At 43.5% G+C, this 249,097-nt stretch overlaps 3 long non-coding RNA genes across 4 annotated transcripts; 1 reads left to right on the top strand and 2 right to left on the bottom strand.

The window, feature by feature from the left end:
• The first annotated feature begins 6,806 nt into the window (after window positions 1-6,806).
• Window positions 6,807-21,155, top strand: LOC308584285. The gene is made up of 4 exons (XR_014006740.1): window positions 6,807-6,905; window positions 7,994-8,107; window positions 13,654-13,695; window positions 21,090-21,155. It is a non-coding gene; the product is annotated as an uncharacterized lncRNA (long non-coding RNA).
• Window positions 21,156-34,711: 13,556 nt separating this feature from the next.
• On the bottom strand, window positions 34,712-224,578 carry LOC308584265. The gene is made up of 4 exons (XR_014006720.1): window positions 224,464-224,578; window positions 222,529-222,649; window positions 221,421-221,533; window positions 34,712-34,825 (listed from the first exon to the last, which is right to left on the bottom strand). It is a non-coding gene; the product is annotated as an uncharacterized lncRNA (long non-coding RNA).
• On the bottom strand, window positions 75,669-185,246 carry LOC308584176. Of its 2 annotated transcripts, none has more exons than XR_014006575.1 (2): window positions 185,191-185,246; window positions 75,669-76,253 (listed from the first exon to the last, which is right to left on the bottom strand). It is a non-coding gene; the product is annotated as an uncharacterized lncRNA (long non-coding RNA). The 2 variants fall into 2 exon arrangements; XR_014006576.1 differs by lacking the exon at window positions 185,191-185,246 and adding an exon at window positions 155,627-156,194.
• Window positions 224,579-249,097: the final 24,519 nt, after the last annotated feature.

Genomic DNA, 249,097 nt, shown 5'->3' with positions numbered 1-249,097 from the left:
AGAGTTTAGTTCTCATCTCCATCATGGGCTTCCTAAGTGGTCTGGGGTACATCCCAAAAGAAGATACATAAGAACCATTGCGTCTCGGAACTATAAAGTGGTACCTCGGGTTACAAACACCTCGGATTACAAACACTTCAGGTTACAGACTCCGCTAACCTGGAAGTAGTGCCTTGGGTTAAGAATTTTGCCCCAGGATGAGAACAGAAATCATGCGCTGGTGGCAACAGTGGAAGGCCCCATTAGCTAAGGTGGTACCTCAGCTTAAGAACGGTTTCAGGTTAAGAATGGACCTCCGGAACGAATTATGTTCGTAACCAGAGGTACCACTGTACAATGATGATTCCAGAGGTTTGCAAAATGAAACATGGCTATTTATTTTCACTCAAGCAAGATTGACATTTGGATATCATTTGGCAGAACCCATGCATAAAGGATGCTTAATGGCAATATGGGCCATTCGACTGCAAAACTCTGATACGCAGAAAAGGGTTTGTCATTGGTTTTTCAGCTCTCCAGGGTATCTGATAGATGAGGGTTGCCCAGGTGCCTCTTTTCCCCAGCTTGGGCTGGCAGCAGCCATGGCTTGCAGAGCCCAAGCTGCTCAAGTCCAAGCCACCCAAACCCAAGCCCAAGCCAAAATAAACCCCCAAAAGCCAATAAACAAAAACACCCGGACATTTCCTTTAAAATATAAATTCTCCCCCAGGGGGTGGTCATGTTGCCCCCCACCCAAAGAGGACATGTGGCAACCCTATGTTGTATGAACATTAGGAACAGCGTATACTGGCATTGTAGCTATCCAGAGAATAGAAGTGAAGAACCGTCAGGCTTCAGGAAATCTGAATGCTCTCCCTCATGGCAGCCTGCAAGTAATGGAAAGACAAGACACTCTTACCAAGATCTTTTATTCAATATAGATGTAGAAATGCCATCTCCTTGATAATGGTGTTGCTCCAAGTAATCTCCTCCCCCCTGGATATCTGATATCGTTCTAATAGGGGGGAATAACAGTAAACAGGTTAGTGTGGATGCAGACCCAGCTGACATAGTGTACTTCGACTTTCAAGAAGCTTTCATCAAACCACCTCACCAAGGACTCCGGAGTGGGAAGGATAAACACCCAATGTCTAAGCCAAGGTCTCCCTACATCTGAAAGTTGTGGCCAATTTTAATCCCATAACAGCTTGTCATGAGTCATTATTCCTCCCGGGGGTCGCCGGGGGTTGTAGGGTCTCCGTCTGGCCATCTCTTTTAGCACTAGCAAAGCCCTGCTTCTTCTTCCTTCAGTGAAAATTCAGAGAGTAGATCAGGAAATCAGGATTCTTATTCTTATTCTAATTCTCTTATTCTTATTCTTATTCTTACTATATTACTGCTCCTGGGATCTGATCTGAACAGCTCCCAAGCCTAAATTACAGGTTGTTTATGGAAGGGGAGAAAAATTAGTAGATAAAGTACTCAAAGACCCATATAGTTGGCCTCTATTTCATCCTTCATCCCATTTTTCTGAAGGTTCCCCTTTGCTTTCAAAACCTGTCAGCCAGAATTACAGCTGTTCCGAGCCTCAGAAATAATTTCCCATTTGTGTCCTCCCCTGATATTCACAAGGGTTTTCCTCCCACAAAATTACAAACTGGTGCAAAAATGTGGTGAACAGATCTCAATGCTGAAGTCAGAGAAACCAAAATAGATGGATTGGTCTGAGCTACAAAGCAGTTTCCCAGATTTCTGGCAGAGGGATTGAACCTGAGACCTTCTGCATGGACTACAGCCCCCCACCCCCTGAGTTTGAGCTTCCCTCTTACCTGCAACAACGTGGAAGAGGATGAAGACCAGAGCAAAGCTCAGGAAAAGGAACCTCATGGCTGCAGTTTCCCCTGAGATCTTTGCCAAAGGGAAGGCACTCTAAGGCAGAAGGAAGTTGGATGAAGCAAGGAGGTTCTCTTTACTTAGAGTCTTGCCTTGCCAAAAAGATGCTGAAACACACATTTGGGCGCCTGAGGGGGAAATGCTGCAAACAGGTATTTCCTGCAACTGTCAGCATCTGAACCGTCCAGGCTCCTTTTCTCTTAACTCATCCTAGGCAATTTATTTGTCTTGGACACCATCCTAAGATTTACCTGCAGGATAACCTTTTTCAAGTCAACAAGTCCCTGTGTGGAAAGGCACGTCATCTACTGTATCCCAGCAATAACAAGTCCTTCAGCAGAAACACACCACAACTCCTCCTTCCCAGCAAGAGCTATTCCTGGTGGAGGAAGGAACTTCATCTGCTCCTTTCCAGAAAAATGACACTGCTTTCCCTGCTCCTCAACAACAGGATCAGGTTCCTCAGCTGAAGGGCATCACTACTGTTTTCACATGTATTGAATCACAGATCACATTATTCAGTTAGGCGCTGGGAAGAAGTCTTCTTAGAATCATGGAATGATAGAATTGCAGAGTTGGAAGGGACCCCAAGTCATCCAAACCAAGCCCTGCAATGCAGGAATCTCCGCCAAAGCATCCATGATAGGTGGACATCCAACCTCTGCTTAAAAACCTCCAAGTCAATAGTCAGGGAAGGTTCGAGACCAGCGACACCAAAGGTTTGAAAAAGACTGGAACAATTGTACAATCACGTGGGGCCCGTTGTGTAAATAATGTATATAAAGCAGACGTTTTGGGGGATCTTCCATTCCTCACTACTAACCAAGTCATCCACACCAAGCCCTGCAATGTCTGGCTAGTTCAACAATGAAATCCTCCATTTTACCCTTGCTGAATCCAGGATTTAGAAGGGACTTGGGCATCATGCACACTAACCCCTCCAAACTCACAACAATATATCTTCCAGTAGCACCTTAAAGACCAACTAAGTTAGTTCTTGGTATGAGCTTTCGTGTGCATGCACACTTCTTCAGATACACTGAAACAGAAGTTGCCAGACCCTTCTATGAGAAGGTGGGGAGGGGTATTACTCAGAAGGGTGGTGGGAATGGGAGATTGGCAGATAGCTGAGATGAGCCTGTTGACGACTCTTAACGACTGTAATAGGTCTTACAGGAAAAGGCAAGGGGTGAGAAGGTGAGAAATGGCTTAGTCATTTATAATGAGATAAGAATCCAATGTCTTTGTTCAGACCAGGTCTCTGCATGGTTTTAAGTTTGGTAATGAGTTCCAATTCAGCAGCTTCTCTTTCCAGTCTATTTCTGAAATTCCTTTGTAGTAAAACAGCTACTTTGAGATCTTGTATAGAATGTCCTGGGAGATTGAAGTGTTCTCCTACTGGTTTCTCTGTTTTGTGATTCTTGATGTCAGATTTATGTCCGTTTATTCTTTGGCATAAGGTTCGGCCTGTTTGTCCAATATAGAGAGCTGAAGGACACTGTTGGCATTTGATGGCATACACAATGTTAGACGATGAGCAATTAAATAGTCCCGAGATGGTATGTGTGATGTTGTTGGGGCCAGTAATGGTGTTGTCCAGGTGAATGTGGCAGCAAAGTCGGCATCTGGGTTTATTGCAGGCTCTGGTGCCAGTGTCCGTGTTAAGTCTGGTTGTAGTATTATTGTGGGTTAGGAGTTGTTTAAGATTGGGTGGCTGTCTGTAGGCAATGAAAGGTCTTCCTCCCAGAGCTTGAGAAAGAGAACTGTCATTGTCCAGGAGAGGTTGTAGATCTCTGATGATGCGTTGTACTGTTTTAACTTGGGAGCTGTATGTGATGACTAGAGGTGTTCTGTTATTTTCTTTTGGGGGTCTGTCTTGCAGCAAGTTCTCTCTGGGTATCAGTCTGGCTCTGTTGATCTGTTGTCTAACTTCATCTGCTGGGTATTTTAGTTCTGAAAAGGTTTGCTGTAGATCTCTTAGATAGATAGATAGATAGATAGATTCTTTATTGTCATTACACTAGTGCAACATTGCACAAGTGCAACGAAATTGGATGCCATCCCTTAAAAACAGTAAAAGCAAAACAACAACAACAACCAAACAAACCACCTTCCAACCACACCCACACCCACCCCCAAAAACTCCCAGATCTCACTATCGAGTTACAGCATTCAAAAAGGCCACATCTCTTGGATAGAAACTGTTTTTCAGTCTATTTGTCCTTGACTTGATGTTTCTATACCTCCTGCCAGAAGGCAGTAGTGCAAACAGACTGTATCCCGGGTGAGATGGATCCTGCAGGATGTTGTTTGCTTTCCTAAGGCAACGGGAACCGTACAGTTCTTCCAAAGGTGAGAGTCTCTGTCTGCAGAATTGGAACAGATGCGGCTGTAATGTAGTGCCTGGCTATATACAATGGACTGTTTGGTATGTTTGGGATGGTAGCTAGAGGCATGTAGATATGTTTGTCGGTCAGTTGGTTTACGGTATAAGGTGGTGTCTATGCGCCCATCCTGTATTTTTATAGTAGTGTCCAAAAAATGTATTTCTTGCATAGATTGATTCATTGTAAGGTTGATTGTGGAGTGAAAATCATTAAATTTCTGGTGAAAGGTGTCCAGGGTCTGTTGACCATGTGTCCAGATGATAAAAATATCGTCAATGTATCACAGGTACAAGAGAGGTTTGAGTGGGTATAAATTTACAGGTTGTTTATGGAAGGGGAGAAAAATTAGCAGATAAAGTACTCAAAGACCCATATAGTTGGCCTCTATTTCATCCTTCATCCAATTTTTACATTCAGATCTCTTTAACTCAGGTAAATATGCTCTGAGTGTATTATCAGCTACTCTGATATATAAAGTGATTGATCACTATTTCCTTTAGCAGGAGCAAAGCCCTTCTTCTGCTTACTCCAGTGAAGATGTAGAGTGTAGATCAGGAAATCAGAATGAAGAAAAAAGCAATAATTAAAAGCATTATTTATTCTGTAAAAACCATCTGAAAAAGCCACATTTCTCATGAAGACAATTGAAAGCTCATCTACTCCAACCTCTGCAATGCAGGAATCTGAGCTAAAGCATCCATGACAGATGACCATCCAACCTCTGCTTATAAACCTACAAGGAAGGAAAGTGCACAGGCTCCCAGGGGAGATGCAAGCAGTGCAGGAAAGATGGACCTCCTAATGGACCGCTCCACCAGACTGCCTCTTGGGAAGAGATAGGAAGTAGGGCTCATGGCATCTGCTTTTGCTGGAGGCCAAGCTGAATCAGGCACCTCCTGGTCCGGAACTGGGTCAGCTGGCCATGATTGTCTAGAAATTGGTAAGCAGTTCAGGTTTTTGTTTCCCTTTTCCCTTCCTGTGCCATGTTTGGTTTTTTGTTTTTTAAATTGTACATAAGCCACTCTGGGAACCTTTTGGCTGAAAAGCAGAGTACAACTGATCAAAACAATTTAAACAATGTTTCTGCTCACAGTTGTCTCCTTATATCTTCTTGGTGGTTTCTTTCTTTTTGTTAATTCTTACATTTCTTGTTCTTGCTTGTGTTTATAACTTATGAATGATGGGATGAAGTCATTGATTTATGTGGATGTTTGTGTGGGAAGCCTATAATGGTGGCAATTGACATAAAACTACATGAATCACAAAAACAAGCATGTTAAGAAAATGCATCCAAAAAGGTGTAGACCAGGAGAAAAGCACACTGAAAAGTTTCTTTCTTGGTAGGTATGGATACTGCAGTCGAACTGAACAGTCCAACCCAAAGAGGTTGTATGAAACTGCATTGCGTGGCAAGTCCCCTCCCCCATGTGAAATGAAGACACTGGACACATTATATAAGGTTAATGGGCATAAAAAGGCCACAACTTTATTGATTACAGAATTGAAAGGTATGAATGATGCCTTAGGCATTGGCTCCTATCGACTACCCGGCATGGAGACCAGGAAGGGTTATCCACAAGCTGTGGGAGCCCTGTTGAAGTACGCCAACTAGGATCCCACGGGTGTCACCGCTCGGGGGCATGCCGGAGGCCCTTACCTCCCTAGGTTTCGGACAAGGCAACGCCCCCTGGAGTCCTCTACCGGACTACGCTTTTCTTTTCGGGAAGGTGATGGCGTTTCCTTCCCCCCTTCATTTGCATAACAATAAATCCCTGCCAATGCCTAACCGCCAATACCGCGGAAGTTGTGATGTTTGCTACGAGGTAGCCAAAAAAACCAAAAGGCTGACAGTGCGCCAAATAAGGGTGGGTGGGATCGGAAAACCGCTCAGCTGGCAAGGGGAAAGAGGGCGGTCCCTGGGCATGCCTGGCCTTAAGTAGGCTAGGCCACGCCTCCCCAGCCCGCCGATTGGTGGGCCAGGTTGCAGGCACGCCCGGGGATTCCCTGGATCTCGCGGGGGCAAAAGGCCAGCCCCCGCGTGTGTGGGAGGGGATAACCCGCAACCCCCTCTCCTCCCAAGCTCAGAAATGGCTTTATCGCCGAGCTTTTCCTGAAATTCCATTTCCTTTCTATCCAGGCTCCGTGAAGTTGGCAACAGCTCTTGTGAGATGACAGGAAATCTGTTAATTGATATGGAAAGAGAACAGGATGAGAAAGATTGTTCTGCAGATAAATCTTGGGATCGTCTGCAAGATGAATCAATTGCATAGGATGAGTTAAGAGAGAAGAGTTTGGATGCTGAGAGTTGCACGAGATGCCTGTTTGTAGCCTAGAACACAGGGCAGATTGTCAACATATGAGAAAGTTGATTGTGTGGGTAAATCTTAGGATAATGTGCAAGATAAATAAATGGCTTAGGATCATTTAAGAGAAAGGTGCCTGGAGGGTTCAGATGCTATGCTGACAGTTACCGGATTTGGCACCGCAACACTATAAGTAGAGAGAACTTCCTTGTTCCATCCAAACTCCACTTCCTTCTGCCTTAGAGTGCCTTCCCTTTGGCAGAGATCACAAAGGAAACTGCTGCCATGAAGTTCCTCTACCTGAGCTTTACTCTGGTCTTCATCCTCTTCCATGTTGTTGCAGGTAAGAGGGCACAGGGAGGCAGTAGCTGCTGGAAATGCAGAAAGTCTCAGGTTCAATCCCAGGTATTTCCCCTGCCGGAGACCCTGAGAAACTGCTGTAGGTGGAACAACAGTCTGACTTGGCTGCTTCCTATTCTATCTGGCTGCTTAAAAAGGGGTGGAGGAGGAGGAAAGTACTTAACAATATATTTAATATTGAAATTGAATACATGGCTTTTGCAAAAGCAGAAATGTTCTGGATACAGATGAGCCACAAGGCAGGTTCCATGGTGGTCATTTATATTGCTGGGAGTTTAGAAGAGTTAGTGTGCATGATCCCCAAGTCCTTTCTAATTCCAGAGGTCCTGGATCTAGGAAGAGTAAAAATCTGATGAAGGATTCCATTATGGACCTAACCCAGCAAGTTTCATAGCCAATGAAGAGATTGCTTCCCTTGGCCAAATGGGCGGGCCTTTCCCCCTCCTCACCTAGCTGGTAGCTGAAAAAGACTATAGCCAGCACATTTGGGTGTGAGCTGAGCAAGACACATTGGCAACACTACTGGGGAGATTCCAGAAAATACCATTCTCAGGGAGGGCACAAATGGCAATCTGTTTCTGAAACTCAGAACAGCTGTAATTCTGATTAGCAGATGTTGAAAGCAAAGGGGAACCTTCAGTAGAATGGAATGAAGGCTGACATAGTTGCCAATTATGTGAGTCTGTGGGTGCATTATCTGCTAATTTTTCTCTCCTTGCATTAACAACCTGCAAGATATAGGCTTTTCAGCTGTGCAGAAAAGATCCCAGGAGCAGTAATAATCATCATCATAATTTTATGATTTAAGTGCCACCCAACTGGCTGGGTGCAGCTGAGTGTCAGCCCCCTTACAAGGTTCAGGAATCAGCTGGAGTGTTTGCAGAGAAGGAGGACCGATCTGACCCTTGCTAATGTTGGCCAATTAAACAGTAGTTAGCAGGTTGAGAGGCAGCAGAAGCCTGTAAAAGTTGGTCATCCCATTAAATATGCAGCGTTCTAGTATGGGAAAAAAGTAGTTGGCAACCCTTTTGCCCCCTTTAAACGAATTTATTTCCCTTCTCTTTTACACAGGGCAACGTTTATGTGAAATATTGGGAGGATCTTGTCAATTCCCAGCAACTACAAACTGTACCTATGGGGAAATCCCAGTCTCCTGTGGCACCAATGGAATCTGCTGCAGTAGTAGTAAGTGATATCCATTGAGTTCTTTTGTTTTGCAAAAGAGATAAAAATGCAGTGTGTGTGTGTATGTATGTGTGTGTGTGTATATATATATATATATATATATATATATATATATATATATATATATATTTGCTTTCGTAGATTTTCACGGGTACAGGAATGCAGGTTTTGGTGTCTTCGGGTGTCTTCCCGTGTAAGAGTTGGGGTGTCTAGGCGACGTTTCGACGAGGTCTCACTCGTCATCTTCAGGCTGGTGCTTTCGGCTTCTTGTTACTAGAACAGAGCAGGATCTCAGTGTTTGAGTTCCTATAAATACTGTTGAGGGGGTGTGGTGTATAGCCTCCAACGTTCTGGGCAGAGAGGAAGTTCCCAGGTTAATGTGCCTTTTCTTCTTTTGTTCATTAATTACTTGAGGGATATCTTGAGTGATTACTTGAGTGATATTCTGAGTACCACTTAGGAGGGTCATTAGGTGTGGATTAGTTGCTAAAGCTTTCGTGTCTTGACCTCTTGAGCTTGTGAATAGTTTTTCTGAGAAGATGGCTGTACTGCACTTAGTTGTGCTCTGGCTTGGCTTCGTGTATAGGGGCGAGCTGTGGTTTTGTGCCCTGTGCCAGCCAGATCTGTGTAGGGATTGCAGGGGGGTGCAGCATCCGGAGGTGCCACTATGGTTTGGCTACTGGATGGTGTCTGTAATTTATCTGTGGAGAGGGTCTGGGTTTGGGTCTGGTGTGGTTGATTGGAGATGGCGTTCTGTGTGCCTCTGGTTCTGGTGTCGGTTTTTGTGGGGAGGGCTAATTTCCAGATGTCTGGCAGGCGGGACGTGTCGTCACGCTTGTTCATGTTGTGAGGGTGTTTCTCTATCTCGATGGCTTCCATGATTATTCTCTTGTGGTGATGTTCCATGTTAAAGAGCAATTTGGAATCTGCAAAATTAATTTCGTGTCCTGTTTCTTTCATGTGTTGGTAAAGAGAGGAAGTTTTTTCTTCTTTTTTGACGGCATTCTTGTGTTCTGCGATACGTGCATTTATTCGTCTGTTTGTTTGTCCAATGTACGTGGCTGGGCAGACTTTGCAGGGTATTTCATAGACCCCTTGGTTTTCTAACTGGATTTTATCTTTTGGGTTTCTGAGGATATTGGCTATTTTTTGGTTGGTGCAAAAGGCTGTTTTGATATTGTGTTTATGGAGGATTTTGCTAATTTTATCTGTAGTGCCCTTGATATAAGGAAGGAGGGCCATGCCATTGTTTTCTTCTGTGTCTTGGTTTTTGGGGGGTGTTTCTTTTTGGATTAGCTTCGTAACCCTGTTTTGCTGGTATCCGTTGGCGATTAACACATTTGAGAGATTCTGTAACTCAGTTGTCAAGTGGTCTTTGTCAGCCAGGCGTTTGGTTCTGGAGATGAGAGTCTTGGCTACAGAGTTTATTTGTGCAGGGTGGTGGTGTGATTGTGCATGTAAGTAGCGGTTGGTGTGTGTTTTTTTCCGGTAGATAGTGTGTCCTAGGGAGCCATCAGGTTTTTTGTAGATTAGGACGTCAAGGAAGGGAAGTTGGTTGTTGGCTTCTATTTCCATAGTGAATTGTATTTTGGGGTGTAGGCTGTTGAGATGTGTGAGGAAGCTATCTAGTTTTTCCTTCCCGTGTGGCCAAATTACAAAGGTGTCGTCAACATATCTGAGCCAAAGTTTGGGTTTGTGTTCTGACTTGTCTAAAGCATTGGTTTCAAAGTGTTCCATGTACAGATTTGCGATGACCGGTGAGAGGGGTGATCCCATAGGTGCTCCTTCTATCTGTTTGTATCTTTGTCCATTGTGGATGAAGTACGTGTTGGTTAGGCAGTGGTTGGTCAGGTCCAGGATGTATTCGGGGGGATTGTATTTGTTTTGAATGGCTGTCAAGGCTTCATTAATGGGCACTTGTGTGAAGAGAGATACAACATCGAAGCTCACAAGTAGGTCATCGGGATGTAGGTTTTGCTTCTTTATTGTTTCTATGAACTGGAAGGAGTTTGTAACGTGTGAAGCGATAGATTCTGCATAGGGCTGAAGTTGCTTAGCGAGAAATTTAGCGAGATTTTGTAGAGGTGAGCCTATGGAGCTGACTATTGGTCTGAGTGGTGTTCCTTCTTTGTGTATCTTGGGGAGACCGTAGAGTTTGGGGCATCTGGATGATTTTTCTCTGGGGATGATTCTTAGCTGGATTTCTTCACTGATAGGAGAGGCTTTTATTTTGGATTTGGTGGTTTTTTCCAGATAGGTGGTGGGATCTGTTTTTATAGGTTGGTAGGTAGGGTCTTGGAGTAGATTTGATAGTTTTGCTTGGTAGTCCGATGTGTTCATCACAACAGTGGCATTACCTTTGTCTGCTGGGAGAATGATTATGTTGTTGTCTTTCCTCAGGTTGGTGAGTGCTTTCTGTTCTTCTTTGTGTAAATTGCTTCTGGGTGGTTTGCTGGAGCAGAGGATGTTGGTGACTTCAAGTCTGATTTTATTGGCTTCATCTGGGTTGATTTTGGTTAGGCTAGCTTCGACTCCGCATATGATGTTTTCCGTGGGGATGCGTCTCGGGGCGACTGCAAAGTTGAAACCTTTGGAGAGTACTTTGGTTTCAGTTGAGGTGAGGATCCTGTCTGATATGTTATGTACTGTTTGTTTCATGGGTTGTTGTGGAGGGTGGCTGGGCTTCTGGCGTTTCTCTAGTTTGTGGAGTTTGTTGGTGTGTATGTCTGTCTTATGTGAGGACTCTGTTTCAGCTCTCCAAACGGCTAGTTGTTTGCATTTGTCCCAGAGTGCAGGGTGGATTTTGTTACAGAGTTTGAGGTGAAGAGTGAGCAGATCTTTGTTGGTTTGGTTTAGTAGGTATCTTTTCTTATGTAGTTCGTTTCTGATTAGGGATAGTTCAGTTCGTTTCAGGATCCTTTCGGTAGCTGGGGTTTTAGAGTGGAATTTAAGTTGGAAGCATGTGGGAATTAAGTTGTTGTCTCGGCAGTTGCGTAGGAACAAGAGATCACATAAGATGGTGGCTCTTCGGATTTCTAGTTTCTCGTAGGTTCTTGTCAGCTGGAAGGTTTCCTCCCCGTAGAGGTGAGATATTTGCTTTCGTAGATTTTCACGGGTACAGGAATGCAGGTTTTGGTGTCTTCGGGTGTCTTCCCGTGTAAGAGTTGGGGTGTCTAGGCGACGTTTCGACGAGGTCTCACTCGTCATCTTCAGGCTGGTGCTTTCGGCACACAAGTGCCCATTAATGAAGCCTTGACAGCCATTCAAAACAAATACAATCCCCCCGAATACATCCTGGACCTGACCAACCACTGCCTAACCAACACGTACTTCATCCACAATGGACAAAGATACAAACAGATAGAAGGAGCACCTATGGGATCACCCCTCTCACCGGTCATCGCAAATCTGTACATGGAACACTTTGAAACCAATGCTTTAGACAAGTCAGAACACAAACCCAAACTTTGGCTCAGATATGTTGACGACACCTTTGTAATTTGGCCACACGGGAAGGAAAAACTAGATAGCTTCCTCACACATCTCAACAGCCTACACCCCAAAATACAATTCACTATGGAAATAGAAGCCAACAACCAACTTCCCTTCCTTGACGTCCTAATCTACAAAAAACCTGATGGCTCCCTAGGACACACTATCTACCGGAAAAAAACACACACCAACCGCTACTTACATGCACAATCACACCACCACCCTGCACAAATAAACTCCGTAGCCAAGACTCTCATCTCCAGAACCAAACGCCTGGCTGACAAAGACCACTTGACAACTGAGTTACAGAATCTCTCAAATGTGTTAATCGCCAACGGATACCAGCAAAACAGGGTTACGAAGCTAATCCAAAAAGAAACACCCCCCAAAAACCAAGACACAGAAGAAAACAATGGCATGGCCCTCCTTCCTTATATCAAGGGCACTACAGATAAAATTAGCAAAATCCTCCATAAACACAATATCAAAACAGCCTTTTGCACCAACCAAAAAATAGCCAATATCCTCAGAAACCCAAAAGATAAAATCCAGTTAGAAAACCAAGGGGTCTATGAAATACCCTGCAAAGTCTGCCCAGCCACGTACATTGGACAAACAAACAGACGAATAAATGCACGTATCGCAGAACACAAGAATGCCGTCAAAAAAGAAGAAAAAACTTCCTCTCTTTACCAACACATGAAAGAAACAGGACACGAAATTAATTTTGCAGATTCCAAATTGCTCTTTAACATGGAACATCACCACAAGAGAATAATCATGGAAGCCATCGAGATAGAGAAACACCCTCACAACATGAACAAGCGTGACGACACGTCCCGCCTGCCAGACATCTGGAAATTAGCCCTCCCCACAAAAACCGACACCAGAACCAGAGGCACACAGAACGCCATCTCCAATCAACCACACCAGACCCAAACCCAGACCCTCTCCACAGATAAATTACAGACACCATCCAGTAGCCAAACCATAGTGGCACCTCCGGATGCTGCACCCCCCTGCAATCCCTACACAGATCTGGCTGGCACAGGGCACAAAACCACAGCTCGCCCCTATACACGAAGCCAAGCCAGAGCACAACTAAGTGCAGTACAGCCATCTTCTCAGAAAAACTATTCACAAGCTCAAGAGGTCAAGACACGAAAGCTTTAGCAACTAATCCACACCTAATGACCCTCCTAAGTGGTACTCAGAATATCACTCAAGTAATCACTCAAGATATCCCTCAAGTAATTAATGAACAAAAGAAGAAAAGGCACATTAACCTGGGAACTTCCTCTCTGCCCAGAACGTTGGAGGCTATACACCACACCCCCTCAACAGTATTTATAGGAACTCAAACACTGAGATCCTGCTCTGTTCTAGTAACAAGAAGCCGAAAGCACCAGCCTGAAGATGACGAGTGAGACCTCGTCGAAACGTCGCCTAGACACCCCAACTCTTACACGGGAAGACACCCGAAGACACCAAAACCTGCATATATATATATATATATATATATACACAAGATGCCTCTCAAATCAACCATTCTATGAAAAATTGATTATGTTGATCAGGCAAATCAGGACTTCCCATGCCTGACAATCCAAATATGTAAAACTCCACCATGAGCTCACCAGCTGGCCTCAAGTAAACCACACTTTCACTTTCAGCCTCGATCTGCCCATTGGTATCATGGGAAATAATAATACTGATTTGCTGTTACAGAAGGCTTTGGAAATTTATTTATGAATGACATATATATCCCACCTTTTTCTCCATGGAGCACAAGATGGCTTCTAATTTAATCCTCACATCAACCCTGCAAGGTAGACCAGGCTGAGAGTGAGTGACTGGCCCAAGGCCACCAAAGGAGCTTCATGATGATTTGAAGGCTGGTATCCCATTTCCTAGTCCAGGACCTCAGGCTCTCATATTTGAAAGCGCTATTCCAATGCTCAAAACAAAACGGACATCAAATTAATATCATTTTTTTTTTTTGCACAGGAAGTGCTCTCAAAGAATGACAATTTACTTCTCTGTCTTTTGCACAGACCAACTTCCGGAGTATGGATCCTTGGGAATACTCTGGGGAAGTAAGTCATATCCATTGAGTTGGTGTTCCCACTTACTTGTGAATGCTTGCTCATTTTTAATCCTGATTTCCTGATCTACACTCTACATCTTCACTGGAGGAAGCAGAAGCAGGGCTTTGCATGTGCTAAAAAAAATAGTCACCAATGAGTTTATGGATCAGAGTAGCTGATAATATACTCATATAATATTAACTCTGTTTCTTTAAGTAAAAGGTTGGATTCAGTTTTGATGCAGCATTACTAGGTTCTGCATTTTTCTTAAGCATTAGAGCCTCAAGGTTTTCATCTGTCCACAGGGAATTTTGATACCGCGGATGTTCATATGGGTGCAAACTGTGCAGGCTGCATGTCCCATGGGCAGTAAAAACTGGCAGCTCTGATCTAGCTGTACAAAATTTTAAGACAACCCTCAGTGAAGATTAGGCAGCTGTCATTTGGCAACAAAGAGTCATTTGGCAACAAAGAGTCATTTGGCAACAAAGAGTCATTTGGCAACAAAGAGTCATTTGGCAACAAAGAGTCCCATTTCATTCTGCACTTTCCAGACCTCCCCTGAAGTACAAAAATACATCATAATAACCAGTAAAACCAGAGCTAGAAACCACATGGTCCATAAGGACTTGAACCAGGGGTGCCATCATCATGGAGAATACTAGAAAGCCAAACATGGTGAAAGTTATTGCTGCATTTTAGAAATATTTGGGAAATGAATGGCTATTTAAAAAGCAACTGCAATCCTAGGCTGCAGATGAGAAATAATTTAATAGATCCATTCTTGTCTGTGGCCAATTCTGAACCCAGGTTTTTAGAAGGCAAACGACTGGCTTGAGTGTCTCCCAAGACAGGTGAATTTTATTCAATTTTTTAAAATTAATTTTCACAAAATTATAAACAAACAAACATACAAACATAAATCATAACCCTATTGAAATTACACTTAATAACATTGTTAAGTGACTTCCTCTCTTCCCCTTGGTTGAATTTCCATGCATATCCTTTTAACGGCTTTCCAAATCATAATTCTTATAAACTTGACTTAGTCTGTTAACATCCTTATATCTTTTCAATTCGAAAATAAACATATTCAACATCACTTAACTTACCATATTTTTTGCTCAATAAGACTCCCTTTTTCCCTCCTAAAAAGTAAGGGGAAATGTGTGTGCGTCTTATGGAGCGAATGCAGGCTGCACAGCTATCCCAGAAGCCAGAACAGGAAGAGGGATCGCTGCTTTCGCTGTGCAGCAATCTCTCTTGCTGTTCTGGCTTCTGAGATTCAGAATATTTTTTTTTCTTGTTTTCCTCCTCCAAACACTAGGTGCGTCTTATGGTCCGGTGCGTCTTATAGAGCGAAAACTACGGTATATTGATTCCTAAGACAATCTGTTACCTGCAAGCTATTTCCAGTTAATTTAACTTAACAAATTTAGTTAAATAATCACAAAATTTTGTCCATTCTTCCCGATACTCCTCCTCCTTCTGGTCACAGAGTCTTCCGGTTAGGTCGGCTAGCTCCGAAAAATTCATCATCTTCATCTGCCAATTTCCCGCCGTTGGTAATTCTTGGGTTTCCCACTTTTTAGCTAGTAAAATTTGAGCAGCAGTTGTGGCATACAAAAGCAATTTAACATCTTTCTTGGGCAATTCCAAACCTGTTATTCCAAGAAGAAAGGCCTCTGGCTTCTTTATAAATGTATATTTCAACATTTTTTTTCAATTCATTATAAATCTTTTCCCAGAAGTCTTTAACCTTAGGGCAGGTGATAAAAAGTTCCTTCCTTTTCTTTGCATTTCCAACATAGATTATCACAGTTATGATAAATCTTTGCTAATTTAACAGGAGTCAAATACCATCTGTACATCGTTTTCATTATATTTTCCTTTAATACTGTACCTGCAGTGAACTTTACCCCTTTCTTCCAATGTCTTTCCCAATCCTCAAACATTATATTATGTCCCACGTCTCTTGCCCAATCTATCATCACAGATTTAACTTGTTTATCTTTTGTATGCCACTCCAACAATAACTTATACATTTTCGATAAATGTTTACCTTTATTATCCAACAACTCCATCTCCAACTTGGATTTTTCAGAAGCAAAACCATTTTTCTTATCCATTTTATACAATTCATTAATTTGGTGATAATGTAACCAATTTAACTTATCTTTAATTTGATCAAATGGTTTTAATTTATATCCTTCTTCATCTTCTAACAATAAATCAGAATATCTCAACCATTTGTTGTCCATATTTAACTTTTTCTGGGCCTTTGCCTCCATTGGTGAAAGCCATCTGGGTGTCTTTCTTTCTAAAAGATCTTTATATTTTATCCAAACATTATACAACGATTTCCTAATTACCTAATTTTTGAAGGCATTATGGGCCTTTACCTTATCATACCATGATATGCATGCCAACCAAACACATTGTCCAAACCCTCCAAATCTAATAGATCTGTATCTTCTAGTTGCATCCACTCTTTAATCCAGCAGAATGCTGCTGCTTCAAAATAAATTTTTAAATCTGGCAGGGGAAATCCCCCTCTTTCTTTAGAGTCCGTAAGGAATTTATATTTAATTCTAGGTTTTCCCCCTGCCAGATAAATCTAGATAAAGCTTTCTGCCATTCTTTAAAACATTTTACATTGTCTATAACTGGGAGGGCTTGGAACAAAAAATAACATCTTTGGCAGCACATTCATCTTAATCACTGAAATCCGGCCCATTAGTGACAATTTTAAATTTGACCTTATTTCCAAATCTCTCTTAATTTCATTCCATAATTTCTCGTAGTTGTCTTTATTCAGATTTTCCCCAGACAGATTCACCCCCAACTCTTGTATCAGCTCCAGTGCTTTAACTGCACTGGAGTCTGGGTCTTGTAATGTCAATACTAGATCATCCACAAAGGCTTTTAATTTATATTGTTTGGATCCTACTGTAATACCTTTAATTTGTTCATCCTTTCTAATCATACTTAGCAAGACCTCTAGAACTGAAATAAACAGCAGAGGGGAAAGTGGGCACCCTTGCCTGGTTCCCTTCTCAATTCTAATTTCCTCTGAAACCACATTATTTACAATAATTTTAGCTTTTGTTCCTGATAGATCGCTTTAATACCATTTAAAAAATCTTGGCCCACCCCCATTACTCTCAAAATTATATAGCATAAAACTCCAAGATACATTGTCAAAGGCCTTCTCTGCATCAATAAACATTAACATTGTTGGGAAAAAGCACCGAGGCAAAAGCCAGCTCCAGGATGTTGTGGTTTGCAGATGTACTGCTAGAGAAAAGGTGGAGCCTATTCTCTGTACTGAGCACCGGATGTTAGCTCAGAGTGTCATGTGACCTGTGCTGGAAGTACAGGGGTGGAGTTGTGCCTCTTCTGATGGAATCTGAAGGGAACAGTCACATTTCTATGTACTGTTGAGTGACAGGAATAAAACATGTAAAAAGGACTCCTGTCTGTCTCATTTCTCCTCCCTGGGAGAATGCAGGGAGGGAGAGAGAAGCAGAGTAGCGGAGGGTGTGTTCTTCACGTCTGATTGATGAGGAGAATCGCCAGAGTTATGACCTAGCCTGCCGGGAGACGCAGCGGAGAGGTCATCAAGTATCCAGCTTAATTGCCTCGGGGGAGGCCAGGTACCTCTGACTGTAAGCTGAGATACTAACAAACATTGCTTTACAACTCTTTCTTGCTTCCAGCTTTTCCAGGATATCCACCACATTTCTAATATTGTCTTTCATATGTCTTCCAGGCAGAAATCCTGCCTGGTCCTTGTGGATATACTTAGATAAAACCTTCTTTAGCCTGTTAGCCATTATATTTGCCAACATTTCATAATACACATTGAGTAGGGAGATTGGTCTATAGGTTTTAACATTGGATCTATCTTGACCCTGTTTAGGAATCAGAGTGATATAAGCTTCCTTCCAGGTTTCAGGTGCTTTGCCCTCTCGTAAAATCAAATTAGATACTTCTACCAGGGGTTGAATAAGCCAATCTTTCAGTGTCTTGTAATATTTCACTGATAGACCATCAGGTCTTGCCAAGTTGCATTGAGTTTATTGCCTGTTCCACTTCCTGTCTTATAACTGAACCTGTTAGTAGGATCTTTTTATCTTCCAGTATCTGCAGCAAACCATTAGTCTTTATAAATTGCTCAATTTTTACCAAATCCTCTTTGTCCTTTTTATACAGTTGTTTATAATATTTGTAAAAACATTTTCTTATTGAAGCAAGGAAAGGGGGCTACCTTTATGCTATTCATATAATCAGTTATGAGTAATCAATATATTCACATATGCTCACATATAATCAGGGTTTACAGTATTTTATAATCCATTTGAATCAAGAATAGCTTTTGCCTTAGCTAACTGCAAACTGCTTGGAACCGCAAGTCCAGAACCGACCTTTCACCTAGTAACATCCTGTACCCTATAGGAAAGGGGAAGCCATGAATCACAAGCCGCTGGTACAAATATCCCCCTCAACTACAGGCTAAAATGGTCCACAAAACAGGAAGGGCCTAACCACAAAAATCCTCACAGAGCAGATGCGTAAGGGGGAGGTAGCACCAGGAGATTCCCTCCCTAAGCCTTATTTCCCTGTTCTGTCAGAAGTAGGGAAAAGACAATGGAAAGCAGAAGTTAGGAGTAAAACTCTGCGTAAGATCAGGAGCATGGCAAGAAGCACGCTAATTGGCTATTTTTTGCTGGCGTTCGGGACTGTCTCATGATATGTGATTTGCTCAGGTATATAACCTCAGGACTTGTATCTCTCAGGGTCCCAGACTTTTGGAAAGGGTTCCATCTGGGTCCCTTATTGCTCAGCAATAAAACCTCACCTTCTTTTCTCCAATTGCTGTGTCTGTCTGATCCTTGTTACACCACTATTTCACATGCTTCATTATGTCTGCAGGGTTCTCTATAGATTTTTCTTCTGTTACAATATTTGTGATAGTACTTTGCTTTTGTCTCTTCTTTAATTGCCAGGCTAATAATTTCCCACATTTATTTGGAGATTCAAAATTTCTTTGTTTCATCCTTCTCAACTTCCATTCTAATTCTTGATTTACTAACTGTGAATATTGAACCTGTAAGACCTTAATTTCTTTTTGAATCTGCAAATTCTTTGGGATTCCTCTGAGTTTCTTCTCTTTGTCTTTTAGTTGTTCCATAATTTTATCTTTTCTCTCATTCTGTGACTTTCTCCTAGTCGAATTTTGTTGTATCAGAAACCCTCTCATTACTGCTTTGCTGGCCTCCCAAATAACCCTTGTTTCCGTTCCTTGGATCATAATAAGTTCAAAATAGTCCTTTAGGGTTTTTTGGGCCTTATTAACAATTGACGTGCTTCTCAACAAGTCGTCGTTCATTCTCCATCTGAAGGAACCCTGTACAAACATTTTTAAGTCCATAAAAACTGCATTATGATCCAAGCAAGTTTTAGGGCAAATTTCCATTTTTGTTACTTTAGGAACCAAGTCTCTGGATATCCATATGTAGTCTATTATTGAAAATACTTGGTTTGTATCTGGGGGAAAAAGTGAAAACTTTTTCCATTGGATTTCTGGTTCTCCATATGTCTGACAAATGAAATTTGTCAGTTAGGTCAAAGAAAGCCTTAGGTGGTCTGCCAGAGTTCGATACCTTTGATCTCTGAGTCCTGTCCATCAAAGTAGATGCAACTCCATTCAAGTCCCCCAACAGTATTAATTTGTAATCCATATTGTCAGAGCTGCCCGAGGTCCCAGCTCACAAAGGACCAACGCCAGTTCGTTCTTATATACAAAAGTCTTTATTGAAGTTCAGTTTCGCTTTCACAGCCGCAGCGTGCAGCTCTACGTCTGAAACTCTAGACCGCTGAAGCTCCGTCTGAATCTCCTCCCCCCAGACACAAGTTTAAGACTCTAGCCTTGCTCCACCTCTTCCTTTGCTCTTTCCTCCTCCGGCTCCGCCTGTCAGCTGGGGTTTCGCCCTTCCTAGATTCTTCTGACGCTGTGTCCCCTGAGTCTTCCCCCTGCCTCCGGCGGGCTTTAGGACCTGGTTCCCAATCCGGGTTTTTTGCTGTCCCACGCACCTGTACATTCGAACTTGGCACGCGCGCCCAGCCGGCAACCTTCCTCCTGACCGTTACACTGCTCCTGTCACTGCTTCCCCCTTCGGGGAGGCTAACTGGGCCTGACCTCCCCTCCGTTTCCCCAGTCTCCGATAGAGGCGTGGTCAGCCCTGACTCATCTTCTCTCCCTGCTGGAGGAGACACTGGCCCTGACACATGGGACTCTTCCCCCCCACTACGCTCTGGTGAGGAAGCTGGTCCTGATTTCCAGCTGCTGCTTTGGGAGTCCCCGCTGGCCCCTTGTTTCTGGTGTGTCCCCCCTGGGACCCCCCTTGCCCTGACCATCGGCGCCTCCTTCTGGGAATCTTCTGATTCGCTGGAGAAGCTCATGGAATCTCTCGGGTCACTCCCATACTCCCCTACACTGCCCTCAGATTCTTCCCCTTCGCTCTCCATTTCCTCTCTCCCCTGTGCCTCTGTTCCTGAGCCCCTGACACATATATTCCAAAAGACTTGTTTCCAAGTTCTTAAAGAATTCCACTTTGCCATCATTAGGTGCATAGATTCCTAATAACAAATATTTTTCACCTTGTGCTGTAATTTCAACGGCTATGTGTCTTCCTTCCTCATCTTTAAATGCCAATTATGGATTCCATTTTTCTTTAATATAGAAAACCACTCCTCTTTTTTTGACTTTATCCAAACCTTCTTTAATGTCAGTTAACATTGACATCACCGACTCCTCAAATTGTGGAGCTTTGGAGCCACATCTCAGCCTTTCTGAACTCATAATAGCTTAAGAATGTCAAGGTCAGTCTCACAGTCTGGCACAATAAAGGAGAAAAACAAGTTCCCTCCACCAATCCGACGACAGCCAGCCCAGAGGCAGCTTCCTTAATCTTCCAAACTCGCTGAATGCCAAAGACAAAAATGGCAAAGAGAAAATTTTCCAATTCTCCCCTTATTCTGAGGAAGGGGGACACGTTTTAGCAAATTTAGAATGTAGACAGGCAGCACAGGAAAGTTTGTAGCCAAGTCAGTGGAAATGGAGATTGAACGTTTCCTCTTCCATTGTGACGTCCTAATGGAGACTAGTCTTCCCTCCCTGGTGGTCTGTTGCCAAATGGGGAGGTCCCAATTGTATTTCCTAGCTTCCCAAAGTGATAACAAATAAACAAATACCCCCTTTTCTACCAGGAGGGGGGGGGAGGCAGAATTGCTTGCAGGATTTAAAAACTTTTCCGTTCCTTAAAGGCTTTGGTCTTTGCACACCGATTTTCACCTTTTCTCCCTTTTCTTCCCAATCTTTTCCAATTTTAATTTGAAAGCACTTCCAGATGAGTGACGTCAGTGAGCAGCCCACATCCATAGGTGTGAATGCCTGATTGCTACGCTGATTCTTCTGGATCTTAGTTGTGGAAGTGGGCCTGATCAATCGATTTGTGAAAGCAGGCAATGAAATAAAGATCAGTCTACTGATATGATCATCTAATTAAACGCGTATTAAACTGCAATTGAGAATTTGTATTTTTTTCATTTTTTAAAGAAAGCATCTACGGCTTAAAATGACCCACCTCCAGTGGAAGTGCATCATATCTGCCCAATATCCCTCTTGACAGAAGACCTCACCCCGAGTCCCAGGAGCAGTTAACTGCAGCCATTGCTTTTCATGCACCCAGGCAGAGCTTGGGTTTTGTTGCCAAGTTGTTTATGTGAACACGGGTGGGATAGGCTGAACTCAACCCAGACTGAAGCCATGACCTAAATGGAGCTGATAATTCAGAAGCCACTACCTTGTGGGTGCCTATAGGTCATTGAGAAAGATATTAGCAGTGGGAAGGAGAAACTATGGTAGGAAACCATTTTGGGGACAGTGAAATGAACTGAGGAAAGGGTGTGGGTGTGATAGCGAGATAGTGTCAGTGGCTCCCATGAATGGGCTCACCTCATCCCAATGCTGCTTATAATTTAATCACCATCTTCTTTGGGGATCAACCCACACATAATAAATCAGGGATTGTAGGAATTGCAATTCATGTATGATGGGAATTATAGTCCAACAATGATCAGAGGGTCACAGGGAGACTGCATATCTATCAGCAGTTGTGATTTGACCTGGACATCCCAGAATTACAGAAGTTATCCCACCTTCTGATAGGATGTCAAATGTATGTTTCAACATCTCTTTGGCTCTGCAGCACTGTAAAGAGAACCTTATTGTTTCATCCAAAGAAGACTTCTGCCTTAGAGCACTTTCCCTTCAGCAGAGATCTCAGGGAAAATTTTAGGCATGAGGTTCCCGTACCTGAACTTTGTTCTGGTCTTTGCAATTGCAGTTGAACTGAACAGTCCAACCAAAAGAGGTTGCATCAAACTGCATTACAGTCAAGCTCTTACGCAAAATTCCACTTCCGTTTTATCCAGGTGCTGTCAATTTGGCAGCAGCTTTTGTGAGATGACAGGAAATCTATTAATTGATATGGAAAGAAAACAGCATGAGAAAGGTTGTTCTTCAGGTAAAACTTAGGAAGCTCTCCAAGATAAATAGGTTGCATAGGCAATTTAATGTGGCACAACAACACTATAAGTAAAGAGAACCTCCCTTTCCCATCCAAACTCCACTTCCTTCTGCCTCAGAGCACCTTCCCTTTGGTAGAGATCTCAGAGGAAACTCCAGCCCTGAAATTCCTCTACCTGAGCTTTGCTCTGGTCTTCAACCTCTTCCCCGTTGTTGCAAGTAAGAGAGCAGTTCAAGCTCAGTGGGGGAGCATCTGCTACAAATGCAGAAGGTCTCAGATTCAATCGCAGCTATTTCCCTGGATGGAAACCCTGAAGAACTGCTGCCTTTCAGTGTAGACAACACGGCGGAGACTGTTGGTGACTTTTAGAAATATGACTTATTCACACATTTACAAACCGAGCCTCTCCTAGAGTCTTCCCACCTCCTTCCCAAAGCCTAGTTAGCACTATCCCAGATGTAGGAAGAAGATGGGAGAGCCATAGGACCCTGCCAGAGCCCTCACACCTCCTTCCCAATGCCTGGTGCCCTGCTTACCCAAAGTGAGCACTTAGAATCATAGCATTGTAGAGTTGGTCGTCTACTCCAACCCCCTGAAAGGCTTTGGGTAGGAGGTGGGAAGATGCCCCTTGGCTTGGCGACCTGTGTGTGGGAACAGGTCACACTGCCCTAAATCTGCCTCTGGACTCAGCTACATTAGTTTTAAATGCAATATAACACTGGGACACCAGATGGCGCTGTAGAGTTCCGTCTTTCACCAACTTGATTTCTCATTATGCGGCTTACAACACACTTTCCTGAAAGCTTTTTCGATGTGCTTTGATCCAGCCTCTGCCTGCAAGAAGGACCTGAGCACATAGTTGAATTATCATGATGGAATGGGACGTCCCTATTTTCATTGGAGAAATGTTGGAGGGTATGCTACCCTGAAATGCAGGAATCTGTAGCAGACAGGGAAGAAGGCGTGCAGGCCTAGTCCGCTGAAAAGAATTCTAGCAGGCAATGTGCCCTTTTGGTTTCAGATAGTACATAAGTAGACCAGTTTAAAAAGCCCAGGACACCAATTTTCATGGCCCTCTAGTGGCTATGGTGGCTCATTTACCAGAATTAATGTATTTAGCATTAGCTCTGGAAGTGTGTACAGTGGAACCTCGGGTTGCGGATGTAAACCGTGACGAAGACACGTCCACAACCCACAGCGTTCGTAACCTGCAGGGCCGCGTCTGAGCACACGCTTTATGCGATTTGGCGCTTCTGCGCATGTGTGAGCGGCAAAACCCGGAAGTAACCCTTTCCAGTACTTCTCGGTTTCCCATGGTCCCCAACCTGAAAACACGTAACCCGAGGTACCACTGTACTCGATTCTGACGAAACAAAGCCTCATGCAGAAAAATACACATTAGAAGGCTCAGTTTGGTCACTTGATGCAGAACCTAGAAGTGCAACTTGAGAACTGAATCATACTTTGTACTACTAAGAATAGGGTTAGTATGCCCTGAGACAATTATCAGCTATTCTGATTTATAAAGTGATTGATCACTGTTTCCTTTAGCACAAGCCCTGCTTCTGCTTCCTCCAGTGAAGATCTAGAGTGTAGATCAGGAAATCAGAATGAAAAAGCAGGATTAAAAATGAACAAACATTCCCCCTTGTTGGCATAGCCAACTCACTGTGTTTCACTTACTCTTGCAGCAGTTTCCATTAAAGCCACAGTTGGCTGGAATATTTCCATAGGGACATTTCAGAGTTAGTGGCACCTGGCAATATCCTCCCTGTTCTTTGCAGCTTGTAAGTTGCCCTGTCAAAAGAGAGGGACATAAATTGTCATGATTTGAGAAGACTTCTTGTGCAAAAAAAAGGACAGTAATTGGTTGACAACGTTTTGTTTTGAGCATTGAAAGAGCATTTTCAAGAATGAGACCCAGGCTAATGTATTGGTTAATAATAATAATAATAATAATAAAAATTTTTATTTATATCCTGCCCTCCCCAGCCGAAGCTGGGCTCAGGGCGGCTAACAACAATAAAACAGTACAAAAGTACAGTACAAACAACACTCTAAAATCATTCATTATAAAATTAATTAATTCAAGCCACTGGCAACCATTGGGCCAGAGCTCTGCGAAGATTGCTGAGGGAGGGAGTCAGGCTGTGCCCTGGCCAAAGGCCTGGTGGAACAGCTATGTCTTGCAGGCCCTGCGGAAAGATGTCAAGTACTGCAGGGCTCTGGTCTCTTGTGACAGAGTGTTCCACCAGATCGGAGCCACGGCCGAAAAAGCCCTGGCTCTAGTTAAGGCCAGCCTAACTTCTCTGTGGCCTGGGACCTTCAAGATGTTTTTATTTGAAGACCGTAAGTTTCTCTGTGGTGCATACCAGGAGAGGCTGTCCCGTAGGTACAAGGGTCCTAGGCCGTATAGGGCTTTAAAGGTTAAAACCAGCACCTTAAACCTGATCCTGTACTCCACCGGGAGCCAGTGCAGCTGGTATAGCACCGGGTGAATGTGATCTCGCAGCGAAGACCCCATAAGGAGTCTCGCTGCAGCATTCTGCATCCGCTGGAGTTTCTGGGTCAGTCTCAAGGGCAGCCCCACGTAGAGTGAGTTACAATAATCCAGTCTGGAGGTGACCGTCGTGTGGATCACAGTGGCTAGGTCAGGGCAAGAGAGGTAAGGAGCTAACTGCTTAGCTTGGCGGAGATGGAAAAATGCCGCCTTTGTTGTAACTGCAAACTGCGCCTCCATGGAAAGGGAGGTGTTGAAGATTACACCCAAACTCTTAACAGATGGTGCTGGCACTAATTGTGCCCCCGCAAGAAATGGGAGTTGCCCCCAATCCCATATCATCCCGTCCCAGCCACAGGACCTCTGTCTTCGAAGGATTTAGCTTCAACCGGCTCCCACGTAACCAACCATCCAGGATCGAAAGTGACGTTCAGTGATTGGATAGTTTTAGAAAGTTGCTACAGTTACATTGTTCTGGAGCTCTATTTAAGCAGGCTGATTGAGCGCTTCAGTTCAGTTCTGTTCTGGCCTTTGAATAAATAAGAGCTGTTTGAAGAATCGCTGTGTCGTCTGATATGTTTGCCCACAACTTAACAGTATTACTGATGGGAGCACATTCAGTCCCACTAGGATGATCTGGGTGAGTCAGGTGGCAGAGAAAAGCCAGACAGCTCTCCCTCTCTGGCTTCTGCCTGCAGCCTGAGTATTCTTCAGCTCACAACCAACTGTGCTGGCTACTGCCTTTCTCGCTACCAGCCAGGTGACGAGGGGGGAAGCTTGTCTGGCTAGTTCAACAATGAAATCCTCCATTATATTTCTACCCTTGCTGAATCCAGCAATCAGAAAGGACTTGGGCATCATGCACACTAACCCCTCCAAACTCACAACAGTATATCTGTATCTGAAGAAGTGTGCATGCACACGAAAGCTTATACCCAGAACAAACTTACTGGGTCTCTAAGGTGCTACTGGACAATTTTTTAGTTTTTGATTTATTTATTTTGACAGCATCAGACCAACACGGCTACATTTATTCAGATTCAGTTTTATTATGAAATGCTTTCCTTCTTCACCACCCCTATTTCGGCAGCCACACAGGATAGGAAGCTCACTTATACCCAGTCACACTAGTTCAGAATTGTCTGCACTGAGAGGCAGCAGTTCTCCAGCTTTTCTGTCAGGGGGAAAACCCAGCACTTTGCGGAAACACCTGCAATTGAACCTGAGACCTTCTTAATTGCAGCAGATGCTACCTTCCACCCTGAGCTTGAGCTGCTCTCTTACCTGCAACAACATGGAAGGGGATGAAGACCAGAGCAAAGCTCAGGTAAAGGAACCTCATGGCTGCAGTTTCCTCTGTGATCTCTGCCAAAGGGAAGGCGCTCCAAGGTAGAAGGAAGTGGAGTTTGGATGGAACAAGGTGGTTCTCTTTACTTATAGTGTTGCTGTGCCAAAGAGCTGTTGAAACATACCTTTGGGGAAAGCTGCAAACAGGTATTTCCAGCAACTGTCAGCATCTGAACCCTCCAGGCCCTTGTCTCTTAACTCATCCTAGAGCATTTATTTATCTTTATATTTATTTACCCGCAGAACCAACTTTCTCATATGTTCACAATCTGTCCTGCGCTCCAGGCCATGCTGTTTTATTTCCATAACAATTAATAGATTTTCTGTAATCTCATGATTACAACTTCACAGCACCTACGTGGAAAGTGGAATGTGAGTTAAGAGCTTTGCTGCAATGCAGTTTGACCCAAACTCTTGTGCTTGGACTGGTCAGTTCAACTGCAATCACAATACCTACCAAGAAAGAAACTTTTCAGTGTGCTTTTCTCCTGATCTGCACATTTTTAGATGCATTTTGCTTAATATGCTTGTTTTGGTGATGCACAAGGTTATATGTACACTTTATCCATTATGCTGTTTTTTAAGAAAAACAAAATAGTAATTTTATTTCATCATCCATAAGAAGATTTCACCATCACTGAAAATATTGCCAAATCTGACCCTCAGTTCCAAGGCTCTGAATGGAAGGAAATCCCTAACACTCCACAATCATTGCCTTACAAAACATCTGGTGGACACCAAGCTGTCAAAGGCTGCTCAATCAAGTCCATATTCTGGTCATCCTTTCTTCCTAAGCAAAGAACATCCTCACAACCTAACCCTTTCTTCATAAAAGAGGTTAGTGAAATATACTCGGAGTCAAGAGTGGATTTCATGCTCTTCAGCTCATATTGGTGAGGAGGAATCATAGTTCCCCCAGAATGTCTGCTTTATATACATTATTTATACAATGGGCCCCACATGATTGGCTAATTCCGGGATTTACCTGTAGGCAAATCAGGTTGCGGATTCACTTCCACCTGGAGCTGGATTGGGTGGCTCCTGTGGACCAATCAGACTGCTGCATTCTGGATCCTATTGTTCTAGGACCAATCAGACTGCTGCATTTTGGATCCTATTCAACTCAGTACATAACAGTTAGTGTCATAACCAAATTGCTTTTCTTCTTATCATCTGCACATTATGCAATCAAGCAGACAAACCACATTTTTCTACATCTTAATGGATGGCCCTTGTTCACTTGTCTTGAGAAGCCTTGGTCCCAGAGGCAGTGCTGAAACAAACAATGTGATCTGTGATTAAAAACTTGTGAAAACAGGAGCTGCATTACCGTGAGGCAAGTCTGGGTGGCCATATGTCGGGGATTCTTTAGGTTCTTTTTTTTAAATTTTCATTTATTTATTTATACTTTCCAAGTGTATACATTTCACTAATTGCTTTCGTAGATTTTCACGGGTACAGGAATGCAGGTTTTGGTGTCTTCGGGTGTCTTCCCGTGTAAGAGTTGGGGTGTCTAGGCGACGTTTCGACGAGGTCTCACTCGTCATCTTCAGGCTGGTGCTTTCGGCTTCTTGTTACTGGAACAGAGCAGGATCTCAGTGTTTGAGTTCCTATAAATACTGTTGAGGGGGTGTGGTGTATAGCCTCCAACGTTCTGGGCAGAGAGGAAGTTCCCAGGTTAGTGTGTCTTTTCTTCTTTTGTTCATTAATTACTTGAGGGATATCTTGAGTGATTTCTTGAGTGATATACCCTCCTAAGTGGTACTCAGAATATCACTCAAGAAATCACTCAAGATATCCCGTTGGAGGCTATACACCACACCCCCTCAACAGTATTTATAGGAACTCAAACACTGAGATCCTGCTCTGTTCCAGTAACAAGAAGCCGAAAGCACCAGCCTGAAGATGACGAGTGAGACCTCGTCGAAACGTCGCCTAGACACCCCAACTCTTACACGGGAAGACACCCGAAGACACCAAAACCTGCATTTCACTAATTTTATACATTTCACTTATTTTATAATCCTTTTGACATTTTAAAACTTGACTTCCTTCCCCCTCTTTCTGCGGTTCCTTAAATTATTTTTAATATCTTCTACATATCCAAATTATCTAAATTTGTTCATTTATTTCATCTTCTTTAAATATATACACAGTGATTTTTTCTGGGGGTACACAGGCGTATGCATACACTTAGCCATTTTGTGAATCTAAGTTTGGCCTCATTGAGGGGCAGTATTTCAATATGAGCAGGAAAATGAAAGTACCCCTAAACATTATTATTATTTTTTTTAGAAAAAAAGCACTCCTTATACTCTTATAAAACTGCAGGCTATTACAGTAATCCTGCCAATGCTTTTATCTGTTTATAATTTATCTGTAAATATTCAGTAAACCATTTCCATTCATATATATATATATATATATATTTGCTTTCGTAGATTTTCACGGGTACAGGAATGCAGGTTTTGGTGTCTTCGGGTGTCTTCCCGTGTAAGAGTTGGGGTGTCTAGGCGATGTTATCTTGATTTCTTATTCTTCCGGGATTCTTTAGTTGTAATTCCTGCTTTGAAGGGGGTCGGACAAGGTGACCATTGGGGTCCCTTCCATCTCTATAATTCTATGATTCCAAAGTGAGTTGTCCAACAGGCAGCAGGCACCGGATACCATGATAGGCAATTGCAGGGAGAAAAGGAAGTCCTGGCTGTTTTCTGAGCAAATCTCAGCAAAGTAACCAATACCTTCCATTCATTGCAATGCAGTTTTTGCAGGATTTCCTAAGGAATTGTGTTTTGTGGCAACTTACCTACCTCATGAGAGTTTAGTTCTCATCTCCATCATGGGCTTCCTAAGTGGTCTGGGGTACATCCCAAAAGAAGATACATAAGAACCATTGCGTCTCAGAACTATAAAGTGGTACCTCGGGTTACAAACACCTCGGATTACAAACACTTCAGGTTACAGACTCCGCTAACCTGGAAGTAGTGCCTTGGGTTAAGAATTTTGCCGCAGGATGAGAACAGAAATCATGCGCTGATGGCAACAGTGGAAGGCCCCATTAGCTAACATGGTACCTCAGCTTAAGAACGGTTTCAGGTTAATAATGGACCTCCGGAACGAATTATGTTCGTAACCAGTGGTACCACTGTACACTGATGATTCCAGAGGTTTGCAAAATGAAACATGGCTATTTATTTTCACTCAAGCAAGATTGACATTTGGATATCATTTGGCAGAACCCATGCATAAAGAATGCTTAATGGCAATATGGGCCATTTGACTGAAAAACTCTGATATGCAGAAAAGGGTTTGTCATTGGTTTTTCAGCTCTCCAGGGTATCTGATAGATGAGGGTTGCCCAGGTGCCTCTTTTCCCCAGCTTGGGCTGGCAGCAGCCATGGCTTGCAGAGCCCAAGCTGCTCAAGTCCAAGCCACCCAAACCCAAGCCCAAGCCAAAATAAACCCCCAAAAGCCAATAAACAAAAACACCTGGACATTTCCTTTAAAATATAAATTCTCCCCCAGGGGGTGGTCATGTTGCCCCCCACCCAAAGAGGACATGTGGCAACCCTATGTTGTATGAACATTAGGAACAGCCTATACTGGCATTGTAGCTATCCAGAGAATAGAAGTGAAGAACCGTCAGGCTTCAGGAAATCTGAATGCTCTCCCTCATGGCAGCCTGCAAGTAATGGAAAGACAAGACACTCTTACCAAGATCTTTTATTCAATATAGACGTAGAAATGCCATCTCCTTGATAATGGTGTTGCTCCAAGTAATCTCCTCCCCCCTGGATATCTGATATCGTTCTAATAGGGGGGAATAACACTAAACAGGTTAGTGTGGATGCAGACCCAGCTGACATAGTGTACTTCGACTTTCAAGAAGTTTTCGTCAAACCACCTCACCAAGGACTCCGGAGTGGGAAGGATAAACACCCAATGCCTAAGCCAAGGTCTCCCTACATCTGAAAGTTGTGGCCAATTTTAATCCAATAACAGCTTGTCATGAGTCATTATTCCTCCCGGGTGTCGCCGGGGGTGGTAGGGTCTCTGTCTGGCCATCTCTTTTAGCACTAGCAAAGCCCTGCTTCTGCTTCCTTCAGTGAAAATTCAGAGAGTAGATCAGGAAATCAGGATTCTGATTCTGATTCTGATTCTGATTCTTATATTACTGCTCCTGGGATCTGATCTGAACAGCTCCCAAGCCTAAATTTACAGGTTGTTTATGGAAGGGGAGAAACATTAGCAGATAAAATACTCAAAGACCCATATAGTTGGCCTCTATTTCATCCTTCATCCCATTTTTCTGAAGGTTCCCCTTTGCTTTCAAAACCTGTCAGCCAGAATTACAGCTGTTCCGAGCCTCAGAAATAATTTCCCATTTGTGTCCTCCCCTGATATTCACAAGGGTTTTCCTCCCACAAAATTACAAACTGGTGCAAAAATGTGGTGAACAGATCTCAATGCTGAAGTGAGAGAAACCAAAATAGATGGATTGGTCTGAGCTACAAAGCAGTTTCCCAGATTTCTGGCAGAGGGATTGAAGCTGAGACCTTCTGCATGGACTACAGCCCCCCACCCCCTGAGTTTGAGCTTCCTTCTTACCTGCAACAATGTGGAAGAGGATGAAGACCAGAGCAAAGCTCAGGAAAAGGAACCTCATGGCTGCAGTTTCCCCTGAGATCTTTGCCAAAGGGAAGGCACTCTAAGGCAGAAGGAAGTTGGATGAAGCAAGGAGGTTCTCTTTACTTAGAGTGTTGAAGTGCCAAAAAGATGCTGAAACACACATTTGCGCGCCTGAGGGGGAAATGCTGCAAACAGGTACCGGTATTTCCTGCAACTGTCAGCATCTGAACCGTCCAGGCTCCTTTTCTCTTAACTCATCCTAGGCAATTTATTTGTCTTGGACACCATCCCAAGATTTACCTACAGGATAACCTTTTTCAAGTCAACAAGTCCCTGTGTGGAAAGGCACGTCATCTACTGTATCCCAGCAATAACAAGTCCTTCAGCAGAAACACACCACAACTCCTCCTTCCCAGCAAGAGCTATTCCTGGTGGAAGAAGGAACTTCATCTGCTCCTTCCCAGAAAAATGACACTGCTTCCCCTGCTTCTCCAAACTACAAGAAAGAAGATTCCACCTAAACATTAGGAAGAACTTCCTGACAGTAAGAGCTGTTCGACAGTGGAATTTGCTGCCAAGGAGTGTGGTGGAGTCTCCTACTTTGGAGGTCTTTAAGCAGAGGCTTGACAACCATATGTCAGGAGTGCTCTGATGGTGTTTCCTGCTTGGCAGGGGGTTGGACTCGATGGCCCTTGTGGTCTCTTCCAACTCTATGATTCTATGATTCTATTCTATGATTCTATGATTCTATGATTCAACAACAGGATCAGGTCCCTCAGCCGAAGGGCATCACTACTGTTTTCAAATGTATTGAATCACAGATCACATTATTCAGTTAGGCGCTGGGAAGAAGTCTTCTTAGAATCATGGAATGATAGAATTGCAGAGTTGGAAGGGACCCCAAGTCATCCACACCAAGCCCTGCAATGTCTGGCTAGTTCAACAATGAAATCCTCCATTTTACCCTTGCTGAATCCAGGATTTAGAAGGGACTTGGGCATCATGCACACTAACCCCTCCAAACTCACAACAATATATCTTCCAGTAGCACCTTAAAGAAGTGTTATTCTTATTCTTATTCTTATTCTTATTCTTATTCTTATTCTCTTATTCACAGGTTGTTTATGGAAGGGGAGAAAAATTAGCAGATAAAGTACTCATATAGTTGGCCTCCATTTCATCCTTCATCCCATTTTTACATTCAGATCTCTTTAACTCAGGTAAATATGCTCTGAGTGTATTATCAGCTACTCTGATATATAAAGTGATTGATCACTATTTCCTTTAGCAGGAGCAAAGCCCTTCTTCTGCTTACTCCAGTGAAGATGTAGAGTGTAGATCAGGAAATCAGAATGAAGAAAAAAGCAATAATTAAAAGCATTATTTATTCTGTAAAAACCATCTGAAAAAGCCACATTTCTCATGAAGAGAATTGAAAGCTCATCTACTCCAACATCTGCAATGCAGGAATCTCAGCTAAAGCATCCATGACAGATGACCATCCAACCTCTGCTTATAAACCTACAAGGAAGGAAAGTGGACAGGCTCCCAGGGGAGATGCAGGCAGTGCAGGAAAGATGGACCTCCTAATGGACCGCTCCACCAGACTGCCTCTTGGGAAGAGACAGGAAGTAGGGCTCATGGCATCTGCTTTTGCTGGAGGTCAAGCTGAATCAGGCACCTCCTGGACCTGAACTGGGTCAGCTGGCCATGATTGTCTAGAAATTGGTAAGGAGATCAGGTTTTTGTATCCCTTTTTCCTTCCTGTGCCATGTTTGGCTTTTTGTTTTTTAAATTGTACATAAGCCACTCTGGGAACCTTTTGGCTGAAAAGCAGAGTACAACTGATCAAAACAATTTAAACAATGTTTCTGCTCACAGTTGTCTCCTTATATCTTCTTGGTGGCTTCTTTCTTTTTGTTAATTCTTACATTTCTTGTTCTTGCTTGTGTTTATAACTTATGAATGATGGGATGAAGTCATTGATTTATGTGGGTGTTTGTGTGGGAAGCCTATAATGGCAGCAATGGACGTAAAACTACATGAAGCACAAAAGCAAGCATGTTAAGCAAAATGCATCCAAAAAGGTGCAGACCAGGAGAAAAGCACACTGAAAAGTTTCTTTCTTGGTAGGTATGGCAGCTGCAGTCAAACTGAACAGTCCAACCCAAAGGGGTTGTATCAAACTGCATTATAGCTGAGCTCTTACCCAAAATTACACTTCCTTTCTATCCAGGCTCTGTGAAGTTGGCAACAGCTTTTGTGAGATGACAGGAAATCTGTTAACTGATATGGAAAGAAAACAGCAGGAGAAAGGCTGCTCTGCAGGTAAATATTAGGAAGTTCTCCAAATTGAATCAGTTGCATAGGATGAGTTAAGAGAGAAGAGTTTGGATGCTGAGGGTTGCACAAAATACCTGTTTGTAGCCTGGAGCTGTTTTCCCTTTGGCAGAGATCTAAGAGGAAACTGCAGCAAATACCAACAACCCCAGATATGCAGATAGAGATCCACCTTCAAGGACCTTCTGGCGTTTCCTTCACTGGGAGAGGCGAGGTTACAGGGAAGCAGGCAGAGGGCCTTTTAGGTAGTGGTGACTAAGGAACTAAGGGCATCAGCGTGGTATTGATGCCCTTAGTTTCTTAGTCACCATTGGGACACATGGGCTCATGAAAGAAAATGATGTACATCCGGTTGACTACCTTGGGGGAAAGTTGGGAGAGAATTGTCTAAACAAATAAATAAAAGTGGCATGGATATGTATTCCTATGTGTTGAACTTTAGATATCCTTTTCTGCTCGTGTTTTATTTTACTTCGCATCTGCAATTATACTTGGCTATGTTATGAATTAATGTATGTTAATTAAAGATGAAAAGAACGAAAGACCCAGATCAAGATTGAACCTGAGATCTTGATCATTAGGCAACCATAGCCCTCCTGACTTTTCATTTTCTTCCCTACCCCCCATCCCACACTCCCTGGCACCTCCCTAAGTTCCTTCTCTAATTCAGAGATTCCTGAAACTGCCCCTTCAGAAAATTCTTAGTCCTTCTCAGAGTACACCATGGAAATCAATGAAACTGGGGTGCATTCAGCAGCATTAAATACCACTCTCAGTGACCTATGGGCACCCCCCAAGGCAGTGGCTCCTTTATAATCAGCTCCAGTTAGGTCATGGCTCCAGTCTGGGTTGAGTTCAGCCTATCCAACCCATGTTCACATAACCAACTTGGCAGTGAAACCCAAACTCTGCCTGGATGCATGAAAAGCAATGACTGCAGTTATCTGCTCCTTTGACTTGGGGATGAGGACTTCTGTCAAGAGGGATCTTGGGCAGATATGATGTGCTTGTTGAATGGTTTCTTTACATGTAAAGGTTCATCATTGTTCCACCCGATGTGTGTGTCTTTAAGGGGCCGGAGCAAGGGCCAGAGCAAACTAACGAGACCCAGCTTTACAGCTGTGAAACATAGCAGGTGCTGCTGAGTTGTACTGATTAAACTGTGTCAGGAATTGGGTAGAGTATATAAGGAGCAGCACCTAGCTCTCCCATTACCCTGGGGGATGGGTTGGTGGTTGGGTCTGGTTTGTTGATGTATTTAGTGTAAATGGAGTTTTTGTTTTTCTTATTAAAACCTTCCTTAAGTTATTTTTGAGTCCCTTTTTGATGCATGGTCTCCCCAGCAAGCTCTCTGCAGCGCTACCATACTGCAAAAAAAGCCAACAGTGCTTCCACTGGAGGTGGGTCATATTTAGTCTGAGATGCTTTTTTTAAAAAAGATGAAAAAATACAATTTTGCAATTGCAGTTTAATTTGCGTTTAATTAGATGATCTTTATTTCATTGCCTGCTATCACAAATGTATTGATCAAAACCATTTCCACAAGCAAAGAATCAGTGTAGCAATCACGCTTTCACACCTATGGATGTGGGCCGTTCACTGATGTCATTGAAGGGAACAGCACTGTGCATTGAAGCCACAAGAAGCTGGAAGAGTTAGACCAGACGGGCAGCGTTTGGTGATTCCCTTCTGGCAGAACCCTCCATTTCATCACACACTGATGTTTATCCTGAATAAAAGAAAGAAGAAAATCTGTAATCGATTACACTTTCATGAGTCTGGAGTCAGATTGCTCACCTTCAGGAGATGAGGGAGGATCATAAAACTGTAGCGTTGGAAGGACTCAATGGAACATTTAAGGAATCTGTAGCAGAAAGGAAGAGGACATGCAGGCCCAGCCCCAGAAGAGCTCTCAGAGGAACATCACTGCTGACATCCCCTGACCCATCCTGGATGTCAGGATGGGCCACTGGCAGTCACTGACTCTGAGGACTCCACCACACAAAGACCCAGGGAGACCTGAGGATCCCCTACTCCATTGCTGTAGAAGGTGATGGCATAGGCTGGACCCTCAAAGTGACACAGCATCTTACAGGAAAGGTGGTGCTAACTATTATTTTATCTTTAATTCTGAAATTTATAGCACAATATGCGAAACTGATAAATCAAGAAGTTGAATGGAAAATTAGACAAATGAAACAAAGATCATTTGAATCAGCGAATAAATGTGGGAAACTGCTAGCATGGCAGTTGAAAAAGAGACAAAAAATGAACTTTGTTACCAACTTGGAGGTTGAAGGGAAAAATATTCAGAAACCAGATGAAATTAGAAAGTGTTTCCAGAGATATTTCAAAAAACTTTTTATGCAAGGGCCTCAGGAAGAGACTGAGATAGACCAATTTTTAAAAGCAAATGGATTAGCAAAACTATCTCAGGAGAAGAGAACAATCCTGAATCACAGAATAACACAACAAGAAATTGAGGGTGCCATTCAGAATATGCAACTAGGGAAATCTCCAGGCCCAGATGGACTTACCTCCAAGTATTACAAGATATTAAAAGACTTCTTAATACAACCACTAATGGAGGTATGTAACCAGATTATGGAGGGGGAAAAGGCACCGGAATCGTGGAAAGAAGCTTTCATCACATTGATACCTAAACTGGAATCTGAAAAGACTCAACTCAGGAACTACCGTCCCATCTCACTCCTCAATGTGGATTACAAAATTTTTGCAGATATTTTGGCAAGTAGACTTAAAAAAGTACTAAATGAAGTAATTCATAAAGACCAGGCAGGCTTTCTCCCAGGTAGACATTTGTTTGACAACACCAGGAATATTATAGACATTTTGGAACTTTTACAGACCAACATCAATACGAAAGCAGCTTTAATCTTTATAGATGCAGAGAAGGCCTTTGACAACATCTCTTGGAAATTCATGAAGAAAAATTTGGAAGGGATGGGAGTGGGACGGGGGTTTCAAAATAGTATAGAAGCAATCTATTCAGAGCAAAAAGCTAAATTGATAGTGAACAATGTGGTGACAGAAGAGTTCAAAATTGAAAAAGGGACATGACAGGGGTGCCCCCTATCCACTCTGTTATTCATTTCAGTCCTGGAGGTACTTTTGAATATGATTAGGGAGGACCGGTTGGTGCAAGGAATACAGGTCGGAGTGAAACAATATAAACTGAAAGCTTTTGCAGATGACTTGGTTTTAACATTACAGGAGCCAGAATCTAGTACTAAAAGAGTTTTAGAACTGATTCATGAGTTTGGTCGGGTGGCGGGATTTAAGTTGAACAAGCAAAAAACCAAGGTTCTGGGAAAAAATTTGACACCTTCAGAAATAGAAGGGTTTCAGAAGGAGACTGAGTTAAATGTGGTTAAAAAAGTGAAATACCTAGGGGTGAATTTGTCTGCTAAAAATTTGAATTTATTTAAGGATAATTATGAAAAATGTTGGTCAGAAATTAAAAAGGATTTAGAAATTTGGTCAAGACTAAAACTTTCCTTGTTGGGTTGAATTGCAGCTGTAAAAATGAATGTATTGCCAAAGATGTTGTTTTTGTTTCAAACCCTACAGATTGTGGACAGAGTGGAATGTTTTGGAAAGTGGCAGAAATATATCTCTAAGTTTGTCTGGCAGGGCAAAAGGCCCAGGATAAAATTTAAAATATTAACTGATGCAAAAGAAAGAGGGGGATTTGCCCTGCCGGACTTAAGGTTATATTATGAAGCTGCAGCTTTCTGCTGGATGAAAGATTGGTTCTTATTAGAAAATGCTGATGTCCTAGATCTGGAAGGGTTTAACAATGCTTTTGGATGGCATGCATATCTGTGGTACGACAAGGTAAAGGGTCATAAAATGTTCAAAAACCATATTGTGTCAGGAAAGCATTATTTATTGTCTGGACTAAATATAAGGACTTATTAGAAAATAAGACCCCGAGGTGGCTATCACCAATAGAGGCTAAGGCCTGAAAAAGACTCAATATGGAGGCTGTTTGGCCAAAATATTGGGAGTTAATAGAAAAAATTTGAGATAATTGGAGGCTGCAGAGCCTGGACAAATTAAAGGACAAGGTGCGAGACTGGTTACATTATGCTCAGATTCAAGAGGTCTTTAAAATGGATAAAAAACTTGGATTCCAGGTGGAAAAATCAAAGTTAGAAACAGAACTGCTTGAACCAAAGACTAAGGTACTTTCAAGAATGTATAACTTGCTGCTTAAATGGAACACTCAGGATGAGATAGTTAAATCAGCTATGATAAAATGGGCGCAGGATATTGGATATAACATCATGTTTGAGGACTGGGAAAGGTTATGGACCACCGGAATAAAATTCACGGCATGTAATGCCCTGAAGGAAAATATTATGAAAATGATATATAGGTGGTACATGACCCCAGTCAAGCTTGCAAAAATATATCACCTGTCTGATAACAAATGTTGGAAATGTAAGGAGGCTGAAGGGACATTCTTTCACCCCTGGTGGACTTGTCCAAAAGTGAAGGCCTTCTGGGAAATGATCTATAATGAGTTAAAAAAGGTATTTAAGTATACCTTTCCCAAGAAACCAGAGGCCTTCCTTCTGGGCATTGTCGGCCAGAAAGTGTTAAAGAAGGATAGAACCTTTTTTATGTATGCAACTACAGCAGCAAGAATTCTCATCGCAAAATATTGGAAGACACAAGATTTGCCCACACTGGAAGAGTGGCATACGCAATTGATGGACTATATGCAATTGGCCGAAATGATTGGCAGAATCCGAGATTTGGGAGAAGAAACTGTGGAAGAGGACTGGAAAAAAATTAAGGACTATTTACAAAAATATTATAAGTTATATGAATCTTAAGAACTTGCATGATTTGGAAAAATTTGCTTCAGCAATAAGATTTGAGGATATGGGAAATTAAGTTATAATTATGAAAGGACTAAAGTTTAAGGTAACCTTGTATTTATTTCAGGGCAAGAGTAAATTGATAATAAGTATCTTAAACCTAAAATATAACTATCTGGAATTATAAAGGAATGCACAAAACAAGGTAATAATTTGCTGATATCTTTATTGTAAAGAATGCAGGATGAGGGAGATGTGGGGAAGTCCAGTTGGTTATAGAAAAATGTTTTGGATTGTTGGATTTCTTTCTTCTTTCTTCTGTTATTTTCTTCTTATATCTGACTATATATCTGTATCTGGAAAATGTAATAAAATATTTATTAAAAAAATAATAATAATTCTGAAATTTATATTGCACCTTCTCCTGGAAAGAAAGATGGTCACTGATTTAGATGGAAAGGCTTGGCGAGGAAAGTTTTGATTTGACTGAAGTTCTGGTCAACATCATCATTTTTTGATAGAATGGTCATGTTTAGAGGGGCCTTATTTATTTATCTGCTGTATTTTTATCTCTTTTTCAAAACATAAATAAAAAAACAAAGTAACAGTTCACTGGCACTTACAGATAGCATTTTTAAAAGACGGGAAAACAGCCCCTGATCTTAAACTTATAACCAAGAAAGGCAAGAAACAAAAATCTCTTTTCAATTTTTCTCCTTATACATCCGTGCTTTTATCTTCTGTGTTTATCATTTGAACTGCCCTGGGATGTTTTGATGAAGCTTGGTATATAAGTCAAATAGATAATATAATTAAAAATAGTTTTATATGAATAGTTTTATATGAAATGAGTAGAGATATTTGTGCCCCAGTCTCCTTTGGGAAGAAGAGCAGGATAAAGTTCAGTGAATGTACAGCTGTATGGAGAGCCAAAAGTGACCTGGAGATCAACTGGTCCCTCCCTTGCTCAATGTAAGATCTTCAATGACAAGTTTCCTCACAGATTGTCACGCAAAACCTGCTTCTTTGTTATTTCCATCCCTTTGTTTCCAGTCCTGCCCTCTGGAAAAATATCCCATTGCAGCCTGGCAAATATTAACCTTCTCTTTTCCAGGTTGAACATGCTGAGCTCCTCCAATATTCCTCAAAAGAAACAGCTTTCAAATCTTGTACCTTTCTGGTCACCAACCTTGGGAAACACTCAAATCAGTCGTTTACCCTCTTAAAACCTGGGTTCAAGTACATCAATTGTTAATAAGGCCCCCAAAACCCTAAAGAACTATTTTGAACTTAATATGATCCAAGGAATGGAAACAAGGGTTATTTGGGATGCCAGCAAAGCAGTAATGAGAGGGTTTCTGATACAACAAAATTCAACTAGGAGAAAGTCACAGAATGAGAGAAAAGATAAAATTATGGAACAACTAAAAGACAAAGAGAAGAAGCTTAGAGGAAACCCAAAGAATTTGCAGATTCAAAAAGAAATTAAGGTCTTACAGGTTCAATATTCACAGTTAGTAAATCAAGAATTAGAATGGAAGTTGAGAAGGATGAAACAAAGAAATTTTGAATCTGCAAATAAATGTGGGAAATTATTAGCCTGGCAATTAAAGAAGAGACAAAAGCAAAGTACTATCACAAATATTGTAACAGAGAAAAAATCTGTAGAGAACCCTGTAGACATAAGAAAATATTTTTACAAATATTATAAACAACTGTATAAGAAGGACAAAGAGGATTTGGTAAAAATTGAGAAATTTATAAAGACTAATGAATTGTAGCAGATTCTGGAAAATAAAAAGATCCTATTAAAAGGTTCAGTTACAAGACAGGAAGTGGAACAGGCAATAAACTCAATGCAACTTGGCAAGGCACCGGGACCTGATGGTCTATCAGCAAAATATTACAAGACACTGAAAGCTTGGCTTATTCAACAGCTGGTAGAAGTATCTAATTAGATTTTACGAGAGGGCAAGGCTCCTGAAACCTGGAAGGAAGCTTATATCACTCTGATTCCTAAACAGGGTCAAGATAGATCCAATGTTAAAACCTATAGACCAATCTCCCTACTCAATGTGGATTATAAAATTTTGGCAAATATAATGGCTAACAGGCTAAAGAAGGTTTTATCTAGGTATATCCACAAGGACCAGGCAGGATTTCTGCCTGGAAGACATATGAAAGGCAATATTAGAAATATGGTGGATATCCTGGAAAAGCTGGAAGCAAGGAAGAGTTGTAAAGCAATGTTAATGGTTATTGATGCAGAGAAGGCCTTTGACAATGTATCTTGGAGTTTTATGCTATATAATTTTGAGAGTATGGGGGTGGGCCAATATTTTTTAAATGGTATTAAAGCGATTTTTTTAATGGTATCAGGAACAAAAAGCTAAAATTATTGTAAATAATGTGGTTTCGGAGGAAATTAGAATTGAGAAGGGAACCAGGCAAGGGTGCCCACTTTCCCCCTCTGCTGTTTATTTCAGTTCTAGAGGTCTTGCTAATTATGATTAGAAAGGATGAACAAATTAAAGGTATTACAGTAGGAACCAAACAATATAAATTAAAAGCCTTTGCGGATGTTCTAGTATTGACATTACAAGCCCCAGACTGCAGTGCAGTTAAGACACTGGAGCTGATACAAGAGTTTGGACAGGTAGCAGAATTTAAACTAAACAAAAGCAAAACCACAGTACAGTGGTACCTTGGGTTACAAACGCTTCAGGTTACATACGCTTCAGGTTACAGATTCCGCTAACCCAGAAATATTACATCGGTTTAATAACTTTCCTTCAGGATAAGAACAGAAATCATGCGGCAGCAGCAGGAGGACCCATTAGCTAAAGTGGTGCTTCAGGTTAAGAACAGTTTCAGGTTAAGAGCAGTTAAGAACATATGAACATCCACGGTATCAAAATTCCCTGTGGACAGATGAAAACATTGAGGCTCTAATGCTTAAAAGAAGATGCAGAACCTAGAAGTGCTATATCAAAACTGAATCCAACCTTTTATGTAAAGAAATAGAGTTAATTTCAGTTAAACACAAATTCGACCCACAGCTGTGAGGCATTCGCGAGCTTTTTTGCGGAGAAAGTCCTGTTGCTCCGCCGTGACCTCCCTGCCAATTTAGATACAGTGACTGAACTGGAGGCCCCTCGACTGACTTCAGGTCCAGTGTTGGACCATTTCGATCGGATACTCCCTACTGATGTGGATAGATTCCTCCAAGTTGGTAGGCCCACCACCTGCCTCCTTGATCCGTGCCCGTCTTGGCTGATTAGGGAGTGTCCAGATGTTGCGCGGACCCCCCTGGTTGAAATTATCAATTTGTCCCTTGACACGGGGACATTCCCAGGGGAACTGAAGGAAGCAGTGGTGCGTCCACTCCTAAAGAAAACTTCATTAGATCCCTTAGACCTATCCAATTACCGCCCAGTTTCAAATCTTCCATACCTGGGTAAGGTAATTGAGAGAGCGGTTGCTGAACAGCTTGGTAGGTTTCTGGAGGAAACATCGGCATTAGATCCATTTCAGTCCGGTTTCCGTCCTGGTTTTGGGACGGAGACGGCTCTGGTTGCCCTAACAGATGATATCCGTAGACAACTGGATCGAGGCGGGTCAGGACTGCTGATCCTTTTAGATTTGTCAGCAGCTTTTGACATGGTCGATCATGATCTTCTGGACCATCGCCTTGCAGACGTGGGGATACAGGGCATAGCCCGTAACTGGTTGTGCTCTTTTATCTCTGGTCGGGGACAGAGGGTGGCACTAGGGAGGGAAATGTCGTCACGCCACTCCTTGGTGTGTGGAGTGCCGCAGGGCGCAATTCTCTCCCCAATGCTTTTTAACATCTTTATGCGCCCCCTTGCTCAGATTATCCGGAGCTTTGGGCTGGGCTGTCATCAATATGCTGATGACACTCAGCTCTATCTACTGATGGATGGCCACACCAACTCGGCCCCTTACACACTGACCAGATGCTTGGAAGCTGTGGCTGGATGGTTTCGTGGGAGCCGATTGAAACTAAATCCTTCAAAGACAGAGGTCCTATGGCTAGGTCGGGATAGCATGGGGATGAGGGACCAACTCCCTTCTCTTGCGGGGGCCCAATTAGTGCCATTACCTTCCGTTAAGAGTTTGGGTGTAATCCTTGACGCCTCCCTTTCCATGGAGGCGCAAGTCACAGCAACAGCCAAGGCGACATTTTTCCACCTTCGCCGCATCAAGCAGTTGGTCCCTTACCTTTCCCGCCCCGACCTGGCCACAGTGATCCATGCGACAGTCATCTCCAGGCTTGACTACTGTAACTCGCTCTACGCGGGGCTGCCCTTGAAGCTGTCCCAGAAACTCCAGCGGGTACAGAATGCTGCAGCGAGGCTCCTCACAGGGTCTCTGCCATGGGAGCATATTCATCCAGTGCTTTTCAAGCTGCACTGGCTCCCGGTGGAGTACAGGGTCAGATTTAAGGTGCTGCTTTTGACCTTTAAAGCCCTTCACGGCCTAGGACCCTCGTACCTACGGGACCGCCTCGCCTGGTATGCCCCACGGAGAGCCTCAAGGTCCATAAATAACAACACCCTAGTGGTCCCAGGCCCTAAGGAAGTTAGATTGGCTTCAACCAGAGCCAGGGCCTTTTCAGCACTGGCCCCAACTTGGTGGAACGCTCTGTCTCATGAGACCAGGGCCCTGCAGGATCTGATCTCTTTCCGCAGGGCCTGTAAGACAGAGTTGTTCCGCCTGGCCTTTGGATTGGAGCCAATTTGATTCCCTCCGCCCCCTTTTTCTTTTTTCTTTTCCTTCTCCTGCAATGAGGCTCCATTTTAATATTTTAATGTTCCATTATTTTAATGTTGTATTTTATTTTTGTTTTTAAGTTGTAATCACTCATCTTGTTTTTATTATTGCTTGTAAGCCGCTCTGAGCCCGGCCTTGGCTGGGGAGGGCGGGGTATAAATAAAAATTATTATTATTATTGTTGTTATTATTATTATTATTATTATTATTATTATTATTATTATTAATAATATTAATATTATATGAGTATATTATCAGCTACTCTGATCCATAAACTCATTGGTGACTATTTTTTTTAGCACATGCAAAGCCCTGCTTCTGCTTCCTCCAGTGAAGATGTAGAGTATAGATCAGGAAATCAGAATTATAAAGGAGCAAGCATTCACAAGTAAGAGGGAACACCAACTCAATGGATATGACTTACTTTCCAAGAGTCCTTCCGAGGATGTAACGTCCGGAGGTTTGTCTGTGCAAAATATAGAGAAGTAAATTGTCATTATTTGAGAGGACTTCCTGTGCAAAAAGAAACATTAATTTGATGTCCATTTTGTTTTGAGCATTGGAATGGCACTTTCAAGTATGAGAGCCTGAGGTCCTGGACTAGGAAATGCGAGACCAGCCTTCAAATCATCATGGAGCTCCTTGGGTGGCCTTGGGCCAGTCACTCACTCTCAGCCTGGTCTACCTTGCAGGGTTGATGTGAGGATTAAATTAGAAGCCATCATGAGCTCCATGGAGAAAAAGGTGGGATATAAATGCCATTCATAAGTAAATTTCCAAAGCCTTCTGTAACAGCAAGTCAGTATTATTATGTCCCATGAATACCGATGGGGAGATTGAGGCTGAAAGTGAAAGTGTGGTTTACTTGAGGCCAGCTGGTGAGCTCATGGTGGAGTTTTACATATTTGGATTGTCAGGCATGTGAAGTCCTGATTTGACTGATCAACATAATCAATTTTTCATAGAATGGTTGGTTTGAGAGGGATCTTGTTTATATATATTTACTGCATTTTTATCTCTTTTGCAAAACAAAACAACTCAATGGATATCACTTACGAATACAGCAGGGGTCACTGCTGCTACAGAGGCCCCATGGGAGTATTCCATATGGACATTCCATAGATGCTGGGAATTGGCAAGATCCATCATATAAGTCACAGTCAAGTTGCAATGTGTAAAAGAGAAGGGAAATAAAAAAATATTAATTGGGCAAAGGGGTTGCCAACTACTTTTTTTCCTAACCAGAACCCTGCATATTTAATGGGATGGCCTACTTTTACAGGCTCCTGCTGTCAGTATTTTCATTCTCCTGTTGCTGGATGTGTGATTGTTACATCACATGTCTGTTTTTACATTCCATGCTTGGAAAGTGTGGGGACGGATGCCTGTCCTTATCTCTTCCGTGGGATTGTACTTTTGTACTTGCTCCCTCTCTCTTGGAGAAGGTGTGACAGGACACCATGATTGGTTTGTCCTGGATATATTGCTTAATAAATTACTTAGATGCCACATCTCACAGCCTCAGCTTCCAGCTATACTCTGCTGCTTGAGTGTGCACATATCTTTGGGTATGTGTCACTGCTGCACACCGGGACTGATGAGTTATGTCCGTTCCATGCTGCATTCTGGAGAGAAGATGCCTGGAGAGGTTGCTCAGATCTGGGGGCTATGCGTGTCACACCTCCCCCCCCCGGCACTTCTGACAATGGTCATGGGCCCAGAGGCTCTGCGTATCGGAGGACTGTCTCATTGATTGATGAGATATGTGGCTCTGAGTTCAGCAAGCTCTGTTTGCCATAGTCTCGTGGCAAGCTCTGCTTCCTCCAGTGAAGATGCAGAGTGTAGATCAGGAAATCAGGAGTATAAAGGAGTAAGCACTCACAAGTAAGTGGGACCATCAACTCAATGGATATGACTTACTTCCCAAGAGTCCTTTTGCAGATTTGGATTGTCAGGCATGGGAAGTCCTGATTTGACTGATCAACATAATCAATTTTTCATAGAATGGTTGATTTGAGAGGCATCTTGTTTATATATATATTTATTTAATGCATTTTTATCTCTTTTGCAAAGCAAAAGAACTCAATGGATATCACTTACTACTACAGCAGATTCCATTGTCGCCACAGGAGCCCCATGGGATTTTCCCATAAGTACAGTTTGTAGTTGCTGGGTATTGGCAAGATCCTCCAAACGTTTCACAGAAAAATTGCCCTGTGTAAAAGAGAAGGGAAATAAATTCTTTTAAAGGCGGCAAAGGAGTTTCCAACCACTTTTTCCCAATCTAGAACCATGCGTATTTAATGGGATGACCAACTTTTACAGGCTTCTGCTACCTCACAATAAGCAAGGGTCAGATCGGTCCTCCTTCGCTAAAAAAACTCCAGCTGATTCCTGAACCTTGTAAGGGTGCGGACACTGAGCTGGACCCAGCCACTTGGGTGGCGTATAAATCATAAAATTATGATGATGATTATTACTGCTCTTGGGATTTTTTCTGCACAGCCAACAAGCCTATATCTTGCAGGTTGTTAATAGAAGGTTCTTAATGCAAGGAGAGAAAAATTGGCAGATAATGCACCCACAGAACCACATAACTGGCAACTATGTCAGCCTTCATGCCATTTTACAGCCTTCATTCCTTTGCTTTCAACATCTGCTAATCAGAATTACAGCTGTTCTGAGCTTCAGAAATACCTTGCCATTTGTGCCCTCCCTGAGAATGGTATTTTCTGGAATCTCCCCAGTAGTGTTGCCAATGTGTCTGGCTCACCTCACACCGAAATGTGCTGGCTATAGTCTTTCTCAGCTACCAGCTAGGTGAGGTGGGGGTAAGACCCACCCATTTGGCCAAGGGAAGCAATCTCTTCATTGGCTATGAAACTTGCTGGGTTAGGTCCATAATGGAATCCTTCACCAGATTTTTACTCTTCCTAGATCCAGGGCCTCTGGAATTAGAAAGGACTTGGGGATCATGCACACAAACTCTTCTAAACTCACAGCAATATAAATGACCACCATGGAACCTGCCTTGTGGCTCAGTCTGTATCCAGAACATTTCTGCTTTTGCAAAAGCCATGTATTCAATTTCAATATTAAATATATTGTAAAATACTTTCCTCCTCCACCACCCCTTTTTAAGCAGCCAGATAGAATAGGAAGCACCCAATTCATGCTGTTGTTCCACCTACAGCAGTTTCTCAGGGTCTCTGATAGGGGAAATACCTGGGATTGAAGCTGAGACCTTCTGCATTTCCAGCAGCTACTCCCTCCCTGTCCCCTCTTACCTGCAACAACATGGAAGAGGATGAAGACCAGAGTAAAGCTCAGGTAGAGGAACCTCATGGCAGCGGTTTCCTCTGAGATCTCCCTCAAAGGGAAGGCACTCTAAGGCAGAAGGAAGTGGAGTTTGGATGGAACAAGGAGGTTCTCTCTACTTATAGTGTTGCAGTGCCAAATCCGGTAACTGTCAGAATAGCATCTGAACCCTCCAGGCCCCTTTCTCTTAACTCATCCTAAGCCATTTATTTATCTTGCACATCATCCTAAGATTTACCCACACAATCACCTTTCTCATATATTGGCAATCTGTCCTGTGCTCCAGGCTACAAACAGGTATTTCGTGCAACTCTCAGCATCCAAACTCTTCTCTCTTAACTCATCCTATGCAATTGATTCAATTTGGAGAACTTCCTAATATTTACCTGCAGAACAGCCTTTCTCCTGCTGTTTTCTTTCCATGTCAGTTAACAGATTTCCTCTCATCTCACAAAAGCTGTTGCCAACTTAAAGGAGCCTGGATAGAAAGGAAGTGGAATTTTGGGTAAGAGCTCGGCTGTAATGCAGTTTGATACAACCTTTTTGGGTTGGACTGTTCAGTTTGACTGCAGTTGCCATACCTACCAAGAAAGAATCTTTTCAGTGTGCTTTTCTCCTGGTCTGCACATTTTTAGATTTCTTTTGCTTAACAGTCTTGTTTTTGTGATTCATGTACTTTTATGTCCATTGCCACCATTATAGGCTTCCCACACAAACACCCACATAAATCAATGACTTCATCCCATCATTCATAAGTTATAAACACAAGCAAGAACTAGAAATGTAAGAATTAACAAAAAGAAAGAAACCACCAAGAAGATATAAGGAGACAACTGTGAGCAGAAACATTGTTTAAATTGTTTTGATCAGTTGTATTCTGCTTTTCAGTCAAAAGGTTCCCAGAGTGGCTTATGTACAATTTTAAAAAGTCTGGTGGAACGTTCCATTAGGAGGTCCATCTTTCCTGAACTGCTTGCATCTCCCCTCGGAGCCTGTCCACTTTCCTGTGCACAGATGGTCATCTGTCATGGATGCTTAATAATAATAATAATAATAATAATAATAATAATAATAATAATAATAATAATAATTCATACCCCGCCCTCCCCAGCCAAGGCCGGGATCAGGGCAGATAACAAGCAATAATAAAAACAAGTTGAATGATTACAACTTAAAAACAAAATTAAAATGCAATATTAAAATATGGAAACATTAAAATATTAAAATTTAGCCTCATCGCAGGAGGAGAAAGGAAAAGAAGAAAGAAAGAGAGGGAAGGAGAGAATCAAATTGGCTCGAAGGCAAAGGCCAGGCGGATCAACTCTGTCTTACAGGCCCTACGGAAAGAAATCAGATCCTGCAGGGCCCTGGTCTCATGAGGCAGAGCGTTCCACCAAGCCGGAGCTAGAGTTGCAAAGGCCCTGGCTCTGGTTGAAGCTAATCTAATTTCCTTAGGGCCCGGGACCACTAGGGTGTTGCTATTTATGGACCTTGAGGCCCTCCGTGGGGCATACCGGGTGAGGTGGTCCCGTAGGTACGAGGGTCCTAGGCCGTGAAGGGCTTTAAAGGTCAAACTCAGCACCTTAAATCTGACCCTGTACTCTACCGGGAGCCAGTGCAGCTGGAAAAGCACTGGGTGAATATGCTCCCATGGCAGAGACCCCATCAGGAGCCTCACTGCAGCATTCTGCTCCCGCTGGAATTTCTGGGACAGCTTCAAGGGCAGCCCCGCGTAGAGCAAATTACAGTAGTCAAGCCTAGAGGTGACTGTCGCATGGATCACTGTGGCCAGGTCAGGACGGGAAAGGTAAGCGACCAACTGCTTGATGTAGCGAAGGTGTAAAAATGTTGCCTTGGCTGTTGCTGTAACCTGCGCCTCCATGGAAAGGGGGCGTCAAGGATTACACCCGAACTCTTAACAGAAGGCAATGGCACTAATTGGGCCCCGCAGAGAAGGGACTTGGTCCCTCATCCCCATGCCATCCCGACCTAGCCATAGGACCTCTGTCTTCGAAGGATTTAGTTTCAATCTGCTCCCACGAAACCATCCAGCCACAGCTTCTAAGCATCTGGTCAGTGTGTTCGGGGCCGAGTCGGTGTGGCCAATCCATCAGCAGATAGAGCTGAGTGCCACCAGCATATTAGTGACAGCCCAGCCCAAACCTCCGGATAATCTGGAGTGGTGCGATGGCATTTCCCTCCCTGGTGCCACCCTAAGGAGCCCTTAGCTCCTTAGTCACCTAAAAGGCCCTCTGCCTGCTTCCCTGTAACCTCACCTCTCCCAATGAAGGAAACCCCAGAAGGTCCTTGAAGCTGGACCTCTATGTCTAGGCTGAATGGTGGGGGTAGAGATGCTCCTTCAGCTATACATCCACAATGGGATCATTGACTGGTTAGGAAGACTCCAGGGAGGAGAAAGAAATCAGTAATAGAAAGATGAAGCAATGTTAGGAAACCAAGTTGGGGTAATGGGCAGTGAAATAGACTGAGGAAATTAGTGTCCTTTTTTTAAGGTGGGAGGTAGGGTCAATGGCTACCATGAGTGGGCTCACCTCATCCTCATGCTGCTAATAATTACCTCTCCCTCTCTCTTTGGCTTCAACCCACACAGAATAAACCAGGGCTTGTGGGAATTGCAGTTTATACTGCTGGGAATTGTAGTCCAACAACAATCGGAGGCCCAGTAGTACGGTATGCCTGACGTCAAGATGACTAGAAATGGAGATTGCTTATCCATCAATAGTCCTGATTCAACTGGGACATCCCAGGTTTACAGAAGCTATCCTAGCTTCTGATTGGATGTCCCGTTTTTGATGCTCAGCTCCTTTGAAAGTTCAGCACCCAGATGAATGTCTTTGGTTGAAAAAGGTGGCTGTGCTGGAGCCCATGGAGGTGGAGGAGGGGGAGTTGCTGGTGATGCAGGTCAGGTTGCCCCCACTGGACCCATTAGCCAAGCTTCCTCTGTCTAATGCTGCCCCCACTGGAGGAGGAGGAGACAATGAAAGGGGGTTAGAGAGGGGAAGCCCCAGTGTGAAGGGGCCAGTGTGGTGTAGTGGTTAAGAGCGGTAGTCACGTAATCTGGGAAACCGGGTTCGTGTCTCCGCTCCTCCACATGCAGCTGCTGGGTGACCTTGGGCTAGTCACACTTCTCTGAAGTCTCTCAGCCCCACTCACCTCACAGAGTGTTTGTTGTGGGGGAGGAAGGGAAAGGAGAATGTTAGCCGCTTTGAGACTCCTGAAGGGGAGTGAAAGGCGGGATATCAAATCCAAACTCTTCTTCTTCTTCTTCTCATTGCCCGGGAGTATGGCACTGAAAGACGCACGTCCCAAGTTTAATTGGCCGAATGTTGGAGGGTCTGAGATTTTTTATCTAACAGTCCATCCATGTTCCCTGTGTTAATGTTTGGTTATCTGAGGATATTCCTCCCAGAAATTCCGGTAAACTGGGCTTCCCCCCAGTTTTGCCTGGCCTTACCATAGCCCAGAGTTCAGGAGACACCTTCTCCTGGACAGCAACATGGTCACTGATTTTGATGGACAGGCATGGAAAGTCTTTATTTGACTGAAGCTCTGGTCAACATCATCATTCTTGGGTCAGGTTTAGAGGGACCTTCTTTATTTATCTATTCCATTCAGATCTCTTTAACTCAGGTAAATATGCTCTGAGTGTATTATCAGCTACTCTGATATATAAAGTGATTGATCACTATTTCCTTTAGCAGGAGCAAAGCCCTTCTTCTGCTTACTCCAGTGAAGATGTAGAGTGTAGATCAGAAAATCAGAATGAAGAAAAAAACAGTAATTAAAAGCATTATTTATTCTGTAAAAACCATCTGAAAAAGCCACATTTCTCATGAAGAGAATTGAAAGCTCATCTACTCCAACCTCTGCAATGCAGGAATCTCAGCTAAAGCATCCATGACAGATGACCATCCAACCTCTGCTTATAAACCTACAAGGAAGGAAAGTGGACAGGCTCCCAGGGGAGATGCAGGCAGTGCAGGAAAGATGGACCTCCTAATGGACCGCTCCACCAGACAGCCTCTTGGGAAGAGACAGGAAGTAGGGCTCATGGCATCTGCTTTTGCTGGAGGTCAAGCTGACTCTTGTCTACAAATTGGTAAGCAGTTCAGCTTTTTGTTTCCCTTTTCCCTTCCTGTGCCATGTTTGGTTTTTTGTTTTTTAAATTGTACATAAGCCACTCTGGGAACCTTTTGGCTGAAAAGCAGAGTACAACTGATCAAAACAATTTAAACAATGTTTCTGCTAACAGTTGTCTCCTTATATCTTCTTGGTGGTTTCTTTCTTTTTGTTAATTCTTACATTTCTTGTTCTTGCTTGTGTTTATAACTTATGAATGATGGGATGAAGTCATAGATTTATGTGGATGTTTGTGTGGGAAGCCTATAATGGCGGCAATGGACATAAAACTACATGAATCACAAAAACAAGCATGTTAAGCAAAATGCATCCAAAAAGGTGTAGACCAGGAGAAAAGCACACTGAAAAGTTTCTTTCTTGGTAGGTATGGCTACTGCAGTCAAACTGAACAGTCCAATCCAAAGAGGTTTTATGAAAGTGCATTGCGTGGCAAGTCCCTTCCCCCATGTGAAATGAAGACACTGGACACATTATATAAGGTTAATGGGCATAAAAAGGCCACAACTTTATTGATTACAGAATTGAAATGTATTGGCCTTAGGCATTGGCTCCTATTGACTACCCGGCATGGAGACCAGGAAGGGTTATCCACAAGCCGTGGGAGTCCTGTTGAAGTACGCCAACTAGGATCCCACGGGTGTCACCGCTCGGGAGCGTGCCGGAGGCCCTTACCTCCCTAGGTTTCGGACAAGGCAATGCCTCCCCCGGAGTCCTCTACCGGACTACCCTTTCCTTGGGGGAAGGTGATGGCGCTTCCTCCCCCCCATTCATTTGCATAGCAATAAACCCCTGCCAATGCCTAACCGCCAATACCGCGGAAGTTGTGGTGTTTGCTACGAGGTAGCCAAAAAAACCAAAAGGCTGACAGTACGCCAAATTGGAAAAATTCCTACCAGGCCCCTTGCGGCGACCAACCGGAGGCCATAGCAAGATCATAGCTAGCTAAGCCTAAGGGTGGGTGGGATGGGAAAACCGCTCAGCTGGCAAGGGGAAAGAGGGCGGTCCCTGGGCGTGCCTGGCCTTAAGTAGGCTAGGCCACGCCTCCCCAGCCCGCCGATTGGCGGGCCAGGTTGCAGGCACGCCCGGGGATTCCCTGGATCTCGCGGGGGCAAAAGGCCAGCCCCCGCATGTGTGGGAGGGGATAACCCGCAATCCCCTCTCCTCCCAAGCTCAGAAATGGCTTTATTGCCAAGCTTTTCCTGAAATTCCATTTCCTTTCTATCCAGGCTCCGTGAAGTTGGCAACAGCTCTTGTGAGATGACAGGAAATCTGTTAATTGATACGGAAAGAGAACAGGATGAGAAAGATTGTTCTGCACATAAATCTTGGGATGGTCTGCAAGATGAATCAATTGCATAGGATGAGTTAAGAGAGAAGAGTTTGCTCTCTTAACTGAAGGGACTTCCGGTCGGCGCCAGCGTTAATGGCGGTCCTCTTTCCGAGCTCCGGAGGAGGACTGCTCTGCGAGTTCGGGTCTGACCCGCTACGGCAAGCGGGGGACCCCTAAAATCACAGGCGCTGAAGCCTGTGAACAAGGAGACTCGGTGGGCACCAGAAGCGCCCCCCTTACTGCAGAAAGAGCCTTTTTAAAGGCTCTGGAACGGCATCGGGAGAGCGCGGTGCTGAGAGTCGCTACCCAGCCCGCAGAGTGAAGCCGCGTCGCCATTGACGGAGAGTGCCGATTCCTTCCTGTAAATCCGGGACTGAAAAACCTGTGAGTAAGACTGAACACTAATTTGGAACTCTTTAAAAGAAAATTTGGCTGAAAACGGGGAAGGTAAAAATTAAGGAAGTCTGCCTCCCCCTGACTGCATGACAGCTAAAGCAACGGAATTTTAAAGCTGCATCCGCATGAAACATCCTTTGACTATTTAACCTGACATTGGACTTAGATCTCCCCTCTAGCAAGCAGGATAGAGGGGAGGAAAAAAGAACTGCATGACCTATCTAAAAGGGAAAAATCTTCTGCTGCCTTAATACCCTGAAACGGACTGCCAAATAAGACAATAGAGCACTGAACTGTCTTTAAATTCTTGGGAAAGTTACATGGTTGAAGTTTCCTTGGCTACAAAGTTTTTAGACCTTGTTGCTACAGTATATTGGAGCATGCTGAAATAGTATCTACTAGAAAAGTGCTGTAACATATATTTACAAGCCTCCTGATATACTTGTCTTCAACTTTTTTGTCTTCGTACTCAGACATTTTGTTTCGCTCCCCCTAGAGGGCTAAAGTAATGGTTGTAACAGTCTAGGACAGTGGAATTTTCCAGCAGGGGACTGTTTTCGTGGGAACGACCTTGGGACATGAGTGGCCCAGCAGAAGAGATAACCACCAGAGCTAAAGCCAAGCAACAACAACACCAGCAACAGCAACAAAAGAAAAGAGGCTCAATTACAGGCGTAACTCCTACAGGAACAACAGGACAAGAAAAAGTGACAGCTGCCTCCATGGAGTCAGTGACACAAGCGCTACTCAAGATAAATCAATCTCTGGAGACCTTGACAAAGCAGAGTACAGAAAATACACAGAAATTAACAGAACTAACAGCAAGACTGGACCTGAACACAGAATCTATAAATAGGCTGGTTCAAGAAAATTCTGCAACACGTAAGATTGCAGAGGAAGCTAGAACTATTGCTGGAGAGACTCAAGAGAACTTAGAACCGATTGCTAAAAAGGTTCATGAACATGACGCAACTCTGGCTTTGTGGGAATTACAGAGAAAGGAAAGAAATCTGAAATTGAGATTGATTCCCGAGAACGAAGGAGACAACCTTGCGGAGTTTTTAACACAAGAGTTTGCTGATTTCTGGGAAGACTTGGAGGAGGAAGAATTTAAGATAACAACAGCATTTAGACTGGGCAGAAGACTGAACAGAAAGACCCCGAGGGATTGCCTGATTACCCTTAGATCTAAGGAAGAAAGAGATAAAATATTAAAATTACACTACCAAAAGGCCTTGCAAATTGAAAATTCATCCATACAGATTTTTAAAGACATCCCTAAACATATCTTGGAGTTGAGAACCTTTTATAAGGATCTGGTTTACCTGCTGAAGAAGAACATCATTCCTTTCAGGTGGGAGTTCCCACAAGGACTGTCTTTTGACTATAAGGGAAAGAAGGTGATAATAAAGACAATACAAGACAAAGAGAGGTTCCTGGAAAGAAACCAAGAGGACCTACAGAAGGGAACTGTGGACCCAATCGCAGAACAAAGGAGAGCACTAGATATTTTGAACTTATCGTTTGGACTCAATCAACCACCATCAGAGGAAGAGCAACAATTGGGAGCAGTTGGAGGAACAACAGAAAAGTAACAAGATGGCCCTGCAATTCCTTAGTTGGAATTGTAATGGGCTCAACATGCCTTTGAAGAGACGCCAAGTTTTTCATATTTTGAAAAGAGAACAATTGGATTTGATATGTCTACAAGAAACTCATGTAACTAGAGCACATAGGAAACTACTCATAAATAAAAGATTAGGACAAGAATTCATTTCATCGGACAAAGTTAAGAAAAGAGGAGTGGTAATTTATGTAAAAGAGAAATGGGTTCCAAAAATGATGTTTAAAGATGAACAAGGAAGATATTTGGCAGTTGAAATACAAGTACAAGGAGAAAAATTTTTAATAGTTGGAGTTTATGCACCAAATGAAGGCAAGGCGGAATTCTTCAAGAAACTCCATGAAACTCTGATGGACTATATGGATTATAATATGATAATTATGGGAGACATGAATGGGGTGGTTTCTACAAATATGGACAAAGCACAAAGATTGACAATTTCAAAGGAAGGGAGACTTCCGAAGACCTTTTTTGAAATGACTGAAAATATGGACTTAATAGATATATGGAGAACAAGGAACCCTCTTGAGAGAGAAGGAACATTCTTTTCTCAAGCAATGATGACCTGGACCAGAATTGATCAAATCTGGATCACTAGTGGGATGGCTCCAAAGATTAAGAAGATAGAAATCTGTCCAAAAACTTGCTCCGACCATAACGCCGTAAAGATGGAAATGAAACTTACAACAACTGGTCAATTTAGATGGAGGATGAATGACACCCTGTTTAGAGATAAGGAGGTCCACATGAAGGCCCAAAAAACTTTAAAGGACTATTTTGAAATAAATCTAAAGGCCGATGTGGAAAAAAGAGTGATCTGGGACGCAAGTAAAGCTGTGATGCAAGGTTTTTTGATTCAACAAAACTCAATAAAGAAGAGAATGCAGAATGAGAAGAAGGAAAAGATCTTGGAAAAGATAAAAGAAGGAGAGAAAAAATTAAGATCAAAACCAAAGTCCCAGGAGATCTTGAGAGAGATTAAGCTATACCAGACACAATACATGGAATTGATGAATCAAGAGATTGAGTGGAAGCTAAAGCAAATGAAACAAAAGACATTTGAATCGGCAGACAAATGTGGCAAACTTCTAGCATGGCAATTGAAGAAAAGGCAGAAACTAAATACAGTTACAAGCCTAGAAGTGGATGGAAAGAACATATCTAAACCCAATGAGATTAGAAACTGTTTTCTGAGCTATTTTAAAAAACTTTATTCTCAAGGACCACAAAATGAAGAGGACATAGATAAATTCCTTAATAAATATGGATTGCAAAAAATCTCTCATCAAAGCAAGGTGGATTTAAACCAGAGAATAACAGAACAAGAGATAGAGGGTGCCATTCAGGACATGCAATTGGGCAAATCTCCAGGACCAGATGGACTGACTTCCAGATATTACAAATCTTTGAAGGAGTGGCTGGTTCAACCATTAAAGGAAGTCTGCAACGAGATCTTAGAGGGGAAAAAGGCACCAGAATCGTGGAAAGAAGCCTATATTTCACTCATACCAAAGACAGAGACTGAAAAGACTCAACTTAAGAACTACCGCCCAATATCGTTACTTAATGTGGATTACAAAATCTTTGCAGACATTTTGGCGAAAAGATTTAAAAGAGTGCTGATGGAGAAGATTCATAGGGACCAAGCAGGCTTTCTCCCAAAGAGGCACTTATCAGACAATATAAGGAATATAATAGACATTTTGGAACGGCTAGAGGTGAATATAAACACCAAAGCAGTGTTGATTTTTGTGGACGCGGAGAAAGCCTTTGACAATATCTCTTGGAGCTTTATGAAAAAGAATCTTCATGGGATGGGGGTAGGCCAAGGTTTTGAGAATGGTATGGGTGCGATATACTCTGAACAAAAAGCTAAGCTGATTGTAAATAATGTGATAACGGAGGAACTTAAGATAGAAAAAGGAACACGACAGGGGTGCCCAATTTCCCCATTGCTTTTCATTTCTGTTCTGGAGGTGTTGCTGAATATGATTAGAAATGACCAGCAGGTTAAAGGTGTACAGGTCGGGGTTAAACACTACAAGTTAAAGGCCTTTGCAGATGATCTAGTATTGACTCTACAAGAGCCAGACACTAGTACGAAAAGGGTGTTGGAGATAATCCAACAATTTGGTCAGGTAGCCGGATTTGAATTGAACAAACAAAAAACTAAAGTATTAGAAAAAAACTTAGAAATTTCAAGAAGAGACAGGTTTGACAGTGGTTAAGAAGGTGAAATGCCTAGGGGTTTATTTGACATCTAAAAATTTGAACTTGTATAAGGACAACTATGAAAAATGCTGGTCAGAAATTAAAAAAGACCTAGAAATATGGTCAAATTTGAAATTGTCAATGTTAGGCCGAATTGCAGTGATTAAGATGAATGTACTGCCTAGAATGTTGTTTTTGTTTCAAACTTTGCAGATTCTTGACAAGATGGACTGTTTCAAGAGGTGGCAAAAAGATATTGCGAAATTTGTCTGGCAGGGCAAAAAGCCCAGAATAAAATTTAAAGTACTTACAGATGCAAAAGAAAGAGGGGGATTTGCCCTGCCGGACTTAAAACTGTACTATGAAGCAGCAGCGTTTTGCTGGCTGAAAGAGTGGATGCCCCTCGAGAACACAGATATCTTGGATTTAGAAGGTTTTAATAATACATTTGGTTGGCATGCATATTTATGGTATGATAAAATCAAAGTGCATAGGGCCTTTAAGAATCACATTGTCAGAAAAGCGTTGTTTAATGTATGGATAAGATACAAAGACTTGTTGGAAAATAAAACCCCTAGATGGCTGTCACCTTTGGAGGCTAAGGCAGTGAAGAAACTCAATATGGAGGCCGGATGGCCAAAGTATTGGGAAATTTTGGAACAAGATGGAGATAAATTGAAATTACAGAGTCATGAGAAATTGAAACCAAAAGTACAAGATTGGCTCCATTATTATCAAATAATGGAGGTTTACAAACAAGATAGAAAAATTGGCTTCCAGGTGGAAAAATCAAAATTAGAGACTGAACTGTTAGAACCCAATACTAAGAACTTGTCAAGAATGTATAATTTGCTGCTGAAATGGAATACACAAGATGAAACAGTTAAATCGGCTATGATTAAGTGGGCACAGGACATTGGCCATAACATTATGTTTGCTGACTGGGAATGGTTGTGGAACACCGGTATTAAATTCACGGCATGTAATGCCTTAAAGGAAAATATTATGAAAATGATTTACAGGTGGTACATGACCCCAGTCAAGCTAGCAAAAATTTACCATTTGCCTGATAATAAGTGTTGGAAATGTAAAGAAACTGAAGGTACTTTCTATCACCTTTGGTGGACATGCCCGAAGATTAAGGCTTTCTGGGAAATGATATATAATGAAATGAAAAAGGTACTTAAATGTACTTTCCCTAAGAAACCAGAGGCCTTTCTCTTGGGCATTGTCGGCCAATTGGTGTCAAAGAAAGACAGAACTTTCTTTATGTATGCTACAACAGCAGGAAGAATACTTATCACAAAGTATTGGAAGACACAAGATCTACCCACTCTGGAAGAATGGCAGATGAAAGTGATGGACTACATGACATTGGCTGAGATGACTGGCAGAATCTGTGATCAGGGAAAGGAGACGGCGGAAGAAGAATGGAAGAAATTTAAAATCTATCTTAAGGACTATTATAAACTTGATGAATGTTAGAATGTCGAGGTCTTAAGAAAGAAAGGGTTACAGCGATATAAGATTAGATTGAAGGAAAGATTAAGAGGACAGAGGCTTGACAGAAATATTTAGAAGTTGCTAAAAAAAATTGGACATTGGGATGCAGAAAGGGGAGGTATGGGGGGTCTGAGAAACAAGGTTCATGAAAAAAAGGTTATGAAACTATACGTGTTTGTATGTCTTTTTATATGTTTGTATTGTTTCAAAAATTTTGTAAAACCAATAAAAATTTTTATAAAAAAAAGAAAAGAGAAGAGTTTGGATGCTGAGAGTTGCACGAGATGCCTGTTTGTAGCCTGGAACACAGGGCAGATTGTCAACATATGAGAAAGGTGATTGTGTGGGTAAATCTTAGGATAATGTGCAAGATAAATAAATGGCTTAGGATGAGTTAAGAGAAAGGGGCCTGGAGGGTTCAGATGCTATGCTGACAGTTACCGGATTTGGCACTGCAACACTATAAGTAGAGAGAACCTCCTTGTTCCATCCAAACTCCACTTCCTTCTGCCTTAGAGTGCCTTCCCTTTGAGGGAGATCTCAGAGGAAACCGCTGCCATGAGGTTCCTCTACCTGAGCTTTACTCTGGTCTTCATCCTCTTCCATGTTGTTGCAGGTAAGACGGCACAGGGAGGGAGTAGCTGCTGGAAATGCAGAAAGTCTCAGCTTCAATCCCAGGTATTTCCCCTGCCGGAGACCCTGAGAAACTGCTGTAGGTGGAACAACAGTATGAATTGGCTGCTCCCTATTCTATCTGGCTGCTTAAAAAGGGGGGGTGGAGGAGGAAAGTACTTAACAATATATTTAATATTGAAATTGAATACATGGCTTTTGCAAAAGCAGAAATGTTCAGGATACAGACTGAGCCACAAGGCAGGTTCCATGGTGGTCATTTATATGGCTGTGAGTTTAGAAGAGTTAGTGTGCATGATCCCCAAGTCCTTTCTAATCCCAGAGGTCCTGGATCTAGGAAGAGTAAAAATCTGATGAAGGATTCCATTATGGACCTAACCCAGCAAGTTTCATAGCCAATGAAGAGATCGCTTCCCTTGGCCAAATGGGTGGGCCTTACCCCCACCTCACCTGGCTGGTAGCTGAGAAAGACTATAGCCAGCACATTTGGGTGTGAGGTGAGCAAGACACATTGGCAACACTACTGGGGAGATTCCAGAAAATACCATTCTCAGAGAAGGCACAAATGGCAATCTGTTTCTGAAGCTCAGAACAGCTGTATTTCTGATTAACAGATGTTGAAAGCAAAGGGGAACCTTCGGTAGAATGGAATGAAGGCTGACATAGTTGCCAGTTATGTGGGTCTGTGGGTGCATTATCTGCTAATTTTTCTCTCCTTGCATTAACAACCTGCAAGATATAGGCTTTTCAGCTGTGCAGAAAAGATCCCAGGAGCAGTAATAATCATCATCATAATTTTATGATTTATACGCCACCCAAGTGGCTGGGTGCAGCTGAGTGTCAGCACCCTTACAAGGTTCAGAAATCAGCTGGTGTGTTTGCAGAGAAGGAGGACCGATCTGACCCTTGCTAATGTTGCCCAATGAAATAGCAGGTTGAAAGGCAGCAGAAGCCTGTAAAAGTTGGTCATCTCATTAAATACGCAGGGTTCTAGTATGGGAAAAAAGCAGTTGGCAACCCTTTTGCCCCCTTTAAACGAATTTATTTCCCTTCTCTTTTACACAGGGCAACGTTTATGTGAATTATTGGGAGGATCTTGTCAATTCCCAGCAACTACAAACTGTACCTATGGAGAAATCGCAGTCTCCTGTGGCACCAATGGAATCTGCTGCAGTCGTAGTAAGTGATATCCATTGAGTTCTTTTGTTTTGCAAAAGAGATAAAATGCGGTATATATATATATAAATAAGATGCCTCTCAAATCAACCATTCTATGAAAAATTGATTATGTTGATCAGGCAAATCAGGACTTCCCATGCCTGACAATCCAAATATGTAAAACTCCACCATGAGATCACCAGCTGGCCTCGGGTAAACCACACTTTCACTTTCAGCCTCGATCTCCCCATTGGTATTCATGGGACATAATTATACTGACTGGCTGTTACAGAAGGCTTTGGAAATTTATTTATGAATGGCATATATATCCCACCTTTTTCTCCATGGAGCACAAGATGGCTTCTAATTTAATCCTCACATCGACCCTGCAAGGTAGACCTGGCTGAGAGCGAGTGACTGACCCAAGGCCACCAAAGGAGCTTCATGATGATTTGAAGGCTGGTCTCCCATTTCCTAGTCCAGGACCTCAGGCTCTCATATTTGAAAGCGCTATTCCAATGCTCAAAACAAAACGGACATCAAATTAATATCAATTTTTTTTGCACAGGAAGTCCTCTCAAAGAATGACAATTTACTTCTCTATCTTTTGCACAGACCAACTTCCGGAGTATGGATCCTTGGGAATACTCTGGGGATGTAAGTCATATCCATTGAGTTGGTGTTCCCACTTACTTGTGAATGCTTGCTCATTTTTAATCCTGATTTCCTGATCTACACTCTACATCTTCACTGGAGGAAGCAGAAGCAGGGCTTTGCATGTGCTAAAAAAAATAGTCACCAATGAATTTATGGATCAGAGTAGCTGATAATATACTCATATAATATTAACTCTGTTTCTTTAAGTAAAAGGTTGGATTCAGTTTTGATGCAGCATTACTAGGTTCTGCATTTTTTTTAAGCATTAGAGCCTCAAGTTTTTCATCTGTCCACAGGGAATTTTGATACCGCGGATGTTCATATGGGGGCAAACTGTGCAGGCTGCATGTCCCATGGGCAGTAAAAACTGGCAGCTCTGATCTAGCTGTACAAAATTTTAAGACAACCCTCAGTGAAGATTAGGCAGCTGTCATTTGGCAACAAAGAGTCATTTGGCAACAAAGAGCCCCATTTCATTCTGCACTTTCCAGACCTCCCCTGAAGTACAAAAATACATCATAATAACCAGTAAAACCAGAGCTAGAAACCACATAGTCCATAAGGACTTGAACCAGGGATGCCATCATCATGGAGAATACTAGAAAGCCAAACATGGTGAAAGTTATTGCTGCATTTTAGAAATATTTGGGAAATGAATGGCTATTTAAAAAGCAACTGCAATCCTAGGCTTCAGATGAGAAATAATTTAATAGATCCATTCTTGTCTGTGGCCAATTCTGAACCCAGGTTTTTAGAAGGCAAACGACTGGCTTGAGTGTCTCCCAAGACAGGTGAATTTTATTCAATTTTTTAAAATTAATTTTCACAAAATTATAAACAAACAAACATACAAACATAAATCATAACCCTATTGAAATTACACTTAATAACATTGTTAAGTGACTTCCTCACTTCCCCTTGGTTGAATTTCCATGCATATCCTTTTAACGGCTTTCCAAATCATAATTCTTATAAACTTGACTTAGTCTGTTAACATCCTTATATCTTTTCAATTTGAAAATAAACATATTCAACATCACTTAACTTACCATATTTTTTGCTCAATAAGACTCCCTTTTTCCCTCCTAAAAAGTAAGGGGAAATGTGTGTGCGTCTTATGGAGCGAATGCAGGCTGCACAGCTATCCCAGAAGCCAGAACAGGAAGAGGGATCGCTGCTTTCGCTGTGCAGCAATCTCTCTTGCTGTTCTGGCTTCTGAGATTCAGAATATTTTTTTTTTCTTGTTTTCCTCCTCCAAACACTAGGTGCGTCTTATGGTCCGGTGCGTCTTATAGAGCGAAAACTACGGTATATTGATTCCTAAGACAATCTGTTACCTGCAAGCTATTTCCAGTTAATTTAACTTAACAAATTTAGTTAAATAATCACAAAATTTTGTCCATTCTTCCCGATACTCCTCCTCCTTCTGGTCACAGAGTCTTCCGGTTAGGTCGGCTAGCTCCGAAAAATTCATCATCTTCATCTGCCAATTTTCCGCCGTTGGTAATTCTTGGGTTTTCCACTTTTTAGCTAGTAAAATTTGAGCAGCAGTTGTGGCATACAAAAGCAATTTAACATCTTTCTTAGAATCATAGAATCATAGAGTTGGAAGAGACCACAAGGGCCATCGAGTCCAACCCCCTGCCAAGCAGGAAACACCATCAGAGCACTCCTGACATATGGTTGTCAAGCCTCTGCTTAAAGACCTCCAAAGTAGGAGACTCCACCACACTCCTTGGCAGCAAATTCCACTGTCGAACAGCTCTTACTGTCAGGAAGTTCTTCCTAATGTTTAGGTGGAATCTTCTTTCTTGTAGTTTGGATCCATTGCTCCGTGTCCGCTTCTCTGGAGCAGCAGAAAACAACCTTTCTCCCTCCTCTATGTGACATCCTTTTATATATTTGAACATGGCTATCATATCACCCCTTAACCTCCTCTTCTCCAGGCTAAACATGCCCAGCTCCCTTAACCGTTCCTCATAAGGCATCGTTTCCAGGCCTTTGACCATTTTGGTTGCCCTCCTCTGGACACGTTCCAGTTTGTCAGTGTCCTTCTTGAACTGTGGTGCCCAGAACTGGACACAGTACTCCAGGTGAGGTCTGACCACAGCAGAATACAGTGGCACTATTACTTCCCTTGATCTAGATGCTATACTCCTATTGATGCAGCCCAGAATTGCATTGGCTTTTTTAGCTGCCGCATCACACTGTTGGCTCATGTCAAGTTTGTGGTCAACCAAGACTCCTAGATCCTTTTCACATGTACTGCTCTCAAGCCAGGTGTCCCCCATCTTGTATTTGTGCCTCTCATTTTTTTTGCCCAAGTGCAATACTTTACATTTCTCCCTGTTAAAATTCATCTTGTTTGTTTTGGCCCAGTTTTCTAATCTGTCAAGGTCGTTTTGAAGTGTGATCCTGTCCTCTGGGGTGTTAGCCACCCCTCCCAGTTTGGTGTCATCTGCAAATTTGATCAGGATGCCCTTGAGTCCATCATCCAAGTCGTTGATAAAGATGTTGAATAAGACCGGGCCCAAGACAGAACCCTGTGGCACCCCACTAGTCACTCTTCTCCAGGATGAAGAGGAACCATTGATGAGCACCCTTTGGGTTTGGTCAGTCAGCCAGTTACAAATCCACTGAGTGGTAGCATAGTCAAGACCGCATTTTACCAGCTTCTTTACAAGAATATCATGGGGCACCTTGTCAAATGCCTTACTGAAATCAAGGTAGGCTATATCCACTGAGTTCACTTCATCTACCAGGCTTGTAATTCTGTCAAAAAACGAGATCAGGTTAGTCTGACATGACTTATTTTTCAGAAATCCATGCTGACTATTGGTGATCACAGCATTCCTTTCTAGGTGCTCACAGACTGTTTTCTTAATGATCTGCTCCAGAATCTTCCCTGGTATTGATGTCAGACTGACTGGGCGGTAATTATTTGGGTCCTCTCTTTCCCCCTTTTTGAAAATAGGGACAACATTTGCCCTCCTCCAGTCTGCCGGGACTTCGCCTGTTCTCCAGGAATTCTCAAAGATGACTGCCAGTGGTTCTGAGATCACATCTGCCAGTTCTTTTAATACTCTTGGATGCAGTTCATCTGGCCCTGGAGACTTGAATACATCTAAACTAGCCAAGTATTCTTGTACTATCTCCTTAGTTATTCAGGGCTGTGTTTCCTTTGCTGAATCATTTGCTCCAAATTCTTCAGGTCGGGCATTGTTTTCTTTATCGGAGAAGACTGAGGCAAAGAAGGCATTGAGGAGTTCAGCCCTTTCTGTGTCCCCTGTTTGCATTTCACCATCTTCTCCTCTGAGTGACCCCACTGTTTCTTTGTTCTTCCTTTTGCTACGAACATACCCATAAAAGCCATTTTTGTTGCTTTTAACCTCTCTAGCAAGCCTGAGTTCATTCTGTGCTTTAGCTTTTCTGACTTTGTGTCTACACGTGCTGGCTATTTGTTTGAATTCCTCTTTGGTGGTTTCCCCCCTTTTCCATTTTTTGTACACATCCTTTTTAAATCTTAACTCAGTTAAAAGTTCTTTAGATAGCCACCCTGGCTTCTTTAGGCACCTTCCATGTTTCCGTCTCATTGGTATTGCCTGACGTTGTGCTTTTACTATCTCCCTCTTAACAAACGTGGGCAATTCCAAACCTGTTATTCCAAGAAGAAAGGCCTCTGGCTTCTTTATAAATGTATATTTCAACATTTTTTTTCAATTCATTATAAATCTTTTCCCAGAAGTCTTTCACCTTAGGGCAGGTGATAAAAAGTTCCTTCCTTTTCTTTGCATTTCCAACATAGAAAATCACAGTTATGATAAATCTTTGCTAATTTAACAGGAGTCAAATACCATCTGTACATCATTTTCATTATATTTTCCTTTAATACTGTACCTGCAGTGAACTTTACCCCTTTCTTCCAAAGTCTTTCCCAATCCTCAAACATTATATTATGTCCCACGTCTCTTGCCCAATCTATCATCACAGATTTAACTTGTTTATCTTTTGTATGCCACTCCAACAATAACTTATACATTTTCGATAAATGTTTACCTTTATTATCCAACAACTCCGTCTCCAACTTGGATTTTTCAGAAGCAAAACCATTTTTCTTATCCATTTTATACAATTCATTAATTTGGTGATAATGTAACCAATTTAACTTATCTTTAATTTGATCAAATGGTTTTAATTTATATCCTTCTTCATCTTCTAACAATAAATCAGAATATCTCAACCATTTGGTGTCCATATTTAACTTTTTCTGGGCCTTTGCCTCCATTGGTGAAAGCCATCTGGGTGTCTTTCTTTCTAAAAGATCTTTATATTTTATCCAAACATTATACAACGATTTCCTAATTACCTAATTTTTGAAGGCATTATGGGTCTTTACCTTATCATACCATAGATATGCATGCCAACCAAACACATTGTCCAAACCCTCCAAATCTAATAGATCTGTATCTTCTAGTTGCATCCACTCTTTAATCCAGCAGAATGCTGCTGCTTCAAAATAAATTTTTAAATCTGGCAGGGGAAATCCCCCTGTTTCTTTAGAGATCGTAAGGAATTTATATTTAATTCTAGGTTTTCCCCCTGCCAGATAAATCTAGATGAAGCTTTCTGCCATTCTTTAAAACATTTTACATTGTCTATAACTGGGAGGGCTTGGAACAAAAAAAGCATCTTTGGCAGCACATTCATCTTAATCACACTGAAATCCGGCCCATTAGTGACAATTATAATTTGACCTTATTTCCAAATCTCTCTTAATTTCATTCCATAATTTCTCGTTGTTGTCTTTATTCAGATTTTCCCCAGACAGATTCACCCCCAACTCTTGTATCAGCTCCAGTGCTTTAACTGCACTGGAGTCTGGGTCTTGTAATGTCAATACTAGATCATCCACAAAGGCTTTTAATTTATATTGGTTGGATCCTACTGTAATACCTTTAATTTGTTCATCCTTTCTAATCATACTTAGCAAGACCTCTAGAACTGAAATAAACAGCAGAGGGGAAAGTGGGCACCCTTGCCTGGTTCCCTTCTCAATTCTAATTTCCTCTGAAACCACATTATTTACAATAATTTTAGCTTTTGTTCCTGATAGATCGCTTTAATACCATTTAAAAAATCTTGGCCCACCCCCATTACTCTCAAAATTATATAGCATAAAACTCCAAGATACATTGTCAAAGGCCTTCTCTGCATCAATAACCATTAACATTGCTTTACAACTCTTTCTTGCTTCCAGCTTTTCCAGGATATCCACCACATTTCTAATATTGTCTTTCACATGTCTTCCAGGCAGAAATCCTGCCTGGTCCTTGTGGATATACTTAGATAAAACCTTCTTTAGCCTGTTAGCCATTATATTTGCCAAAATTTCACAATCCACATTGAGTAGGGAGATTGGTCTATAGGTTTTAACATTGGATCTATCTTGACCCTGTTTAGGAATCAGAGTGATATAAGCTTCCTTCCAGGTTTCAGGTGCTTTGCCCTCTCGTAAAATCAAATTAGATACTTCTACCAGGGGTTGAATAAGCCAATCTTTCAGTGTCTTGTAATATTTCACTGATAGACCATCAGGTCTTGCCAAGTTGCATTGAGTTTATTGCCTGTTCCACTTCCTGTCTTATAACTGAACCTGTTAGTAGGATCTTTTTATCTTCCAGTATCTGCAGCAAACCATTAGTCTTTATAAATTGCTCAATTTTTACCAAATCCTCTTTGTCCTTTTTATACAGTTGTTTATAATATTTGTAAAAACATTTTCTTACTGAAGCAAGGAAAGGGGGCTACCCTTATGCTATTCATATAATCAGTTATCAGTAATCAATATATTCACATATGCTCACATATAATCAGGGTTTACAGTAATTTATAATCCATTTGTATCAAGAAAAGCTTTTGCCTTAGCTAACTGCAAACTGCTTGGAACCGCAAGTCCAGAACCGACCTTTCACCTAGTAACATCCTGTACCCTATAGGAAAGGGGAAGCCATGAAGCACAAGCCGCTGGTACAAATATCCCCCTCAACTACAGGCTAAAATGGTCCACAAAACAGGAAGGGGCCTAACCACAAAAATCCCCACAGAGCAGATGCGTAAGGGGGAGGTAGCACCAGGAGATTCCCTCCCTAAGCCTTATTTCCCTGTTCTGTCAGAAGTAGGGAAAAGGTCAGACTGTACATCATTGTGCATCATTGTGCAGACAATGGAAAGCAGAAGTTAGGAGTAAAACTCTGCGTAAGATCAGGAGCATGGCAAGAAGCACGCTAATTGGCTATTTTTTGCTGGCGTTCGGGACTGTCTCATGATATGTGATTTGCTCAGGTATATAACCTCAGGACTTGTATCTCTCAGGGTCCCAGACTTTTGGAAAGGATTCCATCTGGGTCCCTTATTGCTCAGCAATAAAACCTCACCTTCTTTTCTCCAATTGCTGTGTCTGTCTGATCCTTGTTACACCACTATTTCACGTGCTTCATTATGTCTGCAGGGTTCTCTATAGATTTTTCTTCTGTTACAATATTTGTGATAGTACTTTGCTTTTGTCTCTTCTTTAATTGCCAGGCTAATAATTTCCCACATTTATTTGGAGATTCAAAATTTCTTTGTTTCATCCTTCTCAACTTCCATTCTATTTCTTGATTTACTAACTGTGAATATTGAACCTGTAAGACCATAATTTCTTTTTGAATCTGCAAATTCTTTGGGATTCCTCTGAGTTTCTTCTCTTTGTCTTTTAGTTGTTCCATAATTTTATCTTTTCTCTCATTCTGTGACTTTCTCCTAGTTGAATTTTGTTGTATCAGAAACCCTCTAATTACTGCTTTGCTGGCCTCCCAAATAACCCTTGTTTCCGTTCCTTGGGTCATATTAAGTTCAAAATAGTCCTTTAGGGTTTTTTGGGCCTTATTAACAATTGACATACTTCTCAACAAGTCGTCGTTCATTCTCCATCTGAAGGAACCCTGTACAAACATTTTTAAGTCCATAAAAACTGCATTATGATCCAAGCAAGTTTTAGGGCAAATTTCCATTTTTGTTACTTTAGGAACCAAGTCTCTGGATATCCATCTGTAGTCTATTATTGAAAATACTTGGTTTGTATCTGGGGGAAAAAGTGAAAACTTTTTCCATTGGATTTCTGGTTCTCCATATGTCTGACAAATCAAATTTGTCAGTTAGGTCAAAGAAAGCCTTAGGTAGTCTGCCAGAATTCGATACCTTTGATCTCTGAGTCCTGTCCATCAAAGTAGATGCAACTCCATTCAAGTCCCCCAACAGTATTAATTTGTAATCCATATATTCCAAAAGACTTGTTTCCAAGTTCTTAAACAATTCCACTTTGCCATCATTAGGTGCATAGATTCCTAATAACAAATATTTTTCACCTTGTGCTGTAATTTCAACTACTATGTGTCTTCCTTCCTCATCTTTAAATGCCAATTATGGATTCCATTTTTCTTTAATATAGAAAACCACTCCTCTTTTTTTGACTTTATCTGAAGAAATAAATTCTTGACCCAATCTTTTATTTATCAGTATTTTTCTATGTAGTCTTATATTGTGAGTTTCCTGTAAACAAATTATATCCAAATTCTCTTCTTCCAAAATATGATAAATTGGTCTCCTTTTTGGGGGTGAATTCAAACCATTTACATTCCATTAATATTTTTTTTTAAATGCATTTTTATTGAAGTTATGCACAAAAAACAGACATATATGAAAATACAGAGAAAAAATTACAAAGAAAAAAGAAAAAAAAAGAAAAACCACACGTCCGAAAAAAGAAAAACACACAATCTGAACTTCCCTCCGTCCTTTTGATAAGTATCGAATATCTCCTTCCATTACGTATTTGATTTTCAACCTATAGTCTTAAGTTCACTTGCTGGTCGTATTGTTCTAACCCCGTCAATTCACTTTAAGCATTTATTCCAATATATTTCCAAAATTTACTCCAATTTTTCAGAAATTTCTGTTCATCCTGATCTCTTATTTTACCTGTTAGTTTGTCAAGCTCAGCATAGTTTACCATTCTAATCTGCCAGTCCTTTATGTTGGGGATGGTTTCCACTTTCCAATATTGTGCCAACATAATTCTCGCTGCTGTGGTGGCGTAGAGGAATATCGTCCTATCTTCCTTTTTAATTCCTTATCTATCATTCCCAACAGGAAGGCTTCAGGCCTCTTGGGAAAGGTATACTTAAATATTTTTTTAAGTTCATTATAAATTAATTCCCAAAAGCCTTTCACCTTTTTACATGTCCACCATAAATGATATAGGTCACCCTCCACCTCGCCACATTTCCAGCATCTCTTATCCTTTAATCTATACATTTTGGCCAATTTCACAGGGGTGTGGTACCATCTATATAGCATCTTCCAAATATTTTCTCTCAGTGCCATACATGCTGTGAACTTTATGTTACAATTCCAAACTTCTATCCACCTTTCAAAATCAATATTATAACCAAAATCAATTGCCCATTTAATCATTGCCTCCTTCACCTCCTCATCTTTTGTGTACCACTCTAGTAATATATCATAAATTCTGGACAGGGTTTTATTTTTGCCTTCTATTACTTCTATATTAAATTTTGATTTTTTATCATCAAAACCCGCCTTCCTCTTATCCTCTTTTAACAAATCATTCACCTGGTGGTATTGCAGCCAACCAGTGAATAAATTTTTTATTTCTTCATAAGGTCTGAGTTTGGGCCCTTGGTCAGTTTTTCTTAACATTTCTTCATAGGTGGCATTTATCTCCTCCATATTTATTTTCTTAATCGTTAAGGCCTCTATTGGTGAAATCCACCATGGGGTCTTTCTTCCAAGGAGGTTTTTGTTCCTTTCCCATGCTTGATATAATGGTCCCCTAAAAATATGGTCTAAGAAACTCTTGTGAACTTTCACTTTCCCATACCAAAGGTACGAATGCCATCCGTACCAATTATTAAAGCCTTCCAGGTCCAGTAGCTCTCTATTCTCCAGTTTTATCCAATCTTTTACCCAATATATACAAGCCGCTTCATAGTATAAGCTTAGGTCCGGGAGAGAAAAACCCCCTCTTTCTTTTTTGTCTATCAAAATTTTCATTTTTATCCGTGGCCTTTTCCCCTGCCAAATATACTTTGCCAAGGCTCTCTGCCACTCTTCACATTGTTTTAGGCCTTTAAGTATGGGGATGGTTTGGAATAAAAATAACATTCTGGGCAGAATGTTCATTTTAACAACAGCTATCCTCCCCAAAAAGGAGAGTTTCATCCTCCCCCAAATTTCCATGTCTTTCTTTATACTCCTCCAGGTGGCATCGTAATTATCCTTGTATAAATTTATGTTCTTAGCTGTAACCCAGATCCCAAGATATTTCACTTTCTTAGCTACCGCAATTTTGGTCTTTCTTTCTAGATCTATCACTTCTTCCTTTGTTAAATTTTTAACTAACATTTTGGTTTGGTTTTTATTTACCTTAAGTCCTGCCACGGCTCCAAATTCGTCAATTTTTTGTAAAGCTTCTTTTACACTGTTTTTTGGGTCTTCTAAGGTTAGTACAATGTCATCTGCGAAGGCCTTGATTTTGTATTCCCTCTTTCCTACCCTGACTCCTGTGACTTCTGTTGCCCCCCTCAGTCTCTCGTTTAGTATTTCTAATACTGTTATAAACAATAGAGGGGACAGGGGGCAGCCTTGTCTAGTTCCTTTATATATACTAAAATATTCTGTTGTGGTGTTGTTTATTACCAATTTTGCCTTCTGTTCCTTATATATAGCTTCTATGCCTTTTCTAAATTTCTCTCCCATTCCCATCATTTCCAAACTTTTCTTCAAAAAATCCCACGAGATGTTATCAAACGCTTTCTCAGCATCTATGAATACCAAGGCCGCTTGTCTATCTATGCTCATATCCAAATATTCAATAATGTCTATCAAGTTCCTTACATTGTCCCTTAGTTGTCTCCCTGAGAGGAAGCCCGTTTGATCTTTATGTATTCTATTGTTCAAAACCTTTTTTAGTCTTTCTGCCATTATATCTGCAAATAGCTTATAATCATTATTTAGTAGTGAAATTGGCCTATAGTTTTTCACTTCCAAAGTATCTGCCTCTTTTTTGGGAATCAAAGTAATATATGCTTCCTTCCAGGTATTCGGGATCCTTCCTTCCTTTAATATATTATTCATCACTTCACCTAAGACTGGGGATATTTGGTTACTTAGTGTTTTATAATATTTGGCTGAGAGCCCATCTGGGCCTGGCACTTTCCCGTTTTTCATCTTTTTTATAGCCTTCTTTATCTCTTCTTGGGTAATTTCCTGGTCTAGTATCTCTTTTTCTATGAATAAATTCCCAATGCCATGCTGTCTAATTAGGGGGAAGCTGCCTCCGCCCCCAGCAACTGTGAGCTTTGTAGTCCAAGTTCTTCCGAGTGCTTTTGCAGAAATCTATCCTTCTCTCCAACAGTCTTTATTTTTTTGCTTTCTTCCTTCAAATTTGAAGGATAGGCCCTCTGGAAATTCCCACCTAAAAAAGATATTCTTTTGTCTCAGAATGTCTGCCAAGTCCTTGTATTGGGATCTCAGGTTCAAAAATTGACGTGGGAACTCTTTAAAGAGCACCACCGCTCTATCCTGGTTTTTGAGGCCTTTTTTATACAGTGGTACCCCGCAAGACGAACGCCTCGCAAGACGGAAAACCCGCTAGACGAAAGGGTTTTCCGTTTTGGAGGCGCTTCGCAAAACGAATTTCCCTATGGGCTTGCCTCGCAAGACGACAGCCCATAGGGAAATCTCTGGGACAGCGGGGAAGTGCAGCGCGTCTTCCCCACTGTCCTCGGACCTCCTCCCGCCGCGCGGCATCGGAACGAAGCTCCGATGCCGGGCGGGGGGAACGCCTCCTCCCCCCCGCGGCATCGGAACGAAGCTCCGATGCCGGGCGGGGGGGAACGCTTCCTCCCGCCGCGCGGCATTGGAACGAAGCTCCGATGCCGGGCGGGGCGGGGGGAACGCCTCCTCCCGCAGCGCGGCATCGGAACGAAGCTCCGATGCCGGGCGGGGCGGGGGGAACGCCTCCTCCCGCCGCGCGGCATCGGAACGAAGCTCCGATGCCGGGCGGGGCGGGGGGAACGCCTCCTCCCCCCCGCGCGGCATCGGAACGAAGCTCCGATGCCGGGCGGGGCGGGGGGAACGCCTCCTCCCCCCTGCGCGGCATCGGAACGAAGCTCCGATGCCGGGCGGGGGGGAACGCCTCCTCCCCCCCGTGCGGCATCGGAACGAAGCTCCGATGCCGGGCGGGGGGGGAACGCCTCCTCCCGGTGCGCGGCATTGGAACGAAGCTCCGATGCCGGACGGGGGGGGAACGCCTCCTCCCACCGCGCGGCATCGGATGGCTTTCCTGAAGACTTGGGTGGGAGGAGGGTTTTCCTTCCCACCGCCAACATTCAGAATGCTGTTCTGAATGTTGGCGGCAGGGAGGAAAAACCCTCCTCCCACGCAAGCCCTGGGAACAGAGGGAAAGCGCTGCGCGCCTTCCCCTCTGTTCCCGTACCTGTCCTGAAGGCTTGCGGTGCGGAGAAAAGCCCTTCTCCGCACCGCCAGCCTGGCAAGCAGTTTCCCTAGGAACGCATTACCGTATTTTTCGCTCTATAACACGCACCCGACCATAACACGCACGTAGTTTTTAGAGGAGGAAAATCCGTAGGCATGCCACCCGCAGGCATTCCCTCCATAACACGCACAGACATTTCCCCTTACTTTTTAGGAGGAAAAAAGTGAGTGTTATGGTGCAAAAAATACGGTAATTGATTTTCAATGCATTCCTATGGGAAACCGTGCTTCGCAAGACGAAAAACTCGCAAGAAGAAAAAACTTGCGGAACCAATTAATTTCGTCTTGCGAGGCACCACTGTAGTGATGTCCCAAGATAATGTCTCTTTGCTCCTTAGTCTTAAAGACCACTATGCAATCATAAGTTATTTTAGTCTCCTTTTTAGGCCCAAATCTGTACGCTTTCTCTACCCAAGCTTCCACTTCCTATTTTTTCAAGTCCCAACATTCCACAAAAAATCCTATCAGAGATTCTCTGAGTTTTTCATCTTCCAGAAAGGGGACCCCCCTCAATCTCAAATACGATTCTTTTTCTTTCAACTGAAGGAAGGTGATTGAATTAGCATTTTCATACTGCAACCGTTCCAAGTCTGGCACTCTAACAGTCTCCAGCTATGCCAACCTTGTGTCATGTGTGGTTATTTCCTTTTTCACGTCTTTCAAGTCGGTACTTGAATGTTCAATCTTTCTCCCCAAATTATCTATGCTTGCTGTATTACAATCCAAACCTTCTTTAATGTCAGTTAACACTGACATCACCGACTCCTCAAATTGAGGAGCTTTGGAGCCACATCTCAGCCTTTCTGAACTCATAATAGCTTAAGAATGTCAAGGTCAGTCTCACAGTATGGCACAATAAAGGAGAAAAACAAGTTCCCTCCACCAATCCCACGACAGCCAGCACAGAGGCAGCTTCCTTCATCTTCCAAACTCGCTGAATGCCAAAGACAAAAATGGCAAAGAGAAAATTTTCCAATTCTCCCCTTATTCTGAGGAAGGGGGACACGTTTTAGCCAATTTAGAATGTACCGTATTTTTCGCTCTATAACACGCACCTGACCATAACACGCACATCATTTTTAGAGGAGGAAAACAAGGGAAAAAACATTCTGAATGAAACAGTGGATGTATCATTTTTGTGCTTCATGCTATGGCCACAGACATGTGATCTGATGGTGAATTTGGGCTGACCCAATGCAAAGATCCTGAGGATCCATGTGGATCCATGCTTTGTAACCACGTTTTTGCACCATTGCAGCCCCAGACAACAGTGGGTGCGTGATTTGGGGGAGGCAGGCTGTAGCCATGGACATGCTATGTTCTCTGGTGGTGAATTTGGGGGTGACCCAATGCAAAGATCCTGAGGATCCATGTGGATCCATGCTTTTTAACCACATTTTTGCACCATTGCAGCCCCAGGCAACAGTGGGTGCATGATTTTTGGGGGGCAGGCTGTAGCCATGGACATGTTATGTGCTCTGATGGTGAATTTGGGGGTGACCCAATGCAAAGATCCATGTGGATCCATGCTTTTTAACCACATTTTTGCACCATTTCAGCCCCAGGCAACAGTGGGTGCATGATTTTGGGGGGCAGGCTGTAGCCATGGACATGCTATGTGCTCTGATGGTGAATTTGGGGTGACCCAGTGCAAAAATCCTGAGGATCCATGTGGATCCATGCTTTTTAACCACATTTTAAGTGGGGAGGGAAGGAAAAACACAGAAGGGCTAAGAATGCAGGAGTGGGGTATAACGGGAGGGAGGAAAGGAAGGCAAAAATTTCCCCCACGCACCCACCCAAGCCAGCCAGCTCTCTCTCTCTCTCTCTCTCTGTCTCTCTCTCCCACCTGCATGTTTTCAGCAGCACCGGAGCACAGAGAGGAAGGAATGACATTTTGCTTTCCCCTCTTCTTGCCTGGAGGGGAGGGGCTTTCCCTGCTCTTTGTTCCGTTTCAGCAAACACAGCAAGGAAACAGAGCGGGTGGGCAGTAAGACCCTGAGGCAGAATGCAGGAAAGCAGCCACCTGTTTTCAGGTTTCCCTTCTCCGTGAAGCACGATTTGATTTTTGCCCGATTTTTCGGCTCCAGGGACCACACATTCACTCAATAACACGCACAGACATTTCCCCTTCCTTTTTAGGAGAAAAAATATGCGTGTTATAGAGAGAAAAATACGGTAGACAGGCAGCACAGGAAAGTTTGTAGCCAAGTCAGTGGAAACGGAGATTGAATGTTTCCTCTTCCATTGTGACGTCCTAATGGAGACTAGTCTTCCCTCCCTGGTGGTCCGTTGCCAAATGGGGAGGTCCCAATTGTATTTCCTAGCTTCCCAAAGTGATAACAAATAAACAAATACCCCCTTTTCTACCAGGAGGGGGGGGGAGGCAGAATTGCTTGCAGGATTTAAAAACTTTTCCGTTCCATAAAGGCTTTGGTCTTTGCACACCGATTTTCACCTTTTCTCCCTTTTCTTCCCAATCTTTTCCAGTTTTAATTTGAAAGTATTTCCAGATGAGTGGCGTCAGTGAGCAGCCCACATCCATAGGTGTGAACGCCTGATTGCTACGCTGATTCTTCTGGATCTTAGTTGTGGAAGTGGGCCTGATCAATCGATTTGTGAAAGCAGGCAATGAAATAAAGATCAGTCTACTGAGATGATCATCTAATTAAACGCATATTAAACTGCAATTGAGAATTTGTATTTTTTTCATTTTTTAAAGAAAGCATCTACGGCTTAAAATGACCCACCTCCAGTGGAAGTGCATCATATCTGCCCAATATCCCTCTTGACAGAAGACCTCACCCCGAGTCCCAGGAGCAGATAACTGCAGCCATTGCTTTTCATGCACCCAGGCAGAGCTTGGGTTTTGTTGCCAAGTTGTTTATGTGAACACGGGTGGGATAGGCTGAACTCAACCCAGACTGAAGCCATGACCTAAATGGAGCTGATTATTCAGAAGCCACTGCCTTGTGGGTGCCTATAGGTCATTGAGAAAGATATTGACAGTGGGAAGGAGAAACTATGGTAGGAAACCATTTTGGGGACAGTGAAATGAACTGAGGAAAGGGTGTGGGTGTGATAGCGAGATAGTGTCAGTGGCTCCCATGAATGGGCTCACCTCATCCCAATGCTGTTTATAATTTAATCACCATCTTCTTTGGGGATCAACCCACACAGAATAAATCAGGAATTGTAGGAATTGCAATTCATGTATGATGGGAATTATAGTCCAACAATGATCAGAGGGTCACAGGGAGACTGCATATCTATCAGCAGTTGTGATTTGACCTGGACATCCCAGAATTACAGAAGTTATCCCACCTTCTGATAGGATGTCAAATGTATGTTTCAACATCTCTTTGGCTCTGCAGCACTGTAAGTAAAGAGAACCTTATTGTTTCATCCAAAGAAGACTTCTGCCTTAGAGCACTTTCCCTTCAGCAGAGATCTCGGGGAAAATTTTCGGCATGAGGTTCCCTTACCTGAACTTTGTTCCGGTCTTTGCAATTGCAGTTGAACTGAACAGTCCAATCAAAAGAGGTTGCATCGAACTGCATTACAGTCAAGCTCTTACGCAAAATTCCACTTCCGTTTTATCCAGGTGCTGTCAATTTGGCAGCAGCTTTTGTGAGATGACAGGAAATCTATTAATTGATATGGAAAGAAAACAGCATGAGAAAGGTTGTTCTTCAGGTAAAACTTAGGAAGCTCTCCAATATAAATAGGTTGCATAGGCAATTTATTTTGGCACAACAACACTATAAGTAAAGAGAACCTCCCTTTCCCATCCAAACTCCACTTCCTTCTGCCTTAGAGCACCTTCCCTTTGGTAGAGATCTCAGGAAACTCCAGCCCTGAAGTTCCTCTACCTGAGCTTTGCTCTGGTCTTCATCCTCTTCCCCGTTGTTGCAAGTAAGAGAGCAGTTCAAGCTCAGTGGGGGAGCATCTGCTACAAATGCAGAAGGTCTCAAATTCAATCCCAGCTATTTCCCTGGATGGAAACCCTGAAGAACTGCTGCCTTTCAGTGTAGACGACACGACAGAGACTGTTGTGACTTTTAGAAATATGACTTATTGACACATTTACAAACTGAGCCTCTCCTAGAGTCTTCCCTGTTGGAATTCTGCCTGGGTCAGAGGAATGTGCCACAGCGTAGGCACCGGCAGATATTCCTGTCGACCTCCCCGCGTCTCCACTCTGCTGATAAGCAGGCGAGGTCCCGGCGATTCATCTCAGATGTGTGAGAGGAACACACCGTTCTCCCTCTCTCCCCTTTGGTGTCCCCCAGGGAGGGGAAAGAAGCAGACAGAAAACTATTTACATCTTTTATTTCTGTCTCTCATATCAGTACAGAGAAACACGTCTGCACTCGACAACAGCAAGAAGAAACTCCACCCATGTACTTCCAGTACGGGTCATATGACACACACACTGAGCTAACATCCGGTGCTCAGTACAGAATGGACTGCCCCTTTGTTTCCATGGCAACAGTCACAAACATCCTGTCTGGCTTTCCAGCCACAAGCAGCTGACTGAGCTGCTGGAGCCTTTGCTTGCTGCAGCATTGGTGCTTTATGGTAACATACTCCCCCTAAAGTATCAATGCGTGCTGCGAGCAAAGCGTCATCCAGAGAAGAAAACAAACGGTTGTTATACTTATAACATTCCCCTGTTGTTTCAGTTCCACCCTTGGAACTACCCGCCACTGGTTTTACCAATGTACCTCTCTGGTTGTGTGACTTCGCATTTCCTTGGTTAACAACTCTCTGTTGTGCCTTTGTCTCTGACTCAGACACAGCTTCAATCTGTCCTTGGTCGTTTACAACAGCAACATATGCAAGGTTAGCAAACTCCTTTGAATACCTCTTGGGTGGTACACCCTTCGTTGCTCTCTCAGACCTTCGTAAGAGTTGCAACTCTTCTCTGCTTTCTGGTTCAGCCTCTGAATTCTCTGGAGAACCAGTACTAAGCTTAATCAGTGGTTTATCCTCCTTTTCTGAGGGTCTAGTCATTATTTGAGATTTCCTCTCAATGACTGTGACAACTGAGCTGTCTGAGCTATCAGTGTCATCATCATCAGTACCACTGAACTCAATAAGATCAAACTCATCATCATCATCATCATCATCATCATCATCATCATCTGTGGAAAAAGTTTGAACAATCACTCTCTCCCGTTCAGGAGCACTCTCTAGAAACTTTGTGAGAATCGCCTGACCAGATTCAGACAAAATTACTCTGTAGAGACCTTTTTCATAACCTACAAAGATGCCTCTGGCATTCTTTACCCCACTTGGAGCTTCTGTTCTCACATGAGACCCGAAAACCTTGAAATAGGCAACAGAAGGTTTTCTATTAAACAGCTTCTCAAAAGGAGAACATCCCAACTCTGTTGAGACCTTTCTCAGCCATACATGAAGATAGGACGCTAGCGACTCGGCCCAATATTCATGTGGTAAATGTGAACTTAGCAATTGCGCATGCATCCCCTTTTGCAATTCTTTGTTCACCCTAACACAGACACATTTCTTCCATGCTTCTTCGGAACTAGCAAGTTTGTGTCTTATCCCTTTTCCATCCAGGAACCTCTGGAAATCCTGTAAAAGAAAAACTGGCATGTCATCTGTGAAAAGACAATCAATGTTAGCATCATGCATACTTTTAACCTTGTCACAAAACTCCTGAAACTTTTCTAAAGTTTCCTGCGGTTTCTTCATCATATAAACCCAAGAATAATTAGTGTAACAATCAACACACACAAGGTAATATTTTGCACCGCCCCTAGATGGTTCTAGAGGACCAATCACATCAGCATACACCCGCTGAAAAGCTCTGTGGACCTTCTTGGCCACCTTCTTGGTGTCCACACTGGTCACACCTGCAAGAGAAATATCGTTAGAATCAGAAGTATTACATTTCATGTAATCACTTCGATCAAAAGTCAACAAATACAGTCCATCTTTCTCTTTGGCAGTAAGAAACAGTTCTCCATCTTTGTAGATCTTGCATCTTTTAGCATCATAGTACAGTTTTAGCCCCTTCTTTGCAATCTGCGAAGCACTCAGCAGACTAAATTTCAGTTCTGGAACCAGGTAAACATCGTTTATAGTCAAGTTCAGACTCTCAAGATACACAGTTCCAATCCCGGTCGCTTCCAGTTCTTGACCGTTGGCTTGTTTCACAGTGAAGCTTTGCTTCTTCAACGTCGAAAACAGTTCTCTGTGTGGGCAGAGATGCTTCGTGGCGCCCGTATCGATTATGAATGCGTTCCCAACATCTGGCGTGGTTCCTTTCGCCATCATCACCTTTGCAGGTTTCATCTGGCACTTGGTACGGCTTTTGCTTGACGCCTCAGGCTTCGTAGAGCTGTTCTTGGCTCCTTTTGACTGTCGCGGCTTCTTACAGTTCCGCTGTAGATGCCCAGTCTGTCCACAATTATAGCATCGGACAGCACTCAATGCTATGGCATGCTCTCCAGTAGCATCAGCAGTGGGAAGATTTGAACTCTGTTCTTGCCTCCCTCTGTCTTTCACTTCCAGTGCAGCAAGTCTGTCGTGTTCGTTCAGGACGACGGCACACACTCTTTCCGCGGTCAGATCCTGAGCAGGTAGCGAACCAAGCTGACTGGCAACAACCTTGTAGGTGCGGTTAAGGCTGTTTATCATCATGAAGCAAAACACTTCCTCCTGTAGACGGAAATTGTGTTCCACCATCTGTTGACGCAGGAACTTCATTTCTGTCAGGTGCGCTTGAACATCTCCATCAGGCGCTAATCTCAGATTGGTCAACTTCTCAAAATACAGCAACGCTGAAGAACCGGCATCTCTCTGATGCGTTGTACGCAGCGTGTTCCAAACCTCTTGCGCAAATTCCAAATGCTGTATATGCACAAGCTGCTCATCTGAGACACACAGAATTATAGCAGTCCTAGCCTTCACATTCTGTGACTCCCAAGCACGCGTTGGTGCTGCTGGGATGGGATTCTCAATCACCCCAAACAGTCTCTGATTCTGCAGCAGGGCCTTCATCTTTACAGACCAAGATGAATAATTGTCATTGGTCAGGAGGGGTGGAGAAGGCAAGCCCCCCCCTTCTTGGCATCCATTTTGAGTCCTTGCATTGACTCTAAAAGACAAGCCTCTAAAATCCAATAGCTGGCTTGTTTACTCTCTTGACACCTGGCAACTCTGACACTGGCTGCGTTGGAAAGTCCCTTCCAGCAGTTCGTGAGGACCTAGTCATAACAAAACTTTGTTTTCGCCTCTCTGAGGCATAGACTGACTGTCCAGCCCTCTCGAGTAACTTTCCATTTCTCCTCTCTGAGGCACAGCCTTCACTGAAGGACGTTGCTTAGCAACAGCGCATTCCTTTCCTCGGACAGGAAACCACAAAAATGCCTGGTATGCAGGCCTCTTCTAAGTTGGAGCTGCTTTCCCACACACGCTCTCCGTGAAGCAGAGAATGAATCAATCTGCATTCACACTTCTAAGCCCTTAAAGTCTCATACCTTGGGCATCGGCTTGGCTGTCAGCTTCTTCTGGTCAGCTTCTGGCTGCAGAGAATCAGCCTCTCAAATCAGGCTTCCATGGAGCAGAGGAGGACAATTCACCAGCCTCTCATGCAGATGTCCGATGGATCGAAGAAAACAGCAACCATCCGAAGGCTGCCACTGTTGGAATTCTGCCTGGGTCAGAGGAATGTGCCACAGCGTAGGCACCGGCAGATATTCCTGTCGACCTCCCCGCGTCTCCACTCTGCTGATAAGCAGGCGAGGTCCCGGCGATTCATCTCAGATGTGTGAGAGGAACACACCGTTCTCCCTCTCTCCCCTTTGGTGTCCCCCAGGGAGGGGAAAGAAGCAGACAGAAAACTATTTACATCTTTTATTTCTGTCTCTCATATCAGTACAGAGAAACACGTCTGCACTCGACAACAGCAAGAAGAAACTCCACCCATGTACTTCCAGTACGGGTCATATGACACACACACTGAGCTAACATCCGGTGCTCAGTACAGAATGGACTGCCCCTTTGTTTCCATGGCAACAGTCACAAACATCCTGTCTGGCTTTCCAGCCACAAGCAGCTGACTGAGCTGCTGGAGCCTTTGCTTGCTGCAGCATTGGTGCTTTATGGTAACATTCCCACCTCCTTCCCAAAGCCTAGTTAGCACTGTCCCAGATGTAGGAAGAAGATGGGAGAGCCATAGGACCCTGCCAGAGCCCTCACACCTCCTTCCCAATGCCTGGTGCCCTGCTTACCCAAAGCGAGCACTTAGAATCATAGCATTGTAGAGTTGGTCGTCTACTCCAACCCCCTGAAAGGCTTTGGGTGGGAGGTGGGAAGATGCCCCTTGCCTTGGTGACCTGTGTGTGGGAACGGGTCACACTGCCCTAAATCTGCCTCTGGACTCAGCTACATTAGTTTTAAATGCAATATAACACCGAGACACCAGATGGTGCTGTAGAGTTCCGTCTTTCACCAACTTGATTTCCCATTATGCGGCTTACAACACACTTTCCTGTAACCTTTTTCGATGTGCTTTGATCCAGCCTCTGCCTGCAAGAAGGACCTGAGCACAATAGCAGGAATTTCAGTGAAGTTGGGACACAGACAAACCTGTTTTGCTTTATTGTTCCATTACGTCATAATGATTAAAATGTTGGGATACTGCCAGGGAGACAGAGGCATCAGGCCTCCCCTTCGTTTCCAGACGATCTACCGGTCTCCCGTGGAAACAGCATCAGTAAATTAGCGACACGAGCCTCAGATGCATTCCAAGACTCATGCCGCCCTTTTCGCAGAGTTTCCACAATGGAAGGTTCACCCAGGAGAGCATATTTACAACTTTATTCAACGTTGGTCAGAACAAAGGAAAAACATGACTACCTTGCATCCATGTCGAGGAAAACAGCCAGAACAAAAGCTATATACAAAACGGAAACTCCCAGTGAGCAGGAAGTAAACAGGCATGTGACACACAACAGCCTGTTCCCTTTTTAAGGAGGAATGGAAATATCCTAACAAAAAATAATAATGATAATAATTTCGTGATTTGGACCCCACTCACCTTACTGGGTTGCCACAGCCACTCTGGGCGGCTTCCAGCATATACAGAAACATATTGAAGCATCAACACCTCTTAACTGCTGCCAGAGTCCTCTTCCAAAATCCAGGGAAGAAATGAGAACAGCAACCATGAGGGAATGAATAACGAAAATATGGGCCGTACATGTTGAGAATTATAGAGGGCAGACAACAAGGAAATATCTTTGCCAAGAAAGGAAGTCTTTTTAGAAGGTACTGAAGTAAGAAGGCATAGGAGAGTATAAAGCCATTTTTGTTACTTGGAACCTTTCAATATTATTATTATTATTATTATTATTATTATTATTATTATTATTATTATTATTATTATTATTATTAGTGTTTGAAATTCATATGGAAATGTGGTCCTAGTGTTTAATTCTAGATGTGCTGGTCCCATGGGTTACCCGAGAGGTGAGGTCCAAGTCTGGTCCGTGCAATGTGGAGGCAGTCCGTAGAAACTGAAGCTGGGTGCAGGGCAGGGAGTTGGGTGAAGTCAGGAACAGGCTTGCAAGCAGGGAGCCAGGGCTGGTCAGGAGCTCAGGCAGGAAAGCAGGACAGGGTTCAGGCAGGAACTAGCAACCAACAATGTTGCTCCCGCAACTTGGGACTGGGGCTGGCCGGCTTTTATCTGCCCCGAGGTGTAGGGCAGCCCCAATCCTCTGGTGACTCACCTCTCCTGGCCTGGAGGTGAGCACTCCTCCTGCGGGAACTTAGTTTTCTCCATCTCTCTGCCCTGAGCCTCTGCAGCTCAGGAGAGGCTGGAGGGTTACCGGACCCAGAGGCAGCCTCAGCTTCCTCTGACGGGGCTGAGAGTGGAGCACCTGCAGGCAATGGGTCCTCCATCACCTCAGGAGTCAGAGCAGACTCAGCTGGTGCTTGCACCTTAGGATCCAGCACAGGTGAGGATCCTTCAGGCTCATGTCCCAGCCCCGGCTCAGCTGGCTCTGGAGGCGGGGAATCCTGTGCAGGCTGGGATCCCTCAGGTGCAGCATCCAAGTCCGAATCCCAGGCCATCACACTAGATGTATTTTTCTACTTGTATTTTATTTTGATTGGCATCTGTGATTATACATTGTCTTGTTATTGTCAGGCTACTGCCAGCAACTCCCAGCCGGTTGCTAGGAACACACAAAGACAAGGAAATGTTTCTTACCATCCTTTTATAATTCAGTAATTACAGAGAGAGGCTACAGAACCCAGCCTCTTGGATAATGCCATTCTCCCGAGTGAATCTCCACCCTCTACCCCCGTCTCTCCCATGTCCTCATTCATCACTTCTACAGGTGCTGCTATGCACCCTCTGTCTTTGAGCTCTTTGCTCTCTGACTTTCAAGGCTCAACAGGTTCTGTGAGAGAGGGGGTCAGGAATGCTTTCTAAAGACACTGTGTCCATCAGCTGTTGCCCCCCTAGTACTTCCTCCTCCTCATCTCCCATTATCTCCCAATTCCCCCCCCCCATCTGCCTCTGAGATGTGACCTCCCTCAAGCCCCTGTTGTAAATCTAAACTGTCTTCCACTTCCTCCTCCCTGGAAGGGTCAAGTTGGGGTGGCGGTCTCCACCATTCCTCCTCTGCCCAGTCCCTGACAGTTTATGAATTAATGTGTATGAATAAAGTCAAAAAGAATGAAAGACCCAGATGACTGACCCTGGGATCTTGATCACTAGGCAGCAATAGCCCTTCCTGGTTCTTCAGTTCCTCCCCACCCCTCCCTGGAACCTCTCTGAGTCCCTTCTCTCAGTCACAGAATTTCCCACCCCTCAAAAATTTTTCTGAGTCCTACTCAGAGTAGACCCATGGAAATAAATAAACCTAATGCAGCCATGTCCATTAACTTCAATAGCAAATCAAATCAATCTTTATTATGGCCCAGAGACCCAACAAATCGTTACAAAGCAATGCACAATTCATACAGCCTACCTCCAGGTTAAACAAGCATTTTGTTCAAAAGATAGGGATCATTGGTTCTTGCAAACACCATTAAAAACTTTGCCACTGCTAATGTTCTAGCGTTTGTCCGGTCTTCCAATAGGAACATGACATAGTGAGCCTCTGATTTTCCCGGGTAAGGTACCAGCAACGGTAATATCAGTTCAGCCCTGGTTTGCTCATATTTTGCACAGTGCAGCAAAATATGTTTTATGGAATTGATGTCTTGAGCACACGAGCAAAGTCTGTCCTGGTAGGGAACGCCTCTCAACCTGCCATCCAACACTGCAGAAGGAAAGACGTTTAGTCTGGCTTTGGTGAAAAGCCTTGGATAATTTGGTACTGTCAGGTTTTTAATGTAAGATGTTAACTTAAAGACATGCACATATTGTACTCCTACTGCCAGCGGACTACAGACTGTGTGTGATCGAGATCTCAAGTCACTGTGTGCATTATCCCATAATCTTTCCTTAACGTCTTTAGGGTGCCTTCATAACCCAGGAAATACAGTTGGGGGATGGGTGACAGACCAATAGAGGTGTCTTTTCTAGCCATGATCAATAGCACTAAATGCCACCCTCAATTATTTGTGGTCACCCACAAGGCAACGGCTCTTTAAAAATCAGCTTCAATTCTGTCATGCTTTCAGTCTGGGTTGAGTTCAGCCTGCCCCACCCATGTTCCCATAACCTGTGTGCATGAAAAGCACTGGCTGCAATTATCTGCTCCTGAGACTACTTGATGAGGACTTCAGTCAAGAGGGATTTTCAGCAGATAAGATGTTCTTTCATTGGAGTTGGGTCATATTTAGCAGTAGGCGCTTTTGAAAAAGAAAACAAAAAAATACACATTCAATTTCAACTTTGTGAAATTATTTTGTGTTTTTTCATCTGAGCAGACTGTTATTTATTTCATTGTCTGCTATCACACGTGGGCAGATTTGCACCACTTCCACAAGCAAAGATCCCAAAGAACTGGCATAGCCATCAGACGTTCACAACCATGGAGGTGGGCTGCTTACGGGTATCCCTCAAGGGCACAGCATTGTGTATTGATGCCACAGTAACTCGGAAGATTCCGACCAGACGGACAGGGTTTGCTGAGATCCTCTTGGCAGAACCTTCCCAGTTTATCACATAGGAAGCATAGGAAGTGAGCATAGGAAGTGCTTTGCTGGATCAAGCCAAGGGCCCATCCAGCATCCAGCTGTATTGTTTTTAACACTTGATTGGAAGCCGCCCAGAGTGGCTGGGGGAACTCATCCAGATGGGCGGGGTATAAATAAATAAATTATTATTATTATTATTATTATTATTATTATTATTATTCTGTGCATTTGGCCAGCCAGACCCACAAGCAGAGTACATGCACAGGAGCCCTCTCCCCTCCTGCAACTTCCAGTAATGGGGATTGAGAAGCATCGCTGTCTCCAGCTGTGAAGGCAGAGCAAAGCCATTGTGGCTGCTAGCCATTGGTAGTCCTCCTCCTCCACCCTCTTTTAAAGCCATCCCAGCTGGTGGCCATCACTGGCAGGGAGTTCCACAGTTTAACCATGAGCTGTGGAGTAAGTCTTTTCATTTCTCTGTCCTGAAATTTCCAGCATTCATTGGATGTCCACAAATTCTAGCCTTATGAGCGAGATGGACAAACTTTCCTTTATCCACCTTCTCCACAGATAGAGGGTCCTTGTTGACCCACAAAGCAATCCCATCACAGCTCATCCTGCCCCATCCCAATTCTTCCCCTCATTTAGAGAACTACGACCCAGGGTGCAAAGACACACTCACATGCTTTGATATCACACACCCCACGGCACGCCACGCCCTTGGACAGCTTTGTACAGATCAGAGAAATCGGCACCAGGTGAGATCTCCCTGCCATCGTTCCACATTTTCATAAAGCCATCCCCACATGCAGGGGAAGAGAGGTGGCGCAACACAGCCTCTCCTGCCTCATGGCTGCGCTGCATCCTTCATCTTTGCATGAGCATCTATGAGGACCAGGAATGATGGTGGCGATTCTCCGCCTTCCCTGCAAGGACAGCTGTTGCCCACTCAGCTTCTGCTCAATTCCACCACAGCAATCCAGAGAGGAAACCCAAGTTTCTCTGGGTTCCTTGTACCTGGCGTTGAGAGAGCCCTCGCTGATGGTGTCCCCCTCGCCCAGAAGCTCGTTGTCGCTGTGATAATACATCTCGTCCTCTTCTTGCCTGCGTGGATGGGTGGCAACAATAGGAATGGGATTACCCAAGTTTTACCTGTCTCTCTGAGCACCAGAAGGCAGCAGGGATTGGCGATGGCATTAGAGGTTACCGCCCACACAATTCCGCTGCACTTTTCTGCTTGTGTGGTGGCACCTCGTTAAACATGGTGCCTGGTGTGCTCTGGTCCATGGGGTCATGAAGAGTCGGACATGACTACATGACTAAACAACAACAACAACAATGTACTAAGCTTGGATCCTAGAACAATAGGCAAGTAGGATCCTAGAATGCAACAACTGATTGGCTTGCAGCAGCAGCCCAATCAGACCCCAGGAGGACGTTAATCAGCCTATCAGGCTGGTAGGATCCTAGAATGCAACAACTGATTGGCCTGCAGTAGCAGCCCAATCAGGCTGCAGGAGGGAATCAGAATCAGCCAATCAGAAAGGACTCATTGTGTAAATAATGTACAGTGGTCCCTCAGGATGCGAATGGGATCCGTTCCAGAGCCCCATTCGCATCCCGAACAGAATGTAAGATGCAACAGCACGTCTGAGTGTGGGCGGGTCGCATTTCGCTGCTTCCACGCATGCGTGTGATGTCATTTTGGCCATCTGCGCATGCGCAAGCAGCGAAACCCAGAAGTAACACACTCCGTTACTTCCGGGTTGCCACGGAGCGCAACCTGAAAGCACTCAACCTGAAGCGTATTTATCCCGAGGTATGACTGTAGGTTATGCTGGAGGTTTGGGGGAAAATTCCATCACTTTTTTACAAGTTGCAATAAAGAGCATGAAATCACCGCAGGACTCTGAGTATATTTCAATTTGCAGGTGTGAGGTGTGCCACTTCATGACTTCCCCTTGCTGTGAGTCTGGAAGAGGACAGTTTATAGAGATAGAACAAACAAGCACTTTAACGTAGTCTGCCAGGATTTCACTCCTCCCGTTGCTGGTTATGCATCTGTTATGTCATATGTCCATGTTTACTTTCCCAGGCTTGGAAAGTGTGGGAATGGAAGTTGACCTTAACTCTTCTGCTCTGTTGTGTTTTGTTCTTTTTTTCTGTTCTGTTCTCTCTAAGGGCTAGAGTGAGGGGACACCATGAATGTTTGTCTTGTAAATTCTGCTTAATAAACGCTTAGAATGAGCACACCAATCTCCACTTCGTTTCTGCTGATCTCTGCTGAGTGTGTGTGCACATAGGCATCTGCTATGTTTTCCTGGAGTGCTCTGGGACTGATGATTTGTGGATGTCCTGGAGCTGTGCAAAGTCAGGAAGATGCCTGGAGATGTTTGTCTCATCCCAGGGGCTGCGGGGGGCCCCAGAGGCATATTCTGACAGTCTGTATTTCATTTAAAGCATTTAAAAACATATAACTCATAATGAGAGAAGATAGAAATTAATATATGTAGACTCAGCTACATTAGTTTTTGTGGGGGGTTTTAAAGCGTTTTAAATGCATTGTAACACTGTGACACCAGATGGCACTGTAGAGTTCCATCTTTTGCCAACGTGATCTCTTCCTGCTGCTTCCTCCTTCTCCTCCTCTCCCATTATTTCCCAACTCCCCCCCCCCGCCTCTGAGTTGTGACCTCCCTCAAGACCCTGTTGTAAATCTAAACTGTCTTCCACTTCCTCCTCCTTGGAAGGGTCAAGTTGGGGTGGCGGTCTCCACCATTCCTCCTCTGCCCAGTTCCTGACAATTATGAATTAATGTGTATGAATGAAAGTTGAAAAGAATGAAAGACCCAGATGATGACTGAACCTGGGATCTTGATCACTAGGCAGCAATAGCCCTTCCTGGTTCTTCAGTTCCTCCACCCACTCCCTGGAACCTCTCTGAGTCCCTTCTCTCATTCACAGAAATTCCCACCCCTCAAAAAAAAATTCTGAGTCCTACTCAGAGTAGACCCATGGAAAGAAATAAACCTAATGCAGCCATGTCCATTAACTTCAATAGCACTAAATGCCACCCTCAATTATTTGTGGTGACCCACAAGGCAATAACTCCTTAAAATTCAGCTTCAATTCAGTCATGGCTCCGGTCTGGGTTGAGTTCAGCCTCTCCTGCCCATGTTCCCATAACCTGTGTGCATGAAAAGCATTGGCTGCAATTATCTGCTCCTGGGACTACTTGATGAGGACTTCAGTCAAGAGGGATCTTGAGCAGATAAGATGTTCTTTCATCGGAGTTGGGTCATATTTAGCAGTAGACACTTTTAAAAAAGAAAACAAAAAAAAAATACACATTCTATTTCAACTTTGTGAAATTATTTTGTGTTTATTCATCTGAGCATTTATCTGAGCATTTATTTCATTGTCTGCTTTCACACATGTGCAGATCTGCTCCACTTCCACAAGCAAAGATTGAGAAGAACTGGCATCACCATCGGATGTCTACAACCATGGAGGTGGGCTGCTCACGGGTATCCCTCAAGAGCACAGCACTGTGTATCGACGCCACAGTAACTCGGAAGATTCCGACCAGACGGACAGGGTTTGCTGAGATCCTCTTGGCAGAACCCTCCCAGTCTATCGCACTCGGGCATTGTTGGTGGTTTATCTGCATCAAAGAAACAAGGAGATCTATCGTTGATGGCCCCAAAGTCAGATTCCTCACCTTCAGAAGATGCAAGAGGATCATAGTATTGTAGAGTTTGAAGGGCTCAAAATAACATCTAGTCCTACCCCAGACCATCCAAGTGTCCCTATTTTTCAGGGATATCCCTGATTTAGAGAAAACATCCTGGTTTCTGATTTGATCCCAGAATATCCCACTTTTCCTTAGGTAAAGGGACCCCTGACCATTAGATCCAGTCGCAGACGACTCTGGGGTTGCAGTACTCATCTCGCTTTACTGGCCGAGGGAGACGGTGTACAGCTTCTGGGTTATGTGGCCAGCATGACTAAGCCATTTCTGGCAAACCAGAGCTGTGCACTGAAACGCCTTACCTTCCTGCCAGTGCGGTACCTATTTATCTACAGGAGCAGGGACTGAGCAATGGGAGCTCAATCCATCGCGGGGATTCGAACTACAAACCTTCCAACTGGCAAGCCCTAGGCTCTGTGGTTTAACCCACAGCACCACCAGTGTCCCCCACTTTTCCTTGGAGAAATGTTGGAGGGTATGGAGTTATCTAGCACCAGAGCCATCTGAAGATTTTATAATATTTAATGTTTTATTATGTTTCATCTTGCGAAGCAAGCCCATAGGGAAATTCGTCTAGCGAAGCAACGCAAAACCGAAAAACCCTCTCGTCTAGTGAGTTTTTCGTCTTGCGAGGCATTCGTCTTGCGGGGCACCACTGTAGTTCTTATCTCCATCATGGGCTTCCTAGGTGGTCTGGAGTACATCCTAAAAGAAGATGCATAAGAGCAATTGTGTCTCAGAACTATACAGTGGTACCTCGGGTTACAAACACCTCAGATTACAAACACTTCAGGTTACAGACTCCGCTAACCTGGAAGTAATGCCTTGGGTTAAGAATTTATATATATATATATATATATATATATATATATATATATATATATATATATATATATATATGTAGGTTTTGGTGTCTTCGGGTGTCTTCCCGTGTAAGAGTTGGGGTGTCTAGGCGACGTTTCGATGAGGTCTCACTCGTCATCTTCAGGCTGGTGCTTTCGGCTTCTTGTTACTAGAACAGAGCAGGATCTCAGTGTTTGAGTTCCTATAAATACTGTTGAGGGGGTGTGGTGTATAGCCTCCAACGTTCTGGGCAGAGAGGAAGTTCCTAGGTTAATGTGCCTTTTCTTCTTTTGTTCATTAATTACTTGAGGGATATCTTGAGTGATTACTTGAGTGATATTCTGAGTACCACTTAGGAGGGTCATTAGGTGTGGATTAGTTGCTAAAGCTTTCGTGTCTTGACCTCTTGACCTTGTAAAGAGTTTTTCTGAGAAGATGGCTGTACTGCACTTAGTTGTGCTCTGGCTTGGCTTCGTGTATAGGGGCGAGCTGTGGTTTTGTGCCCTGTGCCAGCCAGATCTGTGTAGGGATTGCAGGGGGGTGCAGCATCCGGAGGTGCCACTATGGTTTGGCTACTGGATGGTGTCTGTAATTTATCTGTGGAGAGGGTCTGGGTTTGGGTCTGGTGTGGTTGATTGGAGATGGCGTTCTGTGTGCCTCTGGTTCTGGTGTCGGTTTTTGTGGGGAGGGCTAATTTCCAGATGTCTGGCAGGCGGGACGTGTCGTCACGCTTGTTCATGTTGTGAGGGTGTTTCTCTATCTCGATGGCTTCCATGATTATTCTCTTGTGGTGATGTTCCATGTTAAAGAGCAATTTGGAATCTGCAAAATTAATTTCGTGTCCTGTTTCTTTCATGTGTTGGTAAAGAGAGGAAGTTTTTTCTTCTTTTTTGACGGCATTCTTGTGTTCTGCGATACGTGCATTTATTCGTCTGTTTGTTTGTCCAATGTACGTGGCTGGGCAGACTTTGCAGGGTATTTCATAGACCCCTTGGTTTTCTAACTGGATTTTATCTTTTGGGTTTCTGAGGATATTGGCTATTTTTTGGTTGGTGCAAAAGGCTGTTTTGATATTGTGTTTATGGAGGATTTTGCTAATTTTATCTGTAGTGCCCTTGATATAAGGAAGGAGGGCCATGCCATTGTTTTCTTCTGTGTCTTGGTTTTTGGGGGGTGTTTCTTTTTGGATTAGCTTCGTAACCCTGTTTTGCTGGTATCCGTTGGCGATTAACACATTTGAGAGATTCTGTAACTCAGTTGTCAAGTGGTCTTTGTCAGCCAGGCGTTTGGTTCTGGAGATGAGAGTCTTGGCTACGGAGTTTATTTGTGCAGGGTGGTGGTGTGATTGTGCATGTAAGTAGCGGTTGGTGTGTGTTTTTTTCCGGTAGATAGTGTGTCCTAGGGAGCCATCAGGTTTTTTGTAGATTAGGACGTCAAGGAAGGGAAGTTGGTTGTTGGCTTCTATTTCCATAGTGAATTGTATTTTGGGGTGTAGGCTGTTGAGATGTGTGAGGAAGCTATCTAGTTTTTCCTTCCCGTGTGGCCAAATTACAAAGGTGTCGTCAACATATCTGAGCCAAAGTTTGGGTTTGTGTTCTGACTTGTCTAAAGCATTGGTTTCAAAGTGTTCCATGTACAGATTTGCGATGACCGGTGAGAGGGGTGATCCCATAGGTGCTCCTTCTATCTGTTTGTATCTTTGTCCATTGTGGATGAAGTACGTGTTGGTTAGGCAGTGGTTGGTCAGGTCCAGGATGTATTCGGGGGGATTGTATTTGTTTTGAATGGCTGTCAAGGCTTCATTAATGGGCACTTGTGTGAAGAGAGATACAACATCGAAGCTCACAAGTAGGTCATCGGGATGTAGGTTTTGCTTCTTTATTGTTTCTATGAACTGGAAGGAGTTTGTAACGTGTGAAGCGATAGATTCTGCATAGGGCTGAAGTTGCTTAGCGAGAAATTTAGCGAGATTTTGTAGAGGTGAGCCTATGGAGCTGACTATTGGTCTGAGTGGTGTTCCTTCTTTGTGTATCTTGGGGAGACCGTAGAGTTTGGGGCATCTGGATGATTTTTCTCTGGGGATGATTCTTAGCTGGATTTCTTCACTGATAGGAGAGGCTTTTATTTTGGATTTGGTGGTTTTTTCCAGATAGGTGGTGGGATCTGTTTTTATAGGTTGGTAGGTAGGGTCTTGGAGTAGATTTGATAGTTTTGCTTGGTAGTCCGATGTGTTCATCACAACAGTGGCATTACCTTTGTCTGCTGGGAGAATGATTATGTTGTTGTCTTTCCTCAGGTTGGTGAGTGCTTTCTGTTCTTCTTTGTGTAAATTGCTTCTGGGTGGTTTGCTGGAGCAGAGGATGTTGGTGACTTCAAGTCTGATTTTATTGGCTTCATCTGGGTTGATTTTGGTTAGGCTAGCTTCGACTCCGCATATGATGTTTTCCGTGGGGATGCGTCTCGGGGCGACTGCAAAGTTGAAACCTTTGGAGAGTACTTTGGTTTCAGTTGAGGTGAGGATCCTGTCTGATATGTTATGTACTGTTTGTTTCATGGGTTGTTGTGGAGGGTGGCTGGGCTTCTGGCGTTTCTCTAGTTTGTGGAGTTTGTTGGTGTGTATGTCTGTCTTATGTGAGGACTCTGTTTCAGCTCTCCAAACGGCTAGTTGTTTGCATTTGTCCCAGAGTGCAGGGTGGATTTTGTTACAGAGTTTGAGGTGAAGAGTGAGCAGATCTTTGTTGGTTTGGTTTAGTAGGTATCTTTTCTTATGTAGTTCGTTTCTGATTAGGGATAGTTCAGTTCGTTTCAGGATCCTTTCGGTAGCTGGGGTTTTAGAGTGGAATTTAAGTTGGAAGCATGTGGGAATTAAGTTGTTGTCTCGGCAGTTGCGTAGGAACAAGAGATCACATAAGATGGTGGCTCTTCGGATTTCTAGTTTCTCGTAGGTTCTTGTCAGCTGGAAGGTTTCCTCCCCGTAGAGGTGAGATATTTGCTTTCGTAGATTTTCACGGGTACAGGAATGCAGGTTTTGGTGTCTTCGGGTGTCTTCCCGTGTAAGAGTTGGGGTGTCTAGGCGACGTTTCGACGAGGTCTCACTCGTCATCTTCAGGCTGGTGCTTTCGGCACACAAGTGCCCATTAATGAAGCCTTGACAGCCATTCAAAACAAATACAATCCCCCCGAATACATCCTGGACCTGACCAACCACTGCCTAACCAACACGTACTTCATCCACAATGGACAAAGATACAAACAGATAGAAGGAGCACCTATGGGATCACCCCTCTCACCGGTCATCGCAAATCTGTACATGGAACACTTTGAAACCAATGCTTTAGACAAGTCAGAACACAAACCCAAACTTTGGCTCAGATATGTTGACGACACCTTTGTAATTTGGCCACACGGGAAGGAAAAACTAGATAGCTTCCTCACACATCTCAACAGCCTACACCCCAAAATACAATTCACTATGGAAATAGAAGCCAACAACCAACTTCCCTTCCTTGACGTCCTAATCTACAAAAAACCTGATGGCTCCCTAGGACACACTATCTACCGGAAAAAAACACACACCAACCGCTACTTACATGCACAATCACACCACCACCCTGCACAAATAAACTCCGTAGCCAAGACTCTCATCTCCAGAACCAAACGCCTGGCTGACAAAGACCACTTGACAACTGAGTTACAGAATCTCTCAAATGTGTTAATCGCCAACGGATACCAGCAAAACAGGGTTACGAAGCTAATCCAAAAAGAAACACCCCCCAAAAACCAAGACACAGAAGAAAACAATGGCATGGCCCTCCTTCCTTATATCAAGGGCACTACAGATAAAATTAGCAAAATCCTCCATAAACACAATATCAAAACAGCCTTTTGCACCAACCAAAAAATAGCCAATATCCTCAGAAACCCAAAAGATAAAATCCAGTTAGAAAACCAAGGGGTCTATGAAATACCCTGCAAAGTCTGCCCAGCCACGTACATTGGACAAACAAACAGACGAATAAATGCACGTATCGCAGAACACAAGAATGCCGTCAAAAAAGAAGAAAAAACTTCCTCTCTTTACCAACACATGAAAGAAACAGGACACGAAATTAATTTTGCAGATTCCAAATTGCTCTTTAACATGGAACATCACCACAAGAGAATAATCATGGAAGCCATCGAGATAGAGAAACACCCTCACAACATGAACAAGCGTGACGACACGTCCCGCCTGCCAGACATCTGGAAATTAGCCCTCCCCACAAAAACCGACACCAGAACCAGAGGCACACAGAACGCCATCTCCAATCAACCACACCAGACCCAAACCCAGACCCTCTCCACAGATAAATTACAGACACCATCCAGTAGCCAAACCATAGTGGCACCTCCGGATGCTGCACCCCCCTGCAATCCCTACACAGATCTGGCTGGCACAGGGCACAAAACCACAGCTCGCCCCTATACACGAAGCCAAGCCAGAGCACAACTAAGTGCAGTACAGCCATCTTCTCAGAAAAACTCTTTACAAGGTCAAGAGGTCAAGACACGAAAGCTTTAGCAACTAATCCACACCTAATGACCCTCCTAAGTGGTACTCAGAATATCACTCAAGTAATCACTCAAGATATCCCTCAAGTAATTAATGAACAAAAGAAGAAAAGGCACATTAACCTAGGAACTTCCTCTCTGCCCAGAACGTTGGAGGCTATACACCACACCCCCTCAACAGTATTTATAGGAACTCAAACACTGAGATCCTGCTCTGTTCTAGTAACAAGAAGCCGAAAGCACCAGCCTGAAGATGACGAGTGAGACCTCGTCGAAACGTCGCCTAGACACCCCAACTCTTACACGGGAAGACACCCGAAGACACCAAAACCTGCATTCCTGTACCCGTGAAAATCTACGAAAGCAAATATATATATATATATATATATATATATATATATATATATATATATATATATATATAAATTTTTATTGGTTTTACAAAAAAATTTTAAAACAATACAAACATATAAAAAGACATACAGCAACTTCTAAGTTAGTTCTGTCAAACATATGTCTTCTTAATCTTTCCTTCAGTCTAATCTTATATCGCTGTGACCCTTTCTTTCTCAAAACCTCGACATTCTAACATTCATCAAGTTTATAATAGTCCTTAAGATAAATTTTAAATTTCTTCCATTCTTCTTTCGCCGTCTCCTTCCCCTGGTCGCGGATTCTGCCAGTCATCTCAGCCAGTGTCATATAGTCCATCACTTTCATCTGCCATTCTTCCAGAGTGGGTAGATCTTGTGTCTTCCAATACTTTGCGATAAGTATTCTTGCTGCTGTCGTAGCATACATAAAAAAGATTCTATCTTTCTTTGACACCAATTGACCGACAATGCCCAAGAGAAAGGCCTCTGGTTTCTTAGGGAAAGTACATTTAAGTACCTTTTTCATTTCATTATATATCATTTCCCAGAAAGCCTTAATCTTCGGGCACGTCCACCAAAGGTGATAGAAAGTACCTTCAGTTTCTTTACACTTCCAACACTTATTATCAGGCAAATGATAAATTTTTGCTAGCTTGACTGGAGTCATGTACCACCTGTAGATCATTTTCATAATATTTTCCTTTAAGGCATTACATGCCGTAAATTTTATACCGGTGTTCCACAACCATTCCCAGTCAGCAAACATAATGTTATGACCGATGTCCTGTGCCCACTTAATCATAGCCGATTTAACTGTTTCATCTTGTGTATTTCATTTCAGCAGCAAATTATACATTCTTGACAAATTCTTGGTATTGGGTTCTAACAATTCAGTTTCTAATTTCGATTTCTCCACCTGGAAGCCAATTTTCCTATCTTGTTTGTAAACCTCCATTATTTGGTAATAATGGAGCCAATCTCGTACTTTAGGTTTCAATTTCTCATGACTTTGTAATTTCAATTTATCTCCATCTTGTTCCAAGATTTCCCAATACTTTGGCCATTCGGCCTCCATATTGAGTTTCTTCAATGCCTTAGCCTCCAAGGGTGACAACCATCTAGGGGTTTTGTTTTCCAACAAGTCTTTATATCTTATCCAAACATTAAATAACGCTTTTCTGACAATGTGATTTTTAAAGGCCCTATGCACTTTGATTTTGTCATACCATAAATATGCATGCCAACCAAATGCATTATTGAAACCTTCTAAATCCAAGATATCTGTGTTCTCGAGGAGCATCCACTCTTTCAGCCAGCAAAACGCTGCTGCTTCATAGTACAGTTTTAAGTCCGGCAGGGCAAATCCCCCTCTTTCTTTTGCATCTGTAAGTACTTTAAATTTTATTCTGGGTTTTTTGCCCTGCCAGACAAATTTCACAATATCTTTCTGCCACCTCTTGAAACAGTCCATCTTGACGAGAATCTGCAGAGTTTGAAACAAAAATAACATTCTAGGCAATACATTCATCTTAATAACTGCAATTCGGCCTAACACTGACAATTTCAAATTTGACCATATTTCTAGATCTTTTTTAATTTCTGACCAACATTTTTCATAGTTGTCTTTATACAAGTTCACATTTTTAGATGTCAAGTGAACCCCTAGGTATTTCACCTTCTTAACCACTGTCAAACCTGTCTCTTCTTGAAATTTCTCCTTCTCCATGACTGTTAAATTTTTTTTCTAATACTTTAGTTTTTTGTTTGTTCAATTCAAATCCAGCTACCTGGCCAAATTGTTGAATTATCTCCAACACCCTTTTCGTACTAGTGTCTGGCTCTTGTATGGTCAATACTAAGTCATCTGCAAAGGCCCTTAACTTGTAATGTTTAGCTCCGACCTGTACACCTTTAACCTGCTGGTCATTTCTAATCATATTTAGCAACACCTCCAGAACAGAAATGAAAAGCAATGGGGAAATTGGACACCCCTGTCGTGTTCCTTTTTCTATCTTAAGTTCCTCAGTTATCACATTATTTACAATCAGCTTAGCTTTTTGTTCAGAATATATCGCACCCATACCATTCTCAAATCCTTGGCCTACCCCCATCCCATGAAGATTCTTTTTCATAAAACTCCAAGAAATATTGTCAAAGGCTTTCTCCACGTCCACAAATATCAGCACTGCTTTGGTATTTATTTTCACCTCTAGTAGTTCCAAAATGTCTATTATATTCCTTACATTGTCTGATAAATGCCTTTTTGGGAGAAAGCCTGCTTGGTCCTTATGAATCTTCTCCATCAACACTCTTTTAAATCTTTTTGCCAAAATGTCTGCAAAAAATTTGTAATCCACATTAAGTAATGATATTGGGCGGTAGTTCTTAAGTTGAGTCTTTTCAGTCTCTGTCTTTGGTATGAGTGTAATATAAGCTTCTTTCCACGACTCTGGTGCCTTTTCCCCCTCTAAAATCTCATTGCAGACTTCCTTTAACGGTTGAACCAACCACTCCTTCAAAGCTTTGTAGTATCTGGAAGTCAGTCCATCTGGTCCTGGAGATTTGCCCAATTGCATGTCTTGAATGGCACCCTCTATCTCTTGTTCTGTTATTCTCTGGTTTAAATCCACCTTGCTTTGATGAGAGATTTTTTGTAATCCATATTTATTAAGGAATTCATCTATGTCCTCTTCATTTTGTGGCCCTTGAGAGTATAGTTTTTTAAAATAGCTCAAGAAACAGTTTCTAATCTCATTGGGTTTAGATATATTCTTTCCATCCACTTCTAGGCTTGTAACTGTATTTAGTTTCTGCCTTTTCTTCAATTGCCAAGCCAAGAGTTTACCACATTTATCTGCCGACTCAAATGTCTTTTGTTTCATTTGCTTTATCTTCCACTCAATCTCTTGATTCATCAATTCCATATATTGTGTTTGATATAACTTAATCTCTCTCAAGATCTCCTGGGACTTTGGTTTTGATCTCAATTTCTTCTCTCCTTCTTTTATCTTTTCCAAGATCTTTTCCTTCTTCTCATTTTGCTTTCTCTTTTTAATTGAGTTTTGTTGAATCAAAAATCCTCGCATCACAGCTTTACTTGCGTCCCAGATCACTCTTTTTTCCACATCGGCCTTTAGGTTTATCTCAAAGTAGTCCTTTAGAGTTTTTTGGGCCTTCATGTGGATCTCTTTATCTCGAAACAGGGTGTCATTCATCCTCCATCTGAATTGACCAGTTGTTGTAAGTTTCATTTCCATCTTCAAGGCGTTATGGTCGGAGCAAGTTTTTGGGCAGATCTCTATTTTCTTGATCTTTGGAGCCATCCCACTAGTGATCCAAATTTGGTCGATTCTGGTCCAGGTCATCATTGCTTGGGAGAAGAAGGTTCCCTCTCTCTCCAGAGGGTTCCTTGTTCTCCATATGTCTATTAAGTCCATATTTTCAGTCATTTCAAAGAAGGTCTTCGGAAGTCTCCCTTCCTTGGAGATTGTCAGTCTTTGTGCCTTATCCATGTTTGTAGAAACCACACCATTCATATCTCCCATAATTATTACATTGTAATCCAAGTAATCCATCAGAGTTTCATGAAGCTTCTTAAAAAATTCTGCCTTGCCTTCATTTGGTGCATAAACTCCAACTATTAGGAATTTTTCTCCTTGTGCTTGTATTTCAACTGCCAAGTATCTTTCTTGTTCATCTTTAAACATCATTTTTGGAGCCCATTTCTCTTTTACATAAATCACAACTCCTCTTTTCTTGACTTTGTCCGATGAAATAAATTCTTGTCCTAATCTTTTGTTTATAAGTAATTTCCTGTGTACCCTGGTTACATGGGTTTCTTGTAGGCAAATCAAGTCCAATTGTTCTCTTTTCAAAATATGAAACACTTGGCGTCTCTTCAAAGGCATGTTCAGCCCATTACCATTCCAACTAAGGAATTGCAGGGCCATCTTGTTACTTTTCCGTTACTCCTCCAACCGCTCCAAGTTGTTGCTCTTCCTCTGATGGTGGTGGGTTAAGTCCAAACGGTAGATTCAGAATATCTAGTGCTCTCCTTTGTTCTGCAATTGGATCCACCGTTCCCTTCTGTAGGTCCTCTTGGTTTCTTTCCAAAAACTTCTCTTTGTCTTGGATTGTCTTTATTTTCACCTTCTTTCCCTTGTAGTTAAAAGACAGTCCTTGTGGGAACTCCCACCTGAAGAGGATGTTGTTCTTCTTCAGCAGGTAGACCAGATCCTTGTAGAAGGTTCTCACCTCCAAGATATATTTAGGGATGTCTTTAAAAAATTGTATAGGTGAATTTTCAATTTCCAAGGCCTTTTGGTAATGTAGTTTTAATATTTTGTCTTTTTCTTCCTTGGATCTAAGGGTAATCAGGCAGTCCCTCGGGGTCTTTCTGTTCAATCTCCTGCCCAATCTAAATGCTGTTGTTATTTTAAATTCTTCCTCCTCCAAATCTTCCCAAAATTCAGCAAACTTTTGTGTTAGGAACTCCACCAGGCTGTCTCCTTCGCTCTCAGGAATTAATCTTAATTTCAGGTTTCTTTCCTTTCTCTGTAATTCCAACAAAGACAATGTTGCATCATGTTCATAGACCTTTTTAGCAATCGGTTCTAATTTCTCCTGTGTCTCTCCAGCAATACTTCTGGCTTCCTCTGTGATTTTACGTGTTGCAGAATTTTCTTCAATCAACCTGTTTATAGATTCTGTATTACTTGTCACACTTTTTGTGTTCAAATCCAATCTCGCTGTTAGTTCTGTTAATTTCTGTGTATTTTCTGTACTCTGCTTTGTCAAAGTCTCCAAAGATTGATTTATCTTGAGTAACGCCTGTGTCACTGACTCCATGGAGGCAGCTGTCACTTTTTCTTGTCCTGCTGTTCCTGTGGGAGTTAATCCTGAAATTGAGCCTCTTTTCTTTTGCTGCTGTTGTTGCTGTTGTTGCTGCTTAGCTTTGGCTCTGGTGGTTATCTCTTCTGCTGAACCACTCATGTCCCAAGGACGTTCCCACAAAAACAATTCCCTGGTGGAAAATCCCACTGTCTTAAACCGTTGCAACCGTTGCTTTCAGCCCTCTAGGGGGAGCAAAACAAAATGTCCAAGTGAGGAAACAAAGAAGTTGGAAACAAGTATATCAGGAGGCTTGAAAATATATGCTGCAACACTTTTTCCAGTAAATACTCTTTCAATACACTCCAATATACTGTAGCAGCAAAGTCTTAAAACTTTGTATCAAGCAAAACTTCAACCATGTAAGTTTCCCAAAAGTTTAAAGACAGTTCAGTGCCCTAATGTCTTATTTGGCAGTCCGTTTCAGGGTATTAAGACAGCGGAAGGCTTTTTCCTTTTAAATAAATCATGCAGGTTCTTAATGTCCCTTCTTCCTCCCCTCTGCCCTGCTTGCTAGAGGGGAAATCTAGATCCAATGTCAGGTTTAAATAATCGAAAGATACTTCATACGGATGCAGCTTTAAATTTCCGTTGCTTTAGCTGTCATGCAGTCGGGGGAAGGCAGACTTCCTTAATTTTCACCTTCCCCGTTTTCAGCCGAATTTCAAGTTTAAAATTTTTCAAATTGACGTTCAGTCTTACTCACAGGTTTTTCAGTCCCAAATTTACAGGAAGAAATCGGCGCTCTCCGTTCATGGCGACGCGGCTTCACTCTGTGGGCTGGGTAGCGACTCTCAGCACCGCGCTCTCCCGATGCCGTTCCGGAGCCTTTAAAAAGGCTCTTTCGCAGTAAGGGGGGGCGCTTCTGGTGCCCACCGAGTCTCCTTGTTCACAGGCTTCTGCGCCTGTGATTCTACGGGTCCCCCGCTTGCCGTAGCAGGTCAGACCCGAACTCGCAGATCAGTCCTCCTCCGGAGCTCGGAAAGAGGACCGCCATTAATGCTGGCGCCGACCGGAAGTCTTCCTGGGTTAAGAATTTTGCCCCAGGATGCGCTGGTGGCAACAGTGGAAGGCCCCATTAGCTAACGTGGTACCTCAGCTTAAGAACGGTTTCAGGTTAAGAACGGACCTCCGGAACGAATTATGTTCGTAACCAGAGGTAACACTGTACACTGATGATTCCAGAGGTTTCGAAAATGAAACATGGCTGTTTATTTTCACTCAAGCAAGATTGACATTTGGATATCATTTGGCAGAACCCATGCATAAAGGATGTTTAATGGCAATATGGGCCATTCGACTGAAAAACTCTGATACGCAGAAAAGGGTTTGTCATTGGTTTTTCAGCTACCCAGGGTATCTGATAGATGAGGGTTGCTCAGGTGCCTCTTTTCCCCAGCTTGGGCTGGCAGCAGCCATGGCTTGCAGAGCCCAAGCTGCTCAAGTCCAAGCCACCCAAACCCAAGCCCAAGCCAAAATAAACCCCCAAAAGCCAATAAACAAAAACACCTGGACATTTCCTTTAAAATATAGATTCTCCCCCAGGGGGTGGTCATGTTGCCCCCCCCCCCCAAAGAGGACATATGGCAACCCTATGTTGTATGAACATTAGGAACAGCCTATACTGGCCTTGTAGCTATCCAGAGAATAGAAGTGAAGAACCGTCAGGCTTCAGGAAATCTGATTCCTCTCCCTCATGGCAGGCTGCAAGTAATGGAAAGACAAGACACTCTTACCAAGGTCTTTTATTCAATATAGACGTAGAAATGCCATCTCCTTGATAATGGCGTTGCTCCGAGTAATCCCCTCCTCCTTCCCTTCTCAGTCGTCAACAGCCTCAGTTCCCTCACGGTGTCTGCTTGGGGACAATTGCCTCTGGGTTCTCAGCTCTCCTACTTTCATGGCTGTGTGTTCTAGGAGAATGGGAGATCTGGAATGCTCTCCAGTGATAACAGGTCAGCCAGCTGTTCCTGCTCTGCTTCTCCCATTATTTCCCAGCTTTGCCCCTCTTCTATCTCTGAGCTGGGACCCTCTGCAAAACCACCGCTGTAAATCTATGATGTCCTCCTCTTCTCGGGAAGGTTCAGGAGAAGGTTGGATGTGGTTTCCACCATTCCTCCTCAGTCAAGTACCTGACCAGAACCATAGCTCATCCACTGTCTAGAAGGTTTCTTGAATCCAGATTGCTGTCTGCAAGACATTTTGGTGCCTAAGGTGAACCACAAAATGGCACCTCCCTCCCAGGGCTGTATTTCACTTCACCGGAGCTCAGCTCTGGCATCTCTCAGGTGGGTGCCATTTCCACCTATTAGAACAATTTTAATCCCATAACAGCTTGTCATGAGTCATTATTCCTCCCGGGGGTCGCCGGGGGTTGTGGGGTCTCCGTCTGGCCATCTCCTTTAGCACTAGCAAAGCCTTGCTTCTGCTTCCTTCAGTGAAAATTCAGAGAGTAGATCAGGAAATCAGGATTCTGATTCTGATTCTGATTCTGATTCTGATTCTGATTCTGATTCTTATATTACTGCTCCTGGGATCTGATCTGAACAGCTCCCAAGCCTAAATTTACAGGTTGTTTATGGAAGGGGAGAAAAATTAGCAGATAAAATACTCAAAGACCCATATAGTTGGCCTCTATTTCATCCTTCATCCCATTTTTCTGAAGGTTCCCCTTTGCTTTCAAAACCTGTCAGTCAGAATTACAGCTGTTCCGAGCCTCAGAAATAATTTCCCATTTGTGTCCTCCCCTGATATTCACAAGGGTTTTCCTCCCACAAAATTACAAACTGGTGCAAAAATGTGGTGAACAGATCTCAATGCTGAAGTCAGAGAAACCAAAATAGATGGATTGGTCTGAGCTACAAAGCAGTTTCCCAGATTTCTGGCAGAGGGATTGAACCTGAGACCTTCTGCATGGACTACAGCCCCCCACCCCCTGAGTTTGAGCTTCCCTCTTACCTGCAACAACGTGGAAGAGGATGAAGACCAGAGCAAAGCTCAGGAAAAGGAACCTCATGTCTGCAGTTTCCCCTGAGATCTTTGCCAAAGGGAAGGCACTCTAAGGCAGAAGGAAGTTGGATGAAGCAAGGAGGTTCTCTTTACTTAGAGTGTTGACGTGCCAAAAAGATGCTGAAACACACATTTGCGCGCCTGAGGGGGAAATGCTGCAAACAGGTATTTCCTGCAACTGTCAGCATCTGAACCCTCCAGGCTCCTTTTCTCTTAACTCATCCTAGGCAATTTATTTGTCTTGGACACCACCCCAAGATTTACCTGCAGGATAACCTTTTTCAAGTCAACAAGTCCCTGTGTGGAAAGGCACGTCATCTACTGTATCCCAGCAATAACAAGTCCTTCAGCAGAAACACACCACAACTCCTCCTTCCCAGCAAGAGCTATTCCTGGTGGAGGAAGGAACTTCATCTGCTCCTTCCCAGAAAAATGACACTGCTTCCCCTGCTCCTCAACAACAGGATCAGGTCCCTCAGCTGAAGGGCATCACTAGTGTTTTCACATGTTTTGAATCACAGATCACATTATTCAGTTAGGCGCTGGGAAGAAGTCTTCTTAGAATCATGGAATGATAGAATTGCAGAGTTGGAAGGGACCCCAAGTCATCCACACCAAGCCCTGCAATGCAGGAATCTCTGCCAAAGCATCCATGATAGGTGGACATCCAACCTCTGCTTAAAAACCTCCAAGTCAATAGTCAGGGAAGGTTCGAGACCAGCGACACCAAAGGTTTGAAAAAGACTGGAACAATTGTACAATCACGTGGGGCCCGTTGTGTAAATAATGTATATAAAGCAGACGTTTTGGGGGATCTTCCATTCCTCACTACTAACCAAGTAATCCACACCAAGCCCTGCAATGTCTGGCTAGTTCAACAATGAAATCCTCCATTTTACCCTTGCTGAATCCAGGATTTAGAAGGGACTTGGGCATCATGCACACTAACCCCTCCAAACTCACAACAATATATCTTCCAGTAGCACCTTAAAGACCAACTAAGTTAGTTCTTGGTATGAGCTTTCGTGTGCATGCACACTTCTTCAGATACACTGAAACAGAAGTTGCCAGACCCTTCTATGAGAAGGTGGGGAGGGGTATTACTCAGAAGGGTGGTGGGAATGGGAGATTGGCAGATAGCTGAGATGAGCCTGTTGACGACTCTTAACGACTGTAATAGGTCTTACAGGAAAAGGCAAGGGGTGAGAAGGTGAGAAATGGCTTAGTCATTTATAATGAGATAAGAATCCAATGTCTTTGTTCAGACCAGGTCTCTGCATGGTTTTAAGTTTGGTAATGAGTTCCAATTCAGCAGCTTCTCTTTCCAGTCTATTTCTGAAATTCCTTTGTAGTAAAACAGCTACTTTGAGATCTTGTATAGAATGTCCTGGGAGATTGAAGTGTTCTCCTACTGGTTTCTCTGTTTTGTGATTCTTGATGTCAGATTTATGTCCGTTTATTCTTTGGCATAAGGTTCGGCCTGTTTGTCCAATATAGAGAGCTGAAGGACACTGTTGGCATTTGATGGCATACACAATGTTAGACGATGAGCAATTAAATAGTCCCGAGATGGTATGTGTGATGTTGTTGGGGCCAGTAATGGTGTTGTCCAGGTGAATGTGGCAGCAAAGTCGGCATCTGGGTTTATTGCAGGCTCTGGTGCCAGTGTCCGTGTTAAGTCTGGTTGTAGTATTATTGTGGGTTAGGAGTTGTTTAAGATTGGGTGGCTGTCTGTAGGCAATGAAAGGTCTTCCTCCCAGAGCTTGAGAAAGAGAACTGTCATTGTCCAGGAGAGGTTGTAGATCTCTGATGATGCGTTGTACTGTTTTAACTTGGGAGCTGTATGTGATGACTAGAGGTGTTCTGTTATTTTCTTTTGGGGGTCTGTCTTGCAGCAAGTTCTCTCTGGGTATCAGTCTGGCTCTGTTGATCTGTTGTCTAACTTCATCTGCTGGGTATTTTAGTTCTGAAAAGGTTTGCTGTAGATCTCTTAGGTGAGAGTCTCTGTCTGTAGAATTGGAACAGATGCGGCTGTAATGTAGTGCCTGGCTATATACAATGGACTGTTTGGTATGTTTGGGATGGTAGCTAGAGGCATGTAGATATGTTTGTCGGTCAGTTGGTTTACGGTATAAGGTGGTGTCTATGCGCCCATCCTGTATTTTTATAGTAGTGTCCAAAAAATGTATTTCTTGCATAGATTGATTCATTGTAAGGTTGATTGTGGAGTGAAAATCATTAAATTTCTGGTGAAAGGTGTCCAGGGTCTGTTGACCATGTGTCCAGATGATAAAAATATCGTCAATGTATCGCAGGTACAAGAGAGGTTTGAGTGGGTATAAATTTACAGGTTGTTTATGGAAGGGGAGAAAAATTAGCAGATAAAGTACTCAAAGACCCATATAGTTGGCCTCTATTTCATCCTTCATCCCATTTTTACATTCAGATCTCTTTAACTCAGGTAAATATGCTCTGAGTGTATTATCAGCTACTCTGATATATAAAGTGATTGATCACTATTTCCTTTAGCAGGAGCAAAGCCCTTCTTCTGCTTACTCCAGTGAAGATGTAGAGTGTAGATCAGGAAATCAGAATGAAGAAAAAAGCAATAATTAAAAGCATTATTTATTCTGTAAAAACCATCTGAAAAAGTCACATTTCTCATGAAGAGATTCGAAAGCTCATCTGCTCCAACCTCTGCAATGCAGGAATCTCAGCTAAACCATCCATGACAGATGACCATCCAACCTCTGCTTATAAACCTCCAAGGAAGGAAAGTGCACAGGCTCCCAGGGGAGATGCAAGCAGTGCAGGAAAGATGGACCTCCTAATGGACCGCTCCACCAGACTGCCTCTTGGGAAGAGATAGGAAGTAGGGCTCATGGCATCTGCTTTTGCTGGAGGCCAAGCTGAATCAGGCACCTCCTGGTCCGGAACTGGGTCAGCTGGCCATGATTGTCTAGAAACTGGTAAGGAGATCAGGTTTTTGTATCCCTTTTTCCTTCCTCTGCCATGTTTGGTTTTTTGTTTTTTAAATTGTACATAAGCCACTCTGGGAACCTTTTGGCTGAAAAGCAGAGTACAACTGATCAAAACAATTTAAACAATGTTTCTGCTCACAGTTGTCTCCTTATATCTTCTTGGTGGTTTCTTTCTTTTTGTTAATTCTTACATTTCTTGTTCTTGCTTGTGTTTATAACTTATGAATGATGGGATGAAGTCATTGATTTATGTGGATGTTTGTGTGGGAAGCCTATAATGGCGGCAATGGACATAAAACTACATGAATCACAAAAACAAGCATGTTAAGCAAAATGCATCCAAAAAGGTGTAGACCAGGAGAAAAGCACACTGAAAAGTTTCTTTCTTGGTAGGTATGGCTACTGCAGTCAAACTGAACAGTCCAACCCAAAGAGGTTTTATGAAAGTGCATTGCGTGGCAAGTCCCTTCCCCCATGTGAAATGAAGACACTGGACACATTATATAAGGTTAATGGGCATAAAAAGGCCACAACTTTATTGATTACAGAATTGAAAGGTATTGGCCTTAGGCATTGGCTCCTATCGACTACCCGGCATGGAGACCAGGAAGGGTTATCCACAAGCCGTGGGAGTCCTGTTGAAGTACGCCAACTAGGATCCCACGGGTGTCACCACTCGGGGGCATGCCGGAGGCCCTTACCTCCCTAGGTTTCGGACAAGGCAACGCCCCCCGGAGTCCTCTACCGGACTACCCTTTTCTTTTCGGGAAGGTGATGGCATTTCCTTCCCCCCTTCATTTGCATAACAATAAATCCCTGCCAATGCCTAACCGCCAATACCGCGGAAGTTGTGATGTTTGCTACGAGGTAGCCAAAAAAACCAAAAGGCTGACAGTGCGCCAAATAAGGGTGGGTGGGATCGGAAAACCGCTCAGCTGGCAAGGGGAAAGAGGGCGGTCCCTGGGCGTGCCTGGCCTTAAGTAGGCTAGGCCACGCCTCCCCAGCCCACTGATTGGTGGGCCAGGTTGCAGGCACGCCCGGGGACTCCCTGGATCTCGCGGGGGCAAAAGGCCAGCCCCCGCGTGTGTGGGAGGGGATAACCCGCAACCCCCTCTCCTCCCAAGCTCAGAAATGGCTTTATCGCCGAGCTTTTCCTGAAATTCCATTTCCTTTCTATCCAGGCTCCGTGAAGTTGGCAACAGCTCTTGTGAGATGACAGGAAATCTGTTAATTGATATGGAAAGAGAACAGGATGAGAAAGATTGTTCTGCAGATAAATCTTGGGATCGTCTGCAAGATGAATCAATTGCATAGGATGAGTTAAGAGAGAAGAGTTTGGATGCTGAGAGTTGCACGAGATGCCTGTTTGTAGCCTAGAACACAGGGCAGATTGTCAACATATGAGAAAGTTGATTGTGTGGGTAAATCTTAGGATAATGTGCAAGATAGATAAATGGCTTAGGATCATTTAAGAGAAAGGTGCCTGGAGGGTTCAGATGCTATGCTGACAGTTACCGGATTTGGCACCGCAACACTATAAGTAGAGAGAACCTCCTTGTTCCATCCAAACTCCACTTCCTTCTGCCTTAGAGTGCCTTCCCTTTGGCAGAGATCTCAGAGAAAACTGCTGCCATGAAGTTCCTCTACCTGAGCTTTACTCTGGTCTTCATCCTCTTCCATGTTGTTGCAGGTAAGAGGGCACAGGGAGGCAGTAGCTGCTGGAAATGCAGAAAGTCTCAGCTTCAATCCCAGGTATTTCCCCTGCCGGAGACCCTGAGAAACTGCTGTAGGTGGAACAACAGTCTGACTTGGCTGCTTCCTATTCTATCTGGCTGCTTAAAAAGGGGTGGAGGAGGAGGAAAGTACTTAACAATATATTTAATATTGAAACTGAATACATGGCTTTTGCAAAAGCAGAAATGTTCTGGATACAGACTGAGCCACAAGGCAGGTTCCATGGTGGTCATTTATATTGCTGGGAGTTTAGAAGAGTTAGTGTGCATGATCCCCAAGTACTTTCTAATTCCAGAGGTCCTGGATCTAGGAAGAGTAAAAATCTGATGAAGGATTCCATTATGGACCTAACCCAGCAAGTTTCATAGCCAATGAAGAGATTGCTTCCCTTGGCCAAATGGGCGGGCCTTTCCCCCTCCTCACCTAGCTGGTAGCTGAGAAAGACTATAGCCAGCACTTTGGGTGTGAGGTGAGCAAGACACATTGGCAACACTACTGGGGAGATTCCAGAAAATACCATTCTCAGAGAGGGCACAAATGGCAAGGTATTTCTGAAGCTCAGAACAGCTGTAATTCTGATTAGTAGATGTTGAAAGCAAAGGGGAACCTTCGGTAGAATGGAATGAAGGCTGACATAGTTGCCATTTATGTGGGTCTGTGGGTGCATTATCTGCTAATTTTTCTCTCCTTGCATTAACAACCTGCAAGATATAGGCTTTTCAGCTGTGCAGAAAAAAAATCCCAGGAGCAGTAATAATCATCATCATAATGTTATGATTTATACGCCACCCAACTGGCTGGGTGCAGCTAAGTGTCAGCCCCCTTACAAGGTTCAGGAATCAGCTGGAGTGTTTGCAGAGAAGGAGGACCGATCTGACCCTTGCTAATGTTGGCCAATGAAACAGTAGTTAGCAGGTTGAGAGGCAGCAGAAGCCTGTAAAAGTTGGTCATCCCATTAAATGCGCAGGGTTCTAGTATGGGAAAAAAGTAGTTGGCAACCCTTTTGCCCCCTTTAAACGAATTTATTTCCCTTCTCTTTTACACAGGGCAACGTTTATGTGAAATATTGGGCGGATCTTGTCAATTCCCAGCAACTACAAACTGTACCTATGGAGAAATACCAGTCTCCTGTGGCACCAATGGAATCTGCTGCAGTAGTAGTAAGTGATATCCATTGAGTTCTTTTGTTTTGCAAAAGAGATAAAAATGCGGTATATATATATATAAACAAGATGCCTCTCAAATCAACCATTCTATGAAAAATTGATTATGTTGATCAGGCAAATCAGGACTTCCCATGCCTGACAATCCAAATATGTAAAACTCCACCATGAGCTCACCAGCTGGCCTCGGGTAAACCACACTTTCACTTTCAGCCTCGATCTCCCCATCGGTATTCATGGGAAATAATAATACTGATTTGCTGTTACAGAAAGCTTTGGAAATTTATTTATGAATGGCATATATATTCCACCTTTTTCTCCATGGAGCACAAGATGGCTTCTAATTTAATCCTCACATCAACCCTGCAAGGTAGACCTGGCTGAGAGAGAGTGACTGACCCAAGGCCACCAAAGGAGCTTCATGATGATTTGAAGGCTGGTCTCCCATTTCCTAGTCCAGGACCTCAGGCTCTCATATTTGAAAGCGCTATTCCAATGCTCAAAACAAAACGGACATCAAATTAATATCATTTTTTTTGCACAGGAAGTCCTCTCAAAGAATGACAATTTACTTCTCTATCTTTTGCACAGACCAACTTCCGGAGTATGGATCCTTGGGAATACTCTGGGGAAGTAAGTCATATCCATTGAGTTGGTGTTCCCACTTACTTGTGAATGCTTGCTCATTTTTAATCCTGATTTCCTGATCTACACTCTACATCTTCACTGGAGGAAGCAGAAGCAGGGCTTTGCATGTGCTAAAAAAAATAGTCACCAATGAGTTTATGGATCAGAGTAGCTGATAATATACTCATATAATATTAACTCTGTTTCTTTAAGTAAAAGGTTGGATTCAGTTTTGATGCAGCATTACTAGGTTCTGCATTTTTCTTAAGCATTAGAGCCTCAAGGTTTTCATCTGTCCACAGGAAATTTTGATACCGCGGATGTTCATATGGGTGCAAACTGTGCAGGCTGCATGTCCCATGGGCAGTTAAAACTGGCAGCTCTCATCTAGCTGTACAAAATTTTAAGACAACCCTCAGTGAAGATTAGGCAGCTGTCATTTGGCAACAAAGAGTCATTTGGCAATAAAGAGTCATTTGGCAACAAAGAGTCCCATTTCATTCTGCACTTTCCAGACCTCCCCTGAAGTACAAAAATACATCATAATAACCAGTAAAACCAGAGCTAGAAACCACATGGTCCATAAGGACTTGAACCAGGGGTGCCATCATCATGGAGAATACTAGAAAGCCAAACATGGTGAAAGTTATTGCTGCATTTTAGAAATATTTGGGAAATGAATGGCTATTTAAAAAGCAACTGCAATCCTAGGCTGCAGATGAGAAATAATTTAATAGATCCATTCTTGTCTGTGGCCAATTCTGAACCCAGGTTTTTAGAAGGCAAACGACTGGCTTGAGTGTCTCCCAAGACAGGTGAATTTTATTCAATTTTTTAAAATTAATTTTCACAAAATTATAAACAAACAAACATACAAACATAAATCATAACCCTATTGAAATTACACTTAATAACATTGTTAAGTGACTTCCTCACTTCCCCTTGGTTGAATTTCCATGCATATCCTTTTAACGGCTTTCCAAATCATAATTCTTATAAACTTGACTTAGTCTGTTAACATCCTTATATCTTTTCAATTCGAAAATAAACATATTCAACATCACTTAACTTACCATATTTTTTGCTCAATAAGACTCCCTTTTTCCCTCCTAAAAAGTAAGGGGAAATGTGTGTGCGTCTTATGGAGCGAATGCAGGCTGCACAGCTATCCCAGAAGCCAGAACAGGAAGAGGGATCGCTGCTTTCGCTGTGCAGCAATCTCTCTTGCTGTTCTGGCTTCTGAGATTCAGAATATTTTTTTTTTCTTGTTTTCCTCCTCCAAACACTAGGTGCGTCTTATGGTCCGGTGCGTCTTATAGAGCGAAAACTACGGTATATTGATTCCTAAGACAATCTGTTACCTGCAAGCTATTTCCAGTTAATTTAACTTAACAAATTTAGTTAAATAATCACAAAATTTTGTCCATTCTTCCCGATAGTCCTCCTCCTTCTGGTCACAGAGTCTTCCGGTTAGGTCAGCTAGCTCCGAAAAATTCATCATCTTCATCTGCCAATTTTCCGCCGTTGGTAATTCTTGGGTTTTCCACTTTTTATCTAGTAAAATTTGAGCAGCAGTTGTGGCATACAAAAGCAATTTAACATCTTTCTTGGGCAATTCCAAACCTGTTATTCCAAGAAGAAAGGCCTCTGGCTTCTTTATAAATGTATATTTCAACATTTTTTTTCAATTCATTATAAATCTTTTCCCAGAAGTCTTTCACCTTAGGGCAGGTGATAAAAAGTTCCTTCCTTTTCTTTGCATTTCCAACATAGATTATCACAGTTATGATAAATCTTTGCTAATTTAACAGGAGTCAAATACCATCTGTACATCATTTTCATTATATTTTCCTTTAATACTGTACCTGCAGTGAACTTTACCCCTTTCTTCCAAAGTCTTTCCCAATCCTCAAACATTATATTATGTCCCACGTCTCTTGCCCAATCTATCATCACAGATTTAACTTGTTTATCTTTTGTATGCCACTCCAACAATAACTTATACATTTTCGATAAATGTTTACCTTTATTATCCAACAACTCCATCTCCAACTTGGATTTTTCAGAAGCAAAACCATTTTTCTTATCCATTTTATACAATTCATTAATTTGGTGATAATGTAACCAATTTAACTTATCTTTAATTTGATCAAATGGTTTTAATTTATATCCTTCTTCATCTTCTAACAATAAATCAGAATATCTCAACCATTTGGTGTCCATATTTAATTTTTTCTGGGCCTTTGCCTCCATTGGTGAAAGCCATCTGGGTGTCTTTCTTTCTAAAAGATCTTTATATTTTATCCAAACATTATACAACGATTTCCTAATTACCTAATTTTTGAAGGCATTATGGGCCTTTACCTTATCATACCATGATATGCATGCCAACCAAACACATTGTCCAAACCCTCCAAATCTAATAGATCTGTATCTTCTAGCTGCATCCACTCTTTAATCCAGCAGAATGCTGCTGCTTCAAAATAAATTTTTAAATCTGGCAGGGGAAATCCCCCTCTTTCTTTAGAGTCCGTAAGGAATTTATATTTAATTCTAGGTTTCCCCCCTGCCAGATAAATCTAGATAAAGCTTTCTGCCATTCTTTAAAACATTTTACATTGTCTATAACTGGGAGGGCTTGGAACAAAAAAAAAAAACATCTTTGGCAGCACATTCATCTTAATCACTGAAATCCGGCCCATTAGTGACAATTTTAAATTTGACCTTATTTCCAAATCTCTCTTAATTTCATTCCATAATTTCTCGTAGTTGTCTTTATTCAGATTTCCCCCAGACAGATTCACCCCCAACTCTTTTTTTTTTTTTTTTTGCATTTTAAAATTTTTTATTAATCTTTCCATATATATACATTAAATCCGTGTTTCATACATCTCATTCTTTTGGACTTCCTTCAACGTCCTTGACATTCATTCGTATTTATCTCTTTATAACGCATTCCAATCTTTCGTACTGCCATTAGTACCATTTTTCAGACATTGTTTTCCATAAGCAATACTTCTTAGTGTTTTACAGTGCCTCTTTAAATCCTACTAGCGTTGTGTTTACTAAACATTTGTTCTCCAGATAATCCGCAAATTTTCCCCAGTCATCTATACATTTTTGATCCTTCATATATCTAATTTTCCCTGTTAATTTATCTAACTCCGCATATTCCGTCAATTTTAATCTCCACTCTGTTAATGTTGGGCTTTCTTCCTGCTTCCACTTCTGCGCCACCACGATTCTAGCTGCTGTTACCGCATATTGGAAGATTTTACAATCCTTTCTTTTAATATCTTTTCCGACCATACCTAATAGAAAAGCTTCGGGTTTCTTTACAAATGTGTAGCTTAATATCTTTTTGATTTCATTATAGACTTCGCCCCAGAAGCTTTTAACCTTCCCACATTCCCACTATTGGTGATAGAACGTCCCTTCTTTTTGTCTACATTTCCAACATTTGTTATCTGTTTTATACATCTTGGCTAGTTTAACGGGTGTCATATACCACCTATATAACATTTTTAACATATTCTCCCTTAACAGTACACATGCTGTAAATTTTATATTCACTCTCCACAATTTTTCCCAATTCTCCAATTGAATATCATAGCCGAGGTCCTTTGCCCACTGAGTCATCACTTTTTTGACTTTCTCATCTTTCATGTTCCATTCTAACAGTATTTTATACATACTTGACAGATTTTTCCGATCACTGTTTATTATCTCTCTCTGAAATTTCGATGTCTTTTCATCGTAGCCCCTCTCTTTCACTTCTTTTTTAAATATCTCATTTATCTGATAGTAACTCAGCCAATCGTATGTATATCTTTTTACCTGGTCGTATGGTTTAATTTTCCACTTCCCTCCTTCCTTCAATACCATTTCTTCGTACCTACCCCATTTTTTCCCCATATTGACTTTCTTTACACTTATTAACTCCACTGGTGATAACCAGTGTGGGGTTTTTGGTTCTAATATGTTCTTATATTCACCCCCAACTCTTGTATCAGCTCCAGTGCTTTAACTGCACTGGAGTCTGGGTCTTGTAATGTCAATACTAGATCATCCACAAAGGTTTTTAATTTATATTGTTTGGATCCTACTGTAATACCTTTAATTTGTTCATCCTTTCTAATCATACTTAGCAAGACCTCTAGAACTGAAATAAACAGCAGAGGGGAAAGTGGGCACCCTTGCCTGGTTCCCTTCTCAATTCTAATTTCCTCTGAAACCACATTATTTACAATAATTTTAGCTTTTGTTCCTGATAGATCGCTTTAATACCATTTAAAAAATCTTGGCCCACCCCCATTACTCTCAAAATTATATAGCATAAAACTCCAAGATACATTGTCAAAGGCCTTCTCTGCATCAATAAACATTAACATTGCTTTACAACTCTTTCTTGCTTCCAGCTTTTCCAGGATATCCACCACATTTCTAATATTGTCTTTCATATGTCTTCCTGGCAGAAATCCTGCCTGGTCCTTGTGGATATACTTAGATAAAACCTTCTTTAGCCTGTTAGCCATTATATTTGCCAACATTTCATAATCCACATTGAGTAGGGAGATTGGTCTATAGGTTTTAACATTGGATCTATCTTGACCCTGTTTAGGAATCAGAGTGATATAAGCTTCCTTCCAGGTTTCAGGTGCTTTGCCCTCTCGTAAAATCAAATTAGATACTTCTACCAGGGGTTGAATAAGCCAATCTTTCAGTGTCTTGTAATATTTCACTGATAGACCATCAGGTCTTGCCAAGTTGCATTGAGTTTATTGCCTGTTCCACTTCCTGTCTTATAACTGAACCTGTTACTAGGATCTTTTTATCTTCCAGTATCTGCAGCAAACCATTAGTCTTTATAAATTGCTCAATTTTTACCAAATCCTCTTTGTCCCTTTTATACAGTTGTTTATAATATTTGTAAAAAAAACATTTTCTTATTGAAGCAAGGAAAGGGGGCTACCCTTATGCTATTCATATAATCAGTTATCAGTAATCAATATATTCACATATGCTCACATATAATCAGGGTTTACAGTAATTTATAATCCATTTGAATCAAGAAAAGCTTTTGCCTTAGCTAACTGCAAACTGCTTGGAACCGCAAGTCCAGAACCGACCTTTCACCTAGTAACATCCTGTACCCTATAGGAAAGGGGAAGCCATGAATCACAAGCCGCTGGTACAAATATCCCCCTCAACTACAGGCTAAAATGGTCCATAAAACAGGAAGGGCCTAACCACAAAAATCCTCACAGAGCAGATGCGTAAGGGGGAGGTAGCACCAGGAGATTCCCTCCCTAAGCCTTATTTCCCTGTTCTGTCAGAAGTAGGGAAAAGAGTGTACATCATTGTGCATCATTGTGCAGACAATGGAAAGCAGAAGTTAGGAGTAAAACTCTGCGTAAGATCAGGAGCATGGCAAGAAGCACGCTAATTGGCTATTTTTTGCTGGCGTTCGGGACTGTCTCATGATATGTGATTTGCTCAGGTATATAACCTCAGGACTTGTATCTCTCAGGGTCCCAGACTTTTGGAAAGGGTTCCATCTGGGTCCCTTATTGCTCAGCAATAAAACCTCACCTTCTTTTCTCCAATTGCTGTGTCTGTCTGATCCTTGTTACACCACTATTTCACATGCTTCATTATGTCTGTAGGGTTCTCTATAGATTTTTCTTCTGTTACAATATTTGTGATAGTACTTTGCTTTTGTCTCTTATTTAATTGCCAGGATAATAATTTCCCACATTTATTTGGAGATTCAAAATTTCTTTGTTTCATCCTTCTCAACTTCCATTCTAATTCTTGATTTACTAACTGTGAATATTGAACCTGTAAGACCTTAATTTCTTTTTGAATCTGCAAATTCTTTGGGATTCCTCTGAGTTTCTTCTCTTTGTCTTTTAGTTGTTCCATAATTTTATCTTTTCTCTCATTCTGTGACTTTCTCCTAGTCGAATTTTGTTGTATCAGAAACCCTCTCATTACTGCTTTGCTGGCCTCCCAAATAACCCTTGTTTCCGTTCCTTGGATCATATTAAGTTCAAAATAGTCCTTTAGGGTTTTTTGGGCCTTATTAACAATTGACGTGCTTCTCAACAAGTCGTCGTTCATTCTCCATCTGAAGGAACCCTGTACAAACATTTTTAAGTCCATAAAAACTGCATTATGATCCAAGCAAGTTTTAGGGCAAATTTCCATTTTTGTTACTTTAGGAACCAAGTCTCTGGATATCCATATGTAGTCTATTATTGAAAATACTTGGTTTGTATCTGGGGGAAAAAGTGAAAACTTTTTCCATTGGATTTCTGGTTCTCCATATGTCTGACAAATCAAATTTGTCAGTTAGGTCAAAGAAAGCCTTAGGTGGTCTGCCAGAGTTCGATACCTTTGATCTCTGAGTCCTGTCCATCAAAGTAGATGCAACTCCATTCAAGTCCCCCTACAGTATTAATTTGTAATCCATATTGTCAGAGCTGCCCGAGGTCCCAGCTCACAAAGGACCAACGCCAGTTCGTTCTTATATACAAAAGTCTTTATTGAAGTTCAGTTTCACTTTCACAGCCGCAGCGTGCAGTTCTACGTCTGAAACTCTAGACCGCTGAAGCTCCGTCTGAATCTCCTCCCCCCAGACACAAGTTTAAGACTCTAGCCTTGCTCCACCTCTTCCTTTGCTCTTTCCTCCTCCGGCTCCGCCTGTCAGCTGGGGTTTCGCCCTTCCTAGATTCTTCTGACGCTGTGTCCCCTGAGTCTTCCCCCTGCCTCCGGCGGGCTTTAGGACCTGGTTCCCAATCCGGGTTTTCTGCTGTCCCACGCGCCTGTACATTCGAACTTGGCGCGCGCGCCCAGCCGGCAACCTTCCTCCTGACCGTTACACTGCTCCTGTCACTGCTTCCCCCTTCGGGGAGGCTAGCTGGGCCTGACCTCCCCTCCGTTCCCCCACTCTCCGATAGAGGCGTGGTGAGCCCTGACTCATCTTCTCTCCCTGCTGGAGGAGACGCTGGCCCTGACACATGGGACTCTTCCCCCCCACTACGCTCTGGTGAGGAAACTGGTCCTGATTTCCAGCTGCTGCTTTGGGAGTCCCCGCTGGCCCCTTGTTTCTGGTGTGTCCCCCCTGGGACCCCCCTTGCCCTGACCATCGGCGCCTCCTTCTGGGAATCTTCTGATTCGCTGGAGAAGCTCATGGAATCTCTCGGGTCACTCCCATACTCCCCTACGCTGCCCTCAGATTCTTCCCCTTCGCTCTCCATTTCCTCTCTCCCCTGTGCCTCTGTTTCTGAGCCCCTGACACATATATTCCAAAAAACTTGTTTCCAAGTTCTTAAAGAATTCCACTTTGCCATCATTAGGTGCATAGATTCCTAATAACAAATATTTTTCACCTTGTGCTGTAATTTCAACGGCTATGTGTCTTCCTTCCTCATCTTTAAATGCCAATTATGGATTCCATTTTTCTTTAATATAGAAAACCACTCCTCTTTTTTTGACTTTATCCAAACCTTCTTTAATGTCAGTTAACATTGACATCACCGACTCCTCAAATTGTGGAGCTTTGGAGCCACATCTCAGCCTTTCTGAACTCATAATAGCTTAAGAATGTCAAGGTCAGTCTCACAGTCTGGCACAATAAAGGAGAAAAACAAGTTCCCTCCACCAATCTGACGACAGACAGCCCAGAGGCAGCTTCCTTAATCTTCCAAACTCGCTGAATGCCAAAGACAAAAATGGCAAAGAGAAAATTTTCCAATTCTCCCCTTATTCTGAGGAAGGGGGACACGTTTTAGCAAATTTAGAATGTAGACAGGCAGCACAGGAAAGTTTGTAGCCAAGTCAGTGGAAATGGAGATTGAACGTTTCCTCTTCCATTGTGACGTCCTAATGGAGACTAGTCTTCCCTCCCTGGTGGTCTGTTGCCAAATGGGGAGGTCCCAATTGTATTTCCTAGCTTCCCAAAGTGATAACAAATAAACAAATACCCCCTTTTCTACCAAGGGGGGGGGGGCAGAATTGCTTGCAGGATTTAAAAACTTTTCCGTTCCTTAAAGGCTTTGGTCTTTGCACACCGATTTTCACCTTTTCTCCCTTTTCTTCCCAATCTTTTCCAATTTTAATTTGAAAGCACTTCCAGATGAGTGACGTCAGTGAGCAGCCCACATCCATAGGTGTGAACGCCTGATTGCTACGCTGATTCTTCTGGATCTTAGTTGTGGAAGTGGGCCTGATCAATCGATTTGTGAAAGCAGGCAATGAAATAAAGATCAGTCTACTGAGATGATCATCTAATTAAACGCGTATTAAACTGCAATTGAGAATTTGTATTTTTTTCATTTTTTAAAGAAAGCATCTACGGCTTAAAATGACCCACCTCCAGTGGAAGTGCATCATATCTGCCCAATATCCCTCTTGACAGAAGACCTCACCCCGAGTCCCAGGAGCAGTTAACTGCAGCCATTGCTTTTCATGCACCCAGGCAGAGCTTGGGTTTTGTTGCCAAGTTGTTTATGTGAACACGGGTGGGATAGGCTGAACTCAACCCAGAATGAAGCCATGACCTAAATGGAGCTGATTATTCAGAAGCCACTGCCTTGTGGGTGCCTATAGGTCATTGAGAAAGATATTAGCAGTGGGAAGGAGAAACTATGGTAGGAAACCATTTTGGGGACAGTGAAATGAACTGAGGAAAGGATGTGGGTGTGATAGCGAGATAGTGTCAGTGGCTCCCATGAATGGGCTCACCTCATCCCAATGCTGCTTATAATTTAATCACCATCTTCTTTTGGGATCAACCCACACAGAATAAATCAGGGATTGTAGGAATTGCAATTCATGTATGATGGGAATTATAGTTCAACAATGATCACAGGGTCACAGGGAGACTGCATATCTATCAGCAGTTGTGATTTGACCTGGACATCCCAGAATTACAGAAGTTATCCCACCTTCTGATAGGATGTCAAATGTATGTTTCAACATCTCTTTGGCTCTGCAGCACTGTAAAGAGAACCTTATTGTTTCATCCAAAGAAGACTTCTGCCTTAGAGCACTTTCCCTTCAGCAGAGATCTCAGGGAAAATTTTAGGCATGAGGTTCCCGTACCTGAACTTTGTTCTGGTCTTTGCAATTGCAGTTGAACTGAACAGTCCAACCAAAAGAGGTTGCATCAAACTGCATTACAGTCAAGCTCTTACGCAAAATTCCACTTCCGTTTTATCCAGGTGCTGTCAATTTGGCAGCAGCTTTTGTGAGATGACAGGAAATCTATTAATTGATATGGAAAGAAAACAGCATGAGAAAGGTTGTTCTTCAGGTAAAACTTAGGAAGCTCTCCAAGATAAATAGGTTGCATAGGCAATTTAATGTGGCACAACAACACTATAAGTAAAGAGAACCTCCCTTTCCCATCCAAACTCCACTTCCTTCTGCCTCAGAGCACCTTCCCTTTGGTAGAGATCTCAGAGGAAACTCCAGCCCTGAAATTCCTCTACCTGAGCTTTGCTCTGGTCTTCACCCTCTTCCCCGTTGTTGCAAGTAAGAGAGCAGTTCAAGCTCAGTGGGGGAGCATCTGCTACAAATGCAGAAGGTCTCAGATTCAATCCCAGCTATTTCCCTGGATGGAAACCCTGAAGAACTGCTGCCTTTCAGTGTAGACAACACGGCGGAGACTGTTGGTGACTTTTAGAAATATAACTTATTCACACATTTACAAACCGAGCCTCTCCTAGAGTCTTCCCACCTCCTTCCCAAAGCCTAGTTAGCACTATCCCAGATGTAGGAAGAAGATGGGAGAGCCATAGGACCCTGCCAGAGCCCTCACACCTCCTTCCCAATGCCTGGTGCCCTGCTTACCCAAAGCGAGCACTTAGAATCATAGCATTGTAGAGTTGGTCGTCTACTCCAACCCCCTGAAAGGCTTTGGGTAGGAGGTGGGAAGATGCCCCTTGGCTTGGCGACCTGTGTGTGGGAACAGGTCACACTGCCCTAAATCTGCCTCTGGACTCAGCTACATTAGTTTTAAATGCAATATAACACTGGGACACCAGATGGTGCTGTAGAGTTCCGTCTTTCACCAACTTGATTTCTCATTATGCGGCTTACAACACACTTTCCTGAAAGCTTTTTCGATGTGCTTTGATCCAGCCTCTGCCTGCAAGAAGGACCTGAGCACATAGTTGAATTATCATGATGGAATGGGACGTCCCTATTTTCATTGGAGAAATGTTGGAGGGTATGCTACCCTGAAATGCAGGAATCTGTAGCAGACAGGGAAGAAGGCGTGCAGGCCTAGTCCGCTGAAAAGAATTCTGGCAGGCAATGTGCCCTTTTGGTTTCAGATAGTACATAAGTAGACCAGTTTAAAAAGCCCAGGACACCAATTTTCATGGCCCTCTAGTGGCTATGGTGGCTCATTTACCAGAATTAATGTATTTAGCATTAGCTCTGGAAGTGTGTACAGTGGAACCTCGGGTTGCGGATGTAAACCGTGACGAAGACACGTCCACAACCCACAGCGTTCGTAACCTGCAGGGCCGCGTCTGAGCACACGCTTTATGCGATTTGGCGCTTCTGCGCATGTGTGAGCGGCAAAACCCGGAAGTAACCCTTTCCAGTACTTCTCGGTTTCCCATGGTCCCCAACCTGAAAACACGTAACCCGAGGTACCACTGTACTCGATTCTGACGAAACAAAGCCTCATGCAGAAAAATACACATTAGAAGGCTCAGTTTGGTCACTTGATGCAGAACCTAGAAGTGCAACTTGAGAACTGAATCATACTTTGTACTACTAAGAATAGGGTTAGTACGCCCTGAGACAATTATCAGCTATTCTGATTTATAAAGTGATTGATCACTGTTTCCTTTAGCACAAGCCCTGCTTCTGCTTCCTCCAGTGAAGATCTAGAGTGTAGATCAGGAAATCAGAATGAAAAAGCAGGATTAAAAATGAACAAACATTCCCCCTTGTTGGCATAGCCAACTCACTGTGTTTCACTTACTCTTGCAGCAGTTTCCATTAAAGCCACAGTTGGCTGGAATATTTCCATAGGGACATTTCAGAGTTAGTGGCACCTGGCAATATCCTCCCTGTTCTTTGCAGCTTGTAAGTTGCCCTGTCAAAAGAGAGGGACATAAATTGTCATGATTTGAGAAGACTTTTTGTGCAAAAAAAAGGACAGTAATTGGTTGACAACGTTTTGTTTTGAGCATTGAAAGAGCATTTTCAAGAATGAGACCCAGGCTAATGTATTGGTTAATAATAATAATAATAATAATAAATTTTATTTATATCCTGCCCTCCCCAGCCGAAGCTGGGCTCAGGGCGGCTAACAACAATAAAACAGTACAAAAGTACAGTACAAACAACACTCTAAAATCATTCATTATAAAATTAATTAATTCAAGCCACTGGCAACCATTGGGCCAGAGCTCTGCGAAGATTGCTGAGGGAGGGAGTCAGGCTGTGCCCTGGCCAAAGGCCTGGTGGAACAGCTATGTCTTGCAGGCCCTGCGGAAAGATGTCAAGTACTGCAGGGCTCTGGTCTCTTGTGACAGAGTGTTCCACCAGATCGGAGCCACGGCCGAAAAAGCCCTGGCTCTAGTTAAGGCCAGCCTAACTGGGCCCACCAAATTAAGTTCTGCAGCGGCCATGCGCACAAACCTTAGTGACGTCACGTGTCCTGGGGGCCCCTCCCCCGGACGTGGGGGGGGCAAGGCAGCATGCCAAAACTGATTCTATATGATCTGTCCACAGGGGCATAGTCTCTCTGAAAGGGATATCTTCTGGAATCTCCTCTGTAGTAATTGTTATGTACTGAAGTTCTCACCCTGGGCCAGCAAAGGGATACTGTAGATAGTTATGCAAATGAAGGATCGAAAGTGACGTTCAGTGATTAGATAGTTTGTATGCAAATGAAGGATCGAAAGTGACGTTCAGTGATTGGATAGTTTTAGAAAGTTGCTACAGTTACATTGTTCTGGAGCTCTATATAAGCAGGCTGATTGAGCGCTTCAGTTCAGTTCTGTTCTGGCCTTTGAATAAACAAGAGCTGTTTGAAGAATCGCTGTGTCGTCTGATATGTTTGCCACAACTTAACAGTATTACTGATGGGAGCACATTCAGTCCCACTAGGATTTATGCCCTGCATTGATCTGGGTGAGTCAGGTGGCAGAGAAAAGCCAGACAGCTCTCCCTCTCTGGCTTCTGCCTGCAGCCTGCGTATTCTTCAGCTCACAACCAACTGTGCTGGCTACTGCCTTTCTCGCTACCAGCCAGGTGAGGAGGGGGAAAGGCACACCCATTTGCCCCAGAGAACACCATCACTTCTTTGGTTATACTCATTGGGTCTTTAGGTGGCAACTATGGTGGTCATTCTCTCACAAAGAAGCTTGTCTGGCTAGTTCAACAATGAAATCCTCCATTAGATTTCTACCCTTGCTGAATCCAGCAATCAGAAAGGACTTGGGCATCATGCACACTAACCCCTCCAAACTCACAACAGTATATCTGTATCTGAAGAAGTGTGCATGCACACGAAAGCTTTTACCCAGAACAAACTTAGTGGGTCTCTAAGGTGCTACTGGACAATTTTTTAGTTTTTGATTTATTTATTTTGACTGCATCAGACCAACACGGCTACTTACCTGAACAATATAAATGACCACGATGGAACCTGGAGTGCCGCCTCAGCATGTAGTCTGGACGTTGCTGCTTTCTCAAAAGTCATTTATTCAGATTCAGTTTTATTATGAAATGCTTTCCTTCTTCACCACCCCTATTTCGGCAGCCACACAGGATAGGAAGCTCACTTATACCCAGTCACACTAGTTCAGAATTGTCTGCACTGAGAGGCAGCAGTTCTCCAGTTTTTCTGTCAGGGGGAAAACCCAGCACTTTGCGGAAACACCTGCAATTGAACCTGAGACCTTCTTAATTGCAGCAGATGCTACCTTCCACCCTGAGCTTGAGCTGCTCTCTTACCTGCAACAACGTGGAAGGGGATGAAGACCAGAGCAAAGCTCAGGTAAAGGAACCTCATGGCTGCAGTTTCCTCTGTGATCTCTGCCAAAGGGAAGGCGCTCCAAGGCAGAAGGAAGTGGAGTTTGGATGGAACAAGGTGGTTCTCTTTACTTATAGTGTTGCTGTGCCAAAGAGCTGTTGAAACATACCTTTGGGGAAAGCTGCAAACAGGTATTTCCAGAACTGTCAGCATCTGAACCCTCCAGGCCCTTAACTCATCCTAGAGCATTTATTTATCTTTATATTTATTTAACCGCAGGACCAACTTTCTCATATGTTCACAATCTGTCTTGTGCTCCAGGCCATGCTGTTTTATTTCCATAACAATTAACAGATTTTCTGTAATCTCATGATTACAACTTCACAGCACCTACGTGGAAAGTGGAATGTGAGTTAAGAGCTTTGCTGCAATGCAGTTTGACCCAAACTCTTGTGCTTGGACTGGTCAGTTCAACTGCAATCACAATACCTACCAAGAAAGAAACTTTTCAGTGTGCTTTTCTCCTGATCTGCACATTTTTAGATGCATTTTGCTTAATATGCTTGTTTTGGTGATGCACAAGGTTATATGTACACTTTATCCATTATGCTGTTTTTTAAGAAAAACAAAATAGTAATTTTATTTCACCATCCATAAGAAGATTTCACCATCACTGAAATATTGCCAAATCTGACCCTCAGTTCTAAGGCTCTGAATGGAAGGAAACCCCTAACGCTCCACAATCATTGCCTAACAAAACATCTGGGAGACACCAAACTGTCAAAAGCTGCTCAATCAAGTCCTTATTCTGGTCATCCTTTCTTCAAACAACATCCTCACAACCTAACCCTTTCTTCATAAAAGAGGTTAGTGAAATACTCGGAGTCAAGAGTGGATTTCATGCTCTTCAGCTCATATTGGTGAAGAGGAATCAAAGTTCCCCCAGAATGCCTGCTTTATATACATTATTTATACAATGGGCCCCACATGATTGGCTAATTCCGGGATTCTCCTGTAGGCCAATCAGGTTGCGGATTCACTTCCACCTGGAGCTGGATTGGGTGGCTCCTGTGAACCAATCAGACTGCTGCATTCTGGATCCTATTGTTCTAGGACCAATCAGACTGCTGCATTTTGGATCCTATTCAACTCAGTACATAACAGTTAGTGTCATAACCAAATTGCTTTTCTTCTTATCATCTGCACTTATGCAATCAAGCAGACAAACCACATTTTTCTACATCTTAATGAATGGTCCTGGTTCACTTGTCTTGAGAAGCCTTGGTCCCAGAGGCAGTGCCCAAACAAACAATGTGATCTGTGATTAAAAACTTGTGAAAACAGGAGCTGCATTACCGTGAGGCAAGTCTGGGTGGCCATATGTCGGGGATTCTTTAGGTTCTTTTTTAAATTTTCATTTATTTATTTATACTTTCCAAGTGTATACATTTCACTAATTTTATACATTTCACTTATTTTATAATCCTTTTGACATTTTAAAACTTGACTTCCTTCCCCCTCTTTCTGCGGTTCCTTAAATTATTTTTAATATCTTCTGCATATCCAAATTATCTAAATTTATTCATTTATTTCATCTTCTTTAAATGTATACCCAGTGCTTTTTTCTGGGGGGTACACAGGCATATGCATACACTTAACCATTTTGTGAATCTAAGTTTGGCCTCATTGAGGGGCAGTATTTCAATATGAGCAGGAAAATGAAAGTACCCCTAAATATTTTTTTAATAGAAAAAAAGCACTCCTTATACTCTTATAAAACTGCAGGCTTTTACAGTAATCCTGCCAATGCTTTTATCTGTTTATAATTTATCTGTAAATATTCAGTAAACCATTTCCATTCTTTTATATATATATAAAATATTATCTTGATTTCTTATTCTTCCGGGATTCTTTAGTTGTGATTCCTGCTTTGCAGGGGGTTGGACTAGATGACTATTGAGATCCCTTCCATCTCTATAATTCTATGATTCCAAAGTGAGTTGTCCAACTTAGGCAGCAGGCACTGGATACCATGACAGGCAATTGCAGGGAGAAAAGGAAGTCCTCTCTGCTTTCTGAGCAAATCTCAGCAAAATAACCAATACCTTCCATTCACTGCAATGCAGTTTTGGCAGGATTTCCTAAGGAATTGTGTTTTGTGGCAGCTTACCTACCTCATGAGAGTTTAGTTCTCATCTCCATCATGGGCTTCCTAAGTGGTCTGGGGTACATCCCAAAAGAAGATACATAAGAACCATTGCGTCTCGGAACTATAAAGTGGTACCTCAGGTTACAAACACCTTGGATTACAAACACTTCAGGTTACAGACTCCGCCAACCTGGAAGTAGTGCCTTGGGTTAAGAATTTTGCCCCAGGATGAGAACAGAAGTCATGCGCTGGTGGCAACAGTGGAAGGCCCCATTAGCTAACGTGGTACCTCAGCTGAAGAACGGTTTCAGGTTAAGAAACTCAAAGTACTCAAAAACCCATATAGTTGGCCTCTATTTCATCCTTCATCCCATTTTTCTGAAGGTTCCCCTTTGCTTTCAAAACCTGTCAGTCAGAATTACAGCTGTTCCGAGCCTCAGAAATAATTTCCCATTTGTGTCCTCCCCTGATATTCACAAGGGTTTTCCTCCCACAAAATTACAAACTGGTGCAAAAATGTGGTGAACAGATCTCAATGCTGAAGTCAGAGAAACCAAAATAGATGGATTGGTCTGAGCTACAAAGCAGTTTCCCAGATTTCTGGCAGAGGGATTAAACCTGAGACCTTCTGCATGGACTACAGCCCCCCACCCCCTGAGTTTGAGCTTCCCTCTTACCTGCAACAACGTGGAAGAGGATGAAGACCAGAGCAAAGCTCAGGAAAAGGAACCTCATGTCTGCAGTTTCCCCTGAGATCTTTGCCAAACGGAAGGCACTCTAAGGCAGAAGGAAGATGGATGAAGCAAGGAGATTCTCTTTATTTAGAGTGTTGACGTGCCAAAAAGATGCTGAAACACACATTTGCGCGCCTGAGGGGGAAATGCTGCAAACAGGTATTTCCTGCAACTGTCAGCATCTGAACCGTCCAGGCTCCTTTTCTCTTAACTCATCCTAGGCAATTTATTTGTCTTGGACACCACCCCAAGATTTACCTGCAGGATAACCTTTTTCAAGTCAACAAGTCCCTGTGTGGAAAGGCACGTCATCTACTGTATCCCAGCAATAACAAGTCCTTCAGCAGAAACACACCACAACTCCTCCTTCCCAGCAAGAGCTATTCCTGGTGGAGGAAGGAACTTCATCTGCTCCTTTCCAGAAAAATGACACTGCTTCCCCTGCTCCTCAACAACAGGATCAGGTTCCTCAGCTGAAGGGCATCACTACTGTTTTCACATGTATTGAATCACAGATCACATTATTCAGTTAGGCGCTGGGAAGAAGTCTTATTAGAATCATGGAATGATAGAATTGCAGAGTTGGAAGGGACCCCAAGTCATCCAAACCAAGCCCTGCAATGCAGGAATCTCCGCCAAAGCATCCATGATAGGTGGACATCCAACCTCTGCTTAAAAACCTCCAAGTCAATAGTCAGGGAAGGTTCGAGACCAGCGACACCAAAGGTTTGAAAAAGACTGGAACAATTGTACAATCACGTGGGGCCCGTTGTGTAAATAATGTATATAAAGCAGACGTTTTGGGGGATCTTCCATTCCTCACTACTAACCAAGTCATCCACACCAAGCCCTGCAATGTCTGGCTAGTTCAACAATGAAATCCTCCATTTTACCCTTGCTGAATCCAGGATTTAGAAGGGACTTGGGCATCATGCACACTAACCCCTCCAAACTCACAACAATATATCTTCCAGTAGCACCTTAAAGACCAACTAAGTTAGTTCTTGGTATGAGCTTTCGTGTGCATGCACACTTCTTCAGATACACTGAAACAGAAGTTGCCAGATCCTTCTATATAGTGAGAAGGTGGGGAGGGGTATTACTCAGAAGGGTGGTGGGAGTGGGAGATTGGCAGATAGCTGAGATGAGCCTGTTGACGACTCTTAACGACTGTAATCGGTCTTACAGGAAAAGGCAAGGGGTGAGAAGGTGAGAAATGGCTTAGTCATGTATAATGAGATAAGAATCCAATGTCTTTGTTCAGACCAGGTCTCTCCATGGTTTTAAGTTTGGTAATGAGTTCCAATTCAGCAGCTTCTCTTTCCAGTCTATTTCTGAAATTCCTTTGTAGTAAAACAGCTACTTTGAGATCTTGTATAGAATGTCCTGGGAGATTGAAGTGTTCTCCTACTGGTTTCTCTGTTTTGTGATTCTTGATGTCAGATTTATGTCCGTTTATTCTTTGGCGTAAGGTTCGCCCTGTTTGTCCAATATAGAGAGCTGAAGGACACTGTTGGCATTTGATGGCATACACAATGTTAGACGATGAGCAATTAAATAGTCCCGAGATGGTATGTGTGATGTTGTTGGGGCCAGTAATGGTGTTGTCCAGGTGTATGTGGCAGCAAAGTTGGCATCTGGGTTTATTGCAGGCTCTGGTGCCAGTGTCCGTGTTAAGTCTGGTTGTAGTATTGTTGTGGGTTAGGAGTTGTTTAAGATTGGGTGGCTGTCTGTAGGCAATGAAAGGTCTTCCTCCCAGAGCTTGAGAAAGAGAACTGTCATTGTCCAGGAGAGGTTGTAGATCTCTGATGATGCGTTGTACTGTTTTAACTTGGGAGCTGTATGTGATGACTAGAGGTGTTCTATTATTTTCTTTTGGGGGTCTGTCTTGCAGCAAGTTCTCTCTGGGTATCAGTCTGGCTCTGTTGATCTGTTGTCTAACTTCATCTGCTGGGTATTTTAGTTCTGAAAAGGTTTGCTGTAGATCTCTTAGGTGAGAGTCTCTGTCTGTAGAATTGGAACAGATGCGGCTGTAATGTAGTGCCTGGCTATATACAATGGACTGTTTGGTATGTTTGGGATGGTAGCTAGAGGCATGTAGATATGTTTGTCGGTCAGTTGGTTTACGGTATAAGGTGGTGTCTATGCGCCCATCCTGTATTTTTATAGTAGTGTCCAAAAAATGTATTTCTTGCATAGATTGATTCATTGTAAGGTTGATTGTGGAGTGAAAATCATTAAATTTCTGGTGAAAGGTGTCCAGGGTCTGTTGACCATGTGCCCAGATGATAAAAATATCGTAAATGTATCGCAGGTACAAGAGAGGTTTGAGTGGGTATAAATTTACAGGTTGTTTATGGAAGGGGAGAAAAATTAGCAGATAAAGTACTCAAAGACCCATATAGTTGGCCTCTATTTCATCCTTCATCCCATTTTTACATTCAGATCTCTTTAACTCAGGTAAATATGCTCTGAGTGTATTATCAGCTACTCTGATATATAAAGTGATTGATCACTATTTCCTTTAGCAGGAGCAAAGCCCTTCTTCTGCTTACTCCAGTGAAGATGTAGAGTGTAGATCAGGAAATCAGAATGAAGAAAAAAGCAATAATTAAAAGCATTATTTATTCTGTAAAAACCATCTGAAAAAGCCACATTTCTCATGAAGACAATTGAAAGCTCATCTACTCCAACCTCTGCAATGCAGGAATCTGAGCTAAAGCATCCATGACAGATGACCATCCAACCTCTGCTTATAAACCTACAAGGAAGGAAAGTGCACAGGCTCCCAGGGGAGATGCAAGCAGTGCAGGAAAGATGGACCTCCTAATGGACCGCTCCACCAGACTGCCTCTTGGGAAGAGATAGGAAGTAGGGCTCATGGCATCTGCTTTTGCTGGAGGCCAAGCTGAATCAGGCACCTCCTGGTCCGGAACTGGGTCAGCTGGCCATGATTGTCTAGAAATTGGTAAGCAGTTCAGGTTTTTGTTTCCCTTTTCCCTTCCTGTGCCATGTTTGGTTTTTTGTTTTTTAAATTGTACATAAGCCACTCTGGGAACCTTTTGGCTGAAAAGCAGAGTACAACTGATCAAAACAATTTAAACAATGTTTCTGCTCACAGTTGTCTCCTTATATCTTCTTGGTGGTTTCTTTCTTTTTGTTAATTCTTACATTTCTTGTTCTTGCTTGTGTTTATAACTTATGAATGATGGGATGAAGTCATTGATTTATGTGGGTGTTTGTGTGGGAAGCCTATAATGGCGGCAATGGACATAAAACTACATGAATCACAAAAACAAGCATGTTAAGCAAAATGCATCCAAAAAGGTGTAGACCAGGAGAAAAGCACACTGAAAAGTTTCTTTCTTGGTAGGTATGGATACTGCAGTCAAACTGAACAGTCCAACCCAAAGAGGTTTTATGAAACTGCATTGCATGGCAAGTCCCCTCCCCCATGTGAAATGAAGACACTGGACACATTATATAACGTTAATAGGCATAAAAGGCCACAACTTTATTGATTACAGAATTGAAAGGTATTGGCCTTAGGCATTGGCTCCTATCAACTACCCGGCATGGAGACCAGGAAGGGTTATCCACAAGCTGTGGGAGTCCTGTTGAAGTACGCCAACTAGGATCCCACGGGTGTCACCGCTTGGGGGGCGTGCCGGAGGCCCTTACCTCCCTAGGTTTCGGACAAGGCAACGCCCCCCGGAGTCCTCTACCGGACTACCCTTTCCTTGGGGGAAGGTGATGGCGCTTCCTTCCCCCCCATTCATTTGCATAACAATAAACCCCTGCCAATGCCTAACCACCAAAAGGCTGACAGTGCGCCAAATTGGAAAAATTCCTACCAGGCCCCTTGCGGCGACCAACCGGAGTCCATAGCAAGATCATAGCTAGCTTAGCCTAAGGGTGGGTGGGATGGGAAAACCGCTCAGCTGGCAAGGGGAAAGAGGGCAGTCCCTGGGCGTGCCTGGCCTTAAGTAGGCTAGGCCATGCCTCCTGTTGGTATTAAAGGGTTAAGAAGCTCTAATCAAGACGCTCTAATCACTGAGCAGCTGGAGGTAGTTAGGCTTTCAGGAATGTGAGTTTGTATAAATAGTCAACTCACTCGTGTGTTTGCCCCTCCTTTCCCCCTTCCTTTCTTTTGGGGTGTGTTTGCTGAAATGTGTGATTCTTCACCAGTTTTTGTTTTTGTGTAAATAAACCTTTTATTTGAGTTCCAAACCGCTTGCTCCAAGATTCCTTTATTGAAAAGATGCTGACTCTCCAGCCCTTCTTGAGCCGCTGTGCGAAAGCTCTGCTGTAATGGAACGTTGTCGCATCGGAAGCGCACTGGGCATTTGATAAGCATTAAACTAATTAAAGTTTAATGGGACAGGTTATGGATGTTTGTACGTCAAGAAGGAGATAAGGAGTGCAGTTAAGAGTGATTTATGCAAGGACTGGAGCGAAGACAGAAGCGGTTGCCGACAACGAAAGCCTTCAAAGCAGCTTGAGTCCTGCAACGTGCCTAGGAAAAGTTTTAAAGAGGCACTGCGCAGTTTGTACTCGCTGGAAGACGCCTTATTCCTCGAGGAGCCACCTCAGCAGCTGGGAGACGGTCTACAGGTCTGTGAGTATCGTTCCTAAGCCCCAGGGAGGATGGCAGAGTCCCAGGAAAATTTTACTGTCCCCTTTATGCGACTCAATGGGAAAAATTGGCAAGATTGGAAGGCTAGAGTAAGGGTTTGGTTGCAAGCAAAAGAGTTGTGGAGTTGTACTGAAGCACCGCCTTTACAGGCAGCTGCAGACGCGTCTGCAGAAGACAAAGCAGCAGCGGCAGTTTCTCAGAAACGCGACAGGAAAGCCCAAGGTCTACTAGTTTTGGCAGTGGGACCAGAGCAAATGCCTTATGTTTCTGAGTTAAAGAACACACATGAGGTCTGGACGGTTCTGCAGCGGTTAAATTCCAGAAACACTGCGGGGGCCAAGATCCATGCTACAAGATGTTTGTTTGATTTACGTCTCCAACCGGGAGCGTGTGTGAAAGAACATATTGCCAAAATGGTTTCTGCCTTTAATCAACTAAGACAGCTGGGCATTCCTTTCTCTATGGAGCAGCAGTCATACATTTTGTTGTCTTCTCTTGATAAAAGCTATGAGACTCTAGCTTTAACTTTGGAAGCTATGCCTTCATCTCAATTAACCCTTGAATACATTTCTTCTCGACTTGCTGATGAACAGGATAAAAGACAAAGAGAAAGAGGTTTGTCTTCAAAGGGGAGTTATGCTGTGCCTAAGAGTGGGGATGCTGAGTTTGAGAACACAGTAAATGCTTTCGCAGCTAGACACTGTTTTCGCTGTGGTTCCTCTTCCCATTTAATCAGGAATTGTACACGTGAACCTGGTCAAGACAGCACCAAGGCCGTTGCCCCTAGTTACCAGGCAAGGAGTTCCAGGGGACGTCGAAGAAGAGGAGGAGGTCGTGGCTACTCCCACAGCACACAGCACATGGCTTCAGCAATGGCGTTGATGCAAGGGCATGGCCAAGGCAGCAATCTATGCTGGTTGATCGACAGTGGTGCATCTCACCATCTGGTGGCGCCATCTAGTGTCCGTTTGCAGAATTGCAGACATTTGCAAACCCTTAAAGTTGTGACAATGGCAGATTCAACTAAACGTTCCTTAGAGACTGTAGGCACAGTGTTTTTGAAGTGTTTGCAAACAGAAATTGATGCCTACGTGCTAAAGGGAATGAAGGGGTGTATTTTGTCTGTGTCAGAACTTGATAGAAATGGGTTTAAAACTGTGTTTGAAAATGGGGTTTGCACTATTTCAAAGAATAACGTATCTCTTTTGCAGGTGGAATGCAGAAATGGGTTATATTATTTTGAGACAAGTCCAGATGAAGTTGAACAGGTTCATGCTGGTTGTGTGAACTCGCCTACCCATAATTCTTGTGTTCATTTATGGCATCGCCGTTTGGGACATATTAATTTTCAGTATGTTAAAAGACAACCTGAATTATCAGAAGGGTGCAAATTGAACAAATGTACTAAGTATTTGGATTGTACTGCATGCAAAAGGGCGAAGGTTCATAGATGCAGCTATCCCAGTTCAAATAGGAAATCTGACAAAGTATTCCAACTTGTGCATATGGACCTATGTGGCCCAATGCCTGTTGCTAGCATGGGAGGTTCAAGGTATGCACTGTGTCTCTCAGATGACAAAACAAAGGTTACATGGTTTTTTCCTCTCAAAACAAAAGCAGATACTGCAGAAACAGTTAAAAATTGGGTTCATGCAGTAGAAGTTGAATTCGGTACTAGAGTTCTTGCTTTTCAGACAGACAGAGGGACAGAATTTACCGGGTCTGTGTTGCAGAATTTCTTTAAGAAAAAGGGAATTAAGCATTGTCTGTCTACACCTTATTCCCCCCAAGAGGGAGGCGTGGCCGAACGTAAAAACAGGGTTCTGCAAGAGTTGGCAAACTCTATGTTGTTTGATGCTAAACTTCCTCAAAGTTACTGGGCGGAAGCCTGGCAGACGGCTACTCATGTTCTGAACCGAGTATATAATTCGGTAATTGATACTATGCCATATTTTGCTTTATATGGGAAGAAGCCCAAAGTTTTTTACTTTCGGGTGTTTGGATCTCAAGCCTATGTACTTATCCCAAAAGCGTTAAGGAAAAAGGGAAGTCCAAGGGCTAGGAAACTCATCTTTTGTGGGTACGAACCACATGCCAAATCTTGGAGGTTCGTGAACCCAGATGGGGATACTACAAGAGTGGTCCTCAGTAGGAGCGCTGAATTTTGTGAGCAATCCGGATGGACTCACTTACATGCTAACCCTGACATTTTGAGAGATGATTTAGGCATTTATGCTGAGAAAGAAAGCCCAGAGGGTGATGAGCCAGAAGGGGATGGTGCACATGGTTCAGATGCAGATTCTGACCAGGCACAAGGTTCTTCTCCTAAGGTAGAAAAGCCAGAATCTAAAAGTGTTCCAACATCGCCAGTCATTAGGCCTAGCAGACAGCAAAAGCGAAGCAGGTCGCCTGCAACACCAAGCCCAAGGGAGGTATCTAAACGGAGGTCTTTATCCCTAGAGGCACGTCCAGACATAAAGTCTGAGACAGATTCTGACAGCCAACGGTCAGAGGGGGCACAAGAGGAGCAATTGCGCAGGTCAAAACGTGCCACAAAGGGCAAGCCGCCGGAGGACTTCCGGGTTAGCGCGAACAGCTAATGGCGGATTCCCTCCGAGCTCCGGAGGGAATTGGCTCCGCTGGAGACGGGTCTTGCCGCGACGGCATCGCGGGGACCCTCAAAAACCGCAGGCGCGGATGCCTGCAGACCTGGTGACTCGGTGGGCACCTTAAACGCCCCCTCTGACCCACGAAGAGCCTTTTTAAAGGCTTCGGAAAGGGTACGGAGAGCGGCGCGGTGCTGGGAGTAGACCGCTACTCCAGTGGAGCGAAGCCGCGTGCCATGGCTGAAGAGCGCTGACTTTTTTCCCTGAATTCGGCTGGAAAACAAACAACCCGTGAGTAAAGTGGAATTGGGACTTTAAAATAGTTACCTGTGAATTCGGTACGACCGGGGGGGGGTGTTAAAGGGAAGTCCGCACCCCCCCTTTTGCAGACGATCTAAAGCAACAATAGAAGAACTAAGCTGGAGAGCCTACCCTTTGTGGGGTGAGTTAAAAAAGACATTAACTTCCAAGATTTGGCAAAAAGAAATTTTGAGCTGGAGTGAAAGAGTGGAATTTTAAAAGTTTTCTTTCTGTTGTATACAACCCCCCCTCCCGGGCCCGGGAGCGTCCTGTGTTTGAGCTTGTGGAAGAGGAAGACGGAGTTTGACAGCTGTCAAAGCTGTCAAACGGACAGTTTAAAGCTGAAAAATTGTTATCTAAGATCCCTTTGGATTAAAATGAGTTACAATTGAACTAAAATCGTTGGAAACAAAGTAACAATAACAAGTCAGAGGTTTGTTGGAGAAAGACTATTAAGTAACCAGATTCCCTCTAGGGGGAATTCTGTGACATTACAATGGCTGTGGATGGAAAGTTACTAGTGGAAATTGAAAGAGCGTTTCATTTGGTGGGAATCTTACAAGAGCAGAGTCTGGCTATGAATAAACAACTCATGACCTTGACCTCTGGAATAAGCAGCTCTGCTGAATGTATTGAGGACCTGAATGAGAAAGAATCTGCAGCTGAATCGGAAATGATATCTCAAGAAGTGGAGGAGACTAAACAAGGAAAAGAGAAAGCAAAGTTGGAAAGTACCAACCAGAAGCTTACACCAGTGGAGTATAAGCAAGGAGACTTTTGGATAACATCAACTACAAATCTGTGAAAGATGCAAAAGATGAAGGAGGAGGCCCCTGGTCTATATGGAATACAGGAACTTAAAATTAAGAAGAAATATGATTGGGACCTCCACTTTGACTCTGAAGATGCATGGCCTGTGGAACTTTTGCAGCAGTTGTTTTTAAATGCCCTTGTGGGAAGAGAACCTGGTTTGATGGGGACAGAACTCCTTCGAGATTCGACGACCAACATAAAGGACTACCAACAAGACCGGCGGAGAGGGACTGAAAGAGACTTGAAAGCCTCGGACGTGAGGAATCCAGGCTAAGAACTGTTGTTTTGGACATGTATTGGGGAAGGGACGAAAACCGGGGATGGGAGGGAGGGAAGAATAGAACTTTAAAAACACTCAGGACTTTTGGGTTTAGTTAATATGACTTTTATATAAGACAAAATGGGAAATCGATGGAAGGGAATTTGAGTCCAACTTAGAAAAAACTTATTTGTTATAAAAGAGGTAATATTAAGATGGTTAAGAGGAGAAATAATAATTTGCTGACACAATTATGGGAATTGGGATGCATGAAGGGGGGTGGGGGGAAGTCAAGGAACAAGGTTAAGAAAGTAGGATTTTCTGAAACTATACATGTTTTTGTCTTTGTCTTTTTGTGTGTGTTATGTTTTCATAAAAGATGAAAAACCAATAAATTTTTTTTTAAAAAAAAACAATAAAAAAAACAAAGGGCAAGCCGCCAGAGCGGTTTAAGGTGACAAGTGTATACGTAAATATGGCACAGTGTGAGCCAGATAGCTATGTAGAGGTACAACAGCTTCCAAGCTCAGAAGCCGCAAAGTGGCAGGAAGCAATGGAAAAAGAGATGGCTTCAATGAAGTCTCTTGGTGTGTTTACAAGTACAGAGCTTCCTTAAATCAGCCATGATAAAATGGGCTCAAGACATTGGGTACAACATTATGATTGAAGACTGGGAAAGGTTATGGACCACCGGTATGAAATTTACGGCATGTAATGCCTTGAAAGAAAACATTATGAAAATGATATATAGGTGGTACATGACCCCAGTCAAGCTTGCTAAGATATACCATTTGTCTGATAATAAATGTTGGAAATGTAAGGAGGCTGAAGGGACATTCTTTCACCTATGGTGGACCTGTCCAAAAGGGAAGGCCTTCTGGGAAATGATTTACAATGAGTTAAAAAAGGTGTTTAAGTACACCTTTCCTAAGAAACCAGAGGCCTTTCTCTTGGGCATTGTCGGCCAAAAGGTGTTAAAGAAGGACAGAACGTTTTTTATGTATGCAACTACAGCAGCAAGAATTCTTATTGCAAAACATTGGAAGACTCAAGATTTACCCACACTGGAAGAGTGGCAAACGCAATTGATGGACTATATGGAATTGGCCGAGATGACTGCCAGAATCCGAGATTTGGGAGAAGAAGCAATGGAGGAGGACTGGAAAAAATTTAAGGACTATTTGCAAAAATTTTATAAGTTATATGAATCATAAGAATTCGCATGATTTGGAAAGGTTTGCTCCAGCAATGAGAGTGGATGATATATGAAATTAAGTTACATTAATGAAAGGACTAATGTTTAAATGTTTAAAATAACATCATAATTTGTTTCTAGAGTAAATTAATATTAAGTAATTTAAACTTAAAATGCAATTATTTGAAAGTACAAAAGAAACGCATGAAACAAGGTTATAATTTGCTGATATTTTTATTGTTGGGAATGCACGGTGAGGGAGATGTGGGGAAGTTCGGTAGAAGACTGAAAAAAGCTCTGAAATGACGTATCTTTTTTTCTTTTCTTTTCTTATTATTCTTGCTCTTTTGTATATCTGACTGTTGTATCTTTATCTGGAAAAACGCAATAAAAATATTATTATTTTTTTTAAAAAAATACAAGTACAGAGCTTCCAAAAGGCCAACAAGCTGTAGGTTGTCGATGGGTATATCGTTTAAAGCCCACAACTACTGAGGACTTGCAATATAAAGCCTGACTAGTTGCAAAAGGGTTTTCACAGTGCAAAGGAGTTCACTATTCTCAAATTTATGCCCATGCTTCAAGATTGGAGTCATTAAGAATGCTTTTAGCCTCTTCAGCTAAGAAGGGAAATAAGCTGTTTCATTTTGATGTCAATGTGGCTTACTTAAATGCAGACTTACAGGAGGAAGTCTATATGACGCCACCACCAGGTTTTGAAGGAGACAAGCCAAACCAGGTCTGGCGCTTACACAAATCCATTTATGGGTTGAAACAGTCCGCCCGTAAGTGGAATTCCTGCTTAAATGATGCTCTAGAGAGCATGGGGTTCAGAAAGAGCGCAGCAGATGCGTGTCTTTATCTAAAAGGCTCGGGATGTGAACAAGAAGCAGTCTTGATATTTGTTGATGATTTATTATACAGTGGAAAGGACGATAAACTTGCACAACAATTTGCCACAAAGCTTGGAGAAAGGTTTCAGATAAAATCACTAGGCAATGTATCTGTTTATCTAGGAGTTAAAATTCAGCAAGATGAAGATGGGAACTATTGACTCAGCCAAGAAGCTAAGATCCAGCAGTTGCTGGAAAGGTTTAAAACGGACAACTGTGCTTGTGTTAAAACCCCAATGGAGTTAAGTTACACAAAGGATGCTCAAGCTGAGCAACAGGCAGAGTTCTGTAATCCCGGGGTTTATCAGTCAGCGATAGGCAGTCTACTCCACATTGCACAGTGGACTCGGCCCGATATAACATATGCTGTCAACATGCTGTGTAGACAAGCTGAAAAACCATCAATGCATGCTTGGCAAGGAGTAAAAAGAGTTTTAAGGTATCTCCAAACTACCAAAAGGTTTCGCTTAAAACTGTCAGCAGAGGGCAGCACACAATTTGAATGTTGGGCTGACAGCAGTTGGGCTGATGCTGGACCAGATAGAAAATCAGTGTCAGGAATGGCGATAAAAGTTGGAAATGCACTAATTGGTTGGAGATCAAGAAAACAATCACTTATAGCTTTAAGTTCAACTGAATCTGAGTTCAATGCATTATCAGATGTATGTAGAGAACTGGAATTTTATAAGCAACTGGTACAAGAATTGTTTGGAGAATATTCCCTACCTATCAGAGTGTGGGAAGACAATCAACCTTGTATTAAACTAGCTAAATCAGGTCAATTCAAGGCACACACAAAACATTTGGATATCCGTTATCAAAATGTATGCCAAAGTGTAAAACAAGGTTTAATTGAACTAAAGTATTGTCCAAGCCAAGAAAATCTCGCAGACGGTTTTACAAAAGCTTTGAGTCCGCAATCTCATAAATGTTTCTGTTCAGGTTTAAATTTGAATTAAGGTTGGTACAGCTCAGTGTTAGGAGCGAGAGGGGGTGTTGGTATTAAAGGGTTAAGAAGCTCTAATCAAGACGCTCTAATCACTGAGCAGCTGGAGGTAGTTAGGCTTTCAGGAATGTGAGTTTGTATAAATAGTCAACTCACTCGTGTGTTTGCCCCTCCTTTCCCCCTTCCTTTCTTTTGGGGCGTGTTTGCTGAAATGTGTGATTCTTCACCAGTTTTTGTTTTTGTGTAAATAAACCTTTTATTTGAGTTCCAAACCGCTTACTCCAAGATTCCTTTATTGAAAAGATGCTGACTCTCCAGCCCTTCTTGAGCCGCTGTGCGAAAGCTCTGCTGTAATGGAACGTTGTCGCATCGGAAGCGCACTGGGCATTTGATAAGCATTAAACTAATTAAAGTTTAATGGGACACCTCCCCAGCCCGCCGATTGGCGGGCCAGGTCGCAGGCACGCCCGGGGATTCCCTGGATCTCGCGGGGGCAAAAGGCCAGCCCCCGCGTGTGTAGGAGGGGATAACCCGCCACCCCCTCTCCTCCCAAGCTCGGAAATGGCTTTATAGCCGAGCTTTTCCTGAAATTCCACTTCCTTTCTATCCAGGCTCCGTGAAGTTGGGAGCAGCTTTTTGTGAGATGACAGGAAATCTGTTAATTGATATGGAAAGAGAACAGGATGAGAAAGATTGTTCTGCAGATAAATCTTGGGATGGTCTGCAAGATGAATCAATCACATAGGATGAGTTAACAGAGAAGAGTTTGGATGCTGAGAGTTGCACGAAATACCTGTTTGTAGCCTGGAGCACAGGACAGATTGTCAATATATGAGAAAAGTGATTGTGTGGGTAAATCTTAGGATAATGTGCAAGATAAATAAATGGCTTAGGATGATTTAAGAGAAAGGAGCCTTGAGGGTTCAGATGCTATGCTGACAGTTACCGGATTTGGAGCTGCAACACTATAAGTAGAGAGAACCTCCTTGTTCCATCCAAACTTCACTTCCTTCTGCCTTAGAGTGCCTTCCCTTTGGCAGAGACCACAAAGGAAACTGCTGCCATGAGGTTCCTCTACCTGAGCTTTACTCTGGTCTTCATCCTCTTCCATGTTGTTGCAGGTAAGAGGGCACAGGGAGGGAGTAGCTGCTGGAAATGCAGAAGGTCTCAGCTTCAATCCCAGGTATTTCCCTTGCCGGAGACCCTGAGAAACTGCTGTAGGTGGAACAGCAGTATGAATTGGCTGCTCCCTATTCTATCTGGCTGCTTAAAAAGGGGTGGTGGAGGAGGAAAGTACTTAACAATATATTTAATATTGAAATTGAATACATGGCTTTTGCAAAAGCATAAATGTTCAGGATACAGACTGAGCCACAAGGCAGGTTCCATGGTGGTCATTTATATTGCTGTGAGTTTAGAAGAGTTAGTGTGCATGATCCCCAAGTCCTTTCTAATTCCAGAGGTCCTGGATCTAGGAAGAGTAAAAATCTGATGAAGGATTCCATTATGGACCTAACCCAGCAAGTTTCATAGCCAATGAAGAGATTGTTTCCCCTGGCCAAATGGGTGGGCCTTACCCCCACCTCACCTAGCTGGTAGCTGAGAAAGACTATAGCCAGCACTTTGGGTGTGAGGTGAGCAAGAGACATTGGCAACACTACTGGGGAGATTCCAGAAAATACCATTCTCAGGGAGGGCACAAATGGCAAGGTATTTCTGAAGCTCAGAACAGCTGTAATTCTGATTAGCAGATGTTGAAAGCAAAGGGGAACCTTTCAGTAGAATGGAATGAAGGCTGACTCAGTCGCCAGTTATGTGGGTCTGTGGGTGCATTATCTGCTAATTTTTCTCTCCTTGCATTAACAACCTGCAAGATATAGGCTTTTCAGCTGTGCTGAAAAGATCCCAGGGGCAGTAATCATCATCATCATAATTTTATGATTTATACGCCACCCAGGTGGCTGGGTGCAGCTAAGTGCCAGCACCCTTACAAGGTTCAGGAATCAGCTGGAGTGTCTGCAGAGAAAGAGGACCGATCTGACCCTTGCTAATGTTGGCCAATGAAATAGTAGTTAGCAGGTTGAGAGGCAGCAGAAGCCTGTAAAAGTTGGTCATCCCATTAAATACGCAGGGTTCTAGTATGGGAAAAAAGTAGTTGGCAACCCTTTTGCCCCCTTTAAACGAATTTATTTCCCTTCTCTTTTACACAGGGCAACGTTTATGTGAAATATTGGGAGGATCTTGTCAATTCCCAGCAACTACAAACTGTACCTATGGAGAAATACCAGTCTCCTGTGGCACCAATGGAATCTGCTGCAGTAGTAGTAAGTGATATCCATTGAGTTCTTTTGTTTTGCAAAAGAGATAAAAATGCGGTATATATATATAAACAAGATGCCTCTCAAATCAACCATTCTATGAAAAATTGATTATGTTGATCAGGCAAATCAGGACTTCCCATGCCTGACAATCCAAATATGTAAAACTCCACCATGAGCTCACCAGCTGGCCTCGGGTAAACCACACTTTCACTTTCAGCCTCGATCTCCCCATCGGTATTCATGGGACATAATAATACTGACTGGCTGTTACAGAAGGCTTTGGAAATTTATTTATGAATGGCATATATATCCCACCTTTTTCTCCATGGAGCACAAGATGGCTTCTAATTTAATCCTCACATCAACCCTGCAAGGTAGACCTGGCTGAGAGCGAGTGACTGACCCAAGGCCACCAAAGGAGCTTCATGATGATTTGAAGGCTGGTCTCCCATTTCCTAGTCCAGGACCTCAGGCTCTCATATTTGAAAGCGCTATTCCAATGATCAAAACAAAACGGACATCAAATTAATATCATTTTTTTTGCACAGGAAGTCCTCTCAAAGAATGACAATTTACTTCTCTATCTTTTGCACAGACCAACTTCCGGAGTATGGATCCTTGGGAATACTCTTGGAAAGTAAGTCATATCCATTGAGTTGGTGTTCCCACTTACTTGTGAATGCTTGCTCATTTTTAATCCTGATTTCCTGATCTACACTCTACATCTTCACTGGAGGAAGCAGAAGCAGGGCTTTGCATGTGCTAAAAAAAATAGTCACCAATGAGTTTATGGATCAGAGTAGCTGATAATATACTCATATAATATTAACTCTGTTTCTTTAAGTAAAAGGTTGGATTCAGTTTTGATGCAGCACTACTAGGTTCTGCATTTTTATAAGCATTAGAGCCTCAAGGTTTTCATCTGTCCACAGGGAATTTTGATACCGCGGATGTTCATATGGGTGCAAACTGTGCAGGCTGCATGTCCCATGGGCACTAAAAACTGGCAGCTCTGATCTAGCTGTACAAAATTTTAGGACAACCCTCAGTGAAGATTAGGCAGCTGTAAACTTGACTTAGTCTGTTAACATCCTTATATCTTTTCAATTCGAAAATAAACATATTCAACATCACTTAACTTACCATATTTTTTGCTCAATAAGACTCCCTTTTTCCCTCCTAAAAAGTAAGGGGAAATGTGTGTGCGTCTTATGGAGCGAATGAAGGCTGCACAGCTATCCCAGAAGCCAGAACAGGAAGAGGGATCGCTGCTTTCGCTGTGCAGCAATCTCTCTTGCTGTTCTGGCTTCTGAGATTCAGAATATTTTTTTCTCTTGTTTTCCTCCTCCAAACACTAGGTGCGTCTTATGGTCCGGTGCGTCTTATAGAGCGAAAACTACGGTATATTGATTCCTAAGACAATCTGTTACCTGCAAGCTATTTCCAGTTAATTTAACTTAACAAATTTAGTTAAATAATCACAAAATTTTGTCCATTCTTCCCGATAGTCCTCCTCCTTCTGGTCACAGAGTCTTCCGGTTAGGTCGGCTAACTCCGAAAAATTCATCATCTTCATCTGCCAATTTTCCGCCGTTGGTAATTCTTGGGTTTCCCACTTTTTAGCTAGTAAAATTTGAGCAGCAGTTGTGGCATACAAAAGCAATTTAACATCTTTCTTGGGCAATTCCAAACCTGTTATTCCAAGAAGAAAGGCCTCTGGCTTCTTTATAAATGTATATTTCAACATTTTTTTTCAATTCATTATAAATCTTTTCCCAGAAGTCTTTCACCTTAGGGCAGGTGATAAAAAATTCCTTCCTTTTCTTTGCATTTCCAACATAGATTATCACAGTTATGATAAATCTTTGCTAATTTAACAGGAATCAAATACCATCTGTACATCATTTTCATTATATTTTCCTTTAATACTGTACCTGCAGTGAACTTTACCCCTTTCTTCCAAAGTCTTTCCCAATCCTCAAACATTACATTATGTCCCACGTCTCTTGCCCAATCTATCATCACAGATTTAACTTGTTTATCTTTTGTATGCCACTCCAACAATAACTTATACATTTTCGATAAATGTTTACCTTTATTATCCAACAACTCCATCTCCAACTTGGATTTTTCAGAAGCAAAACCATTTTTCTTATCCATTTTATACAATTCATTAATTTGGTGATAATGTAACCAATTTAACTTATCTTTAATTTGATCAAATGGTTTTAATTTATATCCTTCTTCATCTTCTAACAATAAATCAAAATATCTCAACCATTTGGTGTCCATATTTAACTTTTTCTGGGCCTTTGCCTCCATTGGTGAAATCCATCTGGGTGTCTTTCTTTCTAAAAGATCTTTATATTTTATCCAAACATTATACAACGATTTCCTAATTACCTAATTTTTGAAGGCATTATGGGCCTTTACCTTATCATACCATAGATATGCATGCCAACCAAACACATTGTCCAAACCCTCCAAATCTAATAGATCTGTATCTTCTAGTTGCATCCACTCTTTAATCCAGCAGAATGCTGCTGCTTCAAAATAAATTTTTAAATTTGGCAGGGGAAATCCCCCTCTTTCTTTAGAGTCCGTAAGGAATTTATATTTAATTCTAGGTTTTCCCCCTGCCAGATAAATCTAGATAAAGCTTTCTGCCATTCTGTAAAACATTTTACATTGTCTATAACTGGGAGGGCTTGGAACAAAAAAAGCATCTTTGGCAGCACATTCATCTTAATAACTGAAATCCGGCCCATTAGTGACAATTTTAAATTTGACCTTATTTCCAAATCTCTCTTAATTTCATTCCATAATTTCTCGTAGTTGTCTTTATTCAGATTTTCCCCAGACAGATTCACCCCCAACTCTTGTATCAGCTCCAGTGCTTTAACTGCACTGGAGTCTGGGTCTTGTAATGTCAATACTAGATCATCCACAAAGGCTTTTAATTTATATTGTTTGGATCCTACTGTAATACTTTTAATTTGTTCATCCTTTCTAATCATACTTAGCAAGACCTCTAGAACTGAAATAAACAGCAGAGGGGAAAGTGGGCACCCTTGCCTGGTTCCCTTCTCAATTCTAATTTCCTCTGAAACCACATTATTTACAATAATTTTAGCTTTTGTTCCTGATAGATCGCTTTAATACCATTTAAAAAATCTTGGCCCACCCCCATTACTCTCAAAATTATATAGCATAAAACTCCAAGATACATTGTCAAAGGCCTTCTCTGCATCAATAACCATTAACATTGCTTTACAACTCTTTCTTGCTTCCAGCTTTTCCAGGATATCCACCACATTTCTAATATTGTCTTTCATATGTCTTCCAGGCAGAAATCCTGCCTGGTCCTTGTGGATATACTTAGATAAAACCTTCTTTAGCCTGTTAGACATTATATTTGCCAAAATTTCATAATCCACATTGAGTACGGAGATTGGTCTATACGTTTTAACATTGGATCTATCTTGACCCTGTTTAGGAATCAGAGTGATATAAGCTTCCTTCCAGGTTTCAGGTGCTTTGCCCTCTCGTAAAATCAAATTAGATACTTCTACCAGGGGTTGAATAAGCCAATCTTTCAGTGTCTTGTAATATTTCACTGATAGACCATCAGGTCTTGCCAAGTTGCATTGAGTTTATTGCGTGTTCCGCTTCCTGTCTTATAACTGAACCTGTTAGTAGGATCTTTTTATCTTCCAGTATCTGCAGCAAACCATTAGTCTTTATAAATTGCTCAATTTTTACCAAATCCTCTTTGTCCTTTTTATACAGTTGTTTATATTATTTGTAAAAACATTTTCTTACTGAAGCAAGGAAAGGGGGCTACCCTTATGCTATTCATATAATCAGTTATGAGTAATCAATATATTCACATATGCTCACATATAATCAGGGTTTACAGTAATTTATAATCCATTTGTATCAAGAAAAGCTTTTGCCTTAGCTAACTGCAAACTGCTTGGAACCGCAAGTCCAGAACCGACCTTTCACCTAGTAACATCCTGTACCCTATAGGAAAGGGGAAGCCATGAATCACAAGCCGCTGGTACAAATATCCCCCTCAACTACAGGCTAAAATGGTCCACAAAACAGGAAGGGCCTAACCACAAAAATCCCTACAGAGCAGATGCGTAAGGGGGAGGTAGCACCAGGAGATTCCCTCCCTAAGCCTTATTTCCCTGTTCTGTCAGAAGTAGGGAAAAGGTCAGACTGTACATCATTGTGCATCATTGTGCAGACAATGGAAAGCAGAAGTTAGGGGTAAAACACTGCGTAAGATCAGGAGCATGGCAAGAAGCACGCTAATTGGCTATTTTTTGCTGGCGTTCGGGACTGTCTCATGATATGTGATTTGCTCAGGTATATAACCTCAGGACTTGTATCTCTCAGGGTCCCAGACTTTTGGAAAGGATTCCATCTGGGTCCCTTATTGCTCAGCAATAAAACCTCACCTTCTTTTCTCCAATTGCTGTGTCTGTCTGATCCTTGTTACACCACTATTTCACGTGCTTCATTATGTCTGCAGGGTTCTCTATAGATTTTTCTTCTGTTACAATATTTGTGATAGTACTTTGCTTTTGTCTCTTCTTTAATTGCCAGGCTAATAATTTCCCACATTTATTTGGAGATTCAAAATTTCTTTGTTTCATCCTTCTCAACTTCCATTCTATTTCTTGATTTACTAACTGTGAATATTGAACCTGTAAGACCTTAATTTCTTTTTGAATCTGCAAATTCTTTGGGATTCCTCTGAGTTTCTTCTCTTTGTCTTTTAGTTGTTCCATAATTTTATCTTTTCTCTCATTCTGTGACTTTCTCCTAGTTGAATTTTGTTGTATCAGAAACCCTCTAATTACTGCTTTGCTGGCCTCCCAAATAACCCTTGTTTCCGTTCCTTGGGTCATATTAAGTTCAAAATAGTCCTTTAGGGTTTTTTGGGCCTTATTAACAATTGACATACTTCTCAACAAGTCGTCGTTCATTCTCCATCTGAAGGAACCCTGTACAAACATTTTTAAGTCCATAAAAACTGCATTATGATCCAAGCAAGTTTTAGGGCAAATTTCCATTTTTGTTACTTTAGAAACCAAGTCTCTGGATATCCATATGTAGGCTATTATTGAAAATACTTGGTTTGTATCTGGGGGAAAAAGTGAAAACTTTTTCCATTGGATTTCTGGTTCTCCATATGTCTGACAAATCAAATTTGTCAGGTCAAAGAAAGCCTTAGGTGGTCTGCCAGAGTTCGATACCTTTGATCTCTGAGTCCTGTCCATCAAAATAGATGCAACTCCATTCAAGTCCCCCAACAGTATTAATTTGTAATCCATATATTCTAAAAGACTTGTTTCCAAGTTCTTAAAGAATTCCACTTTGCCATCATTAGGTGCATAGATTCCTAATAACAAGTATTTTTCACCTTGTGCTGTAATTTCAACTACTATGTGTCTTCCTTCCTCATCTTTAAATGCCAATTATGGATTCCATTTTTCTTTAATATAGAAAACCACTCCTCTTTTTTTGACTTTATCTGAAGAAATAAATTCTTGACCCAATCTTTTATTTATCAGTATTTTTCTATATAGTCTTGTATTGTGAGTTTCCTGTAAACAAATTATATCCAAATTCTCTTTTTCCAAAATATGATAAATTGGTCTCCTTTTGGGGGGTGAATTCAAACCATTTACATTCCATGAATAAATTCCCAATGTCATGCTGTCTAATTAGGGGGAAGCTGCCTCCGCCCCCAGCAACTGTGAGCTTTGTAGTCCAAGTTCTTCCGAGTGCTTTTGCAGAAATCTATCCTTCTCTCCAACAGTCTTTAGTTTTTGCTTTCTTCCTTCAAATTTGAAGGATAGGCCCTCTGGAAATTCCCACCTAAAAAAGATGTTATTTCACCTCAGAATGTCTGCCAAGTCCTTGTATTGGGATCTCAGGTTCAAAAATTGACGTGGGGACTCTTTAAAGAGCACCACCACTCTATCCTGGATTTTGAGGCCTTTTTTATAGTGATGTCCCAAGATAATGTCTCTTTGCTCCTTAGTCTTAAAGACCACTATGCAATCATAAGTTATTTTAGTCTCCTTTTTAGGCCCAAATCTGTACGCTTTCTCTACCCAAGCTTCCACTTCCTATTTTTTCAAGTCCCAACATTCCACAAAAAATCCTATCAGAGATTCTCTGAGTTTTTCATCTTCCAGAAAGGGGACCCCCCTCAATCTCAAATACGATTCTTTTTCTTTCAACTGAAGGAAGGTGATTGAATTAGCATTTTCATACTGCAACCGTTCCAAGTCTGGCACTCTAACAGTCTCCAGCTATGCCAACCTTGTGTCATGTGTGGTTATTTCCTTTTTCACGTCTTTCATGTCGGTACTTGAATGTTCAATCTGTCTCCCCAAATTATCTATGCTAGCTGTATTACAATCCAAACCTTCTTTAATGTCAGTTAACATTGACATCACCGACTCCTCAAATTGTGGAGCTTTGGAGCCACATCTCAGCCTTTCTGAACTCATAATAGCTTAAGAATGTCAAGGTCAGTCTCACAGTCTGGCACAATAAAGGAGAAAAACAAGTTCCCTCCACCAATCCCACGACAGCCAGCACAGAGGCAGCTTCCTTCATCTTCCAAAGTTGCTGAATGCCAAAGACAAAAATGGCAAAGAGAAAATTTTCCAATTCTCCCCTTATTCTGAGGAAGGGGGGACACGTTTTAGCCAATTTAGAATGTAGACAGGCAGCACAGGAAAGTTTGTAGCCAAGTCAGTGGAAATGGAGATTGAACGTTTCCTCTTCCATTGTGACGTCCTAATGGAGACTAGTCTTCCCTCCCTGGTGGTCCATTGCCAAATGGGGAGGTCCCAATTGTATTTCCTAGCTTCCCAAAGTGATAACAAATAAACAAATACCCCCTTTTCTACCAGGAGGGGGGGGAGGCAGAATTGCTTGCAGGATTTAAAAACTTTTCCGTTCCTTAAAGGCTTTGGTCTTTGCACACCGATTTTCACCTTTTCTCCCTTTTCTTCCCAATCTTTTCCAATTTTAATTTGATAGTATTTCCAGATGAGTGGCGTCAGTGAGCAGCCCACATCCATAGGTGTGAACGCCTGATTGCTACACTGATTCTTCTGGATCTTAGTTGTGGAAGTGGGCCTGATCAATCGATTTGTGAAAGCAGGCAATGAAATAAAGATCAGTCTACTGAGATGATCATCTAATTAAACACATATTAAACTGCAATTGAGAATTTGTATTTTTTTCATTTTTTAAAGAAAGCATCTACGGCTTAATATGACCCACCTCCAGTGGAAGTGCATCATATCTGCCCAATATCCCTCTTGACAGAAGACCTCACCCCAAGTCCCAGGAGCAGATAACTGCAGCCATTGCTTTTCATGCACCCAGGCAGAGCTTGGGTTTTGTTGCCAAGTTGTTTATGTGAACACGGGTGGGATAGGCTGAACTCAACCCAGACTGAAGCCATGACCTAAATGGAGCTGATTATTCAGAAGCCACTGCCTTGTGGGTGCCTATAGGTCATTGAGAAAGATATTAGCAGTGGGAAGGAGAAACTATGGTAGGAAACCATTTTGGGGACAGTGAAATGAACTGAGGAAAGGGTGTGGGTGTGATAGCGAGATTGTGTCAGTGGCTCCCATGAATAGGCTCACCTCATCCCAATGCTGCTTATAATTTAATCACCATCTTCTTTTGGAATCAACCCACACAGAATAAATCAGGGATTGTAGGAATTGCAATTCATGTATGATGGGAATTATAGTCCAACAATGATCAGAGGGTCACCCGGAGACTGCATATCTATCAGCAGTTGTGATTTGACCCAGATCTTAGACTAATACCACGCTTGTGTCATTGCCCTTAGTTCCTTAGGCAGAGGATTGAGGATAATTTAAGGAGCAACAACATAAGACAGATGTGGCAGGGGATTCAGCATATTACCAACTACAAACCTAACCTTGGCGCTGTCGACGGCGACCCTTTGCTGGCGGAGGAGCTTAACCTCTTCTTTGCTCGCTTCGAGAAGGAGCCACCTGAGACGCCGGTATTACAGCCACCAGCCCATAGGGGCCCCTCATTTACTGTAGAGGAGCACAAGGTGAGACAAGTATTGAGGATGGTGAATCCGAGGAAGGCGGCTGGACCTGATGGCATCACTGGAAAGGTGTTGAAGGGCTGTGCGGATCAGCTGGCGAGGGTCTTTACTACGATCTTCAACAAGTCCTTACACCAGTCTATTGTCCCACCCTGCCTGAAGTCGTCAACTATTGTCCCTCTGCCTAAAAAATCCACAATCAGTAGTTTGAATGACTACAGACCAGTTGCACTGACTCCAATCATCATGAAGTGTTTTGAGAAACTGGTGCGCCGTCATATTATTTCTTGTCTTCCATCAACTTTTGACAACTACCAGTTTGCATACAGGGCAAATAGATCCACAGAAGACGCTATCACCACCACTCTCCATGCTGCTCTGTCCCATCTGGAGCAGCCGGGGAATTATGTGAGGCTGCTGTTTGTGGATTTTAGCTCTGCTTTTAACACTATCCTCCCCCATAGACTGGTGTCCAAGCTAGAGACGATTGGACTCCCCAACTCCACCTGTCTCTGGGTTTTGGATTTTTTGTCAGAACGTTCTCAGAGGGTTAGAGTAGGGTCACATGTGTCCACAGCCCTTAGCCTTAACACCGGCTCACCACAGGGTTGCGTGTTGAGTCCCCTGCTCTATGCTCTCTATACGTATGACTGTACAGCCATCTACTCCAGCAACAAAATCATCAAGTTTGCTGACGATACTACGGTGGTGGGGCTCATTTCAGGAGGGGATGAGTCCGCCTATCGGGACGAGGTGGAGCGGCTCTGTGTTTGGTGTGGAGAGAACAATCTGGCTCTTAATACGGCTAAGACCAAGGAATTGGTGGTGGATTACAGGGGAAAAAAGGCGGACATTCAGCCCTTGTATATCAACGGGGAACGGGTGGAGAGGGTGGCGGAATTCAGGTTTTTGGGAGTGATTATGGATCAGGGCATGACTTGGAGCGCAAATACCACTGCTCTGGTGAAGAAGGCCCAGCAGAGAATTTATTTCCTCAGACTTTTAAAAAAGAACAATCTGAGTGAGAGACTGCTGGTGTCCTTCTACCGAGGCTCCATAGAGAGCATACTCACATACTGTATTTGTGCTTGGTTCTCCAGTTGTACAGCTAGAGAGAGGAAGGTGCTCCAGAAGGTCATAACCACAGCCCAAAGGATTATTGGTCACCCTCTCCCATCTTTGGAAGAACTGTACGGTTCCCGTTGCCTTAGGAAAGCAAACAACATCCTGCAGGATCCATCTCACCCGGGATACAGTCTGTTTGCACTACTGCCTTCTGGCAGGAGGTATAGAAACATCAAGTCAAGGACAAATAGACTGAAAAACAGTTTCTATCCAAGAGCTGTGGCCTTTTTGAATGCTGTAACTCGATAGTGAGATCTGGGAGTTTTGGGGGGTGGGTGTGGGTGTGGTTGGAAGGTGGTTTGTTTGGTTGTTGTTGTTGTTTTGCTTTTACTGTTTTTAAGGGATGGCATCCAATTTCGTTGCACTTGTGCAATGTTGCACTAGTGTAATGACAATAAAGAATCTATCTATCTATCTATCTATCTTGGTCACCACTACCTAAAAGGCCCTCTGCCTGCTTCCCTGTAACCTTGCCTCTCCCAATGAAGGAACCGCCAGAAGGTTATTGGAAAAATGCCCGCCCAGAAGCGGTGACAGCATCCCAGGCACCCAGGGCCTTTCTCCGGAGGTCACTCTCTGGCTGGAATCCCCCTCAGTCCAGAGAAGCCATTGCTAAGCAACCCCTCCCTCCTGAAAGGAGCACGCTAGCAATTTTCTGGTAATCCATCACAGAAGAAAGAGGAGAGTCCATAGTCTAACTGCTACTTTATTAAGACTGTACAAAAGTAAGGCGGGCCGCTAGGGGTGCATTGGAAGATGGCCGACAATACCATATCTCCGGCTCACACGAGATAATTAAGAGGCTGATATGGGAGTATGCAGCCTCCCTTGTTCCCCAATGGAATGGGGAACACTGCCTTGCCTGCTGTGGCCATAAATCACCCCCGGATTCGAAAGAAGGGGGTGAGGGCACTAGGCACAAAGCCCTTGTGTGGGTCCGGCTCTTCCGGACGCTGTCTCTGATCGCGCACTGGCTGCAGCAGCTCGAAATAAACAATTAGAAAAGAAGCAAATGCACATACTTCAAGTGAAGATCGGGAGTAAAGACTGCTAATTAAAGGGATCTCTGTGATGTGGAGCGACGGGCTGGATTCAACAATAAATCAAGAAGAAGATTCATCAAAGGATTGGTATGTCAGAGCAAGACTGAAAAGGGGGGGGGACTTTTCTTTTTTTTGGTCTTATGTATCCAATAACCCTCCCCCCAAGAGAGAATCGTTGCAAATTACTGATTACAAGCAGGAGGATTAAGAACTGTGTGGAAATTAATTACCAATCAAAGATATGGCTTGTGGGAACATCGAGAGAGGAAAGAAAGTTCTCTGTGACACAGTCATAAAAAGAGATTGTTATGGCAGGCCTGCCCACAGGAGAACTGAGGGGGAGGAGGACTATGGCTCGTGACTATATCGGAATGTGAGTTCGGCCTGGCAGGGCCCCCTGAGAAAATTTATGAGAGTGGCAGGCTTATGGAAATCAGGACAGACTGTGGGAAATGTTTTGTACGGAGGTGTTGAAATGATGTCTGTCTATTTTGATATGGCTCTTGGAAGAGTGTAAAATCCACACAGGATATAACAACGTTTGTTTTCAACCCGCTTGTGGAAACTATCAGAGATCACAAAGAAAGGAATATATGATAACAACAAGAAGATGAGGAAAACAACAAAGAGAAGATTGAATAGAACTGTGATTATTATTTGGACAGAACTGTGTACAACAAAGCAGCAGCAAGAGTGATGTTTGGATCCCATTCGAAGCTTGAAGCATGGGTACCCCCAACAAAAATTTAAAAATTTGGCTATGTAATTTGGAACTGATGCGATTTGGAATTAATGTGATTTGACTGGCCTGTTAATAAAAATTATTATTTAAAAAAAGCATGCCTGCTCGCCTGAGCAGTACAGGATGCGAGTCTATGACACGACTCTGCTTCTACCCAGAAGTGGAAGGCAACTCACAGTAACTCCACCCAGTTTACACTGAGAGCACTAGAACTGGCTCAGACTTCCTGTCTCACGCTGAGATACATCACATGATGTAAACAATCAGGCTGCTTGCTCGCAGCTGGTGGGAACTAAAATCCCAACACTTGGAGCTGGACCTCCGAGTCCGGGCTGAATGATGAAAGTAGATATGCTCCTTCAGGTATACTTCCACAGGTATACTTGTTCTTTCAGTACAAGAACAACAGGTACTAAAACAGATTGCAATGGCATCTCCTCCTGCTTAACGTCTGGAAAAAGTTCCTGAGAAAAGGACACCTTGGCTGCACCTTCCCAGCAGGAACAAGTCCCTGTGCAAAGAGGCATGTCATCTGCTGTATCCCAGCAAGAGCAATTCCCAGGTAAGATCCTCCCTCTATTGTGTGGGCAGGTAATCCCTCCCCTGCCTGGCCTGGCCTCCTTGGCAACGCTTCCCCTAGGTGGGATTGGACAACTGACTGAGTTAGGCGGAGACCTCCAGGTATCCCACCTGAGGGAAGACAAATCAAGCCTATGCTGTTGGAGCCGCTCCAGATCTAGGGGCTGCACGCGTCCGCGCAAAGGGCGCCCCCCATTTTAAGCGTGGAGCGGTCATTCCTGGTGGAGGAAGGAAGCTCATCTGTTCCTTTCCAGAAAAATGGCACTGCTTCCCCTTCTCCTCAACAACAGGAGCAGGTCCCTCAGCTGAAAAGCAGCACTCCTGTTTCCACATGTATTTAATCATAGATCACATTATTCAGTGGGAACAAGTTGTCTTAATATCATAGAATGATAGAATTGCAGAGTTGGAAGGGACCTCATGGTTCATCTTCTCCAGCCCCTGCAATGCAGGAATCTCAGCTAAAGCAGCCATGACAGATGGCCATCCAAACTGTGCTTCAAAACCTCCAAGGAAGAAAAGTCCGCTGTTGAACAGCTCTTTCCAGGGCAGTCTTTAGCATATGTCCCACCGGGGTGCAAAGATCCACCCAGCACCCCCAAATTTAGTTTAGCCCCCAAATAAACCTCTACACCATTGATCGAGGCCGACCACGCCCCGCCACTGCCCTTTGCCTGCCACAGCCTCCTGCCCCACGGACTTGCCCAGCGTTTCTCGCTTAGCATTTGTCATAAAATCTGTTTCTCGCTTAACATTCATCGTTAATGGGGGGGGGTGCAGCATGTGAAATTCATAGCATGTGCTCTAGGCACGTTTTTGCGGAAATGAAAAATTAAAATTGCATGCTGGAAAACGCCAGTACAAAGTAGTTAGTCAAAGAAAATGTCGACAATTAACGACAATAAACATTATTTTAAAAAAGATTTTTCTAAACGAATTTGAACTGGAAGTGATGAAATTAAAACGCGCAGTTGTGAATGACAAGTGCCGCTGCTGGCGCGACGCATCTTTGAGCTCCAAATCAAAAGTTGTTTAGTGAAACAGTAGGTATACCTTTCGATAATACCTAAGTATGTATGTCTTTTGTTTTTCTAACTTGATCAAAATTATTTCTTATTTTGTAACAGGTAGATAGTTAAGAGTTTAGGCGGTCTCAACCCTGCACCCTTACACCCCCAGGTAATGACAGCCCTGGCCCTGTCAGATGATTTTTTCATATGTTTATCCAGAATCTCCTTTCTTGTAACTTGAATCAATTGGTTTGAGTCCTGCCCTCCAAGGCAGGAGAAAACAAGCTTGTTCCCTCTTCCATGTGACAGCCCTTGAGATATTTGAAGATGGTTGTCACATCTCCTCTCATTCTCCTCTATTCCAGGCCGAACAGAATAAAGGATTTCTCATGCCACACTGAATTTATTTTATTGATAAGAAATACATTGGAAAACAAACAACTCCTCACAGCGCTTGATTTATAACACAAAACACAACTACTTTATAATAGGATGATGGAACACCCCAAAAATATGAAACAAAGAAGCTGCTTAAGAACCTGCAAAGGAGCCTTTTTTGATACTATACTACACTGAAATGCCTAAATGTTTCTTTGATTGTCCTTGAATCTGCTGGCCACACATGCCATCCTTTCCTGACACACCAGTGTGGCACAACACATCCTTTGAGAACCACTGAAATAGATGTTAAATGGCAAAGGGGGCAGAATCTGTTGCTCACCTTGTGATCTACTGCAGGTGAAAGGTGGCTGGGGAAAGGTGAGTGTATCTGATGGGAAGAGACAGCCTGCTTTGGAGCTCAGAAACCAACCTCAAGCATCTTCACATTTCAGGACTGACAGAGCGCAGCAGCTTGAAAGGGTCAAGCTTGAATCTTACTCCCTTCCAGTCATTGGTTTGCGGGTCTCCCTGATCCTGAGCCAGATCCAAGCTTGTTGTTAAACTGCTCCAGGTGCAGCCTCCCCATTTGCAACAACCCTAGACAGCCAGTGCAAGAAATCCTGCTACAACTTCCAGTCCCTAAAACCCACTGCTACACACACCCATCAGAAGAAAAGAGCCTTGCAGTTCTGCAGCAACCATCCTAGATGATCCTTTGATGCAAGCAGTGCAGGAAAGATGGAGCTCCTAATGGACCGCTCCACCAGACTGTCTCTTAGGGAGAGATAGGAAGCAGGGCTCAAGGCATCTACTTTTGCTGGAGGCCAAGCTGAATCAGGTACCTACTGGCCCTGAACTGGGCCAGCTGACATGATTGTCTAGAAACTGGTAAGGAGTTCATGTTTTTGTTTTCCTCTTCCCTTCCTGTCCTTTTCCGCTTGTGTGCCATGTTTGGTTTTTTGGTTTTAAATTGTACATAAGCCCCTATGGGAACCTTTTGGCTGAAAAGCGGAGTAAAACTGATCAAAACAATTTTAAAAATGAATTTATTTTTTTTAAAAGAGCCAGTGTGGTGTAGTGCTTAAGAGTGGTAGTCTCGTAATCTAGGGAACCGGGTTCGCGTCTCCGCTACTCCACATGCAGCTGCTGGGTGACCTTGGGCCAGTCACACTTCTCTGAAGTCTCTCAGCCCCACTCAACTCACAGAGTGTTTGTTGTGGGGGAGGAAGGGAAAGGAGAATGTTAGCCACTTTGAGACTCCTTAAAGGTAGTGAAAGGCGGGATAATGATGATGATGATGATGATGATGATAATGATAATGATAATAATAATAATAATAATAATAATAATAATAATAATTTATTATTTATACCCCGCCCATCTGGCTGGGTTTCCCCAGCCACTCTGGGCAGCTTCCAAAAGAATATTAAAATACTGTGATACATCAAAAGCTTCCCTAAACAGGGCTGCCTTCAGATGTCTTCGAAAAGTCTGGTGGTAGTTGTTCTCTTTGACATCTGGTGGGAGGGCGTTCCACAGGGAGGGCGCCACTACCAAGAAGGCCCTCTGCCTGGTTCCCTGTAACTTGGCTTCTCGCAGTGAGGGATGAGCAAGATTGTTCTGCAGATAAATCTTGGGATGGTCTGCAAGATGAATAAATTGCCTAAGATGAGTTAAGAAAAAATGGCCTGGACGGTTCAGATGCTGACAGCTGCAGGAAATACCTGCTTGCAGCATTTCCCACTCAGATGCTCAAATGTGTGTTTCAGCATCTTTTTGGCACGGCAACACTTTAAGAAGAGAGAACCTCCTTGTTCCATCCAAACTTGACTGCCTTCTGCCTTAGAGTGCCTTCCCTTTGGCAGAGATCTCAGAAGAAACTGCAGCCATGAGGTTCCTTTACCTGAGCTTTGCTCTGGTCTTCATCTTCTTCCACGTTGTTGCAGGTAAGAGGCACAGGGAGGGAGTATCTGCTGAAGGTCTCAGGTTGAGTCCCAGGTATTTCCCTGGTCGGCAACACTTAAGACCTTCTGACTGTCAGTGTAGACAGCTATGAGCTTGATGGAACAACAGTCTGACCCGGCAGCTTCCTATCCTATCCAGCTGCTTAAAAAGGGGTGGGGAGGAAAGTATTTTAAAACTTATTTAATAATGAATTTGAATTTGAATACATGACTTTTGCAAAAGCAGCAATGTTCAGGATGCTGACTGAGCCACAAGGTAAATCTTAGGATGATGTGCAAGATAAATAAATGGCTTAGGATGAGTTAAGAGAAAGGGGCCTGGAGGGTTCAGATGCTATGCTGACAGTTACCGGATTTGGCACTGCAATGCTATAAGTAGAGAGAACCTCCTTGTTCCATCCAAACTCAACTTCCTTTTGCCTTAGAGTGCCTTCCCTTTGGCAGAGATCTCACAGGAAACTGCAGCCATGAGGTTCCTCTACCTGAGCTTTACTCTGGTCTTCATCCTCTTCCACGTTGTTGCAGGTAACAGGGCACAGGGAGGGAGCATCTGCTGGAAATGCAGAAGGTCTCAGGTTCAATCCCAGGTATTTCCCCTGCCACAAACCCTGAAAAACTGCTGTAGGTGGAACAACAGTCTGACTTGGCTGCTTCCTATTCTATCTGGCTGCTTAAAAAGGGGCGGTGGAGGAGGAAAGTATTTAACAATTTATTTAATAATGAAATTGAAATTGAATACATGGTTTTTGCAAAAGTATAAATGTTCAGGATACAGACTGAGCCACAAGGCAGGTTCCATGGTGGTCATTTATATTGCTGGGAGTTTAGAGGATTTAGTGTGCATGATCCCCAAGTCCTTTGTAATTCCAGAGGGCCTGGATATAGGAAGAGTAATAATCTGATGAAGGATTCCACTGTAGACCTAACCCAGCAAGTTTCTTTGTTAAAGAATGCCCACAGCTGCCACCTCAGGACCCCATCATTATACCCTATGAAGAGATGGTGCCCCTAGCCAAATGGGTGGGCCTTACCCCCTCCTCACCTGGCTGGTAAGCGAGAAATTCTATAGCCAGCACAGTTGGGTGTGAGCTGAGGAAGACACAATGGCAACACTACTGGGGAGATTAAAGAAAATATCATTCTCAGAGAGGGAATAAATGGCAAGGTATTTCTGAAGCTCAGAACAGCTGTAATTTTGATGTTGAAAGGAATGTTGAAATGCAGAGTTAATATGCCCTGTTGAACACAGAGGTTGAAAGCAAAGGGGAACCTTCAGTAGAATGGAATGAAGGCTGACTTAGTGGCCAGTTATGTGGTTCTGTGGGTGCATTATCTGCTCATTTTTCTCCCCTTCCATTAGCAACCTGTAAAATTTAGGTTTGGCAACTGTTCTGAAAAGATCCCAGGAGCAGTAATCATCATCATCATAATTTTATGCTACCCAAGTGGCTGGGTGCAGCTAAGTGTCAGCCCCCTTACAAGGTTCAGGAATCAGCTGGAGTGTTTGCAGAGAAGGAGGACCGATCTGACCCTTGCTAATGTTGGCCAATGAAACAGTAGTTAGCAGGCTGAGAGGCAGCAGAAGCCTGTGAAAGTTGGTCATCCCATTAAATAAGCATGGTTCTGGTTAGGAAAAAAGTAGTTGGCAATCCCTTTGCCCCATAATTTTTTTAAAACTTGTCTTCTCTTTTTAACAGGGCAAGTTTTCTGTTTACTGTTTGGAGGAACTTGCCAATTCCCAGCAACTACAAACTGTGCCAATGGAGAAATTTATGGGTTCCCCTGTGGCAGCAACGGAACCTGCTGCAGGGGTAAGTGATATCCATTGAGTGGTTTTGTTTTTGCAAAAGAGATGAATATGCAGTAAATAAATATATATAAAAAGGTAAAGGTAAAGGACCCCTGACATTTAAGTCCAGTCAAGAACAACTCTGAGGTTGCTGCGCTCCTCTCACTTTACTGACCGAGGGAGCCCCGGTCTGTCTGCAGACAGTATTTCCAGGTCATGTGGCCAGCGTGACTAAGCCGCTTCTGGCAAAACCAGAGTAGTGCACAGAAACGTTGTTTACCTTCCCGCTGCAGCGGTACCTATTTATCAACTTGCACTTTGACATGCTTTTGAACTGCTAGGTTGGCAGAAGCTGGGACCGAGCAAAGGGAGCTCACCCCATCATGGGGATTCGAACAGAAACCTTCTGATCGGCAAGCCCAAGAGGCTCGGTGGTTTACACTGCAGCACGACCCGCATCCCCATATATAAACAAGAACAACCACCCCCGCAATTCAACCATTCTATGTGAAATTGATGATGTCAGTCAAATCAGGACTTCCCTGCTTAAAGACCTCCAAAGAAGGAGACTCCACCACACTCCTTGGCAGCAAATTCCACTGTTGAACAGCTCTTACTGTCAGGAAGTTCTTCCTAATGTTTTGGTGGAATCTTCTTTCTTGTAGTTTGGATCCATTGCTCCGTGTCCGCTTCTCTGGAGCAGCAGAAAACAACCTTTCTCCCTCCTCTGTGTGACATCCTTTTATATATTTGAACATGGCTTTCATATCACCCCTTAACCTCCTCTTCTCCAGGCTAAACATGTTAGTATCTTGGCTCACAGGCAGAGGTACCTGGCCTCCCCCGAGGCAATTGAGCGAGATACTGCGTTTACCTTCTGCGACCTCCCGGCAGGCTAGGTAAACAAACCCGGCGATTCTTCTCATTAGTCGTGAGAAGAACACACCCTCTGCTTCTCTGCTTCTCTCTCCCTCCCTGCATTCTCCCAGGGAGGAGAAATGAGACAGACAGGAGTCCTTTTTACATGTTTTATTCCTGTCACTCAACAGTACATAGAAATGTGACTGCACCCTTCAGTCTCCATCAGAAGAGACTCAACTCCTCCCCTGTACTTCCAGCACAGGTCACATGACACTCTGAGCTAACATCCGGTGCTCAGTACAGAGAATAGGCTCCACCTTTTCCCCAGCAGTACAGCAGCAAACCACAACATCCTGTTTTGCATTCCAGCAATCTGGAGCTGGCTTTTGCCTTGGTGCTTTTTCCCAACATCCTCCCCCAAAAGCATCAATTGGCAAAACATGATCCAGAGAAGAAAACAAACAGTTGTTATACATATAACAGTCCCCTGTTGTTTCAGTTCCACCCTTGGAACTCCCCACCACTGGTTTCACCAGTGTACCTCTCTGGTTGTCTGGCTTCCAAGGAATGAGTGCTTCTGCATTCCCTTGGCTAGCTACTCTCTGTTGTGTCTTTGTCTCTGACTTAGACACTGCTTTAACCTGCTTTGAGTTGTTAACAATAGCAACACATGCAACAGCTAAGTTAGCAAACTCTTTTAAGTACCTTTTTGGTGGTACACCCTTTGTAACTCTCTCAGACCTGCGTATGAGGTTCTGACTCTCTGTGCTCACTGGTTCAACCTCTGGACTTTGTTGAGAACCAGTAGCATTCAGTGGTTCCTCCTTCACCTGTGAAGGTCTATCCATTGTGTGAGATTTTCTCTCAATGACTGTTACGACTGAACTCTCTGAGCTATCAGTGTCATCATCATCAGTACCACTGTAATCTGTGACATCAGAAAAATCATCATCATCATCATCATCTGAATTGCCACCTGTGGGAAATGTTTGTTCTACAACCCGCTCTTGCTCAGGAGCACTCTTTAGAAATTTTGTGAGAATCACCTGACCAGATTCAGACAAAATTACTCTGTAGAGACCCTTTTCATATCCCACAAAAATGCCTCTGGCATTCTTTACTCCTCCTGGAGCTTCTGTTCTCACATGAGACCCGAAAACCTTAAAATAGGCAACAGAAGGTTTTCTATTGAACAGCTTCTCAAAAGGAGAACATCCCAACTCTGTTGAGACTTTTCTCAACCACACATGAAGATAGGACGCTAGCGATTCCGCCCAATATTCATGTGGCAAATGTGAACTCAGCAATTGCGCATGCATCCCCTTTTCAATTCTTTGTTCACCCTCACACAGACCCCCCTGTTCCACGCTTCGGTCGAAACAGCAACTTTGTGGTCTATCCCTTTTCCATCCAGGAACTTCTGAAACTTCTGTAACAGAAAAATTTTCTTCTCATCTGTGAAAAGACAATCAATGTTAGCATCATGCATACTTTTAACCTTGTCACAAAACTCCTGAAACTTTTCTAAAGTTTCTTGCGGTTTCTCCATCATAAAAACCCAAGAATAATTAGTGAAACAATCCACACACAAAAGGTAATATTTTGCACTGCCTCTAGATGGTTCTAGAGGACCAATCACATCAGCATACACCCGCTGAAATGCTCTGTCGACCTTCGGCACCTTCCGGGTGCTCACACTGGTCACACCTGCAAAAGAGATTACGTTAGAATCAGAAGAATTACATTTCATGTAATCACTTTGATCAAAAGTCAACAAATACAGTCCATCTTTCTCTTTGGCAGTAAGAAACAGTTCACCATCTTTGTAGATCTGGCAGCTTTTAGCATCATAGGACAGTTTCAGTCCTTTCTTTGCAATCTGCGACACGCTCAGCAGATTAAATTTCAGTTCCGGAACCAGGTAAACATCACTTATAGTCAAGTTTAGACTCTCAAGATACACAGTTCCAATTCCGGTCGCTTCCAACTCTTGACCGTTGGCCTGTTTCACAGTGAAGCTTTGCTTCCTCAACGTTGAAAACAGTCCTTTGTGCGGGCATAAATGCTTTGTACATCCCGTGTCGATTACGAACACGTTCCCAACATCTGGCGTGGTTCCTTTCGCCATCATAGCCTTTGCAGGTTTCACCTGGCACTTGGTAAGGCTTTTGCCTGACGTCTCAGGCTTTGTAGAGCTGCTCTTTGCTCCTCTTGACTGGCGCGGCTTCTTACAGTTTCGCTGTAGATGCCCAGTCTGTCCACAATTGTAGCATCGGACAGCACTCAATGCTACACCATGCTCTTCAGTAGCACTACCAGTGGGGGAATTAGAACTCTGTTCTACCCTCCCCCTGTCCTTCACTTCCAGTGCAGCAAGTCTGTCGTGTTCGTTCAGGACCACAGCACACACCCTTTCCGCGGTTAGCTGCACGGCAGGTAGGGAACCAAGCTGACTGGCATCAAGCTTGTAGGTCCGATTCAGGCTGTTTATCATCATGAAGCAAAACACTTCCTCCTGAAGACGGAAATTGCGTTCCACCATCTGTTGACGCAGAAACTTCATCTCTGTCAGGTGCGCTTGAACATCTCCATCAGGCGCAAGTCTCAGATTGGTCAACTTCTCAAAGTACAGCAACGCTGAAGAACCAGCATCTCTCTGATGCGTTGTACGCAGCGTGTCCCAAACCTCTTTCGCATTTTCTAAATGCTGGATATGCACCAATTGCGCGTCTGAGACACACAGAATTATAGCAGTCCTGGCCCTCACATTCTGTGATTCCCAACCTCTGGTTGGTGCTGCAGGGATGGGGTTTTCAATTACATCAAAAAGCCTCTGATTCTGCAGCAGGGCCTTCATCTTTACAGACCAAGATGAATAATTGTCATTATCTAAGGGAGGTGGGTAAGGCAAACCTCCTGCCTTCTTGGCATCCATCTTGAAGCCAAGCCTCTGGCTCACACTGTCAAACAAGCTGTAAAATCCAACAGTTTTTTTTTCCTTTCTCACTCAGGCAAACTGCAAGCTGTTTACGCTCTTTGCACCCGGCAACTAAACGCTGGCTGCTATGGAAAGTCCCTCCAAGAGCACGTAAACTTTGTAGCCAAAACATTCCGCGGCTTTGTTTCGCTTTCCCAGGCTCACACTCACAGTCCAGCCCCTTTGCCAGTAACTTTCCAACTTTCCGTTACTTAGCAACAATGCATTCCAATAGGACAGTTTATCAACCACAAGAATTTGTGGAATGCAGGCTTCAGCTTCCAAGCTGCAGGCCTTTCCTTCCGGAGCTTTTGTTTTTCAAACGCAGAGCTCCCGTGAACCAGGGAATTAATCAACCTGCGTTCACACATTTAGCCCGAAATGCAGCATACCTTGATCTCCGTTGCCTGGAAAACACCTTCCTCTGGGTCTGTTCAGCCTCTGGCTTCTTTCAGACGCTTGCCTTCTCCCTTGGAGCAGAGGAGGACATTCCACCAGCCTCTCATGCAGATGTCCGATGAATCGCAACCATCCGAAGGCTACCATATGTTAGTATCTTGGCTCACAGGCAGAGGTATATGGCCTCCCCCGAGGCAATTGAGCGAGATACTGTGTTTACCTTCTGAGATCTCCCGGCAGGCTAGGTAAACAAACCCGGCGATTCTTCTCATTAGTCGTGAGAAGAACACACCCTCTGCTTCTCTGCTTCTCTCTCCCTCCCTGCATTCTCCCAGGGAGGAGAAATGAGACAGACAGGAGTCCTTTTTACATGTTTTATTCCTGTCACTTAACAGTACATAGAAATGTGACTGCACCCTTCAGTCTCCATCAGGTCACATGACACTCTGAGCTAACATCCGGTGCTCAGTACAGAGAATAGGCTCCACCTTTTCCCCAGCAGTACAGCAGCAAACCACAACATCCTGTTTTGCATTCCAGCAATCTGGAGCTGGCTTTTGCCTTGGTGCTTTTTCCCAACAAAACATGCCCAGCTCCCTTAGCTGTTCCTCATAAGGCATCGTTTCCAGGCCTTTGACCATTTTGGTTGCCCTCCTCTGGACACGTTCCAGTTTGTCAGTGTCCTTCTTGAACTGTGGTGCCCAGAACTGGACACAGTACTCCAGGTGAGGTCTGACCAGAGCAGAATACAGTGGCACTATTACTTTCGCTTCAACCGGCTCCCACGTAACCATCCAGCCACAGCTTCCAGACATCTGGTCAGTGTGTCTGGGGCCGAGTCAGGATGGCCATCCATCAACAGATAGAGTTGGGTGTCATCAGCATACTGATGGCAACCCAGCCCCAAACTCCGGACAAGCTGGGCGAGGGGGCGCATAAAGATGTTAAAAAGCATCGGGGAGAGAATCGCACCCTGAGGCACTCCACACACCAAGGAGTGGCGCGATGACAATTCCCCCCCAAGCGCCACCCTCTGTCCCCGACCAGAGAGAAACGAGCGCAGCCCTTGAAGGACTGTGCCCTGGATCCCCACGTTGGCAAGGTGGTGGTCCAGGAGTTCGTGATCGACCATCTCAAAGGCTGCTGACAGATCTAGAAGAATCAGCAGCCCCGACCCGCCTCGATCCAGCTGCCTACGGAGATCATCTCTTAGGGCGACCAGAGCCGTCTCGGTCCCATGACCAGCGCGGAAGCCGGACTGGAATGGATCCAAAGCAGATGTTTCATCCAGAAACCTACCAAGCTGTTCAGCAACCGTTCTCTCAATCACCTTACCCAGGAATGGAAGATTCGAGACCGGGCAGTAATTGGATAGATCTGAGGGATCTAATGATGTTTTCTTTAAGAGCGGACGCACCACCGCCTCCTTCAGTTCCCCTGGGAATATCCCGGTGCCAAGGGACAAGTTGATGATATCCCCCAGGGGGGCCTGCACCTCGTCTGGACATGCTCTAATCAGCCATGACGGGCACGGGTCAAGAGGACAGGTGGTGGGCTTTCCAGCTTGGAGGAATCTGTCCACATCGGCCAGAGATATCCGGTCAAAGTGGTCCAATACTGGACCCGAGGACAGTCGAGGGGCCTCCAGTTCCTTTATTGTATCCAAATTGGCAGGGAGGTCATGGCAGAGCAACAGGACCTTCTCCGCAAAAAAGCTTGCAAATGCCTCACGGCTGTGTGTCAGATTCTTATTTAAATTTGGCTGTCCTTCAAGGGACGTTAAAGACCAAATTATACTAAATAATTGCGCCGGGCGAGAGCTAGCGGATGCAATGGAGGCCGAGAAGTAAGACTTCTTAGCGGCCTTCACTGCCATCTCATAGGTTTTCATAAAAACTCTATAAGATGTTCTTGAGGCTCCGTCACGGGCACCCCGCCATACTCGCTCTAGCCGTCTGAGGTCCCGCTTCATTTTCCGAAGCTCCTCGGTAAACCAGGGAGCCCGGTTTCTGCGGGGTCGCAGAGGGCGCTTAGGTGCGATCTCATCGATGGCTGCCAGGAGCTGGGTATTCCAGCCCTCAACAAGCTCAGTCAATGAGTCGCCAGGGGGAGCAAGGTCCCGCAAGGCTTGACGGAATCTATCAGGGTCCATCAGCCTCTGCGGGCGAGCCCAAATCGGCTCGCCACCTAAGCAGGGTGGGGGTGGAAAGTCAATCCTGGCTTTCAGAGCGTAGTGATCAGACCATGGCACCTTCATCGAAGGAGACATGATCACATCTATACCGGCGCCAAAGATCAAATCCAGCGTGTGGCCTGCTTGATGTGTGGGGCCCGAAACAAACTGGGAGAGCCCTAGTGTCGCCATGGAAGACACCAGGTCCAGAGCCTGTGAGGAGGGAGTGGCATCAGCATGGAAGTTGAAGTCTCCCAATACCAATAGGTTAGGGAACTCCAAGGCCCAGCCGGCCACCGCCTGCAGCAGGCCTGACAGGGTGGCTGCTGGTGCGCTAGGTGGCCGGTACACCAGCCAGACAGCCAAGCTCTCCTCGGAGCCCCACACTAGGCCAACACATTCAATGCCGGGGATCGATGGCGATGGTAGAGCCCTGAAAGAACAATCTTCCCAGATTAATACTGCCACCCCTCCCCCCCGGCCCACAGTCCGTGACTGGTGGAGGACGGAGAAACCTGGGAGCGCCATCTCTCGTAAGGTAACAGTTACCCCTTCGCGCACCCAGGTCTCCGTCACACAAGCCAGGTCAACCCCCTGCGAGGTAAAGAAATCTCGCAGGGTAGCGGTTTTGTTGCCTATAGACCTGGCATTGCACAACACCAGTGAAGGAGTAATCCTTGCTCACCCTACCCTCGTCTCTCGGGATGGGGCGCAGATTGGAAGGGGTACGAGCATATCCGTATCTCGATCCCCTTCGCCTATAACATCTGCCCCCACCGCCATACCTCCCTTGCCCCTCCACGGTAGCAATCCCAAGCCTCAAACCAACCTCCATTTACAAATTAGAAAACAAAACAACCAAAACAATTATGCCCAAACAAAACCAATCCCCACCCCACTCGATGTCCAACCCCAAAAACAAAACAAGACGGAACAAACAAAAATACAAAGATAAAAACCACCATTCACGGTGGTACAACAAAGTAAACAATAAAAACACCTTTAAAACACTTTAAAATATATATAAACATCTTCAACATTTGCTGCAGCAGCATAAGTGTCCTTAAAGCAATTGCGGAGGTGAGCCTGGGCCCCGCCCCCTAGGCCGGATGGAATTAGCCTGAGGAGGGAGAGGCCTTCTCCAACACTCACGATGCAGCAGCAGCGATGTCCCAGACCCCAATGAGGCCTCTTAAAGCTGTGGCGAAGGTGAGCCTGGGCCCCGCCCCCTAGGCTGGATGGAATTAGCCTGAGGAGGGAGAGGCCTTCTCCAACACTCATGATGCAGCAGCAGGGGGATTTGCCCTGCCGGACTTTAAACTTTACTATGAATCAGCAGCCTTGTGCTGGCTGAAAGATTGGCTGCTTCTTGAGAACACAGACATTTTGGATTTGGAAGGTTTTAACAATGTATTTGGATGGCATGCATATCTATGGTATGACAAGGTTAAAGCCCATAAAGCTTTTAAAAATCATATTGTTAGGGAAGCATTATATAATGTTTGGATTAAATATAAAGATCTGTTGGAAAATAAAACCCCAAGGTGGTTGTCGCCAATGGAGGCAAAGGCTGTGAAAAAACTCAATATGGAGGCCAAATGGCCGAAATATTGGGAAATTTTGGAACACGAAGGAGATAAACTGAAATTACAGAGCTTTGAGAAATTAAAAGTTAAAGTGCAAGACTGGCTCCATTATTATCAAATAATGGAGGTCTACAAGCAGGACAGGAAAATTGGCTTCCAGGTGGAAAAATCAAAATTAGAAACAGAAGTGTTAGAACCCAATACTAAAAACTTGTCAAGAATGTACAACTTGCTGTTGAAATGGAATACACGAGATGAAACAGTGAAATCAGCTATGATAAAGTGGGCACAAGATATTGGTCATAACATCATGTTTGCTGACTGGGAACAGTTGTGGGCCACTGGTATGAAATTTACGGCATGTAATGCCTTAAAGGAAAATATTATGAAAATGATTTATAGGTGGTACATGACTCCAGTCAAGCTTGCAAAAATTTACCACTTGTCTGATAATAAATGTTGGAAATGTAAAGAAACTGAAGGTACTTTCTTTCACCTTTGGTGGACGTGCCCAAAGATTAAGGCTTTCTGGGAAATGATATATAATGAAATGAAAAAGGTACTTAAATGTACTTTCCTTAAGAAACCAGAAGCCTTTCTCTTGGGCATTGTCGGCCAATTGGTGCCAAAGAAAGACAGAACATTCTTTATGTATGCTACAACAGCAGCAAGAATACTCATCACAAAGTATTGGAAGACACAAGATCTACCCACTCTGGAAGAATGGCAGATGAAGGTGATAGACTACATGGGACTGGCTGAAATGACTGGCAGAATCCGAGACCAGGGAAAAGAGACGGCGGAAGAAGAATGGAAGAAATTTAAGATCTATCTTAAGAGACATTGTAAAAATAATGAGTGTTAAAATGTTGTGGCTATAGAAGTAAGCGGATTACAGCTGTAAAGATTAGGTTAAAGGAAAAGAAAGAATTACAATTAGATTAAATTAAGGGTGAGGATTTGCTGAACTAAATATTTGAAATTGGAATGCAGAAAGGGGAGGTATGAGGAGGTCGGTGAAGTAAGTTTTAAGAAAATAAGGATTTGAAATTATACTTGTTTGTCTTTGTGTGTGTTTGTTTGTATTATGTTGGAGTTTATAATTTGTGAAAATTTAATAAATATCTATTAAAAAAAACAAAAACAAAATACAATAAGTATTAACAATTTGGGACAGAAAGTAAATAGTAATACAGAAAATATCCAGAAATTATTGCAGGAATCTACTTTGACACGGAAGACAGCCGAGGAGGCTAAAGAAATTGCAACTGCTACAACCACTGTCTTAGAAGAGAAGGTAACACCGTTGCATAAACAAATTGAAGATCACAAGTCAATACTGTCTATGATTGAGCTGAAGGAGAAACAGGTGAATTTAAGGGTCTGGGCCGTACCAGAATTGGAAAAAGATAATTTGATTGAATTTCTCACACAGGAATTTGCAGACTTTTGGAACCCAGATTTGGGGAAGGATAATTTCAAGATAGTGAGAGCTTTTAGGCTTGGAAAAGGAGGGAGGAAAAACAGGGTGAGAGACTGTTTGATCACCCTCCGAACAAAAGAGGAGAGAGATAAAATCCTGAGTCTGCATTTCCAGAAGGCTTTGGAAATACATCAGTCGAGAGTGGAAATATTCAAGGATATTCCGAAACATCTTTTGGACCTTAGGTCCAATTACAGAGATTTGGTCGACCTGTTGAGAAGCAACAGAATCATTTTTAGGTGGGAATTTCCCCAAGGCCTATCTTTCAGTTATAAAGGGAAGAAGATAAAAATAAGATCAGAAGATGACAAAGATAAATTTTGGAGAGACCACGGAGAAGACCTGCAGAAGAAAGTTACAGGGGAGTTAAGAGCAATTGTAAGTGAAACTCTAGACATACCAGATTTACCTCCGGAACTAAAAGATCGCTTGAAGAAGGTGATACCACTAACAGAACAGGAACAGGCACTGGGTGCAGTTGGAGGAGAAGCAAAGTAACTACATCATGGCTCTGCAACTACTAAGTTGGAATTGTAATGGTTTGAACTCCCCTCGGAAAAGGAGATCTGTGTTTCATTTATTAAAAAAGGAACGATTGGACTTGATTTGTTTACAAGCCACACATATAACAAGGTTACACAGGAAACTATTGATTAATAAAAGACTTGGTCAGGAGTTTATTTCATCGGACAAGGTTAAAAAAAGAGGGGTTGTGATTTATGCAAAAGATAGATTATTACCGAAATTTATATTTAAAGATGACCAAGGAAGATTTGTGGCAATCGAAATTCAAACACAAGGAAAAAATTTTTTGATAGTAGGAATTTATGCACCAAATGAGGGGAAATCTGATTTCTTTAAAAAATGAGACCCTGTTGGACTATCTGGATTACAACATGATTTTGATGGGAGACATGAATGGAGTGGTATCTACAAATATGGACAAGGCACAAAGACAGGTAGTCACTAAGGATGGTACACTACCGAAAACTTTTTTTGAGATGACAGACAACTTGGACTTAGTTGATATTTGGAGAACAAAGAACCCCATGGCTAAAGAAGGAACCTTCTTTTCTGAAGCCAATATGACATGGACAAGAATTGACCAAATATGGGTAACTAGAGGAATGGCACCAAAGACAAGAAAAGTGGAAATCTGCCCAAAGACCTGTTCCGACCATAATGCTGTTAAGATGGAAATGAAACTGGCTCCTTTAGATGGAGGATGAATGACACCTTATTTAGAGATGAAGATGTGCTTAAGAAGGCCCAAAAAACTTTGAGAGACTATTTTGAGATAAATATGAGCACTAACGTGGAAAAAAGAATAATCTGGGACGCAAGTAAAGCGGTTATGAGAGGGTTCTTGATACAACAGAATGCATTAAAGAAGAGAATTCAAAATGAGAAGAAGGATAAAATTTTGGAGAAAATAAAGGATGGTGAAAAAAAATTGAGAGCAAAACCAAAGTCTCAAGAGATTTTGAGAGAAATAAAGTTACATCAAGTGCAATATATGAAAATGATGAATCGAGAGATAGAATGGAAAATTAAACAAATGAGACAAAAGACATTCGAGTCGGCTAATAAATGTGGGAAATTGTTGGCTTGGCAAATTTAGAAGTGGAAGGAAGGAATATACAGAACCCAGTTGAGATTAGAAATTGTTTCCAGAAGTATTTTAAACAACTATATACACAAGGGCCACAGAAAGAGACTGATGTAGATCGATTTTTGAAAACAAATGGATTACAAAAAATCTCTCAAGAAAATAAATTAATGTTGAACTACAAAATAACTGAACAAGAGATAGAAGGTTCCATTCAGAATATGCAATTGGGAAAATCTCCAGGACCGGATGGACTGACTTCTAGATATTACAGATCTTTAAAAGAATGGCTAGTACAACCTTTGAAAGAGGTCTGTAATGAAATAATGGAGGGGAAAAGGGCACCAGAGTTGTGGAAAGAAGCATATATCACACTTGTACCGAAAACAGAGACTGAAAAGACGCAGCTCAAAAACTACCGCCCCATATCACTGCTTAATGTGGATTACAAAATCTTTGCAGACATTTTGGCTAAAAGACTAAAAAGAGTGCTAGTGGAAGAGATACATAAGGACCAAGCAGGCTTTCTCCCAGGAAGACATCTATCTGACAATGTGAGAAACATAATTAATATTTTAGAAAAATTACAAGTGAACATAAACACTAAGGCAGTTTTGATATTTGTGGATGCGGAGAAAGCCTTTGACAATATTTCTTGGATTTTTATGGAAAAAAATCTACAGGGTATGGGGGTAGGCCAAGGTTTTGAAAATGGTATAAGTGCAATATATTCTGAACAAAAGGCAAAACTGATTGTAAATAATGTGGTGACGGAGGAAGTTAAGATTGAAAAAGGGACACGACAAGGTTGCCCAATTTCCACATTGCTTTTTATATCGGTCCTGGAGGTTTTGCTGAATATGATAAGAAGGGACCAGTTGGTTAAAGGTATACAGGTTGGAGCCAAACAGTACAAATTGAGAGCATTTGCAGATGACTTAGTATTGACGTTACAGGAGCCAGAATCTAGTACCAAAAGAGTTTTGGAATTGATTCAAGAATTTGGTCAGGTTGCAGGGTTTAAACTGAACAAGTCAAAAACCAAGGTTTTAGAGAAAAAATTAACACCAATTGAGAGAGAGAGGTTTCAGAATGAGACAGGCTTAACAGTGGTTAAGAAAGTCAAATACTTGGGGATTAACATGACAGCAAAAAATGGGAATTTATTTAAAGACAACTATGAAAAATGCTGGGTTGAAGTGAAAAAAGATTTAGAAATTTGGTCAAATTTGAAGCTTTCACTGCTAGGCCGTATTGCTGCGATAAAAATGAATGTATTGCCTAGAATGTTGTTTTTCTTTCAAACATTGCAAATTATGGACAAAATGGACTGTTTTAAGAAGTGGCAGAGAGATATTTCTAGATTTGTCTGGCAGGGCAAGAAGCCTAGAATAAAATTTAAAATACTAACAGATGCAAAGGAAAGAGGTGGATTTGCCCTGCCAGACTTGAAACTTTACTATTAATCAGCAGCTTTTTGCTGGTTGAAAGAATGGCTGCTTCTTGAAAACGCTGACATTTTGGATTTAGAAGGTTTCAACAACGAATTTGGATGGCATGCATATTTGTGGTATGATAAGGTCAAAGCGCATAAAGCATTTAAAAACCATATTGTCAGGAAAGCATTTTTTAATGTTTGGATAAGATATAAGGACTTATTGGAAAATAAAACCCCAAGGTGGCTGTCACCGATAGAAGCGAAAGCTGTGAGAAAGCTCAATATGGAGGTCAAATGGCCGAAATATTGGGAAATATTGGAACAAGATGGAGATAGATTGAAATTGCAGAGTTTTGAAAAACTAAAAAACAAAGTGTGTGATTGGTTTAATTATTATCAGATAATGGAGGCATATAAATTGGACAAGAAAATTGGCTTCCAGGTGGAAAAATCCAAATTAGAAACAGAACTGTTAGAACCTAAAACTAAGACTTTGTCAAAGATGTATAACTTGCTGTTGAAATGGAATACTCAGGATGAAACGGTGAAATCTGCTATGATTAAATGGGCACAAGATGTTGGACATAACATTATGTTTGCTGACTGGGAACAATTGTGGACCACAGGTATGAAATTTACGGCATGTAATGCCCTAAGAGAGAATATTATGAAAATGATATACAGGTGGTACATAACCCCAGTCAAGCTTGCAAAAATCTACCATTTGCCCGATAATAAATGTTGGAAATGTAAAGAAACTGAAGGTACATTCTTTCCCTTTTGGTGGACGTGCCCAAGGATTAAGGCTTTCTGGGAGATGATATATAATGAATTGAAAAAGGTATTTAAATATACCTTCTTGAAGAAACCAGAGTATTGCAAAGTATTGGAAAACACAAGATTTACCCACTATGGAAGAATGGCAGATGAAAGTGATGGACTACATGGAACTGGCGGAAATGACTGGTAGAATCCGAGACCAGGGAGAAGAGTCGGTGGAAGAAGATTGGAAGAAATTTAAAGACTATTTACAGAAGTATTGCAAAATTAGTGAATGTTAGAATGATGTTTGAATGAAGTTAAGCGGTTTCTAGCTGTAATGATATAAAAGAATATGGAAAATTGGGTTTTTAAATAGGTAAAAATTTAATGTTATATGTCAGGGAACTGCCATCGGAGCATCAGGTGGTGGAGGGGCTCAGGGAGGAAGAAAGAGACTCAACAGCTGAAGCAGGAACCAGCAGGGGGAGGAGTGGATCTCTGAGGGAATGCGAGCAGGAGGGAGGGCTCAGAGACGCTTCCAGCGAGAACAGTGGGGAGGTATCTGAGTCTCCCATAGGGAGACCCACACCTCGCCGGAAACTGTCACGCCGTGAGTCCAGGAGACGCGTTTCCGTTAAGGAGCTTCTTTGCTGGAAGCGCTTCCGCAGACAGCCACTGTCAGACTCTACGAGTGACTAGAGCAGACATGTTTGAGGAGCTCTGTCACACACAGAGGTTTGTGGAGCCGCACAAACTCTGAGGGAGCACGATTTTACGCACAAGCAGCTAATCATCCCATTACAGCAGTCTGACAGTCTCTGTACGCTGCCTGTGCAGGAGAAAGCATCATGAGCGACCCAGCCGGAACCGGAGGAGCAGGGGTTGGAGCTGGTCCAAGCTTGGAAGAAAGATACCGAGCGTTGGAAGTCCAACTTGCGCTGCAGACGGCGAGGCTTGAGGAGAGAAGGGCTCAGGATGCAGACAAGAAGGGGAGAGCCACTCAATTCCCCAGAAAGGTACCAGGATTGGTGCAGAAGTTTGGGGGGGACCCCAAGGATTACCATGCCTTTAGGACAGAGATGCAATATGCCATTAATGTGCAGTTTGATGAGTTCCCTGATGAGGAATCGCGAGTTGCTTTCGTAATTGGGCATCTTGAGAAAGGGGCGCGGGACTGGGTTCGACCCCTAATGGCAACGCACAATGACGTCCTAAAGGACACGATGAAGTTCTTTCGTGCAATGGATATCATGTTTTCCAGCGATATTGAGGAAGGGGTGGTGCGCAGACAGCTAATGGCTTGCAAGCAGGGAAGCCGATCTGTCCGTGAGTACTGGACTGAGTTTACCATGCTGGTTCACAGATTGGGTTGGGATTTATCGGCGGCACCCATTCAGATGCTATTTGAAGAAGGTCTTTCTTCGGCTGTGAAAGACGAGCTGTGCCGGAGCCCCAGGGCGGTGTCTATGGATCAGCTGACCAAATCTGCGCTGACCATAGGAGCGCGTCAGGAGGCAAGAGCCTTGGAGAGGCGGGAAGTGAGAGGGGAACGTTGGAAGGAGTTCCGCATTCCAGACATTCCTGAGCCAGCTTTCCCGCCGGCAGAGCCGATGGAAATCGGAACAGCGCGCGCGCGCACATTTTCAAAACCCAGTGAGGGGGCTAAGAAGGAGGGAAAGGGCGCCCGGAAATGCTATCTCTGCCAACAGCCAGGCCACTTTGCCAGAGTCTGCCCCCAGAGGAAGGAATGGCAAGGGATGGTGGGAGCTGTTGAGGGAGGAGAGCAGGGAGAAACAGAGCAGGTAAAAGCCAACGCCTGGTTGCCACAGTCGGGGCACTGCAGCCAGGCCAAAGAGCAGTGAAAGTGCCCGTGCCAGAAGCTCCTCAACCTGCTCTAGTGATTGAAGTGTCGCTAGAGCTGCAAAATGGACACCCCCTAAAAATAAAGGCGCTGTTGGACTCAGGCAGCTCCTGCAATTTTATGAGCAAGGAGTTTGCTGCTGAACACCAGATACAGACGATCCCTTTAAGCAACCCCCTGCAGGTGACCACGATCGATGGCAGGGAGTTGTTGGGAGGAGGAGTCAGCTTGCAGACCGTCCCAATGATAATGAGGGTGGCAAGGCACACAGAACTGATAGCGTTTAATGTGGCCACCTTGGGAGGCGCTCCCATTATTTTGGGAATGAGCTGGCTAGCGCTACATGATCCGCTGGTGGGCTGGCATCAAAGAGTGGTTTCCTTTGGTTCAGCACATTGCTTAGAACACTGCAAAGGGGAAAAGGGTTCAGCAGGGGCCCAAGCCACCCTAGCAGGGACGGAAGTAATGGAGAAGGTGAAGGTACCACCACAGTATGCAGATCTCAGCGACGTGTTCAGCGAGAAGGAAGCTGACCAACTACCCCCGCATAGGCCCTTTGATTGCCAGATCAATTTACTCCCTGGAGCACAGCTTCCTGTAGGCAAGTTGTATGCCATGTCAGACAGAGAAATGCAGGAGTTGCGAGAGTTCATTGACAAGAACCTGAAGAGAGGCTTCATCAGAGAGTCCAAAGCAGCGGGGGGTAGCCCAGTGTTTTTTGTGGATAAAAAGCACATGGACAAGCCGAGACTTGTATGTGATTTCAGGCGGTTAAATGCAGTGACAGAACCAGTGGCTTTCCCTATGCCCAGGATTGATGATATTTTGACCAGGGTGCGGAAGGGAAAGATTTTTACAAAGCTGGATCTAAGGGGGGCGTACAACCTGATACGTATAAGGAAAGGGGATGAATGGAAAACCACCATGTTTACCCCTTTGGGGGCATTTGAATATCTCGTTATGCCTTTTGGATTACAAGCAGGCTCAGCGTGCTTTCAATCTTTTATGAACCACGTACTGGGTCCTTTGCTCTACAAGAATTGCGTGGCCTTCCTAGATGATGTGTTGGTGTATTCGGAGAATGAGGAGCAACATGTGAGAGACGTCAGAGAAGTGTTGAGCAGGCTGCAAGCCAACAGGCTGTGGGTGAAACTGGAGAAGTGTCAGTTTCATACCAAGGAGGTGGAATTCCTGGGGTACCGCCTGTCAGACAAGGGATTGGCCAGCAAGGTGCAGGCAGTGCTGGAATGGAAAACACCCAAAACCAAGAAGGATGTGCAGAGGTTCCTAGGGTTTGGAAACTTTTATCGTAAGTTCATCCGAAACTTCGCCCACCTGACGGCGCCCATTACGGACTGTCTCAGCAGTAAAAAGAAGTTTGTATGGACGGCGGAGGCGGAGCGAGCGTTTGAGGAACTGAAAAGGGCCTTCGCCTCAGAAGAACAACTTCTGCATGTGGATTTACAAAAGAAGCTGAGGGTCGAAACAGACGCATCTGACAGAGCCATAGGGGCGGTGCTTCTTCTGCAGCCGGGGAAGGAGGAGTCAGAGTGGCGACCGTGTGCCTTCTTTTCGCGAAAGCTGAACAAATCCGAGAGGAACTACACGGTGTACGACCGGGAACTTCTTGCTATTCATGAGGCTTTCCGGAAATGGAGGCACCTGCTAATTGGTGCACAACATAAGGTGCAAGTGTGCACGGACCATAAGAATCTAGAGTATTGGAGAACTGCGCGAGTGCTCAACCAACGGCAGTTGAGATGGGCCCAGGAGTTCTCCAAATTTAACTTTGAGATTTGTTACGTGCCAGGCCCAGAGAACGTTAGGGCGGACGCTCTCTCATGCAAACCTGAATATTTGGAGGGGGAGGGAGCACCCGAAGAGACCCATGTCATTCCAGAGGACCGCTGGGTGTGTGGGGCGGCATTGGTGGGGCAAAGGGAATTGGTAGAGGGAACGGTGCATGATGAATACGCCCAGGACAAACTCAGGGGTCTCAGGAGGGAGGGAGACAAACCCGGGGGTTTTGAGGAGAGAAACGGGGCATTGTACTACAAGGGAGCATTATATATACCCGAAGGGGAATTGAGGGAGAAGGTACTCAAGCAACTGCACGATAGCCCCACAGCAGGGCATTTTGGGCAACACAAAACCATGTGGCTGGTTACCAGGGAATTTTGGTGGCCCAAGGTCAGGGAAGATGTGCGGGAGTATGTGAGAGGGTGTGACCAATGCCAACGAGCCAAGGGGGAGAGGCGGGCACCGGCAGGTTTATTAGAACCACTACCCACACCTGAAAGACCATGGGAAGCAGTGGCAATAGATTTCATGACTGATCTGCCAAGGTCTAGAGGGAAAACAGCCATCATGGTTGTGGTAGACCTGTTAACTAAAATGGCCCACTTTATAGCCTGCTCACATGCGGTCACAGCAGAAGAAACAGCTAAATTGTTTGTAGAAAATGTGTTTAGGTTGCATGGCGCCCCCTTGAGGGTGGTTTCAGACCGAGGGAAACAATTTACTTCCAGGTTCTGGAGGAAGCTCATGAGCTTACTGCATGTAGAGGTTAATTTCTCAACGGCCCGTCATCCAGAAACCAACGGGCAGGCGGAAAGAGCTAATGGTGTTCTCCAGCAATATTTGAGGTGTTATGTGAATGACAGAGAGAATGATTGGGTGGAGAAGCTGGCGTTGGCAGAATTTGCCTACAACAATGCAGAGAACGTGTCCACGGGAATGAGCCCCTTTTTGGCTAATCACGGGTGCCATCCCAGAGCCTTCCCAGGGGGGGAAGGGGAGAACTGGAGCGTTCCAGCTGCAGAACAGTTCGTTGAAGAAATGGAAGCGATCCATCGCCAGCTCCAACTCAACTTAAACAGGGCTAAGGAGGAATATAAGAGGCAGGCAGACAAAAACAGAAGGGAAGGTGAAAGCATTAGGGTGGGGGACCAGGTGTGGCTGTCAACCCAAGGGTTGCCATTCAAAGGGGGTTGTAAGAAGTTAAGACCCAAAAGGCTGGGCCCATTTGAAGTCATGCAGCAGGTCAACCCAGTGGCTTTCAGACTCCGGTTACCGAACCACATGAAGCTGCACCCAGTTTTCCACAGGTCGTTGCTGTCACCGTATAAAGGGGACAGAGAAGGGAGGGTCACTAGGGGGCCAGCAATGGAGGAGAAGGAACACAGCTACCATGTAGCGGAGATCCTTGATTCCAGGTGGAAGGGAGATCAAGTAGAGTATTTGGTAATGTGGGAAGGGGAACCGGAGTCGGAAAACACCTGGGTTAGGGCAGAGGATGTCAATGACGAAGTTTTAATAGAAACTTTTCATCAGAGGTTCCCACGTAAACCTCAGCCTGTAGCGAGGTTCCGGAGGGAATACTTTGCCACCACCGACGAAGAAGAGGAGTTGGAGGGGTTCACAGATTCCGAAGAGGAGGAGGATTCAGCGAGCCAGGACGGCGATCGATGGAGGGAATTGTTCGAGACGTCTGAAGATGAAGAAGATTCTTTTCGGGGTTTTAACCCTTCACCTCCCAGAGGAGAGGAAATGGGAGGGGGTGAGGGGGGCCCTGGAGGGGAGGTGGATGTCAGGGAACTGCCATCGGAGCATCAGGTGGTGGAGGGGCTCAGGGAGGAAGAAAGAGACTCAACAGCTGAAGCAGGAACCAGCAGGGGGAGGAGTGGATCTCTGAGGGAATGCGAGCAGGAGGGAGGGCTCAGAGACGCTTCCAGCGAGAACAGTGGGGAGGTATCTGAGTCTCCCATAGGGAGACCCACACCTCGCCAGAAACTGTCACGCCGTGAGTCCAGGAGACGCGTTTCCGTTAAGGAGCTTCTTTGCTGGAAGCGCTTCCGCAGACAGCCACTGTCAGACTCTACGAGTGACTAGAGCAGACATGTTTGAGGAGCTCTGTCACACACAGAGGTTTGTGGAGCCGCACAAACTCTGAGGGAGCACGATTTTACGCACAAGCAGCTAATCATCCCATTACATTATAATATGTTAAGATCAAAGATTAGGATAATAAGGAGGGAAAGAAATTGCTGAATTAATTAATTGAATTGGAATACAAAAAAGGGAGGTATGAGGAGGTCAGGGAAACAAGGATATGAATGTAAAATATGGAAAGGTTGATCTTTTATTTTCTTTTTTTATCTGTGTACTTATTTTGTATTTTTCTTGTATTTTTATTTTTGTTTTTTATTCTTGTATTTTATTCTTGTATTTTTTGTTTTTATGCAATTCTTTTTTCTGAAACTTTAATAAATATAAATAAATAAATAAATAAATAAATAAATAAAAAAGAAAGAAAACTGTGTGAGGTTTTTCGATCCACGCAACGGATATCATCGGCTCACCACGCCCGGCAAGGGTTGCAAGCACTGCACATCTTTAAAAGATCCCGGTGAGTTCAATCCTTTTAACTTGATTTTAGAAAAATGGGCAGCTCTTTGTCTACTCCCCAACAGAATTTTTTAAAAGACTTAAAATTTCTCCTCTCCTCCAACAAATTGGAAGTTCCAGAGGGTGATTTGATACAGCTTATTCTGGCCATCGAGGAGCATTCCCCCTGGTTTCCTGCAGATGGGACTTGGGAATTAAAACATTGGGACAAGATTGGTGCACATTTTCATGGGCACCCCAGCATTGGTATGCGGATTCTAAATGCATGGTGCAAGGTTCGTTACGCCATGGGCTCTTTATCACCAAAAAAATCTCCATGGCTGCATTGCCAACACAACCTCCAGCTTCTTTAGTCCAGCCTGCTGTGTTAGCGTCTGTTCCAATACTCGCCTTGCCAGCAGCCCCAGACCCCAAACCTCCAGACTACAGTTCCTCACCAGAGGACCCAATCCTGCAAAAATACCGTGGTCTGGCTGGCAATGATCCTACTCTTTCAGCGGCAGAACCAGCTACCCCTTTTCAACGTGCAGTCCTTGCCTGTTCCTTAATTCAGGATACTATGGCATTCCCTGTTATTGTGCCCCCTGCTGGTTCCCCGGCAGGCACCCAAGCCCAACACCAACCTTTTGACTTTAAGATCTTGAAAGAGCTGCAGCACTCAGTAAAGACCAATGGACTCTAAGCCCCATATACGCAGGCGCTTTTAGAAGCCACATTAGGCCAGCTCTTGGTTCCAGAGGACATCAAGCTTTTAGCCCATACAGTGTTACCCCCATCAGCTGGTGTATTGTTTGCCCATGAATGGGAAATCGCCTGCCGTGCTTATGCTCTGGCTTTGTTACAACAAATCAGAGGAAATAATCCAAATATTACCCTCGCAGACGTCATAGATGCCATGATGGGGCGTGGTCCCTTCGTTCAGGCTTCAGTGCAAGCCACACTGCTGCAAATCTTATTGAGGGACACCGCTCTTGCTGCTAAACAAGCAATGAGAAAAATCCCAGAACCCAGTATTCAATCAAGGTGGGGTTCAATCAGGCAAGAGGCAAGAGAATCATATTCTTCCTTTATGGACAGGCTGCTTACAGCAGTGAGTCGCCAAATTGAAAATCCTGAAGCCAAACAAATAATTATCAAACAATTGGCCTTTGAAAATGCCAATGAGGATTGTAAGGTTGTGTTATGACCGATAATACACAATCCTGCCACAGACACAGCAGCCATGCTTCACATTTGTCAGTCTGTAGGTACAGCCACCCACAAGGCTCATCTGCTGGCAGCAGCGCTAAATGAAAACCAGCCTGTAGCCACCGATACAACTTGTTTCCAGTGTGGCAAACCAGGATCACCGATACCCCAGTGTGGGTAGAACATATGACCGCCAAGAGGGCCAACATGGAGTCCTGCAGGCTTTCACTGTGCACCTCTGCTCCTGGCGATCACGGAAACGTCCTCTCTGCCCTATTTGGCTGGCTTAGCAGAGCGAATACAGCGGACAGAAGCGATGCAGAGTGTGGGTAATAAATCAGGCTTGACGCAGACTGCCTTTCTTATCTCCAAGTCTTTATTCGTGTAGCATAACAATCATAAATTTCCCGGTGAGAGAGCGCACATCTTCTCTCTCGCCTTGCATACGAGACACAGAAACACTCAGAGTAAACCACTCCCGTAAGCATCTGTAACCACGCCTCGAGATGAGAGACGTCACTCAGAACTCTTTAACCCTGTGAGTTCTGAAACCCTTAACACCCCCTCTTGTCTTGCATCTTGAGGGAAACTGTGAACACCTATTTACAGACCTCTTTGAGTTCAACTCACCTCCCATTGCCTTTTGCCTTCCCCTGGCATCTGTCCCAGGCAACTGTTGAACCCCTTCAACACTCCTAGAATCACACTGTGCGAAACCAACCCACGCACTGGTGACCTCAAACCTCTCAGATGGAACACCCTTTGTGGTGCGAGTTGACCACCGGAGCACAACCTCAGGTGCTCCTCCTGACCCACTGGGGTCAGCAAGCATGTCTCCTACCTCAGAAGACTCCCCCTCTGACTTGCTGCGTCTTCGGGCCTTCTGGACTTGGCTAACAGGAGATGAAGGCTCACTCTTGGGTTCTCTCTTAACAGCCTGTGGAGAAACCCACCCCTGTGCTTGACCCTCATCAGAGACCTGGTCTTCAGCAACAGGCTCAGCCTCTGCCTCTCCTTCCTCCTCAGAATCAGATAGACATTCTGAGAGAACGTCAGGACCATCACTAAGTCTTGACCAACCATCCTGCTCACAGAACTCAGCATGCTTACTGACCAGAAGCTTGGTCTGGTCACCCCCTGGGTATGCAAACTTCCACCCATTTGTCACTGGTTCATACCCACAGAAGATCATTTCCTGGTACCTTGGACCACCTTCCTTCTGTTGAGCTGTTGGTATGAGCACCCAAGCCCTGGAACCATACACACGGAAGAAATGCACCTGTGGCTTTTTCCGGTGCAACAGAAAAAACGGTGTGTCACCTACAACGTGGTTGTAGGATCGGTTAAAGACAAAGCTGGCAGATTTCCAAGCTTCACTCCAAAAGCTCTGAGGCAGCCCAGAGTCACATAGTAAAACCCTGACAGCTTCAGCCAGTGTTTCACTCCTGTGCTCTGCCACGCCTCTCTCTTGAGGAGACTTAGCACCCGTCACCTGGTGACGAATTCCCTTTTGCTTGAAAAACTCCTTCAGAGCAGACCCGGTAAACTGTGACCCACGGTCGCTCTTGAACCCTTCCACCTTGGTGGAGAACCTTAGTTCCACCTCCACAACCCAATCCTTGATCAGTTGCGCCGCCTCCCCTTGCGTTCTCAGCGAGAAAGACCACCCATTCTGAGTAAAATCATCTGTCAGCGTCAGCACAAACCTGGCCCCTCCCAGACTCTGACACTCCATGGGTCCCGCAAGGTCTGTGTGTACAAGCTCAAAAGGTTTTGTGGTTACCCTCTCCACCCTGGGATAACTGCACCTTTGTATCTTTACTTTTCTGCATGCCCTGCACTCTAGGGATTTCCCACAAGGTTTGAGTTTGCACCCCTTAGTGCAGCTGGGCAGCCTTTGAACATCTTCCAAACAGGTGTGTAACGTTCTCTTGTGCCATAGATGAACACATGAATCATGGCTGGGAACACTAGCACACTGCGCCTGTGCTCTTCCGGCATTCCCCCCACCCTCCAGAGGTGTCTCCAGAACAAAGAGATTGTTCTTGCATTCCACGTTGACAAGCTGTTTCCCCCCTCTGAAAATGGAACAGACATCATTTTCAAAGCAAACTTTGTACCCTTCCTTTAAAAGAGCAGGTACAGATAACAGGCAACAATGCATCTCTGGCACAACGTAGACCTCTAGCTCCGCCTGCAAAAAGGAAACATAAACATTTGCACCTTCTTTTCAGAATCTAAAATGACATGGACCAGAATCGACCAAATTTGGGTTACTAGAGGAATAGCAACGAATATAAAAAAAGTGGAAATCTGCCCAAAAACCTGCTCCGACCACAACCCAGTAAAAATGGAGATGAAACTAGCAACTACTGGTACCTTCAGATGGAGGATGAATGACACCTTTTTTAGAGATAAAGAAGTTTATAAAAAGGCCCAAAAAACTTTGAGAGACTATTTTGAAATAAATATGAACACTAATGTTGAAAAAAGAGTAATTTGGGATGCAAGTAAAGCCGTTATGAGAGGATTTCTGATACAACAAAATGCAATTAAAAAGAGAACTCAAAATGAGAAAAAGGACAAGATTTTGGAAAAGATAAAGGAAGGGGAAAAGAAATTAAGATCTAAACCAAAGTCCCAAGAGATTTTGAGAGAAATCAAGCTATATCAAACACAATATATGGAATTGATGAATCAGGAAATAGAATGGAAAATTAAACAAATGAGACAAAAGACATTTGAATCAGCGGACAAATGTGGCAAACTTCTGGCTTGGCAAATGAAGAAAAGACAAAAACTTAATACGGTTACAAGTCTAGAGGTGGAAGGAAAGACTATTTATAAGCCAAATGAAATTAGAGACTGTTTTCAGAGTTATTTTAAACAATTATATTCACAAGGACCCCAGAAGGATGAAGATATAGATCAATTCCTTAAGACATTTGGATTACAAAAAATTTCCCAGGAAAGTAAAATTGAGCTAAATCAGAAAATAACTGAACAGGAAATAGAAGGTGCCATTCAAAGCATGCAACTGGGCAAATCCCCAGGACCAGATGGGCTCATTTCCAAATATTACAAGATGTTGAAGGAATGGATTTTACAACCAATGAAGGAAGTGTGCAATGAAATTTTGGAATGGAAAAGGGCACCGGATTCGTGGAAAGAAGCCTACATTACACTAATACCGAAGACAGAGACAGAAAAGAATCAACTTAAGAACTACCGTCCCATCTCGTTATTGAATGTGGATTACAAAATATTTGCTGACATTTTGGCTAAGAGATTGAAGAAAGTTTTGATGGACAAGATCCATGGGGACCAAGCGGGCTTTCTCCCGAGAAGACATATGTCAGACAATGTAAGGAATATAATTGACATTTTGGAAATGTTAGAAGTTAATATAAACACTAGAGCAGTCCTGATATTTGTGGACGCGGAGAAAGCATTCGATAATATTTCTTGGAGCTTTATGAAGAGAAATCTTCAGGGAATGGGGGTAGGCCAAGGGTTTGAAAACGGTATTGGTGCAATTTACTCAGAACAGAAAGCAAAACTAATTGTGAATAATGTGATTACAAAAGAGTTTAAGATAGAAAAAGGAACACGTCAGGGGTGCCCAATCTCTCCATTACTTTTTATATCAGTCCTGGAGGTTTTGCTAAATATGATCAGAAGGGATCAGTTGGTCAAAGGGGTTCAGGTCGGAACTAAACAATATAAACTGAGAGCTTTTGCAGATGATCTGGTACTTACTTTACAAGAGCCAGAATCTAGTACAAAAATGGTTTTAGAATTAATTCAAGATTTTGGTCAAGTGGCAGGATTTAAACTGAACAAGACTAAAACCAAAGTCTTAGAGAAAAATTTAAATCCTATTGAAAGGGAGAGGTTTCAGAATGTGACAGGTTTAACTGTGGTTAAGAAAGTGAAATATCTGGGGATTAATATGACAGCCAAAAATTTGAATCTATTTAAAGATAACTATGAAAAATGTTGGACAGAAGTGAAAAAAGACTTAGAAATTTGGTCGAAGTTGAAGCTTTCTTTGTTGGGTCGAATAGCAGCTATAAAGATGAATGTATTGCCTAGAATGTTGTTTTTGTTCCAAACATTGCAAATTATGGACAAAATGGACTGTTTCAAGAAGTGGCAAAAAGACATTTCTAAATTTGTCTGGCAGGGCAAAAAGCCCAGAATAAAATTTAAGATATTAACTGATGCTAAAGAAAGAGCGGGGTTTGCCCTGCCAGACTTTAAACTTTATTATGAATCAGCAGCATTCTGCTGGTTGAAAGATTGGCTACTTCTTGAGAATACAGATATTTTGGATTTAGAAGGGTTCAACAATGCCTTTGGGTGGCATGCATATTTGTGGTACGACAAGGTCTAAGCTCATAAAGGTTTTAAAAATCATATTGTCAGGAAAGCATTGTTTAATGTCTGGATCAGGTATAAAGATTTGCTGGAAAATAAAACTCCCAGGTGGTTATCCCCAATGGAGGCAAAGGCTCTGAAAAAATTAAATATGGAGTTAAAATGGCCGAAATATTGGGAAATTGTGGAATGGGAGGGGGATAAATGGAAACTGCAGAGTTATGAAAAATTGAAAGATAAAGTGCGAGATTGGCTTCATTATTATCAAATAATGGAGGTGTTTAAGTCCGATAGGAAAAATGGTTTTCAGGTGGAGAAATCGAAATTGGAGACTGAACTGCTAGATCCCAAAACTAAGAATTTGTCAAAAATGTACAATTTGCTGTTGGAATGGAATACGCAGGATGAAACAGTTAAATCAGCTATGATCAAGTGGGCACAAGATATTGGTCATAATATCATGTTTGAAGACTGGGAACGGTTATGGACCACCGGTATGAAATTTACGGCATGTAATGCCTTAAAGGAAAATATTATGAAAATGATCTATAGGTGGTACATGACCCCAGTCAAGCTTGCAAAAATATACCACTTGTCTGATAATAAATGTTGGAAATGTAACGAGATTGAAGGTACATTCTTTTTGTATGTGGGGGGTGGGGGTGGGATGGATGTTTGGTTGGGCTTGGGGAATTATTATTTTTTTATTTTGATGTTTTTTGTAATTTTTACATTTTTTTGTTTGTATTGTTTTATTGGTTTTGTTTGTTTGTTTAAGGTGTTATTTTGTTTTTAGGGGGAGGGTTCAGGGCTGCCGGGGAGTGGGCCCCAGCCCACAAAATGGCTGGGGCATGTTCCACAGGGGGGGATGCACTGGGACAACCGATCTCAGTGATCACGGGTAGGAGGAGGAGTTACGCTAAGACCAGACCATGTCATTACAGAGGAGGCAGGTTTAGTCGTTGTCTGAGGACTATCCCTGCCTCCGGGTCTGGTCCTGTCCGGATGGATACTAGAATCAGCAAGGGATACCCACGTGACCTGAAGGTGCTGCTGTGCAATGCCAGGTCAATGATTCGTAAGACCACTGCCATCCATGACTTGATCATGGATGGAGGATTTGACCTGGCATGTGTAACAGAGACTTGGTTGGATGAAGCAGATGGGCCTGTCCTTGCCGCTGCTTGTCCACCAGGTTTCTCTTACGCACAGCAACCCAGGTCACGTGGGCGGGGAGGGGGGGTTGCAGTGATTTTTAGGAAGTCATTAGTTTGCACCGGGCGTCCTATTGGGAAGACCCAGTTTTCTGAGTACATGTTCTGGAAGTTGGGCAATAGGGGCAGTACAGGATTCCTTTTGGTGTACCGACCTCCCCACTGCACCAAGGATTCCCTGCCCGAACTGCTTCAGGTCGTGGCGGATGTTCTCCTGGAGACACCTAGCCTGGTCGTCCTAGGGGATTTTAACATCCATGCCGACACGACCTTACAAGGGGCCGCTCGGGACTTCATGGAAAGCATGGCCTCCATGGGGCTGTCCCTGAATAAGTCTGGCCCAACCCATAGCCGTGGACATGCCTTGGACCTGGTGTTTACCTCTATGGATGTTGGTGATCTGACACTAAGTAAAAGCGAAATGAAAGAAGTGCCATGGTCAGATCACTTCCTGGTGCAACTGGACTTCTCTGCGACCCATCCCCTCTGCAGGGAGGTGGGACCAATTCGGATGGTCCGCCCCCGCCACTTAATGGATCCAAATGGTTTCCAGAGAGTGGTAGGGGATGCTTTATCCCATGTTGATGGCCTTTCAGCCGATTCCCTGGTGGCCCGCTGGAATGTGGAGTTAACCAGGGCTATTGACTGTTTGGCTCCGAAGCGCCCTCTCCGATTGCATGGAGCCCGGACAGCCCCATGGTTTTCCACGGATCTGAGGGCAATGAAACAATCGTTGAGATGGCTAGAGCGCCGGTGGCGGATAACTCATTCCGAATCTGACCGGACACAGGTTAGAGCTCAACGTCGAGCCTACCAAGTGGCGATAGCGACGGCGAAGAAGAATTTCTTCACCGCCTCTATTGCATCTGCAGAAAACAGCAGCAGGAGACTTTTTCAGGTGGTTCACAATTTAGCGGAACCACCTGCAACATCGGGGCCCAGTACGGGCCACATGTTCTCCTGCAATGATTTTGCAAAGTTTTTTGCAGATAAAATCGCCCAGATTCGGGAAGAAGTAGACTCCACCGTGGGAGCAGGGCCGGGGCGGGAGAGTGCTAGAGTTCTGTCTAGTCAAGTTGAGTGGGATCAATTTCAATCTGTTACCTCCGAGGATGTGGACAGGCTGCTTGGACGAGTGAAACCAACCACCTGTCTCCTGGATCCTTGCCCATCCTGGCTTATAAAAGCTAGCCGGGAAGGACTGGGTGATGGGCTTCGTGGGGTGGTGAATGCTTCCCTCCGTGAGGGAGCCTTCCCAGACCCGCTGAAAGAGGCGGTTATTAAACCGCTTCTTAAAAAACCATCTTTAGATGCGGCCACGATGGCCAACTATCGCCCAGTCTCAAATCTTCCATTCCTGGGCAAGGTGATTGAGCGAGTGGTTGCTGAACAACTCCAGGCACGCCTGGAAGAAGCGGACCATTTGGATCCCTTCCAGTCGGGATTCAGGCCTCATCATGGGACTGAAACTGCCTTGGTCGCACTGGTTGATGATCTCCGGCGGGCTAGGGACAAAGGTGAGAGCTGTTTCCTAGTTCTGCTGGATCTCTCAGCGGCATTTGATACCATCGACCATAGCATCCTTCTGGACCGTCTTGAGGGGCTGGGAGCTGGGGGCACTGTTATACAGTGGTTCCGCTCCTTCCTCCTGGGCCGTGTTCAGAAAGTGGTGGTGGGGGATGAGTGTTCAGACCCTTGGGCCCTCACTTGTGGGGTGCCTCAGGGTTCTGTCCTCTCCCCCATGCTTTTTAACATCTATATGAAGCCGCTGGGAGAGATCATCAGGAGGTTTGGGCTGGGTGTTCATCAGTATGTGGATGACACCCAGCTCTACCTCTCTTTTAAATCAGAACCAGTGAAGGCGGTGAAGGTCCTGTGTGAGTGTCTGGAGGCGGTTGGAGGATGGATGGCGGCTAACAGATTGAGGTTGAATCCTGACAAGACAGAAGTACTGTTTTTGGGGGACAGGAGGCGGGCAGGTGTGGGGGATTCCCTGGTCCTGAATGGGGTAACTGTGCCCCTGAAGGACCAGGTGCGCAGCCTGGGAGTCATTTTGGACTCACAGCTGTCCATGGAGGCACAGGTCAAATCTGTGTCCAGGGCAGCTGTTTACCAGCTCCATCTGGTACGTAGGCTGAGACCCTATCTGCCTGCGGACTGTCTCGCCAGAGTGGTGCATGCTCTGGTTATCTCCCGCTTGGACTACTGCAATGCGCTCTACGTGGGGCTACCTTTGAAGGTGACGCGGAAACTACAACTAATCCAGAATGCGGCAGCTAGACTGGTGACTGGGAGCGGCCGCCGAGACCATATAACACCGGTCTTGAAAGACCTGCATTGCCTCCCAGTACGTTTCCGAGCACAATTCAAAGTGTTGGTGCTGACCTTTAAAGCCCTAAATGGCCTCGGTCCAGTATACCTGAAGGAGCGTCTCCACCCCCATCAGTCTGCCCGGATGCTGAGGTCCAGCGCCGAGGGCCTTCTGGCGGTTCCCTCACTGCGAGAAGCAAAGCTACAGGGAACCAGGCAGAGGGCCTTCTCGGTAGTGGCGCCTGCCCTGTGGAACGCCCTTCCAGCAGATGTCAAAGCAATAAACAACTATCTGACATTCAGGAGACATCTTAAGGCAGCCCTGTTCAGGGAAGTTTTTAACGTGTGACATTTTACTGTATTTTTGGTTTTTATGGAAGCCGCCCAGAGTGGCTGGGGAGGCCCAGCCAGATGGGCGGGGTATAAATAATAAATTATTATTATTATTATTATTATTATTATTTCACCTCTGGTGGACGTGCCCAAGGATCAAGGCTTTCTGGGAGAAGATGTATAATGAAATGAAAAAGGTATTTAAATATACCTTCTTAAAGAAACCAGAGGCCTTTCTCCTGGGTATGGTCGGCCAATTGGTGGCAAAGAAGGATAGGACTTTTTTATGTATGCTACAACAGCAGCAAGAATACTCATCGCAAAGTATTGGAAGACAGAAGAATTACCCACCGTGGAAGAATGGCAGATAGACTATATGGGACTGGCAGAGATGACTGGCAGAATCCGAGACCAGGGGAAAGAGACTGCGGAAGAAGATTGGAAGAAATTTAAAGATTATCTTAAGAAGTATTGTAAAATTGTTGAATGTTAAGATGATGTTGATTCTGAAATTAAGGGGTTTCTTGCTGTAATTATTATGTAATATGAAAAGAAAGCTTAAAATTATAATCAAAACTAAGGGAAGGATTTGTTGAAGAGAATTAATTAGAGAATGGAATGCAGTAAGGAGAGGTATGAGGAGGTCGGGAAAGTAATTTTCATGAATATAAGGTAATGAAGTTATACATGTGATTTTTGTCTGTTTTTTGATTTTTTGGTATGTATTTTTGATTTCCTTTGTAGCTTTTGTTTTGTGTGTCTTTTTTGTGTGTGATTTTTATGTTTTACAAAACTTGTGAAAATGCTAATAAATATCTTTTTAAAAAAAATAAATAATAAATTTCCCGGTGAGAGAGCGCACATCTTCTCTCTCGCCTTGCATACGAGACACAGAAACACTCAGAGTAAACCACTCCCGTAAGCATCTGTAACCACGCCTCGAGATGTGAGACGTCACTCAGAACTCTTTACCCTGTGAGTTCTGAAACCCTTAACAGAACAGTGGCCTTTACCAAAAGAAAAATCCACAGCAGCGGCACCAGCTTGGTTCTGAACAGCTTATTTCTGAACAATTGACTTTCGGCCACATTGAACCATCTTCATCCCACTGGCTCCAGCAGACAGGGAACGGTTTGTTTTTACATTGCCAGTATATAACAATTTGCAGCCCACCCAGCAATATCAGTGGGTTGTCCTGCCTCAAGGCATGCGGAACTCCCCTACACTTTGTCAACATTTTGTGGGTGAAGCATTGAAACCTTTCCGCATGTGCCACCTAGAGGTGCTGCACATGAGCTGCATCTGGCAGTGTTTGCCTTCCTCACCATCTGCCTTGCCATCCTTTGCTGCACCGTTATACAAGGAAGAGAAGCAGACGACCCAGTGTTAGTATCTCAGCTCACAGTCAGAGGTACCTGGCCTCCCCCGAGGCAATTGAGTGAGATACTGTGTTTACCTTCCGTCTGCGTCCTCCCGGCAGGCTAGGTAAACAAACCGGCGATTCTTCTCATTAGACGTGAGAAAGAACACACCCTCTGCTTCTCTGCTACTCTCTCCCTCCCTGCATTCTCCCCAGGGAGGGGAAATGAGACAGACAGGAGCCCTATTTACATGTTTTATTCCTGTCATTCAGCAGTACATAGAAATGCGACTGCACCCTTCAGTCTCCACCAGAAGAGTCATGACTCCACCCCTGTACTTCCAGCACAGGTCACATGACACTCTGAGCTAACATCCGGTGCTCAGTACAGAGAATAGACTCCTCCTTTTCTCCAACAGTACATCTGCAAACCACAACATCCTGTTTTGCATTCCAGCCATCTGGAGCTGGCTTTTGCATTGGTGCTTTTTCCCAACAACCTCCCCCAAAAGCATCAATAGGCAAAACATGATTCAGAGAAGAAAACAAACAGTTGTTATACATATAACAGTCCCCTGTTGATTCAGTTCCACCTTTGGAACTCCCCACCACTGGTTTCACCAGTGTACCTCTCTGGTTGTCTGGCTTCCAAGGAATGAGTGTTTCTGCATTACCTTGGCTAGCTACTGTTGTGTCTTTGTCTCTGACTTAGACACTGCTTTAATCTGTTTTGAGTTGTTAACAATAGCAACACATGCAACAGCTAAGTTAGCAAACTCTTTTGAGTACCTCTTTGGTGATACACCCTTCGTAACTCTCTCAGACCTGCGTATGAGGTTCTGATCCTCTGTGTTCACTGGTTCAACCTCTGGACTTTGTTGAGAACCAGATGCAATGGCTAACAGTGGTTCTTTCTTCATCTGTGAAGGTCTATCCATTGTGTGAGATTTTCTCTCAATGACTGTTACAACTGAACTCTCTGAGCTATCAGTGTCATCGTCAGTACCACTGTAATCTGTGTAATCATCATCATCTATGGGAAATGTGTGTACTACTACCCGCTCTTGTTCTGGAGCACTCTCTAGAAACTTTGTGAGAATCACCTGACCAGATTCAGACAAAATTACTCTGTAGAGACCCTTTTCATAACCCACAAAAATGCTTCTGGCATTCTTTACTCCACCTGGAGCTTCTGTTCTCACATGAGACCTGAAAACCTTAAAATAGGCAACAGAAGGTTTTCTATTGAACAGCTTCTCAAAAGGAGAACATCCCAACTCTGTTGAGACTTTTCTCACCCACACATGAAGATAGGACGCTAGAGACTCGGCCCAATATTCATGTGGCAAATGTGAACTCAGCAATTGTGCATGCAACCCCTTTTGCAATTCTTTGTTCACTTTCACACAGATCCCCTTGTTCCACGCTTCGGTCGAAACAGCAACTTTGTGGTCTATCCCTTTTCCATCCAGGAATTTCTGAAACTTCTGTAACAGAAAAATTTGCTTCTCATCTGTGAAAAGACAATCAATGTTTGCATCATGCATATTTTTAACCTTGTCACAAAACTCCTGAAACTTTTCTAAAGTTTCTTGTGGTTTCTCCATCACAAAAAACCAAGAATAATTAGTGAAACAATCCACACACAAAAGGTAAAACCGTGCACCGCCCCTAGATGGTTCTAGAGGACCAATCACATCAGCATACACCCGCTGAAATGCTCTGTCGACCTTCTTGGTCATCTTCCTGGTGCTCGTTTTGGTCACACCTGCAAGAGAGATTTCATTAGAATCAGAAGAATTACATTTCATGTAATCACTTTGATCAAAAGTCAACAAATACAGTCCATCTTTCTCTTTGGCAGTAAGAAACAGTTCTCCATCTTTGTAGATCTTGTAGCTTTTAGCATCATAGGACAGTTTCAGTCCTTTTTTTGCAATCTGCGACACACTCAGCAGATTAAATCTCAGTTCTGGAACCAAGTAAACATCACTTATAGTCAAGTTCAGACTCTCAAGATACACAGTTCCAATTCCGGTCGCTTCCAACTCTTGACCGTTGGCCTGTTTCACAGTGAAGCTTTGCTTCTTCAACGTCAAAAACAGTTCTCTGTGCGGGCAGAAATGTTTTGTACATCCCGTGTCGATTATGAATGCGTTCCCAACATCTGGCATGGTTCCTTTCACCATCATAGCCTTTGCAGGTTTCACCTGGTACTTGGAACGGCTTTTGCCTGACGCCTCAGGATTTGTAGAGCTGCTCTTTGCTCCTTTTGACTGGCGCGGCTTTCTACAGCTCCGCTGTAGATGCCCAGTCTGTCCACAATTGTAGCATCGGACAGCGCTCAATGCTGTAGCATGCTCTGCAGTAGCACCAGCAGTGGGGAGATTTGAACTCTGTTCTTCCCTCCCCCTGTCCTTCACTTCCAGTGCAGCAAGTCTGCCGTGTTCATTCAGGACGACGGCACACACTCTTTCCGCGTTCAGGTCTTGAGCCGGAAGGGAACCAAGCTGACTGGCAACAACCTTGTAGGTCCTACTAAGGCTGTTTATCATCATGAAGCAAAACACTTCCTCCTGTAGATTGAAATTGCGTTCCACCATCTGTTGACGCAGAAACGTCATCTCTGTCAGGTGCGCTTGAACATCTCCATCAGGCACTAGTCTCAGATTGGTCAACTTCTCAAAATACAGCAACGCTGAAGAACCAGCATCTCTCTGATGTGTTGTACGCAGCGTGTCCCAAACCTCTTTTGCGTGTTGTAAATGCTGAATATGCACCAACTGCTCATCTGAGACACACAGAATTATAGCAGTCCTGGCCCTCATGTCCTGTGATTCCCAACCTCTGGTTGGTGCTGCAGGGATGGGGTTTTCAATTGCATCAAAAAGCCTCTGATTCTGCAGCAGGGCCTTCATCTTTACAGACCAAGATGAATAATTGTCATTATTTAAGGGAGGTGGGTAAGGCAAACCTCCCTTCTTGGCATCCATCTTGAAGCCAAGCCTCCAGCTCACACTCTCAAACAAACTGTAAAATCCAACAGTTGTTTCCTGCCTTCTCTAGCAGGCAAACTGCAAATTGTTTACGCTCTTTGGCACCTGGCAGCTAAACGCTGGCTGCTATGGAAAGTCCCCTTCCAAGAGCACGTAAACTTGTAGCCAAAACACTCTGTGGTTTTGTTTCGCTTTCCCAGCCTCACAGTGCAGCTTCTCTGCTAGTAACTTTCCACGATTGTTACTTAGCAACAATGCATTCCAACAGGACAGTTTATCAACCACAAGAATTTGTGGAATGCAGGCTTCAGCCTCTGAGCTGCAGGCCTGTCCTCCCGGAGCTTTTGTTTTTCAAACGCAGAGCTCCCGTGAACCAGAGAATTAATCATTCTGCGTTCACACTTTTAGCCCGAAAATGCAGCATACCTTGAGCTCCGTTGCCAGGAAAACACCTTCCTCTGGGTTCAGCCGTCTGTTCAGCCTCTGGCTTATCTTAGACGCTTTTCTCCCTTGGAGCAGAGGAGGACAATCCACCAGCCTCTCATGCAGATGTCCGATAAATCGCAACCATCCAAATGCTGCCATATGTTAGTATCTCAGCTCACAGTCAGAGGTACCTGGCCTCCCCCGAGGCAATTGAGTGAGATACTGTGTTTACCTTCCGTCTGCGTCCTCCCGGCAGGCTAGGTAAACAAACCGGTGATTCTTCTCATTAGACGTGAGAAAGAACACACCCTCTGCTTCTCTGCTACTCTCTCCCTCCCTGCATTCTCCCCAGGGAGGGGAAATGAGACAGACAGGAGCCCTATTTACATGTTTTATTCCTGTCATTCAGTACATAGAAATGTGACTGCACCCTTCAGTCTCCATCAGAAGAGTCATGACTCCACCCCTGTACTTCCAGCACAGGTCACATGACACTCTGAGCTAACATCCGGTGCTCAGTACAGAGAATAGACTCCTCCTTTTCTCCAACAGTACATCTGCAAACCACAACATCCTGTTTTGCATTCCAGCCATCTGGAGCTGGCTTTTGCATTGGTGCTTTTTCCCAACACCCAGTCCAGTTGAAACCACCATATTTCACCTTATCAGCTGGCAAGCTGCTGTTGTCAGCTTCCTACTCTGGCTGGCAGTATCCACGGCTCAGCCACTTTCAAACTAGAAGAACAGCGTTGTTGAATAAGACTTTTAGGGGAGAAAATTATCATAAGATATGGAGGGATTGTATTTTTGTACAAGATATGATTATGTTTACCGGTTTATTACATGCTTCTAAATGTTGGTTGTATATGCACATGCCCTCTTTTGCCAGTCATTCAGGCATAATGCTTCATGGTGTGCCTGTCAATGGATCTTTTCAATTTACAAATGTTATATCCCCTAAGCAATCTTTTTGGCCTCCAGTACAATTGACCCTCCATGAGCCTGCCCCCATTTGTTTTCAAATTAAAGAGGGGAAAGAATCATGGGGCATATATCCAAACTGTCAATATACATTGAATTTCACTTTTAATAGCTCTTGTTCTCTTACAGGAACATACAGTGACCAATCTCAGTGCTATAGGAGTGACACCAGTGCATGGCTAATAAACTAGAAACGAAGCCTACCATGCAGCTTGGAATCAGAATTCTTATATTATTGGCTTCCAGATGGGAGTTGGCTTCGACATTTATTGATTTTAGTGATCCTAATAGTAGTTATTTGCATTATTTTGTGTTGCTGTATCCAATGTATTCCTTCTTTAATCTCTATATGTACTGCATGGTTCTCCCAACAGTGGCCTGCTTCTGGCCTCACAAGAGTCGCCTATTGCGCTCGATAAAACCGTATTGGTACTGACATATATGACTCTGATTAATAAAATATAAAGAAAGAGGGCATGTGGGAGCCATGAAGTCATGGCAAAGGCTTGTAGCGCCACCTGGTGCCTTGCTGACCTCGGTGACCTGCATGTCCGTGCCTTGCAGTGTATTAAGTGCATAACCTTATATGGGAATGGGTGGGTAAAAGCCATGACCAGATGTAGGTAACGTGAGACATTGGAAAACGGCCATGCGAGAGGAGAGAACAAAGGATAATAAAAGATACCGTAGAGGAGAGAAGTTCGAAAGGAGCTGCTCATACCACCCTGAAAATATTGCTGGCTCTGACTTCCGGGTTAGCGCAATCGGCTAATGGCGGATTCCCTCCGAGCTCCGGAGGGAATCTGCTCGACAGGGGTTGGGTCTTGCCGCGCCGGTGACGCGGGGACCCTTAAAAACCACGGGCGCGGATGCCCGTGGACATGGTGACTCGGCTGGCACCGTTAGCGCTCTCCCGACTCGCGAAGGAGCCTTTTTAAAGGCTACGGAACGGGGGACGGGGAGCGCCGCGGTGCTGTGAGTCTACTGCTTTCCCTGCCGAGCGAAGCCGCATGCCATTTGTCGGAGAGCGCTGACTTCTTTCTTTAAAAATTTGGACTCCAAACTAAGAACAACAACCCGTGAGTAATTTGGACATTGGACTAAAAATTTTTTGTGTGTGGATCTGGCACGAGCGGGGGAGGTGCAAAGAGGAAGTCCGTCTCCCCCCCATTGTAAACAGTTTAAAGCAAGGATTTGCCAACTAAGGTTGTGAGAAGAGCTTTTTTTTTCCTGATTGGATAAAAGTTATTAATTCCACGGATTTAAAAGTCTAAGTTATTGTGCTGGAGGACAAGAGTTTATTTGTTTTGATTAAGTGCCACTCTTCCTGAGACTGGGAGCAACCCGTGAAAGGAGCCTGCTGAGGGTTTATAGAAGATTTTGACAGCTGTCAAATTAGCTGTCAAAGTTGGAAAAAACTGAAAGCTTTGGTTTAGCCGGTTATATTGTTACAAGGTATTGAAAGTAAAGAAAGATTGATACAAATAAGTTTGACTTTTGGATTGGAAGTGAAAGGAATACTAAGTAACCAGAATCCCTCTAGAGGGGATTCACAGACATTACAAGAATGGAAATAGGTCGGGAAATTCTGGCAAGATTTGGATGAGCTCGTTTTTCTCATGGGAAAGCTGCGAAAGATGTATGAGCAAGGCCATGTTTTGTCTACAAGTCCTACAAAACTGAAGTCAACAGTAAATATACCTTCTGAGCTGGAAAAGGACTTGATGTTCAAAACACAGGCAGCTGGACAAGAAAAGAAACCAAAGACTGAAGAGGAGGAAAAGATACTTGCTGAACAGAAGGTGCAGAAAGGAGGGGCGGCCGAAATGCCACAGAAGGTAAACGAGAGCCGGAGGCCTGTCAAGATGGCTTCAAGCTCGACCAAGGTGGAAGCTGGAGTCTTTGGGATACATGGATATAAGAAACAGAGTTTGAGCTCCACCTTTAAACAAGTAGGCCTGGCTGGAAGGATCATGGACATTATAGAGAGAGTGCCCCTTCGAGTTTGGGTGCTAATCATAAGGGACTTTCAAAGAAGCCGGCTGAAAGGGACTGAGAGAGATTTGAGAGCCTCGGACGTAAGGTCACCAGGCTAAATAGATGGACTAATGGACTATGGTTTGGGATTGAAACCGGGGAGAGAAGGGTGGGGTTTAGAAATCCAAAGGGGGTCAGATCTTTTTTATGCTGTGTTAAATTTCATGTTGCTTATCATTATAAGGATGGGGAATTCGTGGAAGGGAAATAGGGTCAACCTTAGAAAAAGTTTTATATATATATATATATATATATATATATATATATATATATATATATATATATATGTAGGTTTTGGTGTCTTCGGGTGTCTTCCCGTGTAAGAGTTGGGGTGTCTAGGCGACGTTTCGACGAGGTCTCACTCGTCATCTTCAGGCTGGTGCTTTCGGCTTCTTGTTACTAGAACAGAGCTCTGTTCTAGTAACAAGAAGCCGAAAGCACCAGCCTGAAGATGACGAGTGAGACCTCGTCGAAACGTCGCCTAGACACCCCAACTCTTACACGGGAAGACACCCGAAGACACCAAAACCTACATTCCTGTACCCGTGAAAATCTACGAAAGCATATATATATATATATATATATATATATATATATATATATATATATATATATATATGAGATTAAGGTATATAAATTAAAAGTTGAATTATAAACTGAACTAAATATAATAATGAATTAAGGGCTAAAATCCAATGCAAATAAACACATTAATAAATTAAGGTTAAGATATTAGGGATAAAAACTTGTTGAACAAATAATTGGATCTGGAATACAAGAAGGGGAGGTGAGGGGAAGTCGTGAAAAGAAGTTATTGAAAATGAGATTTTAAAGGTGGAATGTTTTTTGTGTTTTTCTTTGTCTTTTTGATTTGTTTTTTGTACCTTTTGAAACTTTAATAAATATTACTTAAAAAAAAGAAAAGAAAATATTGCTGGCTCTCTTGTCTTTATTTTATGCTAAACTGCGCCATTTGTGACGGCTGGCTTCCGTCAGGAATCTCAGCTAAAGCATCCATGACAGATGACCATCCAACCTCTGCTTATAAACCTCCAAAGAAGGAAAGTATGGGAGATGCAAGCAGTGCAGGAAAGATGGACCTCCAAATGGACCACTCCACGAGATTGTCTCTTGGGAAGAGATAGGAAGTAGGGCTCATGGCATCTGCTTTTGCTGGAGGTCAAGCTGACTCTTGTCTACAAATTGGTAAGCAGTTCAGGTTTTTGTTTCCCTTTTCCCTTCCTGTGCCATGTTTCTTTTTTCTTTTTTCTTTTTTAAATTGTACATAAGCCACTCTGGGAACCTTTTGACTGAAAAGCAGAGTACAACTGATCAAAACAATTTAAACAATGTTTCTGCTAAGTGTTGTCTCCTTATATCTTCTTGGTGGTTTCTTTATTTTTGTTAATTCTTACATTTCTTGTTCTTGCTTGTGTTTATAACTTATGAATGATGGGATGAAGTCATTGATTTATGTGGGTGTTTGTGTGGGAAGCCTATAATGGTGGCAATGGACATAAAACTACATGAATCACAAAAACAAGCATGTTAAGCTAAATGCATCCAAAAAGGTACAGACCAGGACTTCCGGGGGCACTTCGTGGGACTCGGCGGGCACCATCAGCACCCCCTGAAGGGACCCCGTAAGGGGATCCGGAGCTTGAAAGGGCTGGCACGGTGCTGTGAGTCAATCGCTCTTCCTGTGGAGTGAAGCCGCAAAGCTGCTGTCGGTGAGCGCTGACCCTTTTCCTGGGAACATTTGGCGAAAAAGCAACAACCCATGAGTAGGGGATTTGATTGAATTTGGGACTAAATTTAATTGAAATTCGGCCAAAGCGGGAGACGCAACCAGGAAGTCCGTCTCCCAGACTGTTTAAAGATCCAAAGCAAAGACTTTAAACTCTCTAATGCCTTTGAAGCTGTGCTTAAAGGAACTAATCTGTGCATCAATTGAATTGACTTTGCCCTGATACTAGTGGATTTTATCTTTTCATTTGTGAATGTCTTTTTACCTCTTCCTCAGTGGATTTACAAATTTATCAAGAAACCCGGGCAGTCGGGCTGCCAGACTGTTAAAACTGTCAGATTGTGGACTTTGTTATACTGGATTGCTACATTGGACTGTTACCTGAACTGCTACATTGATACATTGATTCTGGCACTTTTTAGAGACATTGTAAGTATCTTAAAGGCTAACTCTGCCAAACATAAAAGATCTGAAGGTCTTTTGGGACTTTGAGGCTGTTTGACATTGTTACAAATGCCTAAGGGATTTGGAGCAACTTGAGAAACTTTCCATGAACAATAATTTTGTTTCTTCCCTTAAGATACATTTAAACTCCCTCTAGAGGGACTTTGGATTATAACTACTGGGGATTTGTTTTTCCTTCTTCTCTTCTTATTTTTTGGACTTGTGGATTCCCATGGGAATTGTATACTGACCGACCTTGACACGTAGACAGAAGTGGGATGAGTGGAACTGGGAGAACAAGATCAGCCAAAGCTAAAACACAACAAACGACCATAATCTCACAGCTGCGTAGATCATCTGTCCCTGTTCTTTCTGTGGCACAAGAGGAAGAGATTGAGCAAGCCAGGCTGGAAGGAATGGCTGCAGGAGGGGAATCTCCTTCAGTATTGGATAAAATTTTTGAAAAATTGGAAGGCCTGAGTAAGCAAGTGGCTGAGCAATCATCTAAAATCGACCAAAACACAGCCAGCATTAACAATTTGACCCAACAAGTTGCTCTAAACGCACAATCAATTGGGAAACTATTTGAAGCCACCACAGAAAATCATAAAATAGCTGAGGAGGCCAAACAGAAAGCAGAGGCGGTGCAAGAGGAAGTAAAACCTATGCGTAAGCAGATTGGTGAACATCAGGCTTATCTGTCTATGGTAGAACTAAGAAGTAAGGAAAATAATTTGAGATTTAGGTCAGTTCCAGAACTTGAAAAGGGGGATTTAATTGAATATTTGACAAGAGAATTTACAAAATTTTGGAAGAAGATAAAGACTTTAAAATTGTAAGTGCATTCAGACTTGGAAAAGTAGTGAGAAAGGGCAAGTCTAGAGACTGCTTGATTTCTCTGAGAACGAGGGAAGAAAGAGACAAGATTCTGAGTGCACATTTTCAAAAGACACTTGAAATCCAGGATTTGAGAGTGGAAATTTACAAGGATATCCCGAAACATTTATTGGAATTTAGATCTTGTTACAGGGATCTGGTGAAACTGTTGAGAAGTAGCACAATTGCCTTTAGGTGGGAATTTCCCCCAGGGACTATCTTTTACTTTTAAAGGGAAGAAAGTGAAAATCAAAACAGCTGAAGACAAGGAAAAGTTTTTGAGTGACTACGGAGAAGACCTTCAGAAGGGGACTGTAGAAGAACTAGGAGCCTCAGGATCTGGGCCATTAAGACCTATACCTACACCTTCGGGGCCTGAAGACCAGGAGAGAGAGACACCACCATTACCAAAGGGAGAATAGTTTGTTCAAGATGTCTCTGCAGCTTTTAAGTTGGAATATTAATGGTTGTAATTCCCCGGAAAAAAGGAGGAGGATTTTTCATTTATTAAAAAGGAACAATTAGATATTATCTGTTTGCAGGAAACACATGTGACCAGGCTCCACAGAAAAGTGCTAATTAATAAGAGATTAGGCCAAGAATTTATTTCATTGGACCGAATGAAGAAGAGAGGAGTTGTGATATATGCAAAAGAGAGCCTGTCACCAAAATTTCTTTTTAAAGTTGAGCAAGGAAGAATTTTGGCAATTGAAATTCAAACACAAGGGGGAAAATTCCTGATTTTGGGGATTTATGCACCAAATGAGGGGAAATCGGAATTTTATAAGAAGCTGCATGAGACAATGTTGGACTATATGGACTACAATAACATCATTATGATGGGTGACATGAATGGGGTGGTATCTACGAACATGGACAAAGCGCAAAGTCAAAGTATGACAAAAGACGGCAGACTGGCAAAAACTTTTTTTGAACTAACTGACAATATGGACTTGATTGACATCTGGAGGACGAAGAACCCCTTGGGAAGAGAGGGGACATTCTTCTCTGAAGCCAAAATGACATGGACAAGAATCGACCAAATATGGATAACTAGAGGACTGGCACCTAAGACTAGAAAGGTGGAAATCTGCCCAAAAACCTGCTCCGACCATAATGCAGTAAAGATGGAAATGAAACTAATTCCAACTGGTTCCTTTAGATGGAAGATGAACGACACCTTACTAAGAGATCAGGAGATTGTTAAGAAGGCCCAAAAGACTTTGAGTGATTATTTTGAAATAAATTTGAAAACTACAGTTGAAAAAAGAGTAATCTGGGATGCAAGTAAAGCGGTCATGAGGGGGTTTCTGATACAACAGAATGTGATAAAGAAAAGAGTTCAGAATGAGAAAAAAGATAAGATTTTGGAGAAAATAAAAGAAGGAGAGAAAAAGTTAAGATCGAAACCAAAGTCACGGGAGATTCTGAGAGAAATTAAACTTTATCAAGCACAATATACAAAATTGATAAACCAGGAAGTTGAATGGAAAATCAAACAAATGAAACAAAGGACTTTTGAATCGGCAAATAAATGTGGAAAACTGCTAGCATGGCAGTTGAAAAAGAGACAAAAGTTGAATACGGTCACCAACTTAGAGATTGAAGGCAGAAATATTCAGAACACGGTGGAGATCAGAAAATGTTTCCAGAGATACTTTAAACAACTTTACACCCAAGGGCCGCAAAAAGAGACTGAGATAGACCAATTTTTAAGAAACAACGGATTACCAAAACTATCTCAAGAAAATAAGACAATACTGAATTATAAAATAACAGAACAAGAGATTGAAGGTGCCATTCAGAATATGCAATTGGGCAAATCTCCAGGGCCGGATGGCCTTACCTCCAAGTATTATAAGATTTTGAAAGACTATCTGATTCAACCATTGAAGAAGGTCTGCAATGAGATTATGGAGGGGAAGAGGGCACCGGAATCATGGAAAGAAGCTTTCATCACACTTATACCTAAATCTGAAACTGAAAAGACACAACTTAAGAACTACCGTCCCATCTCCCTTTTAAATGTGGATTACAAAATCTTTGCAGATATTTTAGCAAATAGATTAAAAAGAGTGCTAAACGAAGTGATTCATAAAGACCAGGCAGGCTTTCTCCCAGGCAGACATTTATCTGATAATACAAGGAACATGACATTTTGGAACTTTTGCAAATGAATACTAATACAAAAGCAGGGTTGATCTTTATTGATGTGGAGAAGGCCTTTGACAATATCTCATGGAATTTTATGAAGAAAAATCTTAAAGGGATGGGAGTGGGACGGGGGTTTGGAAATGGCATAGACGCAATTTATTCAGAACAAAAGGCAAAATTGATAGTCAATAATGTGGTGACAGAAGAGTTTAGAATTGAGAAAGGAACACGCTAGGGCTGCCCTATTTCCCTACTGCTATTTATTTCGGTCCTGGAGGTGCTCTTGAACATGATCAGAGGGGACCGGTTGGTTGAAGGAATCCAGGTCGGAGCCAAACAGTATAAACTTAAGGCTTTTGCAGATGATTTGGTTTTGACACTACAGGAGCCAGAATCTAGTACGAAAAGGGTGTTAGAATTGATTCAAGAATTTGGTTGGGTGGCAGGATTTAAACTAAACAAGCAGAAAACTAAGGTTTTGGAAAAAAACTTGACAATTTTGGAAAAAGAAAGGTTTCAGAAGGAGACAGAGTTAAATGTGGTTAAAAAGGTGAAATATCTAGGGGTTAATATGACGGCTAAAAATCTGAATCTATTTAAAGATAATTATGAAAAATGTTGGTCAGAAATCAAAAAGGATTTAGAAATTTGGTCAAAATTGAAGCTTTCCTTGTTGGGTCGAATTGCTGCTATAAAGATGAATGTATTGCCAAAAATGTTGTTTTTGTTTCAGACTTTGCAGATTGTGGACAAGATGGATTGTTTTAAGAGGTGGCAGAGAGATATTTCTAGGTTTGTCTGGCAGGGCAAAAAGCCCAGAATAAAATTTAAAATATTAACTGATGCTAAAGAAAGAGGGGGGTTTGCCCTGCCAGACATGAAACTGTATTATGAATCAGCAGCTTTCTGCTGGTTGAAAGATTGATTACTTCTGGAAAACACTGACATTTTGGATTTGGAAGGGTTTAATAATGTGTTTGGGTGGCATGCATATCTGTGGTATGACAAGGTAAGAGCTCATAAAGTGTTTAAGAACCATATAGTCAGAAAGACACTGTTCAATGTCTGGACAAGATATAAAGATTTGTTAGAAAGTAAGACCCCAAGGTGGTTGTCACCAATGGAAGCCAAGGCTCAAAAAAGACTCAATATGGAGGCCAAGTGGCCAAAATATTGGGAGATAGTAGAAAAAGATGGAGACACTTGGAGTTTGCAGAGTTTTGAGAAACTAAAGGACAAAGTGCGAGATTGGTTACATTACGGTCAGATTAGGGAGGCCTATAAGGTGGACAAAAAAATAGGCTTCCAGCTGGAAAAATCGAAACTAGAAACACAACTGTTAGAACCAAAAACTAAGGTACTTTCAAGAATGTATAACTTGCTGTTAAAATGGAACACTCAGGATGAAACGGTTAAATCAGCAATGGTAAAATGGGCGCAAGACATTGGTTATAATATTATGTTTGCTGACTGGGAACGGTTATGGACCACCGGTGTGAAATTTACGGCATGTAATGCCCTGAAAGAAAATATTATGAAAATGATATACAGGTGGTACATGACCCCAGTCAAGCTTGCAAAAATATACCATTTACCAGACAATAAGTGTTGGAAGTGTAAAGAAACTGAGGGAACATTCTTTCACCTTTGGTGGACATGCCCAAGGATTAAGGCTTTCTGGGAAATGATCTATAATGAACTCAAAAAGGTATTTAAATATACCTTCCCTAAGAAACCAGAGGCCTTTCTTTTGGGCATTGTGGGCCAAATGGTGTTAAAGAAGGATAGAACTTTCTTTATGTACGCAGTAACAGCAGCAAGGATACTCATCGCAAAATATTGGAAGACACAAGATCTGCCCACCCTGGAAGAATGGCAGATGCAACTGATAGAATACATGGAATTGGCAGAATTGACTGGCAGAATCCGAGACCTGGGAGAAGAGATAGTGGAAGAGGACTGGAATTAATTTAAGGACTATTTACAAAAACATTGTAAATTGTATGAATGTTAGAATGATGCAGGATACAAAGACAATATGGCATTAGTGATATTTTTGAAAGGAGTATGCAAAATTGGTTTATAAGAACAAAGGTGAAATTTGAATAACATTATGTCAAGCTTGAATATTTGACAACAAAGGGAAAAATTGGAGACATAATAGTTGAAACGTATAACTTAAAATAAGTGTTGAGAGAAGGTGAAATATTGCTGAATAAGATTTTGTAAAAGGGAACACAGAAAAGGGAGGTGTGGGGGAGTCAAGAAAGAGGGTTATGGAAATAACATTTAAGAAGGTGAACTTTTTCTTGTTTCTATGTCTTTTTTCATGTTTTTTTTTTCCTTCTTCTTTTGATGTGTTTAATGTCTGTATTTTTGGTATTGTATCGCTTTTTGTGATTTTGTATTTTCTTTGTGTTTTTATTTGTGAAAACTTAATAAAACATTTAAAAAAACAAAAACAAAAAGGTACAGACCAGGAGAAAAGCACACTGAAAAGATTCTTTCTTGGTAGGTATGGCAACTGCAGTCGAACTGAACAGTCCAACCCAAAGATGTTGTATCAAACTGCATTACAGCCGAGCTCTTACCCAAAATTCCACTTCCTTTCTATCCAGGCTCTGTGAAGTTGGCAACAGCTTTTGTGAGATGGCAGGAAATCTGTTAACTGATATGGGGGAAAAACAGCAGGAGAAAGGCTGTTCTGCAGGTAAATATTAGGAAGTTCTCCAAGATGAATCAATTGCATAGGATGCGTTAAGAGAGAAGAGTTTGGATGCTGAGAGTTGCATGAAATACCTGTTTGTAGCCTGGAGCACAGGACAGATTGCCAATATATGAGAAAAGTGATTGTGTGGGTAAATCTTAGGATGATGTGCAAGATAAATAAATGGCTTAGGATGATTTAAGAGAAAGGTGCCTGGAGGGTTCAGATGCTATGCTGACAGTTACCGGATTTGGCACTGCAACGCTATAAGTAGAGAGAACCTCCTTGCTCCATCCAAACTCCACTTCCTTCTGCCTTAGAGTGCCTTCCCTTTGGCAGAGATCTCAGAGAAAACTGCTGCCATGAGGTTCCTCTACCTGAGCTTTACTCTGGTCTTCATCCTCTTCCATGTTGTTGCAGGTAAGAGGGCACAGGAAGGGAGTAGCTGCTGGAAATGCAGAAGGTCTCAGCTTGAATCCCAGGTATGTCCCCTGCCAGAGACCCTGAGAAACTGCTGTAGGTGGAACAACAGCATGAATTGGCTGCTCCCTATTCTATCTGACTGCTTAAAAGGGGGTGGTGGAGGAGGAAAGTGTTTAACAATATATTTAATATTGAAATTGAATGCATGGCTTTTGCAAAAGCAGAAATGTTCAGGATGCAGAATGAGCAAGAAGGCATGTTCCATGGTGGTCATTTATATTGCTGTGAATTTGGAAAAGTTAGTGTTCGTGATCCCCAAGTCCTTCCTAATTCCAGAGGTCTTGGATCTATGAAGAGTAAAAATCTGATGAAGGATTCTATTGTAGACCTAACCCAGCAAGTTTCTTTGTTAAAGAATGCCCACAGTTGCCACCTCAGGATCCCATGAGCATAGCCAATTAAGAGATGGTGCCCACTGGGCAAATGGGTGGACCTTACCCTCTTCTCATCTGGCTGGGAGCCGAGAAAGACTATAGCCAGCACAGTTGGGTGTGAGCTGAGCTAGACACATTGGCAACACTACTGGGAAGATTACAGAAAATACCATTCTCAGAGGCAAGGTATTTCTGAAGCTCAGAACAGCAGTAATTCTGATTGGCAGATGTTGAAAGCAAAGGGGAACCTTCAGTAGAATGGAAGGAAGGCTGACTTAGTGGCCAGTTATGTGGGTATGTGGGTGCATTATCTCCTCATTTTTCTCCCCTTCCATTAGCAACCTGTAAAATTTCGGTTTGGCAGCTGTGCTGAAAAGATCCCAGGAGCAGTAATCATCATCATCATACTTTTATGATTTATGTGCCACCCAAGTGGCTGGGTGCAGCTAAGTGCCAGCACCCTTACAAGGTTCAAGAATCAGCTGGAGTGTCTGCAGAGAAGGAGGACCAATCTGACCCTTGCTAATGTTGGCCAATGAAATAGTAGTTAGCAGGTTGAGAGGCAGCAGAATCCTGTGAAAGTTGGTCATCCCATTAAATACGCAGGGTTCTAGTTTGGAAAAAAAGTAGTTGGCAACCCCTTTGCCTCCTTGAAATGAATTTATTTCCCTTTTCTTTTACACAGGGCAAGATTTGCTGTGTGAACTATTAGGAGGAACTTGCCAATTCCCAGCAACTAGAAACTGTGCCAATGCAGAAATTATAGGGGTCTCCTGTGGCAGCAACAGAATCTGCTGCAGGGGTAAGTGATATCCATTGAGTTGTTTTGTTTTCACAAAAGAGATAAATATGCAGTAAATAAATATATATATAACCAAATAGGTAAAGGTAAAGGACCTCTGACAGTTAAGTCCAGTCGCGAACAACTCTGGGGTTGCTGCCCTCCTCTCACTTTACTGACTGAGGGAGCCCCCGTCTGTCTTCAGACAGTTTTTCCAGGTCATGTGGCCAGCATGACTAAGCCGCTTCTGACAAAACCAGAGCAGTGCACGGAAACGCTGTTTACCTTCCTGCTGCAGCAGTACCTATTTATAAACTTGTACTTTGACATGCTTTCGAACTGCTAGGTGAGCAGGACCTGGGACCGAGCAATGGGAACTCAACCGATTATGGGGATTCGAACGAGGACCTTTCAGATGGTAAGCCCAGGAGGACCGGTAAGATGATGTTGGCCAATGAAACAGTAGTTAGCAGGTTGAGAGGCAGCAGAAGCCTGTAAAAGTTGGTCATCCCATTAAATACGCAGGGTTCTAGTTTGGAAAAAAAGTAGTTGGCAACCCCTTTGCCCCCTTGAAACAAATTTATTTCCCTTCTCTTTTACACAGGGCAAGATTTGCTGTGTGAACTATTAGGAGGAACTTGCCAATTCCCAGCAACTAGAAACTGTACCAATGCAGAAATTACAGGGGTCTCCTGTGGCTACAATGGAATCTGCTGCTTGGGTAAGTGATATTCATTGACTTGTTTTGTTTTCACAAAAAAGATAAATATGTAGTAAATAAATATATAAATAAAGGTAAAGGTAAAGGACCCCTGACAGTTAATTCCCGTCGCGAACAACTCTGTGCGCTCCTCTCGCTTTACTGACTGAGGGAGCCCCCGTCTGTCTTCAGACAGTTTTTCCAGGTCATGTGGCCAGCACGACTAAGCCGCTTCTGGCAAAACCAGAGCAGCGCACTGAAACACTGTTTACCTTCCCCCTGCAGCAGTACCTATTTATCAACTTGCACTTTGACATGCTTTCGAACTGCTAGGTGAGCAGGACCTGGGACCGAGCAATGGGAACTCAACCGATTATGGGGATTCGAACGAGGACCTTCCGGACGGTAAGCCCAGGAGGACCGGTAAGATGATGTTGGCCAATGAAACAGTAGTTAGCACGTAGAGAGGCAGCAGAAGCCTGTAAAAGTTGGTCATCCCATTAAATACGCAGGGTTCTAGTTTGGAAAAAATGTAGTTGGCAACCCCTTTGCCCCCTTGAAACAAATTTATTTCCCTTCTCTTTTACACAGGGCAAGATTTGCAGTGTGAACTATTAGGAGGAACTTGCCAATTCCCAGCAACTAGAAACTGTGCCAATGGAGAAATTATAGGGGTCTCCTGTGGCAGCAACGGAATCTGCTGCTTGGGTAAATGATATCCATTGAGTTGTTTTGTTTTCACAAAAGAGATAAATATGCAGTAAATAAATATATATATAACCAAATAGGTAAAGGTAAAGCACCTCTGACAGTTAAGTCCAGTCGCGAACAACCCTGGGGTTGCTGCGCTCCTCTCACTTTACTGACTGAGGGAGCCCCCATCTGTCTGCAGACAGTTTTTCCAGGTCATGTGGCCAGCATGACTAAGCCGCTTCTGACAAAACCAGAGCAGTGCACGGAAACGCTGTTTACCTTCCTGCTGCAGCAGTACCTATTTATAAACTTGTACTTTGACATTTGGCAAATTTTAAAAGATGATGCTGTTAAGGTGCTACACTCAATATGCCAGCAAGTTTGGAAAACTCAGCAGTGGCCAGAGGATTGGAGAAGATCAGTCTACATCCCAATCCCAAAGAAAGGCAGTGCCAAAGAATGCTCCAACTACCGCACAATTTCACTCATTTCACATGCTAGCAAGGTTATGCTTAAAATTCTACAAGGAAGGCTCAAGCAGTATGTGGACCGAGAACTCCCAGAAGTGCAAGCTGGATTTAGAAGAGGCAGAGGAACCAGAGACCAAATTGCAAACATGCGCTGGATTATGGAGAAAGCTAGAGAGTTCCAGAAAGACATCTACTTCTGCTTCATTGACTATGCAAAAGCCTTTGACTGTGTTGACCACAGCAAACTATGGCAAGCTCTTAAAGAAATGGGAGTGCCTGATCACCTCATCTGTCTCCTGAGAAATCTCTATGTGGGACAAGAAGCTACAGTTAGAACTGGATATGGAACAACTGATTGGTTCAAAATTGGGAAAGGAGTACGGCAAGGCTGTATATTGTCTCCCTGCTTATTTAACTTATATGCAGAATTCATCATGCGAAAGGCTGGGCTGGATGAATCCCAAGCCGGAATTAAGATTGCCGGAAGAAATATCAACAACCTCAGATATGCAGATGACACAACCTTGATGGCAGAAAGTGAAGAGGAATTAAAGAACCTTTTAATGAGGGTGAAAGAGGAGAGCGCAAAATATGGCCTGAAGCTCAACATCAAAAAAACGAAGATCATGGCCACTGGGCCCATCACCTCCTGGCAAATAGAAGGGGAAGAAATGGAGGCAGTGAGTGATTTTACTTTCTTGGGCTCCATGATCAGTGCAGATGGTGACAGCAGTCACGAAATTAAAAGACGCCTGCTCCTTGGGAGAAAGGCGATGGCAAACCTAGACAACATCTTAAAAAGCAGAGACATTACCTTGCCAACAAAGGTCCGTATAGTAAAAGCCATGGTTTTCCCAGTAGTGATGTATGGAAGTGAGAGCTGGACCATAAAGAAGGCTGATCGCCGAAGAATTGATGCTTTTGAATTATGGTGCTGGAGGAGACTCTTGAGAGTCCCATGGACTGCAAGGAGATCAAACCTCTCCATTCTGAAGGAAATCAGCCCTGAGTGCTCACTGGAAGGACAGATCGTGAAGCTGAGGCTCCAATACTTTGGCCACCTCATGAGAAGAGAAGACTCCCTGGAAAAGACCCTGATGTTGGGAAAGATGGAGGGCACAAGGAGAAGGGGACGACAGAGAATGAGATGGTTGGATGGTGTTCTTGAAGCTACCAGCATGAGTTTGATCAAACTGCGGGAGGCAGTGGAGGACAGGAGTGCCTGGCGTGCTCTGGTCCATGGGGTCACGAAGAGTCGGACACGACTAAACGACTAAACAACAACAACCACTTTGACATGCTTTCGAACTGCTAGGTGAGCAGGACCTGGGACCGAGCAATGGGAACTCAACCGATTATGGGGATTCGAATGAGGACCTTCCGGATGGTAAGCCCAGGAGGACCGGTAAGATCCCCCCCAAATCAACCATTCTATGTAACATTGATGATGTTGACTGGAGCATCAGTCAAATCAGGACTTCCCATGCCTGACAATCCAAATGTGTAAAACTCCACCCTGAGCTCACCAGCTGGCCTCGGGTAAACCAGGCTTTCACTCTCCCCATCGATATTATGGGACATAATAATCCTGACGTGCTGTTACAGAAGGCTTTGAATATGTATTTACTCATTCCAATTATCTCCCACCTTTTTCTCCATGGAGTTCAAGATGCCTTCTGTGGATCTTCCTAATTTAATCCTCACGACGACCCAGAGAGGCCCAAGGACACTATGTGAGCCTCATGATGAGGCTGGATTTAAAGGCTGGTCTCCCATTGCCAGGTCCAGGACCTCAGGCTCTCATACTTGGAAGTGCTAGTCCAATGCTCAAAACATTAAGCATTAGAGCCTCAAGGTTTCATCTGTGCACAGGGAATTTTGATGCCACAGATGTTCATATGGGTGCAAACTTTGCAAGCTGCACTTCCCATGGTCAGTAAAAAATGGCGGCACTGATCTAACTCTCCAAAATGTTAAGACAGCGCTGAGTAAGTGAGGATGAGCCAGCAGTTTGCTGCTGCTGCTGCAAGAACACATATGTGATTTGGCAACAAAGAGTCCCATTTCATTCTGCACTTTCCAGACCTCACCTGAAGTACAAAAATACATCACAATATCCAGTAGACCCGGAGCTAGAAACCTCATGGTCCCTAAGGACCTGAACCAGGAGAGGAATTCTTGAATGCCAACAATGGTGATAATTACGGGTAGGTAGCTGTGTTGGTATGCCGTAGTCAAAACATAATAAAAAAATTCCTTCCAGTAGCACCTTAGAGACCCAAGTAAGTTTGTTCTTGGTATGAGCTTTCGTGTTCAATGCACACTTCTTCAGATACACACAATGGTGATAGTTCATTCTGCCTCTTAGAAATACTGGAGAAATGAATTGAAAAGCAACTGCAATCTGAGGCTGGAGATGAGAAATAATTTAATAGATCTATTCTAGCCTGTGATGGAGTCCTCAAAGTCAGCAGCTGCCAGTGGCCCATCCTGACATCCAGGATGGGTCAGGGGATGTCGGCACTGATCTTGCAAATTCCTCTGAGAGCTCTTCTGGGGCTGGGCCTGCATGTCCTCTTCCTTTCTGCTACAAATTCCTGCATTGCAGGGTGGGCTTAAATGTTCCATTGAGTCCTTCCAACACTACAATTCTATGATCCTCCCTCGTCTCCTGAAAGTGAGCACTTCGACTCCAGGCTCCTGAAAGTGCCATCAATTACAGATTTCCTTCTTTCTTTTATGCAGGTCAATAATCAATGTAAGAGGAAAAGGGGGGTTCTGCCAGGAGGAACTCACCAAATGCTGCCCAGCTGGTCTAACTCTTCCGGCTTACTGTGGCTTCAATGCACAATGCTGTGCCCTCGAGTGACATCAGTGAGCAGCCCACATCCATCAGTGTGAACGCCTGATGGCTACGCTGATTCTTCTGGATCTTTGCTTGTGGAAGTGGTCCTGATCAATCCATTTGTGAAAGCAGACAATGAAATAAAAATCAGTCTGTTCAGATGATCATCTAATTAAACACATATTAACCTGCAAATCTAAAATTGTATTTTTTCCCATTTTTTAAAAAAAAGCATTTATATGGCCCACCTCCAGAGGAAGCGCATCATATCTGCCCAAGATTCCTCTTGACTGAAGTTCTCATCCCCGAGTCCCAGGAGGAGATAACTGCAGCCAATGCTTTTCATGCACCCAGGCAGAGCTTGGGTTCCACTGCCAAGTTGCTTATGTGAACACGGGTGGGATAGGCAGAACTCAACCCAGACTGGAGCCATGACCTAACTGGAGCTGATTATTCAGGAGCCACTGCCTTGTGGGTGCCCATAGGCCACAGAGTTGTTTTTAATGCTGCTAAAGGCACATCAGGTTTATTGATTTCTATGGGTGTACTCTGAGTAGGACTCGGAATTTTCTGAAGGGTTGTTATGTGGAACTTTGAGAAGGAAAGAAGGAACTCGGGGAGGTGCCAGGGGGAGGTGGGACTGAAGAGTCGGGAAGGGCTTTTGCTGCCTAGTGATCAAGATCCCTGACTCAATCATTGATCTGGGTCTTTCTTTTCAACTTCAATTTACATACATTAATTCATAACATAGCCAAGTATAATTGCAGATGCCAATTAAAATAAAATACAAGCAGAAAAGGATATCTGAAGTTAAACACATAGGAACTTTGGGGAAATTGTCCTGCGTCCAGTCAGGCTTCCCTGCGTGGCTCTGCTGGGGAGCTGACCTGGCAGGAGAGCAGAGTAGCAGAAACAATGTTAGGAAACCAGGTTGGGGCAGGGGGTGCTGAAATGGACTGAGGAAAGGGTACCTTTTGTTGGAAAACAAGCCTCCTAGGGAGAGGCTGGCAACTCTCCCAGACTCCTGGCTTGCTTACCGGTGATCTGCCCTGGCTGCAATCCCTGCAATTCCAGGATAGATCTCGATAGGCGACATTTCCCAGTGTGGAAAATGCACACCCCTCCCTCCTTGCTTCCCTAGCAGGGAAAGGAGATAGTCAGAAATCCTTTTACATCTCTTTATTTCTGACTTTGCAGCACTACAGAAAACATGTCCGATCAGTTCAGACTTCAGCAAGCAAGTGACAAAGACTTCCCACACATATGCAACAGGAAGGTCTCATATTACACTCAGAAAACAAACTCTTGAAGCCTGTGAACTTCCGGGAAGATTCTTTCCCACAGCTAGCCACATCATGTGATGTTTTCAAGCTACCAGTTTGCAGCTGCGTTGCCTTCATATCGTAACACCTTTGGGGGGGGGGAGGTAGTGTTGGTGGCTACCTTGAGTGGGCTCAGCTCACCCTCATGCTGCTTATAATTTCCTCCCCCTCTCCCTTTGGCTTCAACCCACACAGAATAAACCAGGGCTTGTGGGAATTGCAGTTCATGGATGATGGGAATTGTAGTCCAAGAACAATCGGAGGGTCACAGAACCACTATGCCTAATGTCAAGACAAGATTGCTGATCCATCAACAGTTCTGATTCAACTGGGACATCACAGAATTACAGAAGCTATCCCAGTTTCTGATTGGCTGTCCCGGTTTTTGTGCTGAGCTCCATCGCCAGTCATCTGGCTCTTGTGAGAGCTCAGCACCCAAAGACAAATGATGGAAGCAGAGGAGGAGGGGGAGCTGCTGGTGATGCAGGTCAGGCTACCCCCACTGGACCCATTCGCCATTCTTCCTCTGCCCAATGCTGCCCCCACTGGAGGAGAAGGAGACAACAACAACTGGGGGCTGAAGAAGGGAAGCCCCAGCTCATTTACCCGGGAGTATGGCACTGAAAGACGCAAGTCCCAAGTTTAATTGGCAGAATGTTGGAGGGTCTGAGATTTTGTTATCTAACAATCCATCCATTTTCCCTGTGCTAATGTTTGGTTGTCTGCCCGAAATTCCAGTAAATTGGGCAAGGCTTCGGTGTGTCATAGCTTAGAAACACTGAACAGAACAGAAACCTGGATTCCAGAAACAACTGAAGCAACCTTTTGCCAAATTTACTTCTGGATCTTCTGTTATGGTTGCTGGTGCACAGAGACATCAGAGGACAGCCAATGCTAGCCCTGCTCAAGATATTCTATAAATTGGGCAAAGTCGGTATCGCTTCATATAAGTAACAGTGACTTTATTTATTCAGCTAAAAACTATCAGTTCAATATTTGCAGAGTCAATTAGATATTTAGGTAGAATCATACCAATGTATATCACCGAATTAGTAGCATGTAATTTAAACAAAGTAATTGATGAGTTTTCTTTATATATTAATAGATGGGAGTCATTTAACCTGCCCTTATGCGGAAGGGTTAATACTCTCAAGCGAACATTATTACTAGAATAATCTATTGTGTGAATAGAATTCCATGTCATATATGTAGTAAATATTTCCAGAAAAGGAATTCCTTAATTAGGAAATGTCTATGGGGTTCTGCAACTCCAAGAATATCCTTATTAAAAATGCAATTATTAATTAAAAAATGAGGATTTGGCATTTAAGAAGGATACTGACCAGAGGAGCAGAGGAGACCTGTCCAATGATCAAGGCTCTGAATACCAAGCCTTATGTTGACGATGGCTGAAGGAGTTGGGTACCCACATTTTCCGCTATATAAGATGCACCAGACCATAAGACACACCTAGTTTTTGGAGGAGGAAAAGAAGAAGAAAAAATTCTGAATCTCAGAAGCCGGAACAACAAGAGGTATCCCTGTGCAGCTAAAGAAGTGATCCCTCTTGCTGTTCTGGCTTCTGGGATAGCTGTGCAGCCTGCATTCACTCCATAAGATGCACATACATTTCCCCTTACTTTTTAGGAGGGGAAAAGTGAGTCTTATAGAGCAAAAAATACGGTATGTTGAGTCTGCAAATGAGGAGACTGAGAGGCGATATGATAGCCATCTCAAGGGCTGTCACATGGAAGTGGGAGCAAGCTTGTTTTCTTCTGCCTTGGAGGGTAGGACTCTAACCAATTGGTTCAAGTTACGAGAAAAGGATTCTGATTAGACATATGGGGGGAAATTAATGAATGTAAGATCTGTTCAACAGTGGAACGGTCTCCCTCAGGAGGTTGTGGACGCTCCTTCCTTGGAGGTTATTAAGTAGAGGTTGGGTGGCCAGCTGTCTGGGATGCTTTAGTTGAGATTCCTGCATCACAGGGGGATGGAGTAGATGACCCTTGGGGTCCCTTCCAATTCTCTGATTCTATAATTCTATCAATATATAAAGAAACCTCATTAGGTACTTTTATTATATTACATACTGCTAATTGGGTAATATCCTTTGGTATGATTATGTTACTGGTTTCAGAACTCACAGGGTTAAAGAGTTCTGTGGTGACGTCTCTTACCTGAGGCGTGGTTAGAAACTTCTACAGGAGTGGCTTGACTCCGAGAGTTTCTTTCTGGTTTCACTTTTACGGAGAGAGGACACAAGATGGGTCAGTTCTCGCCAGGTTGATTTAAGAGCTGTTAAACTTCATGATTAAAGGCTAACAAGATAAGGAACGCCTGTGTGTTTGGATTTATTACCACAAGCTGCAATTGCTTCACCGCTGTGTTTACTCTGCTACCGGCAAGAGGCAGAGGCAGGAAGGATTTTTGGATCAGCACGGACAGACAGCAGAGCTGCACAAGGGGAAGCGTGCTGGACATGTTTGTTTTTCTTGGAACTCATGGCAACTCTGACCTCTCCGTTGCCATAGGTTATGGGCAGTTTGCCAAAGCTTTGAAGCATTGCAGGAACGTCCCACATGTGTGGGGGAGCCAGCAGGAAAGTTGCTGGGGCCAGCCGGAGCTTTGCTGTCTTTGAAGCTGGAAGGAGCTTGCTGGGGAGAAGAGGTCTGCCTGAGCCGATCTGCCGGAGGCCGGAGGAAGCTGATGCTGTCGTGAGTAAGCTTACCCCGGGGGAGGAGGAGATGGCTCAGTCCCAGGAACATGGCTTTGAGCTTAAGCGCCATGTGAGAAGTTAACAATCCAAACGTGGCTGGAGTGGAGTTATTTAGCAGAGTTGTCCCTAGTTGGAGCCAATCTCTGGGAATTGGTCACACCGATGTCTACGTCAGCTGAGGCAGTTGAAAGCCAAGCTGAGGAGCGTGTGATGGCGTTTCTGGCTGAGAATGTAAGTGCTGATTTGAGGCCTGTAGTTCTGGATGCAAGGAAGCCGGAGGTCGCTTGGCTAGCTCTCCAGGAAGTGTGCAACGCTGGGGGCGGAAGCAAGGGCCGGGAGAAGGCTGCATCAGAACAGGAGAGGCAAGAGAGCCCTGAACACCTTCGTGGAAGCCGGTGCACAGCTGGGAAAGGCTGTGGGACCCCTAAGGGGGGCAAAGAGACTTTTGCTACTGCTGCTGTTGCTGCCAGTTTCGCAGGGTCTGAAAGCTGCGCAGGTGATGCAACGTGTCTGCGTGAGGAGCTTGGAGAGAGGCAAGCTGCTGGGAGCCCTTTACCTACCACTGGGGGTGCAGGAAAGCGTCCTGGGAGCCCTGGAAGCAGTGGGGGGGCGGTGAGCTGTAAAAACACAGAAAAGCCTCTTTTTCCAAAGGCTGCCAAGGGTTGTTTGCGTCGAAAGTCGAAGCCTGGGAAACAGAACACTGCTAGATGCGTCAAGGTCAGCCATCTGCTGCAGAGGGAGATAACGGCTGCAGAGTTGTCTGGGAGCTCTGAGATAAGTCCAGTCTTCAGAGCAACGCAGGATGTTGCGGTTTCGGACGCTGCCAAGGACAGGTGCAGCGGGACGTTTGTTGGCATGGCAACGCTACAGAACAATTCCAGCAGGGACACAGCTGTGAAGTTTATAATCGACAGTGGAGCCAGTCACCACCTGATTGGAGAGACACCTGCTGGGGGGCTGCGGGACTGCAGGGCTGTTTTGGATGGGAAAATTGTGCAGTTTGCAAACGGTTCCCAAAAGCAAGTTTTTGACATTGTTGACATGTATGTTCCTTTTTTGCAGGCGCAGCTGGAGATCTACGTTGTGCCGGGGATGCATTGTTGTCTGTTATCTGTACCAGCTCTTGTAAAAGAAGGGTACACAATTCGTTTTGAAAATTACACCTGTTCCATTTTCAGAGGAGGGAGACAACTGGTCAACATGCAGAGGGAGAACAATGTCTTTGTTCTGGAGTCACCTCTGGAGGGTTGTGGGAATGCTGGAAAAGCACAGGTGCAGTGTGCTAAGGTTCCCAGTCATGTGCAAAAGTTGCACAGGTGCACAAAAGGGTGTAAAATCACACAATGTGGGAGGTCCCAAGGGTGCAGGGCATGCAAAAGTGCAAAGGTACTTGGTTTTCCCGGGTTTGGGAGGGTAACCAAAGAGCCCTTTGAGTTTGTTCACACAGATCTGTCAGGACCCAAGAGGTCTGAGAGTCTGGGTGAGGCCAGGTATGTGCTGTCGCTGACAGATGACCACAGCCAAGTTGGCTGGTGTTTCTCTCTCAAATCACAGGGGGAGGTGGCGCAACTGATCCAGGATTGGGTTGCGGAGGTGGAACGAAGGTTCTCCACCAGGGTGCAAGGGTTCAAGAGCGACCGTGGGTCACAGTTTACTGGGTCTGCTCTGGAGGAGTTTTTCAAGGAAAAGGGAATACGTCACCAAGTGACGGGTGCAAAGTCTCCTCAAGGGGAGGAGAGGGAGGAAGTGGCTGATCCCGGTGATGGGGACCAGGTCCAGGGTCAGGGGTCAGGGCAGGTTTGGGCGTCTCCAAGGGTTGTGAAAGGAATGTCCAGGTGTGAAGCTTCATCTCCGGTAAGCGTAATGGAGAAAGCTCACGGACGGGTTGTCAAGTCAGAGGGGGAAAGGTCTGACGGAGAAGACACAACTGCTGGCCCAAGTGGGTCAGGGGGGTTTCAGGTCACGGGTGCGTGGAAAAGTGTCGCACAGTGTGATTCTGGGAGTGTTGAAGGGGTTCAACAGGTGCCTGGGAAAAATGCCGGGAAGAGGCAAAAGGCAATGGGAGGTGAGTTGAACTCAAAGAGGTCTGTAAATAGGGGTTCACAGTTTCCCTCAGGATTCGAGACGAGAGGGGGTGTTACTGGTTTCAGAACTCACAGGGTTAAAGAGTTCTGTGGTGACGTCTCTTACCTGAGGCGTGGTTAGAAACTTCTACGGGAGTGGCTTGACTCCGAGAGTTTCTTTCTGGTTTCACTTTTACGGAGAGAGGACACAAGATGGGTCAGTTCTCGCCAGGTTGATTTAAGAGCTGTTAAACTTCATGATTAAAGGCTAACAAGATAAGGAACGCCTGTGTGTTTGGATTTATTACCACAAGCTGCAATTGCTTCACCGCTGTGTTTACTCTGCTACCGGCAAGAGGCAGAGGCAGGAAGGATTTTTGGATCAGCACGGACAGACAGCAGAGCTGCACAAGGGGAAGCGTGCTGGACATGTTTGTTTTTCTTGGAACTCATGGCAACTCTGACCTCTCCGTTGCCATAGATTATACCTAAATATCTAATTGATTCTCTGCAAATATGGAAGTGATAATACTTAGCTGAATCAATAAAGACACCTTTACTTCCGACTTTGCCCAATTTATAGAATATCAAGTAGTATGACCAAAATGATCTACCATTTGCATCAATCTTGGAAAAGAAGTCATGGAAAAAGGAAATGAAATTTACTGCTCCTTTTACACTTATAGAAAATCATTTTAAAATGAGGTGCAGGTGGTATTGAATGCCAAATAAACTTGCCAAGATGTATAAAAATGTGGCAAGTAAATGTTGGAAATGTAAGCAAATAGATGGCTTATTCTTCTATATGTGGTGGACATGCAAATAAGCTAAAGGTTTTTGGGGAAAACCAATGGTTCAGGACCTGCTCTCAGACAGGAATGATCAAATTATTTTAATAGTGGCTGAATTTTTGAGTGATGTCCATGTAGAAAAACTGGACCATTATAAAGGGATTTAGTGGTTATTAATTAATTGGTGATGTGCTAGTGTTGTATTGTATTATTTATGCAAATTGATTTTCCTTGGAGTTAAAGATCTGACTGGGACAAAGTTTGTTACGTTGAGCTCGTATTTTGCACAATTTGTATATGGTGTCTGATAATATGTGGTTAGCTAGGCCTAATAAAGGATGTGTATATAAGATTTTTGGGAAACAATATATAATGAAATGAAGAAAATGTTGAAATAGGCTATCCCCCAAAAGCCTGAAACTTTTCTTATAGGCATAAGAGGGACAAAGGTTCCAAAGGCGAGGACTAAACTATTTATGTACAGTAGCTAGAAAATCATATGCACAGAAATTAAGAGATCACAATGATGAATGTTTCTCGAAGAATGGAGGCCTTTTGTGGACTTAAAACAACCTGTAGTCAGATGAAATTGTGGGCAGGATAAGAGCAGCGGAGGAAAAATGCTAAAATAACTGCAGTACAGAAACTTTTTGTAACAGATAAATATATAATGCAGTAGAAAAGGTCTAAGTAAAAACATGGCGGAAGTGGGGGCGAAAAGTCAATTTATGAAACAATGTGACTATTTGAAAGGATTATCATTGTGAATATGTCTGGGGGGAAATTATAAAGAATTATACTACACAAAAGAGAGAATGGTCTACACTGACACACAACAGTTCTTCAGGGTTGCCGATCGGGAAAATACCTAGGACTCAATCTGAGACCTTCTGCATTTGCAGCAGATGCTTCCCTCCCCCCCCCCCACAAGATTGTGCTGCCCTCTTACCTGCAACAACGTGGAAGAGGATGAAGACCAGAGCAAAGCTCAGGTAAAGGAACCTCATGGCTGGATTTGTCTCTCAGATCTCTGCCCAAGGGAAGACGTTCCAAGGCAGAAGGAAGTCAAGTTTCAATGGAACAAGGAGGTTCTCTCCACTTATAGTGTTGCCGTGCCAAAAAGATGCTGAAACACACATTTGTACATCTGAGTAGGAAAAGCTTCAAGCAGATATTTCCTGCAATTGTCAGCATTTGAACCGTCCACGCCCCCTTTTTCTTAACTCATCCTAGGCAATTTATTCATCTTGGAGAACTTCCTGGGATTTACCTAAAGAACATCCTTTCTCAAACAATCACAACGTGTGCTGTACTTTGGGTGCAGTTTTTCCAATTCCATATCAATTAACAGATTTCCCGTCATCTCACAGAATCAGCTGCCATGTTCACAGTGCCTGGATGGAAAGGAAGCGGAATGTTGTTTAGGAGATTTGCTTTAATGCAGTATGATGCAACTGCAATTGCAGTACAGTGGTACTTTGGTTCTCAAACTTAATTTGCTCCGGAAGTCCATTCCAAAGCCAAAGCGTTCGAAAATGAAGGCACACATTCCCATCGAAAGTAATGCAAAATGGTTTAATCCATTCCAAACTTCTGAAAACAACCTCTAAAACAGCAATTTAACTTGAATTTTACTATCTAACAAGACCATTGATCCATAAAATGAAAGCAATAAACAATGTAGTGCAGTCACACAATCAGTCAATCAGTAGCTGAACTGGGTCACAAAAACAAAACAAAAACAAAGACACAAAATAAATAGCAAAAACAGCCAGACCTCAGCGTAACACTCCAAACGGAAGTGCGGCACTCAAATCGGAAGCATAACCATCAAAACAGAAGTGTTGCACTCAAAACGGAAGTATAACACTCAAAACGGAGCACCTTTGGCTTCTGAAAAAGGTTCACCATCCGGAACACTTACTTCCAGGTTTGCAGCATTTGGGTTGCAAGTTGTTTGAGTACAAAGGCATTTTGGAACCAAGGTACCACTGTACCTACAAAGAAAGTATCTTTTCCTTTTCCTTTTCTTCTGGTCTGTAGTTTTGGATTCATTTTTGCTTAACATGCTTGTTTCTGTGAGGCTTGTATTTTTATGTGCTCCTCCCCTATTTTGTGACCCGCCCCCCCAAAAAAACCACGCACCATACAAATTAGTGGTTTTATTCCATCACTCATAATAAATAAACAGAAACAAGAACAACAGATGTAAAATAAAAATAAAAATGCAGAAATGAGAAAGGGGCCCAAGTACCTACAGTGGTACCTGGGGTCACATACGCTTAAGGTTACAGACTCCGCTAACCCAGAAATAGTACCTCGGGTTAGGATCTTACTTTCATTAATTTCCCCCCATATATCTAGTCAGAATCCCTTTTCTTGTAACTTGAACTGATTGGTTAGAGTCCTATCCTCCAAGGCTGGAGAAAACAAGCTTGCTCCCTCTTCCATGTGACAGCCCTTGTGTTATTCGAAGATGGCTATCATATCTCCTATCATCTCCTCATTTGCAGGCTCAACATACCCAACTCCTTCAGCCGTCTTCCAAATAATAATAATAATAATAATAATAATAATAATAATAATAATAATAATAATTTTTATTTTTACCCCACCCTCCCCAGCCAACGCCAGGCTCAGGGCAGCTAACCAGCAATAATAAAAACAAGTTGAATGAATACAACTTAAAAACAAAATTAAAATACAACATTAAAATATTGAAACATTAAAATATTAAAATGTAGCCTCATCACAGGAGGAGAAAGGAAAAGAAAAAAGAAAGAGGGGGATGGAATCAAACTGGCTCCAAGCCAAAGGCCGAGCGGAACAACTCTGTCTTACAGGCGCTGCGGAAAGAAATCAGATCCTGCAGGGCCCTGGTCTCATGAGACAGAGCGTTCCATCGGGCCGGAACCAGAGTTGAAAAGGCCCTGGCTCTGGTTGAAGCTAATCCAACTTCCTTAGGGCCCGGGACCACTAGGGTGTTGCTATTTATGGACCTTGAGGCTTTCTGTGGGGCATACCAGGAGAGGCGGTCCCGTAGGTATGAGGGTCCTAGGCTGTGAAGGGCTTTAAATGTCAAAACCAGCACCTTAAATCTGACCCTGTACTCCACAGGGAGCCAGTGCTGCTGAAAAAGCACTGGGTGAATATGCTCTCATGGCAGAGACCCCGTGAGGAGCCTCGCTGCAGCATTCTGCACCCGCTGGAGTGTCTGGGACAGCTTCAAGGGCAGCCCCTCGTAGAGCGAATTACAGTAGTTAAGCCTGGAGGTGACCATTGCATGGATCACTGTGGCCACGTTGGGGCGGAAAAGGTAAGGGACCAACTGCTTGATGCGGCGAAGGTGGAAAAATGTCGCCTTGGCTGTTGCTGTAACCTGCGCCTCCATGGAAAGGGAGTCATCACAGATTACACCCAAACTCTTAACAGAAGGCAATGGCACTAATTGGGCCCCCGCAAGAGAAGGGAGTTGGTCCCTCATCCCCATGCCATCTCAACCCAGCCATGCTGTCTTCGAAGCATTTAGTTTCAATCGGCTCCCACGAAACCATCCAGCCACAGCTTCCAAGCATCTGCTAAGTGTGTTCGGGGCTGAGTCCGTGTGGCCATCCATCAGCAGATAGAGCTGAGTGTCATCAGCATATTGGTGACAGCCCAGCCCAAAACTCCGGACAATCTGGGCAAGGGGGCGCCTAAAGATGTTAAAAAGCATCGGGGAGAGGATTGCGCCCTGCGGCACTCCACACACCAAGGAGTGGCACGACTACATTTCCCTCCCTAGTGCCACCCTCTGTCCCCAACCAGAGTTAAAAGAGCACAGCCATTTACGGGCTATGCCCTGTATCCCCACTTTGGTGAGGCGGTGGTCCAGAAGATCATGATCAACCATGTCAAAGGCTGCTGACAAATCTAAAAGGATCAGCAGTCCTGACCCGCATTGATCCAGTTGTCTACGGAGATCATCCGTTAGGGCAACCAGAGCTGTCTCAGTCCCAAAACCAGGACGGAAACCGGACTGAAATGGATCTAAAACCGATGTTTCCTCCAGAAACCTACCAAGCTGTTCAGCAACTGCTCTCTCAATTACCCTACCCAGGCATGGAAGATTTGAAACTGGGCGGTAATTGGATAGGTCTAAAGGATCTAGTGAAGTTTTCTTTAAGAGCGGACAGACCACTGCTTCCTTCTGTTCCCCTGGGAATGTCCCCGTGGCAAGGGACAAATTGCTAATTTCAAGCAGGGGGGACTGTGCGACATCTAGACACGCCCTAATCAGCCAAGACGGGCACGGATCAAGGAGGCAGGCGGTGGGCCTACCAACTTGGATGAATCTATCCACATCAGCAGGAAGTATACGATCGAAATGGTCCAACACTGGACCTGAAGTCAGTCGAGGGGCCTCCAGTTCAGTCACTGTATCTAAATTGGCAGCGAGGTCACGGCGGCGCAACAGGACTTTCTCCGCAAAAACGCTCGCAAATGCCTCACAGCTGTGGGTCGAATTTGTGCTTAAATTTGCTTGTCCTTCTAAGGACGTTATTGACCTAATTATTCTAAATAGTTGTGCCGGGTGAGAGCTAGCGGATGCAATGGAAGCTGCAAAGTAAGATTTCTTAGCAGCTTTCATAGCCATCTCATAGGCTTTCATAAGCATCCTATAAGATGTTCTTGAGGCTCCGTCACGAGTCCGTCACCATGCTCCCTTTAGCCGTCTTAGATACCGCTTCATTTTCTGGAGCTCCTCAGTAAACCAAGGGGCCCACTTTCGACAGGGTCGCAGAGGGCGCTTAGGCGCGATCTCATCGATGGCTGCCAAGAGCCAGTTATTCCAGTCCTCAACAAGGTCATCTAATGAGTCGCCAGGAGCAACTCTTGGTATCCAGAGCCTTAATCATCTGACAGCCCTCCTCTGCCCCTCTGGTCAATATCCTTCTTGAATGCCAAATCCTCATTTTTTAATTGATAATTACATATTTAGTAAGGATATTCTTGGAGTTGCAGAACCCCATAGACATTTCCTAATTAAGGAATTCCTTTTCTGGAAATATTTACTACATATACGACCTGGAATTCTACTCCCACTATAGATTATTCTGGGAATAATGTTCGTTTGAGAGTATTAACTCTTCCGCATAAGGGCAGGTTAAATGACTCCCATCTATTAATATATAAAGAAAACTCATCGATTACTTTGTTTAAATTACATGCTACTAATTCAGTAATATCCATTGGTATGATTATACCTAAATATCTAATTGACTCTCTGCAAATATGGAACTGATAGCTCTTAGCTGAATAAATAAAGTCACTGTTACTTATATGAAGTGATACCGACTTTGCCCAATTTATAGAATATCTTGAGCAGGGCTAGCATTGGCTGTCCTCCGATGTCTCTGTGCACCATGAACCATAACAGAAGATCCGGAAGAAAATTTGGCAAACAGTTGGTTCAGTTGTTTCTGGAATCCAGGTTTCAGTTCTTTTCAGTGTTTCTAAGCTATGACACACCGGAATTTTATTGGAATTTCGGGCAGACAACCAAACATTAGCACAGGGAACATGGATGGATTGTTAGATAACAAAATCTCAGACCCTCCAACATTCTGCCAGTTAAACTTGAGACTTGCGCCTTTCAGTGCCATACTCCCGGGCAAATGAGCTGGGGCTTCCCCTCTTCAGTGGGCCTCCACCCCCTCCAGTGGGGGCAGCATTGGGCAGAGGAAGCATGGTGAATGGGTCCAGTGGGGGCAGCCTGACCTGCATCACCAGCAGCTCCCCCTCCTCCTCTGCTTCCATGGACTAAAGCGCAGCCACCTTTTTTTTCACCAAAGACATTTGTCTTTGGGTGCTGAGCTCTCACAAGAGCCAGATGACTGGCGAGGGAGCTCAGCACAAAAAATGGGACATCCAATCAGAAACGGGCATAACTTCTATAATTCCAGGATGTCCCAGTTGAATCAGAACTGTTGATGGATAAGCAATCTAGTCTTGACATCAGGCATAGTTGACGTGTGACCCTCCGATTGTTGTTGGACTACAATTCCCATCATCCATGAACTGCAATTCCCACAAGCCCTTGTTTATTCTGCATGGGTTGAAGCCAAAGGGGGAGGGGGAGGAAATTATAAGCAGCATGAGGATGAGCTTAGCCCACTCATGGTAGCCACCGACACTACCTCCCCGCCCCCCCCCCCAAAAGATACTCTTTCCTCTGTCCATTTCTGAGCCTCCTGCCCCAACCTGGTTTCCTAACATTGTTTCTCCTTTCCACTGCTGATTTCTTTCTCCTCCCTGGAGTCTTCCTAACCAGTCAATGATCCCATTGTGGAAGTATACCTGAAGGAGCATATCTACCTTTATCATTCAGCCCTGACACGGGGGTCCAGCTCCAAGTGTTGGGATTTTAGTTCCCACCAGCTGCGAGCAAGCAGCCAGATTGTTTACATCATGTGATGTATCTGAGCATGAGACAGGAAGTCTGAGCCAGTTCTCAGTGCTCTCAGTGTAACCTGGATGGAGTTACTGTGAGTTGTGTTCCACTTCTGGGTAGAAGCAGAGTAGTGTCGTAGACTCGCATCCTGTACTGCTCAGGCGAGCAGGCATGCTTTTGTACAGTCTTAATAAAGTAGCAGTTAGACTACGGACTGTCCTCTTTCTTCTGTGATGGTTTGCCAAAGGATTGCTAGCATGCTCCTCTCAGGAGGGGGGGTTCGCTTATCAATGGTCTCTCTGGACTGAGGGGGATTCCAGACAGAGAGTGACCTCCGGAGAAAGGCCCCGGGTGCCTGGGATGCTGGCACCGCTCCCGGGCAGGCGTTTTTCCAATAACCTTCTGGCGGTAGTGGTGACTAAGGAACTAAGGGCAATGGCACCAGCGTGGTATTAGTCTAAGACCTGGGAGACATGGGCTCATGGGAGAAAAAGATGTATATTGCTTTGAGTTCCTTGGGGAATGTTGGGGGAGAAATGTCTAAACAAACAAATTTAAAGTGGCATGGATATGTGTTCCTGTGGAGTTTGGAACTGACAGGGTAAAACTCCATGGTGTCCTGTATCTGGGAGGAGCTTGACGCAGAGAAGTGCGTCACAGTCTGTGTCACTGTTCAGACTGGCTTTCGCTTCTGCCTAAGACGCAGCTCAGCTCAGAGGCTGCGTGTGTGCTTTTGGAGCACAGAGAATGTCGGAGGTTTCTGATGGATTTACTGCTTTGTAAATAAACGCTTCTAGAGATAAGAACCAAACTGTCTCCGGACTCGATTTATCCCTCATCTCACACGGACGCAGGACCGCTGCTACTCTGCTCTCCTGCCAGGTCAGCTCCCCAGCAGAGCCACGCAGGGAAGCCTGACTGGACGCAGGACAATTTCCCCAAAGTTCCTATGTGTTTAACTTCAGATATCCTTTTCTGCTTGTATTTTATTTTAATTGGCATCTGCAATTATACTTGGCTATGTTATGAATTAATGTATGTAAATTAAAGTTGAAAAGAAAGACCCAGATCAATGATTGAATCTGGGATCTTGATCACTGGGCAGCAATAGCCCTTCCCGACTCTTCATTCCCACCTCCTCCCTGGCACCTCCCTGAGTTCCTTCTTTCATTCTCAAAATCCCAGAAAACACCCTTCAGAGAATTCTGAGTCCTACTCAGAGTACACCCATAGAAATCAAGAAACCTGATGTGCATTCAGCAGCAGTAAAAACCACTCTCAGTGACCTATGGGCACCCACAAGGCAGTGGATCCTGAATAATCAGTTCCCGTTAGGTCATGGCTCCAGTCTGGGTTGAGTTCACCCTATCCCACCCGTCTTCACATAACCAGCTGGGCAGCGAAACGAAAGCTCTGCCTGGGAGCATGAAAAACATTAGCTGCTGTTATCTCCTCCTGGGACTCGGGGATGAGAACCAAGAGGGATCTTGGGCAGATATGATGCGCTTCCACTGGAGATGGGTCATTTTAAGCCATAGATGCTTTTTTAAAAAATGGAAAAAAAATACATTTTAAATTTGCAGGTTAATATGTGTTTAATTAGATGATCATCTGAACAGACTGATCTTTGTTTCATTGTTTGCTTCACAAATGGATGATCAGGCCCACTTCCACAAGCAAAGATCCAGAAGAATCAGCGTAGCCATCAGGCGTTCACACTGATGGATGTGTGCTGCTCACTGATGTCATTCAAGGGGACAGCATTGTGCATTGAAGCCACATTAAGCAGAAAAAGTTAGACCAGATAGGCAGCGTTTGGTGCGTTCCTCCTGGCAGGACCCCCCTTTTCCTCTTACATTAATTATTGCCCTAAATAAAAGAAAGAAGGAAATCTCTAATCGATTGCACTTTCATGAGCCTGGAGTCAGATTGCTCACCTTCAGGAGATGAGGGAGGATCATAGAATTGTAGTGTTGGAAGGACTCAATGGAACATTTAAGCCCACCCTGTAATGCAGGAATCTGCGGCAGAAAGGAAGAGGACATGCAGGCCCAGCCCCGGAAGAGCTCTCAGAGGAATTTGCAAGATCAGTGCCGACATCCCCTGACCCATCCTGGATATCAGGATGGGCTGCTGGCAGCTGCTGACTTTGAGGACTCCATCACAGGCTAGAATAGATCTATTAAATTATTTCTCATCTCCAGCCTCAGATTGCAGTTGCTTTTCAATTCATTTCTCCAGTATTTCTAAGAGGCAGAATGAACTATCACCATTGTGTGTATCTGAAGAAGTGTGCATGCACACGAAAGCTCATACCAAGACCAAACTTAGTTGATCTCTAAGGTGCTACTGGAAGGAATTTTTTCATTTTCTTTTGACTACGGCAGACCAACACAGCTACCTATCTGTAACTATCAACATTGTTGGCATTCAAGAATTCCTCCCCTGGTTCAGGTCCTTAGGGACCATCAGGTTTCCAGCTCCGGTTCTACTGCTGGATATTGTGATGTATTTTGGTACTTCAGGTGAGGAATGGTGAGTGCAGAATGAAGTGGAACTCTTTTTTGCTAAATCACATATGTGTTCTTGCAGCAGCAGCAGACTGCTGGCTCATCCTTATTTACTGAGTGTTGTCTTAACATTTTGGAAAGTTAGATAAGAGCCACCAGTTTTTACTGCCCATGGGAAGTGCAGCCTGCACAGTTTGTACCCATACGAAAAAAATGTGATATCAAAATTCCCTGTGCACAGAGGAAAACCTTGAGGCTCTAATGCTTAAAAGAAGATGCAGAACCTAGAAGTGCTGCATCAAAACTGAATCCAAATTTAGAAATCTAAAAATAGGGTTAATATGTCCTGATTTATAAAGTGATTGACCACTATTTCCTCTAGCACAAACAAAGCCCTGCTTCTGCTTCCTCCAGTGAAGATGCAGAGTGTAGATCAGGAAATCAGGATTAAAAATGAGCAAACATTGACACGTGAGTGGGACCAACTCATGGGTATCACTTACTCCTGCAGCAGCGTTCATTAGAACCACAGGAGACGTTTGTAATCTCTCCAAAGGGAGAGTTATCAGTCCTTGGGGCCTGGCAAAAACCTCCCGAGAATCTACACAATGGGAGTCTGTGCAAAGGAGAGGGAAGTAGATTTTCATCATTTGAGAGCTCCTTGTGCAATACAGAAACGTTAATTTGACCGGCGTTTTGTTTTGAGCATGGGAATAGCACTTCCAAGTATGAGAGACTGAGGTCCTGCACTGGGAAATGGGAGACCAGCCTTCAAATCCAGCCTCATCATGAGGCTCACAGAGTGGCCTTGGGACAGTCACTCAATCTCAGCCTAATCTCCCTTGCAAGGTTGTTGTGAGGATTAAATTAAGAAGAACCATAGAAGCCACTTTGAGCTCCATTGAGAAGAACCTGGGATATAAATGCAATGAAAAAATATCAGTATTATTATGTCCCATAATGCTGATGGGGAGATTGAGGCTGAGAGTGAAAGTGTGGTTATCCATAGGCCAGCTGGTGATCTCATGGAGGATTCTCACAGACTTGGATTGCCAGGCATGGGAAGTCCTGATTTCACTGATGCTCCGGTCAACATTATTTTTGTACTTCAGGTGAGTTCTGGTGAGTGCAGAATGAAGTGGGAATCTTTGTTGCCAAATCATATTTGTGTTTCTTCAGCAGCAGCAGACTGCTGGCTCATCCTCACTTACTCAGTGCTGCCTTAACATTTTGGAGAGTTAGATCAAAGCCCCCATTTTTTACTTCCCATGGAAAGAGCAGCTTGCACAGTTTGCCCCCATATGAACATCGGTGGCATCAAAATTCCCTGTGCACAGATGAAAACCTTGAGGCTCTAATGCTTAAAAGAAGATGCAGAACCTAGAAGGGCTGCATCAAAACTGAATCCAACTTTTTACTTCTAAAAATAAAATGAATATACCCTGAGCATATTATCAGCTACTCTGATCCAGAAACTGATCAATGATTATTTCATTTGGCACAAGCAAAGCCCTGCATTGTCCAGTGAAGATGTAGAGTGTAGATCAGGAAAACAGGATTAAAAATTAGTAAACATTTGCACGAGTGGGACCACCAAGTGATGGGTATCACTTACATCTACAGCAGCGTTCATTAGGACCACAGGGGATGTTTGTAATCTCTCCAAAGGTACAGTTCTTAGTGATTGGGGCCTGGCAAAATCCTCCCGAGTGTGTACAAAATGGAATTTCAGCTGTGCAAAAGAGAGGGAATTAAATTGTCATTATTTGAAAGGACTTCTTGTGCAAAACAGAAATGTTAATTTGACGGGCGTTTTGTTTTGAACATTGGACTAGCACTTCCAAGTATGAGAGCCTGAGGTCCTGGACTAGGAAATGGGATACCAGCCTTCAAATCCAGCCTCATCATGAAGCTCACAGTGTCTCCTTGGGCCTCTCAGGGTTGTTGTGAGGATTAAATTAGGAACAACCACAGAAGGCACCTTGAGCTCCATGGAGGAAAAGGTGGGATATAAATGCAATGAGTAAATAAATATTCAAAGCCTTCTGAACCAGCAAGTCAGTATTATTATGTCCCATAATACCGATGGGGAGATCAGTGGCGTAGCGTGGGCTGTCAGCACCCGGGGCAAGGCAAGTAATTTGCGCCCCCTAACCCGTGGATTTTAGCACTCAAGTGCGAGCGCCCCCCCCAGATGTTGCGCCCGGCCCCCCTGCACCCCCCACGCTACGCCACTGGGGCTGGAGGCGAGCGAAGGAGCCAAGGACCCCCCCCCCCAAGGCTCAGCAGGAATTTATTAAATTTATTATTTGCGGAGCCCCCGCAGGCCGAGGCAGCCGAAGCCCCCTCCCCTCGGGCGCCTCCCCGCCCCCTCCTCTCCTTGGGCTGTAGGTGGAGCTCCAGATCCGGGCTTGGCGAGCGCCTCTCCTCCTCCCAGCTGGGTCCGGGGGCTTCCAGCCGTGCTCCGTCTTCGCCCCCCCCCCCGCGGCTGAGACTTGCGCTGAGAGCCAGAGCCAGCAGCGCCCCCTTCTGCCGGGAGACCCTCGCCCGCCCACCGGCTTCCTCTCGGAGGGTTTGGGGGAGCGCAGGGCGCGGCGAGGCCCCTCGGAGCTCTCCTCCCTCCCAGTCGGCAGAAGCAGCCACCGCCTGTGGCTGGGCCGAGGGGATGGCGGCAGCGGCAGGGTGCGGAGGCTGCCTGTGCCCGGCCAGGCGTCGGTGGCGGCGTCGGTGCTGCTGCAGTGGCTGCTCCTCCTGCGAGCCAGTGAGTGGAGCGCAGCGGCGGCGGGGGGTGCGCGCGCGCTAGGGCGCAAGGCGGGCGGTGGCGGCGGGGAGCCCGGCGGAGGAAGGAACATGTCCCTTCCCTCTGGACTCGCACCCCCCCAGATGTTGCGCCCGGTGCGGCCGGCACCCCTGGCACCCCCCACGCTACGCCACTGGGGGAGATTGAGGCTGAGAGTGAAAGCCTGGTTTACCCGAGGCCAGCTGGTGAGCTCATGGTGGAGTTTTACAGATTTGGATTGTCAGGCATGGGAAGTCCTGATTTGACTGACATCATCAATTTAACATAGAATGGTTGATTTGGGGGGGGGTCTTCTTTATATATGGGGTTGCAGGTGGTGCTGTGGCGTAAACCGCTGAGCCTCTTGGGCTTGCCAATCGGAAGGTCGTCGTTCGAATCCCCATGATAGGGTGAGCTCCCTTTGCTCAGTCCCAGCTTCTGCCAACCTAGCAGTTCAAAAGCATGTTAAAGTGCAAGTTGATAAATAGTTACTACTACTGCAGCAGAAAGGTAAACAGCGTTTCCGTGCGCTGCTCTGGTTTTGCCAGAAGCGGCTTAGTCATGCTGGCCACATGACCTGGAAAAATTGTCTGCAGACAGACGAGGGCTCCCTCGGTCAGTAAAGCTAGCTGAGCACCCAACCCCAGAGTTGTTTGTGACTGGACTTAACTGCCAGGGGTCCTTTACCTTTACCCTTTTATATATATTTATTTACTACATATTTATCTTTTTTGCAAAAACAAAACAACTCAGTGGATATCACTTACCCCTGCAGCAGATTCCCTTGCTGCCACAGGAGATCCCCTTAATTTCTCCATTTTCACATTTTGTAGTTGCTGAATAATGGCAAGTTCCTCCTGCTAGTTCACATATAAATTGCCCTGTGTAAAAGAGAAGGGAAATAAATTCGTTTCAAGGGGGCAAAGGGGTTGCCAACTACTTTTTTTCCAAACTAGAACCCTGCGTATTTAATGGGATGACCAACTTTCACAGGCTTCTGCTGCCTCTCAACCTGCTAACTACTGTTTCATTGGCCAACATTAGCAAGGGTCAGATCGGTCCTCCTTCTCTGCAAACACTCCAGCTGATTCCTGAACCTTGTAAGGGGGCTGACACTCAGCTGCACCCAGCCAGTTGGGTGGCACATAAATCATAACATTATGATGATTATTATTACTGCTCCTGGGATTTTTTCTGCAAAGCTGAAAAGCCTATATCTTGCAGGTTGTTAATGCAAGGAGAGAAAAATTAGCAGATAATGCACCCACAGACCCACATAAATGGCAACTATGTCAGCCTTCATTCCATTCTACTGAAGGTTGCCCCTTTGCTTTCAACATCTGCCAATCAGAATTACTGCTGTTCTGAGCTTCAGAAATACCTTGCCACTTGCGCCCTCTCTGAGAATGTTTTTTTCTGTAATCTTCCCAGTAGTGTTGCCAATGTGTTTTGCTCAGCTCACACCCAAATGTGCTGGCTATAGTCATTCTCAGCTACCAGCCAGGTGAGGAGGGGGTAAGGCCCACCCATTTGGCTAGGGGCACCATCTCTTCATAGGGTATAATGATGGGGTCCTGAGGTGGCAACTGTGGGCATTCTTTAACAAAGAAACTTGCTGGGTTAGGTCTACAATGGAATCCTTCATCAGATATTTACTCTTCATAGATCCAGGACCTCTGGAATTAGAAAGGACTTGGGGATCATAGAATCATAGAGTTGGAACAGACCACAAGGGCCATCGAGTCCAACCCCCTGCCAAGCAGGAAACACCATCAGAGCACTCCTGACATATGGTTGTCAAGCCTCTGCTTAAAGACCTCCAACGAAGGAGACTCCACCACACTCCTTGGCAGCCAATTCCACTGTCAAACAGCTCTTACTGTCAGGAAGTTCTTCCTAATGTTTAGGTGGAATCTTCTTTCTTGTAGTTTGGATCCATTGCTCTGTGTCCGCTTCTCTGGAGCAGCAGAAAACAACCTTTCTCCCTCCTCTATGTGACATCCTTTTATATATTTGAACATGGCTATCATATCACCCTTAACTTCCTCTTCTCCAGGCTAAACATGCCCAGCTCCCTTAGCCGTTCCTCATAAGGCATCGTTTCCAGGCCTTTGACCATTTTGGTTGCCCTCCTCTGGACACGTTCCAGTTTGTCAGTGTCCTTCTTGAACTGTGGTGCCCAGAACTGGACACAGTACTCCAGGTGAGGTCTGAGCAGAGCAGAATACAGTGGCACTATTACTTCCCTTGATCTAGATGCTATACTCCTATTGATGCAGCCCAGAATTGCATTGGCTTTTTTAGCTGCCGCGTCACACTGTTGGCTCATGTCAAGTTTGTGGTCAACCAAGACTCCTAGATCCTTTTCACATGTACTGCTCTCAAGCCAGGTGTCACCCATCTTGTATTTGTGCCTCTCATTTTTTTTGCCCAAGTGCAATAGTTACATTTCTCCCTGTTAAAATTCATCTTGTTTGTTTTTGCCCAGTTCTCTAATCTGTCAAGGTGGTTTTGAAGTGTGATCCTGTCCTCTGGGGTGTTAGCCACCCCTCCCAGTTTGGTGTCATCTGCAAATTTGATCAGGATGCCCTTGAGTCCATCATCCAAGTCATTGATAAAGATGTTGAATAAGACCAGGCCCAAGACAGAACCCTGTGGCACCCCACTAGTCACTCTTCTCCAGGATGAAGAGGAACCATTGATATTTGGGTCCTCTCTTTTCCCCTTTATGAAAATAGGGACAACATTTGCCCTCCTCCAGTCTGCCGGGACTTCGCCTGTTCTCCAGGAATTCTCAAAGATGACTGCCAGTGGTTCTGAGATCACATCTGCCAGTTCTTTTAATACTCTTGGATGCAGTGCATCTGGCCCTGGAGCCTTGAATACATCTAAACTAGCCAAGTATTCTTGTACTATCTCCTTAGTTATTCTGGGCTGTGTTTCCTCTGCTGAATCATTTGCTCCAAATTCTTCAGGTCGGGCATTGTTTTCTTTATCGGAGAAGACTGAGGCAAAGAAGGCATTGAGGAGTTCAGCCCTTTCTGTGTCCCCTGTTTGCATCTCACCATCTTCTCCTCTGAGTGACCCCACTGTTTCTTTGTTCTTCCTTTTGCTACGAACATACCCATAAAAGCCTTTTTTGTTGCTTTTAACCTCTCTAGCAAGCCTTTCCTTTCCTTTTAGTATTACTGTCCATGGGATCTCACCCAGCACTTCCCTAAGCTTTATGAAGTCGGCTTTCTTAAAGTCAAGAAATTGAGTCCTAGTATGCTTGGCTGCTCCTTTCCGCTGTATAGTAAACTTCAGAAGAGCATGATCACTCGCACCTAATGATCCTTCCACTTCTACCCCACTAACCAGGTCATCAACATTGGTTAGGACCAAATCTAAAATGGCTGTTCCTCTTGTTGCTTCTCCCACTTTCTGGACAATGAAGTTGTCTGCAAGGTCAGTGAGGAATCTGTTTGACCTTATGCTCTTGGCAGAGTTTGACATCCAACAAATATCTGGGTAATTGAAGTCCCCCATTACTACTATCTCCCTTCCTTTTGCATGCTTGGCCATCTGTTCCAGGAAGGCATCATCTATGTCCTCCGTTTGGCTTGGGGATCTATAGTAAACTCCCACAATGAGGTCACTGTTATTCTTCTCTCCCTTAATTTTGACCCAAATGCTCTCACTTTGGCTTTGAGGTTCTAAATCTTGGATCTCTTCACAGGTATACACATCCCTGACATATAACGCCACTCCTCCTCCTTTCTTGTCTGGTCTGTTTCTCTGAAATAGATTGTATCCCTCCATTATTACATTCCAATCATGGGACTTATCCCACCAGGTTTCAGTGATGCCTATTATGTCATATTTAGTTTGCTGTACCAAGAGCTCAACCTCATTTTGTTTATTTCCCATGCTTTGTGCATTAGTGTACAGACATTGAAGTCCATTAATCATTCCCCGGTGTCTCTTATTTAAGGATTTTTTCCTCCCACCACTAGGTCTGCGTGCTGTTTGCTCCATTTGGTCTATGACATTTGGATGATCATCTTCATCAATTGATAGACTCCTACCTTCAGGAGCACTGTCTCCCTGCACACTAAATCTTCTAAACTCTCAGCAATATAAATGACCACCATGGAAGCTGCCTTGTGGCTCATTCAGCATCCTGAACATTCTGCTTTTGCAAAAGCCATGTATTCAATTTCAATTTCAATATTAAATATATTGTTAAATACTTTCCTCCTCCACCACCCTTTTTAAGCAGCCAGATAGAATAGGGAGCAGCTAATTCATGCTGTTGTTCCACCTACAGCAGTTTCTCAGGGTCTCCGGCAGGGGAAATGCCTGGGATTGAAGCTGAGACCTTCTGCATTTCCAGCAGCTACTCCCTCCCTGTGCCCTCTTACCTGCAACAACATGGAAGAGGATGACGACCAGAGTAAAGCTCAGGTAGAGGAACCTCATGGCTGCAGTTTCCTCTGAGATCTCTGCCAAAGGGAAGGCACTCTGAGGCAGAAGGAAGTGGAGTTTGGATGGAGCAAGGAGGTTCTCTCTACTTATAGTGTTGCAGTGCCAAATCCGGTAACTGTCAGCATAGCATCAGAACCCTCCAGGCCCCTTTCTCTTAAATCATCCTAAGCCATTTATTTATCTTGCACATCATCCTAAGATTTACCCACACAATCACCTTTCTCATATATTGACAATCTGTCCTGTGCTCCAGGCTACAAACAGGTATTTCGTGCAACTCTCAGCATCCAAACTCTTCTCTCTTAACTCATCCTATGCAATTTATTCATCTTGGAGAACTTCCTAATATTTACCTGCAGAACAGCCTTTCTCCTGCTGTTTTCTTTCCATATCAGTTAACAGATTTCCTGCCATCTCACAAAAGCTGTTGCCAACTTCACAGAGCCTGGATAGAAAGGAAGTGGAATTTCGGGTAAGAGCTCGGCTGTAATGCAGTTTGATACAACCTCTTTGGGTTGGACTGTTCAGTTTGGCTGCAGTTGCCATACCTACCAAGAAAGAATCTTTTCAGTGTGCCTTTCTCCTGGTCTGTACCTTTTTGGTTGCAGTTTGCTTAAAACATGCTTGCTATTGTGATGCATATAGTTTTATGTACATTGCCCCCATTATATGCTTCCCCCCATACCCAAATAAATTAATTACTTTATCCCATCATTCATAAGTTATAAGCACAACCAAGAACAACACCCAGAAGATGAGAGGAGAAACCTGTTAGTAGAAACATTGTTTAAAGTCTTTTGATCAGTTGTACTCTGCTTTTCCACACGCTAGCAAGGTTATGCTTAAAATTATGCAAGGAAGGCTCAAGTAGTATGTGGACCGACAACTCCCAGAAGTGCAAGCTGGATTTAGAAGAGGCAGAGGAACCAGAGACCAAATAGCAAACATGCACTGGATTATGGAGAAAGCTAGAGAGTTGCAGAAAGACATCTACTTCTGCTTCATTGACTATGCAAAAGCCTTTGACTGTGTTGACCACAGCAAACTATGACAAGTTCTTAAAGAAATGGGAGTGCCTGATCACCTCATCTGTCTCCTGAGAAATCTCTATGTGGGACAAGAAGCTACAGTTAGAACTGGATATGGAACAACTGATTAGTTCAAAATTGGGAAAGGAGTATGACAAGGCTGTATATTGTCTCCCTGCTTATTTAACTTATATGCAGAATTCATCATGCAGAAGGCTGGGCTGGATGAATCCATAGCCGGAATTAAAATTGCTGGAAGAAATATCAACAACCTCAGATATGCAGATGACACAACCTTGATGGCAGAAAGTGAGGAGGAATTAAAGAACCTTTTATTGAGGGTGAAAGAGGAGAGCGCAAAATATGGTCTGAAGTTCAACATCAAAAAAACGAAGATCATGGCCACTGGTCCCATCACCTCCTGGCAAATAGAAGGAGAAGAAATGGAGGCAGTGAGAGATTTTACTTTCTTGGGCTCCATGATCACTGCAGATGGTGACAGCAGCCACGAAATTAAAAGACACCTGCTTCTTGGGAGAAAAGCAATGACAAACCTTGACAGCATCTTAAAAAGTAGAGAATCACCTTGCCAACAAAGGTCCGTATAGTAAAAGCTATGGTTTCCCCAGTAGTGATGTATGGAAGTGAAAGCTGGACCATAAAGAAGGCCGATCGCCGAAGAATTGATGCTTTTGAATTATGGTGCTGGAGGAGACTCTTGAGAGTCCCATGGGCTGCAAGAAGATCAAACCTCTCCATTCTTAAGGAAATCAGCCGTGAGTGCTCACTGGAAGGAAAGATCGTGAAGCTGAGGCTCCAATACTTTGGCCACCTCATGAGAAGAGAAGACTCCCTTGAAAAGACCCTGATGTTGGGACAGATGGAGGGCACAAGGAGAAGGGGACAACAGGACGAGATAGTTGGATAGTGTTCTCAAAGCTACCAGCATGAGTTTGACCACACTGCGGGAGGCAGTGGAAGACAGGAGTGCCTGGTGTGCTCTGGTCCATGGGGTCACGAAGAGTCGGACACGACAAAACGACAAAAACCACTCTGCTTTTCAGTCAAAAGGCCCCCAGAGTAGCTTACATACAATTTAAAAACCAAAAGAGAGAGCCTGGGAAGAGAAAATAAAAAAAATTCCTTCCAGTAGCACCTTAAAGACCAACTAAGTTAGTTCTTGGTATAAGCTTTCGTGTGCATGCACACTTCTTCAGATACACTGAAACAGAAGTTGCCAGATCCTTCTATATATTGAGAAGGTGGGGAGGGGTATTACTCAGAAGGGTGGTGGGAATCGGAGATTGGCAGATAGCTGAGATGAGCCTGTTGACGACTCTTAACGACTGTAATAGGCCAAACCTTACGCCAAAGAATAAACGGACATAAATCTGACATCAAGAATCACAAAACAGAGAAACCAGTAGGAGAACACTTCAATCTCCCAGGACATTCTATACAAGATCTCAAAGTAGCTGTTTTACTACAAAGGAATTTCAGAAATAGACTGGAAAGAGAAGCTGCTGAATTGCAACTCATTACCAAACTTAAAACAATGGAGAGACCTGGTCTGAACAGAGACATTGGATTCTTATCTCATTATACATGACTAAGCCATTTCTCACCTTCTCACCCCTTGCCTTTTCCTGCAAGACCTATTACAGTCGTTAAGAGTCGTCAACAGGCTCATCTCAGCTATCTGCCAATCTCCGATTCCCACCACCCTTCTGAGTAATACCCCTCCCCACCTTCTCAATATATAGAAGGATCTGGCAACTTCTGTTTCAGTGTATCTGAAGAAGTGTGCATGCACACAAAAGCTTATACCAAGAACTAACTTGTTGTTGTTGTTTAGTCGTTTAGTCGTGTCCGACTCTTCGTGACCCCATGGACCAGAGCACGCCAGGCACTTCTGTCCTCCACTGCCTCCCGCAGTTTGATCAAACTCATCCTAGTAGCTTCAAGAACACCATCCAACCATCTCATTCTCTGTCGTCCCCTTCTCCTTGTGCCCTCCATCTTTCCCAACATCAGGGTCTTTTCCAGGGAGTCTTCTCTTCTCATGAGGTGGCCAAAGTATTGTAGCCTCAGCTTCACGATCTGTCCTTCCAGTGAGCGCTCAGGGCTGATTTCCTTCAGAATGGAGAGGTTTGATCTTCTTGCAGTCCATGGGACTCTCAAGAGTCTCCTCCAGCACCATAATTCAAAAGCATCAATTCTTCGGCGATCAGCCTTCTTTATGGTCCAGCTCTCACTTCCATACATCACTACTGGGAAAACCATGGCTTTTACTATACGGACCTTGTTGGCAAGGTGATGTCTCTGCTTTTTAAGATGTTGTCTAGGTTTGCCATCGCCTTTCTCCCAAGGAGCAGGCGTCTTTTAATTTCGTGACTGCTGTCACCATCTGCACTGATCATGGAGCCCAAGAAAGTAAAATCTCTCACTGCCTCCATTTCTTCCCCATCTATTTGCCAGGAGGTGATGGGCCCAGTGGCCATGATCTTGGTTTTTTTGATGTTGAGCTTCAGACCATATTTTGCGCTCTCCTCTTTCACCCTCATTAAAAGGTTCTTTAATTCCTCTTCACTTTCTGCCATCAAGGTTGTGTCATCTGCATATCTGAGGTTGTTGATATTTCTTCCGGCAATCTTAATTCCGGCTTGGGATTCATCCAGCCCAGCCTTTCGCATGATGAATTCTGCATATAAGTTAAATAAGCAGGGAGACAATATACAGCCTTGCCGTACTCCTTTCCCAATTTGGAACCAATCAGTTGTTCCATATCCAGTTCTAACTGTAGCTTCTTGTCCCACATAGAGATTTTGCAGGAGACAGATGAGGTGATCAGGCACTCCCATTTCTTTAAGAACTTGCCATAGTTTGCTGTGGTCGACACAGTCAAAGGCTTTTGCATAGTCAATGAAGCAGAAGTAGATGTCTTTCTGGAACTCTCTAGCTTTCTCCATAATCCAGCGCATGTTTGCAATTTGGTCTCTGGTTCCTCTGCCTTTTCTAAATCCAGCTTGCACTTCTGGGAGTTCTCGGTCCACATACTGCTTGAGCCTTCCTTGTAGAATTTTAAGCATAACCTTGCTAGCATGTGAAATGAGTGAAATTGTGCGGTAGTTGGAGCATTCTTTGGCACTGCCTTTCTTTGGGATTGGGATGTAGACTGATCTCCAATCCTCTGGCCACTGCTGAGTTTTCCAAACTTGCTGGCATATTGAGTGTAGCAACTTAACAGCATCATCTTTTAAAATTTTAAACAGTTCAGCTGGAATACCATCACTTCCACTGGCCTTGTTATTTGCAGTGCTTTCTAAGGCCCATTTGACTTCACTCTCCAGGATGTCTGGCTCAAGGTCAGCAACCACACTACCTGGGGTGTACGAGACATCCATATCTTTCTGGTATAATTCCTCTGTGTATTCTTGCCACCTCTTCTTGATGTCTTCTGCTTCAGTTAGATCTTTACCACTTTTGTCCTTTATTATGGTAATCTTTGTACGAAATGTTCCTTTCATATTTCCGATTTTCTTGAACAGATCTCTGGTTCTTCCCATTCTGTTGCTTTCCTCTATTTCTTTGCATTGCTCGTTTAAGAAGGCCTTCTTGTCTCTCCTTGCTATTCTTTGGAAATCTGCATTCAATTTCCTGTATCTTTCACTATTTCCCTCGCATTTTGCTTGCCTTCTCTCCCCCACTATTTGTAAGGCCTCGTTGGACAGCCACTTTGCTTTCTTGCATTTCTTTTTCATTGGGATGGTTTTAGTTGCTGCCTCCTGTATAATGTTGCGAGCCTCCACCCATAGTTCTTCAGGCACTCTGTCCAGCACATCTAAATCCTTAAACCTGTTCCTCACTTCCACTGTGTATTCATAAGGGATTTGGTTTAGATTGTATCTTACCTGTCCAGTGGTTTTTCCTACTTTCTTCAGTTTAAGCTTGAATTTTGCTATAAGGAGCTGATGATCTGAGCCACAGTCAGCTCCAGGTCTTGTTTTTGCTGACTGTATAGAGCTTCTCCATCTTTGGCTGCAGAGAATATAATCAATCTGATTTCGATGTTGCCCATCTGGGGATGTCCATGTGTAGAGTCGTCTCTTGTGTTGTTGGAAAAACGTGTTTGTGATGACCAGCTTGTTCTCTTGACAGAACTCTATTAGCCTTTGCCCTGCTTCGTTTTGATCTCCAAGGCCAAACTTGCCAGTTGTTCCTTTTATCTCTTGATTCCCTACTTTAGCATTCCAATCCCCTATAATGAGCAGAACATCCTTCTTTGGTGTCACTTCTATAAGGTCTTGTAAGTCTTCATAGAATTGGTCAATTTCAGTTTCTTCAGCACCAGTAGTTGGTGCATAAACTTGGATTACTGTGATGTTAAAAGGTCTGCCTTGGATTCGTATTGAGATCATTCTATCATTTTTGAGACTGCATCCCAGTACAGCTTTCGCCACTCTTTTGTTAACTATGAGGGCCACTCCATTTCTCTTACGGGTTTCTTGCCCACAGTAGTAGATATGATAGTCATCCGAACTGAATTCGCCCATTCCCGTCCATTTTAGCTCACTGATGCCCAGGATGTCAATATTTATTCTCGCCATCTCATTTTTGACCACATCCAACTTACCCAGGTTCATGGTTCTTACATTCCAGGTTCCTATGCAATATTTTTCTTTACAGCATTGGACTTTCCTTTCGCTTCCATGCATATCCACAACTGAGCGTCCTTTCGGCTTTGGCCCAGCCGCTTCATCAGCTCTGGATCTACTTGTACTTGTCCTCCGCTCTTCCCCAGTAGCATGTTGGACACCTTCCGACCTGAGGGGCTCATCTTCCAGCGTCATAACTTTTATATGCCTGTTGTCTTTGTCCATGGAGTTTTCTTGGCAGGGATACTGGAGTGGCTTGCCGGTTCCTACTCCAGGTGGATCACATTTGGTCAAAACTCTCCACTATGACCTGTTCATCTTGGGTGCCCTGCTCGGCATAGTTCATAGCTTCTCTGAGTTCTTCAAGCCCCTTCGCCACGGCAAGGCAGTGATCCATGAAGGGGAAGAACTAACTTAGTTGGTCTTTAAGGTGCTACTGGAAGGAATTTTTTTATTTTGACTATCGCAGACCAACACGGCTACCTATCTGTAACTGGGAAGAGAAAGTTTGTTTTGGCTATGTTCGATGCTGTGCAAGGTCTGAGAAATAGCTTGCATTTTGCCTGCCTGGAAAGGCAGTAAACAATCCAGCAAAGGCTATTGGAGTTTTAGCAAGGCTGGAAAGTAAGAAAGAGGCTTGGCTTCAAGATGGATGCCAAGAAGGGGGGAGCCCTGCCTTGTCCATCTCCCCTGACTAGAGACAGTTATTCATCGTAGTCTGGATGGATAACTACCCCAGAAGGGGTGAGCAAAAATGATGCTGGCCAAGTTCCTAAGAGCTCATCAAAAGCTGAGGAGAGCTTTGACCCCAGATGGGGGAGTGAAGGAACTGTTGCTGTTGGAACTGTTGCTGTTCCTGTTCAAGATGCAATGGATGTTTCTGGCAGGGGGAGAGAGGAACAGAGTTCTGACTCCCCCACTGATGATGCTACTGGAAAGCGTGCTGTAGCATTGAGTGCTGTCCCATGTTACAATTGTGGACAGACTGGGCATCTACAGTGAAACTGTAGGAAGCCACGCCAGCCAAAAGGAGCCAAGAGCAGCTCTGCGAAGCCTGAGGCGTTAGGCAAAAGCCGTTCCAAGTACCAGGTGAAACCTGCAAAGGCTTTGATGGCGAAAGGAACCACACCAGATGTTGGGAACTCGTTTATAATCGACACTGGAGCCACAGTTCATATGTGTCCACACAGAGAACTGTTTTCTACGTTTAAGAAGCAAAGCTTCACTGTGAAACAGGCCAACGGTCAGGAGCTGGAAGCGACCGGGATTGGGACTGTGTATCTTGAGAGTCTGAACTTGACAATAAACAATGTCTACCTGGTTCCAGAATTGAAGTTCAATCTGCTGAGTGTGTTGCAGATTGCAAAGAAAGGACTGAAACTGTCCTATGATGCTAAGAGCTGCAAGATCTTCAAAGATGGAGAACTGTATCTTTCTGCCAGAGAGAAAGATGGACTGTATTTGTTGACTTTTGATCAAAGTGATTACATGAAATGTAATTCTTCTGGTTCTAATGCAATATCTCTTGCAGGTGTGACCAAGAGCGCCCGGAAGGTGGCGAAGGTCGACAGGGCATTTCAGCGGGTGTATGCTGATGTGATTGGTCCTCTAGAACCATCTAGAGGCGGTGCAAGATTTTACCTTGTGTGTGTGGATTGTTTTACTAATTATTCTTGGGTTTTTATGATGGAGAAACCACAAGAGACCTTAGAAAGGTTTCAGGAGTTTTGTGACAAGGTTAAAAATATGCATGATGCTAACATTGATTGTCTCTTCACAGATGAGAAACAAGTTTTTCTTTTACAGGCTTTTCAGAAGTTCCTGCAGAAGAAAGGGATAGACCACAAAGTTGCTGTTTCGGCAGAAGCATGGAACAGGGGGGTCTGTGTGAGGGTGAACAAAGAATTGCAAAAGGGGATGAATGCGCAATTGCTGAGTTCACATTTGCCACATGAATATTGGGCGGAGGCGTTAGTGTCCTATGTTCACGTGTGGGTGAGAAAGGTCTCAAAAGAGTTGGGAAGTTCTCCTTTTGAGAAGCTGTTCCACAGAAAACCTTCTGTTGCCTATTTTAAGGTTTTCGGGTCTCATGTGAGAACAGAAGCTCCAGGTGGAGTGAAGAATGCCAGAGGCATTTTTGTGGGATATGAAAAGGGTCTCTACAGGGTAATTTTGTCTGAATCTGGTCAGGTGATTCTCACAAAGTTTCTGGAGAGTGCTCCTGAACAGGAGCGGGTAGTAGTACACACATTTCCCACAAATGACAATTCAGATGATGATGATTTTTCTGATTTCACAGATTACAGTGGTACTGATGATGACAGTGATAGCTCAGTTGTAACAGTCATTGAGAGAAAATCTCACACAATGGATAGACCTTCACAGGTGAAGGATGAACCACTGTTTGCCATTGGATCTGGTTCTCAACAAAGTCCTGAGGTTGAACCAGTGAGCAGAGAGGATCAGCACCTTATACGCAGGTCTGAGAGAGTTACAAAGGGTGTACCACCAAAGAGGTACTCAAAAGAGTTTGCTAACTTAGCTGTTGCGTGTGTTGCTATTGTTAACAACTCAAAGCAGGTTGAAGCAGTGTCTAAGTCAGAGACAAAGACACAACAGAGAGCTGCTAGCCAAGGTAATGCAGATGCACTCATTCCTTGGAAGCCAGACAACCAGAGAGGTGCACTGGTGAAACCAGTGGTGGGGAGTTCCAAGGGTGGAACTGAAACAAAAGGGGACTGTTATATGTATAACAACTGTTTGTTCTCTTCTCTGGATCATGTTTTGCACATTGATGCTTTTGGGGGAGGTTGTCAGGAAAAAGCAGCAATGCAAAAGCCAGCTGCAGGTGGCTGGAAAGCAAAACAGGATGTTGGTGTATGGAACTGTACTGGTGGGAAAAAGGGGCAGTCCATTCTCTGTACTGAGCACCGGATGTTAGCTCAGAGTGTCATCTGACCTGTACTGGAAGTGCAGGGGTGGAGCAGTGACTCTACTGCTGGAGTCTGATGGGTACAGACACGTTTCTCTGTACTGCTGAACGACAGGAATAAAAGACATGTAAAAGGACTCCTGTCTGTCTTTCATCCCCTCCCTGGGGGAATGCAGGTAGGGAGAGAAGGAGGAGGGTGTGTCCTGCTCACGTCTGAGGAGGATCGCTGATTTATGACCTTGCCTGCCGGGAGACGCAGACGGGAAGGTCAACAAGAATCCCAGCTGAATGCCTGGGAGTGAGGCCAGTTACCTCTGACCTCGGCTGGAATCCTGACACATAGCAGGTGCTGCTGAGTTGTACTGATTAAACTGTGTCAGCAATTGGGTAGAGTATATAAGGAGCAGCACCTAGCTCTCCCATTACCCTGGGGGATGGGTTGGTGGTTGGGTCTGGTTTGTTGATGTATTTAGTGTAAATGGAGTTTTTGTTTTTCTTATTAAAACCTTCCTTAAGTTATTTTTGAGTCCTTTCTTTTTAATGCATGGTCTCCCCAGCAAGCTCTCTGCAGCGCTACCATACTGCAAAAAGCCAACATCTTTGGTTATGGGCCCAGCTGCTGAGTGGATGACTGCATATTTTTGGACTCTGAGAAAGGTTTGAAAACTCCTTCTCCTGTTAGCGTAGTTTTTGTGGGTCTGGAAGAGTTCCAGAATGGTTGACCGGGCTCCAGAAGCTGAAAAGCCTCTGGTCTTCCCACAGCTGACAGATGAGAACTATAGTTTATGGTCTTTTCGGGTGGAGGCGCTTTTGACCTCTAGAGAAGTATAGACCTATGTAACTGATGACCCTCCTGACCCTGTAACTAATGCTTGGTCGAAAGGAGATGCAAAAGCCAGGGCGATAATTAATTTGGCAGTCAGCGACCCACAAGTAGTCTATATAAGAAATAAGAAAACTGCCAAAGAAATGTGGGACAGTCTTGCAGCAGTGCATGTTAGAAAAGAGTCAGCGTCTGCATTGACGTTTTTCAAGCAGTTGTACCAGACGAAGTTGCAGCCTGGTGGTGATTTGGCAGCACACTTGAGACGTCTGGAGGCAATACGTGGTGAATTAATTCGAAGGGACATGGAGATACCTGATATTCAGTATATTTTTATCATTCTATGTTCCCTTAATGAGGACTTTGATGCTATAGGTAGCCAGATATCTGCCGTTCCACCAGCACAATTAACTGTGGAAGGGGTAACGGCAAGATTAACGGGCGAGTTGGATAGAAGGGAGGCTTGTGCCATAAGCACTCCTGTTTCCAAAAAGAATGAGGAACACCATATGCAAACCTGTGGTGATACAACTGCATTTAAAGCTGCAAAGCGTTGTTGGTTCTGCAATAAGCAAGGACATTTTGCAAGGGACTGCAGATCCAAAAGAAAGCAAAGTACTCCCAAGCCTGTTTCTGTTCGTCAATCACGGTCGTCAGCCCAGCAGCCGACATCGTACCGTAAAGACAGAAACGAGCCGCGAGCTTTTCATGCTCGGACAACAGATCGTAAAAGAATTAAAGATGCCAAGTGGAAGTCTTTTGTTATCGACTCAGGAGCATCTCAGCACATTTGCAACGATCGAAGCTTGTTTATTTCTTTCGAAGAGGAAATTGGTAATGTACATTTAGCCAATTCACAAGTCTTGCAGTCGCTTGGCAGGGGTACTGTTAAACTTGACTCTTTAAACATTACAATAGCGAACTGCATTTACTGCCCGTCAGTGGGCAATTTATTATCAGTAAGGTGCTTTGCTCGTCAAGGCATAACTGTGCGTTTCTTAAAGTCTATGTGTGAGTTTTTCGATGGGAACAAATGTCTATTGTATGCCCGGGAATCTGATGGTTTATATAGACTGTATTTTTGCACCTACTCACAATCGCCTATAAATTGCACAGCAGCACAGTCAAGCCAGGGGTTGAGGAATGTAAGGCCACATTCTGGGTGTGTCCACGAGGCGCACAGAATTCTGGGACACCTGAATTTTGCTGATGTAATTAAGACAAAGAATATTGTCAATGGCCTCAACTTAAAACCATGTAAATTCTTTATGCAGTGTCTATCCTGTTGCAAGAATAAGATTAAGGTTGCACGCAAGGGTAGGTGCTCAGATAGGAAAGTAACTGAGCCATTTGAGCGTGTACATTGTGATTTAGTTGGGCCACTCCCACCATGTTTCCTGCTTGGCAGGGGGTTGGACTCGATGGCCCTTGTGGTCTCTTCCAACTCTATGATTCTATGATCATTAGGAGGTTCGAAGTACTGGCTTACCCTGATAGACCAGTATAGTAGATATTGTTGGACTTATGCAATAGCTGAGAAGTCCCAAGCATTTGAGAAGTACAAGGTTTTTTGCAACTGGGTAAAAACGCACTTTAACAAACCTATTAAGAACCTGTTTTCTGACCGGGGCGGGGAATTTGTTTCTGAGGATTTTGAGAAATTCCTGGAAGCGCAGGGGACTACTCATGAGTTATCTTGCCCCTGAAGTCCCTGGCAAAATGGGCTTGTTGAAGCTGTGCAGCGTGACTTGCAGGCAGGGGTTAAAACTTATCTGCAGGATAAGTGAAAGTAGCTCAGTCGGTAGAGCACGAGACTCTTAATCTCAGGGTTGTGGGTTTGAGCCCCACATTGGACAAAATATACCTGCGTTGCAGGGAGTTGGACTAGATGACCCTGGTGGTCCCTTCCAACTCTACAGTTCTATGATTCTAGGATGCTAATCTGCCCAAAGCGTTTTGGGCTGAAGCACTCAATGCCTTTTGTTATGTTAGAAATCTCAGTTATCATTCTGGTTTAGATGTCACCCCCTATGAGAAGCTGTTTAAAAAATGCCCTAATCTGAAATACCTACGCATTTGGGGTTCAGATGTAATTATGCATTGTCCCGCTAAGCAGAAATTGGGTGAACGTAGTGTTCAGGGAAAATTAATGGGCTACCAGCAGGGGGCGTACAGAATTTACATACCAGCAACTGGCAAATTTCATATTACCAGAAGCATGATACAAACTGTGAATTGGAATGGTGTTGCTGTTTTCCAAGATACTAATGGTATAGATAATACTGAGGAAGAAGAGGAAGAAGCAGAAGCAGCAGGAAATGGTGCTTCTGAATTAATGGAAGAAGACAAAAAGCCTGTTGAATCTGATAATTTGTTTGATTTAAAGTCACAGGCACCTGAGGAGAGGTTAGATTCTCTTGAGTTTTCTGACCGTGAGCTTAGCCTACAGGCACCTCTTCAGTCTGACAATGATGATTTACAACCTGAAACTAGTAGTTCACTGAGTCCCATTAAGTCTGAGGAGTCTGACTCTCCTTCCCGACTGAGACGTTCAGATAGAAAGAGGCAGAAGCCACAACGTTTTGCAAATGAACATTTTAATACTGTGTATGCCAATAAGGCGGTTTTTGAGCCAAAAAGCTACAATGATGTTCAGAATTTACCTAAGCACCAAGCTGTAAATTGGTATACAGCTATGAACTCTGAGATAGCTTCTTTAAAAGAGCATAACACTTGGTCTCTTGTACCACAAACCCCAGATATGAGACTTATTGATTCAAAATGGGTTTATAGAGTTAAAACGAATGACAAAAATGAAGTTGTAAGGTACAAGGCAAGACTAGTTGCTATGGGCTTTCAACAAATTCCACGCGAAGATTATGATTTGTGCTATTCACCAAGTGTAAAATATGAAACAGTTAAGCTTTTGTTAAAAGATGCATCACAACGTGGACATTCTGTTTATCACCTAGATATAAAAATTGCATATTTGTTTGCAGATTTAAAAGAACAAATTTTTATGCGTGTCCCTGAAGGCATAGACGCTGCTGAAGGTTTGGTATGCAAATTAAATAAATCCCTTTATGGTCTGCACCAAAGTGGAAGGAATTGGCACCAAACTTTAGCAAAAGAATTGCTAGATATTGGTTTCCTCACAAGGAAAGGCAGACAATTGTGTGTTTATAAAGGAAAGGGCAAACTCTGTAACAAAAATATGTGTGTATGTAGATGACGTGTTAATTTCTACAAAAACTAAACAGGAATATGAACAGGTAGTTTCACAGTTACAGAAGAAATTTGATGTGGTGGAATTAGGCATAGCTAAAAATTACTTATCCATGCAGATTGAGAAAGGCAAAAATGGATCTTTTCTGGTTCATCAAACTGCAAAAATTGATGATCTAGTTGAAATGCTACGTTTAGAAAATGCAAATGGGAAGGAAACACCTATGGTGTGTGGTTTCACCTTTACAGGTGAAGATAAGCCATTTCACGGCCTAGGACCCTCGTACCTACAGGACCGCCTCGCCTGGTATGCCCCATGGAGAGCCTCAAGGTCCATAAATAACAACACCCTAGTGGTCCCAGGCCCTAAGGAAGTTAGATTGGCTTCAACCAGAGCCAGGGCCTTTTCAGCACTGGCCCCAACTTGGTGGAACGCTCTGTCTCATGAGACCAGGGCCCTGCAGGATCTGATCTCTTTCCGCAGGGCCTGTAAGACAGAGTTGTTCCGCCTGGCCTTTGGATTGGAGCCAATTTGATTCCCTCCGCCCCCCTTTTTCTTTTTTCTTTTCCTTCTCCTGCAATGAGGCTCCATTTTAATATTTTAATGTTCCATTATTTTAATGTATTTTATTTTTGTTTTTAAGTTGTAATCACTCATCTTGTTTTTATTATTGCTTGTAAGCCGCTCTGAGCCCGGCCTTGGCTGGGGAGGGCGGGGTATAAATAAAAAATTATTATTATTATTATTATTATTATTTCCTAACAAAACTTTGTATCGTTCTGCTATAGGCAAGCTAAATTTCATTCAAAGAATCTCAAGACCAGATATAACTTATGCTTTTCACTCTCTGGCAAAATTTGTGGGAAAGCCCACTACACAATGTTTCTCTGCTCTTAAGAGAGTGGTAATGTACCTTAAACATACCAAACATTATAGGTTGCAGTTTACAACATGTATTGACAAAGGTTTTGAAATTTCCGCGATGCATCTCATGCAGTGGAACAAAATAATTGCAGGGGTGTGTCTGGTATGGTGTTTTGTTATAACGGTTGTCCATTTGAATGGAAGTCCCAGACACAAAACATTATTTGTCTCTCCACAACAGAGAGTGAATTATGTGCATGCGTTCAGGCCACTCGTGATGTAGAATGGTATCTGCAAGTATTTGCAGACCTAGAGATGCAAGTAACACTACCAGTAAAAGTTTACCTTGATTCCCAGAGTGGACTTGCTATCCTGTGTTCAGAGACCAATACGCAGCACACTAGAGTCTTAAGATTACGTTTAGAATTTGTAAAGAAACTAATTGCTGATGAAATGGTTGTATTTAAATATGTTCCAGGTGACAATCAAATTGCAGACATTTTTACTAAAGCACTTCCAAAGGTTACACATGAAAGACATGTACAAAGTATGCTTTATGTTTTTGTTCCACAATGATGAACCGCAGGGGAAACGTTGAATGGTTTCTTTACATGTAAAGGTTCATCATTGTTCCACCTGATGTGTGTGTCTTTAAGGGGCCAGAGGAAGGGCCAGAGCAAACTAACGAGACCCAGCTTTGCAGCTGTGAAACATAGCAGGTGCTGCTGAGTTGTACTGATTAAACTGTGTCAGCAATTGGTTAGAGTATATAAGGAGCAGCACCTAGCTCTCCCATTACCCTGGGGGTTGGGTTGGTGGTTGGGTCTGGTTTGTTGATGTATTTAGTGTAAATGGAGTTTTTGTTTTTCTTATTAAAACCTTTAAGTTATTTTTGAGTCCCTTTTTAATGCATGGTCTCCCCAGCAAGCTCTCTGCAGCGCTACCATACTGCAAATAGCCAACAGATATACCTGAAGAACATCCTTTCTCAAACAATCACAACGTGTGCTGTACTTCGGGGGTGGTTTTTCCCATTCCATATCAATTAACAGATTTCCCGTCATCTCACAGAATCAGCTGCCAAGTTCACAGTGCCTGGATGGAAAGGAAGTGGAATGCTGTTTAGGAGATTTGCTTTAATGCAATCTGATGCAACCGCAATTGCAGTACAGTGGTACTTTGGTTCTCAAACTTAATTCGTTCCGGAAGTCCATTCCAAAATCAAAGCGTTCCAAAACCAAGGCACACATTCCCATAGAAAGTAATGAAAAATGGTTTAATCCATTCCAAACTTCTAAAACAACCCCTAAAACAGCAATTTAACGTGAATTTTACTATCTAACGAGACCGTTGATCCATAAAATGAAAACAATAAACAATGTACTGTGGTCACACATTCAGTCAATCAGTAGCTGAACTGGGTTACACACAGTCACAAAAACAAAACAAAAAGAGCCACGAAAACCAAGACACAAAGTAAGTAGCAAAAACAGACAGACCTCAGCGTAACACTCAAAATGGAAGTACAACACTCAAATTGGAAGCATAACAATCAAAACAGAAGTGTTGCACTCAAAACAAAAGTGTGGCAGTCAAAACGGAAGCATAACACTCAAAACGAAGCACCTTTGGCTTCTGAAAAAAGGTTCACAAACCGAACCCCTTACTTCCAGGTTTGCAGCGTTTGGGTTCCAAGTTGTGAAAGACTATAGCCAGCACAGTTGGGTGTGAGCTGAGCAAGACACATTAGCAACACTACAGGGGAGAATCCAGAAAATACCATTCTCCGACAGGGCGCAAATGGCAAGGTATTTCTGAAGCTCAGAACAGCTGTAATTCTGATTGGCAGAAGTTGAAAGCAAAGGGGAACCTTCACTAGAATGTGTTACCGGAAAAATCTGAGGGCTCCCTTGGACAAAAGGTAAAGACACCAACCAGAGTAAATTGAAGCAAATCAGCAGCCTGTAGGCTTGGTCTTTATTGAAGAAAGACTGTCGCAACAGGGTGCTCCCCTCACTTGCAGGTGAGAGGAAAGACCCAGAAAGATGGTCTGCAAGACCTTATAAAAACTTTTGAAATTCCCATCCTCCAGGTCCAGCCCACCCCCAGAAACATCATGCATACATTACAGAAAGGAGGGGTTGACATCATGCATACATTACAGAAGGGATTGACATCATGCATACATTACAGAAAGGAGGGGTTGAGGGAGGAGTTGTGGTGGTAACCTGAGTGTCCTGTCACCTGGCTCGTTCCTCCTTTCCCCCTGCCCATGAGTCACTTCCAGGAGACAAAGGGGAGTTTGCAGTTTCCTGCCCCCAGAGGGAAGATCTGATTATTGTCCTTTGTTTCAGTCCATGCTGAATCCACTACCATATGCAAGTTCTTTGTCATTTTGATTGTCTTCTGTCTGGGATTATCAGGGCTGACATAGCAACTGGGCAGGGCTCCTGTGGATGTGCTGGTATGCTGAAGGGATTATGGCTGACCAGAACCAAGCCACCCCCCTTTGATAGTCCTTGTAACATGGAGTAAAATAAAATGGAACAGTGCAAATCCGATGTATGGTTGATTTTCTATGAATTTATAACAGAAATGTGGCGTATGTAGTGTGTGAGTGTGAGTGTGTGTGAAGTTTGTACAAACAGAATGATTGGGGTGGGGGGTTCCTGCTACAAATGGAAGGAAGGCTGACTCAATCGGCAGGTCTGTGGGTACATTATCTGCTCATTTTTCTCCCCTTCCATTAGCAACCTGTAAAATTTAGGTGGCAGCTGTTCTGAAAAGATCTAAGGAGCAGTAATAATAATAAACACAATTTTATTATTCAAAACCCACCCAACTGGCTGGGTGCAGCTGAGTGTCAGCGCCCTTACAAGGTTCAGGAATCGGCTAGAGTGTTTGTAGTGAAGGAGGACCAATCTGACCCTTGCTAATGTTGGCCAATTAAACAGTAGTTAGCAGGTTGAGAGGCAGCAGAAGCCTGTAAAAGTTGGTCATCCCATTAAATATGCAGGGTTCTAGTTAGGGGAAAAAAGTAGTTGGCAACCCTTTTGCCCCCTTTAAATGATTTTATTTCCCTTCTCTTTTACACAGGGCAAGATTTGCTGTATGAACTATTTGGAGGAACTTGCCAATTCCCAGAATCTACAAACTGCACCTATGGAGAAATGACATGGGCCACCTGTGATAATAATGGAGCCTGCTGTAGGAGTAACTGATATCCACTGAGTTGGTCCCACTCACATGTAAATGTTTGCTCATTTTTAATCCTGATTTCCTGATCTATACCTCCACAGGAGGAAGCAGAAGCAGGGTGTTGCTTGTGCTAAAGGAAATAGTGAGCAATGATTTTATAAATCAGTATAACTGATAATATACTCAGTGCATATTAAACCTGTTTTCAGTAGTATGAATTGTGATTCCTTTCTTATGCTACAACTCTAGTTTCTTCATCTTCTTTTAAGCATCAGAGCCTCAAGGTTTTCATCTGCCCACAAGGAGTTTTGGTACTGCCGATGTTCCTATGAATGCGAACTGTGCAGATTGCATTTCCCATGGGCAGTAAAAACTGGTGGCTCAGATCTAACTGTAAAAAAAATTAAGACAACCCTCTGTAAGTGAGCATGAGCCAGCTGTCTGCTGCTGCTGAAAGAACACAAATGTCATTTGGCAACAAAGAGTCCACTTTCCAGACCTCACCTGAAGTGCAAGAATACACCATAAAATCCAGCAGAATAGGAGCTAGAAACCTCATGGTCCCAAAGGACCTGAACCAGGGGTGCAACCATCATCAAGGAATACTAGGAAGGCAAACATGGTGATAGTTATTGCTGCATTTTAGAAATCTTTGAGAAATAAATAACTATTTTAAAAAGCAACTGCAATCCTAGGCTGCAGGTGAGAAATAATTTAATAGATCCATTGTTTTCTGTGGCCAATTCTGAACCCAGGTTTTTAGAAGGCAAACAACTGGCTTCAGTGTCTCCCAGGGCAGATGAGCTATAAGCCTCTGAAAACTTGTTGTTATTATTTGCAAAAGAGAAAAAGATGCAGTAAGTAAGTATAAAAGGTCCCTCCAAACTCGACAATTCTATGTAACATTGATGACTGCAGCATCAGTTAAGTTGGGACTTCTGATCTTTGACAATCCAAATCAGTGACCAGCTTGCTTTCCAGGACAAGGTGTCTGTTGTGCTCTGTGCTATGGCAAGGCCAGGCAAAACTGGGGGATAAGGAAAGATGGGGTGAAGGCTGCACTATGAGGAACACAGCTCTAAAGTTGTTTCCATGAAGGCAGGAGCTGAATTGGAGGTTTTACTCTGTAGCAGCAACTTCAGCCAAAAGGAGCCAGTATGGTAAAGTGGTTAGAGTACTAGAACAGGTCCCTTCCCACCCTGAGTTTCTCATTTTCAAGATCCAGTTGACTAGATGAGAGAGTTGTAGCTGTAGCCTTCTCAAATCAAAATCAAGTTCCATTTTTTTTAAAAAAAAGCTGTAAAATGTTCTTAAGCTTCAAAATTCTAACATTTTACAGCTGTTAAAGCCAACTCTTCTTAGATTTCTTATTTAGGCAATATTGCTCTGATAAGGTATCCTTTGCTATGATTAGTTTCATCTTCACCACTACCTTGGAGCCGGGTGGCTGTCCATAGCAGAGTGGTGGATCTGAGTTCGAGATGATGATTGTTCCTACCTTGCTAGGTAGGACTAGGTGACCCTTTGGGTTCCCTTCAACCTCACAGTTCTATGATTCTGTGATCATTGATAGAGAAGCATGGAAACTATATAACTGAGTACAACCGTGGCCACATGCAAAGAATTACAAAACAATACACCCTCATCTAGAAACAGTGAGGCTGATGGATTGCAAGCCTCTCACCCACTTTTGTCAATATTGCTAACATGTAAACATTATCAAGTCAGTGAAAATCAGAGCGCAGAGAGAGATCGGAGCTCTGGTGAAGTTTTCCTTCTCTATCACGTGTGTGTGCTTCTGCATGTGAGAACTTGTTAAGCAAACTCTGAAGAGACATATGATGGTGAAGCACAGTGGCTAAGAGATGGAGACTCCACCATGAGATCACCAGCTGGCCTCCAGCAAGCCACGCTCTCACTCTCAGCCTTGGTCTCTCCATCATTATTATGGGACATAATAAGACTGATTTGCTGTTACAGAAGGCTTTGGATATTTATTTATTTATTCATTGCATTTATATCCCACCTTTTTCTCCATGGAGCTCAAGGTGCCTTCTCTCAGCTGAATTTATTACCATGACAGAGGTCCATGGCAAATATCCATAGGTACAGCTTGCACTTTAGGGGAACTCGCAAAATCCTGCCACTTTCCCCGCAGAAATGACGATACCCTGTGCAAAAGAGAGGGGAGTAAATTGCCATTATTTGAGATGACCTCTTGTGCAAAGCAAAACCATGAATTTGACGGAGGACGTTTCATTTGGAGCATTGGAATAGCATTTTCAAGTATGAGAGGCAGGCTGATGTCGTGCTTAGAGGGTCCAACTAGGACTTGGGAGACCAGCCTTCCACTCCCACCTTAGCCACGAAGCTTACTGGGTGTTCTTGGGCCAATCACTCACTCTCAGCCTTACCTACCTCACAGGGTTGTTGTGAGGATTGAATAAGGAAGGTAAGAAAGTCACCAGGACCTCCATGGAGGAAAAGGTGAGATATAAATGACAGTAAAATGAAACTTCTTCCCCTGCTCCTCAACAACAGGAGCAGTTCCCTCAGCCTAAGGGCATCACTACTGTTTTCACATGTATTTAATCACAGATCAGGCACTGCCCTTGGGAACAAATCTTCTTAGAATCATAGAATGATAGAATTGCAGAGTTGGAAGGGGTGAGATATAAAAACACAGGTCCCAGTTGGGACCCTTGAAATTAATTCTGAGCAAACTCGATGAAGCAGCATAAATTTATTTTAGTGATCACAAAAAACCATATTTGCAAGATGGGTGACCAAAGCAGGCACACCTCATTTCAACAGAACACATGTATATATTCCTTGTCCAAGCACAAGCCCCTCTTCTGTGCGCAGAGGTGACAGATTTCACGACCGCTGGATTACAATCCTAAAATTCCCCTGTTTGTCAGACTCCCTCACAAGCACTTTTAACCACAAGTTGTTTTTAGCCACAGGTGAAAGCAGGTTTCATGTCTAGGTTCCAAGCAGAAACTTATTGAAGCATGCAAACATTTGTTCTTCTTGCTAGAATTCTTAAGGCAGAAGCTCCTAAAGATATAACACCCTATAAATAACCCCCAAATACATATTATGTTAAAAGGCCCCCGGATAAAAAAATCCCTAATTGTTGCATACTTATGGCCTTATGACCTTTTAAAAAAAGCAATAATTAAAAGCACTATTTATTCTGAAAAAACCATCTGAAAAAGGAACATTTCTCATGAAGAAACTTGAAGGCTCATCTACTCCAACCTCTGCAATGCAGGAATCTCAGCTAAAGCATCCATGACAGATGACCATCCAACCTCTGCTTATAAACCTCCAAAGAAGGAAAGTACGCAGGCTCCCAGGGGAGATGCAAGCAGTGCAGGAAAGATGGACCTCCAAATGGACCACTCCACGAGATTGTCTCTTGGGAAGAGATAGGAAGTAGGGCTCATGGCATCTGCTTTTGCTGGAGGCCAAGCTGACTCTTGTCTTCAAATTGGTAAGCAGTTCAGGTATTTGTTTCCCTTTTCACTTCCTGTGCCATGTTTCCTTTTTTGTTTTTTAAATTGTAGATAAGCCACTCTGGGAACCTTTTGACTGAAAAGCAGAGTACAACTGATCAAAACAATTTAAACAATGTTTCTGCTCACAGTTGTCTCCTTATATCTTCTTGGTGGTTTCTTTGTTTTTGTTAATTCTTACATTTCTTGTTCTTGCTTGTCTTTATAACTTATGGATGATGGGATGAAGTCATTGATTTATGTGGGTGTTTGTGTGTGAAGCCCATAATGGCGGCAATGGACATAAAACTACATGAATCACAAAAACAAGCATGTTAAGCTAAATGCATCCAAAAAGGTACAGACTAGGAGAAAAGCACACTGAAAAGATTCTTTCATGGTAGGTGTGGCTACTGCAGTCAAACTGAACAGTCCAATCCAAAGAGGTTGTATCAAACTGCATTACAGCCGAGCTCTTACCCGAAATTCCACTTCCTTTCTATCCAGGCTCTGTGAAGTTGGCAACAGCTTTTGTGAGATGACAGGAAATCTGTTAACTGATATGGAAAGAAAAGAGCAGGAGGAAGGCGGTTCTGCAGGTAAATATTAGGAAGTTCTCCAAGATGAATCAATTGCATAGGATGAGTTAAGAGAGAAGAGTTTGGATGCTGAGAGTTGCACGAAATACCTGTTTGTAGCCTGGAGCAC

This window comes from Podarcis bocagei (assembly GCF_964188305.1).
Source record: "Podarcis bocagei genome assembly, chromosome: 3".
In the NCBI taxonomy this organism is placed as follows: Eukaryota; Metazoa; Chordata; class Lepidosauria; order Squamata; family Lacertidae; genus Podarcis; species Podarcis bocagei.
Note: the sequence above shows the minus strand (reverse complement) of the source record. Positions and strands in the feature narration are given on the sequence as shown.